This window comes from Grus americana, chromosome 20 (assembly GCF_028858705.1).
Source record: "Grus americana isolate bGruAme1 chromosome 20, bGruAme1.mat, whole genome shotgun sequence".
Taxonomy (NCBI): domain Eukaryota; kingdom Metazoa; phylum Chordata; class Aves; order Gruiformes; family Gruidae; genus Grus; species Grus americana.
The window spans coordinates 5,366,604-5,603,459 of NC_072871.1; the positions used below are offsets into that span (position 1 = coordinate 5,366,604).

At 48.0% G+C, this 236,856-nt stretch overlaps 5 protein-coding genes across 11 annotated transcripts; 4 read left to right on the forward strand and 1 right to left on the reverse strand.

Annotated features, from left to right (window-relative positions):
- Positions 1 to 25,720: 25,720 nt before the first annotated feature.
- Positions 25,721 to 188,308, forward strand: LOC129215463 (collagen alpha-1(XXVII) chain-like). Its single transcript, XM_054848650.1, has 62 exons — positions 25,721 to 26,164; positions 27,315 to 27,613; positions 37,349 to 37,419; positions 42,174 to 43,606; positions 53,060 to 53,113; positions 61,069 to 61,122; positions 66,133 to 66,186; positions 68,202 to 68,255; positions 73,434 to 73,478; positions 74,377 to 74,430; positions 76,793 to 76,837; positions 79,226 to 79,279; positions 80,501 to 80,545; positions 93,712 to 93,765; positions 98,276 to 98,320; positions 101,933 to 101,986; positions 102,403 to 102,447; positions 109,821 to 109,874; positions 110,584 to 110,637; positions 110,785 to 110,838; positions 112,881 to 112,934; positions 113,238 to 113,291; positions 115,238 to 115,282; positions 116,603 to 116,656; positions 118,081 to 118,125; positions 125,411 to 125,464; positions 128,345 to 128,398; positions 129,212 to 129,265; positions 132,508 to 132,561; positions 141,191 to 141,244; positions 142,655 to 142,699; positions 142,868 to 142,912; positions 143,116 to 143,169; positions 143,874 to 143,927; positions 146,354 to 146,407; positions 148,015 to 148,068; positions 148,831 to 148,884; positions 150,372 to 150,479; positions 164,156 to 164,209; positions 164,328 to 164,435; positions 165,919 to 165,972; positions 166,247 to 166,300; positions 170,771 to 170,827; positions 170,986 to 171,039; positions 172,022 to 172,075; positions 172,927 to 172,980; positions 174,539 to 174,592; positions 174,668 to 174,775; positions 175,158 to 175,265; positions 176,714 to 176,821; positions 179,310 to 179,363; positions 180,024 to 180,086; positions 180,570 to 180,623; positions 181,374 to 181,409; positions 182,483 to 182,500; positions 182,886 to 182,921; positions 183,257 to 183,283; positions 183,526 to 183,591; positions 183,987 to 184,155; positions 184,325 to 184,434; positions 185,228 to 185,446; positions 186,034 to 188,308. The coding sequence occupies exons 2-62, from the start codon at positions 27,558 to 27,560 to the stop codon at positions 186,178 to 186,180; spliced, it is 5,235 nt and encodes a 1,744-aa protein (XP_054704625.1). The 5' UTR covers positions 25,721 to 26,164; positions 27,315 to 27,557; the 3' UTR covers positions 186,181 to 188,308.
- A 2,280-nt stretch (positions 188,309 to 190,588) lies between these two features.
- LOC129215464 (alpha-1-acid glycoprotein 1-like) lies at positions 190,589 to 193,105 on the forward strand. Its single transcript, XM_054848651.1, has 6 exons — positions 190,589 to 190,747; positions 191,431 to 191,573; positions 191,773 to 191,843; positions 192,189 to 192,290; positions 192,542 to 192,642; positions 192,845 to 193,105. The coding sequence occupies exons 1-6, from the start codon at positions 190,637 to 190,639 to the stop codon at positions 192,905 to 192,907; spliced, it is 591 nt and encodes a 196-aa protein (XP_054704626.1). The 5' UTR covers positions 190,589 to 190,636; the 3' UTR covers positions 192,908 to 193,105.
- Positions 193,106 to 194,238: 1,133 nt separating this feature from the next.
- On the forward strand, positions 194,239 to 199,603 carry LOC129215465 (alpha-1-acid glycoprotein 1-like). Of its 2 annotated transcripts, none has more exons than XM_054848652.1 (6): positions 194,239 to 194,402; positions 194,969 to 195,111; positions 195,756 to 195,829; positions 196,672 to 196,782; positions 197,558 to 197,661; positions 199,455 to 199,603. In XM_054848652.1, the coding sequence occupies exons 1-6, from the start codon at positions 194,304 to 194,306 to the stop codon at positions 199,587 to 199,589; spliced, it is 666 nt and encodes a 221-aa protein (XP_054704627.1). In that variant the 5' UTR covers positions 194,239 to 194,303; the 3' UTR covers positions 199,590 to 199,603. The 2 variants fall into 2 exon arrangements, with proteins under 2 accessions (XP_054704627.1, XP_054704628.1); XM_054848653.1 differs by lacking the exon at positions 199,455 to 199,603 and adding an exon at positions 199,255 to 199,402.
- Positions 199,604 to 201,430: 1,827 nt separating this feature from the next.
- SLC25A25 (solute carrier family 25 member 25) lies at positions 201,431 to 228,592 on the reverse strand. Of its 6 annotated transcripts, none has more exons than XM_054848617.1 (11): positions 228,228 to 228,592; positions 208,472 to 208,598; positions 208,296 to 208,383; positions 207,816 to 207,851; positions 207,399 to 207,510; positions 206,525 to 206,683; positions 205,610 to 205,762; positions 205,381 to 205,488; positions 204,970 to 205,137; positions 204,405 to 204,555; positions 201,431 to 203,979 (listed from the first exon to the last, which is right to left on the reverse strand). In XM_054848617.1, exons 1-11 carry the CDS (start codon positions 228,516 to 228,518, stop codon positions 203,795 to 203,797), a joined length of 1,578 nt encoding a protein of 525 aa, XP_054704592.1. In that variant the 5' UTR covers positions 228,519 to 228,592; the 3' UTR covers positions 201,431 to 203,794. The 6 variants fall into 6 exon arrangements, with proteins under 6 accessions (XP_054704592.1, XP_054704593.1, XP_054704594.1 ...); XM_054848618.1 differs by lacking the exon at positions 228,228 to 228,592 and adding an exon at positions 217,098 to 217,891; XM_054848619.1 differs by lacking the exon at positions 228,228 to 228,592 and adding an exon at positions 211,158 to 217,122.
- Positions 228,593 to 229,080: 488 nt separating this feature from the next.
- Positions 229,081 to 233,103, forward strand: NAIF1 (nuclear apoptosis inducing factor 1). The gene is made up of 2 exons (XM_054849176.1): positions 229,081 to 230,002; positions 230,686 to 233,103. The coding sequence occupies exons 1-2, from the start codon at positions 229,492 to 229,494 to the stop codon at positions 231,147 to 231,149; spliced, it is 975 nt and encodes a 324-aa protein (XP_054705151.1). The 5' UTR covers positions 229,081 to 229,491; the 3' UTR covers positions 231,150 to 233,103.
- Positions 233,104 to 236,856: the final 3,753 nt, after the last annotated feature.

The window sequence follows — 236,856 nt, forward strand, 5'->3', positions numbered from 1 at the left end:
CCTTTGGACTTTCATCACTTTTGTGTATATTCTGTTAAGTTTCCATAGGCTTAAAAACTAGAAACAACATTGGGGCCCTTTTCTCCCCCGTGTCCCCAAACTCAACGACTTTTTATTATTTGGCTGGGGAGAAAGGAAGCTATTTCGGTAGGAAATGGTTATTTTAAGGCAATCTAGAAAAGGCAATGGCTTTTAGCCAAATTAATAACATAATGCAATTGAAATGTTGCTTTTCATGTAATGCTTCCAGTGCTAACACAATAACAAAGCGCAGTGACTTTATGGAGCTGCTGGCCATTAGAGTGTAGGTGTCCTCTCTGCTCAGCTGCTTCACCCCTCTGCTCGCAGCGCAGGGTGTCGGGCTGGAGCAGAGTTACCGTTTGCTCCGCTGGATTTAATTCTAGCCAACAGAAAGGCAAGTGGATACATATTTGAAGGGGTAACTTGAGGCTTTGGACCTGCTGAAAAAGAGCAGCTTTTCCTCTGGAAAATTGAGCATAATTGTGAGAGCCTCATGCATAAAACATAATTTCTGATTTCTTAAAAAATAATTTTTTTTTAAAATCATATTTGGTTCAGTGGGCACATCGGTGCTTCTAGCTGTTGTTAAACAATATCCAGGATGTATGGCGTAAGCGAGAAGAAGTTGTATCAAGGGCTGTGTGGCTGGCATACAGCTATGCTGATCCAAACTTCAACCAGGTTTTGAGGGATCTCTTTTTCATGCTGTTTGGCGAGACAAAAGCATGCAAGAATTTTGAGGTAAAATGAATGTTAAAGACTAGAGATTGAACCCCGGTCTGCTCAACAGTTCTGTCTGGATACAGGCTGATTTTGCATATATCTAAATAAGATATTAAGCTCCAATTCCCTGGCTTTTTTGTGTGTGTTTTTTTCTTAAATATATATAAATGAAGAAGGTGTTTATTGCTGAAGGAAATGCAGTGGGAAGAGCACAATTTTTTTTGGCTTTCTGTTTGGTCTCCACAACAGTGCAAGACTGTGAAAATACAAACAAATCTTTATTTCTGGACTAATTGCTAAAAGCCAGGAGTTTACACCAAGCTGAGAATAATTTGATGCAAAATACAGTTCTGTCACCCTATTTTCACACTCCTCATTGCTCCATACACCTCTGTTCCCTCTTTCCTGTTAGTTCTTCCCGTAGCCCTGTCCAGGCTATTGAAACCTGTAAGCTCATCCAAAAACTACTAAAAGACACAAAGCTTTCTTTTGACTTAATGAACTTTAGGTACATAAGGCCTAAACTAACAGAGTTTTGCTCCTAACCCATCTGTGGAAACAAATTCAGACACCAAGTCAAACGCTGGGTTGGAAGCACTTTTGACCGTTTATAGAATACTGTGAGATCCTCAGAATTTTGTTTTCACCCTTACCGCTACAGAAAAGTCTTCAGTAATAAAGGCAGACAGTGGTCGATTTGATTTGTTTTGGGAATCTACTTTTTGCCTGGATTTTCACAGGCTGGACTTGCAGATGGTGGAGCCGATGCCCTGCTCCCGCTGCGGGAGATGCCTTTGAGTTGGATGCCAACCACCTCCCCAGAACCCTGCTGCTTCATTCAACTAGTTGCACTGGGGGGAATTAAAAAAAAACAAAACACCACAACTGTTTTTCCTCCCTGTCAAAACATTGTCTTATGTATTTGGCCTCTATATTCTCTCTTGCTCCAGTGCATCAAGCTAGTCCGCTGTCTCTACCCAAATAGGACAGTCACAGACTTTGTCCTTCTCTCGAGGACAGCTTTTGCAAATCCTTCTCCAATCTGACCTCTTCTTTGAGAGACAGCAAATGTCCCTGCTTAACCTACTGGGAGGAAGTGGTGTAATTTAATAATCAGTTTTCTTTTAAATGCATCTGCTACAAGCAATTTGTGTACATTAAGGATATCATCATTAGTTTAATAACAGAGGAGACCTGCATGTAATTTCAGATATGGAAGAAGGGTGAGGACAGATGGGAATTTTCCAAACAGCCCCTCTAAGTCTTCATCTCGGGTTTGTGGCAGACAAGTGACTCTGAAGGAGGAGGACAGGCTTAATATAAGGTGTTATTGTGGGACAGACTTATGGAGTCATTTAGGCACTGTAGGAGGTAACAGAAATACCCCCTGTGATCCTGTTCCCTTGCCTCTTCCTCCAGCCTCCTCCCAACCCATGAACTAAGTCATCTCCAGCAACAGAAACACCAAATAGGAGTTTGGGTTTGAAATCTAGATCTATTAATTTTTTCCCCTCTTCCCTAAAGTCTGATCTTCCACCAAATATTATAGAAGATCTCATTGGCTTCAGAGATTCAGGCTGGGAATTGCTTTATGGTTTAGAATCATTTTTCTAAATGATGCTTTAAGAGACTTTTTACTTCTGCTCTATTAGTTTAATGCATTAATTTGGCACAGAGGAGGTGTAGCCCATAATATCCTGTTCCTGAGGAAGGAGTGCTGGGTAACACTGTGAGCCACTGTTCCAAGCATGGGCTTATTTACTTTAATTAGAAAGTGCACTTGTTAAGTCCTCAATTAATTAGGTAGAGCAGCACCTATTGAGAGCAGATGAAAAGAGCTACTGTGTGAGAGGAAGAGGGAGGGGGAGATGTGAGGGTTGAAAAGAGAAAGATAATACCAGCGCTGGAAAGTAGATGGTGTTAGAGAAGCCAGAAAGATCACAGGTACGGCTCTGTTGGACACTAAATTGTAGTCACTGTTCATAAATTGGCTTCAGGTATGGTTGTTGGTGCAGATTTTGTGGGATTATTTGGAGTCAATCTGCAGTTTTCAAGCAGATCATTGACTAGGACTTGGAGCTGGATTTACTCTAAGGTCCTGCTCTATGCCCTGCACAACTTACCATGGGGTCAAGGCTGTAGCTCAGGAATATCTTGACTAACCTATCATCTTTTGTAGGGCAAAACTCACAGCAGAATAAGTGCAGTGGTTTGTTTTAGAGAGGAAATAGTTCATTCTGGTTTAAAAGGCATTTGAATGTTCGCCGCCATTTCATTTCCCTTTTCTCTCCTCTTGCATTTTTCTTTGAATTAATATATCCAAAATTTCAAAGCAAACCAGTTAAAGTCACAGTTTTGAAAGAAAATCTTCGTGTTATGGTTCCAGAAACACGCTATTAATACCAGATGTTTAAAACGTCATAAATACGTTTCCCAAAACTATAAGGAGACTTAAATGATAATGTCATGTATGGTTCTTTCCTTCTGACTTCTGAAGGTCTGCAGAACTCATGTCTCAGGTTTGAGAATGCTTACAAGGAATAGAGGTTTTGGGGTTTTTTAAGCAGAAGTTGAATTTCTCGCACAAGATTCCAAGAGCTGGGGTTTTAAGCAATATGCCAAGCATCATGAGACTTTTGATAAAATCAGGCAGGGTTGCCAATTTTAAACTTAAACCCATCTCCTCATCTAGAGGTTCACTTGAACTTCAGCCCAGAACCAGTGGAAGAATTTTGTGAAGCTGGGGCTGAGCCTTGGGACTGACCCTTTGCCTGGCAGCCCAACGTTTGCTATAAAAGTTTGTGGTCGTTTTAAACAACGTGGCTAATCAAAAATCCATTTAGTGGGTGGCTGCAACACTCTCCAAAAAGTTCTGAGTTGACAGATCAATACTCTGGTGCCGTAGATGGATAATAGGTTTTCTGTGATCCTCTGTGCATATGAGCCTTTTTTTAAACTTCTCCTGGAATGTATATGCAGGAATGTTTCAGAGGCTTCCGATGAAATTTTATGCTCTAGTGATGACTACGTAGCAATTTCCAGGGAATTGTAATAACATAATAAGCCAGTCTTTTCAGAGGTTGAAGGAGTCTTTCCTCAACATTTCTGAGGTTCGCTGTAATTCCCTGTCTTTTCCATGTAGGAGTGCAAGTGCGGTTCCATGATGGATAAAGGCAGTGTTCGTGGTGGGCAGCAGGAACACTGTGCGCTGTTGTAAGCCTTTTCCCAAAACCTTGGAATATTCCTAACAAATAAATTTGTGTAATGGTACAGGATTAGGTAATGGCAATCTTTGGAGCCTGACTCTGCTTAATATTCATTTCGCTCATATTCCACTCTGCGGTGCCTCTGAATGCAGAAGGTTGGTGCAAAGCAGAAGCTTTTGGCAACTGAGCCGGCAAAACAATTACTATGAAAATATGATCATCTGAGGGGGAGGAATGGGGTTTGTATGTGTTAGAGTACAAGGTTAATAGAAATTTTTGGAGATGAGCTTTCTGTCCGTGAGTGTAAGAGGGACACTATTCTCGCTGCTATTCTTTCATTTCTTCCTTGGCTTTGTGAATGTTAAAACAAAATCTGAACACTCAGATCTGAAGAGTCCCTGCTGTCTCTGTCTGCTTCCCTGCTCAGCCCAGCTGCTTTCACTCTCTTTGCTTTTTATGCCCACGTGCTATTGATGCTTCAGCCCCTAAAATACTGTGCTCCCTTTTATTGACTCGGTGCCATCAGTCTGTCCCGAGCCCTTTTCTTTCTTCTTTCCCCCCATCCCCAATGCGCAATTTAACCTTAAATAATAATTTTGACTTTAAATATAATAACCCATGTACAGCTTCATAACTCATCCTGGGAGGTTTTGTATGACAGAGACAACTTCTGAACCATAATGACTGAGGTTTCTGAGGCAGCGTAGGCATTTGAATACAAACCTTTCATTAATTTTAATGAGGACCAGAAATCTGTGCGTACATCTCCAAAATCGCTTCAGAATACTTAACTGTTAATGTGTGAACAATCCTGTCATCCCTCTGATACCAGTCTCCTGAGCTGATGCTGCTCTTCTGGAGAGTAATAGCAAATGTCAAAACAAGGTTTGCTTCCTTTGTGGAAGAGGAACAAACCTGTGATGTGGACTTACTGAGTGGCTTTGATGCCCCCACCAAACAGGAGAGACGTACAAACACACGCGACTTCTGGGCACTTCAGCCCAACAGCATTTTTTGGGCTTCAGGCATCGGCTTTGCCTCAGGAATTGACTCTAAGCTGAAGCCAAAGCAAGAGGGAAATGATTTTGCTGCTAATGCAAGTCTAGAGTCTTGTGCGTAAGTAGTAAATATCCCCACCACAGACATTTCTTCCCAGCTGCAGGCCCACCTGCACTGTGCAAAATAACTCAGAAGATGTGTAACCGGGCAAAGAGTTCTAGATGAATAATTTACGTGCTAAAAGTTGTTCACTTTAGGTCGACCAAAGGTATTTGTGAATTATGCCCAACTCTAAGTACTTTTTTGCTGGAGAAGGAAAAATTGAAGCAAACCCAGGAAGTTTCCTCCAGCACTTGCACACTGCAGTGTTACCTCTTTTCATTTAAAACTTTTTCTGAAACAAACTTTGAGAAGTGTTCAGAAAGTTTCGGCTCATCATGAAATATTTGGGGCTTTATGGTACCCAGAGCATTGTCTGTTCTCAGCACCAGCGTTGGCTACACGAACAGCCTGGCTGTGCTATAGACCTGGTGCAAACCACTAGAAATCTTTTCCATTGGCATTTCCATATTTCTGAAAGGGAAGCAGGTTTTCAGCTTTGCGTTAATTTGATGTGACTAAGGCAGTTTTACTTGAACGAATGCTTATGGAAAGCAGACATCCTATACGATGGCAGTGCTGACTGATACGGTCTTGAAACTAGTTTCTCAAAAATTCTCATTGTACCTACGGCACCAAAGTAACGAAGCCTGCTGAGGTTCTGCCAAGTCCTATAGCAGCTAAAACCATGTACACATGCAATAACTGTGGTGATGAGAGAGAGAACTAACTACTCTACGTTCAATAAAGTTAATCTTTGTAATTTACTGTTAAACCAACTCTAACTTTTCTAGCAGTGACTTAAAGGAAGCCTGTTTGGTTTATACTGAATAAATTATAAAAGCAATCTAAAATTCCCTAATGCTGTTTCTCTGATTTGTCTGTACTGAGTGATCCAAATAGCAGGGGAATATTTTTGGGATTTTTTAGGGTGGTTTTATATTTTTGGTGCCACCTTGAAAAGAGTTGCCTTCATTGAAGTACTAAAGCTAGACCACTTGACTTGTGTAATTGCTCACAGCTAAATTCAGCTTGGACTTTACATCTCAAATGTTGAATTTGCATGCAGTGCAGGGTTTTCAGAGACAAAATATCCATTCATATTTTCTAAGATGAACTGCCATGCAGTTCCAAAATGATAATAAGCAGATTGAGAGGCTGGATTTACATTGTTAGGGAAGCATTTTGCATTTGGCTTTGTGCAGCTTTCATGTACCAGGCTGGGTTAAGGAGATACTAAAATGAGGATGTGTAGATTTGGCTACAGATTGTAGGGAGCAAAGTCTCACAAAGGTTATCTTGTTCTTTCTGCTCATTTTCAGAGGCCAGTGGCAATATCTGAAGATGTACTGCTCTAAAGACATTTTGATCAAAAGCTAGAAAATTAGGCCCATTAAAGTATTGATTGAGGCTCAGTACTGAAGTGACTGTTGTTGGATTTAGAGGCACAGTGTGACTTTGCCCCTCTCTGCCGTGATTCTTAAAGCAGAGCAAATTAGGAGTGCTAGTGCTGGCCCTTTTGCAGCAGAAATATCAGAATAGAGACAAAGAGCCCCAGGCAACTAGCTGCTAAGTACTGGAAACAGAAAAATCCAACTTTAGTTGTGCCAAAATGCTGGAGACCTTGAAGGATGCTGCTGTGAGAAAGGCGGGTGTTCAGCACAGCCTTTGTGTAGTCCTGCGACAGGCTGAGGGTGGACACGGCTCATCTTCACCCTGATGTGTCACATCAATCGTGTTAAAGCTGGATGCCCGACTTTCCCTCTGGAGAGAGAGATGATCAGTGGGGGAAAAAGTCAACAGATGAGTTTAGGAAGAAAAGTTGAAATTTGGGAAACATTGGGGGCATCTGGCAGGTTGTTCTCTTGGTTCAAGAGATGCCTCATGGCATCGGGTCCCTTCTGCATTACCTCAGGAGTGGAGGTTTGTGCCTAGAAACATGTGGGTCATAATTGTCTGGGGGGGGGGCATTAAGCAGGAGGACCAGCTAACCAGCTGGCTGGCACAGCCTGGGGCAGAGCAAAGGAAGGGAGTGGACAGCAGGGAAATGCGGCGGCACAGCAGTGGGAGCTGAGGTGCTCCGCGGTGGGAGGCTGCCTGCTCGGCACCATTTCCACCGGCAGCCCTCCGCAGCACTCCTCCCACGAGACTACCTCAATACCTGCTAGCACCACTCTGAATGTGACTGATCTTCAGAAAAACAAGGTCCTGTGCTGGCTGCAAATGCCATCGGGCTTTGCTGGGTTCGGGCGGGCGTTGAGTTAGGCCAGAGGTGTGCAACAAAGCCTGAAGACCTGTGCCCGTGTCACCGCTGGGACTGGCCCAGGGCAGCTGCAGGCTCACCAGCCCCGTGCCTCAGCACTGCGCCTTGTGCTCCAGTTCCTGGGTCGCTCAGGGGACTCAACCAAAGGTTGCTCTGATGCTGGAAGCTAAACCAACATTTGAGGATGTTTAAATTTTCATTTCACAGAGACTGTCGGAAGGGCAAGGCTTTGGCCTGTAACGGCAGAGCTCAGCTGAGGTGCTTGGTCAAGGCCTGGTGGGTCTCCGCTTGCCAGGACCGTGGTACCAGGCAGTGGCCGGGTGAGGAGGATGTTGGCTTGTCCAGGACCGCCCCCCGCTCCCCTTGCTGCAGCCCCCTGCCCGAGGGCGGGTGGTGAAGTGCCTGTGGAAAGAAGGGGAGGTCAAGGAGGGCATGTCCGCACATGGAAACGTGTGGAGCTGCATGAACGGGGCAGTGCCAGCACCGGGAACGTGGTGTCTTGTCCCCATCCAGGGGAAAAACTTAAAAAATAGCGCTGTGGGACAGTGGGATTTCACAGGGCCCTTGCTGCATGCAGCAGCCCCCCTTGCTCCCCGATGTGCGCCGAGGGATGTCACAGACAGCCCTTCTGCTAAATCTGGCAGCAAAGCAATGGGCACTTGAGTTTTGCTCACCAGAAAGCATCAGCGCATCAGCTGGGGGTCTCGAATAAACCCATGTCAGTTTGTGATGTGCCATGTTATAAATTCCATCAGTTGTGCTTAATTACTCACCAAGTCACAAGGGGGCACCCATGGCTAAATCTTTAATTATCCATTAAGACCAGAGAGCCTTTATGTCCTGGGGGGTTTCCTCTCGTTCTCCCCCCCCAGCCAGAGCTGGGTCTGGGGACTCAGAAATCAGATCTTGGCAAGGTGAGAAAATTTCCAGTTTCTTTTTGCAGGGAACAGAGGAATCCTAAGACACTTCCCTTTGTCTGGAGGCTTAACTAAAGTCTGCTAAAGTCATGAAATATTAAGGTAGGACCATTAAAATAATCCTTTTGGGCATTTTGCTTTATTTTTTTTCTCCAGACAATGTTTGAATCCTTTTTAGTTCATGACAAGTTCAGCACCAACTGTACACTAACAAGAGACAGTCCTTTATAATTAAAGACAGGTTCATATTTTTGCAATTTAAGGATGGAATTAGATTTCTGGGATAAGAGTGAAGCTTTCTAGTGATTTTCTTTGTTTGATGTTATGTAGCAACCTAGAATTTTATGGAGTTTTTACAGTTGCAGAAAGACTTCAAAATACCCATAAGTAAGCTGGTATTTCCCTGTGGGTTGAGTTATTGTCTTAATTTTTCTGTTTACTTTCAAAATTGCTGATTAACTCTCAAAATTGCCAAGCACCTTTATCCCCTTGTGTCCTTCAATAAGAAATATGGTGTTCTGTGCTTCTAAAATGGAAAGTTGAATGGAGATCCTGGCTGTCTTTCCCCACCTTCTCCCCTTTCTCCTCTCTGGACTGCGCTGCTTCCACACCTGCATTAGCGTGTCCTTCCAGCGACGGCACGCACCTCTATGTCCTTACAACTGCGGCTTTAGAAACGCCATCCACAAAAGATGAATTGCATTGGCCAGCAACACCGACAGCGCTCAGAGTTCTTTCCTCCTCTGCTCCAAAAATGGAATAGAGCTTTTCCCACTTGGATCAGGAAAAGCCTGACCAAACAGATGGGCTCTGCAGCATACCCCAGGGGTCACGGAGCAGGGACAGGAGCCTTGCGATGGGGGGTTCTGTGTAGGGAGCCTCCCCCCTCCTCTTTCTCCTGGGCACAGACCTAGAGACTGCTGCTCCCGCGCTGCTGCTGCCGGGTGTCTGCATGACAAGGTAAACGAGCCTGGAGAAAGTATTATGCAGGGAAGAAATCCTGGTGCTTGCCAGTGAGAACTTTGCTAGCTGTAGAAGTTGGATGCCTGGAGATTCCCGTAACCCCCCAACCCTACCTCTCTGCTTTCTCGCTATTGTTCTCACCTGGCACACAAGAAGCCCAGCAAAAGCAGAGGTTCCTAATTGCCCTTTTTTTAATGCAGACCAGTCTAATTTCTGCTGAGTGAGCAGAAACTCTCATTAATTTGGAACAGGGAGGGAGGAATGTGTAATGGGCAAGGAAGCATGGATGAACTCCACGCTTGTCTCCACAGTAAATGAACCTGTGGTGAAGCCAAAAGCCCCGTCACAAGCTCTGGAGGAAGGTACAGTTAATATCTGCAGCTTTATGGCATGCCTGCTGTCTGCAGCACCAGAGCTTCTCCCTCTTATGTCCATAGCAGATTTGATTTTTGTGGCAGTGGAATGAATTCTAGATTTTTTATTTTAATGCTTTTTTTTTTAGTTGGTGTTCTTTAAATATTCTGCCTACTGTGAATAAGGTTTTCTCTGGGGGGAGAGTGGGTCAAAGCTAGAAATATCAGCTTCTATCAGACACTTTCCAAAAATAAATTGGCAAATTTGTGGTAACTCATTATCTTCAGCACATGGCTGATGTGTGTAAAGCCTGCCAGGCTTGCAAGCATACAGCCTAATGATGTTAAAACAGGGAATAGTCACTGTGATATGATACTCTTGAGTGGCCTGAGAAAGTTGTAATATGTGTGTGTGCTGCTCAGTGCACTAAAAAGAAATGTGCTGGGCAGGGCTTGCTCCAGGTCTTAGGTTGTTTCTAAGCTTGCTTTGTCCTTAAGTAAGGGAGGTGAGGTAGGATGTGAAATTTGTGGCTTATGTGATCTGGGGTTAGTGTCCCCTCAGGGGTCTTTTTCCCGCTTTTCTTAAAAATTTCAGCTGTGGAGTCTTCAGTGCTGGGAACGTTTCCTTTGCATTTGTCCAGCCTGAGCACAAAGAGGGCCCCAGTTGGGTGCCTGGGGTTTCTGTAACATGTCGAATAATAGGAGGAGGTTGACATGACCAGGCTTCTTTTGGTGCAATGCAGAGGGGATATACTTTGCTGTATGTACACGCACGTCCTAAGGAAACTGATAACTTCTGTTGATGTGTATGGCATAAGAGGATGTTAAAAATAATAATCTATTGCAGTTCAAAGGATGTGGAGAAAAGATTTATATAATAGAAAAAGGGTTAACACAAGGATGCGGAAGTGAGGAAGAAGCATGTGTTAAAGCAGCCATAGTTATTGCCAGTCCAGGAAGAAGGTGTGAGTTCTATTTTGAGCCTCCCAAATCCATTGTGAATGTCTTTTGCCATCCGGTATGATCTCTGAACTCCAGTAAATCCTTGTCTGTGCTTGTTCTGGGATGCTCTAACCAGGAAGAAACTTGCAGATCCTGCAACTGCCAAGCCTCATACTAAGGAAACACCTGGGTCGTGTCAGGCTGAAATGCAGAAAGTGAGACCAGTTATATTCCGAGGTGAAACCCTGGGTCTGGTTTGAGATGACAGATACTCGCTTTAGAGTGTGCTCTGATGTCCCAGGACAGTCCCAGAACCAAACAGTGTGAAACGCTGTTAGTTTTTCCTTCATGCTGTGTTTGGTGAGGGCGAGGATCAGACAGCCTAGGAGGAGCAGCACATCCAGCATGTGAGGTCCGTGGTAGCACCATGGGCTGGCAGTCGAAGGCACAGAATGTGGAAAATCGAGCTGGATTTGCTGCTTTGTGTGAGTCTCTTTTGTTCCAGAGCCTGTGTTTGTCTGGTGGCTAAAGGCAGGGCAGAAAGCCAGGAGGGAGCAGGGATCTTCTGAACCCAGCCAAGGCATTTATCGCCTTTACGCCACCCCAGTCAACCAGAGGGAGCATCCAGTTGTTTTGGGGTAATTTGTAAGGAAGGGAGAGAGCAGCACCTTGGCAACAATCTTGGAAATGATGGTCATCTTAGCTTATCGCTTCTTTTCCTTTTGAAAAACCCCAAGAATGAGCCAGATTGTTTTGTGGTGTTAGGACACCAAGCTTTTATGCCAACTGCACATAGGAGAAAAACGAGGAATCTCAAATCATAAGATTGTTAAAATGATGCTCAGTGTTTCTCGATCAATGTTTTACAATCAGAAGAGGAAAAAATAGGTAATGAAGTGGAAAAGATGGGGAAAGTGTTATGATAGTAAATGAATATTTTTGGGTGTAGGAAACCCTTTCCTATGTGTAGGAGAATTTCTGGGTAGTTCTGGGTGCAGATGTGATGTGCTTTTGGAAAATCAAGCTGTTGAAACAATGGGGTTTGTTCTGGCATCACAAGTAGGGTTACAAAAGTGGGAGCACCTTGAACTGGTCACTTTCAAAATCTTTGGTTTTAGCATGTTAGCCTCTATCTGTGTTTACCAACTGAAATTAAGAGCTTTATTTCCGTTATATTAATGAAAGCTGTTTTTTAAGAGCTTTACAAATAACAAGAGATCCAAAAGCCCTTTGTCAAATGCAGGTCTGCATCCAATGTGACTTCAGAGTGGGCTGTTGCTCTCCTTCCCCCTCCTGGCTTTCATCCCGGTGTAAAATGGTGGTTGAGGTATCCAGCCTCCTGCACCCAATTTGCCTTTCTCATTTTCCTTGGTATTTTAAAAGCCAGTTGGGCAGGACGTTAACGGGTTCTACCCCCTTCGTTTATTTAAAGCTCATCGTGCTCACATTTCAGTCAAGCTTAGCAGAGACTCTGCCCTTCAGAACAGGATGGTGACGTACTAACCTCATGGGTTTCGGCTGAGATTTGCTTATTTGACTTTTCCTTGGATTCAGGGACCTGGTTCCTCTGTGCTCCCTACCTGACACGAGGAGAGTGAAGGACACTTGAAAGAGAAATCTTTGAAACTTGTCTGACTTTTAAAAGGTCCTTCCCAAACTGTTTGCATTGGCTTCTCCTTGTTTCTTACTTCTCCTTGCTCCTTGTGGATTCACTCTGAAAAAGGACTGTAAATAGAAATTAATAATATAAATAAAAAAGTCTTTTAATTATAGTTGAGCTGGAAGGATTAATGGCAAATTCTTGTAGAGTAGGCACTGTAACAGCTGTGGTTACTGAGCAACAAGCCCTGAGCTGGTTCAGCACCCTTTTGTTGGACACTGCAAAAGGCTCATCCAAATCCATCCTCTGTTTAGTGCCGCAGGGCAGCCTCTTGTACTCCAGAAACATGAAAGCATTCAGGAACCTAACTTTAAGAGTTATTCCCAAACTCCCAAGCTTTGTAACTTGAAACATTTAAACCACTATTGTAAAATCTCATTTAAGAAAGGTGTTCAAGCCAGTGGGCATAGCAAGGGTTGGGAAAGTGTACTACAGCTCCAACCCAGTCCCCGAATCAAAGGGCAGTTTTCAGGGTGGGCTTTGTGTCCCAGAACGGGAGCAGGTGGTGTCAGGACCCGGGTTACCAACAGAGCAGGGGCTGTGAGCTGCTGCCAGCAGCAGGCATGGGTGAGGTATGGGCAGGATGTGCTCCACCAGGCTGTCCTGTCAAGGTCAGGTTGGACGGGGCTCTGAGCAACCTGATCTAGCTGAAGATGTTGCTGCTCGTTGCAGGGAGGTTAGACTAGATGACTTTTTAAAGGTCCGTTCCAACCCAAACCATCCTATGATTCCATGCACCGTGCAGGTACCAGGGAGGCTTCCCAGGGCCTCCCAACTGCTCCTTCTGGCTTGCAACTTCATTTAGTAGTTGTCTCTTCAAATCTGACTTTCATTTTTCCTTCTAGAAATACAAATTACTACCAATACATTTTGTTTTCTTTGAATGAGAAAAGGATACTCACAGTCCCAGACCCTTAGGAAACCTCTACTATTGCAGACTTCTAAGAGTTAGTAGCAGAGCGCTTTTGATCCTTAACACCTGCCCTGCAAACACTGCTCCCTATTTGAGAAGATGCCAGTACTAATACAAACTGTTGACCCTTTGCATCCGCATCACCCGTAGGCTGCCTCCCAAAGCACTGCATGTGGCTGCTCTGCTGGCTTTGGCACTTTGGGACAGGTAACACTGTTAGGATTCACCCTTCTCTTTTGGGTGGTTGCTCAAAGCCTGTCCAATCCCACCTGGCAGCACCGAGACATACTTGCAGTCTTCACACAGACGTGTGGAGATAGCCATGCCTGTTTCTTACCAGATTACTTAACATCTGGTGATCTTGTTTTGCTAGAGTCCCTCTCGGGGACTCACAGGTGTAGGTGACCTGTTCTTAGCACCTTTGGCATGTCCGTGTTCAACTAGGTGTTTTGTTCCTGACTAGAAATCACAGCAGGTTGGGTTTGCCCTCCCAGCCTCCCTCTTCCTCGCTTTGCTCCTCTGCTTGATGCCTGGCAGTCCTACTGCTTTGCTCAGGCTGTGCTGGGAAATCTTAGACACGCTGGCTGTCACAGAGAAGGCAACCAAAGCTGGCAGAACTGGTTGGTTGTGGTTCATGTAGTCCGTATTCCGCTGCCTGTTGCCAGCAGCACGCTCTGCCTGTGTAGCATGCCGTATTATTTATATTTCTGCTCAGTGTGTTCTTCTCTGGCACGAAGAACAAAAGCATGTTGGTATGGATGGGTGAGAGCGCATAGTTTTGTTATTAAACTTGAGAGTTTTCCTGCTTGGACTTTTGCATTGGAAATAGCATCCAGTGATTAATCTCCTCCTGGCTTTGTTCTTTTTATGACCAAGGGATTGGCTTTCGAAGGACTTCCTGCTTTTTTGGAGGGGCTTTGCAAGGTTGATTAATCTGTAGTAACAGTGGCTGAAGTCACCAGAGTTTCTATAGTGACCAGATAGAGATAAGAAAGTACTTGCTAGTGGTAGTTGCCGAAGATGCTGGATGCCAAAATTACAAACTGTTTTTAAACAGATCAGCGGAGCAAAAGAGTTCTGTGGCTCCACAGTCAGCTTGGACCTGAACGTCCTCTTTGTTTGGCTGAACAAAAACCAGATAAACAAAACACTGAAGGCAATTAGCTTTGTTTGCTTGCCTTTGTCCTCTCTTCTCCGAAATCATTGTAAAATTAGGAATAACGCCAGTGAATTCTGTAGCTATTCAGTGGACTAAAGCTGGTGCATAGGAGGTGAGAAACAAATAAATATAATATTGCTGTTTTCAATAACCAGCCCCTTCAGTTTTAGCTTTTATTCCGTTTACTTTCGCTGTTCCAGATTTAAGGAGATTTCTTTGATCGCTCTTGTAAATGAGTACCAAGCATTGCTATAGCCACGTACACAGGTGTTGGTACCGCACTTCTCCTGGGGAGGTCTCTGCCCAGCACTGGCAGTCTCCTTTCTTTAGAAGTTTTACTGCAGCCTCTTGGTTGTGTCTGGGGTTGCAGATGTCACCTGTGAATCAAACAGCATGTCAGCAAGGGTACATGATGGGCACTGGGCCACGCTGTTAAGTGACAAATCTCCTGGATATAGGTGCCATGAAGTGCACCACGGAAAAGGGTTAATTCCAACCTCTCCTTTCTTACAAAAGCTTTTTGTCTGCTGTGTGCATTGGCCGGGGAGCAGCTCCCATCAAAGCTTGTCACGTGAATGCCGCTGCATAAAACAGGGTGTGGAAAGCCACAGGCTGCTGGGAGGGGACCGGTGCTCAGGCTGTGTAGGTAACATCCATGCTGCACCGTGCACAAGGCAAAGTTCCTCGATGGACAGAATGCAAGCGTGGGGACTTTCTGGGTGCTAGAAGCACTCAGGCTGACGTTAAGCCTACCTGAACTTGCTTTTCCCATAGCCACGACCCTCGAGCATCACACAGCCCACGCCTGTGGTGGACTGTGTCCAGCCCGTGGTCTTTAACGGCCCCACGGGAGAGGTGCAAGGTGCTGGGTGTGAGTGTGAAACTTGTTCCCGCAGTCAGCTGTTTACTCCTACAGGTCCTAAAAGCTTCGTTGTGGGTTTTTGCATGAATATACTTGCTCCGGTCTAAATGAGGGCTTTGTGGTTCAGCCTGTTGTTGTTTGTGAAGAGCGCTGGGAACCGCTGCACAAACATGGCTACGTGACTGCAGGGGAAGGTGACAGGCGTGCAGGGCCGTGGGGCAAAGGCAGCCCAGGTTGAACAGCCTTCCCCATCCCCTCAGAAAACATGGTGTGATTTGTGGGGACAAAGGCAGGGACTTCCTACGCTGATGAAATGGAAGAGAATGTTTGGCTGGGTGGTTGTTCCTGGGAGCTCTGTGCTTTGTCTCCCCAGCTCTGTATCAGTCTTTGCCTGTGACAATGACCGAGCCCTTGCTGCTGCCTCCACCTCGTCTCCCTGGGTAATTGGGTTCCTTGCTGCCTCTGCAAGGCTGACACAAGGTCACGTTCGCAACTTGTGGGGCTCTGCGTGAGCCGTGCGACAGGACAGGCCATAAATCACCGGTAGCTGTGGGGCTGCTGGGCCCCGTTAGCAGCGTGCTCGTGTGGCAGCGCTCAGTCCGGGATCCCTCCAGAGGGACTGATGCTCAGCAGCCTCCTTGGGCTCCCTGGGAACAGCCCAGCCAAGGCTTCACCTTCTCTAACCTTTTTAGCATGGCTTTAGACATACAGCCTTTGATGTGACTGCAGCTGTTGGCAGCGTGGAGTCTACCCAGAGGGCAGCGAGCTGCCCACGAGTGCTGTTCCTTCAGGATCTGCCAGCACAGCCTGAGAGCAAACAGGGTTGGGCTGGGGCAGCCCAGTCCAGACATTTGCTAATTCCCAGGAGTGTAGCACCTCTATCTGCAAAGCTTTCCTGCAGCTGAAGGCTGCTTCCCTCCACCACCGCCGTCACGGGTACCCGGGAGGACGGGGCGCACACGCGGTCTGGGAGCGGCACAGATGCACCGTGCGTTAGCAGTGCAGAACACCGGTATCGAATCTCCCAGCAGACACAGGAGCTTTTTCAGTCCTGTTCTGGTAGAAAGACATCCGGAAGGAGTAACTTGTGCGACCCAACTCTATGGGGAGTAAAATCCGCCCCAAACAAACCAGGTCAATGCTGCTGGTGGGATGACAGCAACCACTGCCCCCACCCGTGTCTCCTTTAGGTTGTGCTGGGAGGTGAGCAAGGCATGTCTTCGTGCCCCGGTGCGTTAATGAGCTGCCCCTAGTTGAGGCTGGTTGATGTCAGTTTGCTACCTTTGCTTTGTGTGGTTATTTCTGGCCAAGGGAAAATTAAGCCTTCAGTGGGTGTTTGGTATGTCAATAACTATAATTAAGCTTTTGTGGTTCTCTTGCAAACTCTGGAATCTATAATTTTCAGCATAGTCCCCTCCTAGTATTGCTAGGGGGGAGAGGGTGGTCTTTGTTGGACTGAAAAAAAATAATTAAAAAATAAAGCTATAAAATAAAATGCTGATTGGAGCCATTTACAAATATTTTAATTCAATGTTATTTCTCCTTTAAAGATGGAGGAAAACAGAAAGCTTGGCACTTCTTGCTGTCTTCCAACAACTTTGGGAAAAATTTTACCCAGAAACTAGTTTGTTCCTGTTGTTTAATAATGGCATGTCAGAAAAAAGAAAAAAACGAGCTCAGGATGAAGGGTTGAAGAGTACAGAGAAACTTTATTTTCTTCACAAGGTCCCTTTGCTGACCACATAGGTAGGACAGGCGTGTTCTGCAATACTTACCAAGTGCACTGGTGTTGAGGGGAGGCTCTGTGGACCTGTGGCATGGTCGGGCTAAATTCCTGGGTTGTCATCCTTGCTTTGCTATTCACTATTGTTGGGATGGGACAAGTTACTGATGGTCTGATTTTATTTTCTGAGGTGGGGTGATATGCACAGCTCCTAGAGATGGCTGGGGAATGTGTGAGTGCTCAGGCATCTCTTTTTCAGAATTGCACCTTTATGTGCCTGGGCCTTTCTGTATATCCAGCTGGTGAATCAGGGAAAACTGCGTGGGTGGGTGATGAATTAGGGATCACATTAATAATTGCAAAGTGCTTTTAGGATGCTATGATGAAAGGCACGTTAGGGGCATTAAAGTGTTTTTTTGTACTAATGACCTGTTCATCAAGTGTTTGATGGGGATGGCTGGTTTGGGTGTTTTGTTGCGTTATTTCGAGGAAGGCAAAGGTGAGAGCCCTGTTACCCACATCAAATGATGACTGAGGCCGCGTTAGCCACTTGACAGTGAGCTGGCAGGTACGCTGCATCAGTGTTGCAGAGAAAATCCTGTACCTGCTCCCTGCCTGGGGCATATCCATTGACAAGAATTTTAACAAAGTATGGTTGCTTATTCAAGACTTTGAAGATGTAAAATATTAAACAGTCTCATTTATTCCATTCTGCTGATTAATGCAAGTCTTGCAGTGATTTTTTGGTCTGGCTTGTGTGCGAAATGTGGGATTTGATGGGGAAAAAAGCCACAGAGCTGTTCGGAGAAGAACATCTCAAGATACACTGAGCAAAGGAATGAGATTAAAAATTGCCCTTTTTAATCTAAACAAGAAATAGTTTGTTAGCTCATAATAAAGAAATGCCAGAGAAAAACAATGTAAGAGAGAAAGGCAGGTGTTCAGGTTGGCTATGAAGGGAGGTGACACTGATGAAGTATAAATTTCATTTACATGTGAAGCAAACGTGGAAGCGTGGCAAGTTTGCCAGTGGAAAAGTTTGCTGATGACGCACAAATGAGATCTTCCATATGAAGAGGGATTTGACTGTTTTCTGAGAAATTGGAGAGTAAACAGTGTTTCTTCCTTGGTTTTTGGAGTGTAGAACTTGACCTGGAACTGACTCTCATCAGTGATAAGGCTGCTCTTTGATCCCACAGACTTGGGGGAATGGGAAGCACGCTTAAAGATGTCTTGATTTGATCTGTACAATGGCTTCTCTACAGTGATGCCACTGGATGCTGCAAATGAGGACTTCCCTCCCTTGGCTACGCTTCTGAAATGTATAAGGGCCAAATTCTCTGTGCTATTCCACAAATAAAAAATTCAGCTGAACGCACAGAAACTCATTGCAATTCTATTGCTGTAACTGAGCAGTAGAAATGCAGGACTTTTGCTAACTTTCCTAACATTCACTCCTTCCTTCCCCCCCCCCCCCCCCCCCCCCCCCCCGTAAACATGGAGAGGTTTCTATTGAGTGTTGGTAGTATTTATGTATTTATTTCTGTTTGCAAGTGTATACAAATCTGCTCCCAAGTCTCTATATGGTGAATGGGAGATGCCCAGCTGCAGTCAGATGCACTCTCTCAGTTTATATCGCGAACAAGTTTGGCAATTTAAATCCTCCTAAACCACATTAGGAAGGCTGATACTCTGCCTGCTCCAGAGCAGCTAGTCCAGGAAACAGTTTTCTGGCAGCTTAGTGAAATGTATCCCGGTGACTCTCTCTTCTGTAAAAACTTTAGGTATCTTGGGCAAAAGGATTTGGAATTCCTTTTTTTTTTTTTTTTTTTTTTTTGAAAACAGTAATAATAGGAATAGTGACTTCATTATATAGGATTGAACAATAGATATTTTGATAGGAAAATCCTAACTAAAATAAAGGCTTGTTCCATCCTGATTAAGGGTGCAGGGACGCCAGTCGTGCTACACACACGATGCTCCGGCTGGCTGCCACGGGGCAGCTCACACTGGAGACTCAAACATTGCAGAGCTGTGTGGGATTTGGTCCGGGTGCATAGTTCGGGGGGATTTGCCTTTAGCAGAGAGAAACTATCTTCAGCAGACATGTCGATGGGATCAGAGTCCCTAATTGTTGCTTTAGTAAAGGGATTTATGAATCTCGGGGAACAGACAAGCCCAAGAGCCTTAATGCGGGTGGAGGGAGAAGACTAGCAAAGTAGTTTGTCACAGAGGCAAAGAGCAAATTTGTTATTGGTAGATCTTTCCTTTTCAAAGGAACTGCGCACCAGAATGGCTGGAGTTAGCTGTGGGTCTATACAAGGAAGAAGTCCTGGTGAAACCAGATCATGTTCTGGAGGCCTGAGAAGTCAATATGAGTCTTTCTGTTGGCCCTGACAGGCTTTGGACAGGATCTCCATGCTGGGAGAGCTAGAACAATGCTGATTAAATTGTTTATACTGTATCTAACTTGCTGGAACATTAACAGCTTCTTGCTCGGCAAGTTTGGCCCCATCAGGGCTGAGCCGAGTGCGTCCCGAGAGGGTGTTTAGTGGGAATGGAGATGGTCCAGCCCCTGACATACCTGAGCCTTGTGTCCGCCAGATCCAGTGATGAGTCTAGCAGCATGCGAGGGCTCCTGAGCTTTTGGTCCTTAATGGAAGGTGCCACTGTGAAGCTGCTTTGATGGACTCTATGCAGTACAATTGCATTTAAATTACAATAAAATTAAAAAAAAAACCCAAACAAACACCTCCCAAGCTCTGAAAATAAATAAGCAAACAAAGTCCCCTTCCATGAAACCCATTTCAATCACTTCATTTTATTTCCCTCTTCTTTGCGGAGAAGGGGATTTATTTCACCAGTGGGTGTATAAATATTGACTTGATTTTTTTTTTTGGAGTTGGAGGAACAGAGGCACAACCAGTTCTCTTATTAGTTCTTACCCAAACATCAGTAAATACAGTCTTTCTGCAGTGGCTCCAGTTTGGAGAGCTTTACCAAATACTATTGCTATTGAAGTGGAGAGAGAGTGAGAGCGTGCAGATGTGAAGAAGTGTGTTTGCTGGAAGAAAAAAAAAAGTCTATTAGCTTTGAAGCAGATTTGTATACTCTCGGTTAACATACTGAGTATGTCAGAAGAGAACTTCTCTGTGAAAATGGGCTGTGTTTCTGCTTTATGTGTTAACAATTCAAGAGAAGTATGAAGAAATCGAGCATTGTTCTGCTCTAAGTGGCACAGATTGCATTTCAGTCAGTGCAGATAAAGAGCTTGGAATTGTCTACTGTACTCCAGAAGATGTATTTCAATTGCATGTTTAATCAGCGGGGTTGGTTTTTTTTTTATCTACACGGGACTTTACAGCCAGATAAAACCGAACGATCTCTAATGAACTGTGCATCTGGATGATGGCAGGTTGTGGTGAATATAAAAGCTGGTTGGGAAATAGATTTACACTTTCTCCTGCAGGAGAGGCTGCTGCCAACTGCATAGTAAAGTAATAACAGTTCACTGGCAGCACTTTATGTCTGAAGGTCTTAAACCTCTTTACACATAAGATGATCTATATCACAAGCTTCACTCTAGAGAAAAGAAAATAATGGCACAAAAGCAACGGTTTAAGTTGCTTCAGGTCACCCTGCAGGTCACTGGAATAGTGAAAACCAAAACCGAGTTCTGCTGAGATCTAGGTTAGCGTGTGATCCTTTGGACGCTGCTGCCTCCAGGCAGAGACGAGCCAACTGGTTCAGCTCCAGACATCCAGGACCAAACAGCTGTTAAGAAATGAGGCGACACCTCTTTCTCACTGACCAGCCGCATCACTTTTCATCGTGTTTAGGTACCTGCTTCCACGGAGCAAGCAGCATCTCTTCTCTGAAAAGGATGTAGTGCAACTCAGTAGTCGGTACCTCCACCGTGTGTTGCCTGCAGCTGCTTAGTCATTGTCCAGCCTGTTCAAAACAGGTCAGGCTCGCTGCTCCTACCTACATCAGTCCTGCGTTGCAGCGTGTGCAGGGACTCCGATACAAGCACTGATCCACGCCGGCGTCAGTGCTATCGGGATGTCCAGAAAGCTGACAGACCACACTAAAAGTGGGCAGTGCTGCCTAAAATTCATAAGCATTGTGCATGTGTGACTTAAATTTTACACACTGGTTTATGCTTCCTGCCGTAGTAATAGGCTGTTGCAGTAGCAACCACAGTGGTAGTTGTTCTTAATATGCAAGAAATTTAGATCACCAAGCACTTTTACGTACTGGTGTAATGTCCATCTTTGCCACAGGAGAAGGCGCTCTCAGGGTGGTTCTGTTTCATGAAGAAAAGATGTGCTGTTTCTTTAGAGAAAGATCACGTTACCTGCACTCACCCAGGACAGCACATGTCCTTCTCCACCAACCGAATGCCAGTGGAAAAAAAGCACCTGTGCTTGCTGATGCATTACTGCATTTAACTAGCAAACCTCCGAAGTGGAGGAACTACTGCTCCATCGGCAGCAGCCCAGTGGGGATTTTGATTTTTATTCCCCCCCCCCCCCCCCCCCCCCCCCGCCATGGTAAAGAGGGCAGAGCAGCCTGGTCTGATGTTTAGATTGGAGGACACTACTCAGAGCTGCCGGGTATTGCTGACTGGTTTCTTTTCTGGTAGTACCAGTGACTGAACAGATCCTAAAGTAGGGATAGACTGAATCCAGCTTAGGAACAGATGGATAAACAAGGAAAATATAAGGATGATAGCAAAACCAGGCAGCCTTTCCCTGATATCTTAAAGACAGACAGTCAGGATCTAGAGGCTGTGCTATCTTCCTGCCAAAGCAGGGCAATGGGTAACTCTGTCATGGCTTACCTGTCAGTTCAACGCTGCTTGCTTGTAACGTCTTTTGAACAATTTGCTTTACAGTCATCCTGTAAAACTGTAGTTCTTTAAATATCTGAATAGAAGTGTACGACAGGGTTGTAATCAGCAGACAACGTTTCCTTGGGAAGGGTGGGCTTGGACTTATATCGCTGCATTGTGTTTCCTTTTATGCCAATGGCAAAAGGCTCCGTTTAATGATTAACGGCCATTCCTACCTCTCGGCCGGCTGGGCAGCCCGGTGTCGTACGGTATAGCTGGAAAGCACAGACAGATCAGTCTTTGCCAGACGTGGGATCCCCGCAGCACCGGTCAAGAAACAAAAGCCTTTAGTGTTCCCAAAAAGAATTTAAAACATTTTACATCAAACGGCTGCAGAAGTTCAAACGTGTCACCGCTCGCCTGTTTGTCAGAAGGGCTGTGGAGAGGGGGAAAATAGCACTGGACAGTAACGTGGTTACGTGATTTCTGAGCTTTCTATACGTCTCCTGTATAATTAATACCCCCCATAGTGCACTGGGAACAAGAAACATAACCCACAGCAGCTTTGGCATCACAAACTAGGTGTCAAACAGCAGTCGGTAAAATCAGAAGTGCTGCCTGTTCTGCTCCTCAGCTGAAACCTCCTATTCTTGCAGAGAAAATGAATAGGAGCATCGGCTAACTGGGCCCCAGCTGGGCCAGCTCCTGCCTTCATGGAGATCTTGACTCTGCCATGGGTGGAGAGACTTCTCAGTAACCAAATGGAGTTCATCAGCAGGTGTCTGCTCATGACTAGGTCCCTACAGGGTAGGGAAGACTTTAGTCCAGGACTAGTGTCAGTCATTCAAATGGAGCTCATGTATGTGGGAAGTGCTGGTATGGTCGTGTTAAATACAGGATCTGAACAGAAAGCTTGTGTAGGCATCAGGAAATCCAGTGCACGGATTGAGCACTGCAGCAAAGTGTGGAGCTGGGTGGCCCTCGAAGGGAGCACGAAGGGACAGAAGTGGTTTCAGCGCTGCCCCAACAGCCGGGGATTGGTACCAGACCCCCTGTCTGCAGCTTTCCAGGGGCTTCTTGCTGCCAAGGCTGCTGACATTTGCGGCGTAGGTGGGAGGTCAGCCCTCAACAAGACGTCCCTAGGAGCTGGAGACTGTCACCGCCAGTCCCCCCTGTGCCACTGCCTGGATTGCTGTGACCATGTGTTTGCTGAGGGATGAGTCCCGTTTCTGTGGATGGTTAATCTTCTGTTCCTCCAGGGTTTGCAGGCGTGGATCCAGCCCTCCCCAGTAGCCAGCTCCGTATGACACATGTTCCTGGGCCATACCACATGGCCATATAGCTGTGTCCTCCCATGACTGCAGGGACCGTCACCCCTTCGTGGCAGTGGCACTTCCCACAGGGTGGGTTCCCCTTTCCCTGTGGCTCCAGCAGCTCTGAACCAGGTACCAAGTTTAGATGCTCCCGGTCCAGGCTGAGTGCTGGTCCTCAGCCCAGAGGGAAGTGAAAGGCTCTTTATCCCACCTCTCCTTCACATGTTTGTTTGATCCCTCCCACAAGTTTTTCTGGTGCCTTGGGTTTCTCGCTGCCCGTGCCTTCTGCCTGGTTGTGCTGCAGTTTTAAATCTGAATAGAGTATTTATCTAAATATATCCAAATGCATCCCTCTAATTTCTTGTGAGTTCTGGGCACAGTGAGTGATTTGGGATACTTTTCTGACTTATGCAAAGGTAAAAATGATTGAACTGTAATTCAGTGCTGCCCTTTAGGCCAAGCCCAGGTTAGTGTCTGGGGATTCCTCTTGTCCTTGAAGCTGGGCACTGTGGGTCATGTAGCGCAGCTGTAAAGCTTGTCCTGGCTCCTAGATGCCTTCGTGCTTGGTTTTCCAAGAGGAGCAAAGAGACAAAGTTATATTAATATAAGAGCCTTGATGCTTAACCAAGCTAGGGATCCTAAGGAGAGGTGGGTACTGATTCTTCTGGCAACTGGCTAAATACAGATGAATATTTTAAATGCTGTATTTATTCAGGCAGTAATGACATGCTGCTTTTTTGGAGGTGCGTTTTGTCAAAAGCAACTGTTCTGTTCCTGATGTTGTGTGGTGTGTGGTGGTATTTCCTCCTCCCCTGTACTTTTCTTATTTTGGCTAATTAAACTAGAACAGTCAATTCCAATTGCTGGTTTTTTTTTTTCCTTTCACTGCTGTGCTGATTTACTTCAGTTTATTTAGTGTTTTAAAATGGCTTCTATTTAAATTTGGAAAGGAAGAAAAATAAATCTGCTAAATATATTTCTATTCAGATCATATGTTGTGGCTTTTCTCTTTTTGAAGAATGAGGTCTAATTTTTGAACCTGAATTCACTTGGCACTAGTCTTGGCTTCAGCAATGTCGGGTTTCCTTTTGTTTTAAACTAATTCCCTTTTTCCTACTGCTGGGCTGCATTTATGTCTCTCTGCTAGCGAAGCTTTTATATATGTGTTCGCTTTGAAAGCGTTCATCTGGGCAAAGTTAAGTATATGCAGAATATTTGAGGATGGGGCTTTAAGTGTGTTTTATGGTGGTCCTTGGTGCAGTGCTGCGGACCTGAAGCATTGCCAGTCCTTGGACTTACCAACTACTCGTACACATCCTATTTGCAAAAATGCAGCATATCTTTTTGCTTTTTTCTCTGTCCTTTGCTCTGGGAAGCTGGGGCCTTGTTCCTTTCTGGGTAGCGTGGGGTTTTTTGAGGGCAAGGTTACTAAATACTTGATGCTTTCGGAAGAGAGAAAAGGGAGAAAAGAGCGAGAGGATACAAGGTATATTCTACAGCATAGCAATTTCCACGCGCTTCTTCACAAAGTATTTTTTTATTAGATTAAAGCTTTATCTTAAACGCTTAGGCTTGGCTAGAATATGTTTCTTAGTGAGGAATGCGTGACTGAGAAACACGGAAAAAACAGCTGGGGAAAAAATAGCTAAGAAAAATAGAGATTTTATGAGATTTCTGACAAGTTATGTGACTGCCTTTTGTCCCTGAAGTCCCCATCCTCAAAGCCGGTCTGGATGGGTCGTCTGAGCTCCTGGGCCTTCGGAGGGTTTTGCGACAGGTTTGTGCATAGTAGTTTCTTACAAGTACTTGGATGTGTAACTTAGCTGCACTCTTCTGAAAAGATTTTCTTGAGAACAGTGGACTGTGAGGTTGTTAGTTGTCTGCCCCAGCTTGTCTCAATTTTTTTGTTATTGTTACTTAAAGCTTCATCTGTTATAGCAAGGAAGGAAAATGCAGATGTTTCAGAGTAAAGGTATGAATAAAATCTTGTGCCTATAGAAACTGGGAGATGCAAACCCACAGTCCCAGCAAGCAACCACAACTAAGTCAAATATATGGATTAAAGAAAAGTCCTCAGCTGCATGGTAACAGAAGATGTCATGTATATGGGAGATCTGATTTATGGTGAAACCTTAAATTTTTGGCCATGTTCTGAGGAAAAACCTGTATTGCTGAGTCAGGCCAGTGGGTCCTTGAATTTTCTGCTCTGACTGTAACATCATTCCCCTCTAGCTTCAAGTTCAGGTACTCGGTGGGTTGATGTTGGTCCTGTTTGTGAGTGCATTCATTTCGTGGGGAGTGTATAAATTTAATGCCCATGTCCAGGTTTGAGGTGCTTTATTTCTGCCTGGTCCTTCACCCTATCTCGGGGGATGATGTGGCCCCTACCTTTGTGTAGTGAGACCCTGGGGTGCCTCAGCTTTGAAGCCCAGACCCATGCTGGATGCTCAGCACCTCGCAGAACCTGTCCTTTCCCCTCTAGACCTCGCATCCCAAGCAGCTGCAGCCTGGAGCAGCAGTGACCATGCAGCTCTTCACCCGCAGCCCTCCTCTCCCTCCTCCAGCTTCATCCCTGCTCCATGCCTTGCTGGTGGGGTGCCCGCGGTGCCCCCCCCCGCCTGCAGAGCAGCGCTGAACCTGCCCCTTGGAGGCTGGATCTCTGCTCATTAGCTGCTGTTTGCTGAAACCGGATACCTGGGGCACCCCAGCCAGCGAGCGGAGTCCCCTGGCTGCAGCTATTTAAAAGGACAAGGGCAGCCTTATAATTTCCACCTCTTTCACATCCATGTCCCTCCCAGCACCCGGTCCCAATCTCTCTTCTCTCCTGGATCCCTGCAGCATCCATGACCCACGAGTGGAGCGACGACCCGAGGGGGACCTGCCCACGCCAGTCCCGGGGAAGGATTATCTGTTGAACTTGGGGGAATCTCAGGCTTGCCAGAAAGCCTTGGCTTGCTCAGGGCCCGTGAGCCTGGCAGGCACTCGCTGGCTCCCAGCGAAGGAGACACCTTGAGACTGAAGGGGAAGGAGAGAGGGAAGGAGCTTGGGGTTGGTGTTTTGGTGTTGGGGTTTTTTTTCCCCCCTCTTTTTGCTTTTTTTATTATTATTATTATTTTACAAGAAGTAGAAATTGCCATAAGCTGCTGGGACAAATGAATGCTAATGAACACGGGGCTGCGAGGAGACGGTGCACAGCCTCTCGCCTCGCCGCAAAGTAAGTGCCCAAAGCAGAGATGCTGTGCCAGGGGGAAGGGAGCAGGACCGAGGGGGCACTCAGGGGCGCAGGGAGGAGGTGGGAGGGCTCGGTGTGGTGGGCTGCCCTCACCCGCCTGAGGGAATCCTGTGGAGCTGAGGGGTTTGCTGTGTCTTGGTGCAGACAAGAAGGATGTGCCAGTCACCCTGGGGGGTGCACAGTGGCTGGGTCACAGCCGGACTTTGCAAGAGCTGGAAGCCGAGCGGGCACAGGGATGCAGGGTTTATCCACATGCAAAAGTCCCCTCTCCTGGCAGAGCTGGCTAAGTGGACTTGGGATCTGATTTACTCTGGACCATGCATAAGAGAACTCAGTCCCCTCTCCCTGCCCTCCTGGGGTCCAGCTTCCATCACACTTAGTGGTGGGAGGAGAGAGGGAGGTCTGGAGATGCCCCCTACCCAGCAGAGGCATGGGGGGGCTTTTCTCCTGCCAGCCTGAGCCCCCTCTGCAGGCTCCCAGCTGCCTCGGCCAAGCACTGAGCCCCCCGGAAAAGCCATGTCAGGTACCTTATAACGCGGGTCCTTTGCCAGCCCGTGGTGAGGTGGGTGAAGCCAGTTTGGGCGGAGGGCTCGTGGCCCCTGGCAGGTGAGTGCGGACGAGCAGAGATCTCCATCAGCAGCCTCCCTCAGACCGGGGACCCGCGCATTTCCTCCGCAGAGCCTGGAAAGGGTCTTTTGATTGCTTCTCGGCAGCTCTTCTGGCCAAAAGAGTTTCTTTTTTTTAATTATTTATTTACTTTGTATTATTTTTTGTAAGTGCTTCGATATTACAGAGGAGGGCAGCAGAGAGAGGCAGCAGGGACATCCTTAAATAATTTTCATTTCTCAAAATCTGCCTTTTCCTCTTCTCTCTAAGTCCAGAGGAGAGATCCTTGGGGGGTGGGAGGCACATCTGCACTGCAAATAAAAATAATAATTACAACCACCAACCAAACAAAAAAAAAGTAACAGCTAAGAAAAAAAACACTTCCAATCAAGGACTTTGGAAATCAGAGATCACAGAAATTGTACTATTAATAAGGAGGAAAAAAAAGAGAGGCAAGAAATCCAGCGACCATGGGCCAGCCTGGCTTCCTAGCGTGTACTTTCTGTTCTCTCTCCTTTTTCCCAAGGTAATTGCAGTCTGCCGAGAGGGAGTTAAATGGGATTAAAAGATCTGTGTAAGCAAAAGGACCCAGAAGAGAAGGAGGAAGGAGTGAGCCGTCCGGGCCAGGGGGTGTCTTTGACACAGCTGAGCCCCTTAGAGAGGCAGAGAGCTGAGCTCCTGGGAAGGATGTACCCACAAACCGGCCTGTCCCCCTTTTTCTGATGGATTGCCGCAAAAATTGCCCGAAAGAGACAATGCACTAAACGTGATGGAGCCGGAATCAGAGCCGGTCTCCAGACTCAGAGCTACAGCAGCAGGCAGGGGGTGAGTACAAAGTCCGACTTCTCCCGGCGCTGGGGAAGGGGCATCCCGGGCGGGGATGGGGGTGCCCGGGGAGCAGGGGGATCCCGGGAGGGCTGCGGGAAGGGAGAGCCGGCCCGAGAGGGGAGCTCCGCTCCCGGGTGGCTGGGGATGGGGTGGGGGAAGACATTCCTTCTGCCAGGGGATGATGTGAAAACTCCTGGGCTGGAGAGGAGAATGGGCTGGGAGAAGGGAGGCCACGCTGGAGCGGGAGGGTGGGAATGGGGCTGGGGTGTGCGGAAGGGGGTGAGAGCGGGGGGCTCGGGGCCGCGAAGGGCAGGAGGAGCCCCCCCTTTCCCCCCCCCCCGCCCTTTCATTCCCCCGCACCCGGGGAAAGGAGCTCCCAGCCCGGGAACTGGTCTGGGCGGTGGGTGCCGATGTTGCACCCACGCAAGATGCAGGAACGGGCAATTCCACCTCCCCGCTCCCTCTCCACACCTCCATCCTTCCCGGACGGGGGGGCAGGTTCCCCAGCTCCTCTGCGGAGCAGGGGGCAAATGCTGCTCCCTGCCTCTGTCCCGCGTGGACGTGGGGGCACGAGTACCTGGAGATCGCCGCCGCCGCAGTCCTCCGGAAAGTGGGAAAGCCATGGGAAGGGCTGGGGCACGGCCGGAGAGGCAGGCGGGTGCCTGGTGGCATGTTCTTCATGTGTTCGGTATACACACGCGTGCACAAACACTTCTATCTATCTATGTATATATAAAAAATTACAGCACACGCCCTGCTCGTCGTCTTTCTCACACAGCTGGGGCCAGCTTTTCCTGTTTTCATTGTTAAATTGGTGGTGGTGGTGGTTGTTATTATTTTCCTGGGGACTAGCAAAGGGTTAATCCCTCTGGTTGCGCTGTCGGATGTAATGATGATTTACCGACACTCCCTTGGAAAGACTGGGATTCTTCTGCCTGGCAGTTTGAAAAAGTTGTGTACAGGATCCCTCTGCTTCTGCCAGGATCGGCTGGGCTGTGAGATGGGGTGAAAGGGTGGAAAACGGGGCAAGGGGATTTGGGGGCACCCACACACACCCCCCTCCCGAGGGTCACCCCGCTCCCGGCGGCTGCGCCATTAGCGCAGCGCTGGAGTCTGGACGTGGATGAATGTGCAGTTTCCTTTGTAGGCTCGGTGCACGCTGGTCTGTGTGTAAAGTTACGTGGGGAGATCAGAACTGCTCCCAGGGGCTGCAGCCGGCTCTCCTTGAGAAGTTTGGTGTGCGTTTATATACTCACAAGGACTGAATTTCAGTGCTTCAGGGTTGGGGGGTTTTTTCTGCCCAGACGTGGCTGTGGCATGTCTGGAGATGCAGGTAACTGCAGCGTCTCTCACTTGTACCTTTTTTGTGTTGGGCATGGTCTGGAGCGAGCAGCCTGCCTGAGATCGTGTGAGGGTGGGTAGCTGGCTGTCAAAAATGGAGAAGTCGAAAGGGGAGCAGGCAGATAAAGATTCCTTTGAAAGACCCGGAGCAGAGCGAGGGGAAGGGCCCCGATGCTGGGGAGATACTTGGCAGGAGGCACGGTCATTTCACAGAGCACCGACTTGTGAGCAGGATGGAGAAGTTGACCACAATCATGCTGCAGATGAGGGCAGGGAGATTCTGCTGAGTCCCGGAGCAAGTTAGACCCTGCTGAGGCCAGGGTTAAGAAACAGGGACCCAGGAGAAGGCAGCATGGCTGCCTGCTTGCTGGAGGTCTCTATCTGTTCTTGCATCTCAGTGTCCCAGGCTAGCACCGTGCACAGCTGCATGGGGTTCGCCTGTTGCTGTGCCATGGGAAATCTGCACTTTGGTCTTTTCTGGTGACTCTGAATATGTGTGCCTTTTGTTCCCAGGATCTCCTCTGGGTTAAATGCCTCACCAGTGTGCTGCTGATCCGTTCCCTCCTCAGCAGAGGTCGCTTGCTACCCTTTGCATTATATCCCGATGGGCTTTTTGGTGCTGGGTTTTGATTTGCTTGGCAGAGTTGAGTGCTGTGCATCCTACCATTCCCACAGCTGGATGTTCCTGTTGAGGCAGTTAGTCATGGGGAGGGTCTTCTGAGCCCAGAGTGGCTTGTGCCTGGGCTCACCAGGCCACCGTTATTGGGCCGAGCCTTCCTCGGGGTGGGTGAGGGTTGTGCTGCCTGAATGCAGTTCGTAATGGGAACCTTCTAGTGGGTTCCCGTGTGGCACTGGGGGTCCCGCCTGTCCCAGCACTCCTGCAGCATCCTCCGGAGCTGGGCTGGTGGCTGAGGAGCTGCCAAACGTGCAAGAGACCCATGGATGGAAGGGAGAGGGTTGGCTCACCAGGGAAGGAGAAGCAGTTGCAGAGTATGCTGAAGCCTTGTCCTGGCTTGAGCAGCCAAAGCTTGTAAAACGAGGAGAACACAAAGTTTTATGGGCTCTGCAAGCTTAAAATGCTCCTCTTGATCATTTCTGTTGATGCATTTTTAGTGAGCACAGGCTCAATAAGCCACAGAAGCAGCTTTTGCACTTAGCTATGCATTGAGAGCATGTCCAGACCATAGCACTTGTGCTATTTAGCTGTGATTGTGCCACCTTGGCACCTTCCAGCCCCAGCATCACGTGCTGGCCATGGAGGTTTGCCTGATTCTCCTGGAGGCCTCTGCTGGGTGTCTGCTTGCTGTCACAGCCCCAGGTTGTTGGCATAATGCTGGTCTGGGGCTGCCTGGCCCATGTGCTGGATGAGAAGGCTGCACCCATGGTGGCACCTGGCACCACCCAGGTGGGTCAGCCCCTAGGACGGGCTGGAGGAAGGCACAGCTCCTGTTTTAAGAGGAAAAGTCCATTGCGTGCAAGCCAGGCAGGTGGTCTGGGGACAAACTATGGCACTGCTGGGCAAATTCAGCAATGGGAGCAACAGGCAGGCAAATGATAGGTGTGTGCTGGGTGCCTTGGGGTAGAGAGGAGGCAATTACACAGCCTCCTGTCCCAGGAGGGAAGGGCAGTGTCACAGCCAGGGTTACAAGCTGTGGTCCAGTGTCCAGGTCCCCCCTCTCCTGCTGCCTCGATATGCCTCTCTGAGCAGGTCCTTTTAATAAAGCTCCACCTTCATCCCCTTTCTGCAATGCGTTGAAGGGATAAAATCTGCCCTACTTGAAAACAGTGTTTATGGAGGTTACATTATTGACCAAGAGTTGCCCAGGTCTTGTGGTGAGGGGGTTGTAGGAAAGGCCTGACCAGAGACAAGGAGCGTGTGGGGTTTTTTTCCCCTTTCTCTTTCTTTGCCAATTTGTTGGGGGCATAAGTAGAAATGATGGACGCTTACTGAAGTGCAAATGGAAACAATGGGGAATTCTATACGGCTCTGCCAAACCCCATTCACAAAATGAAGGAATGCAAAGGCGTCTGTTGGAAGGACAAAAAAGGATTTAGATGACACATCACGCTTAGCACTTCTGTTTGTCGAAGTCTCCAGTTACTAACTGAGAACACAAAGGCAAGGGCCAGTAGTGAGTGTTGTCACTTCACACAGCAGCAGAGTCAATAACCCGGACAGACAGGGCTGGTGAGCAAAGAGGAGACCAAGTAATGGGCTGTCAGGAAAGATCCCCCATTGTAGAAGGTTGCCGGGAGGTATCTGGGAGGGTGTTTGTCATCCCAGCCTTGCATCTAGCAAGTGAGGAAGCAGGTTGTCATGGCAGGAGCTCAGAGGAACTGCTTAGCCCTGGGCCGGCTTTGTTCAGTGAATACACAAGCTCTAGTACCTAATTAGGAGGACAAGGACCAGTGGTTTGAAACCCATCAGCTCTCTGTCTGCAGATACCAGCATAAACTCTTGAAAGAACAAGGTGTGAGGTGTCTGCAGGAGGGAGGATTGGTCACAGTATTGCTTCAGCTGCATGTTCTGTGTACTGCAGATCTGCATTTCCCTCCTGGAGAAAACCTAGTAGGAGCTATAGGTGCTGGAGGAGCACATACCAAGCCTTTATGTACCCAGACCCTCCCTGTGCCTGACTGACATGCAGGCTTTTAGGAGAGCAAAGCTTCTTTGCAGCACTTGAGACCTACTGCTGTACCACTGCCAGGAGCTGAGGTCCCTCTGCCTTGTGAATACGATTCCTCCCTTTCATCAGGCCCCGTGGGTTGCACTTACGCTACCAGGGGCCTCCTCCGAAGGATGCTGCAGCTTTTTCTGGTCTACAGTTGCCAAAGCCCTGAGATAGACCTCTACAGGCACAGCACTAAGGGCACTTTCATCCTGAATTAAGATTAGATTTGGCAGAAATGGCGCCAGAGAAACCCTGGGAATTTCTGGGTTTGCACACACGTTCCCAGCTCTGGGGTAGGGTGGAGGAATTCAGACATTGCTGTTCAGGGTCACCCCAAGGGTGGGTTGGAGTCTGGTCTGGAGGGTTTCCCATCCTAGAGAGTTTCCCCTTTTGAGCTACTGGAGTCTCCAGTAATAATGGTGGGACAATTTCTGAAACCCTCCTGCTTTGTACACTGCTCAGAGTGCTGTTAAAGCTCAGGCAGCCACACTGATGTCCCAATCCTTTATCCTTTCCCCTTATGGCTGCATGTGCAATGAATTCTTAGTTGTCATCTGGAAATGTGTGCCCAGGAGCAGTATGTTGGATTCTGGATGTTTTGTGTACTTGATGTTGGATGATATTTTTGGGGAGCTTTTTTAAATATTAAAATGTTATAAAGAGGTACTGGATATCATTCTTCTGCACTTAATATTGACAGTTTCTAGATCTCTCTTAGATTTCTCAGTATTCTTAAATGACCATGGAAACGTATCTATCTGGGCCATATCTGCTTGTCTGCTTTCTCCTTCTTAAAAATGTAGATGCTGAAGGGCGTTTAAAAATTAATACCACTTCAGTCAGCTCAGAAATTCTGCCCTTAGCATGCTGGGTTTTGCAACAAGTGCCTACATACACCAGACAAAATCTTTGGCTGGAGATGTAAATGGATAGTTGGTTCCTACTGCAGAAAAGGTCCAGCAAAGGACTAGTCAGGGTCAATGCGGGGACATCTACGTAACTGTATGTTCCCATTGCTCTCTTCAGAAACTGAGGGTGAGAGAACAAATACCGTAGTTTCCAGAAGCCCCAAAAAGATGGCAGAAGTCTGCTGTGCAAAGGATGATACTAGTACAAAATAAGATTTCTACCCCGAAAAGATGGGAGTGGAGTCAATGCCATGGTGCAATTTAAAGCCTCAGTATGTAGGTTGTGATTTTTGTTTCCCGTTGGCTGTCGGAACTGCTTGGGAGTCTTCTAAAATATCGCCTATGTGCAAAGGATCTTAAGCAACATAGACATTTTGTCCTTTTAAGATACGTTGTCTAATCTACAGCTAGAAATGTCGATTTGCCTTTCTTGAAAAGCAATTTTCAGCATCCAGCTGGCTTTCTGGTCTTTTGGACAGAAAAAAATGCACCTGAATGGAGGAGAGTGGGGGGGAATTGTTTTTCCACCCTGCAAGAATGTTTGTGGTTTCAAAGACATTTCCCCACTGTAAATGAGGGAGAAAACAAAATAAAAAATTAAATGCTGCTTTGGGCCCTTGTAAGATTTTCTTCAGCTTCAACCCATCATCTAAGCAAACAAGATGTCAAAATCATTTGGACTTCTTTTTTTTTTTTTTAAAGACAGAGGCAAATATTTTAATTTGAAAAAGCTGAAACCGTTCCAACCAATTCCAGAAATTGTGAAGTGGAGAATTAGCTGATCACAACTCTTACAGATTGTTTCAGCTTTGTCAAACTTGCACTTTTTTGAGAATAATTCCTGACCAAGTCTACCCAAGAGGTTGTTGACTTATATTGTCTTTAGTTCAGTATAGTACTGTATTCCAGTGGTTGTCAGGTAAGAACCAATATGTTTGACAGGATTTTTCCTTTACTTCTGCTCTTGAGGTTGCCACCCGGAGCATGACTTCACTGGGGCTCGCAGCGACACGCACAAGCCACCTGGAGAGGTGGTAACTCTTCTTTAGCCTCCAAGTCACAACCTACTCCTCTCAGAAGTCTCATCTTTCAGTGCTCAGTAAGAAGGTGGCAATGAGTCTGGAAGCTGAAAACCCAGGGCACAGCTTTGCAATTGTATGCTAATTAGCAGGTGGGAATTCATCAGGTCTCCAGACTGGTCATGGTGGTTTAACCCCAGCCGGCAGCTCAGCCCCACGCGGCCGCTCGCTCACTCCTCCCACGGCGGTGTGGGGGAGAGAATCGGAAGGGTAACAGTGAGAAAACTCGTGGGTTGAGATAAAGATAGTTTAATAGGTAAAGCAAAAGCCGTGCACGTGAGCAAAGCAAACCAAGGAATTCATTCCCCACTTCCCACGGCAGGCAGGTGTTCGGGCATCCCCAGGAAAGCAGGGCTCCATCGTGTGTCACAGTGACTTGGGAAGACAAACGGCATCACTCCAAATGTCCCCCTCTTCCCCCTTCTTCCCCCTTATTTATATGCTGAGCATGACGCCATACGGTATGGGATATCCCTTTGGTCACTGGGGTCAGCTGTCCCGGCTGTGTCCCCTCCCAACTCCTCGTGCACCCCCAGCCTTCTCGCGGGTGGGGTGAGGAGCAGAAAAGGCCTTGGCTCTGTGTAAGCACTGCTCAGCAGGAATGAAAACATCCCTGTGTTATCCATGCTGTTTTCAGCACAAATCCCAAACATAGCCCTATACTAGCCACTACCCTGTCCTGAAGCCCCAGCAGAAGTGGTGCCCTAGACCTGGTTGCTTTTTGTAGGCACTCCTCGGGATATTTATTCTTGGCTGCTGCCTGCGTGCACGCGATCCTCACTGGGAAGGTACTAAAATCACCACCAAGGCTGAAAAGTGTTATTGCTGGTCCTTGTACTTCTCCGTCCCTCTGTCCGCTGTTTCTTACATTGCACTTTTGACACTGGTTAGTTCCCACGGACTGATCACAGGAGTTCGCAAAAAGTAACGAAGCAAAATTAAGCTGTAGTCAGTAGCTTCAGTTTGCTATTAGAAAACCTTTAGGGTTCACATGGACTTACATCGTAGGTATTTGGGGGTGCTTCTTCACCTAGTGACTATAGCAGTAGGATCCTTATTCTTGTATTCACAGGCAGCGTGCAATAAAAGAAAGAAATGTCTTCAGTGGGTAGCTCTATATAGAGCCTCTGTGGAAATCACTGGTTGTGGGAAGAAGCTGAGATAAAGGCAAGGTGGGTTTGATAGCTCTATATAAGGAAAAAAAATCTTTACTATTGCTACTCAAGCTGCTTATGCAATCCTGTCGCTGCAGAGTTGTAACGGAAAAAGAGCCTGCATTATAAAATCCTGCAATAATTAACAGCCCCATCAGTCACAGGTCTGCCATTTGGAAGCTGCTTTTGCTTTTTCCATTAAGTTGGTAAATTTTGCCAAAGTGTTTTTCTTCAGTGTTTTGGCGTTCAGCCCCGCTGTCAACTCTTACGGTATTGGCTGTGCGAGGGGTCCAGGAGGAGAGCTGAGGCCAGCTGGATCCCACGCTGCTCATTCGTATCCTTTATAGCCCCGTCAGTGTCACTGGAACGAAATTATGTGCTGGATTTTCCCCTAAGACTTGTTCCCCTCACTGTGTTGGTCAACGGGGATTTTGGAAGCAAATTTGGGTTGTGCAGGTACCCCTCCAAAAAAGATCTGAACTTCAGTTAGGTGTGTTGTGTGCACCAGTGTTTGTACGTAGTTGTACAAATCTGATCCTCACCAGAGAAAAGGTGTTCTTCACGCCTGGGACTCCTGCTGCCCTTGGTGTTCATATCGTGTTGGTCACATACTTCTCATCTTCCCGTGCTCTCATCAGGCAGTCAAGCCCAGCTGCTGATACCCAGCGAGGTCTTTGCTCCATGCACATGTGGAATTGTGTCCACATCTTAAAACTCCACTGTTCCTTTGGAAGTGAGCACAGAAACACAGGTCTTTCTGTGAAGTGGATTGTAACATCTTTTAAGTCATAAAAAGACTTCTGCTAGAGGTAGCCATGAAGAATCATCCTCTTCTGCTTCCCTTCCTACCTCTCCTGAATGAACTGGGACAACAGCTCTCCTTGCACTCAGCCATGTCTTCAGCCTGAGAGATGTCCTGTGGGATGAAGTGGGCAGACAACAGTCTCACCAGCTGGAGATCTCTTGAGCATAGTGAGGGTTTCCTGGTTAGCATACGGCTGGCTATAGGACATGGCGAAAGAATATCATGATTTGGCTATTCCAAGCTGTTGTTCCTTCATGCATAAACTAAAGCAGCCCCAGAGCTCCCGACATGTGCAGCCCAGCGTCAGGGTAATGGAAACAGCAAAGAATGATGAGGTTCATCTCATTTGTTTCCCAGCCGATGTGGGGCCGCTCCAGTATTTTGTCCCTTCAAGCCTTAAAGTATTAGTTAGTGGCTGGATTCCTGCATGGATTTTTACATTCAAGGCCAGGTTTCCCCACTGATGTGTAAATCACTGTGGCTTCATTTTACCTGTGGGAAAGGGTCTTCTGCACTGCATGAGGATCTGGCCCAGGGTAAAACAGTGTCTCAGAGGATGTTTTCTTGCACGAAAGATGAGACTTGACGGCAGGAGAAGAGTGGTCTCTAATCCCATTTGGTAAATGATTTGCCTTTGCCAGATCTGAAGAGAGGAGCAAGCTGCACTTTGGCATTGCTTTGCATATCCCAGTGTTCACACTGGCTTGGCTGAGATGAAGAACAACCTGTGGATGTCCCACACTGCTTTCTTCTGGCTGAGGACTTTCTGTAATTTACATTTTTGTCTCTGTTCCTCCAGCAGCTCTTGCTGATCAAGCTGTTAAATATCATCTCTAAAAGATGAGGGAATTCAGTCTTCAGACTTTCCACTGACAGTTTTAAGTGAGCTTAACCAAGGAGTTTCCTGTGTTCGTTATTTGGCTACAAATCAAGGAAGCTGGTGGGGGAAGGGGGGAGCTTCAGCCACCTTTCTGGTAAAAGTTTTCCTCTCTGCTGGCACTTCAAGGCTTAAAGTGTAGCTAACAGAAAGGTTTGTCCAATTCCGTCTCAGGCGTGAAAGGGTCTGCGAGCACGCTGCGCTTGGGAGTCTGCAGCTCTCGCACCTTCTAAAATTTCCTGCCGTACCAAGCTAATGAGAAAGTCGTTAATGGCAGCAGCATAGGGTGCTGAGTGGTTAGAAGCTGTTGCCCATCTTTACATCTGGGTCTAAAAAGAAGAATAGATCCATGTAGGATTTTGTATGTTTAGAACATTTTTAAGCACGTAGTAAAGCAGTAGGACTCTGAATTTGCTGAGATGCAGGTCACTACATGTCAGCCCATTTCTACCCGTGTCCTCGCAGACCTGCACGTGCACTCCTGGCATGTCTTTTGGCCTTCCAACCTTGAGTTATTTCTCCATCCTCTTGCATTTCTGATGTTCTGTCCTACACGGAAAGGGTGCCAAAGAGTAGCAGTAGTGAAGGGACCAATGACCCTGCATCTCAAAACACTGGTCTGGTCCTTGTTCAAGGCTTGATCAACAACCCCTAATACCAGTAGGAAAATCTTCCACTGAATTCAGTTGGCTGTAGATGACTTTAAAGTAGCAAAATGAAATCTCAGTTGGAAGCAAGCGCTGTTCTGCTGAGCGTTCTCCATTTCCCGGAGACATGCGGACACTGCTACTGACCTCACTAGACTTGCGATCGAGGAGAAGACCCTTAACGGGGGGGCTAGTTTTTGTCACTAATGTTGTAGAAACTCATTGTTTTTTCTTCTCTTCTAATTTTAGGGGATTCTGCTTTCTCTGGACTGTATTATGTTTTACCTGGTTCCTGGGATTCACACAGGGAAATTCTGAAGGTAAATTACACTTTTTTTTCCTCTCCTCTTTCAACCAAAGTAAAAACCAAGTGCTTTAGTATCAGTTTAGGACCATCATGTAATGTCTGAGCCTAATGCACAGAATTAAACACATTTATTCCTGATCGTTGCAGTACTGCAGATAGAGATGACGCAGTTAACAGCTGGCAAAAGAACCAGGTTTTACAGGTGATTACATGCCCCACAGGATTTTCAGAAGTGCCTGTCTGTTTGGTGGAACTGGTACTTAACTGCTTTTAGAAAGTGCCCCTTGAGGCTGGGGCATTAAGGAATTAAGCGTCTCTGGCAGACGGGTTTTTCCTCGACTGGAATGCAACCCAATCATGCCTCCACAGGCACATAGGATGTTATGCATACAGAAATGATGCCGGTTCTAAAAGTAAAAGCAAATTTAAAGAAGGAAAATCCCACAGGGGTGGTTGATTTTAGAATGACTATGTCTGGGTCAGTCCCTGTGCTGCAAGGGCAGTATTCTATAGGGGAGCGATCATACAACTTCACGCTGTCTTTACACCCCTTCTCCAGGCATCCCCTCCCCAGTGCTGCTGGGGACAGGACAAAAGGTTGGGGTACGATAATCAATGACCCCACAAGAGGAGATAGAAAGCTTCAGAGTCAATAAAAATAAATTCATCTCTTGCAGTTGATGGTGGGAGCTGAGCATCTCTGCAACATCTGTTTGTAAAGGAGCCATCTCCTCTTAAAATAGCAACACCTCTTCCACACGGATGCTTTACACGGGTGTATGTTGGAACTGAACAGCTTCCTCTGCAGTCAGTAGACAATAAGTGGACTAGGAGGCTCCAGGGCTCTCCTTTTAGTCTCCAAAACATGAAGGAAAAATAGAAAGTTGGTCAACGCTCAGCTGTAAGCCAGCCCGTGGAGCACTTTTTACAGGGAGGGGGGTGAATACATCCCTGCCATCAGCAATTTTGAAAAATGTAATATTTTCCAAATTCTGCTTCAATGCAAAAGAGGTGAACATCTGGCTGAATTACTTAGTCAAGCAGTTTTCAGAGCAAGTTTTATGTCAGCTCATAAAGAGGCAGAACAAATACTGTGTCTTGGCGTCTCTTTTCAAGTAGATTTTAATACGCTGTTTAGATTCATCTCTATCCATCATTCTACTCCCATGATAATTATGGGATGGTGCTGTGTCTTTTGATTGTTACTATCAATCTAAAGGAAATTCTTTCACTTTGCTCTTATTGCATTACCTTAGTGTGGTAGATAACTCCCCTCTGAGATGCGTTCTTTGTGATAAAGGAATTTAAAACATCTTGCTTGGTTTTGCCACAATCAGAGACAGGCTCTTCTTGTGGGTACCAGAAAGCAAAAACTTCCAAGGAAACAAAGGCTGTAAGGAAACATTGGTGAGTTGAGACTGTATTATTGCTCGGGATTTTCAAACGTGAGATTTACAAAAGCAATAAGGGCCTCTTCATAGACCTGTGTGCGGATGAAATTAAGTAAATGCTGTGGGCTTTTGAAAACACCGCAGTTATTCCTATAAGGCTTAGGGGTCTTCCTGCACACTGGAAAATGAGGGAACACAGAGGATGATTTTTCCGCAAGTGTTACAAATCCGAAAGATCATGAGGTTAGCGAGTTCATCTGATGTGCACTGACTAAGGGTCTGGGCAGTAACTTTTGGAAATATAGCATTTATTCCACCCAATTTTAGCTGTGGGCATCACATCTCAGCTGCTGGAATCTAGGAAGCTGCAAGTTATTTCTCTCCTGTCTTTTGGCTTCTTTTTCTTATGAAACTTTTTGCGTGGGGAAAGCAGGAGGGAAAGAGATGGGAAGGAAAGCAATAAAACATTTTATCCCCTCTTTCAGAGATGATCATGTGATTGTTCAGGAATCTGCGCATCTCACTTCATGCACAGTCTGCTAGAAGTTTTTCCCAGTCACTCAAATGTTGCTACAGGAATGTTGCAACTAGCTTCAAGGCACCTGGGACCAGGCAGCTCTAAGTGAATGTTTTTTTTAAATAATGTGTTTTGATGGAAAAATCTACAGAGGAAAAAATTTGAAGGGGAAAAAATTCTTTTCTAAACTTGGAGCTACTTAAGGAAGCCAAATTACCTTGTGTTTTACGTTACTTGATGACATCCCGTCATCCCGGGGGACGTGCCCCACCAGCCCAGGGCAGTCGGCATGGGATGGAGAGGCAGACAGGCTGGGTGCACAGGAGTCCTGAGCTGTGCGCCTGGACCTGGTGCTGGAAAATCCACATAAACGTCCTGCATGAGGTCTGCTTTAATCAGGTTTTGCGTAGGCATCTAGAATTTGGCTCTACCTTAGTGGGCTTTGAGGGAAAGGAGTGGTTGAGTTGTGCTTTTTTTTCCTTAAGCACTGTTGGATGCAGTTGCTAACGAGGCAGTTGGATTGGTATTGCAAACAGCAGCGGCATCCTCTGAGCAGGGAAACATCCTTACGTCTTTGCAGAGCAGCTACCGAATGAATAGCTCCTGGAGTGTAAAGCATCTCTGCCTAGTAGAGACACACCACTGTCTGTCTCTGGGAGAGAATCTAAAAATACATGTAGAAATTGGAAGCTGGAGTCTAGCTCCTGGTTTAAGTGGTAAATTTATTTCCTTAGGGCTAAATCCTGATGCCTTTGAAGTCTGTGGCAAGGGTCCCACTTGACTTCGCTAGAGCCAGGCTTTGGCCTTTACTATTTCATGGGCTCTGGAGATTATCCAGTATGAAGATACTGCTGTGATTCCTCCATTCAGTGCGGAGAGGGAAAGGCTCTACCTTTGCTGTGCTGAGGGACAGCCCCGTTGGGCAATATGGCAGAAAAACAGTGGAGGACCAAGGATTTCTCAGTATGGGAGAAGTGCCGTTATTAACACTTGCACATGCTGCTCAGTAAATTATCCCCTCTGCGTAGAGTGGGAAAATTTCCATCGCCTGTCACATCTGGCGCATCTTCTCTAGGTTAGTCTCTGCTAGAAAATGAGTCAAGCTGCCTTAAAAAAAGGGAGGTGGGAATACAGCTGAGCTCAGACAAAGTAAATATTGATTGACTTGCTCTTACATACAAAAATGGCCCAGGTTTTTGCCAAAGTCAAGGAACAGAGGTTTTCTCGTTATACTCCTCCCTTCCTGGCCAGCAAATTACAGGCCTCAGACTGGCTTGAGTCTACGACCCTTCTGGCCAACACTGAGGATCTCTTTTAAGTGCCAGTTCCCCAAATATTGGGTATTATGCTGAATATTTAGTAGTTAAGGGTGAAAGAGGACAAATTCCAAGGCCCCTTCAGAAAAGGAACTTTTTTTTCTTTGGGCAGCCTTTGATTTCCTTTTAATGTAGGAAAGCTGCAATCCCATGATGTTAGCTGACGTGCAGCCACGATTGGCGCTGCCGCATTTCTGATTGTTGAATTCTTACCTTGCGAGATCAGCATTTGGATTGTACAGCCCAGGCTAGCATCCCCAAAGAGCACTTAAATACACCAGAGTTAGCTGGTCATCGAGTTATGGAGGTTAAATTTGGGCAGGGAAGAGGGAAGGAAATACGGTTATCCTGGCTCATTTTCAACAGTGGTAGTGTCATAGTAATCATTACAGCCTTGCTTTATCTGTCTGCACCATGTAGTTAACATCTTGTATTAGACCAAATGTTTGAGATGGAATAAGAGAACAAGGTTTGGGGCATATGAGCCCCTTTTTCAGGTCTGGGCACATTCACCTTTGCAACTCTTCTCACGTAGACCTCAGCATCTTCCCCAGTTAAGTAGTTCGGCTGAGACTGCCGCCAGCTGGCTCCAGTTCGTGTTGCTGTTGCCTGCTAATCTGCCTTGGACTCTGAGCTGCGTGTGACTCCTGTTAGACCTTGGGGCCAGAAACCAGAGGATTCTGCTTGCCTGTCCATTGTAGACTTCTCCCAGAGTCAGTGGAGAAAGACAGGTGCCTCTGGACAGCAATTCCTCCCCTTCTTGAACAAGGCACCCAGCCCCTACGTGACAAACGCTGGAGGGAGAGTCCTACCTCTGCTCAGTGGGAGCCACAACTAGTTTCTTGGCTCTTTACAAACCGAGTCTGGTTCCCCCAATTTATTAAAAAAATTTAGGGCTGTAAGATGATCTGCTGGGAAAACAAGTACTGCTGTTGAGAACCTTACGTGGTTCAGTGAAATCTAGGTGCAATTTTTTTCATGCTGGGAGGCACCTTTGCTTCACTAAACTCTCCAGAGTCTCAAAGATCAAAAGCTGCTTCTTACTAATTTGGAGAGAGACAGATACAAGGCTTTTGCTCCCTTTGAAAGTTCTGTTCCTTGCCTTCTGGGGATGTAACATTTTGCAATCCCAGCTCAGTCTGTTGTTCAAATTCCTTTCCAGCTGTGTGGTCAGTACTCAGAATTAAATCCCAGAGAAATGGACTATTGGTGCTCAGTGGGAAATTTCCTAGTAGTGAAGTCAGCTCCCTCCAGAACATCTGGAGCTGGTCCCTGGTGGGACAGGATAGCTAGCCAGATGCACCATGGAGCTGATGCATTTTGGCTATTGCTGGTGACCAAGTTGAGCATGCACTTGCTCCTCACGCTATCTGCAGAAGAGCTATGCGCTCTCCATTCTGCTTATTTGAACATACATGTGTGAGAGGATGGTTGGGGTTTCCTGTAACCTGTTGTCCTTTTGTATGGACTGGCTTGATTCCCCATACCCATCCAGCCGTTGGGTTGCCCAACACCTGACATTTTCTTTGTGCTTCCCTTTCAGATGTGGATGTTCTTCAAAGACTGGGCCTGTCAGGGAGAAGGCCATCGAGTGGATGGTCCTCAACACGTACAGTTCCTCAAGGAGTCATTCCTTTCAAATCAGGGGTCATCTTCACTCAGCGAGCACGTGTCGAAGCACCAGTCAGCACCATCCTCTCCGCAGGCTCCAGCACTGATCTGCTCCTAGTGCTGAGCCTCTGCTCCCACCGCATCAACAATGCTTTTCTCTTTGCTGTCAAGAGCAAAAAGAAAAAACTGCAGCTGGGAGTCCAGTTTGTGCCTGGGAAGATCATAGTGTATGTGGGCCACAAGCGCTCTGTATATTTTGATTACAATGTCCATGATGGCCAGTGGCACAATATGGCCATCGATATCCGTGGCCAGACAGTCACTTTATTTACTTCTTGTGGGAAGCGCAGAGTACATGCGGATTTGCATTTTAAAAAGGACGAGGCATTGGATCCACATGGATCTTTCCTCTTTGGGAAGATGAATCAGCACTCCGTGCAGTTTGAAGGAGCCATCTGCCAGTTTGATATTTATCCTTCCGCCAAGGCAGCTCATCATTACTGTAAATACCTGAAAAAACAGTGCAGGCAAGCAGATACCTACCGGCCGAACCTGCCTCCTCTCATCCCCCTCCTGCCCAGGGATCCCAGTGCCTCCCCGAGTACCCCACAGCATATGGAGCCCTCGCTGCAGGGTCTGGAAAACCTGACCACTGCTGCCCCATCCTTGGAGTTTGGCAGGGTCACCGCACCCCTCAAGACTCGAGGTTCAGGTGCAACAACCGTCGCATTGGTATCATCCCCACCAAGACTGACAACCAAAGCCAAAAAGGTCACAGTGGCCCCATCTCCTGTTCCATCGAGTACCGAAACACAGCCACCCACCCGTTCGCTCCCTCGGGGGACGGTGACGACCCTCAGGGTGTCTCGGCCCACTCCCAGCACGCGTGCGGAGACAACTCCCCTTCCTGCTGCCAGAAAGGCCCCACCAACAAGCCAGATCCCTGCCGCAACCCGCAGGAAGGAGTCCAAGCAAGACACCAAAAAGATGATCAACCAAAAACCGACCATTGAGCCCTCTGAAGCACCCAGTACTGTAAAGCCAACAAGGAGGATGACTGACAACACAACCAGCAACGTCCACTTTGTCACCCTGAAGCAAACCCCACCGAACCCAAGCAATGGACCCGTTCCAAAGAAGCATGTGCCATCCCCCACCAGGAAAGCAGATCCTGGCAACGTCGCTCTGGTGCACCCCAAACCACCCCTGGGGTCTGCCCGTCCTGTCTCCAGGGCCAGGGCACCAGCCTTCAACCTCACAACCCCCGCTGCCACTGATGGCTATCAGATCTTTGACCCGCTCGGACCCACTCAGTTTCCATTTTTACTGGGATATCCAGGCGTGAAAGGAGAGAGAGGACCTCAGGTGAGTTCAGGCTCTTAATGCTAACTATTCCCAGTCACAGCTCAGCTGAACGGTTGGCAGACCATAACCTACAAGGGTTTTTATAAAGCTTAGCAGAGTGTGACAGCTCGAAACAGCAGCCAAGCACTGTTATGTTTCTGATGATTGCAATTTTAGCATATACGTTGTGTAAACTTGAGTGCTCTGTGATGGTGGATGCCCCTTAAAAGTTTGTGATTGAAGTTGCTGCTTAATGATGGATTTAAGAAAAGAAAAAAAAATGGAAAAAAAAAAAAATCCCACCTTCCTTCCTACAAGTTGCTGGTTAAAATTTTGATGGTTAGGTTGGGGCTGTTGTTCCATGCCCCTGGCCCAAGAGGGCAGAACTTCAGGTCACCTTCCGAAGAAAACCCAGATGCCTCAAAAACATGCTACAAATTAACTAGTTCTTAACCCTGCTTATTAATTTGATTTGTACCTGAAACTCACATTTCCAGAAAAGTGCCCTGTTTCAGCAAACGCAAGTACAGAGATTGCTTCGAGACTTATTTTTTATACAAATTCTCCTTTATTTTTATGGTATAAGTTAATTTATTTCTTATTTCTCATGGCCCACACTTAAGTCGTGCAAACAGTTTCCTTTATAAATTTAACTACTGCATTCCACACACAATAACCACTCTCAGGGTGTATATCTTGGCTATCATAAAAGTATACACACATTTTGTAATACTAAAAGCAGTCAGGCCACACTAATTATCTGCTAGGTGGTTGTTGGTTTTCTTTCAAATGCAAGAATGCAAACAGGATCTTTAAACTGGCCAGCTTTTAGGAGGATTTGGTGTTCCAACCCAAGCCTTTTGCTATATTGTGTATATGAGAGGGGTTGTACATGTACAATAAGTTTCTCCCAGACGGAGCCTTTAGTTGCCAAGTTCCAGCCTAGAGCAAATTTTTACAGCTGACTTCTTAAAATAGTGCAAGAAGGGTTTACAATGGAAATATTGAGACTAGCTTGAGGAGCACAATCAACAGCACTTGTGTCTGCAGATGTGCTGCTCGTTGTTGGAAGCAGCACCTAAAGCGCAGCGATTGTTTCGCTAAGCCCTCAATGGGTGCTTACCTTCGAGGTTTGCATTCCTGCCTGTCCCGTTTCAGAGCAGTGTGGTGGTTTCTCACCACCTTTGGTCGAAGGTTTCTATCTCCGGGAGAGGCGAAGGCCTTGCCCGGGGCAGGGGGATGCAGCGCGGGCAGCCCCGCTCTCCTGCCCGACTTTACGGGCATGCATCCCCGCTGCGGTCTTTGTACTTGGAGAAGTTTTGCTAAATCCCTGAGTAGAGAGAATGAGCTTCAGCAATTTTATCTTTGGGCGGTCTTCCGTGTGTTGTGGAGAGTCATTTCAGGCATATTTCCGAGAGGAGAAATTCAGCAGTTGTGAAGTGTTAAAACACTACTTACCTGTAAGGGGTAAATCTGGGCGGCCTGCTCTGAGCCCGGTGAAATCCTGACCTTTTCCACCTTCTTGCCCTGCAAGTGTTGTGAGGGTGACCAAGCTCCGAGCCCCCACTTCCCCCTGCAAGGTAAAGAGCTTATTACTGAACTGGAGTGGAAAATCCCTCTCAGCTTGTGAATCATAGCAAAAAAACGGGTTCAGGCTGCGGAGGGCTGAGGGAAGAGATGGCAGGATTTTTCCGTCCTGTCTGAGAACAACTGGAGGCCTGAACTGAGGGAGAGGAGAACCCTTGGAGGCTCTGTATGGCCTTATCCTCTTTGACTGCTGGAAACAAAGTCGGCACTTTGGGAGGGAAAGGTTATGGCTCAGCTGGAGCTGGCTGCCGCGCGGTGTTTGATAGCTCCTGTGACTCACTCGGAGATCTCTGTACCATACTGCGTTAGATGTCTCTGACGTGGGAAGAGAAAGAGGAGAAAAGACCGGAATGGGAATGACATGTGGAGAAATTAATGTAGCACTTCTATGGCCAGACGAGCATGTTTCAGAACAAGTGCTGATAAATGCTCTGTGCTTGAGTAATTACCTGGCGCCGTCCTCGTGTTGTTGGGCAGACGTGTCTGATGAGGTCAGTACAGCCCTTCCTGCTCTGCTGCGTGATATCGCAGCCCGGCGCTTTCCCTGGACAGGGCAGGTTATGGGCTGGGAACATCATTCACGGAGTCTGGCGCATGGGTGGAAGGGTAAGATGATTAATTAGTTTTTCCAGTTGCGTTGCCTGATACGAGGTCTCTTCAAGAAGACAATTGTGCTGGGCAGGGAAGCGTGAGTGGGGAAACTGCCTTCTGTCTTTCCAGCAAGGATTGGGGCCACCTTGGCAACGATTTATGGGCAGAGGCAGGCTGGCAGCCAGCAGCACCCTGCCTGTCCAGCTCTCCACCGGCTCTCATCCTTGTCATCCCAAAATCGGGATGGGATTGACAGCCGGGGGGTGAGGCAGTGATGACTCAGGCGCTGTGGTCTCTGCATTTCTGGCTTTGTGAATGTTACCAAAATAATTGTGGTGTAACCTTAGCTGTGCAGAAGGGTCCCTTCCCCAAAATTGAGGGAGGTGTCCGCATGGTTAGAGGAGTGCAAGCAAGGGGCTAAAAGGATCTGCTGCAAACGGCAGCACCCTCCATGGATTAATCCATCCTGAAAGACCACCATGGTGCTGCACAACAGGAAATGGAGATGCTGCATCCCACATGCAACTAGTGGCAGAGCATTAATTCCTCAGGAATGTTGGGTTTTTCTGGGCAGCTAGAGGAGGGAGAATAATATGCTCTTAAAAAAGAAAAATTTCTTGGGAGCCATTAATAACCACAAGCATTTGGGATCTCAGCTCTACATTTCTTTTGGAGGGGGGAAATAGCAAAAAAGAACACCCAAACATCATGCTAAGTCAGTAACTCAGCACTGACTCAGCAGCTGGCAAACGTCCTTCTGAATCATCCCCACGGCTGCCCGCAGTACCTCTGCCGAGCCTCGCTCGAGGTCTCCCGTCCCTGCACGGGGCCAAGAGGGCCTTCGCTCAGCTTGCAGAGTGGCCTGGCCCCAGCACACTGCTGCGAGTAGCTTGGACACCCATGAAAGAAAATTAATAGATGAAAAATAGTATTTTGTTGCCAGCATGTCAAGCCCTCAAGCCCTCGCAAGGTTGTGATGTGATAGGTGTTTTGAATCCTTCGATGGATGGGGTATCGTTGGCTTGTCTATACCAGCAGCAGGTTTGATGGGGAGATTTAGGGGGCTGCAGCCCTCTCCCCTGCCCGTCAGCTCTGCCTGCTGGGATGTGCGTGCTCTGTGTTACGCGGTGAAGCTGCAGCAAACCCATTGCCTTGGCGCAGCCCTGGGGTCTAGCTGGGTTGTACACAGTGTCCCTCAAGTTGGACTGTTCTCCTCCTATGTAATAAGGCTGTAATCCCATAGCTTTTTGCCCCTGCAAACAAAAAGCCCTGTATTGACTCTTTTGCCTAGCGTCTGAGGGTTACTTTTAGAGCAAGAAAACCACACCTGATGCTGAAGGTGCAGTGGAGCGGGCTGAGTTCACTAAGAGACTGTGGAAGCTCTGAGTAACGCAAGAGGAGCAGGGAGGGGGCAAGTGACTCCCCAAGTATCCGAGTTGGAAGAGTCCCCGGGCGGGTACGCCAGCATCCTCCAGTTTCCATCTGCGCAGTGCGTGGCCAGGAGCCCCAGGCTCAAACCCTGGTGGCAGCAGCCCAGGCAGAGGTGTGGTACCCTGGCAGGCAGGCAGCCTTCCTTCAGAGGCAGAAGTGTTTCTGAGTGTCCCCGGTCTAGACTGCTCCAGCTGCCATCTTCTGCACAAGCAGTTTGTCTTGGAGCCCAGCTGCTTTCATAAAGAAGCGCTCCTTGCCAATTCAATCAGTGGGTTAGGGGAGAGGGAGGTGATTGGGAACGCTGATAAAACATGAAGTGCCTATTTCCAGTCCTCCTTGTACCAGAAAAGGCTACTCAAGCTGACAGTCTATGATAAATTAAGGAACACACAATGTGTTTGAATGTCTCTTAATGAATGAGTCATATTAATAAAAAAGACTCAGAAGATCGCACGCTTTGTGTAATACATGGGAAAAGCTTTAGCCTCGCTCACATAGTTAGATCACTTCTTTTTTGCTAACTTAACCAGAACTATTCCCAAAGGGAAATCTTCTTGTAGGCAAATGACTAAGCATCAGAGAGGTCTATTCGCTTAAAACAAAGTTCATTCTGAAGAGCAGTAGTTGAAAGTGTGATTGAGATAAATGTGCTGCAAAGGACGTAGGGATGTATTGTATAAATATATACAGGTATTTTTATAAATCTTTAAAAATAGGAAGTGAGTGATACAGTATGGGATCCCTCTCTTTCTTCACACCCCTTCAGACTTCCTTCCAAGGTCTGAGCCTGCTCGAGAGTCGGAAGTGCCTCATGCAGAGACTGTTCCTGAAATGTCTCTATAGAAAAGCTGCTTTCATCAAGCTGGAATACTAATATTTTGCTATGTATTGTGCTGCCATTCTATTAGGAATCCAGTTGTGGACAAGGACTTTTCTGTGATAGGTGTTGTACAGACCCAGAATAAACATCTGTGTCTCTTGTGGAAATCGTATTACAAGACTGGCTTTCCACCAACATCTCGGTTCCTGCCAGAATTATGAGGGCTTTTTCATTTTTAGACTGGTTGAAACCCAGATGTATCCAAATTTAATATGATAAGCCTGCCTTGGAGAAGAAAGTAACCAAAGTGCTGGATTTTTTTTTTTCCCCCGAAACTGCAGATTTATTTTAGGCAGTACTTCAAGCTGGGTTTTAGTTTAGGTCCTGTCTCTCTCTGCACAGTGCCTGGCAAGGACAGTGAGGTGAAGTGGGGTTGGCATGTCTTTTGAAGATGAGGTCTTCTCCTCCTCTTCTGTTCTCCTGAGCAGGGGATGTTTAATTCTAGTGCTGCCCCGGTAGCTGCTCAGTCCCTCCGTGCTGGTGCTTTCCAGACGTACAAGGCGAAGCGGTGGATTTGTGGCAGTGCCCTTGCATATGAAGCATGCCTCCTCCTCCTCCAGGAAGGAAACAAGACAGATTGTCTGTCTGCGGGGGTAATGTCACTGCTCAGAACTTGATGCCAAAGTGAGCGAGAAGCTTTCGATGCATTTTTCTGAACTCCCTTTTGAGTCAGGTTTTACCACACGCATTAGCATCTGAGAAAGAAGAATATTCTCTCTTCTCTCCTCAGCCCTTGCAGCATTTTGTGCAGTGCAGGATGCCCACCTCTGAAACATGACTGGTTCTGGGATAAAGAACTGTGCCACTAATGCTCTGCAGGGGAGGCAGAAGTACATTGGAGAAACCCTAAAATATAGATGTCAGTCTATCAGAGTGCACTGGAATATGGGCTGAATTGTGCCCTGGGTAATTGTCAGCTATTTTCTACTACACTGAGTACTTGCCCCTGGGGAAACGATGACAGGAATACTTTGCTATCTGAGCAAGTTGATTCAGTAGTCATTCAAAAGGAAGCGAGTCATTTCCCAAATCACTAGCACCAATTCCTGTACCGATTGCACTTTCCTTGAAGCCCTCTCAGAACAGGTTCAGCCTTGCTCAGGTTTTGAGATCTGAAGGCACCTAACTCCCAGAGGCATTGCTGCGGGCAGAGGAAGCAGTGTGAGGGGGGTCATGGTGTGGGAGAGGCAGAGGTATCAACTGGCTGATCTCGGCAGCAAGAGGAAATGGTGAGATTTCTCTTGTCCTCAGGGTCCGATGTATTTCCCTTTCAGACAACTTAGCTTAATTTTCCATTTGCAATTTGAAGCTCAGAAAGCTGAGAAAAAAAGTCCCCTTTGCGCCAGAAAGTTTCCCAGCAGCAGCTTAGAATAAATCCTATAATCATTTGGTGGGATCAGGCATCATTGCTAATGCTACCGTGGGAAACTGAGAAGGGTTAAACTTTTATGTGGCTGCCATTAGCTGCTTCACAGAAATGTTCAGGCTGGTTAACAATTCAGCTGTTTGGCTTGAGAAGAGAGAGTATCTGCTTCTGCCACGTTTCTCCTTGATCTCTGATTTTGCTTTGTGTGATAACAGGGTGTGTGTTCTTTGCCATCAGTCTGCAGAAAGGAGCAGGCAAGAAGCCAGAGAGACAAGAACCGAAGTGCTAGGAACGGTAGCCCGCTGCAGGAGGCTGTCAGCTTCGCCGATCTCATGGGGCGTCCCTGCAATGGGAGGGCAGGAGCAGAGAAGTGATAATCTTTCTCCAGCTGCCAGGAAGAGGAAACCTTCCTGCCTCTGGGAGAACTTCCCACAGCTCCCTATGGAATTCCCTAGGGATGCTCTAATGGGTACAATGGAAAGGTCCACACAGGCTCTGTGTGATCAGTTTAACTCTTCCCTGCGTTAGGTGAGATTTCTCTGGTGAGTGTAGGGCCTGCATGGGGATTACCTCCAGGCAGACTCTTAGCAGCTTGCTGCATGGTGGCTCGTTGACAGACGCCTCTTACTCTCCATGTCTCAGAGCCTCACGTTTTAAGTGGGGCTGCATCCATCACTGGTAAGTAGCTGGGCCCTGATCCAGTCTTAGTCTTCTCTGGCTGCCTCTGTGGATGTCGCTTTTTCTTTGCGTGTATGTCAGTATTGCTCTCCCAGGCATAGCCAGTTGTCTGATGTGGGCCTCTTGTTTGAGAACTTGAGCTGGATGATATAGAGCCATATGTAGAGGGCAGAGGAGAAATGAGTCACTAGGAAGGCACAGTACGTGTCCCACCCAATCCAACTACTAAGGAACCGTGTGAGCAGCAGTGCATCGTGTTTCACAGCTACCTGTGTTCATCCAGCTACCCCAGTCCTCTTCCACCTTGGCTTGCTTCTAATGTATATGTGGTCACTCTCTTGCCTTACGCAGTTACCAGTGGCTGGTACCTTTGAGCTGGTACCATCTCACAGTCACCTTATTCCTCTTACCCTTCAGGAGAGGGGAAAAAAAAAGCTGAAGGAAAGGCAAATGAAACCAAAGGAAAGTGATGGGGACTCCTGAATTATATACTGTGCTTTCTGTGCTGTTCTAGCTAAATGCCTTTCCCTTAACTCTGTATTCCTGCTCCAGTGCAGGTATTGACTCTCTCCTTATTTTTATGTTAGCTTCAGTTTATGAACAGCCCACATTTTTTGGAGAAGGTTTTTACTCAAGTGGCCAAGTACAATTGCAGCTGCTGTTAACAGGAAGGTGGAAAAGGTCACCTCAACTCTGGTACGCACGGAATGCAGTTCTCAGACAGTTGCATCTTCTCTTACTTCTCCTTCTAGGGGTTGACTTTTGATGGAGAAGAGGTTAAGGACTTGAATTAATCTTTGGTAAACTCTGTTAACTGTCGCTGGATCAGTTGCATTGAATTCATGTTTGGATAGTTATCTTCACGACTAAAAGGGCAAGGGGATTTTTTTAATAAAAGCTTGGATTCTGGAGCACAATTATACATGAGGCTTAAAAAAACCCTACAATCGTGTGTCTATTTGCACAGCTGTATAATTGCGTTATACACGGGGCCCTGAGCTGGCACAATAGCAGGTTAAAACGCTGTGTGTATTGGTAAAATGAGGGTCAGCTGTATCAATGAGGGCTGTTAATAGAAGGACCAGTAATACTGTGATAGCCAGCAATAAGCAACTTGCAAAGAGGTCAGATGAAGCATCCCAGGCTATAGAGACTGGAAATCTCCAGGACAGGCAGCAGTGCTGGGTAGCAGCAGTGAGTGGTACGGTGGTAGAAGTCCATCCCTGTGTGTCTCAGTGTGGGGCATTAGCTGTTGTTCGCTGCGTAGGCTCTTACACTTTGAAAACAATCCTTTTCTTGTCATCTTTACTACAGATAGAAATAACTAAAGAAAAACATACGTTATGATTCATTTGATGTCCTGACAAATTAGCACAGAGGGACCTACCCTGGGCTTTGCTTACTCGTCTTCCTGACTTTTTCCTACTGTTCCAACTTTGGTTGGATGTCTTTTTTAAAAGATCTCTTTTATACTAACTAATTTGCTGCTTGTGTTTAGGAGGGTTGGTAATATTAGGGGAGTGTTTATTCATCAGTTATCTGTATGATTCAGGCACATTTTCTCTATTCAAATTCTTATCCTGGACACGAGATTTCGGGTAGGAATCTCCAGGGTTTATTTCTGTTCCTAAATCATGCACTCAATGACTCCTGAAAACTGCATTAGAGATACGAACTTTTCCCTCTTCCTCAGGGCCAGTAATACACCGCAGAGCCCGAGCAGTTCTGCCTGGCAATCCTTCAGCAGCAGCAGGGTCAGCCTTGCAGCGGGCTCCGCTCAGGGCGATTGTGCACATGAGGTCCTACAGAGATGACCCAGTGGGAAGGGACCAAGGCCGTGCTGGGGCCGGAGCGTGGCCGCGGGGCTCGTGCTGCACCTGCTCCGTGCGATGCACCCATCTTCCCCACGGAGCCCTGCTCCTGGGACCTGCTCTCCTGACCACCACGCAGTTGGAGAGCTCAGGCTGCCTTCCAAACATCCTTCAGTCTGCAGCTATGGATCTCTCTCTCTCCTCAATGCGATGAAAACTCGTCTTTTGTAACAAGCTACTAGAATATAAATCTTCTGGGAGACACTTTAATTAACAGTTATTCTTGTTAGACATATTTGGCTTGGGGGAAAAGAAGTTTTGAGGAGTTATTAGGAGTTGCAAATGATTCTCCAGAAATCTGAATTCTCCAGTCCATTGAAAAAATGAATAAATAAATGAATAAATTCAAAGGAGTTCAAACCTCACTGGTTAAGTATTTTTTCCTAACATGTTTCAGATCAGTGCACAGCTTGGCGCCTGGTATCTCCACTTTGTTCTTACCCTCTTCCAAGAACCCCCACTACTCTGACATGTATGAGTTGACCTTTCCTATATTACAGAGCCATATTAAAGAATTTCCAACATTGACACCAATTTTATTACATTTTATAACACGCTGCTTTAAAATATGAAGTGCTGGTATGCGATTATGTTACAACTCTTGTAGGAACCTACAAGACCAAGAACTATACATCCTCAGCTGGTGTATATTAGAACACACAATGTTCCCCCCTCGCCAAGGTGCTACACATTACTTCTGTTGTCTGCTAGCACGTAGCAGGAAACTCCGAAGCTGAGAGAGTTGCGTTACCCCTGTGTTACAGCACGGGTCCAGGAAACTGGAAGCGTGAAACACAGCTGTGATCACGGGAATGCGGTCTACAGCAGAAAGATGTGAACACTCTGTCTCTACTCTATGGAAACATATGCTTCTGCAGATGTTATTGGGCATGGCTTTTATCCCTTTAGGGTAATAGCATAAGTTGAAGGGAAATTCTGGCTGTGGTGTTATAACTAGCCATTCTTCCGAGGTCTTCTCGAAAAGGTTGTATTATGGGTCTCCCTGAAACACTGTCAGGAGCACCATCCTGTTCTAGAACCATCATTAATACTTATTTTTAATTTTCTAGGGTCCACCAGGTCTGCCGGGCTTACCAGGACCACCTGGCAAGAGAGGTTCCCGAGTAAGTGGTTTAAAAATTTTTCTCCATTTGTACTTGTCCTACTGTTCCTAGGGCTGTTGTATGTTCCTATGGATGAGTAGTGATTGCTTCAAGGCCCACTGTTGAGGTCTGGCCTTCCTCCATTCTCTCATTCCCTGTTAAAGGTTTTCAGGAGGCCACGCTGGTGATTTGCAGCCTCCCCGAGCTAAGGCTTGGCATTAGCAAAGGCTGAGGATGAATGTTTCCAAACGGCTTTCAGAAGAATGAGCTCTGTCTGTCTCATTTTGTTTCCAGTATCTGTTCCTTCTTGCAAACCCAGTGCTGAATATTAGCTTTGGCTGCTTTTTGTCCTGTCCTTCACTCTCCCCAGCTTCTCAAATTGCTTCCTTTGATGTCCTTCACTGTCGCTATGCCTTCACTCACGGGACCATGGCCCAGGACCAAGAACTTGACACACAATGGTGTTCCCTAGACTGAGACCTGTTCTAGAGCAAAATCTCTGAGCTGTTCTACCAGATCCATTGCAAATTCTTGAATTTCTTCCTCCCTACATTAAATTCTAATGCAGATCTTTGAACATCAAGTGCTATGCTGAGCAAACATCTGGTGCTGAGTGCTGCAGCTAGCTGTGAGAAAAGCCTTCTGCGTTGGCCTAGCTGCAGAAGTAGTCTCCCAAAGCTGGGCAACATGCCTGACCTGGATACAGTTAATTGTTGGCACCATTTTCATGGTAGTAAGGTGCTGTCCCGCAAGGGTACGGTCATGGAGCCCATTTCCTGAGCACTGAACTGATGTGGGTTGGGAATCAAAAGATGCGAGTGTCTGAGGCTGGAAGGAGGGAACATTTGGATCCGTGATCCAGGCAGCATCCTGGCCTGGCAGCAGAGGGAGATTTCCTCACACATACTTGGCTAGAACTCAACCCCATGTAATGTCTTTAAAGAACAACCGAGAGGCTAAGAGCTAGAAGGCTGTGCGTTCCCTGAGGACACTTGTTACAGTCCTGTGAGATCTTGCAGTAACCAGTAAAGATAAACGCAGCTCCTTTCTACAACAGTAAAACCCAAAAGGTCTGCAGGACACCCTGCAGCCTGGGCGTCAGCAGACCTGAGTACTGATTTCTGCTCTAAGTGTAAGGCGTTAGTTAGCACTAGACTCAGGTGTTTTATCAACAGGACAATCCACAGCAGGTATGTTTTGTAGTGAAACATCAGCACAACTGTTTGTACAGCCCTGATGTCTTCTGCTTGCAAATACCCTGAGCAGCAACCGTATCAGCAAATTGCCCGGAGTTTGCTGTTCTTAGCAAGTCCCCAAGAAAGCTTGTTCTTTGCCCAGCTCACTGCTCACAAGGGGTGTTTGGTGTTACTTCTTGCAATCCTGTAGTGTGCAAACTAGACGCTGTGTTTGGAGACCCCAGTTGCATCCCCTTCCTGCTATGTGAATGATCAAATTTCAGCTCTACATCTGAATTCCACTGTCTACCAAAACTTGAGTTTTTCTGAAGAAAAAAGCCTTGTGGAAGCTGCGTCATAACTTTCTGTGTTATTTCCCAGCTGTAGCGTGCTCCATCCTATATTTAAGATGATCCTCTGAAAGACAATAAGCAACAAAGGATTTCTGAGTTCAGTCTCTGCCAGAGGTGCTGAGAATCGGCCCAGGAAAGAGTTCCCAGTTAGGAAGAGCTCAGCACAGCTGAGCCTGGCTTGGCTCAGACCTCTGCAAAGAGGCTGTGCTAATTTTGGGAGGGGGCAAAAGGGTCACTCTGTAAATGTCTGGCCTGGAGCACTGGAGACAGAATTGCTCTGTGCAGAAGTTGTTTTGACTTTGCAACGTGTTTCTTCTAGTATTTTTTTCTTGTGGTTCTTTGGAGTTTAAGGATTTTGTTGCGAAGAAGAAGAGCTGCCAAACTAAGACAGGCTTAGGGGAATTCTTGCATCTTTTGCTTTTGTTGTGTATGAGCCACTTAAAAATAAGTACACTGCAGGGGTTATGTTCTACCTCTGCCTAACCTGGCCTTCAAACAAAGCAGCCACACAGTTCTTCCACCAGCCCAGCCCATGGGTAACCCATGAGGTGTCCCATGAGGCTCCAGCCCAAGATGGGAGCTCCCGAGGGGAGGTGAATGTCGCGTGCAACTGTGCAGTGCTCGATGCCAGGAGAAAGGAAGGATTTTTTTCTTGTCACCAATGCAGTTTATGGGTGAAAGCATGAGACATAATTGCCCTTGTTGTAGCTTGCATAATTTCTACATTATTAATGCTTATATAATTACTTGGCTCATTTGAAAATCTAGTCGCAGCATTTGACTCATGACCTTCTGTAGCTGTGAAGTCCATAAAGTAGCTCTTTTGCTGATGTAGCGCAGTATTTCCACTCCTTTGAATTCCGTATTGTCTCTGTTTTCTTTCCCTTTCACCCCCCTGTGTTGGGCAGGGTAAAGCGAAAGCTCTGATTAGCTTTTGCTTTGAGGGCGAGATTGTGGTCAGTAACAGTTTGTAAGAAAAGCTGGCTGATCCCATGATTCCGTCTCCTTGTTTCCAGCAGATAAGTATCTCTAGACTTTGCCTGTGCAGTCTGAATGTTGCTTTTCCATGTAAGCAATGCCACCTGGTTTGCAATAACAAACACCAGTCTTTGTAAAAGCATGAAAGAGGTTGTGTTCAGGAGACATCTCGGCATTCCAGTGCATCCCAAGGTAGGGTTGCTAAGTGGATAGCGGCAGTCTTCTTGAAAATGACAATTTCTCGATTTTTAAAAGCCAATTCCCATTTTAGGAGCATGGAATCAATTTTATACCTTATCACTCCGCATCAAGGACCTATTGAGACTGATTCAGACCATACCTGTGCTCTGCTCTCTGCAACTATGATGGCAGAGATATGTAATAAGTAAAAGCTGGGTGTTTCTTATTATTATTGCATAAGAACTTGAAGGGAAAGGAGTAAATATGTTGCAGTTCTGATGACTGAAATGATGGCTCATAGCGCTTTCTCAGCAGCTCTGCAAACCTGTATAGATATTGCTTTATTGCACTTTACAGGAAGGTTTTTTTCTCTCTCTGTATCCAGCTAGGATGGTTTTCAGCTTTTATATCTGCATTAAAGAATTTGAGGTATAAGCAAGAGATCTGTCTGCACTGCTTCTCCTCGAATGTGCCATGTGCCTTGGCAGGTGTCTCTGTAGGATCTGAGGTGCCTCTCAAGGGAACAGTGGGTTTAGCAGGGAAGGGTTTCCCCAGGTTTCTTTGCCGGGCACACAGTGGGACAGCTTTTCCACAGTCGTGCGCGTGTGAGCGGTGGCACTAGGGTACACGCACAGCAACCCGCACAGAGCAGTTCCGTGCAAGCGATGGGCGTTGCACTTCATTTCTGCAGATGACCTTTGCATTTCTTCAAACATCAAGGTTTAGCGGGGAGGCAGCGACCACGGCTGGGTTTTGCTAGCAGAGCTGTGCTAACAAGCTCTACAAGGAACTGTCAACAAAGGGCTCCCGGCGGAGCACTAACTTCTGCACCTTTGTAGCTTATTCCTGCCTCACCCAGGGCACGATTAGCTTCACTCCCAGGCTGTCCACGAGGGGCTTTTGCCAGTACCTCTACGTTGATCACAAATTGTGACTCGTTGCCGTTCTCGCTGGTATAGCTAGACCAGCAAACTACCCACGATTTAAGCAGGTCTGCAGAAAAGCAGTGAACCGTGATACTTGGACTTAAGTGCTGCCTTCCAGGCAAGTGCTATGTAAACCTTCTCTGTCCCCCTCCTACGTGAAGGAGACAGCAAGCCGATGCGTGACAGACAGGAGTCCAGTCGTTGGCTTCGCTCCCAGGACAGCAAGAAAAGAGCTATGGTCAAACTTTCCAAAACACTTAAATAATTCAGGAAGCTGGGTCCCCCTGGAAGTCGATCTCCCTGTCTAGAAGGTGAGCAAGCTCAGGTACAAGGGCAGTGTTTTATCCGTGTCCACGCGACAGGTCAGAGGCAGAATTGGGAATAAAAATCCTGGCATGCTGTGATTGCTCTTGTGTAATTTAACTTCTCTGATACAACACAGGAGAAATCCCAATGAATGGGTGAAGGTAGTGTGTATGCACTCCCTGGTGCGTTGGGATGCTCTTGCCATCCTCCTGTGAACCTTAGCAGTTTGAAAGATTGCAAGGTCCCAGTGTAACGTGTCCCTGTTACATTTGGTCTGTGGTTGCAAAAAATCTCCCTTTCCTTCAAAATGCAGGGCTTCCCTCCTAAAACAAGCAAGAACTTAGTCAGCTGCAGAGGTTCCCTGGTATCCTCATTCCATTAGGAAGATTTTCCAATTTCTGAGAAGAAGTGTTTAAAGAAACAGTTTGTTTGGCTTCAAATATTTAGCTCACTTTTCAGCAAGCCAGAGGTCAGAGTGAGATCTGTAGGTCAGGAGCAGAAAAAGTTGCTTTACACAGTGAAACCCCAAGACATAATGAGTTTTGAATGAGTGGTCATTCCTCTGACTGAAGCTCTCCAGCATTTAGCAGGAGTTCGGAGGATTTTTTTTCCCCCTCCTCGTGAATGCTGGAGGGGTGGGGGGGAGCTGTGCACAGTTACACTTTTGTTAATTTTTGCGGGCCGTGAACCAGTAGACATAAAAGCGCTTCTGTGAGCAGGGTCCCATCTCCAGGCGCGTCACCGAGATGAACTGGATGGCACAGTGTCGTTCTCAAGTAGCATCGTTCACGTAAAAGACATTCCAGGGAGATTACAAACCCGTCACCTTTGGGAAACCCCCCTCCCTTGGAGAACACATTCAGGGATTGTTCTGGTCTCCCCGTTGCTGAGCCTTGGGCTACTGCTGCCCCGTGGTGAAATTTTCCGTGGAATTTCTGGTGAGGGAAGATTTGAGATGCAAGTTGTCTTGTCACTAGATTGGATTGTTTCGGCAGTTATAAGAGAGCCAAAGCGAGTGGGTAAACAGGCACGCGTGCAAATAGTAATACATGCTGTGGGGTTTTTTTTTATTCTCAGCATTGTCCCATCCTGTGTGTAGAAAAGAGGAGCAAAACTAGTGTATTGATGATAAATATATTTAGGAGAATCCTGAATGGGAAATTTTATTAAATCCAGGATAGCATGAGTAAAATATAGCTAGCAATTAACTATAGAACTACAAAGTGATTGACTCTTGAATTGTTTCTCCATGAAAAGAGGGCTATTGGTGGGAGCACTGGTTGGAGAAGGGTAATCCTGCTGGGCCCAGTAGAAGAGGAATGAACATTGGACTGGGTTTAATAAAACAAGGATGGGTAGCTTGAGGGCATGATGACTGTTATTGGGGTTATTTGCGCATTGGTGCGTGGATTAATTTGTAAGGCCTGCCTGTTCAGATTTTGTGTTGCTAACAGCTCCTGAGGCGGATGCTGTCCTGTACCTTTTGTTACTCAGCTCATCTAACTGTACCGCATCGCATCTTCCTCCTCTGCCAAGAATGTGGGTGTAATCACAGATTCAGGACTAACCATGTTGGAACACATCAAGATCAGTTATTTTTTACCATTTTTAGGACTACTGCCAGACTACGCCCTTTTCTCTCCACAGTTATGAGAGCAGTTTAAAATGTCTAGCACAAGCCCCAGACTTGGTTACAGCAGTTTCTTGTGTGCCAGACTGGACTTCCCTCTGTCACTTCATCAGCAGGATGTGGCCACTTCTCACTAGGATAAGACCACATTGGTCTTTGGGAGCAGGATGGGTCTCTGACCTTCTTTTGCCTGGATTACATGCAATGAGTCTCATTGAATTCAGCGGTGAAGGCTCCATCTTGTCAAGAGCCTGTGTTTCTCATAATCGCATGTTTTGTCACTGGATACTGGGACTAGATTCTTTCTCCCTTCTTCCTTCCTTTTTGGTTAAGGCTTTTTATGAGCATGTTGCCGTGCTTTGCTTTAGCTCAGGAGGAGACTGCACCAAATTTTGCAGGAGGCATGCTTTGTCTCTTACCCAGGAGCTCTTGATCAACAGCTGAGCTTCCTCTGTTCCAGGTTTCCTCCTGGAAACTATCCTTTTCAGCTAGGAGTCACACCAAACCATGCTGTTCCCTCCAGTCTGACACTGTTTGAAGTCTGCCCCAGGCCATGGTGGAGCACGGATTTCAACTGACTGCACTGAAATGGGCTTTGAGCCAAGCTGCCTCACTCCAAAGTCAAATTCCCTCCTCAAATCTAACAGCAGTCTGGATTTATGAACCCTGTTCAGAGCTACCTAGATTATTGCTTACATGTAAGAGATTTTTAGGAACTCATCTTTTCTAGAGTCTTTACTGTTCTGATTTCTGTCACTTAATATTCATTTTCATACATATCGGAGACTTGGAAGACTTGGGTTGAAGCACTTTTGCTACCACAGACTTGTTGAATTACCTTAAGCAGCACATTAAGTCTCTGTTTCAGTGTCCCGCCCAATGAGGTGAACAGATGATGCCATAGCTTGCTGGGAAGAATTTGTTTAAGACTACTCGGTGCTCAGTTACTCTTGTTACAGCAGCTATATGAGTTTTCAAATGACAAGTTGATACTCAAACACCTTAATTTTAGTGAAAGATGTTTCCATTTCATTAGAAGTTCACAGCCAGGCTAAACTGTCAGAGAATTTCAGGCTGAAAATTTGGAAGGAAATTAAGAATGGGACAATAAATGTGTTTGGTTTAGGCTGAAAATTTGGAAGGCATTTAAGAATGGGACATTAAATTGATTTGGGTAAAAAATGCCATTTGAAAAGTTCAGCCTCAGCCTTTTAATTGAACAGCCTCTTACAGGAGAGCAGCATGTGTTGTGAAACAGCACTGAGCACTCAACAGCTGTCTGTACCACAACAGCTAAATAGAAAAAGGTGTTATTTTCTATTACTGCGTAGTAAAAATAAAACTGAATAGACATCAGTGCACTGATGTTCTCTCAAAAGAGAGCAAGGGCACTGAACTTGGATGGGAGTCGCATGTTTAACTGCAGTGATTTTCCTTGGAAATCAAACCCTGAAGATTTTGGCCCCACATACGCTGAAGAGCTCATCAGAAATACTACAGCTTTCTGAGAAGGTGTCTGAGCGGGTTTTTATCCCCTAGCCTGTACTCCTCCTAACTAGAGGGTACATTAAAGTGCTCCTCGTGGTAGTGTAAAGCTCGCGCGCAGTCTTGGCAGAACAGGAGCCATTGGAATTGAATCTTCAGGTTGTTTCATCTCCCAGGAACGTGTTCAAGAGGACTTAGAATTGTTATTACTTCTGCCTGAAAGCTTAACAGATCTTCTGTGGTGTATACAATCCTGGGATAAACTATTCTTAGCTGCTTATTCCAGATAACTCCTTAAATAGTCTTCGGAAAATATGCAGGGTGGTTTAAAATGTGATGCAAAAGGAGATACTGCTGTATGTGATCAGAGGTAGATACTCTGACAGCATCATTGGCTTGTGAGACTTAAGCAAAAATATAGATTTAAATGGTTTAAACAGGGACTTACCTCTGCTCCCCCCATTTTTTTGTCCGTCCATCCATTCTCTTTCTAACCTCTAAAAGCAAAAATCTGGTTTCTGGGGAAATGAGTTCATCTCAGATACCTGAACAATTTAAAATTTCCCATTAGTAATTAGTTGTATTCTCTTCCATTTTGGCCAAAACGGTTGTTAACACCCTGCCACACTTCCCCTCTGCCTACCTCCGTACCTGTCTGCTGGGGCTCCTCGCAGAGCTTTGACTCCCCTGACCCCAAAGTAGCTTCTGTTCCTGGTTGTGGCGTATTTGGTGTACCCAAATCATCTTGTTATCGTGACACATCTTGTGGTGACAGACACACCTCGCCTTCCGTAACGTGCCACCGCTCCGAGGGTGCTGTTGAAGCTGGTGCTGTGCTGTTAGGTCTGGCCACAGCACCGCCTGAGACGCTGCCGCTCCCGGGACTAATGCAGATGCCTACCGACTCCTTTTGACTCTGTTTTGTGTTTGTTGTGTTTTTTAGGGTCCCCCAGGTCCCCACGGAAACCCTGGATCACCTGGCCCCCCAGGCCTGAAAGTAAGTATTAATTGGTGCAAGGAGCTTTTGCCTCCCTGTTTCAGAGGACATGTGGGGCATGGACGGACTTTTCCATCCTGCTCCGTACAAAATGACGAGTGGCTGAAGCCATTTCTCCCCTCCCCTCTGCTCGCGCACAGGCCCTCCAGCAGCACAGCCAAAGCTTTTCCTGTGCTAGTGAGAGACCCTGCTGCGTGCCTCGGTTCTTGGTTCTCCCTAATTTCAAAGATTGCCTAATTAGGATCCTGCTTAAGCTATGCCTGTGCCAGGGAGCAAACTGCTATGTTGAGACGAGGGCAGTGGAATCCTCCCACTCCAGAGCCTCACCAGGTCTGGATTTCTTTGCTTTTCTTATTTCTTTTCTCTGGATTTTGCAACCTACTCCTCCACCTTTGGGTCCCGATAGCGGTGGGGCTGGGACTGGCAGCGCCCGGCCGCCTCCTCTGCCTTCCTCCTGAAACTCCTCCATCTCTCCTTCCCTCTCCAGAGTTTCTGGGAACCCTGATCTCCATCAGTCCTCCCAGACTGATCCCATTGCTTCCTGGTAGATGTCCTCATGTCTCCCAGACCTCCTCCTGCAGTGCCAGGAGCCCCGTGTTCTGTCCTTTTCTCCTGTACACACGCTGCCCCCGGGATGCTGCAGCCGGGCGGAGGCTGGAGCGCTGCAAGGTGGGAGTCACCCCCCGCAGCCGGACCTCCTCCCTTTGCATGGGACTTTAGTCCTCCCGCTTTAGATGGGAGCTAATCCGGTGTGCTGCAAAACCCTTCAGAAAGATGATTTAATTCCTAGCTGGTTCCTGTGGATAAGGCTTTGTGTTACCTAAAGACTGTGAAGTTCCTGGGAAATTGGTTTGGATTGTTTTGGTGTCATTGTTTACACAGAAATAGATTTATGTTTTATAACACCTATCTGGGACTAAAGAGTAGTTGAGTTTTGAAAGGCAATGCTTAATAGAGGTTTTCACTTCCGAGGAAGCTGCAGGATGTCTCAGCCAAACATAGAGAAAGGTACAAGCAAGAGTCCTTTCTTTTCATGATTTCATCAGTAGGCAGAGATGTTATGAACACTATTGATGCTCTGGGAAAAAGATTCTGGAAACTTGGCATGCTGCCTCTACGTGATTAAAAATTAGGCACTGGAGACATGCTGGTGAACAGCAGCTGTTTTAAATTCTGAAGTATAGTTATATGGCCTGAAAAGTGAGGCTGTAAAAGTTCTACATCTTAGTGTTTTGCATTTATTCTCCATCAATGACTTCCAGATCACACTTGTTGAGTTTTATAAGTCAAATCAAAGTTCTTTTATCTAACTTCCAGTCCTGCACATTCAGCCTGATCCAATCTGTAGAGTCAAACCATGTTTCTATGCTATAGGATTTTAAAAAAAACCACATTTAGTATAATGCCTTGTCAGAAATTGTCATTTGGCTGTAAAGCTGTGTTCAGTTGGTCTCCTCCTAGAAATAAAAACTCCCTGTAAGCATTTTTCATCTAACTCAATGCGCAGTCTGGCAGCAGAAAGCCCTCAGTGGATGGATAGCTGTAATACGTCTGCAGCAGAGATCTGGTGTCGTCAGTCTGTGCGATATATTTTAATTTTATCCAGCCACCATTTGCAGGATTCGGCTGTTCTACATGGTGTTCCGTCAAAAGAAATATTAGGTTTGCACTGGGCTATGAGGCCTGGGCATAACTTCACCTCTAGCAGGGAGAGGCTGCTGAGCCATGATTGTAAGGTCCTTGCATACGAAGAGCTTTTTGGAAAGTGTGTATCAGGTCCCAGAGTTTTGACCTCTCCCCTTCATTTCTGTGGTGTTACACCATTCCTAGAAGACTGACTTTGCGCAAAAAAATTGATATTTCACCCCTTTACATTTTTTTAATGCCTCTGCCCTTTGCCAGACTTGACAAGCCTGCACCTGGGACCTGATATCTTCTTAGTAGACCCAGCCCATGGCTGAAATTATGGACATGCGAAAGCTCAGCCTGGGTGACAAGGCAGAGCAGCCCCAGCTAGAACTTCTCTTGCTGAAAGCCTTCAAGTGGCTGCTGGACTAGGTCTTCACTAGATAGCAGTTAATACCATGGAAAAAACAAGCAATCCAAGAAAGAAAACTGATGTTTCCCAGATAGATACAGCTTGGAAACAATGACTAACACCAAGTCATTGTCACTTAGCAAGTAACCCAGGAGCATAATTTTTATCAGCTGAGCACTCATAAGATCAGGCAGTCGGCTGCGTGCGAGGGATGTGATGTGGCATTGCAGCTGGCAGAGATGTGCGTGCTTGTGCGTGTCTCCTGTCCAGTTGTGTTGTGTTGTCCGCCTGCCCCATTTCTGAATCCGTCCTGTGCAGAGTCCACCTCGTTCTCGTCTCTGGAGCTGAGCACTTGCAGGTCCTTGTACTTAGGAAGCTGATCTTTTGCATGGAGCTGTATGTAGCTGTTGAGCCAAATTCCTGCTGATCTGCTTGAGCACGGTTCCACTGACTTCAGTGGCATTACACCCGCTCGTGCCACCTGAGAATTTAGCCCATCGTGCTTTTCTCAGCAATTTATAACATGCAACTGCTTAAAGGAGGCTTCTTGCCACTTTTTGCATTGTTTGTTGCCCTTGGCAATTACAAAATTGCTGTTGCAGCTAGTTAGCAAAGACTGATGACAGTAGAGAACCTCTTAAACAGCTGTAGACATATGCTGGGCCAGGGTTGTGGCTGGCTGCGTGACCTGTAAGCTGCTGGTGGGGGCAGGAGGGGTCTTTTTGCTAATGACTAGATGTAGCTCCGAGGATGCCCTAAGAAAGTTTGGGATTGGGAGGAGGGTTAGCTGTCAGGGTGTGTTTTCGAAAGCCATTACAAGAGTTGGGTTTACATCTCTCATCTGGAGGCTTTTGGCATCAGGCATTAGTATGGTTTGCTAAGTTAGCTGCTCTGGATAAATCTCCCTTGTTATAGCACTAGGAAAAATTGAATATTCCTTTTAGTGAATGGTTTGGCTCCAAGATAGCTCATCAGTTTGGCTCACTGATGTTTAAAATACTATTAGTGCGATTGCAAAGCTGAGGTGTTTAAATTGCCCGGCTCTAGTCTTCTCCCAGGTAGGGAAAAAACGGAAGAAAACAATTTCTTACTTTACAAGAGGAAGCAGTGTGCTCAGTCAGTTGGGATGGGAAAGAGAGACCTTGTGGGCGAGGTGCCACGGCTTAGTGACGGACAAGGCTTAGGCTAATTCCCGTGTTGTGGTTGCTGTACGAGAAGAGTTGGGCAATTAATTCATAATTTCAGCCCTCAGCATCCAGGCATCCGTTCTCTCTGGCCCTGATGCCATCTTGCTGATTGATCTTAGGGACATGTGATCCTGCTTGCAGCTGAGTTCTCCACCTGTGTGATGGTCTCAGCAGTGTTGAACACAGAACCATGGTGTAAAGCCCAGTCTTTGCTAATGCGAGCTGGAGCTTCCCAGGACAAAACACAGGAGGCTTGTGTTCCTTTACGTGGTTCAGAGTCATTGCATTGAGCACATGGCAAGATTTAGGGAGGGTGGCGGGTGTCTACCTGCTGCAGTAAATTAATTTTGCAAAGTAGAAATGAACACCCTGTGATCCTGTGGACTGCTCTAACCTGTTCCAAGCAGTCGTAGCACCCACTGACTGCTCTGAAGCTCAAAGAGTGGGAGAATTGCCCTGATAACAGCTGCATGCAAAGCAAGATTATCTGCATGACTTCATTACTGTTTGGAAACCAGGCAGCCTTCATTCAGAATTTGCACAGATGCATCTGCCTTGAATCAGCAGTGCTCCCTACAGTCCGTAGCCAAGTAATCTCACTCCCTGAACCTTGCAGCTTGTGGTGGATGGTGGAGGAGGAGAAGGGGAGATTTACACTCTGTGCAAGGTGGGAAGTATGTGTCGAATGTAGTTGCAGTGAGGCTGCATGGAAAAGCTGCTCAGCTAGCTATAACTAGACCTTTGTGCTGCTAATGAGAAATGCCAGTTAATAAATACGATTACTCCTTTGTAGGGTCTCACCTTCCCTCCCAGCCCTTCATTTGACACACGTTAATTAACCCTCACAACTGTCCTGTGGTTGGTTTTGAATCCCATGCTGCTGAGGTGGGACTTGTTTATGATCCCAGGGGTGTTAAACAGCCGGTGCCCGATACTGGGATACCAGTGTCCTAGCTGTGCCAGAAGAGATGTTCTACAGACCTAAGCTGCTTTGAGTGCTAAGCCTTACGTCTCCCCTGCCAAAAGAATCTGGCACGCTTCCAATCTCTTCTACTTTTTCCTACTTCTATCTCTCACCCTGTTAGGTGCACACATCACCTTTCCACCTTTTAAGAATTTGAACTGGGATTTTCAAAAGAACCTGTGGGAATTAGATGTTCAAACGCTGCTGAAATTCCAGCCTGCGTTCATCAGAAGATCGCAGTCTTAAATTGTGATTTCTCTCGTCATGGTTGTTAAGAAGGAAAATAAAGAGTACTGCCACTTAAGATAAAGTGTGCCTCTTTCTTCTGCCAGCCTGAAAGCCTCACAATTGCTCTGGCTGTTGGTAGTGTCTAATTAGTGTAACTTTCTCTGCAGTTTCATCTGTTCCCCGCAGTTAAAACAGCAACAGCATCCAGCAGTTGTTAAGAAGGATGGTTTAGCCGCAGTAATAGGCTTGATAATTATTTTTGTGATGGTAGTTGTAGACAAGGAAGAAATCACAGCTGTCTAGTCTAATAAGTATCAAAAGTCCTGACATCGCCTTCTTCCAGTTATCCTTTCTTTAGTCAATTTAATACTGTCAAATACTATTTAAAACTTGGTGCTTTAACAGCAGGAATCGCTCACCACAACCAGCCCCAGCAAAACAGCTATACCTGGGGACTTCAATACATTTGGGATGTCGGGGCAAGTCGGAGATAAAACAACATGTTTTTCTAATTTGGAGGCTTGGTGGAAGCAGAACCACATCTATGGGCTGGGTCCTTGGATTATGGCATTAATTTATGTTTTTCATTTCAGGGTCAGAAAGGTGATCCTGGGTTGTCGCCTGGAAAAGCTCGCAATGGACAGAAGGTAAGATGGTGCACAGGCATCAAGACCACGGTGCGGTCTGATCCCTCCCACGCGGAGGGAGTCCACACTGCAACCACAAGCATCACAGCTCCTCAAGTAGACTTAGGGCTGAAAATTAAGACTTACACCCTGGATTCAGGACTAAAGAGAGTTAGCTAAGATATTGACCACTGTGTGCTGAAGTGCCTGCTGCCACAGCTTTTTGCTGTCCAAATGTTTATCCATTTTATGCACAATCTGCAGCCCAAACTTAAGTCCCTGCCACTGCAAGCATGCGGCTACTTAAGCTAGATATTTAAATGAGCACATATGAGATACAGCCACACCTTGCCAGCTCTGGGCACGCAGCTATAGGAAGAGGCGATCCCAGCGTGAGCAATAAAAACCTTGAAGGCAAAGGAAAGGATGTTGTTGCCAAGGAGCTGAGCAGCAGTGGTTTGCCTCACGTCACATACGCAGCCTACAGCAGATCGCTACGGTGAGAGCAGCCTTGCTGGTGGGGAACGGGAGGCTCAGAGCATTGCACCGCCCACGCACGGACCCTGCTACGTGATAACCAGAGGCCGTTCCACCAAGCTCTACTCAAATCGACACAAAACACACAACTGGGAAGTGTAGCTGGTTTCTGGATTTAGCAACTGTTAAGGATCAGAGTTCTGCTAATTCTTTTCGATAAATTACAACTCCCATTTTTGCTGTTTCACAGCTGAGTGGTTTTTACTGAGGCAACAAGGCCTCACAGAAGTCTAGAAATGAATAGAAGAGCGATGAGGGCTCCACAACATCTACCTCAATTAGTTCTTTCAGTGGTGCCTGCACAATGCTTCATAACTCATGTCCAGGGCAAGAAGCCTGGTTCTCTTCCTTTCATCATAAGCCTTGCTATAAATGCACAGCTAACAGAAAGCATCATCCATAAAGAACTTAGGCCCTTCATTTGAAACCAGATGCCTCCATGAAGCACAGCAAGCCACACAAATGCAAGATGGAGGGTGGTGCTAGAAAACATTGAGAAGGCTAAGTCTGAAATGATGCTTTTAACTTAACAGCACGAGATGCCTTCTGAAATTTCTGGTACGCTACATCGGAATGGCATCACATGGAAATCATCTACCCGCAGAGTCTGGAACCGTTTTCTTGCAAGCATGCTCAGTGTAAGGAGGGGAGAGATCCAGATCACTTTTAGCTCATGTTAACAAGGCTTTATTCCTGTTAGCAGTAATAGAAACAAGGAGTTTCCAGCAGGAGTTTGGAGTGATGCCTAATTTTCAAGCTAGATACTCCAAATACACTTTCAGTAAGCAGGCACAGCACAATGTTAGAGACTCTAAAGGGGGTTTTGATCCTAATCAGAGGAGGCCAAACTGGGCTTGTACGAACGGACTGGATGTCAGAGAGGTCTTAGCAATGCGCTTGTCTGTTCCTGTGATGATTTGGGTATGCCAGCTGGGATGTGATGCAATGTCTTTTCAAAAGTACAGGCCACCGAAAAAACCCTCCCACCAGCAGCCTGCAAAGGTTCAATCCATGTCATATAGGCAGGTTAAATAGTTACAGCATCAGCGCCATCTGAGCTGGAGCCGTGGGCTGAGCCAGTGCAGTAGCAGAGTGTGAGCACAATCACGGGATTTGGCAGGAGGTACCTGTTGTTCTTGTTGCATTTAAAAGTTAAAATTTTCTTTCCTTGGCAATTTAGATGTCTATCAAAAGGCAAATGAACCATGTGACTGAATGAGATAATTGGAAAAAAAAAAAAAGCATTCATTCTGCTGGCAAAAAGCTGGACTCCAGCAGCAGCTGCCATTAATTAACTGGGTTTATTATTTATATGAGCCAGTTAATAGAGATGATGTCTAAATCTACACTTCTTATCCAGTCAGTTTTTAAAGACTTGTGATTAGAATCAGAAATATCAATAGTTGGGTGCTACTGTCGGCAAAATAATTTCAGTAACAGTATGCTAGGCATAGGGAAAACATTGCTGAAAACTAATGCAACTTGCTTGCTTCCAACAGGGAGACGTGGGCTTACCTGGTTTGACTGGGTTTCCTGGACCACCTGGTAGAAAGGTAGGAGCATGTTCTTTTCCAGTGAATGAGATCACTATTTTCATTTTAGAACGTGGGAAATCTCTAACTGCCTAAATGATTTAATTAAGTCCTAATACCCAGCAAAAAATTCTTATACCCATTTCACAGGTGTATAAACTTGGATATAGGGCTGAAGCAACTGCCTAAATGTTGTACCAGCAAGCTGTGTTAAGAGTATGAAATGAAATTCTGGATCCAGATTTCTGTTCCTTCTTTGTATTCCATGTCCCGTTGCACTGCATCGTTCCTCTGCACCCTGACACTGGGTCTGCATCAGCGAGCTGCATTTAGGTCTGGTTCAGCCAATGTGTTAACTAAATGGATCTATAACCAGCATCAATATTTGTTGGATTCAGAACAGGTTTAGATATTCCAAAGAAACCTTGACTGTCTGTGCTGGTAAAGCACATTTTAAACAAAATACCTGTATGCCTTTCCTCTATTTTGCTTGGAGACTGACAGCACTAGTCAAGATTTACTTTATTTGCTTCCATATTGATGTTTCAACAACATACCTATGCCTAGAAAAGGATACATAGGGACAGAGCACAGTACCCGTCTCTACCTTCATATTGCTCACGTATTTTATGTATTAAGGACACATAAGCTGACCTTCCAGTTCCAGACTGTGTTGGTAGGTTGGTTTTTTTGGAAGCTGGACCTATTGCAGGGAGCTGTTTGATAGCTGGGCTCAGCGGACGTGACTCCCCTCCCCAGCAAGCCCATATTGACGTAGCTAAGCTGAACAGTTAAAATTAGCATCTTGTTTCAATCACTTCATAGTCAGTGGGCCATTGAAGATATACTGTTCTTCAGGCCAATTAGCTGCACACAAACACCTACTCAGGTGTGCTTCAAGACTCTGGGGAGAGAAAGAAGGTGTGGAGGAGGCCAAAAGAAACTTCTTTTCCATGACTGTTTGTTGTATGCTTTATGTTGGAATCAAATTGCCAAGAGTAGGTGCTGGGTTCGTTTTTCTGCTCCCGAGACTGGTCATGCTTGGGGTGCTGTGTGGAGCTAGGAGCAACAGAGTGATTAATTACCAATCTTCTGCTGTCACAAACAAGTTCTAATAAATAGGGTGCAAAGAATACCATTTTCCTGGTATAACAGCTCATAAAATAAAACCTTGTGGTTACGATCAGCAAAATGCAATGTCAGGAGAGCAAGGACTCATAGTGGAAAAAGTAGAGAAGGAACAGGAGATTGAACACATGTTCCTGAGTCCAGCACATGGCCTTCACATCTGATTCTGTCTTCCCCAGGACAGGGCAAAGGCAGGGGTACGCTTCTGTTTCGTCAAGTAACGAGCGAGTTGAATGCTGAAATTTTTCCTTTGGTGCAGCTTAAAAAAAGCCACCTCCCAGTAGCACTAGTCTGGCAGTGGCTTTGGTGTAACCTGGCTTTTATTAGCATCCTGCGTTAAGAAAAAATTTACAGCTGTTGGAGAAATGTTTGGAAAAAAATCTTTTTTTATCTGGATTCCCTGCTGGCATTCTCCCAGTGAAAATATGCTGGTGTTTGGCTGAAGGTGGGCAACACATCTTGGCTACCAGGAAACAGCAACGCCTTGGAAATGGACATCCCTTCTGCTCAATCCATGGAGGGACTGTGAAAAGAGCTCCGAGGGCTTTAATCTGAAAATGCCATGTAGAAACTTTCAAATAGGCAAAATATTTCACCAGGGGAAACAAAATACTTTCCCCACTAAAGAAAACAACTGGTTCAGCAGCATAAGCTGGAGCCACAACTGAGCAGCGTGTGGGTTTGGATAGCGCGGCTCCCACCGCAGTGCCTGCCTTGTGAGTGCAGACCTTTGCTCTTTGCAGGATTGGAGAGTCCGGCCTCAGAGCACCCTCAAAGTCATTTTGCCTGCACCCATCTACAAGTATATGAAACTGCCTTTCAAGCAGCAGATGTAATTCCCATCTCTCCACACAGAGCAAACGTTGGGTTTGCTGACCAGCAGTTTTCGGGAATGGTGGCAGGACTTGGCTGTCTGCTCTGTCCTTCTCTCTGGTGTCCACGGGGTGTCTGTGGGCTTTGGCTTTTGGTTGTGGGCTGCAGACTACAGCTGCCTTGCAGATACAGCTCAGCAGAGTGCTGCATCGTTGCTCCCAGCCTCAGACGCTGTGGAGCTGAAAATGGTTGTAGCAAAGTGCAAGGTTGTAGAAGACGGCAGCAGCGAGAGAGAGAAAGCTTCATTGAAGTCACTCAGGGAATAAAGGCAGAGCTGGGAATTGGTCCGTGCTTCAAAACATCCTGTCATGCAGTTCTCATTCGCTGGCCTCTTTGCTCTTCACGTTTCCTATCAAAGTGCAGGATGATCCTTTTTAGCCAGGAGAGCGTGGATTATAAATATCATCGCAGATGAGTAAATCCTTCACTAGAGTGCAATTTCCTTTCTAAATCACAGCCCTTTGTGTTGAGCACCCTGTAATCATCAGGAAGTGTTTGGATAAAAGAGCAAATGCAGTTGTTTTCATACCCTCTGCCCTGTCATTTTAGCACTATTTGAAGAGGGTTTTAGCAGGTAAATACTTTCACATTGCAGTCAACTTTAGCATACACAAGCTTTTCTGTTTTCTCCTCACTATAATTAACCTGAGACAGAAATAACTGCAGTATACTATAAAGAAACACACATTTGAAGCTTCCCAGAGTTCATTATATATAGTAAGGAGGATATTTAATGGGATGCAACAGTAGTAGAGTGTCTACATAGTTAATTTAAGTGCCCTTCACTTACCATTATAGAGATATCAATGCAATGCATGGTGCAGACTTTAGCTCAGGATGTGCTTTGAGCATCTCAAGGGGCTATCATCCACCACCTGCCTTGGGTGGACAGCACAGGCTTGGAATGCCTGTCCTGCAGGAACCCAGTCAGAGCAGAATGACTTGGAGCAGCCAAGCTCTAGGCACCTCTTTCTTATCACTGCAGAGAGCAAGACATGTCTAAGTGTTTGTACCCATGGAAGTAGATGCTCCAGCTGTCTGGAAACAAAGGTAGTTCCTGCTCCAGGCTGTGGCTGGAGGAGCTGGGCAGACGTCCCAGGAGGAAACCCTGTGGGCTCCGAGCTGAATCCCAGGGCATGTCTGGAGATGCTGAACCCAGGGCTGTTTCTGTTGGCAGCTCTCTCTGGAAGAGGTGAGGTGAGGGCCAGAACAGACGCTCTCCGTCTGCACGACGCCCTGCTGGTCCACACTCCAGGGGCGGGTGATACCAATACTGGGCCTTCCGCACCCGGGTGGGTCTGGACCTTCATGGCGTGCCTTCACCCTCAGGCCAGACACCCAACCAGGGTGGAGCATCCTCCTTCCTTTCTGCTGGTGCTGAACCTCTGTCGAGGAGCCAGGGAGAGGATGAGCAAGAGTGGATCTCATGGGGCAGATTCCTGGACAGGGGCAGGGAGTCCCGTCTGCTGGTCCTGCTCCAAGAGCTGCTGAGGCACTTCCAGTTAGGAACCACTGGCTGAAGTGAAAGACTCACTAACAGCACTCACGACCTTCTAGGTGGTTCAAGGGCCAGCCGGTAGCCAAATGGTCTTTTCGGTCAGCCACCACCTTCTCAGAGGGTGCAGCTCAGTCAAAAGATCACGTTGCGATACATCAGCAAGGTCAAGCAGGAGAGAATCAGTGAAAAGGGAATCAACATTTTTCCAGGCCAAAATATCTGAAATAATGAGTGAGGAGGAATGCAAAGGGGAGTGGGTAGTAGCCAGGATGGCTGAGAGCATTGCATACCTCCGCCAGCGAAGGCTTAGGCTGCAGGTCTAGAATAGCCCATGGGAAGAATAAAAAAGCTGTTAAGCAGAGGTGTGGAGCTGGGAGCAGAAACAGGCCTGGGTTCATCTGGTGAGTGAAGCGAAAGGCCAAGTCCTCGGCCAAACCAGGGTTTGGTGATGGCTTCCAGAGCAGGGGGATGCTCCCGGGGGGTTCGCAGACAGGCGATGCGTGCTGGGAGCCCTGGCTGGGGACAGGGCAGCAGCAGAGGCTGAGTTACAATTAGCAGTTGTAACCCACCCTGAAAGCATTTTGTTATTTCTGTAGTATTTACGCAAGGATTGTTTCTTGTTTATTTTCTCTCTCTGTTTGTTTCAAGTTAAATTTTCTGCTCTTTTTTTTTTTTAATCTTGCTAGTAGCCCAGCTAAACAATCATCTCTGTAACTGAATTTAATCTTCTAATCTGCTCTGACTCCACTTGATGGAAACGAGTTTGTTTTAAATAGCTGAAGCAAGATAATAAAGGAAAGGGGGGAAAAAAATCCAAAGTGCCTGTCACTTGCAGAATTTACTCGCTGTTTGAAGAAAGCTCTAGGTAAATCCCGGAGAAAGTAAACTCTTTTAAAATACACACTGATCAGTCTGCAGTTGAACAGGCTACTTTTGTCTTGCTCCAGTGTCTGCATCTCAAAAAAAAACAAAAACCAACAAACCGACCTGAAAAACTGAAGCAGGTTTATTAAAGACCTGCGAGAATGATTTGAAGCCTGCAACACTTGCCAGCTAGCAAGCTGGATTAAGAAATTCATTCTAATTAATTCAGCAGAGAGCAGGTTGAGAGACAGCTTGCTCACCGTTTTGGGGTAGCTTCATAGTGAAGGACTCTGGATCTTGTCATACCTGTAATAATTAGACTAGAAAAGTTGGAAGCTAGACAAATTCAAGGTAGAAACAAAACTGAAGTTTACCATGACAATAAATTTTGGTGGTTTTGGTGTTATTTTGGTGTTTCCTATGGCATTTCAAGTTCTAAAGCGAAAGCGAGCACTCTGAACCGAGTTGTGCAGTCCCTCAGCTGCCCAAAGCCAACATCTTACCCGACGAGCCTGTGGTTTCCAAAGGATTAAGGATAGCTTTACTAAAGGTGTAGATTACAAATAGACGGATCTGAGTGTAGATACAACTCTAAGTCTGTTCGTGGAGCAAGTCCTTCCTGAGTTACCACCAGGGCGGACCCCAGCGGGTTCAGGCTGCTGCTGCCACACCGCGTTGCAGCGGTCTGGGAACATCCGCAGGGATTGTGTATTGCTATCCCGTAGCTAAAGACTTGCTTCTCCTCAGAACTTTACTCCAATCTGCAAAGAGAAATTCAAACCAAAACCAGATTTTTTTTTTTCTTTTTATTCATCTCTTCTATCCTGTTTCAACAGGGATATAAAGGCTACCCTGGACCACCAGGTCACCCTGGAGAGCAGGTGAGTCTTCCCAGTTTCCTAAACTGAACCTTTAAAGAGGGGATGGATTTGCTGACTCTGATGCTAGTTTGGATCCTGGACAGCCTGCTCAGTGTGGACAGCCAGCTCCTCGGTACACACAGGGGATGCGCAGTGAGCTCCCGTCCCGCCGGCACCTGGGCACATACACTGACTGAGCATCAGCAGGTTGCTGGGAGGAGACTGCCTTGGAGTTTCTAAATTTAATTTCTAATTTTTATTGCTCAACCATGTTAAGTTTACATGGTAGAAGAAATACCAGCTTACCCTAGTCCCCCTTTATTTTTCCTTTTACATTAATTTCACCTGGAGTTTACTAACCACATCGGATTAAGTACTAACATGTAATTCCCCTCCCAAAGCCCATTCCCCCTCTCCCCTTTTCTCCCCCCTCTTTATTTGGTTAAGTCTGATGTTTGCAGTTCAAGGGAAAAAAAAAAAGGCAATGAATAGCAGGCCCTGTTAGCAATGATGTTAAAGGATATTATACATGAAGCCATTTAGTTTTGAAGAATTTTGGCAGTGCTTCCCCACCAGTAAAACGGTTCCATATGCCAGATATAGATGTAGCCTTACACCTTCTCTTAGCCTCCTTGTTTCAAACTATCTGCTGCTTTCACTGCAGGTGGAGGGAGAAGGAGAAATAGCAACACTTGCTCAATGCATGGATCCTATTGACTTGGCTTCTGTGTGTTTTGCCCCCTCGTTAATTTATTCCACTGTCTCCCCTTAATATTTTCTTCCTCTCTATAAATTTGCTTCAGGTTAATCCATTCCACCCTCCTTTCCCCCCCCAGCTCAAAGAACGAAGCAGGTAAAAAGCCTTCCCAAGCGTGACATTCACCTTACCTTCTGTGCCTTTTCTTTTTTCTTTCCAAAGGGCGAACGAGGACCAGATGGAAGTCCAGGTGCCAAAGGTTATCCTGGCAGGCAGGTGCAGTAAATCTCATCGTGCTGTGCACAGACTAGGGATTTGGGTGTGCAGGTAGCTAAATGTATGCCCTGCTAAATACATGCCCCACTAAAGACAGTGCAGACCTCTAGAATATGTCTGAATATTTTCCCTCTTCCCTCCCCAAGATGCTCTGTCAATGACACGGTCTTTGAACTCTGGGGGACACTAAGGTTGTTAGAAAGTATTTTATGCCTATGATAGATAAAACCTGAATTTCTATAGCAAAATGTGACAATTTTTTGCTTCAGTATAACAACAGAGCAGAGAAACATACCTGCAAGCTGCTAACTCTCCACTTTTAGGTATATTTTACATCTGATGTTGAACACGTTACAAATCTGGGACAGAAGGCAGCGTATTACTGAAATAAGATATTTAAATGAACTCTCATTAGTAAAATTCACTAGCATTATCATATATATACATACATATAAATTATACATGGACTTTCTAAATCATATTTGCAGCTGCAAAAAAAGATGAAAGCAAGCCAAGCCTTTGTTTTCATTCTGAAAAAATTGCACAAAGAGAACTTTAGGAATGGAGGAGTGTGCAAAGGAAAATGGATCAAAATTGGAGACTTTATTGTCTTACATAGGATGCTGAGTAGTACTAAGGAAGAAAAGTAAGAGGAATAATTTGTAAGACCTGAAATGGAATCTGTTGGAGGGCAGAAGACCTGGCCCTGTAACATTTTACAGGGAAATGAGTTTGTTGTGGTTTTCTAAAATGGCCACATTAATGCTGGCTCCCCCCACATTTATATTCAAGTGCGTAGGTAAGAGGCCAGGCAGCTGTCAAAGACCCCCAGCAGTCTGCCGTGAGCATTTCAGACTTGTCATGAGTTCGTATGCGAGTTTTTACCCAGATGTGTAGGTTATTGGACTAAATGTGAACTAGATATGCCGAACAAGTCTGCATTCCCCCTGCCTCGGACGATTTGAAATTTGAAATTAAATTGATACCTCGCTTAGCAAATTTTAGGTGGAATATACAGATGCACGCTGGAGAGCGCAGATGGTGGAACTGGATGAGAGTTTTATGCACCTGACTAAATGCTCCATTCATACTCTGAAAGGCTCTTAGAGATCCGCATGCCAAAGAATCTGCTAGGTGTGAATGTGTGTTCGATGACTAATATGAAGCCGTCCAAGCTGTATTGGACATACAAGGTTAATGAATGCTGTTTAGCAATTCGCAGCAGTGTTCTGCCCATCAGATAAGCAGGGTGAAATCTTTGCGGTTGACATATGAAGAACAAAAGCGCTTTCTTAAAATGTGGTTTGGGTCAGGAAAGTGACTTTTCCCCCCCCCCCTTTTTTTTTTAAAAAAAGCAGCTTTTTTCAGCATATCTGAATGCTGTGTGTATCCAGAATCAGAGCTGTTTACTGAGATTTTACTACTTGTTACTCCTGTCAGCTGTGCTGGCTCTGCAGCGCTATGGGAGAGAGAGCTTGGCTCTGTTTTGATTTGCGCATCATAGGCAGAATTGTTAACTTCACCCCGATGGCTGAAATCTTTGGATACGATGCATGAGCCAGGAAAGAGCACAACCTGACTTTCAGATCCCAGGCTGCGTGTGCAGTGCTGCCAGCTAAAGAAAATACAGACTTAGTCTTTTCTTTTTTTCTGCCCCCCTTCCAAAAAAACTCAACAACATTTGGAACTAGAGAAAATTGATGTGGAAACTTGCTAGAAGACAATAAACATGAAAATTCATTATGAATTTTTACAGGGTTCTTTTTCACAGAATTTTAAGTGAGCAGCAATAGGTGTAGAATGGGGAATGTATTTTTAATTCTTTCCCTAGCTGTTGATGCTGCAGAGGGTTGGAGATACTGCAGTACCTGCACTGCTCAGTGACTTCCTAGGCTGTAGAAATTCGAGGGTTTTTCTCATTGCATCAGGGCCAGCCTGTGTTCCCTAAACAGGTATTGGAACTACATTTCTCATTCGCTATGCATGTGTTCAGTTAGGCAGGAAAATGAATCGAGAGCCGCCGGGTACAGAGCATCACTGTACATGGCATCTGAAGTGTAACGCAACCTCAGTGCACCCTGCTGCGTTGGCCGTTTTGGTCTTTATGATCAGAAATCTCTACTTCAACCCCGGGGAAGGCTCGCTATGTGCAGCAGTCTCAGGTTCTGCAGAGTCCCAGCTCCCCAACAATGGGAGATTTGTTATTTGTATCATTTTGTCCTTTCTTCTCCTTTGTTGATACGCCTTGGACTCGGCACTGAAAGCAGAACCACGCAGGGACAGTGCTGGGGACTTGGCACTGCTCGTTAGGTTGAGTTAAAGCCTGTCCACATTTGTCTTTGTTTTTTCCCTTCTGTTCTAGGGTTTACCTGGCCCCATAGGGGAAGCTGGTCCAAAAGGCAGTCGGGTAAGCAGCCTTTCATTTGTTTTTTCTCTACTTGTTTTTACCAAAGGCTTCTCAAGAAACTTTATGCTTAATTTTGCAATCCTGAGACTACTTCCTTTAATTTCTTGGATTCGGGGGATTTGAACTGCGTACTGCTTGTTTATTGAAGCACTGCTAAATTTTTTAAATTAAACATGGAATGTACTAAGATCAAAGTTCACCAGTAGTGCTGATGATACAAACTCAACCCCTTCAGAGCTCACATTGCAGGAGAGGAAAGAATGGCATACAAATTCCTACCAAAGACCAAAGCCTGGACTTTCTGCAAGCCCCATCTCCCAAAGGCCTCTTTAGTTTCAATAAGTGTGGTTCAGCGGTCTTCGACCATGCTAAATATGGGCTCTTTTGGGTATAGTCCTGGGTTTGGGAGTGATTTATATCATTATGCAGAATAGCAAGCCAGCATCTTGAAGCCATGTGCAAATACAAACATTAATATCTCTGTTCTGCCTGGGTTTGCTCACCAAATTGAATTGTTGGGGGTTCATTCTCACTGCAAAGGATTTTTTTCTTTTTTTACCACCAATTAAGGCTCTCGTTAATCTCATTTTGTTCTTTTCCTGCAATTATAAATTCACAATGAGATTCAGAGCCAATAAAATCCCTCCTTTCTCTAACACGTGATACTTTCTCTAAATGCCGTAAATTCAACCAGCTGGCTTTCATCACTAGGAAAACTGCAAGGAATAAACAAATGCTGACCCTGTAGCTAGCTGTATTCCCGAGCTGGGAAGGGAGATGGCATGTTGAATGTCCTGCAGGAGGGAGGAAGATCTGAGATAGCACAGCTTGCTCACCTCACTTCTGCAAGTGCTAAAGTTTTCCCTGGTGCATCTGTTTCACTGGCCTAACCAGGACCTCGCGTAATTATCATGTGATAGGTGTGCAGAATGTAAAACTTGAAAATTACTTTCTGCTTTGCACCCTGGAGTGCTGAGGACTGAAATATTTATAGCTACCCAAGAAAGCCATTTCTCAGTTCAACTGCAGGCAATCAGAATGGGGTACTAAGGTGAGATATCTGCATTTTGTGGGTTGAGGGAGCCGGCTGTGAACTCTCCTCCACCTCACCCCCCCACCTCTATTTTTTCTTCTGCAGGAGGTAGTTCAGCAGTTACATGGTTTGTCGTGGGGTTCAGGAGGAAAAGGCAGACGATATCATGTTAACGTGGCCGTATTTCCCGGCTAGGTGTCATCTCTAAAGGAAGCGCAACCGAAAGGGAGCGATGGACTGGTGAAAAAATTTGGTGGGGTTGACAGTAAGAGATTTAGTGATGATGGGGAAAGAAAGATGAGAGAAAATCAGTGTTAACACTTGGCTCTTGTAACACCGAGGTGCCACTGAGGGGGCTCCCTGCTGAAATTCACTTCCTCTTGATTCTGCATGTTTGGCACAAATTAGTCCTTTGCAAAGGACCAGCACACAAGGTAACTTTGTACTAACTGCTGAGCAAAGAGGATTAAACACAAGGCTTCGATTGTTGCAAAGGAAGGGAAATGTAGCATTTGTGTCCTGTCTGAGCAGGCTCCCAAGGCGGTAGAGAAACGTCCCATACTGGAAAATGTGCTGCCTGCCGAGGACTGTGAAAGGAGCACATTTTGTGAAACACGTTGGTGCAAAAGAGGCTTCTTTGCAGTTGGGTTTCAGAGGATCTGTACGTATGTGCAAGCTGAGCCTTGGACACCAATCCTAAGAGCCTGACATGGGCACGCTCAGCCTCTTCCTGCCCCGGCATGGCCCTTGGTGCTCGGGTTGGCAAAGTGTTTGCAAAAGGTCTTGGTGGTGCAACAGAGTTTGCAGAACCATAGCTGATTTGCTCCTCTCTCAGCAATGGGGCGGTGAGCAACTTTGCTGGCCAGGGGAAGGTGGTGTTTGCATGAGAAGGAGCCTCGGTGTGCAACTACTGCGTGACATAAACATAGAGGGATTGGTACAACAGGCCGTTTTCACAGCACAGTTGGGAATGAGAGCCAGAGGCAGAGAAAGAGCCCTTGGAGAGAGGAAAGGAGATGTAGACATGTGCATTACTTTTGCTGTCACTCTTGCTAACCTTGAACCAAGCTCCGTTTCCCTCAGGTACACTCAGAGCCAGCCCAGGTAAGGTTTCTTCTTGCTGGCCTTTTCCTGCCCGGAGTCCTCATGATCCCTGGTGTGAGGGTATGTGCCCTTGGACTACATCGTGGAAGCCAGCACCATGCAGTCCATGGGCATATACACTTGCCTCAAGGTTTATTTCATCACGGCTGCCATTGACCAACGCTGGAGGATGCTCTGCTCTTCAGGAAAGACAGACTGAGTGACTGCTAATGGAGAAATGTAGTTGACTACTTGTTTCCTCTTTTCTTTAGGGATATATTGGTCTCCCAGGATTATTTGGACTACCAGGGGCTGATGGAGAACGAGTGAGTATTTTGTGAAGAAGGCCTTGATGTGTTGGTTTTTTTAATACAGTTCTTCAGAGCCTGTTGTAACCTTCTCTATCCCTTGTTCCTGAGGAAAGAGGCGAGCATGTCTAATGTTTAACCATGCCTTCTCGAACCTGTTTCTGCCTTTGCATGAAGACCTGTGTCCCTGTATGATGTTGATATGCAGCTCAGGAAAATCTAGGCTTCAGACAGGGTCATCAGACCCCACTGTTGAGTAGGGAGGAGTTTTTGTGTATTTTCCTTCACTGGAAACCTTCCTTCCTCCTCCCCCTTAACAGTTCATCTTAATGGGATGGGCCTGGGGGGAGAATGTACATGGAAATTCCTTGCTCCCACAGGAGCTGACTTCCCAGCCACAGTGTTCCAGTATTTTGGGTGTCCAGGTGGAGGTGTCTGGAAAGAGCCTGGCTCTTGGAAGGGACTTTCTGACAATGGCTTTCATTCCAGTTGCATTGAGCTGGGCAGTCAAGACTGGGGCCTGTGGATGGGCAGCTGGGGGTGCTGTTCCTGTGTGTCCCTCCTTCTCCCCATCCTTTCCATTGTGCCTTCTCCAAACCCATGTGTTCAGAGCTTTGCAGGACCTCCCTTGCTTTTTGCTCTTCTCCCCCGTGTCCCCCCACCTGCCTGAACTCTACCCATCCAAGGGCTCCCTCTTCCCACTGCAAGAGCTCCTAAGGAAGGTCGCTGTAAGATGAAGACTGTTTTATTCCAGCTTTTTCTCCCTCGAATGCAAGCTCCAGAAACAAGGGAGGCCCCGGGAGGGTGTGGGAGTGAGTGTGCCTGCCTGGGAGGGGACTGCCCTGCACTCTAGAGTCACTGATTTAATGCTTGTATAACTAAATAAGAAACATAAACAGAAGTTCTCCAGCGAGTGCCTTGGCGGTGGCCTTCATTCAGTTCCAGACCAGTAGCTTAATGACTGCTCCTGCTAAGCACAGCTTCAGCCTGTTGCCCTGGGTGTGGATGCTGCCTGCGTGTGTCCTCAGGGAGGGCCGTAGTTAGTGGGTGAAGGTTAATTGTCTTCTGCTCTCGCAGCTGACTGCAAGTAGCTGACATTTTGATTCCTGAACAATGCCGCAGTCATTAGCCTGTTTTACATTCCCCTTTCTCTTCTAGTTTTGTTTTGTATTGTTGGTTGGCTGTTTGCTTTCTCAACCAGACCTATTATTTTTTTTTCTCTGTGTGTTTTCCTTGCAGGGGATCCCTGGCGTTCCTGGGAAGAGGGGCAAGATGGGTAGGCCGGTAAAGTTTTTCCTCGTCTATTATGCAGACCTTGTTGAATGAAACTGGAAACAAAACATCTGGCTTTTGGCTGGGTCCCTTCATATCTTTTGATGGGAACTAAATGGGGAGATCGAACAGACCTTTCCATGTCTCTTCTCAAGCAGGAAGAAAACTGAAGCTACAAATATTGTTCTCTTCCTTTCTTTCATGCTCTGCCCACTTCACAGGCATTTTTGTTCTTTTTCGCACAGTCTCCATGCTCCCTTGGATCCTACACTTCTCAGATTCTCTTCTGCAATGTCCTCCCTCTGGCCAGCCTCTTCCCTGAATGCACTTTTTAATTCCGTGCCGTGATTGCAGCATCCCTGGTGTCTGCGCTCGCTCCATCACATTTACTGCTCTGTGCTCCATCACCTCTGCTTCTGTTTTGCTGTGATTCTCTCCAGCCCTTGTACCATCCCAGTTTGTATAATGCAAGTGCGCTTTTGTATAGAAACCTTTTTGTCCTTGGTGGTGGTACAGAGTTAAAGCAGTAACAGATCAGATGAAGACATGGTTGAGGAGCAAGGAGACCAGGTGGGTTGGAGAGCTTGGCCAGGAGGAAGAGGTGTTTGTAGGTAGGGCTGAATACAAGGTGGAAACTGAGAGCTGCGTAGAAGAAGGGGGATTGTGCTGACTGTAGCAAAAAGCAAAATAGAAGCAGGTGGGGAACGTACTGAAATGAGTAGAGGAAGCAGGGAAAGGGCACGAAGGAAAGCCTTTCCCACATCAGCCTCCTTCCAAGCAATTCTGCGGGCTTCCTTTAGCAAAGTGTATACAGGTCCAGGAGCCAGCGGAGAGATCAGGCACATTTGTACTCTGGTGTGTCTCATTGCTTCTGCACCTTGTCCTGCATGTTAGCCTGAGCTTCTCTCGATCTCCTGACATCATTGCACTCACAGGCTCCTTGTAAAATGTCCACTCACCCACACACGGAAAAATCCAGCGCTTTCCCCTTGTCACCCTTGCATGCGAATGCGTGCTTTCCAGGAGTCCCACGCCTACCGCTTGCTGGTGTTCTTACAGTCAAAGCCACGCAAACATCCCGACAGTGCCACATTCATCCTGGCTGGCTGTTCTGTCCCTGGGATGGGAGGGAGGTTGAGCAGATTATTTTGAGGGGGGGTGGTGGAAATTTGTACCAGATCTTATGGTTTTGTAAGCCTCTGGTTGCACCAGAAATCTCTGTGATGAATAATTGCAGAGCCAGTTGATGTAACGATGACTCATTGACCAGAGTAAAACAAACAAAGCAACTGTCGTTAGGTACAGGGTTTCTGCTCTCTGCCTTGTTTCTGCACAGAGTATGCTGGAGGCTCAAAGCGTTCCAGCTGTTGTTTGGCTAGCATTTGTAATCTTCCAGGCAAGAGTTCTTGTCTGGCGGTCACTGTTACAAACAAGGGGCTCCCCTGAGATCAGCGGGGAATCTCTCAACCGTGGAGGCATTTAGGCTGGGATCTAGAGAAGGGATTAAACGGCTGCGCGTGAGCATCTTTGTTCTACTCGGCTCTTTCAGAGAGTTTTGGCTCCATCCCCGCTTCATGATACCGGTTTTAATAAGAAATCTTGAATGGACCAATGCTGATGATTTGTACTTCCGAGCGTGAACAAAAAGATTAAGTGACATCCAGAGTTATTCAGGAAGTCACTGGGAGAATGGAAAGTAGGAACCAGCTGACCTGGTTCCCTTCCCAACACTTATCTCCTGGCCTCTGCTGTCTCTGGTAGTGAGCCTGCTGTGATTTTTCTGGCCTCTCGCATCCCCGTGCTGCTAGGTTTGCTGGCACGGCTACTGTTCCTGTTCTGTTTCAATGTTGTCATTGCAATGGAGAGCTCTTGGAAGCCCTTATTAGCTACCATCCAAAGCTGGTAAATGCTCTGCAGAGAGGGAAGGAGTTGGTATCAAATACATTTCTACCTAGTTTTGTTCGGGATGAGAGACAGCAACGGATTAAGTGTTCGGCAGAGGAGGAGCAGGGGTCTGGGGGAGTTTGCACGTGACACCGTGGGCCTCTGAGAATGATGTAAGAGGGAATGATTAAAATAGAAGAGCTGGACATGAGTCAGATCTTGAAACCCTTCCAGGGAAGTTAATTTTTGCAGAGCTGTGAGGGACACGGTGAATCTGTCGTGGAAACAGCTGACTCCACCTCCCACTCTACTCTCCCCGCAGTGCATCAGCGACATAGGAGGCAAGCGCATTTCTGACATATGGGCCCTGGCGAACTCTTGAGCAAGGAGAGGGTTGGGGTGGGCTAGAGGGAGAATTATGGTTAAAGTGCAGCGCACTAGGGAGGCTGAAATAACATGAGTCTGTACATCTCTGGATCTGCGGCCTGGTTTAGCGGTAGGCTGGAGGCCTGGAGCTGAAGCGGCCAATTGCTTAAACCTTCAGTCTTGCCAATGCAGTGGCTGAGAAGAATGGCTTTTTATGGTGTTTGTGTGGATTTTTATGGTGTTGAGTTGAGTAGCTGGCAAAAAAAAAAAAAAAAAAAGGATAAAAAAAGCCCCATTGCTGTGAGGGCAGCAGGGCTGTGGTCTGCACCGAGCTGGGGGGAAGGAACGAGAGAAGCTGTTGTTACCCTTTATCTTGGCATGCAGAGGCAAGGTATCAGTCCTAGTTCATCTTTAGAAAGGAGATGTACTGTCACTGAAGGAGGTAACCCACGGGAAGAGGAGATATAGCGAGGAGACAGCTTCCAGAAGCACAAAGCTGAAAGTGATAAGAGTTTCTTATGGGAGATGGGTAGCTACAATCAGAAATGTCTGCCCTGCAGATTATATTAAACTTCAAATAGAGTGTAATATTTTGAGAAGATCTCAAGCCCTGTTGAAGAAAGAGACTTAAAGGCGAACTTTCAGGAAATACATCCAAAGAGCTTTGAGCTCTTTTTTTTCATCTTCGGTATTGATGTATGCTTGTATCTCTTTTTTCACATAAGAGTATCAATACTGCGCTAGCTGCACTATTTATGCCTGATTTTTGCTTACGATGTGTTTAATTAGTAGTATTACTTTAAAGGAGATAGGAAGGAAGGAGCAAAGTTTAGTTCCAAGACATACTAATTCCTGGGTTTGTCTGAGGTCTGTTCACAATTTAGCCAAACACAGCTGTGGTTTCTTTATATTTTTCTGAGAACCTGTTGGTGCTGCTGGTCCCATGCCTGGAGCTCAGTTGAACGCTCACAGCCTCGCCGTGTGAGGTGCCATGCAAACACCTTGTGAAAGAGAAGCCCTGGCCCAAAGGGTCCATCAGGTTGGATTACAGAGCAGCACAGGACCATCCCCAGGGCTGGGAGGTTTGGGTGATGGTAGCGTGAGCTAATCATTAATGCCACAAGCAGGCGTTTCGGCTTCCCTGCCTGTCAAGCTGTGCTCATCATTACTGTTCTTTTTTTTTTGTCCTCCTGTAGCTCATGTTTGTGAGCGATACGCAGCTGCGTCCCACCAGCTGTCGGGTGGCGTGATGGGGGTTTCTGTCCGCCGGCCAACCCCAGGCCAGGGAGGCAAATGCCTCCTGACAGCACAGGCTCTGCCATCAGGCTTTGCGCAACCTTTGGCAAGTGCCAACGTGTTGCTGAAGTGCTGCTCCGAGGAGATGGCTTGACAGGTGGAGTAGACTGTGTAAGTAGCAGGCGCAGAGGGAGGGTTTGCACTCCTCAGGATGCTGACGCCTCTGCCTGTGAGAGTGGCTGGAGTCTGCCAAGGCAAGGTGGGGAGACGCTGCGTTGCTTGGTGACTGCACAGGAGGGGGAAGAGGGTACGGGACCTGGTTTCTCCCCATGGCGTGCAACTTCAGACAAGCTGTTTGGGTGTTCTTGGCTTTGTGCAAGGCAGGGACGACACGCTCAGCAATCCTTTGAGCTCAGTAGCTGAAACTTAGCAGGTAAATGCCAAGGATTACTGCTCAGGTGTCAAGGAAGAGGTGCTATAAAGTGGCATGTGGATTTTAAGTATTGGGGATCAGTGCATAGGCGAGTCTAGAAGTCTCCCTTCCCTCTGCCTGCCAGCCACAGCGTGGAGGTTGAGAGCGCCAGCGGTGATCTGGCAAGCCACTCTAACGTAGCCTCCGTATTTGCTGTGAGCATCAATGTGGCGGCAAGCTGCCGAAGCTGGCGTCCGTTTTCCATGAGCTGACCACAGGCGGGGTCCCCCTTGCCAGCTCTCAGCTTGTAACGCAGCGGCGCCTTCTTGCCAGGCTGTTTCTCACGTCTGCTGTCTTCTTCCATGTTGACACATAAAGTTAATGTGTTACCTCCTGCCTCTAGTGAACACCAATAGATTCTTTTTGTCTTTATCTGCTAAGTTGTTAGAAGTGCATGCGATACCCCTGCACTCCCCACCAGTACGGGTAGGCTCTTGCATCATAGGAAAAGGCGTTGCCTTGTGGGAGACGCTAGATAGCAAAAAGCAGGGCTGCCTTTGAGTTAGGAAGGTTTTGTTTTACAGCGTCCCTCGACCTTTTGATATACAGCTAAGATAACTTAGTGGTGAACGTAAGTGCACGGGGCTTTGCCAAGTTACACAGTCTCAGCTGTTGTCCATGCAAACAATGGGGAAAAATGTTTTGCCATGTGTCTGGAAAGGCTGGCATAACCGCAAATTACTGAGAAAACAAATTTTGCTGCTCTCTGTAGGGACTAAGACGATAAACAACTCCTCTCTTCTTGCTCCAATCTTTTCTCTGCTTTGGATGCAGCTGAGGTCCTTCCTTGCCTTTGAAGTCAACCAGGCCAGAGTCTCCTGCACACAAATTGAGATTTGGGAAACCGGTAACAGCATTTTGAAGTAATTCTTCTTTAACAAATAATTGCCAAACTCCACTTGACTTGAATGGGCTCCCTGGGGATGCAAAGAGGCAGCACATGTGGCTTTTCTCTTAAGAAACATGACTTAGGTAGACACCCGAAGAGCTCTCACCTACAGCACTGAATACCATGGTTCACGTGGGCTGCTAAGGGTCCAGCCATGTCTCTTTTGTCACTGAGATCTTGTTACCTACCAAAAAAAGAGGAGCAAGAATGGAGCTGTTACTTCTATTTAAAGACTTAGAAACATTTTAAAGAAATATTGGAATTAAAATTGAAAAATTTCTAAAGATGTAGGGATAAACTTTGGTTTCCCTCCTAGCTAGGTGGTAGTTCAGTGTGTTGGTCCACAAGCCATTTGCTAAGGTTTGAAAGAAACAGGGATGATTTTTTAACTGATCCTAAATGATGTTATCAGTATATATCCTCAGAAAATAAATATTTGCTCTTCCACATAGCTTTAGTGCTTAGGCCTGCTTTATCTGAGCACTTGGTGAACTCATCCTCCAACCCATAAAGTGTTCCTTCCCAGCTGGTGTCCCAGTTCAGGTTCAGCTGTGGGTCCTGGACCTATAGAGATGTACTTCCAGATGTGACCAGCTAAAGTTAGTGGAGAAACACGCAGGCTGAGGACCTGTGTGTACAGGGAGATTCGCAAGATGAGCTGCAGGAAGGAGCACAGGTGGCCTGTAGGAATCGATGGGCAGGACTTGGGTAGCTCTCTGTCTTGTGCCGATACCCCAGCATAAGCACCAAAAAGTTTGGCGCCTTCTTCAGGAACTGATTAATTTAGAAAAAAAAAAATATGTTTTTAATCATTCTGTTTGCATGAAAAGTGGAAGTCCTGAAAATTAGTAATCTACAAAACTCCTCAGTTACTGAGAGCATTTTAGCCCATGAATTGGATTTTTCCCGTTAGCCGTCTAAGTCAATTCTTTGATATAATTTTTCTTAACCTGAATTTTTAAAATAGGTTTGGTTTGAGCAATCAGTGACTCTTTAATGCTTAAGTTGGACACAGAAACTGGGCAGCCAGTCTCTCCTCCCCTCTGGGCCTGGTTCACCACTCTGAAATGCAGGCACGAGCCCAGAGCAAATGTCACCATCTGGTTTTGGCCAGAGTTGTGTTCTGCATGTCTGGAGTTTCCCAAATCTCTGTGGTGAGGTGCTTGAGTGGTTACTTGTCACTCTGATATCAGCACGTGTCCCTGTGTTCGTGATTACATCATCCAAATAACCTGGCAAGGTGGTCAATATTAGCATGTATTTCATTTTTTTTAAAGAATGGGCAAAACAAAGTACAGAGAAAAGGGTTTGAAAGGTGCCAAGGCCCATAACTTCTGCTGAAAGAAAAGTGACGAACCCAAAGATGGTTTGTTTCCAAAATCTCCCTAAGTGACCTGCCCATTGTCATTCAAAAAGCTCACGAAGAATTGAACCAAGGTCTCCTAAACACAAGAGCATCTTTCTTCCTTCAGGGAAATGTTCATTCACAAACCAGATCCAAGTCCAAAAATTATTTTCGTTAGAAATTCCAAGAAAAAAATAATGCAACTATCACTTTTAATAGTTGAAAACATTTTGATCGCCAAAGCAGCTTGACTGTCTTAAATAGGAGGCTGCTTGATTTGGAAATCTTGGCCATAAATAATTAGGATTGTTGGCAGAATCAGTGCTTTTCAGCATTAGGTAATTGGGTCTGTGTAATCTGCGCTCTGTTAGAGCCCCGCAGACCTGGGAAGAGATCATACACATGTGCAAAGGGAGCACAGCAGATGGTCGAGAGGGCGGAGGGGCTGTCAGCTAACATCAGTGATGTTTCGCTGAAGGGGCTTCAGGGGATTTTTTGCTCGTGTTCAGGTGGAACTGGCTGCCCTGGAGGGATAGTTATGTTTAAAAGCGCCATGAAATCTTTATCCAAAGAGGATGTGACACAGAGCTGTGAAGGGAGAGCGAGCAAACCTCCCTTTTGGGTGACAGAGGAGCAGAACTGCAGCAGGACCGCCGGTCCCGTACCCAGCTGAGGGTGGCATCTCCCTTCTTTGCAGGCGTGAAAGCGTCACAGTCACGGGTCTAGACTGAGCAGAAGGCAAAGGCTCCTGCATAGCTGTGTGAATTGAAGCTAGCGAGCAGGCGCGCCGGGAGCACAGGGTTTGCCAGGATCCCTTTAGGGTGACTCTGGCCGCCCTAGGAACCAGCGCTGGGTCTGGGCCAGCCCGCTTGCCTTCGTGCCCACCTGTGGAGGGGCTCACGTCTGCTCTCTGCACCAAGAATGCTCTCAGAGGCGTGAGCTGCCAACATAAGCTACACTTGTTTATTTTATTCTCCTTCTTTTTTCCAGTGAATGCCTTCTCTCACCCTCAGCCCTGCTCCCCCACCACCTTTTTTTTTTTTTTTTTTTTTTTTCTTTAAATTGTTTGACTTGCGAGCTCCATCCCTGGGGAGACTCCTGGGCAGAGATTCACCTGGCCGGAGCCAACTGGCAAATAAAGTCTTTCGCAGACAAGACAAGGAGGGCTGGTTGGTTTTGAGCAGTTTCACCTTCAGCCAACAGGAAAATAAAATCCTATTTTTGGAGAAGGATTCTGTTGGCGTGAAGACCTGCCAGGATTCCTCGGAGCAGCAGCTGCCAGACTGCCTCCCTTACTCCATCAGGGAAAGTGTTTTAAACTGAATCAGATGTTGTATACATACAACACACCCACCCACATGCGCACACCTGAAAAGGCCTTGGGGAAGCAAAGGACCCGGTGCGTCTCCCCGCTCTCTGCTTCCCTGAGGACAGCTGCTTCCAGGGACGAGGGACAAGAAGTGCTCAGACCAGGAGCAGCCCTTTGGCTGCCAACAGCAAGAAAGGGCAGGCTGCTCTGTTTGTTTTAAGCAGAGGAGAAAGGAAGGGGAGGTGGAGGGGGATGTAATCCCCTGATGCTGGGGGAGCTGGTTCCAGTGTCTGTCTAGATCTGGTTGTTCTCCGCAGGAGTCTCCTGGCGAATGAAAGGATGCCCTTTGCAGGGAGCGTGGATGGAAAGGAATTAAGGCACTATTGTAGGATGTCAAAGAGAGAGATTTAGTTACTGGCTCAGCTTTGGACTTCTCAGTGTTACCTGGGATAAATCAGTTTGCATCTCTCTCTCAGTTCCCTCTCTAATAGTGGTTCCTCAGCTTCACTGAGTGCAGTGAGGACAGTGTGCAACCACTGTAAATCTCTGCTTGGGGTGGGGACAGGAAAGCACAGAAGCACCTGGATCTTGCTTAGTGCAAAGCATCTGCTTTTGTATGCTTTTTCTCCAACTCCTCTTCAAGCTTCCTCTTGCTTCTTTCATTGAACTTCTCCTTCAGACAATGTGAAAGCCATTCAGCTGGATTTTTTTCCCCCACCTCCTCTCTGTATTTCCCAGCTATGAGATAGAGCCAAAAGTTTTGTCATACCTGACTTCAGCCACTGTGGAGGAGCACCCCACTGGCTCTTGGCCAACAGAACTTGTTAGTCGAGCCTTTTCCTCCTAGCTCTGCTGCCATTTGCCATCCCTTCCCAGTCCTGGTCCTTCTCTGCATGTCCCCTCCCTCCCACCGAGCGGGCAGGATGCATGGCTAGGTATTTTTCACTAGGGTGTTTTTCTTTACCGTCCCAATTCTTGAGCGTAATTTCCCGGGACAAGGCTTCCTGGAAAAACAGCTGCACCCTGAAAAACGGTGGATTTTCTGTACCAGAAAACCCTCTGCACTCACTTTGGGAAGGTCAAGGAGACTTTGAATGTGCTGGGCTCTTTAATCCCTTTCACAAGTGTCCTCTAATGGGCTGCCAGTTGCGATCTGCCTGTCCGCCAGCACCATAAAATGAGCTTCCTGCCCCATGTGTTCTCCCTCCGTTTGGGCTCCTCAGGCTGCTGGAACAGCGCACGGGAGAGGAGAGGTAGTGCTGCTTACAGGAATGAAACAAATGGGATAACAAAGTCTGCTTGTAATTCCTAGGCTGCTTGTTTCGGTTGAATAGCACTAGTTTTGTTCCTGGGGAACATCTCTGTCCTTTAGGCTCAGGCAGGAGGGGAGAGGCACTGAAAAATAGCTTTTACAGACATGTGAGACCCAATAAATTAGGACACTGTGGTCACTGGAACTGTTATTGTGGTTTAAACTGCTGCTGCTTACCCCATGGAAAGAAAGTGCTTGCTTTTTCATTAGGGGCTTAAAAGATTGATTGTTTCCTGCTGTGCACAAGAGCGTGTTGGGAGATTTTCACAACCTGGTTTGAGTCTTTGGAGACTGTATGGATGCTGAAATATCCTCCTTCGTGCCACAGCCGCCAGCCTTGGTCTCCTTTAACGTGCAAAAGACTGTTAATACTTGTGTTGCCAAGCTCAAATACTGGGCTAGGATGCCTGGGGTTAGTTGAATTGAAGCTGCTCTTTCCATTTCTCTCCTCCTCTGGGACTGTTTTACAGCTTGGCCCAAAAAGTACCAGGGGACCACCCATCGCCCCAGAGATCTGTGATCCCAGGCTGGGAGGGGTGCTCGTGCCAGGAGAGCAGATGGCGTGTTAAGGGCAATCAGGTGTTGGCTTTGCTGCTGAGGGTTGTCTTGGGCTGGGCTGCAGTAACAATGATGCCAGCCCACACTGTTCTGGGTTTTCTTCCCTGTTTTCTGCTGCTTTGACGCTCTTCCATCCCATCTCGAGGATGGGCAGCAACCTTCTGTGCAGGAAGCCACAGTATGCTGTGAATGGGTTTTATTGCCAAATCTCTTACTGCATCGCTTGGGCAAGTGACCTCAGGTACTCAGCTCTCTGCCTTCAGAACAGGAATAATCTGGTTTTTTAAATACTTGGAGTTCTACTGTCGGAAAGCCTGTGTAAAAGCTAGATTTTTATTAACTCTGTTACCAAGTGCCTCAAATCTCCTATGTCTTTATCTTTAAGCAGCGAGGTTAGTACTAGAAACTGAGGCATAAAAAGAGATTAGTGGGAAGCATATGAATTTAAGTAGTTCCTTATCTGGCCACTTTTGTTCTGGCAGAGGGGTGCATTGCTTATATCACATTGGAAGAGATTTCAATCAAATTTAGAAAATGCTTTTAGTCTGGAGCAAGCACTCCTCTAGGTGATATTATGCTGCTGTAGCTATATTAATGTAATTGTACTTTTCAAAGTAGTAAAACCTTCCCATATTGGCAAGACCTTAGCTTGACAGAAGACACCTCAGCAGCCCCAGGGCCAGGCTGCTCTGTGGCATCCACGGGTCGCTCTGCGCCCAGCTCTGCCCTCTGAGGAAGGAAAGATGCAGCTGGGGGAAGGCTGTGACTGAAATCTGCGGCAGCATAAGTACAGTATCAGTCTGCACACTCATATTGTCCTTGGCAAGTTGTATGACTGTAAACAGCAAAACATTCCAAGGCAGTCTTTTTTTTCTGTCTTGCCTGAGCAGTGAGGTTTCCCTACACATCTCTATTCTGATCTTATTGATTCAGCATGTAACAGAGTTATTTTTCCCCTTTTTTTCATTAAAGAAAATTGTAGGCCCCCCCCTCGCCGCCTTGTTATATTTGACATCTCTGTCTCTAGGTGGCAGAAGGCTGTTTCCAGTGGTTGCTTACCACAGCTTCTTGGCATGTGCACAGGCTTGAGGGATGTAGTGCCCAGCTGGAAAAAGGCAGACAACTTTCCCATTTGCGGTGGTGCCCATAAAACAGAAGTATCAAATCCAAGCAAGCGATAGCTTGTGTCCGTTCAGGAGCGCGTACTGTATGCTGCAGGGAATTGGTACAGAAGAGGCGAAATGCTGACTCTGAAGTCAGTGGTAAAATTTTGGTTGTCTTAAACACGTCTCCCATCTCGCACCTTAGATTTGACCAAGTATCTTTTTACCTAGTGGCGTTGACCAGGAGTTATAAACCCTCAAAGATGAAGGGAGATCTTGGATGACATCTTTGACTGCAGACCTTCCCAGTATAGTTTTCCTGTTGTGTCGGCTGTGACCGTTTCACTTTTCAGTGTTGCTGATGGGTTTGCATGTAGCATGCTGCTGTTGGCTGTCGCATTTTGTTTCCTTCAGCTTTCTTTTTCCAAGGTAACCAGTGTTTCTAGTAAATGGGAGCAGACAGAAAGGGAGAGCATCCTTCTGGCTCAGCAAGGGCCATCGTCTCCCTCTCTGCTCCATCCCTGTCTCTTAAACTCTTAGCTAGCCCAGAACGTGGTTGTGTTGTACTTTGTATCTCAGAGTCTGGTGAAGCCAAAGAAGGGAGTAAGGCAGTTTTACTGTGACTCCTAGTTTGAGTCAGAAGTAACGTGCCCACTCGCAGTTGTAGCCTGTTGCTGTGTCTCTGGAGCGCACCTTCCGGTGTAGCCTCATGTAGCCAATGCTGCTTACCCTGCAAGACTGCTCCACCATAAACAGAACAGGGAGCAGGGGTGGTTGGAGCTTTGCTTCACAAGTTCCCACTTTGAACTGTAGCACAAAGGTAGATGGTCTGGCTAGGAAGCCTTTTATATGCAAATATATTCCTTAGGTTTCCATCCTGATGCCCACAGTCAGAATAGTGTGGAGAATAAAGCAGGATTTTAGCCCTGGCTGAATTAACCAAGTCTAGGAGTCAGCCTGGGGTTAGGCTCTGTGCAGGCTCTGTCCATGGGGAGCTCCTCTAGCAGACGACGATTTCCCTTTTGGCTCAAAGGAGGTGGATGCTGTGTCGTATTTTATCTCACTGCATCTTAAGGGGCATGCAAGAAAAAGAAGTGGAGAGTCACGGCAGTCTCTTACCTCAGCGTCACAGCCTCCCCAACGCACCTTCCCCTGCCGCTGAAGTTCAGAGTAGCCCTGAAGCTGCTGATCTTTGAGCTGGTCCCTGATAGCTCTTGGCAGCCTGCTCCCTGCCAGTCCGTTGTGGAATGAAGTTCAAGCTCAAACAAAAATTGAGTCCAATCCATCTTAAACTCAACTGCTTCCTCCTTGAAAATGTCGGTGTAGTGACTAAGAGGGGTTACTGACCACGCAGGTTACATACCCGTCTGCTGAGCTCTTTCTGAGGGAGACGGAGCACGACAGGACAGGGCCGAGCAAGCTGCTGTATGATTTGTTTGTAATAGGAATTGGGGGGCTTAGGGGAGCACAGGGTCTGTCTGAGAGCGCGTGAGAGAACGTGTCGCACCACAACGTTCTGGCTCTGGCTCAGTACCTCCACTCCCTTTTCTATAATTGTTTGAAGTCTTCCAGATTTGTATCAGATATAATGAGACGATGAAGAAGTCTTTTGTGGTGACTTTTTCATGTAGTAAACATGGTCTTTCACAGCTCTGGGGTGTGGACCGTAATGAGCTTGGAACTGTTTGTTCCTCTGGCAAGCTGAAAGATCGTGAATGCATTGGAGTGAATTCACTAGGCATCTTTGATCAGCTCCATTAAGCATCGGCATGGGCTCCAACAGGCATTACGCTATTCAGCTATCCTATGAGAATGGGGTACTGTGAAAATGATTGTGTTAGTAGACAGGATGAAATAATTCAGATTGACAATCCATTTTTTGAGGATAGTCATTGCAGTGAGGTTTATGAATTCTTCCAGAACATAAGGGATTTGGGATTGAGTTTTAAGGAAGTATCCTATCAGTAGGATATTTCTTCCCGAAAGAGGACAGAAAGCATTGTATCTTTAAATACAGAGTTTGATCTTCCAAATGTGGGATTATCATTTCATATGTAAACTACAAGACATAATCTTCAGGGCTGCCTATTCCTTGTTGGACATATTGGAGTACTTGGGTGAACCAAAAGGAGGACAGAAGCACTGATTTCCGCCCCTTCTCTCTGTTATGCACACTCACGTTGTCTTTCTACATGGTGCTGCAAAAACCTTTCCTGCCATATGAAGCATGCCCAGGGCTGACAACTGGCACTAAGAAAAGGCACGGTTGATTGAGAGCTGGACAGAGCCTGCAAGACAAGGTGTGAACAAGTCAGGTCCAGCAGCCTCAGCAATGAGTGCTTTTCATAGCATGGCCAAGGGAAAAGCCTTCCTGTCTCCTCACTGTTTCTTCCTCTCGAGGCTCCCATTAATGTGCGACTCACGGCTGAGCCTTGTAAATGGTACTTCTGGTTACCCTTCATTGGCCCCAGGAGAGAGCAGTGAGTCAGAGCTCTTGGCCTTGTAGAGCTTCTCACTGAGCAGATCTGCTGGTAGAGCAAGAATGGTTTGGATGAGAACAAGCAGGCTGGATGGCCCACACTTCCTTGTGACCTGCTGTCTACCAAAGTGCTGCACTGAGTGCAGGGGGAGCAGTTTTTAAGCTGAATGTCTTTACACCAGGGTGCATCAATAACTAATACTCTTGTTTGCCTCCTGTCCTCAGGGTTTTCCTGGTGATTTTGGGGAACGAGGACCTCCAGGCATCGATGGGAACCCAGTAAGTTGATAGCTTTTCCTCTTCTCTCTTTCTGTTGCAGTAGACAGCACATTGTGCTGCATCATGCTAGTTAGTGCTGAAAGAACCTTTTAAGTTTGGTGGCAGCTGCTAGCATTTGGGGGTTTGTCTTTCCTAAGAAACAAATGTATGTCCCTGCGTTGCTTAAGCATGCTGTGAATTCCCATGTTTGACTCAACACCCTGTAACTGCCAGGTCATCCCGTTGCATTTGCTTTCTGTCTCCATCTGTTGCCTTTCTTGCACCTTGGTCTTGACAGGTGCCTTCTCATCCTGAGGTTATGACTAGAAATAAAATCAAGAGAGAAAAGGTAGGGATGTTGCTCCTGATGAGCAGACAGTGGTTGGAGCATGTTGTCCGTACCCCAGGGCCTGATCCAAAACCTGTGACAGCCACAGGAATCACCTTGTTGACTAGTGTGCCCTGGATGAAGCTTTGTGTGGACATAGCAGAGAGACTTGGGCCGACAGATGGAGGGACGTATCATAAGGCACCACATATGGCTACTTGAGTGCACGTGAACCCTCAGAGAAGCAGGCCGTGTACTCAGTTGTGTAGAGGTCTGAGGTACACAGAGAAATAGGCATGTTCCTCTCCTTTCACCACATTTCACTTTCTGATGCAGGTTAGCAAGCTGGTACCACTTGGTTTGCCTCTCACTAGCCTGTAGAAGTAAGCTTCTAAAGTTCTCCAAGCTCAGTGCCTTTCCTCTCCTGAAGAGAATGCTAATACTGATGCAAAAAGTGCCAGATTCCGTTCTCCCGTGTCTGGGAGCACTGAGGGACAGACACCATAGCTCAGGCTTCTGCTGCCCTGCCCCATGCCTCAGCCGGCCCCGGCACTGCAGTGGGAGAAGTCTCCAGGCTCCTGAGTTCTTGGCCTCTCTCTGGTCTTCATCTGAACCCTGCTGGCTTTCTAAGAATGGGATGTATCTCCTGGGAATTGGGTCAGGATGGTCCCAGAGACCATTTAAGCAGCTGGATGCAGATAAGATTTATTTTGCTCTGCTCTTATAGCACTTAATACCATACAGTTGGGTATGTGCTGTGTTTTCCACTACTCACAAAACATGCCCTTGTGGATTGAAAAAGTTCTCAGACGTATTATTCTAAATTATTTTCTGAGTGACTTTGTTGGTTCTCCCTCAATTAGCGTGTGAGCAGTACTGATTCATCTTTGAAATTCCTGCTGTCTTGGTTATTCACACATAATCACAGTGCTGCTCTTGGCATTTGATGCAATGATTTGTGTGAAGTAACCCACTCCGCAAGTGTCTTCAAGTTCCTATTCACCATTTATGCAGCATAAAAGTTGTTTGCACAAGTGTCTCTAACCAGCAAGCCAAGCTCAGTTGCACCCCAGCCTTTGTGGGAGCTCAATACAAGAGTCACAAATGCAGTGAAATGAAAGAATTAGATTCCCAAGGAATACTTCTGCAAGACCTTTCCCATCCTTAGTCAACTTAAGCCATGGGTCAGAGTGGAATCAGTAGTCCCAAAGTAGAAGACTTTCTAGATTGTATTGCTATTTCCAGCCGTCCCACCAGGAAGAGCAGGAATCCTGGAGGTCAAAAAGACATTTTTTTCCAAATAACTTGTTTTGTTTTCTTTTAAATTTGCAAGTTGTCTAAGCCCCATTCAGAAGATGTGCTCAATGTTAGCTGAATGCCAGTTCCCAGAGCATCACAGAGAAGCAAATGTCCCTTCCGTTAATTCATCCAGAAGGATTGTTCTTCTTTTATCTTATCAACGGCTTTTAAATATTAATGTGCCTTGGAGATTGTAGAATGAAAACAGACTGTTTCGGCTGACTTAAAGGGAGGTTCACAGGGTCACAACTGGAGTCACAGACGCAGAAAAATGCCAGAAAGTCTGTTTGTGGAACACACAAATATGCCGAGTTTGCTAGGTAGAGTATGCAGCTAAATTGTAGGCAGGCGGGCAGGCTGCCACGGGTCCTGAACTGCTCCGTCCTCCGTTTGATCCACTGAGCACTTACGCTGCTGCCGCCTCTGCCGTTGCATGGGGATGGCTGAAGCCGACGGTCTCTGATCTTCTTTCCGTCCCCTCCAGACAGAGCAAAGACTCTTCCAACCGCAGGGGCGTTTTTCCCTCCTACCAACTTGCTGAGAACTGTTGAGCCATCACATTCCAGGTCCCCGTTCCCGGAGCGCTTTAGCTACTCTAATTAGTCTCTTAATCACAGGAATTAGACATGGGAAAGGACTGTTGATTCATCTCCTTGTCTCTTGTCCCAGTGCCTGATTCATGCACTGAAAAAAGGAGAATAGAGCCCAAATTTTCTTGCAGGTCAGGGACCAGCCTGTCCTTACTGATAGTCAGGAAAGAGCACCTGTAAATCCTCCATTTCCCAGGCCAGGGAATGGCTCACATTAAGAACTAATCCTCTCCGCGTCTCCCAGGGGAGTCCACCCCTCCTCTTCCACGAGTAAAATCTCTTGCGTTAGATGTGAGGCCGTGCGTTTCCACATTTACCCTTTCTCTTGAGGAATACCCACATGACATAACTCAGAAATCTGGGCAATCACTCGTGCAACTGGTGGCACCAAGAGCTGACCATCCACCCAGTCTTCATCCCAGCCACCCTTGGAGCCTGCAGAGCTTACTGGGAAACCCAGGCCAGCATGCAGCTCCTGTGCTCAGCATTCCTGGGGATATTCCCCTCTTGCTGAGCCTACTCATGCCAGGCCTCGACTAAAACCTTGAAGCCGACCTTATTACAGTAGCTCTGAGGACGCACAAATCCCACCCGTGAGGAACAATTGCTCCACAGATGTCCCAAGTATGCAGGAAAGGAACCGGCCATAAAAAAGCAATTTTAGGCTGGTTAAGATTATGAAACGCTTTTTGTGTGTGCTTGCCCAATAGTCCTTTACTGCACTTCCCATAAAATAAACACACATAACCCTTTACCCAAGGAGGCTGAGCACGTTTAGTCACGTTGCGTCCCCTTCTCTTTCATTCTTTCACCAGGCAAATCTTTCCATAAAAGGGGAGCTTTATTGCACTGAAGGGGGACTCCACCAGATGTGCACCATAAACTGAGCTGGTCTGTCAAAGAAAGTAGCCAGCGTGATCCAGAGCAGGGGTAGAGTTGTCAGAGCCAACGAGAAGTTTAGTATTTCCAATGCACTTGTTTTGAGAGGCCCCGTTGGAGATGGAGGTGTGTAAGAGCAGGTCCTTGCCCTGACAAGCAACCCGCTGTCGATGCGGCAAGGCAGCGGGTGATCTGCCGAAGGAGACGCTGGGACAGGCTGAGCGTCACGCAGGGATTGCTGAAGTACTTGGGGACCTGGGTAGCTGATTTGTGCAGGTCTGATGCAGCCTCTCTGCTGCGCTTCACCTGGAAATGCCATCAGGCACCTGCCAGCACTCCTGGCACCCACACGTCTTTGGGAAGCTGGCACAGAGGGGGTTTGTGGTGAAGCTGAGAATTCAAACCAGCCCCACAACCCCAGAGAGCAGTCTGTCCCTCCAAATGGTGAGCTCTGAGCTGTTCTTGAAAAGTCTCTAAGAGGAGCTGGCACTTTCCAAAATGCCTTGCTTGGGAGCGGTCTCTGAGACATGGCAAATGGGCGCAGAGCCCAGGATGAAATAAATCTCTTGCAGTCCATCTCCTGCTCTCTTTGGTGTGATTAGAGGTGACTTGTCCTTCAAGCAAGTGGTGGGTTCCCTGCAGAGAGCTCCCTGCTTCAGGGACACAGAGGTGCTGAGCCACCTTCCTGCAGACAAGCTGCAGCCCAAAGGCTGTTTCTGAAAATTAAAGAAATGGGTAGCTGGTGTTCTGCATGGGAGCCCGGATGGATGAGGCAGAGTGCAGGGGACGCTGCAGTTTCCTCACCTTAAACCAGCTCTTAGATGTAGTAGGAGCATCCCCAGAGCACCCCATGTGCCAAACACACTTCCAGGGCACATCAACCAGCCCCAGAAGCTGGCATACCCTCTCCTCAAATTACCCAGTTTAATTTTCATCCAAGTCTTCCATTTCTCATGAATTTTATAGTTTCTAAAGCACTCCCAAAAACCTCACCTTTCCCAATGCTAAGCAGCAGCTTTCCTCTCCTTCTCACCTTAGCTTTGCTGCCCCCGTGCCTCCTTTGCCCTGCCCTGGTCCCTCGCCCTGCCCATGCCTTCACCTTCACCTCACCTGGGGCAGGCTCCCACCCGCTCCCCTGCCTGCACAGTGAAATGCTTCTTTTATCCAGCCTGCTCCTGGGAGGGGAAGTCAGCCCTGCAAATAACTGCCAAACAACAAGCAGCCCTGTGTCTGGAGAGGCTGCGCTCACAAGCACACTCGTTAAGATGGAAGTTCTCGATCGCTTTGGCTGGGGAAGGGGCTGGGGGGGGGTGGGGACGGAAGGGGGAGGGACGGTCTTTTCCCTTTCCTCAAGTTCTTGAAACACTGAGCTGCCTTTCAGCCTCTGTTTGTCTACAAAGTGTCCGTAACCGTGTCGGTTCGTCTTTCCTTTTAGGGAGAATTGGGAGCCCCAGGTCCTCCTGGAGTCCTTGGACTCATTGTAAGTACAAAAACAAATGGAGATCTGGCTTCTCGGGGCTTTAACCCCTTCAGCCTGCATAACTGCGCACAGATTTTCTTCTTCCTGTGGCAGGGCAGCGAACAGGACGACTGTTTGTATGGGGGAGGCGTGACATCTGGGGAGAGAGGAGGTTGCCTGGTGGACTGGGAGGTGGAGGAGGGCAAACCCTTTCTAAGCCAGAGGGAACAGATTAAAGGTTTGCTGTTAGTGCCCTTATTCCTAGATAACTCGCCCTTTTGATAGCAGTTACCAGGGTATTTCTTCAAAGATGCAATGTTCATTCCACACCAGGATCTGTCGTCTTTTAAAAAGCAGGTCCCTGTATGCAGTAACCTAAGGACGCACAGTTCTTGCTCACTGGAGAGACCGTGGGCAGGAACCGTCTGTCCTCTGGGCGTACAGGACTTTTACCTGCACTCTCACCATCCCATTGCTAATCCAGGTGATTATGTGCACAGCCAAATTCCATCCTTCATTACACTCTTCCCCAGCAGGAGACAAATGGCTGTAAGGATGGGTGGCAACTCATCCTCTGGCAGCTGCGCTGGGGGTTAGTGAATGCCCAGCTGAACATCTTATGGTTTATTTTTAGGTCCCAGTACTTGTTTCAAGTTATTTCCTTCCATGCACAAAAAGTGGTAGGCTCTGTTAGTACGACAGCATTCTTTCAAAATGATTCCTCCTCGGTTATAATAATCCATGAAACCTTGATTTGCAATGAAAGGTTAAAAATCTTTCCCTTTTGTCTTTCCATAGCTTAAATTATAGGAGGGTGTATGCCAGCTGAGATCAAGGCCTCGATTGCCCTAGACATTGCACGAACATAGAGCACCAGACCCAGAAATCTTATACTCCGTGAAGGAAAAGCAGAGAATATTGTGGAACAAGTGGGTTTTTTACCCGTCTTGCAGATGGGGGATTGGGCAAAGGTGGTTTAAGGCTTCAGAAATTTTTTTGCGGAGCCAGGAATTAGGTCTGTATTTCCCCTTGTTAGTGGAGATGAAAGAAGCTACTTTAGCCGTAGCAGCAGAAAGGATGTGCTCCTAGCAAAGCACTGTAAGAGGAAAATTGCTATTTAAAAGCATATGATTGAGGGTACTGTCCAAATTGGATCATATTTCTCCTAGTTTCTGGAAAGATTTATCTTAACCTGGTTGCTATTATCTCACAGATATTTGTTTGTTAGAAAGTGAAAGGTCAGACACGGTAAATGTGATTAAGATCCTTCCAGAGATGATGGAGTCAAGAGGCTGCCCATCCTCCCCCTCCTCGCTGATCCGGCCAGTGCCATGTTGTTATGTGCTCGGGATGGACCGCAGGGGCCAGGAAAGACAGGTTTTGCCTGGAGCTGATCTGAAATGAGGACAAGGCAGTGTGTGGTTTCTAACCTGCCTTTGTGATCATGATGGTTTTGTCCCACATTGGCTACAGCTACCCAAATGGCACCAAATTCTATGTGAGGTACAACTAAACTTTTTTTTTTTTTTCTCCCTGAGTGGCCCCAGGATCTGGCATTGCATGTCCTAGACCAAGATTCAGCTCCATCACCAGATATCTGAAGTCTGTCACCTTCTCTGTCTTGATCCATTACGTCAGTCTGTACTGACACCTCAAGTTCTAATGTTTTTCCTGGAAAAGGGCAAAAACAGCAGTTCTCCTTTTGCTGCTAAGCCTGACCTGTCTTAAACTTTAAATATTTCTTCTCCCTTCCCATCCATTCCTGTTGTGAGCTTCTTCCTAGCCTTACTTTTAAGGCAGAAAGTTGGTCCTTCACAATGCTGTTTTTTCAGGAATCACTTGCAGCAGCAGCAGCAGCAATCAGCTGCTGTCTTTCCCAGCGAGTCTGTTGGTACCACTCTGAGCAGATAAAAATTGAAAACTGAGTTCAGATCAAACTGAGTCAGAACTTGTGTCCCAGGGTAATGTGCAATTCCTGAATTCAGGATGCTGAAGCATCTCTAGTGGGATTGATCTAAGTGATCTCCTCCATCGTCCCAGGGACAAGGAGGCACATCCATCCTGCCTTCTGCTCTCTGTGGGACAGCACCAGGCTCCTTCCCTGGGGTCTGCAGCACGGGGCTCACACTGCAGGGCATGGAGAAGGTGGCTGGGTGTTTGCTCCGGGCTGGCCCCTTGTCAGTCGCTTCCTTCCTTCCTACAGCCACCCCAGGGGACCGGCCGGGTTCCCGGCTGCCTCCACGCACCCTGCAGGTGTTTGGGTTCGCTGTTTGAGAGAGCCTGGAGAGCAGAATTAGATTGTAACTAAAGCCTCTTGCTCTCCTAATTAACTGTGTGGGCAAAGCTTTAAGTAAACGCCTTTCTGCAAGAAGCCTTTATGCTGGGAGGTATGAAAAGGGCATCTGTTCGGGCGGCTGCAGCCCAGCGCTCCCAGTGTGGCTGCGGGCCCGTGGCCACCGACCAGAGAAGCGCTCCTTCAGCAGAGCCTTCCCTGTTTATTTACACATTGCAGGCAAGGCTGGTGCACCGTATCACTCCCTCCCTTCATGGGCAGAAAGCAGTCAAAGCCTGTTTAAACGTCGGCCACTGAAGGCTTTCTTTTATACGTGCACACACAGGTACACGCAGCAACCGTGAGCTCCAGTGTCCTCCTGTGCTGCGGTTTCTCGTCCGAGTCCCAGTACACGATGCCATGCTGACTTCTCGCTGCAGCAGAATGGCCACACCAATGAGACACCTCTGTCCTTACCTCCTGTTTCTCCTCTCTCCTCCCCATATCACTTTTAGATATCGGAGCTCAGTAGCAACCCAAATTTCTTAACTGTTGCCTTTTTTTGCTATTTGGGTCTGTGTCCTTTTTAACACACCCTCAGACTCCCTCCAGAGAACTCAGGAATACTGTGGTGGATTCTTTCTGAGAACATGATTAACTTCATCAAGAATAAATACACTCTGGGATTGTCTTAAACCAGTTCAGTATTTTAATTTTTCAAATAGTGGAAGAGGGAAATTAATCCATTCAAAAGTTAGAAGAAAGATACAAAAAAAATTTCTCATCCTACCACAGTTGCAGACTTCACACTGGTTTCTTAATTAATTTTCCGTTATTTTGCCATTAATTTACTAGCCTGAATTCCTTGCCTAATTTTTAAGTGAATCCAGGAACCCAGGTTCCTGGTTTGGAGTCTGACCACGCTCCCTGACACCCCATCTCCTGTGGCGCAGGAACAGGATGCTCGTGTGGTACCCAGGCATCCCCACGCTCTGCCCAATTGCCGCGGCCATGCACAGGGGCAGCAGCGCCATCATGGGGGACAGCTCACATCTCCAGTTGTTAGTGTCAAGCTGCTTTGGGGTCTCTTCTTTGTGGTGAGAGCATGATGCGAACAGGAGCTGCTCTTTGTCCCTCACGGCCCTCGCAAGCCAACACCCTGGGCTGCTTTTACGTAGAGGCTGTCTACACGTTAAAAGTTCTTGACTCGTGCCAGGATGCTGCCCCTGCTGAAGTCAGTGGTGCAATTCCTATAAATTGAGGGATACTGAGGGACCAGATAGGAGAGGAATTTCACCCCACATATAGCTGTCCGTTGGTTTTGCACCTAATGACTTGAGTAATTTTCTTTCTCTTACTAGGGTGACATGGGCTCTGTTGGACCGATAGGCTATCCAGGACCAAAAGGCTTAAAGGTGAGATTGTAACTGAGCTGTGTGAGTTCTTGTTCTTCCATGGCAGGGCTAAAGATTATTCGGTTCCTCCCTTGGGTGACGGTGATGGTCCTGCGAGGAAGGATGGACAGTACTAATGCTTGTCTGTTGACCCAGGCACAGCACTGTTGAACAGAACACCCCACTGGCGGTGTGCAGTAGGTGTAAGTCACTGGAGAATCCCAGGGGCATTTCTCCTGTGCACCTCCAGCCCACGAAGGGCGTTTAAAGAACGTGTGATGGAGCACGTTTGGGAGCAGCCTGGCATTTGAACTTGGGGCTGCGCCAGGCCAGTGCTGTAGGTCCGAGCCACCAGCCCCATCGGGGACATCAATGTCATGGACCTGAGCAAGTCTTCACAGTGGCTCGGTCTCACTCCAAACTTTCTTTTGTTTCAGGGGCTGATGGGAAACCCTGGAGAACATGGACTGAAAGGTGATAAGGTGATCTGAATACTCCCTTATTGCACTGTGTTTTAATTTTGCATGTAAAAACCCCTTTCTAGCTTCTCTTTCTTATCCAGCACCATAGTACTGGTTCCACTTTGGTTGTCTCTTTGCTCCCATCCTTCCACCCTCCCTCCTTTCTTGACACTTCAGTTTTGATTTTTCTTTCTTTTACGATATCTGCCCAATTCCCTTTTCCATGGAGTTCTAGTATAGATCAGTTGTGCTCAGATCCAGTTTGGAGCTTCGGTTTCCCACTGATGATGATGGTAACTGTAAGATTATCTGGTGTTTCACTGGGCTTTTATGGTTTTATATTGGCTACGTGATGGGATAGGGAGGAGGATGAAGATGTAACAACACTGGCAGTGGGTTTGCATTAATGCATTTGGGGAAACACATGATGTGACAAAGCAGCACAGCAAACTGGATCAAGCAAACCAGCTGGATCCCCAGGAAGAAACTGTTCTGTGTTAGGTACCTCTGCTCCTGTTCAGAGAGGCTCACCTTGGTTCAGCTTCCTGTTGAGAGGAAATTGCCTCATGCCAAACTGTTATAAATCATTTTAGAGAAAGAGAAAAGGAGAGGGGCATTGATTACAATGATTTAGTGCTGCTGGCACAAAAACACGCAGCTTGAGCTAAATCAGCGTGAAGCTGTGTGTGTAAATGTCTCGCTGTCATGAGAACCATCCTCCTACAGATATTCGACTGTAGGATTTATTTAGTCTGAAAGAGTGGGAGGTGCAATCATTTATTGTTGTCTCTGCTCAGGAGGGCAATGGAAAATGACCATTAAGCGTATTCTCCTCCTCCTGTCTGATGTTTTATTCTCTTGTTAGATGTTTGCTTTTAGAGAATGATTTAGCAGCCCAGGACTGCACATGGGGAAAGTAGTGTCAAGCCAGTTGATTCCACTCTCCTTATATTATAACCGCTCTTTGCCAGGGCTCCTGTGTCTGCAGTTTCCACTTCTCCCCTGTACAGCCTTTTTGTAGAGGGAAAGGACAGGGCAAGAGAAGGACTTTTTCTTTAGGATAAGCTTAAGAAATTGTAGCTGGTTTCTTGACTCAACACCAACTCCCAGACCCCACAGACTTAACTGTCTGCTCCTTGGAAGACATGCTTGACTATCTTAGGAATCGCCAACATTTAAATCATTGTTTAGCAAAATGAACCTTCCTGGACATTACAGTCTCCATCACTTTACACAGACTGCTCTGTTTATCCCCAGTATTTCTCCAGCCGCTGCTGTCACAGTAACCCAATGGCTTGCAGCTCTCCCTAGAGTTATCCTTACAATACTCCCCAGTGCAGAAATGTCCATCCTCCCCCAGTAATCCCATGCTCAGTCTTGCAGCCTCTCTCCTGAGGTGCAGGAGACCTTTTCTCTCCCTTCCTCTCTACCTACCTCTCCCACTGCATTTTTCCTTGGGTAGGACAGACTTCCTTCCTGGCTTTCATTACAGCCCTTTCCTAATCCAAGACTGACAAACCATCCCTCCTACTCAAGCCTCCTTTGTCCCTAATGAGTTGGCTTTAGTTTGAATATCCTGGGTGCTATTAAACTCAGATCAGACCAACGATGATTTCAGAGTCAGAGGGAGCTTCCAAACATCTTGCATGTATCCCTTCCAGCTGTCCAAGAGCTAAAGGGCTGGGAAACAAAAGGTAAAGGAAAATGAGACGGACTTAGGCATTGACGGACACAGTTCTCATCTGCTCAGGTGAAGGCACGCAGCTCTGGCAACGCAGTTTTTAGCCAAAGCATCCGAGTTTGCTGCACTTGTTTGCACGAGTATAGATGAAGTTCATCAGCTTTCTTTACATTTGGGGGAGGATTTGGCCTGAAATAGCTTTGTGGTTTTTTTCTGTTATTTGGTTTTCTGATTTGTGGGTCTTGCTGTTCAGCTGGTTGGCCCAGTTTATAATACATCCCTTCTCCAACTGACCAAAAGGCTGTTGCGTTCATTTACTCACTGCCACGTGTCTTTAGTGAATGGCACCTTTAAGCCTTTTTATTTTCTCTCACTCCTTTTTGGGCATCATGAGCAAAACCACTCATCCCTTCTTACAGCTTGTTTACATTTGTGTTTTAATTGTTTGTGTTCTGGTACCACTAAGAAATTGAAATGATACCTGGTCTTGCTGCTTTTACTCAGTTTGTAGCAAGGGAAAAGCTCTGCCTTCAAAGAGCTTGTGGTCTAAATGCATGTGTGGTAGAAGGAAGGGATGTTTATGCCCCTCACATTACGTGAGGGCTTCTGAGTCACAGAAGTGACCGAGGAGGAGGTTGCTAGAGGTGGGAAGTACACCCTGGCCTCTTGGACCCTCTTCTTGCCAGGATCATCTTTTGTCTTGCTGCCTGCCTTGTTTCAATGAAAATGTTTTCTATCTCAGCCTTTATTAAGAAGCTGCATCATAAAACTTTCTTTGCCCCCCCTTTTTTTTGCCACATGCTTTTTAATTGAAGCTGGTCTTAGAAATATCTGACTTAAGGAAATCCCACATATAGGGAAGTAGAGGCAGGGTCTCTGTGTTCGCTTAGTGCCCAGTTGCGTTGGGTCACAGGAAGGACCCTGCCTAGAGCAGAGGGGTTGACTTGTGTTGGAGGCTCCCTTCTGTAATCTCTCACCAGTAATGTCACTGTTAGTCTCTGCTGCTATTGCTATTTTTAGGCTGTGACATTTATTTAGAGGCTTTCTCTGGTTGCTTACTGTTCTTTTTCCATCCATTAGATTTTGACTTCATTAAAAACCTCCATCATCATCTTCAGACAAAAGCGTCTTACTGCCGTGACCAGAAACATAAGCAGCCTCCCTGAATCTTGTATTTATTGTCTATGTCTGTCAGTCTGAAAGTTTGCCTCTTGCCATTCTTGAAACATTTCCAGACCATGGTTGTATGCAGTCTGCCTCTGCAGATCCTTATTCATAGCTTGGTCACCTCCCAAGTAACAGAGTTCCCCTCTCTGCTGGATGTTGAAGATGGAATTACAAGGGTGAACTTAGCAAACTAGTTGGGGATGACAGTCCAGCCACCGTGCAGCAACCTTTTCCCTTACAGCAGAGAGTCCCAGCCTACCAAAGGCCGAATCTTGTATGAAGATGTCAGGTGGATTCTCTGGAAAGCGGTTTCTAATAAATCCATTTAGAAATGGAGACTTTTCCCAAAGGGATGTGAGGGATTATTGCAGAAGTGCAGTAGTGTCCCATTACATGGCCAGAGTGGAGGGGTATAAGTGTACTGGCTCTCTCCTCTTCTCCTCCACCATGGTTTTCAGAAAGCTGATAAACAGAGAGTTAAACTTCATATTTAAAAAAAAAAAAAAAAAAAAAAAGAAAAGAAAAAAAGGGGAAAAAAAGGAAAAAAGGAAAAAAAAAAGAAAAAAAAAGAAAAACCCTAGACATTTGGCAGCATCTGAAATGCTGGGTCAGCAGGGGCAGAGAGTGGCAAACCTCACTGCTCCATGCTGACAGTAATCAGTAACCTTTCATAATTAGTAATTCCTGGCAGATGAGAGCAGCCCTGGGGGCCTCACACCTTCCATCTGCTGCTGCTCACAGACTAGCCCAGGTTTGAGGGGGAAAAGGGATTTCGAGAGTGTCCCACGTCCTCCCTGGCAAGGGACGGTCTCTTTCCTCCCATCGCAGCTCTGCAGAACTTGGCCTCTTCTGCACGTCCACGTGGAGCTGCCCGTGCTGTGCCCTGCCCTGGGAGCCCGCCGGGCTGTGGGAGCAGCCGTAGGTGCCAGTGTCGCAGGGATCATGACCCGTACTGCTCGTGCCTGGCCTGCCCCATCAGCTCCAGGCTGCAGTTCATCGTGCCTTTTTGATGAAGATTTAATTAGATGTCTCCTATTAAACCCATCTGTCTTGGTCGCGGCCCAAGTGTGTGGCCTTGTACAGGTTTGTCTTTTTTGTAGCTGAGAAGAACTCCCTTCACTCAACAGCAGTCAGATCAGATGCCGGTAAATCCCAAGCATGATGCCTGGGTGGCTGGCTGGTGCGTGTGGGCAGCCGGCATCTAACTGAGGCTGCCGCCCCGATCCACCTGGGAGAAGGTCCTCACTGCAATGCTGCATCTTTCAGAAAAGCCGCTACCATTCCCCTTTGCCATGAGAGGAGGAGGAACCTGCCTCAACACTGAGAGGGTTTTCCCCTTCCGTGAGAGGGTGTTTTTCACTGATTTTTGGACTTTCCTGTGTTGCCTTGTTCAATATTCTACAAGGTGCAGCTCGTTAATCCCAAATGCGTGCATCGCAGGTGGAGGCCAGGCATGAACTATAATAAGGGGCAACATCCCACTCCTCCAGCAGAAATCACATTGTCGTATCTAGCAGCTAGTCAGGCAAGTACAGAGCACATCAGTGCTAGCCAACCCCTTCTGCATCCCCCATAAAAGGTTGGTACCACAGAACTTAATGATGTTTTTTGCAGCTTCGGTTTTCCCACAAAATGGGTCATCCATCTGCTTCCATTTATATGTTTCATGGAGGTAAGGAGAGGGGACAGAGAGGGTTGCATCTGCTCTTATAGGGAGAAGCAGAATTACTGTATAACCCTGAAATAAAGCGTAGTCTTGAGAAGGCCACATGATGTGATGAGTACAGAGGAAAGGTGGAGGAAGTGGAGGAAATCCTAGCTACTTGTTCATATAAAGGAGTTTTATGAATCAGGACATCTGTAACTGGTGAAGGACACAGCTCAGTAAAATACCTCTGGTAGTTTTGCAGTGTTAGCTCCCCTTATATTGCCAAGCAGAAAGTATTGGAAAAAGAGATGTCCAATCGAGAGCAAAATTAAGTGGTTTTTTTTTTTTTTTTTACAGAGACCTCCTCTGCATCCTACAGACAGCAAACCCACTTCCCTCGTAGCCCCTTTCTGTGCGGTGTTGCATTCAGAAGGGCCTCAGGGTCTCTAAAGCTGCATTTCTTTTTATAGGTGAAACATGAAACAATATCCCATGGGCAGATCCTGTTTGTAATTTAGATTGTACTTTCCTCCCCCTCCTCATGAGCAAAGTCATTGCAGTCCCTTTTCGTCATCTCGACATGACTTGTTTTTTTAATAAGAAACATTCCTGACCTCTTTCCTCCTTAGTTCTTCCCCTCACATTAAGGAGACACACCCTGAGTCACAGTTCCAGATTTACTGTGCTCGAGGCAGGTGAAAGGGGATGCCTGAGTCCTCGGTTTCGGTTTAAGATATTAACGGCCATTGCAGATGGATCGTTCATGCCGTGACATTTTGCTGGGCTATTGCAGTAGCATGGTAACATCTTGTGTGGAGCCTAGCTAAAGAGAAGAGATGTGTTTTGTCTTTCCTGCTTCCTTCTTACCCTCTCTAATGCCCGTTTCTCAGGGGTGTTTGAAAACTCTTTTCTCTGTCGTGCAGTCGCTATCCCATTTTGGATAAAGGTTTGTTCCTGCCTTTTGCTATGCTCAGGAAACTCTTTTCTTATAGTAGTCATTTTTTAATGTCCAAGTATTTCTTCCAAAACAATGTTTCGATGTCCACTTATACTGTCCAGGTAGAAAACTACTTAATTAAAAAAAAAAAAAAAATTTTTTTTTTTTTAACCCTCAGCATAGATGATAAAGACAAGGAGTTTTCAGAGCAAACCTCTCACTTTCAAGAAAAACCATTTTCCTGCTGTCTTCTGGTAGGAGCCAGAATTAGAGTTGCCTGCTGATTTCAGTGTTTTAAGCCTTGGACTAGATAAAATAAGTAGAAAATTCAAAGATGATGAGAGAAATCTGGCAATGGCAGGAAAAGGAGCTGGGTCATACAGTAGGTTTTTTTACCATCTCTATCGTATCTAATACTTGGGTTCATCCAAACTGAAGCTGTGTAAATAGCTGATGGTTCCCATTTGTTTGCATTGCCAAAAAAAAAAAGGATAGATGGAAAATAGTTTAGATGAAGCAAAATGTTGGTTATTTGACTCAAATTAAAATATTTTAGGTCAAAACCCAAATGAGTAAAATCAATTTAACTTTTTTTAAGAGAAACATTTCAATTTTGCTATATAAAAGATTTGTTTTGAAGATGGTTCAGTGAAATGTTCTGGGAACATTTACCAAAACATTTAGGCAAATTTAGCATGAATCCATGAAATGTTTCCATCATTAAATCTGCATAGTTCTTAATTATTTTTCTTCTGAAAACGTTGTCTCCAAAAAGTCTTTCCCAACTCAAGCCTTAACCGTTCACAATTTCATTATCCCCTGCATGTTACTGAAGTAGAATTATTTCAACTCTCTGATAACAAGTGGGTGGTTTTTGCCTGAGTGGAAGGAGACTTCCTCTGTCATCTCTTTGTAGACTTTGGCTCTGTCGCAGGAGTCCATATGTCTTCCATGTGGACTATGTTTAAACATATAGCTCTCTTGTATGGCTTGTTCCCTTACTAGGAAGCCAAGTTTAGAGGCTTGTGCTGTGCATGGGACAGAGTTCCTCTGATAGTTATTTCTGTTGGGTCTTGTCAGTGAACCAAGTTTTTACAGTCATTCCTTCTGTGACTTCCCAAGTAGAATTTTCCTTTCTGTGCCCCATCATTGACTCATCCTTTGTTTAAGTAAATCCCTAAATAAAAGAGGTTGGAAGGGACATCGGGAGGTCATCTGATCCAACAGCCTGCTCACAGCAGGGCTAAGAGGCAAGCCCACCACTCCTAAGAAAACCTTCAGGGAGACTTATTTCTACCCAGGGAGTCAGAATCTGTTTGGCTGGTCCAAAGAGGAGAAAGAAAGATAGCTTGGTTGGGAAATATTGTCAATGATGGTGTGCTCAAAGATGGGATCCCCATCCCAATGAACACCAGCCTACCCCTCCCAGGGAATCTCAGCCTAGATATTGGCAGTGAGATGGTACTAAAGCATAACTGGAAGTTACTTTTATTTTCTTATAGAAGAGGATTGGTCTTTGATGCCAGCACTAGGATACGTTCACAGAAGCCCCAAGTATTGTTTTCTTTTCTATAGAGCTTTATAAGAGAAAAGGGTCATTCATTGAAAACTAAACTAGCTCTTCTGTTCAGCTGAATTTTAACACTTCACCACCTTCACGGTTGCTGTTAGCCAGAGGAATGTAGTCTCTCTTCTTGCAGCTTCTATAGAAATACAATGCTTGGGAATTCATATTTTTCTCTCTCCTGCAGTTTCACTTCTCACTTTAGAATCAATGTTGGGAAATGCATACTTCATTCAGGATTGTTGTTACAGTTAATATGAACTACAGTTTGCCAGCAGTTCAGATTTGAGTGGAGCTAGTGATGAGACTTTTGCTGTACAATGCACCGTCTAGCATCTACCTGGGCGTTTTGGCCATTGCTGTTGCCTATTTTAACTCTCTGGTGATGTGTATCCAGGGTGATCAGGGAGGAGCAGGTGTTCCAGGAGATATCGGCTTCCAAGGAGACAAGGTAATTGTTTTTCTTTTCTCCATCATTTTTTTCCCTTACATAGTAGTACGCGTGGCCACCAGCTTCCTCGGCTCATCTTGAGCCACGATGAGCTGGAACTAGCTGTATCCTGCTGTCAGGCTCCCCTGCTCGGATAGTTCTCATTTGGGGTATGCTATGCTTTTCTAAAATTCATGTCAATATATGGATTTTGCTGTTACCCATAATAAAAGCGGTTCTACTGAGGGCTTTCTATAAAAGGAGCCGTATTTTCATGCAGAAATTGGAAGTGATGGGATGAGATCGATGGGGGTGGATGGGAATGTGTGTGGTCCAACGGCTGCAGGCTCGGAGGTTTCGTCTGCTTGGTGCAGCAACTTAAACCCTGACCCAGTGAAGCACTTAACGCCATGCATAACTTTTAAGCAAATGACTTCTCCCCTGTGACTACAATATGATACTGCCTTCAGCTGGCTAATGGTGTACTTAGCACTGCACCGTGGCCTACGTGGCTCTGAGCCACAGCTAACTGCAACAGCTTGTGTGTTCAGGGCTAAATTCAGCCCCAGCTTTAGCAGAAACATCTCACTGTCCCAGCTCCTTGCAGGCTGAGTTTAGCCCTTAAAAAGTGCTTCTTTCTCTGCTGCAGAAGCTGGAGCTGCAGCCTGGGGAATTGGCATTTTTTGATGCTTCATTGTGTTTTCTGAAAAAATGTCTCTCTCTCTCTCAGGGCAGCCAGGGTTTGCCTGGGGTCCCTGGGGCACGAGGCAAAGCAGGTCCCCTGGTAAGTAACCAAGCGTCCTCTGCTTCCTCATCTCCCTTTCTAAAGGTTCGGTGCCCAGCTGGAAAGAAGCTTGGCCAGGGTGTGCTATTCGAAACAGGAGAGCCAATAGCCAGCTCACTTTTCTCCATGTTTTTCTGATTTCCGCAGGGAAAAGTCGGAGACAAAGGTCCGGTCGGCTTTCCAGGACCACCCGGCCCTGAGGTATGTCCCACCACCTCCTTCTCACATCTTTCCTTTCTTTGGTAACTTCTGCAACCTCCTTTCTTCAGCAAACCCACACGGTAACACCTCTCGCCCGTCTCGTTTTGCCTCTGCAGCAGTAGTTATTCGATGTCTGCAGCTTGCTGCCCCAGAGGATCGGCTCTCTGATAAACACCCATGCGGCATTTGAGGGACTTTTAGAGACGCCAATCTCCTTCCCCTGCTGGCGGTTTTTAGCTCTTGAGCTGTGTACAGACAGACCCACAGAGGGTTTTGATTAGGAGGCATATGCATATAGCTGCTGCTAATTCATACGGAAAGCAGGAGCCAAACGCTGCCTCCCACATGGGCACCCAGCCCGACGGAGGGAGGGGACGGCTGCTACTGCTCACCATGACACCTGAGCTCTGATACACTTACCAACCCAGAACTGGGTGTTCTGGGGTCAGAGCCTTTGCTAGCAACAGGCAGATGGGTTGGTTTAGGACAATGACACACCAGGGCTCCAAAAATGCCGAGGCAGAAAGAGTTTTGCTGTGTTGTAGGATTTACTGTTATGTAATGAATTGAGGTCCACTTTTCTTCAAACTGGGAGACGGGGCAAACCGTCCATCCTGTACCCTCTGACCACCCTGCACGCAGATTTCCTGATCTCCAGCTACCATGCTGATCTTCCCATGCAAGTCCTATATGTTATTCTGCTCTTGTTCGGAAAGGTCAGTCCCCAAAGGTTGTCTCGAACCTGGCAAACAGCATGCCACAACCTGTCACCTCTCCCCATCTTTCCTTTTTTTTTTTTTTTTTTTTTGTAACACCTTGGCAGGCACTCACTGCAAAGCAGAACATCCTGTCATTTTGCAGAGGGAAGATCTCAAGCCTAGAAAAGTAAAGGGAGCTTCCAAAAGATGTGAGAAACACCAGTGATGCACTGGAATAGAGCCCCAGACTGTCTCCCAGCCACCGGCCAGTCTCTGTGGACGCTGGTCTTTTTACTCACCATGTGGTTCTCTGGCGCTTTTTGTTCTTCAACTGCTTTTGCAGGGCAGAACACTCATTTCTTAAATCTTGCATCTCCACCTACCCTCGTCTTTTTGGCCTGGAGCTTCACTTCTCTGCTAGGGTATGATGGAACACGAGTGGTGGGGAGGTAGGGAGGATCAAAATGGGTTCACGTCCCATTCTGCATCTCACTTTTCCTGGTTTTTTCCTTCCACTTTTTGTCATAGATATCATGGAGGGTTTTTTCGGTTTTTTCAGTTTTTCCCCCACAAAATACCGTTTCAAGTAGAAAAAGACTCTTACTGCCCTTACCAAAAAAATTGTCACAGTGCTGCCTTAAATGCAGGATGAGCTTCCCCCAGCACATTGTCACTTTTCTCCTTCATAAGCAACCAGACGACGTCTGTAAGATGCTAGAGAGCCACTTCCAGCAGAACTGATGGTCTGTTTTCCCTTCATCAGTGTTCTGGTATTTTCCTGGGTCTGGAAGGGCTCTCGGTTGAGTGCTGCCACTTAGCAATCGTTCCTCTTTGTTGCTATTGGAAATAACCACAGATTCCTTTGTTTCCTCAGCAAAGGGCTGGTGGGTGGAAAGGAGTCGCTGCCTGGCTGAAGGCAGCAGCTAACGAGCGTGTCAGCACCTTTCCTAATTCCTCGCCTGCTTCCCTTTGTCGCTGAGGCGTGCAGTTCGTTTCTCGGAGCAGTGAGATTATGCGCTGACTCATAAAGATTAATTAAAACCCAAATTGCCGTTTTTAGCTGTGTGATGACAGGGAGGCCCTCACAGCAATAAATCTTCTAAGAAGATGGACCTAAAGGGAACTGCTGGGAAAGGCTGCTCTTGAATCAAACCAATAGCGCTGCTCCCATTGTCGTGTTTCGTTCCCCCTAGAAGCCGTGCGGTGGCCCACACACGGACACTGCCAGCACGTAACAAATGTCTCGGCCCTTAGCCTTTAATTAAGACTCTCACAGAGGCTGTCTCTCTGAACCTGGCTGCAAAAGTCCACCTATGCACCCTGACTATTTCTCATTTTCTTCAGGGCTTCCCAGGTGACATTGGGCCACCAGGAGAAAATGGTCCTGAAGGCCTGAAGGTGAGTGGAGCGGAGATTGAAGCTCTGTGTGGGGTGGGAAGCAGCCAGGGAAAACAAAGTAGTCGGAAGGGGGAGAGAGAAAGCCCTGGAGATTCCTAAATATTGTCCTGGCCAGCCTTTCAGCTTGGTCTGTTTGGCTTGAGGTCCCTCCAAGTGCGGAGTTTTCTTTTTTCAATTTTTTTTCTGTAACAAATTGACATTGGATGATATCCCGTGGCTGTGAAAGAGACTTTCTCATTTTAATTACCCTTCTGAACTTATGTTTCTATTTTCTGAGTATCTTTTCCTTTGGCTGTTTCTCAGGGAAAGCCAGGAGCACGAGGTTTACCTGGGCCGAGAGGACTGCCTGGACAAGAGGTGAGTGTCCTCAGACCAAAAGGAGATTGGATTTAGGAATGATGTTCAATTTTGAAAATTAATGCATGCTGAAATGCTGCCTGCGACTTGAAATCCTCTGGTCCCTCTGAATCTGGAAGCAAATATTTATTTATATTCAGTGATCAGAGCCCTGCAGAAGAGGAACTTCCACTAAGTTGCGGTCCTGCGATCTTTGCTTCCAGTCACCGCTGGCATCTGCTGACCCTAAGCTCTGCATTGGCTTTTCTTTTAAAGTCTGTTCCCCCACACCCACGCACACCCAGAGCGGGTGTTAATGCCCTTTTCCCTGCACACCCCCTTTGCGCAGGCATGCCCTGACCTGGCTTTTGCTTTCTGCTCCTTTTAATTGTGTTCCCTTTCAACTGTGAGACCTGCAGACTCCGCGCTCTCACACAGAGCAATATCCTTTTGTAAAAAGAGTTCGCAAATTGAAACGGCTGTTCTGCAAAGATTCGTTTGCCCCAGCATCTCGGACCTTGCAGCTTTCTCTCATCGCTTCATGTGAAAACCTGAAGCTTCATTCCACTCACGGTCACTAAGAAGGGACAATCGTCATTGATTTAATTGCCCTGGAGCAGCAAATAATTTATAATGGCAGCAGAGAAGGCCTGAGTGCCCTCTGTTTATCCTGTTGTAATTCCAGTGACTTCAGTGTAGTTTCTTCTCATTTAGGCCAGTGTAAGCTGTTTGTCCAGAGTCATGAGGCGTTGTGCAAATAATACTCAGTGCATGCATGGGCAGGAGCTCGGTCTAATAGCACTAATAATTCTTAACTTTTTCTGGGAATTCTTTTGCTTGCTTTCTAAATGGGATTAATGCAAATTAGCTCATTTATTTGCACTGAAATAGGAAAAAAAAATATTCTAGGCAATTTACAAAGGGAATCGAAGCCCTGCATTCCAGGTTCAGGCAGGCATGACCAAGCTGCCTTCAATTTACTCTCGTTAGTGAGAGTAAAAGCAAGACTGAAGACGTGGACATGGACTTTGACGTAAGCTGAAGGACTTTGAATGTGCACCAGACCACACCACTGTGCCTTTTCTGCTGCCGTTACCCGAGGCGATAGGTCAAGGCGGTGGATTACATCTTCTGTAGAAACGTGGCATGTTGTGGGTGGTTTGTCGGAGCCCATTGAGCTGGGTTCCTGACTTCCAGTCCCATCTTCAGCCTGCCAGCTCGTGCCACTTCATTACCACAGCTGACCACCTAAATGAGAACAGCCAGAACTGTGGCTGCCAAGGGCGCTTTTAATTTCTCTCTTGGCAGTTGGTTTTAGACACTTGAGATAATTTTTGTGAAGCTTAATTGAAGGTCTCCTAGAAGCTGTAGATCTGATCCTATCACATTAGAAATTGGTGTAGAGCCAAGGGAGAGGACCGAGTCCAATTGCTGTGTGAGGTTTTGAGATAGCTCCATCTTGCAGCATGTGTAGTCCCATTTGAAAGCAAAAGGGAAACCTTCATACAGTTGCCAAATGGTTCTGTGGGAAATTTTGCAACACCCTTTTTGTGGGGCAAAGAAATAAAGAAAGAAAAAGTGTAGAGAGCTCTACAGCATTCGTATCCCTGCCAAAGCAAATGAAGCAGAGGCATGTGAGCACATCCAGGGTACCCTATGGGCCAAATCCAGCCCACGATAGGCCCAATCAACTGGTGTTGACTTTGGTCAAATTTTGGATGGCCTCTACTGACAGGACTTGGCTTTAGATTTTTTTTTCCTGACATGGGGAAGGGAGATGAGAAACCTCAGAGATGCTGCTGAGCTGCCTGCTCTAAGATTCAGGACTCAGTTGTTAAAATGTGACAGCTGAGCACACAGCCTGTGTTTAACTGCTGCTCATACTGCAGATCTTTCATTCTTGCTGCATGGTGAGTCCTAATTTTGTCACTACTTTGCCTTTTATTTTTTATTTCTTTTCACCTCAGGGAGATGAAGGACCCTTAGGACCACCAGGGGTCCCTGGTCCAGAGGTAGGTTTCTGTCATTTACTCAGTTACTACCAGTTCTGTTGACCTTGCAATGAAATTGTAGTTAAATTAAAACTTCAGACCTCCTGGTTTGGGGAGTGATGTGCCCTTCTGAGAAATATTGTCTTGTCCATGGCTTGATCCAACTGCTTGATCCTGGATGGCTGAAAATCAACAAAGTGTCTTGCACAGGGTGTTGAGTGGGACTCTTAATTTTATAACTTGCTTAAAGTCTCAGTCCTTGAAAAATGTTTAAATAGTTCATCCTCAAGATAAAGCACACTGACTGGAGACCATCTCTGTAACCAGCCCTGATGTTTCTTCCTTGATTTATAGTATTTTTCAATCAGTAGAGGGAAAAGCAAGAAAAAAGACCGGACAGTGAGAGAGAATCCTTTTTGACCTCTATATCACCCTGAACACAGTGATGTATCACAGAAACACAGTTAGAAGAAGGAAAAAGAATATTGTCATATCTGTGAGCTTGCCAGCTCAGGATTTTGTAATGGTTATGTACCTAATTGTCATTGTCTTGAAAATTGGTAACTGTGCTAGAGCTTCTAGGTGGATCAGAAAATAAATGTTTTCTCTTGCATTTCCTCCCCCATTCTGGTAGACACTTTTATTCCTTTCTGGAGCAACATAATAAATTTAGTTACTCCAGTGCCTGGGACAGCACCATAAGTGTTCTTCTAGCCAAAGGGAAGGCTCAACACGAACCTTTTGGTCTGCAGGTTTATTTCTGCTTCTCTGTGGCTGTGAATGTCAGCCTGGCTTCCCCCACTGCAGGGACAGTCCTACTCCCAGATCCTCTCTGGATGCCAGGGATGGAGCCCATAAGAAGCGTACCTGGCCAAGTCCCTGCCAACACTAGGAAAGTACCATCTTTGAATGCTCAGGCTGCTGGCGTCCTTGCTGGCATTGCTACAGGAAAACTGCGGGAAATAGAATAAATCCAGCTGAATGCGGCACATAATAAACTAAAGGGTAGCAACAAAGCCCTTGGCTTGGTTGATTATAGTCCACACATGATGTTTCTGATGTGATGTTTAAGTAATGGAAGCAAGCTGGAGGGTCAGAAATGGGCTGAACCTTGGAGTAGCTGTCTAGACATGTTCCCCATGGATCAAACCCGGTGTCGCTCGAGACACAGAGCTTTCCTTTTGTGTTGCCTTGGCCTCAGTAAGGGCTGCTACATCTCTAGCACCCTGAATTCCCTGGGAGCATTGCCTGTAAGCTGCACCGTATAGGTTCACAGATATGCTGCCGTGCCCAAGGGCAGCTGTGAGCTTTTTATGTTTATTGTTCTTCCATGTATTTCAGGGTCGATCTGGCCGGAAGGGATTTCCAGGAAGACCTGGTCCCGATGGTCTGAAGGTGAGGAAAGAGTTTGTTCATCATCTGAGAAGCAGTGGGTGGAAGGGGGAAAGGGAGAGGGAAGTATCTTCTGTCAACGTTACCATGCTCCAAGCCTAGGGTATTCGTTCCAGAAAGGACAAGGGGAACAGGGGATTTCTCTTTTTCTCTGAATTTTGGGGTCTCTCCTTCTGCTTGGTTTCTTTAGCAAAAAGAATGATGGTGCATTTTTTAAGCTATGTGCTTTATTATAAACAAGTGTGTTCCTCCTTTGATATTAACCAACCCCATCTTCTCATCTTATTTTCCATTGCTGCTCCACGTTTTTGTTCTAAAACAATGCACATCATTCCTATCTTTGCTGCCTAATTAGCAGCAGGAGCCATCCCAGGGCAGTCTGCTCCACAAACCCACACTCAAAAGGAAAGAGGAAGCCCAACAAAAACGATCTCTTCAAACAGTAAATAGCAAAAATGTGGTCTGGCAGCACATCTGGAGTAGCTGCCTACTGAGAAAATACAGCTGCTGTTACCTGGAGACAATGCTGGTTAGCAGTGACTCTGGCCTCTGGATGGCCTGTCCAGGGGCACTCCACCGGCCTTCGGCTGCTGCCACGGCTGCCCTTATCCCTGGTGGGTTTGAAATTCTCCTCCTCCGCTTCCTGCTTTTCTCTTCACCCCTCATTTTTGTCGTTCTCTGAATTTCTGTCATCCTGCACTGGCATTTAGCTCGTGTGGGTTCTTTCTGTGATTTTCACGTGGATGCTCCGTGTGACAGTAACATGCCCATGTTTGAGACTTTGCAAGAGCAGAGTCAGGGTGCAGCATTGCCTGGGTTGTCTTTATTCATGTGACACTTCCACCAGCAGGTGAATTTTCTGGATCCCTTCTACTCTGTCATTCAGGAACTATACCTTCCCATGGTGTCCGCACTCTTCCTTCCCCTAGATGCTCCTCAAATCCTTTGGTTAGTCATGGTCCTTTCCTACTCTCTTCCTGCTGCTGCTGTGTTTCTGTCTTCGTCTGTCTGTTTTACTTAGTCTTTCAGATTGAAATGTTATGGGTCAGAAACACCTCAACTTCAGGAGCATCCCTGATGCCTTATTAAACATGGGGATAAAGCAACCAGGACTAGGCTGTGCCACAGGAAAGTAGACAGTTCATGTTTCAACATCCGAGTTTGGTTTTGTGAAGGTTATTTTACCACAGCAGGACCAGCTGCTTTTGGGGCACTTCAGAACAGCAAGCGTTTGCTCCATGTTTGTGTCAGCTGCGTTTCTTGCTTTGGATTATCTATCAAGTCACAATGGGTTTTGTAAGATGATGTTTCTTGCAGATTTTCCATGATTCACACACGGCAGCCCAAATTCTGGGTGTAGAAAGAATCATGTGGTCTGACTGGGAGCACCAAGTAACCGGTGTGCCTTGTGTCTCCTTGTCCTGCAGGGTGAGCCAGGAAACCGAGGCCGACCGGGGAAAGTTGGTGAGCAGGTAAACTTTGTTTTCCTTGTCTGCTTGACTATCTCCTATGTACAGTGTCTCCTAGATGACCAGAATGCAGGCAGAGGACAGTGGCCAGGGTCTTCTGGCCACCTCAAACCTGTCCATAGTCCTGGTGCTCTTAGTCTGGCTGAAGGTCTTGGTGAACAGCACTGGCAGTGACCATGATGTCTGTTTTAAACTGGAGGTTTTTCCATAGGCAGAGCGCTCTGATAAAGTCACAGTTCAGGTGGCTGTGCTGTCAGTACTGGCAGCAGCACAGCACATACAGCCAGCTGTGCTTCTCAAGGAGGCAAAGTCATGGTCAGGAAAGAGATTATGCATTTCTGTGTATTCCTTTTATCCCTAAAAGGGCAATTTCCAGTCTTTGCCTATGTAGGTTTTAAGGGTAGGAATCTCTGCTTTGGGTGCTGTGCTGCTTTGACTCCCACTGCATTTTTTTGGGGAGCAGAGGAGACAGCAGCTGAAGAAACCAGACCCTGCGGAAGAGAGGCACTGAGCTGCATTTTGTTGTACCACCAAGAGAGAACGTTCTGCTGGGGTAGCAGGGGACATGCATCATCCCTCTAGGCTTCAGGGGAACCACAGGCATCAAGGAAAAAGAAACAATTGTTCCCATGTCTCTGTGATTGAAACCAACCAACTTGTCCACCACCAACCCTGAAATTGCAGCCATGGAGCCTCCAACATGTTCTGTGCTTTCCTACATGACCACACCAAGCTGGCTGCAGCAGCTGGCCCTGGCAAAGAGGGTGTTGCTTCTCAGCACCACTGTCCTTCCCAGCACTTTCCTTGCCAAATGGTCAGCTAGTTTGGGTTGGTTTAGCTTGTCAGCCTCTCTGGCTCTTCTTTCCTCTGTATGCAACAGCTGGGGGTCGCTTCTTCCATGGGTTTCTGACCAAGCAAGTCCAAAAAACCAAGGTGGATCCTCTTCAGGACCAGCAATCTGATGAGTCTCAGTATATATCAAGGACAGCTATTTCTATTTGGAAATTGGAGCCATTTCTATATTGTGGTTAATAATTTACTCCATGAACAACAACAGCGGAAGAAGCAAAGTTGTTCCACACATCTGAGTTCTAGTTGCAGCTTCATCAGATTCTGCACGATCTCAGGCAACACCTGCCAGTGCTCTGTGCCTCAGTTTCCCCTTCAGTGGAGGGCCTGAGACAGCTCTGAACAGTGCTTACCACAATCCCTCCTGTTCTCAGGTGGCACTTACAGCTACTGTTGAAGTACAGTTAAAAATGAATATTTAGAAGTACTTTCAGATCCTTAACACAATGTTGTCCTTTAAGGACAAAGCATCGTTAGGATTATTATTCTTTGATGTCCCTCAGGACGGACCTTGGATGAAAACTGTAGGCACTGTTCACCAGAAAGAAAACACAGCTGGCCTCCGCTGACACTGAAACCAGCACAGTGGTATGAAAGCTGCCTCTATTATTCTTAGTCAATTAGTCTCTGTCTAGAAATATCACCCAGAAAGAATTTCCATAACAGTCAAGTCATTAGAACAAAAATGTCGCACCAGATTAGTGAGAAATAACCTCCTTTCCCATCACACCTTTGCTGAACGATGATGGAGTGTTGGGTTTTTATTCCTCCCTCCACCTCAGCTTCAGCGTTTGGTGTTGGGGCTGGATTGGTTTTTGGCAGAGCTTTGAGAGGTCGGGCTACCAAGGTCCCTTGGCCCTGCAAGACACCTTCACCTCACCCCTGTTTCCTCTTGTGGAGGCCTTGGTGTTTTCTGTTCCGTGGGCATAATAGGAATGGTCAAACTTTTCAAACTTGCTGCTCTGCCCTCCGTACGGGTTCCCTCTGGGTGGAAACCTCAGTATAACAGCATGAGGAAATGATCAGCCATCCATCTCATTGGAGCTCTCTTCCCTTTCTTGGGGGCATCTGTTTAGGCAAACATGGGAGTTTCTGTAAGGTTTCCAGTGACACTTGAGCTCTCATTGGAAAAATGAGCTTTTAAGCCACAGGGCAGTCCCTGATGTGTTGTTTTTCCATTGCAAGGACACTGACTCGGGAAGTTCATTCATAAGTTGCTTGTTGTCTTCATATGCTGGAAGGACTCCAGCTGCTGGGCTCCCCTGTACCCTGGAAATGTGTGGTTTAACCCTTCCTTGCCAGTAGATGGAGGCAGAAGAATATGAAGAAGAATACGGGGCCTCTGCCCCAGGCCACCAGCCTTCCTGTTCCAGAGCTGGGAATGCAGAGCAGGAGGATGTCACTGAAATGTCCATGGTGAAGGTCAGACAGCCCTGCAGGAGAAGCAACACCCTGCAGCAGACAGGATAGCAAACTGGGGAAAGGTGCTGCAAGCCCATGGACCTCCCCTGCTCTGCACTAGAGGCTGAAAATACCAATGAAGAGTTGTGCCAGCTGGAAGAGGCTAAGGTTGAGCTACGTCCTTAATGGGAACAAGGAGGTCCTGTCATGGCAGGAACAGCTTTTGAATCCCTCCTCCTGTACAAGAAGTGACAGCCCTGCTTGCTCGCATGGCGATGTTAGGGTCAGCCGTGCACCCATCGCACGGTGCTGGGAAGGGCAGTCACTCCTCAACCCCTTGGGGTATCTGTTCCTTCGAGGGAGAAGCATGTTGTCCCAATATCAGATGTTCTAAAGTAATTTGTCAAAGGAAAGCAGCGCCATCGGTTATCTCCTTAATGTATTTTCCTTGCGGTGCTCTTTCAAGAGAGGGATGTGCTGTAGGATGGGGTCTGATATGCGGAGATACAGATTGACTTGACCAAGGTCAAATGGGTCACCAAGAACCGAGCGGGGAGTTGCACCAGCGTTTCCCACGTCTTAGAGCAGCGCCTTTCCCAATGCATTTACCTTCCCCTCCAGAGCGTCCTTCTGAGCTGCAGACCTCTCACGCGGGGATTTACGGGCACTGTAGTGTATTGCAGCCTCTTTGATCTGCCAAGGTGGTTTGTCGCGTGTCTCCACCTTTCCTTCCCTCGCTCCCCAGAGCCGTTGGGAACCCTGAGCCTGGTGCACAGGGGGTTAAACCGCGTGGCTTTGCTTTGCGGGTCAGAGCGTCCTCCCTTAAACTGTGATATTTACTGTTTTACTTTCCCTTTCTTTCATCTGAATGGGAGGATTGTACATTTACTCCCTCCCGTCCTTTGTCCCTGGTTTGTTTTGTTTTGAGTTCTAGCGAACCAGTAAAACAGAAAGGCCGTGATCGGTTCCTGCTGGGAGCGACTGGCGGTCCCGTCCCTGGGAGACCCTGCTCACGCTGGGCTCGCCTTTCGGTTGTTTCTCTCAAATGGGCTATGATTTATGCAAGGCTTCATTGCTGACTTGCTCTCTGTTGATGCAGCCAAGAGGGGGGGCTTAATTATGACAGGGCTGGACAATAAATGGGGAAAGCCAGACAGGAGTTAGGAATTACAACCCGCCGGTCCCCCCTCCTTTTCCTTCCCCCCAAGCCCCCAGCAACTTTTTAACAATCTCCATCCCTTTTCCGCCATGCCCTTGGCTGGGGAATACAGCAGACTGAATCATGAGCGACATGCTGAACTCCCCGTCTAATATAAATGTTTTACATTCTTTCCTGTATACTGTGGGCCTTTATCCGGGCAGCCACCGCTGCTGGGACTTCACGTGCATCATTACACACTCTGCCTGGAGTCGTGTGTGATGCAGGGCTTCTTTTCAACCCTGGGAACCTGGGAAAAACACGTTATGCCGCAGCCATTTTAGTGTAACGGCCACAATTCATGTCTGCTTTGATTTAATATTTGCCACCGGTGGCTTTTCTGGTTCTTAAAACCTAAATCTTTTGCTGCTTGTGTTCCCTTTAGTGTCTGTCCCATTTTGGCCGGTGGAGAATATCGCTACCCAATCTCCCCCAGTTGTTTCATATACTCCCAAGAATTTACTGAGATTTTTTTTGCCCAGACATATCTATCTCGATTTGTGTCTGCTTGCAGACACAGCGATGTTGGTTAATTTACCCCAGAGCAGACAGTATTGGTTGCAAACACTACAGAGCTACTGTGCTGGCAGCCGGCCACATCGCAGGGTCCCTGCTCTGCCATCTCGCTTCGGGCCCTGCTCGACCCTGGTCACGCCACGGGATGCTCCTCTTGCTGGGTACGCGGGGAGCTGCGACATCATCCCTTGAGCAGGAACCTGATGTACCAGCACAGTCAGAATTTCCCCTGGTTCTGGAGTGAAAACCGGGCCAGAAATTGTGGCTGTGCTCCCCCTCCATCCTGCCGCTTACCTGCACAGCGGTGCGGCGTTTGCCTCTCCCCCGCTGGCGTTGGCGGGTTTCTGCACAGGCTGTGACAACAAACAGCACATCTGTGACAGCGAGAGGGGTCTCGGGAGGGCATTGGGTTTGGGGGCTGCTTGGCGTGCTGCGATCGGTGCTCTGCAAACCATCCGTAGAGCAGCACCAGGTTGGCTGGGAAGCACAGCCATCACTTCGTGACCCAGATTCCTTGGAGACTTTTTAAGGTGGGAGCTGCTGCTGCTGTGGACACTGTGTCAGAAGCATTAGCCTTCAAGCCTGAGTTTGGATATGCAACGCCGTGCCCCAAGCCCCACAGAAGTGTTTCAGTCTTGTTCTGAATGGTAACAACATTTGCTGCAAGAGCAGGGATCTCTCTTCTTCTGCAGGGAAGACACCAGAAATATCTTAAAGAGAGCATCTTCCCAGGGAGAGAGAGAGTTCTGCAGTTTTTCTGAGAAATTGGAAATGAAGGAACAGATTTATTTTCTCTTGCTTTATTATCTTATTTTTGGCTAGCAATGCATTTCCTTGTTTCATCTCATTGCTTTACCATTCTCTCCTCTGCCTTAACATTTGCTGCCTTCGTGGCCTTGGGCTACTGGAAAACTTTGGTAACTGGATACAGTTATCAGCTGTGTATCTGCACTTGTGTCTAATTGAAGGGATAATTGATTCAGCAGCCTTCAGCAATGCCACCCAGTGGCAACCTTGCGTGTGCAGATACCGCAAATTTGCCTGCTCTCCCTTTGGTTCCTGCGTTGAGTCCAGTGCTGCTTTGCTCCCACGTGCGTCTTGTCCGTGCAGCCCGGCTGCAATGGCACGCTTGTGCACTGGGAGTGCCTCAGCTTTGGACGCAGCAAAGACCATTTCAGTGCTGATGTCAGAAGGGTTGGTGACATCGAGTCCCCAGTGGGATAGTAGAGCTTTTCTGGTAGTTTCCCATGATTAATCAATATTTCCATCATGGCACAGTGGCACGCCGGTTTCCTGGGACATCATCTCTGGATGAATTCCTAATGCAAGCATCTAACTCCAGGCTCCAATGTACCCACTGAGCTCTTTTGCTTCTCCCATGAGGTTTTTTTTCAGACCCTTCTCACCTGGACGTTGCTCCCATGCCAGAGTGCGACAAGAGCCGCTCAGAGCAGAGAGCGGTGGCTGCTCCCTGCAAGAGGCAAAGCCAGCTGAGCAGTGAGAGATGCTTTTGTTGATCCCATCAGCATGCCTCACTGAGGAGCTCCTGTCTCCAGTGATGTTCAAAGGATGGCATTTAATTGCACTATGTGAGGAATGTTAATGCATGAAGTCTCTCGGCATTTGGAGTCATCATCAGAAGCTGTTCCCTCTAAAAGTCATTGGAGAGTGACCCACATTGTGTTTTCTCTCTCTGAATGGGTCTGCTGAGCCTCACACGTACGGGAATAGCAATGAGGCTGGTTATTTTGTGCTACAGCTTTACACTGGGAGCGTAACTTCATGGAGAAGAGAGGCTTTTGGTGGCAGGAGGAGTTGCACAACCTGTGAGTAGGCTGCTCTGTCCGCGCCAGATGCTCCTCCGTAGCTGGGCGGTATCACTTTACACTGTCGATGCACGGATGTAAACAGAACCGCAGCGATGCACAGACTGCAGAGAGCTCCTCTACGAACTGCACACGTGTCAGGCCAGCTGGGAACAGAAAAAGCAATGAAGCAGGAGTACAGAGAGGAAACTTTTGCTGCTTTTCTTGCTGTTCCCCCAGAAAGGAGATAGCAGGGTGAAAAGCTCTCCTTTTTTTGAGACCACACTCCAGAAGCTGCCTTGCTAGTGGAGTTTTTTTCCCTTGTGTTTGTTCATGCTGAATGTTTTCTTGAGGGTGTCATTTAAAAACCTCCTTGCTGTTGAAGTGAAAAGGTGAGCTGCATTTGCATAGAGGAACTTTACTATTTATTATGAAGATTTCAAATTATTTTTAAAAAGAGGAAGAGTAGGTTGATACCACTGCAGAATCCATCTCCAGTCTCCGACTTGCTCAGCAGCCACCTCCCAGTGCCTAAAATCAAAGAAGCTAGAGCATGACACCACCCGTGCCAGCTGGGGGCAGGTTATGAAGTGTTTCAACAGGGGATGAATCCCTGCAGTTACAGACTCACTGGAGGAAGTAAATATAGATGTCTGTCTCCCAGTGACCCTTACGGGGACTAGGGATGAGGCTGTGGGAATGATGCGGTGAGAGAGCGAGTGCCTGCCGTGGCAGGGAGGATGGTCCCTTGCATCTCTAGAGCCAGAAACCCGCTGAATTGGTAGGGAGGCTGCTGTATTTTAATTCTCAGGAATCTTAGCTTGAGATTACATCTGTTTCCATCTTTCTAATGAAAAGCAGTTCTGTTTGTTTCTTCGTTATCCCAAATGTTGTTAAATCCTAACAAATCCTCATCTTAGACTGGGTGGTGTTTTTTTCCAAGATAGTTTCTGAGTAGCGTGATAGATCTGCTGCCCTGCTGGCCCCTCTGGCTGCGTCCTCAGACCTCTGTTTCCTCCTGACATCCCAACGGCATGACACTATCCAGGGCAAAATTAGTTTGCACAAGGGTTTGAGGCAGCACAGATTAACCCAGAGGGAGTCTACCCGGTACAGCAGTTAAAATGATGGCAACTCTCAGGCTGTGCAACCCAGGAGCTCCCGCTATCGATGCTCTTAGGGAAGCTGCGCTGACGTTTTGGGAAACGCTCGCAAAACAAAGCCATGCTATGGACTCGGCCTTTCTACAAAACGTGCTTAACTCATCCCCTATACTGCATGTTGTGGCTCTTGCAGATCCTAGTGCTGCCGTTCCAGCTGGCGCCTAAAGCAGAACCAGCTGTGGAGTTAGACATTCCCATGGCCGGGAGCAACTCTGTCCGCTCTGGTAGCCAGTAGGAATTACTGAGCAGTGTGCGAGGGATGCTGTGCTATTTCAACCAGCAAGGTGGACGAAAGAAACTGTTTACTTTCTCAGCAAATAAAACTGAAAATTAATTGGGCTTTTCTCTTTCCTCAGGGTCTAATGGGTTTCATTGGTCCCGTAGGGGAGCCTGGAATAGTGGGAGACAAGGTAAGATTGCTTGCAAGGAATTGGTGGTTGTAACTTTTGCAGGGTGAGGGAGACTGGGGCGGGAGGAATATTGTGGAGATTGAAGTTGTCGTGGCAGTGCAACACCCAGCCGGGAAGGCAGCACACCCAGGGTGTCTGAGCTAGTCTTGGGCCAGGCAAAAATCATCCGCTTCACGTTTAGGAATTAACATGCGCTTGCCCTCCAAGGAGAAGCTGTCAAATATTCTCTGAAAATTTAAGATTTCTTCATTCATAATCTGCCAGAAAGCTTGTATTTAACAGTCAATTCTGTGTTTTCTGGGAATGAGGGACCCATCAGCCCTGTGTTCCGGTCAAGGGAGGAGTCCCAGGAGTTGAGGTTACAGACAGATTTGTGCAGAGTCGTGCTCACAAGCCCAGGCTGAGCTGCCAGTGGGGTCGCACAGGCCCAGGGCTGAGCCTGCATTGAACTGGAGCTCTCGGCAATTTCTCAGGTGCAGAGAAGGTACAAGAGCGCAGCCACCTATCTGAGCAAAGGCCGGTCCAAATATTTCCCTTTTCATTTGACGAGGACCATCCCGTCCGACTGCCCCTGTGGTTGCATTGGGCACGCTACTAAGGGCTGGTGCCCTCTTGTGTACAGTACAGATAGATGCTTCTTTCAGGAAGAACAATGGCTTTATTTTCCATAAAAAATGTAAATGGACATTAATTTGTTTTCTATTAGAGTGTAAAATTTTATTCAGGGGTAGCTTCCAAAGACAAATCATCCATGTCATTCATTGTATCTCAGTTGCAGACTGCTGGTTTTCATTGGTGGTTTAATTATTCACAGTCCAGCCATAAAGATAGTAAAGAGCATAAAATGATGCATTCCACACATCAGTTCTCTCGCGCTTTTATTACTTCAAGGCCTGTCCTCTGGGTAATGATGTCAAGACTGTGACAGTTACACTGTGTTCGGTGCAAATGCATTTTATTGCTTGTCTGCAGCAGCCTTTGGAAAGCCCAGTGCACTCCATGGTCTCTGGTGGAGCAGTAGCAGAAGCAGGCTCAGTCCAAACTGTCAAGGCACACAAGAACTAAAAGGAATGACATGATGTGGGCTGCGTTTTACAGAAGGAATACAGGAATAAAGAGTCTGGGATGTGTCCAAGGTGGTTACGCAGAAAATTGGTGCCCGAGTGAGCTGTCTCAATGGCAGCTGCAGCCCTGCATTGAATGAGGAACAAGGGGTTTGCCATGCAGAAGATGTGGGAAGATCTTTTCTTCCCCACTCCGTTAAATTCACATCTGGCCCTGTGACTTCCATGCCAATGCCTTGACCCCATGAGCCATCCTCATCCTGCAGATTGACTCTGTAACATGATGATGTTATGCTGGTCTTAAGGCAAACCCAGGCTGTCCTTGGAAAATCCGCTCTAGGAGATCCTTAGCACAGCTGTGATTTCTATCAGGCTTCTTCTCTACCAGGACAAGCTTATGGATGACAGAAATAACTATCATCAAATCAAAACCTCAACCAGGCCTCCAGTTGGCATAGTATCCTACAGCTTACTATGCTGTTGTGAGCTAAATGAAGTGGGAAATGTGCTTTCATTAGACATAGCTGAGTCAGCAATCTCCATCCTGAGAGCTGCAAAACTTGAGCCTGAAGCCAGTAGAATCCAAAGATTATCAAAGAGAACAATACAGTTAATACGTACTTAATAAAATCCATGCATTCAGGGGGAAAAAAATCCTTACATTGGTTTACAAGGGCCAACTGGTGACAACACAAACTCTGGAGTTTGTTTTTAATAAGCTGCTTAGAGCCCAGAAAATATTTCCCCTTACGCTTTAGCTGTTGGAAGGTAGGTCAGATTTTGGGCGTAAACTACTTGGCAGCATGTGCTAACTCCTCCTTCCTCATCCCCCCGAGCACACAAATGTAACACACCTAATTCCCGGTGCGTTGCCAGGGCCGCGAGGGAGAGTACAGGCAGTTGTGGTGGGAATTGCCACCATCTCCAAAAAGAAACAGTCGACGTCCCATCGCTAGAGCCATGCCTTCAACTCACCCTTTACGTCAGTGGGTCGTGGTGGTGCTCACGGAGGTTCACACCTCGTCTCCCGTTCTTGGCTGAGCTGTAGGGCCAAGGATGTACTCAGGAGAAGCGAGATGTTCTGCGTGTGGGGATAAGTTAGGCTTTTGGAATTAATAAGTGATTTTTTTTGGTATGTTACATTTTTTATTGCCAAAGGGTGGCTTGTTTTAGAAGGGATAGTATCTTTAGGGCGGGCTGTGGAGGCATCCGGCTCTGAACTTCTCATAAACACGTTGTTGTTTGCACTGTGATCTCAGTATGAGCCACAGGATAGGAAATCCCCCCAAAATGCCTATGGTCTCCTTCTGAAAGCACCAGCCATCTACTTCAGGCAGCATCTCTGTTTTTTTCCAGTTTGATTCCCTGCTCTCAGCAGGGCCTCGTGACCACAGCTTTCAAAACTGTCGGAACATGTAGGGTTTATGATACTGCAGAACAGTGAGGGATGTCGTGCCTGGGGTGGGAAGGGCTGGAGATCTCCTGGGATCGAGTCCTAGCACTGTCCGGAGTTCAAGGTGGTCTTGAGCGCGTTGCTTGTTTCTTGTTCCTCAATGGTTTGGTGGCAAGAGTAAAGTCCCCTCTCTTGGGATATGGAGGATTAACTCATTCTTGCTGTAGTCCTTTAACTACTCTGATGAGCTGGTTACTTGAAAGAGAGTGATGATTATTCTGTACTGGAAGCCTTTCTGGTAGAAATCTGATGGCATAGACTGCAATTTAGTTGTTTCGTTGCTCTAGATCTCTGTTGCTGCCAGCTCAGAGTGCTTGTTAACAAAAGTCCTCACTCTTCCTCATGCACCTCTGTCTCTCCTAGGGCGACCGTGGCTCGGTGGGACCCCCAGGCCCTCCAGGAGTCAAGGGGTCGATGGTAAGGAGTAAGTCTGCATTCTCTCGCTCTTGCTGCTGCCTCTCTCTCTCTGTCCTTGCAAAGGGCGCTGCTTCTCCTGGTCTTTTAGGAAGAATCTGCAGCTATTGTCATGTAACTGTCTCTGTGGGGGCGGGAATGGCCATTTGACTGGGTGGATATTGAGGTATAACCTCTCCCCAGCAGTCGTGTTCAGCAGTCTCCCCTTCAAAGAAACACTGGGTTTTGACACGTGCTCTGCAGCTCCATCAGCTGAGGACCTGTAGTGTCAGGTAGAGATAACTAGGACCTGCAAGCTGCGGCACCTGAAGGATTGCCTGCTTCCGAGCATGCTGCTACTGCACAGAGGGGGTCCGGGAGCAGGGATCTGGTCTTCGCATCCCACCAAGTTGCAGGGGCAGCTGGAGACGCAGGGCTCATGGGGTTTTGCTGTGCTATGTGCACTGCCATTCGGGGATCCTCACTGAGGAGTTTAACAGAGGGGACCTCAGCAAGATCTTGTCTTGCTCTGACACTTACCTCCTGTCTATCATAGTGCAAGACCCAAAGACAGATTTTCATATTAATCCAGCCCATTCTCTTCTGGGCTGTTCAGAAAATCTAGCTGCTTATATTGCTAGCAAGGTTGGAGCTGGGCCTGTGACACCCGACCTTCTCCGTCTGCCCCTGAGCAATTTTACCCTGACAAATAATGGACTGCCAGACCTTGCAAGCAACCAACAATGCCTTTTGTCCTGTCTTCCCCACTTGGAGGAAGAAGGGCTGAGCAGATCCTGGGAATTCACACCAGACGTTTTCTTCTTCCTTCCCTTTTAGGGGCACCCCGGGATACCAGGAGGAGTGGGTTTTCCTGGGATCCCTGGACCAACAGTAAGTAAAGGCTATCATCACCTTGTACCACCACACACCAAAAATCAGCATCCCGTATCCTGGGCATTCATGGGCTGACTCAAGCAGCTGTGTCCCAGCTGATTTGAGTTTGATCTGAACAAGAGATATGGGGAAAGGGATGGGCCATACGTGGGAGCAACATGGAAAGAGATGCTAAAAAAAAAAAAAGAAAAAAAAAAAAGTGTTGCTTAATTCAAACTTTTGTAGCCTATTTCCCTAACGGGGGATCCAAAACTCACAATCCAGCCTCTATTGTTTAGCAGGACAGAAGCTCACTAGCTCAGGGCGTTATTGCAAGGCCCTCTATTTCTGCTGGGAATTGTTGGCAGCATGGCGATCACATCACGCGACTGTATCACGTGGTGACTGCATCATGCGATGACTGCATCCTGCATTTGCAGAGCCCCTCGCTGGAGTGAGAGGCAGAGCAGCTGCCCCCAGATGCCCCCTCCGCCTGGACGGGCTCGTCGGCACCCGTGCAGCTGTGGCTGGAGCGTGCAATTGGTGTGGAGGTAGATTTTAGTGTGGCTCCAGTTTCCCACAGCCATTGTTTAGACGGAGCTCCAGCTTTCCCAGCAGCACAAATGCCCCTGCACGTTGTTTGCTGGATCCAACGGAAAGGCAGCTCTGGGCGGCTACAGGGAATGGATTTTGCTCAGTGTGTGAATTCCCACAGCGTTGTTAATTGGGAGGAAGATCCCAGTAGTGAAATGCCCAGGCAGCGCCAACGGTTTGGCCTCAGCGGCAGCTCTGCCCACTGCTCAGGGATGCTCTGGGCCCGCCGGCTGCAGCCGGCTGCTGCCTGGGGAGAGATTTCACAGCTGCAAGTCAATGGAGGTCAGGAAAGAAAAGGTCTGAGGTCAAGAACCACCTCGCGGTGACCCGTCTCTACCTGAAGAGCAGCAACGTGGCACTGGCCAGGCCCTTGTAATAAAAGGAGCATGATGCTGCCCGCAGCCCCCAGCAGCGAGCTGGTCTGTGGCCCCTCAGGGCGGCACTTAATTAGCTGTTGAGAGAAGCCTAGGAGGCAGCTGGATATCTCTAGATGTCCCTTTTTTTAGCAACTTGCCCAGCACGTTAGCTGCTGGCTGACTCGGGGATGGTCGGAGCATTAGGCAGGCCCCTTGCCTCCCCCATGCTGTGGGCTCTGGGGAGGACAGGAGCGTGTCCTGGGCAGAGAGACGTTCTGCACTGGCCCTCCGGCAAAGAGCTCCCAGTCCTGGAGCACTATCTGGTGCACCACTAACTAGTACCTTTAGTTGAGGCTGAGTTTTGTCTTACTTCACTGGGGCATGACGACACCAGTATGAGCAGATGCTGAAACCTTTCTGCAGAGCTCTGGGAGCTGAGACCGTCCCCAGGTCCTTCCGCTTCTGCCAGTTCCCTGTTCTCCTGCAGGCAAACAACTAACAAGTTCATCCAAGCAAAATGTTTCCTCCAAGACTGAATTTCAAAAAGTGATAATTCAATAAGTCAAACTTCTCCACAAAGCCAGTGAATCAAATAATCCCCTAATATCAAATCCCCACTCATTAACTCCAGCTGTTTCTGCCTGTTTCTCCACCAGAACATTCATTATTTGCTTTTCAAGCCAGACGTGAGGCGTGCTGTTGTTGTTTGTGAGAAATCTTTGAGATTAAGCTATCCAGTGAGCCTTAGCAGCTCTGATGGCTGATTAATTCAATAGATGGTGATCGGGAATGGGAAGCAAAGGTATAGTCAATGGTAGGAAACTCTGCCCTTCACTTCAGCTCACTGAGGCTTGTGAATTCCTTTTTCCTCTTCCTGCTCACCATCATGCTACATCTTTTGCGTTAATACACAGTTTTGAATTATATATATATATAGGTAGTAAATTAAAGGTCACACATCCTCTAAACAGTTCCTTGAAATTCCCAGCATGGTATCTTGTTGCTCCCCCAACATTTTGCTATCACAACAAATGTTTCAGCGCTTGTATTTTCATAAGCTATTTGGGACAGGCTGAGACTTCCAGGAGGATATTCCAAATACCAACAAAGAATTTCATTTCAGTATGTGTTTATCATAAAAATCTCTATAAAACAGGCATCTGACACATCTACTGCTTGTCTGTGCCAGTCACTACTGACCTCACTAGCAAAACCGAGATTTACTGTGATTATAAATATAGCTACAGTCAACTAAATTTTCCATCTTGAGTGAGAACAGCTAAGCATTTGTATTCTGAACTTACATGCCATGCAGAAAGATACCTCCGTTCCAAAAGCAAAATCTTTATTAGTGGCAGTAGTACAAGCAGTAGGAAGATCACAGTCCAATTTTGTTCTGATCCTTGGAGTTTGCAGGGTTGATAGTTGGTAAAAGCTATTAATATATAAATAGCAAAACTTGACGTGGAATGTTTGAGAGAGTAAGAATGGAATGTGTCATTTTGAGGTTTTCTTTTCTGACAGTAGAAAGGCACTAACTTCAAATATGGGTTTTTAAAGTTGTAATACAGAATAAAGTCCTGTTAATTGAAGATATCCTTTAATTTTTGAAACTGATAAATATTGTAACAGGGAAAAAAAAAAGCTGTTTAATTTTCTTCTGCGTTTCCTGTATGCACATTAATAAATCAAGTGTGTACGAATCCAGGTTAAAAGAAAACCTGAACCCTTTCTGTAAGTGTAAGAACAGGATCATCCGCAACACCAGCAGTCCATATGAAATTAGCATCTATCTGCCAGTATGAATATTTATGCAGCACTAACAGGGCAACAGTTACTTGAAGATAAAATCAGTATTTGGCTGAAAAGGTCAAACTTGGATACCTAAGATGAGGTGCCTGATTTTGTATTTGGACAACTGAAAAACAGATCCTGGTTATTATTATTTTTGTACAGATACTGAGCCACAGCTGCTTTTAATAGCTTCGGAGGGAATTCTGGATGTTCAACTTTGCTTCAAATCACACCACTTACACAGACAACAGGCTGCAGATACTTAAGCATACAAACCTCAGCCAGGATCCTTGGCCTAAACGTTCATAATGCAAAGACAATCAGTGAGTTTAAAAAAAGACCATTTATAGACAAGTAAATATGGTAATGTCTTTGGCAAGAATTTAATGAACCAACCTGCTGGTCAAGGGTCTGCGTCTGAGGCTCCTGCAGATCACGTAGGGATGTGGGATCTTACAGACAGCTGCTGCCTTCCTCCTCCTCCATCTTCATTTTGTTTCCCTTTTCCCCTTCCAGGGTCCGGCAGGAGTCCGTGGTGCGCCAGGGATAAGAGGGATGAAAGGCCGCAGGGTAAGCGCTTTCCACGAGTTTTTATCCGTCTCCTCTTTCAGTCATTGGAAAAGTAATCCGGTGGATTAGTTTGGGGGTGTGAAGATGAGCAGTTTGGGACAGCACCTCCGTAGCCATGTTTCTGCTGTGCATACAGACTGCGGTCGGTGCAGCAAGTCTTCGCAGGGCTGCGACTGCAAGTGATGTGTACGGGCAGGAGAGTGTCCCAGTGTAGAGCTGATCATGGAAGTGGTGCGGCTTGTCTTTTCCAACCACCTGCAACATCAAAACAGGGTTTACAGACACTCCTGGTGAGGATGGTGAAGACTTAGTCATCTGAAGATGTGTCTGGCTGGGGAAAAGGGTGCAGGCAGAAGACCAGAAAAGGTGCCTTTGCTGGCAAGGGAGAGAGAGCAGCTGAGATGTGAAGGGTTGTGATTTAACCGGAGGCAGATAAAGCAGGAAATGTTATGCCATGACATAGAACTGAGAGATGAGGCAGGCAGAAATGGAGCTGACGAGGAGCCCAAGAGGCGACTCTTCCCATGTCTCCCCTTTCGGTCTCACAGGACTAATATCTTCTGGCAGCGTTCTGCAGGGTTGTGAGAAAGGTGTGTTTAACGTTGTCAGATGATCAAATTGTAAACACATGCTTTGTCTCTCTGTGGGTTTTTCCAGCCCATTTTACCTGTACATAGCTAAATAGTACCACACTGTAAGCGTGCACTGACAGTGCTACAAGCGCACGTTATGCTGGATAAATATTCACAAGCACTCTGTCAGTTCATGTGTGGTTCTTCCCACTCTGTTTGGGTGACAGCCGCCAGCAGAGTGACCTCTAGACCTGCCAAAGCTGCTTGTTTTCCTGCCTGTGACTTCCAACCCACGTCCCACTGAGCTCCTCAATCTTTCTTCTTCTTCAACGGGACATTTATTGCAGGAGCATCCCTGCTTTGGGTTGTTTTTCCTTGTCCAGCTGCTTTACAAAGTATTAATAGCGAGCACACGTGGGTTTTGCTGAAGGCCCCAACAACAACATATTTTTCATTTCTCCCTCCAAGTATCCTATGAGATCTGTTGCCATGTTTCATTTTCAAAGACATAGGCTGGAGTAAATGATACATTTTACCCCCAGTCTCTGCTTCTCCTGCAACTCCTGCTTGGGGAATTTGGGAGAGCCAAGCATTGCATATGTTTCCCTATACCAGAGCTAGTACTCTCTTTGAATAGCTGGGACCAGCACAAGGAAATGGAATAACCAACTAGAAAGCTTTATAACCACAGAGTTATGTACTCTGGAACTGCTTTAAGCTTTAAAAGCACAGCTAGAAGGACACCAGTAACATCCAAGCCCGGCAGATGCATATCAGGGTTCAGCTTTTATCTTGTGGCTGGGCAAAACAGCTTCCTTGCGTCTCTGTTCTCCTTGGTGGGAAGGCCTGTGGATCTCATTCCCCAGCTCCGCTCTCAGAGGGTCCCTGGGGAGCGAGGGTTCTCTGTGCTACATAGCAGCAATTAACCGAGCTGTCCAGGACATCCGTGATCACGACGGATGCGACACTGGAGGCATTCTTTCACGGGAGGCTTTGAATGGATGGCAGAAAATATCTCAAGGTAGAACTACAGCGCAGAGCTGAACGGGAAATGCCTTCCAAGTGAATCCAGGCTGCCGACTGTGCAGGCTCTTGGAGAGATGAGTGCTCCGAGGGCATCCGACATTTCTGCCAGTGCCTTTAATGTATGCACTGACAGAGGAGGAGTCCCAGCGCCGCCTCCTCCCAGCTGCCAGCCAGGGATGCCAGCCACATCCCCCGGCACCGAGCCTCTCCTTACGGCAGGCAGCCACGTGCAGCTGCGGTGTTCGGCTCATGGGTTGTGAGATTCACTCGCATAAATCTTCTTCCGCTTCGTACGTTGGCGTTGGCCTGAAGTCCTCAACCCACAAGGAAAGTACAGCTGGCCAGGTTGGTTTCAGCTCCGCTCATACTGTCAGGAATGACAAAGGGAATATTATCGCATAAGGTAAAACCAAGGGCAAGGCTGGATTCGACTCCTAAGAAAGGAGGTTGGCTGGCAGAGCAGGGACCTGTCCTTGGGTGTAGCTAGGTCCAGAGAGAGGGTGCCAAACCCTCAGGATAAATCCTGCAGGACACCAACTGCTGCCAGCACTGTCCATCCTCAAAATGACGTACCGCATGGTAGAGATACACAGCTTCATGGCCTTGGGTTGCGTTTCCTCTCCAGATCTTGAGTCCAGCAGACCTTGTGCCAGTCCCTGGACATTCCTCCACAGAGGAAGCCCTGACTTCAAAGTGCATCTCAGCTCTGAAAACCAGAAATGCAGTGATCCTCTATCCCGGCTGGCTGCAGAGCCTACAAGAAGTCACCCCAGGAAGTTCAGAACGTGGAGGTAGAACAGGAGGCAGTGCCTGGGGAAAGAGGGTGCTTTAAGGTCTTGATCTTGCCCTAAGGACACGGGTATCAGAAAGGGGTAAGCCTCTGCCAGCGGGCGCTGGGCGTGCGGATCTGCTGCTGGTGCCCTGGGCTGATCCTGCCCTCAGCACCCGCTGCGTGGTGGAGTTTGGTGTGTTTGAGCACCGCAGCGATATAATCTGTACAGAATTTGCGAGACAGACAGACGTCCTTTCTAGGATTCCCAGCAGAGAGGAGGAACTTGGGCTTTGCTCTGAAATCCTGCAGATTTCAGTGAATATGATGTGGGAAAGTCAGTGTTGTAAGGACCAGCAGATCTCCTGCCTGGAGGATTTCTGGTTTGTATATCTCTTTCTCACGTTTTCCTACCCTTCCTATGCTCAGAAGACATTCCAGGCACATAGTATTCTTTTTTTGCTTAGTTTGTCCTGCTATTCCAGCTCTTGGTTTTCTCAGGATGGGGAAATGATCCCCCAATTGTAATTTCAGACATTACCCTCTGTCTATCCTAGCTTACAAAAGGGACGTAATTCAATTCAGAGTGGAAACATGAATGCAGCCTCCGCCAGATGTTTGTGGATTCCATGAGCTCTGTTTGTGGATACTTCATTAAAGTAATTTTGCTTTTGAAGAAAACGTAAATAGCAAATATGGTTTTGATTGTAAAGAACAATGGAGACTTTTGGGGGTCTGTATTTATGTTCTGATAGCTTTTGTATTGTCAAGATATAAATACAAATTTTAAAAAGAAAATTCTTTTAAAATTGTAACCTTCTTTTTAGTCACGACAGGGCTATCGTTCCTTCCCAAGTCTTTGTTTAGCCTATCAAACTGATAATGAACAATCTCCCACAAATGCAGTTTCCCCGCTCCTCTTCCCTAAGGACAAGAAACTTGGACATGTGAGCCCAGGCTTATCTCCCTTCATCCGTATTCAGTGTAGCACTTGGACATGTGCTTAACGTTCAGCTAATGACAGCTCTGCACATGTTTAAACCTAATTATTTAACCAAATCAAGGTTTAAATTTGGAGGCAGCTGATTCAGCAAGTCTCTCACCCTATCTCACTTAAATTCAAAAGCGCATTTCTGTTAATCAGCACTTCACAGCAGGAAATCGTGTGGTCTCCAGCATCCTCTTTTGAGGATAGCGATATAAAAAAAAACGGGTATTGACTGAGAATCCCTGCAAAATGTTAAATATCAACTGGAGCCATGACTTTGCAACTCAGATCATAAAGCTGCACCTGAAATCCTGCTGTAAAGTGACTTACCTTGTCCCGTTGTTCTGGCCAAGGTGTCTGTCTGTATTTCTGGCATTTTATCCTCTCACTGGAAGGGATGCTGGGTACTGCCTCAGGCGACTCAGAGGAGCTTTTCAAATCTCAAAGCATATTTCTCTTTTCTACTGTGCCGTTCGTTCATCAACCTCCTGCATGAACTGTTGCCCAGGCGAAGCCTGCAAAGACGAGATACGGCGTTGCACACCTGCGCTCTCAGCACTCTGCAGCTCTGTGCGGGAGGGGACCGCTATCTCTCAGCCGCACGGACCCGATGCTTCGCAGCATCTCTTGCTGCAGGAATTTGTAAATGCCAGGCATTTATAAAGTGGTGTTATCTAAGCAAACCTGAAAATAGTTGCTTTTTCCAGGCCCGGCTGAGAAGTTGTTCATGGAAAAGAAGCAGAGGTATATTGTTTTGCTCTTGGGTATCTTTTTAGTTGACTGAAAAAGTATTAGAAGTGCTTGAGGAAAAGTTAGCTATGGCCAGCAACGTCTCCCTTCAGCTTCAGTCAAGGCATCTGCTTGGTTTCCATTTGGCCAGACTGCGATAGTGAAATATCACTATTTGGGTAAAGGGGTAAGGAAGAAGCTTCGGATTTCTGGACAGGAGCTACTGACTGCTTGTTCGTGCTGCTGCTGCTGCAGTCAGAGGCTGGTTACTCTCTCTCTTTGAGCTCTGAGTATCTCTTTAAACGGGGAAATGCAGCACTGCTTTGCAGAAACACCTTGTTGAGTATTTAGCTCTGTTCTGCGGGAATGTTGTCCGCTCTAGCAGCAGAGTCTATCTCGATTGCCTCACATGGACTAGCAATAAACCTGAGTTGCAAAGCCTGGAGCTGAATTCCTCTGCATTTGTGAGCTGACGCTGTTCATATCTAGCCAACACCGTAACACTTTGCTTTGTCTGGGATTGCTCATAGTGCTGCTCAGTATTGCACGTCTCTGAGGGAAGTACTGTCTTGGCCTGTGTACCCACTGATCCTGTGGCACTGTGATCTGCTTTGCTACTGTTTCTGGAGCCTACATTAAAAATAACTCATGATTACAGCAGGCAGAATGTGACTGCAGGTGAGACTTGCAAGGACTTAACGCTAGCTTTCTACTACACAGCTCCATGGGGACCTACACAAGGATTAGAGTGAGAAATGTGCCTGCATAAGACATTGAAACTAGAATTTAGAAAATGCTGGGCTCTGCCCAGCCCCAAGTGTCTCGCTGCCTGCTGAGATCCAGGACCTCAGTGCAAGCGTGACTTACTGCAGCTGGAGCATCGGCGTGCGGACGCAGGGTCGCAGAGCTGCGATTTCCTGCGCAATACCAATTTGGCTCCTCTTGCCTGACAACACAACCAAAATGGGAAACTCATGTCTTTAGGTAGCAATGAGTGATGACACTTGGTTTTGTGCCTCATGTGCTGCAGTGGGGCTGCCCAGGCACGTCCCTGGCTGTGACTCCCTGCGTGACCTCGGGTGAGCTGCTTTGAGATGGATCTGGCAATGCCTTTGAGCCGCATGTTCATGTCCAACTGCCTTTGGTGAAAGAGTTGAGCAGGTTCTCAAACGCTCCATCAGCCATGAACCTGTATCTCTTTGTGCCTTGGCTGCCCATGTGCAAAGGAGTGGACAGATCTCGATTTAACCCTCCTTTTTTTTCCTGTTTACATTGTAAAGCTACTTGGAGCTTGCACTGTTTGTACAGCCCTGGCCCAGCGGGACCTCTCCTGCGCTGCGTACTGCCATGTAAATACTAACACAGACTAGATAAAAGCTTCCTTCTCTGTTTTATGGGCTCCTAGAGATGCTGACACCGGTGATAAAGCCATGCCTTACTCTGCACCCTCCTTACCCTGTTCTTAGGACAGGTCCGTGCTGCACGTGCCCTTAGGACGACGTTCCCCAAGACGCCTCTCTGCCCCGGTCCCTCTGCCGTGCCACGCTCGGGGTAGGCGTGCCTGCCTGCTCAGTTAATTCTGAAGCACCAAGGGTCCAAGGGAAGCCCGAGGAGCTGCGCTCAGCCCTGCCTGCAAGGCCAAGCCGTGCAGGGGGAAGGCACCGTGCTGTGCTTTGCGGCGCTTGGCATGGGACGCTCCCTGGAGAGCTGCCAGGCCCTCACTCACTCATCTCTAACCGGCGTTGTCAGTAAAAGAGAGTTTTAAAGATTTAACTAATTGACTAAATGTAGCCTTTCCTGTCAGGGCGAATTAGGGAAAGCCTTTATCCTGGGTTTCGGCCCAGAAGGCTGGAGAAGATGAAGCTTGCCACATGCATTTGCGAATACAGGGTCACTTTCTCCTTCTTCAGGTCAGATGCCGATGAGATGTGTTGTGATGGGATTAGGCAGGTGACTGCTGTGAAGTGAGATTGCCCTGGCAGATCCTGCGATGCCGGTGACAGGGCTCTGCTGGAAGAAACGAGGATACCGTAAACACTTCCCCAGTCAACCAGCCCTGCCGGGTTGGACCGCTGAGAACCAGAGCCATCACTGCCCTTGCTGCAGCACTGAGGGAGGGCTGAGGGCACCCAACAGCCTCCACCCAGCTCAGAGCAGCCCAAAAGGCAAAGGGGGCTGGACAGGGCAGGACAGGCTACAGAAGACAGGTCTGGAGGGGCAAGATGCATCCCACTTTCCTTCCCTGGCAGCATCTGTCCTGGAATGGAAACCTCTAACCTGGGTCATCACTGTTGTTTCCATGTCCCACTTGCCCCTGATCCCTGCTCCCTCCTCTGGCAACACCAGGGCTGAGCTACTGAATCCTTCCCCCTGCACATCCTTCCCCTTCTTCACAAGAAGGTCACCCCATCCTCTCAGATAGCAAAGGTGTAATTGCACAGAATATCCAAATGGCTATTCAAAGAGGAGGGGAACAGTGTGTTTTCCAGGGAGGATGAGAAGTTGGGTGGCAGGGTACTTTCCCAGGGTGCCAGCGCCATGCAGATGCTGACACCTCCCTTCTCTTTGGGCAGCCCAGTACCCAGCCCAGGGCAGGTCTGTGTATTTTGCTGGGTTACCGGGTGTCCCGGTCACCCCCGGCAGCTCCCCAGATGCCTCCAAGCCCTGCTCTCCCACTACTCCAACTGAGTCTGCCTTGAGCTGTCAGTAGCCCTGCTTTTAAATTACCTTCTGGTTTATGTCATTGTGCTTTGAGGTTTACGGGGACATGGACTAATAAAACTTTTGGTCTTTGCTGCTCTCTGATCTAGTGGCCAGCATGAGCCGGGGCACTTGGGGTCTAGGGCTGGTGAGACCTGGCATTACATTAGTGTAGCAAAGCGCCAATCTGTGAAACACCCCATTCGGTTGTGGTGTTCCCATCTGGTGCACAGTCCTCTGTCCGTCTGTCCTGGAGACCAGGCTGAGCATTCTTTAGAGCTGTGTCTTACTGGCATGCAATACAGGCTTTTGGTTATTTAATCTCTGGTACGCTCAGCAGCCCAGGGTTTTGCCAAGCACAGTAAAAGTTTTTGCATTATTTTATATTGACAATGTTTGTCTGCTGTAATAATTTGGCTACGTTTCCTATACATCTTCTGCTGTTACACTGCCTTTCTTTGTGAGTCTCTCTCTCTTTGCCTGTCATACTGGAGTTGCTTTTCTAACACATTGGCTCCCTAGCCCTGTTATTACTTTTGGCACTCGGTTTGCATCCCGATTAAGCACGTTGGCTCCTGTTTTCTCTATTTCCGCGTTGGCCTGCTCTCAGGATTCCTCTTACCACTACATTCTAGCACCACTCTGTGTTTTTATTTATTATTTATATTGCAGTAGCGCCTAAGAGTCCCAACTGAGCTCATGGCCCAATTATGAACATGACGTGCGTTAATAGAGTCTGTCGATAGGCCCTTTTTTTACTGTTTTATTTTCCCTGACCATGGCTCTATTTATTCTCTGTGACGTGCTGGTTTCTGGGGTTCAGATGGTGCAGAGGGTTGCGTGTTCAGCTCTTCTGAAACGAGCTTGAAAGCTAGGTCACAGTTATCCCCTCCTCGAGACCTGTGTTCTCCTTGCCTAGCACCCTCTGGAAGAACAAGGACGCCCCTTCCTCGAGGATGCCCGAGCTGTACCACGAGCTGTTCCATTTTAGCTAATCACATCCAGCATCGCTCGCTGTCTGGACTCTTAACGTGCCACGAGCATTAGCAGCAGTGCGCGTGTCCCGTACACCTCCCGAGGTCCTCACGCCTGCTGCACGCTTGCACACACCCGGGAGCAGATGCCGGGCGTAGGACCAGACACGCCGAAGCAGGCACGGCAGGCTGCGCTCCTCCCAGCGTGCATATGCATGAGCACCTGCCTGATCCTTAACAGCAGCCGGTTCTTTAAACAGCAGGTAGCTGGAACCGAAGGCTTGGAGTTCAGCTGCCAGCAAACGGACCCTGCTCTTTGGGAGCAGTTTGGGGCCCAGGACAGTTGCGAAGGTACCGTATGGTGGGGGCTTGTGAGCCTCTGTATGTTTTGTAGCTTTATTGCCCTGATGGCGACCATCAGACAGTGCGGTGTGCCCAGGGTTGAGGGCAGGGGCAGTTGGAAAAGCGGGGTTTCTGGGCAGGAAGGGGTTTGATGTCAGTAAGGCTAGAACTGCAAATCTGCGCATCGACAACACTCTTGTCACGTAACCGTTGTCTGAAAATAACGCTGCTCCTGGCCTGCCTTTCTCTTCCAGCTTTGGTTAGCGGTTGGTAGTTGGTTTAACAGGAATAAAAAGTATTTTGGTGCTGGGTGCTGGTAAATGGTGAGAAACAAAGCAACAAACACAGAAGGGATCTGTTGGGTGCTGGGCTCCACACTGCTGTGCTCAACCCAACCAGGTATGGGTTGGCTTAGCCAGGATTGGTTTCATGGATTTTCCTGGTGGCCAAAGCTAGGGTGACTGCTGTATTTTCCAATGAGATATATACTCTGTGTTCTTATTTTTGCCTCTCTTTTGCCTTTTTTCAGGGTGCCAGAGGGCCTGATGGACCAGTAGGTGAGCCGGGGTCACGAGGTGTCAAGGTGAGTGCCAGTGGGCGGCCAGGTTGGCTGAAACTGCTCTTAGCTGTGTTGTGAAATGCTCTGGGCACGATCAAGGTCACATCCTCCTCCAGGAACAGGGGATGTTCAATTGCTCCATGAGGATCAACCAGCAGGGATGAGTCTTTTGTGCAGCCGGGGTAAAATCTGTCCAATGTGGCTTATGTCCTTACGGCTGGGGTCTGAGACCCTGAATAGAGAGGCCGTCCACAAACGTAAAAGGGCCTGTGCTAAAACAACAGGGTCCCTCACAGGAGGGGGAGCAGCTTTAACTGGCAGTGCACACGCTTGACTGTTAATCTGAATTTAGCACAAATATCAGAGCAATTTAACACAACTGGCGAAATATGACCTAAAGGAATACATGTCTGTTCTGATGTACTTCCTGTTAATTAGATCAGGACAGGAGAAACCACAGGGCAGGAGATGTCTGGTGCAAAGAGAGCCTGGCAGGTACCCTGCCTGAGCAGACCCTCATCCAAGGTGAGCCTGCTCCAGGACAGGCTTTCAGAGCAGTCCATGGGAGAGTTTCTGCAGCAGCCTGATGTGAGAGTAGTGTGGCCGAGCTGGACCCTCGTCCTGGCATTGAACGTCACAGGCTCCATCCCCTGCATGGCCCTGTCGTGGTTCAGCCCCAGCCGCAGCTGAGCACCACGCGGCCGCTCGCCCCGGCGGAATGGGGAGGAGAATGGAAAGACAAAGGCAAAACCTCGTGGGGTGGGATAAGGACAATTTACTGGGACAGGAAAGGGAGAGGGAAATAACAGCATCAGTACTGATAACAGAGTATACAAAACTGGTGATACACAATGCAGTTTCTCACCCAACGACTGTACAACTCAGACCGCATGCGCAGACCCGTCCCAAAGCCGGACCATCCCCGAGCCACGCGTCCTGGAGTCGCGCCCCCCTCCCCGACTAGCCCCCTTTTATGTTGAGCATGACGTCACATGGTATGGAATATCCCCTTTGGCTAGTTTGGGTCACCTCTCCTAGCTGTGTCCCATCCCAGCTTCTGGTGAAAATTAACTCTATCCCAGCCGAACCCAGGACAGGCATCCATGGCCCTGTGAATGCAATTTGGATGGGGAATCTCCCTTATTTCATGCCCTGCCAGGCAGGACTGTGCTGAGTCTCCTGAGAAATCCCAGCTTCCTCCAAAGCAGTGTTTGCTCAAAAAAAACCTTAGGTCATGCAGCCCATTGCCCAGAGTCCCTGCTGACTGGGGTGTTCCTCAGGGCAGGATGCTGGGTGTTTGGCCTCTCAAAAAGCTGCAGGGAACTGGAGGGGATTTTTAATGCACAAAAATGCAAGAGCAGGTGGGCTGGGGCAGAAGAGCATCACCGATAGTTTGTGCTCCTGCCGATGTGCCTTTGTCTTTTTGCTTTGCAGGGCCGACCAGGGGAGCCAGGGAAGCTGGGGCCAGATGGGCTGCAGGTATGTCCTTTGTGACAGCCAGTGCCTGCCAAACCTGGCATGGGGTCAGTGCCCCGTGGGGGTACCCACACGTATGCTGTGCCTAGGGAACTGCAGCTTCTCCAGGCCAAAGCGCCGCGAGTGTCTCAGCACATTCCCAGCTGCTAATCGCTGTAACTGTGTTCACAGGGGAAGATGGGTGAGACTGGGGAGACAGGAGCACGTGGCTTCCCAGTAAGTGTCCATCTCTTGTGCTTCCTTTCATAACCTCTGTTTCGCTCAATTCTGTAAGTTTTGAGTCCTGGTCTGAGAGGAAGAATTTGGACAGTGTCTCACATTTATGTCACTGAAGCATTTATGAGATGCATGTTACTGCCGAGAGGCATGAAGGATTGCTTTGGGGTTGGAGCTGACCTTGGTGTTTTTGATTTTTCTAGGGTATCCAAGGACCTTCTGGACCTCCAGGAGCAAAAGGGGCTCCAGGCGACCCGGCAAGTGTCTTATCACTCTCTCTTCATCTGTCTTCCCTTGCTCACACACAGACACTTCATTTCTTTCTCTGTCTGTCTCTTCCCCACCACTTATTCCCATTCCCAGCTTCTCTGTCCTTGCCAGCTCCACCGTGGTCAGAGATGTGAAAGACTTGGCTAGTGTCCTAGGAGGCATGAGGAAAGACAAGGTCAGACCCCTGAAAAGCAAAAGGGGGCTGTGGATCAACCAGGGAGAGTGTAGGATACAGCCTGGGCTGGATTTCGGAAGGGAAGGGAGAAAAAAAGGGCAAGGTTTGGTCTGGGACATGGTCAGATGTAACAGGAGGAGTTGGACTGGACTGGTAGGGAGAGTGGAAGGGGGACCAGGAGGGAGGCTGATGGTCAGAACTGAGCCCACAGCTTTGGGGGAGGCACTGGAGATGACAGGTGAAGACACAGACCTGAAGGAGGGCCAACAGGACCACCAAAGCAGGAAGAAGGGTCATCTCCTGCTCTCTGTGTCTGTGGGGACTGCCCGGAACTGTTAAGGTGCCTCAGCACACCCATTGCTGGCCTCTCCATCTCACTGGCCATCTCTTGCACACTGCATAGCTCTGCTGTGATGTGGGAGGGAACTGCTGTTTTGTCTTACAGACCATGGAAGCGATGGCCCTTCAGAAATGAAAACAGTTGTATGAAAAGAGCCTTGTGTGTCTCTCTTTCAGGGTCCACAAGGACCACAGGGGCCACCTGGGCCTTTGGGAGAAATCGGGCATAAGGTAGGTCTGATCTTTGCTCCTATTTGTTTTCCGCTTGCATCAAGAGTAGCAGGACTGAGAGAGGAGTAAATGTGCAGAGGTGCATCCTCCCACACCTGGGGACATGAGCAGGAAGGATTTCCCTCAAGTCTGAAAGTCAACTTCCAAAGCAAATGGTGAAAATCAGAAATTCAAGCATCATTTTCATCACAGGCCATAGACACCCAGTTGGTAGATGTGCAGACCCATCTTCACAACAAGAGAAACATTTCAAAGCTGACCACACTGACACACGAATCCCAGGCATGGCTCTACGACCACACCAGGGACCACCTTTCTGCACTAGGGTGCAGAGTCAGGGACCAAATACAACAACAATTCAAACTGAAAACTAGTCTCTCCCACTCCCCGGTGCCGTTGCTGACAAGACAGTTTTGTCAGCCCGCCTGGACTGCTGTGGCAGTCCCGTCACCAGCCGCTGCAGCCAGTGGAAGAAGCTCAGAGAAATGTCTTTGCGGCTGACTGTGCTTTTGGGTCGCCGTTGCCATGAAGCAGTGGCACAAACACACCATAACCAAAGCAGCAGCAGCTGCCAAATGGTGGCCCGATGGCGTGCAGGAGATGCCTCCATGGTTTCCCCCTAAATTGTCTGCAGTCTTGGCTTGATTTCACTCCCCTTGAAGTATTATAGTCTTGGCTGCGTGTACCAGATGTGCCAGTTCCCCTTGGGTAGCTCCTTTCTGTAGGTCCCGAGCTGTAATATAGATAATGATGTTTCGCTTGGTCGTGAAAACAGCAGCGAAGGTGCCTTTTAATGCAGTCTACTGCAAAGTGTATGAGTCATGAAAGTTTCCATTCTCATGGCTGCAAGACTGGATGGAGCAAGCTCGCAGCGTGGTAAACCACACTGGGGAGCTGGAAAGCTGCTACCGAGCTACTCTGGATGCTGCCAACCAAGAAAGTACAGAGCTTTATTCAAATCTGTGACTCTTCCAGGAGCCTTTCTGTGCACTGGCACCTCTGGAGAAACCAAAGCAGGATTTTTGCTTTCATTGGAGCTTGAATTTTCTCATTGCGTGACTTGACCACTTGTTCGTAAACCCAACACGCACCCTGCTCCCTCCTCTGCTTGAATCCATTTCAGGAAGCCAGGAACTGGCTTTATTCCCTGGGCAGCCGAGTGCTCCCTTGATTATGTGCTCTTTTTTCCCTTTATTCCTAACTGCAAGGAGAAGGGAGATTGTTGTCATAAGTAAACAAACCACTCAAATCCTTTTAAAGACAAGCTTTGCTGTCCCATCCTTGGGCTCGTTTCACAGATTATCATTTTCCATGCTTCCCAGAAGTAGTAGAAAATGTACGAAGATTAAAGCTCCCAACTGATCTCTGTACCAAAGGTATCTAATGAACGTGACCTCTCTATTGCAAGGCCGCATGTGGCAGCTGGACACCGAGTAACAGTTCACAAGGTCATTCTCTCATCTTCCCTCTTTCTATCTCACTTTCCATAGTTTTCCGGGCCAAGCACTTGTTTTCGGCTCTCTGAGGGATGCCAAGCCCCTCCGCTCAGATAGACAGGGCCGTGTTATCTCATCTGTCAGCTGCTTTCTTTCAGCCTGGCAGCAGCCCTGGGCTCTGGGTTTCTGGTCCAAGCCCAGTTGTTGGCGTTAGGTTGTTTGCTGGCCCGTTACAGCCAGAGAAAGCAGGTGATGAGTGTCAAGGCTAATCTGGCCAAAGTTTGTGCGGGAGGGTTTGGTGTAGCCTTGATGTTCTTGGCTCCCGTTAGCTGTCCTGGAGCTGGCAGCACCGTTACCTGGCTCTCCGGGAACGTGGGGCCAATGGCTCAGCTTGAGGCTGTGGCATCTGGGGCAGCTGCTCCTGCAAAGGAGCAAACCCTGCGGCTGCGTTAATGCTTCGCCCTAACGAGGCTGGTGGCGCGGAGAATGTGCTCACACCAGCGGTCATGGAGAAGGGTGGTTGTAGGAAGCAGCGAGCAGGGAGCAAGAGAACAGCTGAACATTTTTTGTTATCTGCTGTATCAGCCAACCTGCTGGACCCTTGTGAAGGGCTTTCAAGTTTAATTCTGGACCTTTTCCCTTCTTTCCTAACTAGTCCCAGTGCTGCTCCACGGCGTGGTTACTAACCTTAGAAAGCAGAGGAGTTGGAAGGAGTTGGAGAGAGGCGCTTGGCAGGGGCAGCTGGGGGGCTGCCGCGGGGCTGGGGAGAGGGGAGGCGTGAGAGACGAGCAGAGCCCTCCCAGGAGCCAGGCACGAGGGGTACCGGGCCTCTTTGATGCTGCGTACCCTGGGCCAGCTCTGGGGAGGTAATTACATCGCAACCAGGGCTCCGCTGTCCCGGGAGGGCTCTGCTAAAGGAATTATGTCTTTGATCTTGCTTTCTACTTGGTTACAATGGGTTTTTTCATTATCTTTTTTTTTTTTTTCCAGGGACCGCCTGGCTCAATGGGACAACCTGGCCTCACAGGTGAACCTGGCATGAAGGTAAGAAAAACCCTTAGTGCAGTTTCTCTGTCCAACCAGGGGGATAACAGCAATTCCCGGTACTGCAGGACTGGGTAATGTTGCGGGTTCACCCTCCAGCAGCCAAATCAAACAGCATATTCAACAAAAGCTAAAGTTTAAAAAATAAAATCAGGTTAACTGTAAGGCCTCGGTTACAAATTCCTAAGCCCCGTCCTGCGGGGGGGAGGCTGTCGGTGCTGGGCAAAGCACCGTCCCAGGGGTCTTCTGCCTCGAGAGCTGTGAAGGACCTTGGAAATGAAGCTCAACTCTTTTGCAGATCCGAAATCTGAGTGGAGAGGGGAGTCCTTGAGACCCAGAGATCCAGGCAGCTTCTAATTTGAAACAAGAAGAGTCTTAGGAAGGTCCCAAACTTAAAAATACCCTCAGACAAGGTCCTGCCACAGTTTCCAAGCCTCAGCTCTGTGGGGACTGAACTCCTCTAATGGTTATGGGGGAAGGGTGCCCTGCTCCAGAGCCATGAATGCACCTTCTTGTCCACATGGAAAGGCCTGTAAAAACCATCTCTTTGTTTGAATAAGATCCCTGTGCTGAGCAGCTCAGAGGGGTTTTTATTTTATCCTCGCCCCCTTTCCGCTTGGTTTGAAGGTTCGCTCCTGTGTGCAGAGCTTTTGAACACACTCTATGTGGGGATTAAATGCAATTTCCTCTTTGCTGTTCTTCGCTCCCCACCCCCAGCCCATCCTTTGCCATGTTTTCCTTGGCAAATCTTCTGACACTTCACTGGAGCTACCGTGTCTTTGGCATCCTGATAGTGCACGAGTGTTTCAGCTCCCGTGCTCCTGGCTGCCCTCCTCGGGAACAGGACACAATGATTTGCACAAACGTCCCTTTACTCGCTGTCAGTGCAACACGTCCTTGCTGGGGGGTCAGAGAGCGAGAGTCCCATGCTGGGACAGGCTGCGGTTGCTCCGGACGGTCATCACTCGCAGTTTGCTGTAAGACGAGATGTATGGATAGGTCAAACCTTTTTCTCCTTCTCCCTCTGCATTTCCCAAGCTCTCTGTCCTGCAGAGCAGCTAGCTTGGATGGGCACACATGGGAGGTAGCTACCCTACGGCCGTTGTGCAACCTCGCAGCCTGTCGCCAAGATCCGTTTGTTTGCCAGCTCTAGGCACCTTCAGTTCATTTATTTTGGTGCCATCAAAGATTCAGGTTCTTTTCCACCCTCCTCAGTCACGCTGGGGCTCAAAGAGCTGTCAGCTTTCTTCTTCCTCGCTCGGCTGTGTCTGCCGCACTGCACCCAGCATTGCTGCTTTTCCTGCCAAAGGGCCGTGCCAAGGGAATGCCTTCTGGCTCTGCAGCTGCAGGCAGCACAAACCGCTCCAGGACCCCTGTCCTGTTGAGCATCATTGCAACAGAACCCGCGAGGTGTGCAATGGCCTTCCGCGAGCAGAGGCGCCGGTGATGCCAGCCTGTCCTTCGGACCCCCTTGCAAACTGAAGTGAAGGTGTTTGTGTGGGAGAAGGAAACAAAAGGTCAAAATGAGGGGTGCAATGGGAAGCGCTTCATGCTCACTTGCTGTCCATAAACAGCTTGTCTCCATGTCTGTGGCTGCTTCTTTGTAGGGTGATCCTGGCCTGTTGGGAGTCCCTGGAGAGCAAGGTCTCGTTGGCCAAAGAGTAAGTATGGTCGCCTTCTGGTAGGACTTCTCTGCTGTACCAGTTCCCCAGAGGATCCGTTCCCTGTCCCCCCACAGCCTGCGCAGACAGACCCTGCTCCGGGCATCCCGTAATCCTCATGGCCCTTGTTTCTTCTGCGGCTGGTAGAAACACCATCCTCCCAGAGCCTGTCAGCTTGAGCTCACCATCTTACGTGAGCCGCTCCGATGCTACAGTGCCGTTTGCAAAGTGCTGCGCCGACCTCGCGGATGAAAGGGAACAGACCCGTGCTGTTCCCCAGCCGGTGCAGTCCGCACGGGGCAGGGAGAGGCTGGAGCAGAAGGCGGGCATTAAGCAGGGAAACACTGGCTATACTGTGCACGCGTGGGAGGGAGCCAGGGATGGGATGAATGCACGGATTGAAGCCGGCAGTGGCTCTCATCCCTTCTCAGGACTAAGGTCAGTGGTTGGAGCAGGCTGGGGAAGCCCCAGGTTAAATGAATACAGACTGAGCCCCTTTTTCACTCACAAGAGTCTTCCCACAGGCCAGCAGCGGGGTCTGGGGAGGAGAAACTACGGCTCAGAATAAAGCAAGAGGCTGAACTCCTGCTCTTGCTCCAGGAAGAGCTTGTTCAGCGTTAGGGTATGAGGCTGGATATGTGTCAGTGCAGGGCTGGGCTCCTGTCACTGCAGCCCGACTCGCTGCCACGAGTCAGCTGCCAAAAGCCTGGCGAAAAAAGCGTGTTTGGGCACAGCCTTATGTTGCTTGCTTCTGTCTTGCAGGGAGAATCAGGGCTGGAAGGGGACAGCGGGCCACCCGGGCCGGACGGTGTCAAGGTAAACCTCACACTCATGGCACGTTTCAGCTCTCATGCACATCTCCATGCACTCAGGCCCCCGTAGCTCCCGGGGCAGGCTGAAGCCAAGGAGGTTATTGGGTTCTCTGTACAATAAGCCTCTGCCCTGCTCCCTGAAAGGATTTTTTTTTTTTTTTTTTTTTTTTGCAAGCCCACATAATGAACTTCTCCTGTTTCACTCCTCTACCCACATTTTTGGCATCTGATCAAATCTCCACAAAGGTCAACTTCTTCAAAATATAGTTTCCAACAATTTGTCTGTTTTATTTGAGTCTTTACAGATTAAATTTCCAACTAATCAGGAATTCCTGGGCCTGCTAGGGGAAATCAAGAATTGTCCATCACTTTCCCCTGCACCACTGACCAGAACATTGTTAGCAAGAAACCAGATCCCCTTCCTCTTGGCAAAGCCCCAGGTGCTCGCTCAGGGCTTGCACTGCGCTCTTTATCTAGCTGCTGTGAGTTTGCTACCTTGCCTTTGGAACAGGACTCTGATTTCTGTCCCTGCGCAGCCGGCCTTTCCAAACAGGCCAACAGTTTTGTTCCATGGAAAGAAAAAGCAGCCGGTCCCACAACAATTAAACTCTTTGCCATGCGTCTCTACTTCTGCTTATCGCTCAATGTTAGACCAAAAGACTCTTCCTTAAAGACAGTCAAGACCTCTGTATTCTCTTGTCACCGCTAACTGTCCCCAAGAGTTCTTGAACCAAACCAGATCTTTTCAACCTCGGTGTGTCTCTGGACAGTAGAAGAGCCGCTGCTCGCTGGAGGAGCGTTTGTTTAACCAGAAGAGATGTTGCTGTGCTCTCACTAACGCAGGTGCAAGTGGAAAATGACTCTGTCGAGGCCAGTTGGTTGCACAAGTGTAGGTGCTGCTGCCAGAATTGGCCTTTTTGATTGTCTCCGTAAAACGTTGTGCCATCAGTTATAAGAACGGTGATTTGCCATGATCCCTACTGCTCAGACCGCAAATCCTTCACGGGGCAAGATGACACTGTTTCACAGTGTTTATTTGAGCCCTGGGCTGATTCCTGCTTGGCAGCAAGAGCCGAGTGGCTGCTCCACACAAACCCGTCCTATTAAAAATCGTTCAGCATCCCGAGCTCAGGGCTTCTGGGTGAGGCAAGGGAGACTTTCAGATCTCCTCTGCCTGTCTCACTCACGTGGGAGGTTCAGGCCTTATTGCAGGAGAAGCAAAGGGGTTCAGATTACCCTGTGTAATGGGGAAGTTCCTTCTCCTCCAGCCAAGATACTTAAAAAAAAAAAAAGAAACCTGGTTTTGCTCATTTTTTAAATGTCAAGTGTATTATGACTCATCCTCATTCATCCTTTTGCTTGCAGGCTCTCTTCCTCTCAGACTGCTGAAATATTAATGATGTAGTGGGGTTTTTTTCCTTGCAAGACCCGTGTGTAGTGGCCCATGTGTTGAGTGGGTATGAAAGGCTCCCACCCTCCTCTCTTCCACAGGGAGACAAAGGAGAGCAAGGCCTGGAAGGAGAGAAAGGAGAAAAAGGCAACGAAGGACTGAAGGGAAAAGAAGGGCCTCCTGGATATCCCGGCATCACAGGTGTCCGAGTGAGTCTGCGAAACCAGCCCGCTCGCCCCCGCAGCCGGTCCGTGGGTTTCCTGTAGGAACTCTAGTGCTCCCCTCCCCGAGCTGCACGGGCAGCCCTGTGTGTATCTCAGATCGCCAGGGTACGGTATTGGCCCAACACAGCTCCTTTGCCCTCCGTACGGCCATCTGCACTCTGGTTTCCAAATTAACACTTGCATTTAGCCCCCAAAAGATCAGCAGAGTGCTGCGTGTTCTTATCTAAATCCTTGCGTGCAAGGTGACAGCCTGAGCCCGGATGTGCAGCGCGTGCTCCCCAGCTCGGGCATCGGGGCACAGCTGGCACACACCGAACTCTGGGACGCAAAAGGCAAGCCAGCTCGTCTGAAAAGATGAGATCCTTTTGCAACAAGAGGACAAAAGAAAGTTTGCAGTCTTGTGTCTGGGAGGCTGGATTTCATTTAAACCCTAGCAAGAAATAAATAGACTCTTTTTTTTGGCTTTTTTTTTTTTTTTTTTGACAAAGGCAGTAATTAGTGTAGACATTAATATATTGTAACAGGGCATGCCATGTTGCAGCAAACACCTGGGGGCAGATTGAGAGAGAGATGCAGGCAGTGAACCAGGACACTCTGCTTAGGGCAGGAGGTTATCCGAGATGTGACTTGCTGCAAGTGTTGTCGTAAAGTATGTTATTTTTTGCGAAAAGCTACATCCAGGAGAAGGTTTGGTCTTTTAATTGGGATGCATACTTGAGATGTGGATCACTTCTCTGCTCTGCCATAGGCTTTGCATAGACTTTGGGACAGGTTGTGTAGCCTTGCTGTGCTTCTCTGCTGCGTCTGTACGATGGACCACCTCGCAGAGTATTAGGCAGGGATGTACGGGGGGGCTGCGAGGAGCTGAGTTTCCCCTGGCTGTCACAGCTGGTCTTGGCCCGGAGTTTGGAGATGGCCAGCTTTTGCCCTCTCTCACTTCTCTTTGATGATTACTTGCTTACATCTGTTTTTCCCTTCTAAAGTTTCCCCCTTAAATATAGAAAATAGAAAGAAGAAATGAGCAGAGATTTATTCCTGAATGCTCAATGAATATCCTAGGCTTGTCTGGTTCGCTTGGAGGTCTGATCTCAGTGCCATAGAAAGAAAAACCGTGATTCTGGCTCAGAGGTGAGAGCTGCGAACTGTGATTCTGGCTCAGAGATGAGAGCTGCGGGGCCGGAGGAGTCGGGCAGGGTCTGGCCTGGGGCTCCTGGGGTGGTGCCAGGCAGAGGATGGCTCTGCCCAGTGCCCCGGTGAGCTGCTCTGCAAGCCAAGTCAGGCCCTTCTGCTTGAAATGTGGAGTTTATCAGCTCGACGACATGATTTATTTGTTGTAATTATTGCTGTGGATCAAAGTTGTAGGACTCGCAAGGCTCTTTCTGTGAAGCGATAGCCCGGTCGAGCCGGATGCAGCCAGCCTGGCTGGAGCCACCGTGCTCACCTGTAGCACAAGTCTTGCAGCTTGTTCAGCTGGAGAACACGCCGTTCCCACCCCACGTGTCTCCGGGAGGCATGTGAGCATCCAGCATGTCAGAAGGAACGAGTAGACCAAGTCTGACCAAGTCTGATGGCAGCTCTGAAATCCCTGCCAGGGATGGGTGGGGGGCAGCAAGGCAGGCAGGTACCTCCGAGCACTGGGTGGATGCTCGATGTTGAAGCGTGTTGTTTTTCCTTTTGATGACATTGTGGCTGGCTAAAAGAAGGGCAGGGAGAAGGGTGTGAGGGGATGGAAGCAGCAAAGGGTCTGGATTTGTGTTATATTTGGGCTGAGGTTGTGATTTGAGCACTGACTTTACTAGAAAGTGGAAACATTGGCTTAATGCTACGGTGCAGCACCACAAATGTGCAGAATAAGGCTGTAGTCCTGCCCCGCATAAGGTCATCCTTGGCCACAGCCCCCTGTACCCACGGGGAGCTCTTTGCAGGATTGGCACCGTACCACGGGCGAGGGGTGGTCCCCAAAATCCCAGCTCCCTCCCGGCTGCAGGCTGGCATGGCTGGACAGCCGCCCTCAGCGCCCAGCCCTCCATGTGCTGTACTTCTGGCTGGTTCACGTGTTTATATTGTGCATGTTTTAAGAACCAATAAAAACACTAAAATCATGCAAAAGCCATATTAAGTTATAGAGTATAAAATACAGATTCTCTCAGACTCTGTCCCTGCTGTTTGCCAGCATGTGCCTGGGAACATGATGCCGTTTTCTGTTTTATTTAAAAAAAAAAAAAAAAAAAGAGTCAATAGAGCCAAGATTCCTGCTCATAATCACTCCCTTTTGGTTTTTTTTAACTGCAGAGTGCTATATTTCCATCTACTATTTTAATATATTTCTTCGTATATCCTTATGTCTAAACTCAAGCAGACTTTCAGAGACCTGCATAGGCTCCAGATAGCACTGTCCCCTCTGCCAAACGCCTGGCCGTTACCTAATGTATAGGCTGGTGTTCCTGTATTTGCTGAAGTAATTTAAAGATGGAAGTCCTCTGACAGAAGTACAAATAATTCCTCTCTTCCCATTTTTAATTTGAGACTTTTATCCTACCTTCCCATGGAGAAAATGTGCAAATATTAGTGGGATCTTCCTTAGATTTCTGCCAAGATAAATTTTACTGCTCAGAGATGCAAACCGCTAGAGATAACTGCAACCCCCTTCTTTTCAACTGAGGATTGGAACTTGGAATATAAAATGAACCCATCCTCTGCAAGACATGCCACAAAAGCCACCACAGGCACAACCCACCAGAGACGTGCACAATGGACAGAGGTTTTTATGGCTGCTGGACAAAGACAACAAAAATCTTGTCAGGGAAAGATCCTGAAGATAGTCACCCAAGGGCAATTGCCAGGGTTGCGCAGTGACAAACTCCTGTCCAGGATTTGGAGGGTGGCATGGAAATTGCATGGGGAAGGTGTGGAGGCACTTGCATTGCAGGGAGGAGGCACGTTGGGTTTGGGTGTGTTGCAGATACTCTGTGTTTACACATTACGCATGTTGCATATGGTTTTAATACATCTGATGTGATACTGTTACGCTGTCCAATACTCAGTTTAGATGGTTTTAAAGAGAACTTCATCTTTAGCTATTGCATCTTCAACTGGTCTCTCTTGGCATGACCCAGGAGTCGCCTGTGCTCCGCTGCATTCCTGCCTGGATCCGCTGTCTTTTCCCTGGGCTAGAGATGTTTGCTTCTGCTCCAATACTGTTGGGATACCCTGCTCATCTACAAAGGGGGAGATGTTAATGCTTCTGTGCGATTAGCAGGAGAGACACATAAACAAGGATCTGTCTAGTTACCTGTGCCAACAAACTGACCTCCGTCTGGGAGTGTGTAGCTCATCTGCTTCTGGAAGAGATTCATCGGAAGCTGATGCCCACCTGCAGTTGTGGACACAGAGACAAGCTTCTCCTATGCTGTAGCTTGGCCCTGTGTTGCCCTCAGCGACAGTACCTGGAAAAACGCTTTTCATCACAAGCGCCTGCAGCTACACCACTTCTTGAACATCTTTCCTTAACACTAAGAACATGTTTAGTCTTAATCTTTATTTTGCTTATGTCTGAAGGAATGTGACACTTCACTATCAAGTGTCCTCCTGAGAGATGTAGGAAATGAGGCATCTTATTGCTCTGAAATGATCTGGCTTTATTGCTGGTACAATTTCAGCCCATTTTGCACGCACTGGCCCGGGGCAAAGGCCTGGTGCTGGCAGCACCCCGTGTAGCCGCAGAGGAGGTAGAAGCAGGGTAACTTGGCAGGGCACGTACAAGCTCACGCACCACGTGGTGATGGGCCGGCGCAGTGGATGGAAAGGGGTTAGCAGTTCTTTGGTCTGCACAGTCGTGGAGCTCCCTGGGAGATGGCAGATGAAGGGACGTGCTGGATCACCTTCACAGGGGCTAAAGCTGGAGGAAGCATAAAGGATCTGTGCTGCCCTTCTGGGTCATGCAGACGAGAGACGCTCACCCAGCGATGGTTCCCTACAGCAGGGACAGGTCTGGCTTTACTGAGCAAGGTTTTATTTTCTAGAAAGCCATCCCGACGCTGATACAACATTGCCAACTGAGCACCACCAAACTTCTCTCAGTGCTCAAGAAACATTTTTCAAAGATCGTTAGCTTTAACTTGGCTCAGCCATTTCCAGTACTAACGTATCTGAAAACCGGTTTCCACTGTGGTTTTAAATCTCAAACAAAAGCAGCAGGGAGGCCCCAGCCGAATCTCCAGGGGTAGTTTGTGCATGTTTCAAAGCCAGTGGAGTTCAGCAAACAAACCTGGCAACTCAGATGGTCCATGAGTCTCACAGCTGTGGCTGGCAGGACTCGAGGCAGCTGCAGCTGAGATACACGAATATCCTCTATCTTTTGGTCACTTTGTCCAAGTTCACACTGCTCCGTTCAATTCCAGTTCCTGCTCAGCAGAGGAGTGGGCCAGTTGTTCCTCCGGTCATGAGAGAAATCAGAGCACCTGAAACACATAGCTGAATGCAAGATCCACTTGAGATTTCAAAAATCGCATCGGGGATGCGCACCTTTCCTGAGCTGCTGTGTCACATATCTCCTCCCAGTGGTTTCCATCTTCCTCTAATACAAACTTGTTGTCTTCACTTGATCTTGACTCTGTTTTGGACTTGGCCATTTGACCTCTGGTTGGCTTGTTTGAACAGTGAGCAGCTGATAATCTCCTCCCCTGGCAGAGCAGCAGGGACTGGTGAGGTATCTCCGTTCAGAGAGACTGGCTGGAGACACAGATCCTGGGTCAACGGTGCAGGGAGCAGGAGCAGTTGTTGTCCACTGGCGATCCAGACTTTCCGTACAGACAAGGATATGTCTCTGCAGTATGTGGGCAAACTGGAAGATACAACGGCCCGTTGAACCCTGGCAAGGCATCCATCAGCAATGCAAGTGTCGCGGTGTAGTTTGCCAAAATAAAAAGCTAATTTATTTGCCAACCTGTCACTGGGGGGGGGGGGGGGTTAGTGCCACGGAGCCTGAAATATCCAAACAGCTTTGTTGGAGAGTAATGTACGTTTACAAAGGATCTGGCTGCCAGTCAATCCTGCTCTTCGCAACAGAGGATGATAAGAGTCAGAGGTTGAAGTCAGTGGTGTGCAACCAGCAACCTGGACACAGGCAAGTGCTCCCTGAGAGTAACCCCCCCCCGAAAGTGCTCCTCTCCGCTGCTTCTCCTCTCCACCTACAGAAAGTACGGCATTTCCCTTCCCTCAGAGGACAACCGATCCGCCGGTGGCTCTGCGAAAGGCCCAAGCCAGTTGGCAGGAGGGAGGTGGTGGGTTTCCAGCTGCTCTCTGTAGCTGTGCACTGTGGTTTTCATAATGTGCTGGTCGTCATACAAGGCAGACATCTGATAGCGAGGTTTTTACAGTTCCAGGAAAGCAACTGGAGAGCCTGTAGGTAATGAAATACAACATGCTCTGAAACAAGAAAATCCCTCATTGTTCAGCAAAACTGGGAGCCGAGTTCTTTTCTTTTTCCACTTCCTTTTTAACCTGAAATCCTATCTGCAGTGTCATTCAAGCCACGTCAGGACTCGGAAAAGCTTTGAGCCAGATGCTCCAATGGTATAAATCGCCATAAACAATTACATCAGAGAAGATCTGGCTGCATGTGCCGGCCCTGCTGCGTGGTGCAGATGTGCACCAGCAGACCTAAAGAGCTCTCAGGGCTGGTAAATCCCTTTGCTCTGATACAACACGGTCGAAAGTCCTTTTGTTTGCTCTCCATGAGGGTAGAGTGACGGAGCTGGGATGCAGTGGAGATCTGAGAAGGTTTTTTGAGGGAACTCACAGTGCTTTGAAAAAGATAAAGCCACTGTCCAGCCCAGTATGGAGCACTGGGTGAACTTGTGGCTCTTGGCTCCACCGCTGTGGTCTCAGCCACATTGCTCCCCAGAGCGGGAGCAGCAACTCCACAGGCAGTGTTGGATGGTGGCCTGAGGACAGTATACTTCCCATTGTGGTGTTCTTTCTCCATCATCTACAGGCTACAATCCTGAAGTGGAAGGAGGACTTGCTGGCTGGGATGGACCTCCTGCTCTGAGCTAGTAGAGGCGCTCCAGACATGGCACGTGGGGTCAGAGCTGAGATGGGGCTGGTTTCAGGGCTCTGTAATGCCAGGGTGGAGCAGGAGCTCATTCTTATCTGACACGCTGCTCTATTACAAAGTTGGCCAAACATCACTTCCAGCAGAATTTGTCCCAGAGTGGTTTTTTTGCTCTTTGTTCTTTTCTGTTTCCTGCCACTGAAAACATGATTCAAAGAGTTTCTGCAACAAATTGCCTCACTCTGCTGTTGCTGAATCCAGCCGTTCCCTCTGAACACCTGAGCTCAGTGACGGCTGGCAATGCCACACCAGTTCCCTGGCTTTCAGCTCCTCGAAAACACCGAGGCTGCCAAAAGACGATCCTGGAATCACTTCTGGTTTTAATCTCTGCAGTCCATGCAGGAGCCTCTGCTTGTTTTGATAATGTGCTGAGCTGTTGTTTCCTGGAAAAGCTGTTTTTCTTGCCCTGGTCTACAGGCTGTCTGTGGAGCTCTTACTTGAAAGAAGTTCCTTAAACTCCCTCAACTGGAGAGCATGGGGTTACCCTCCAACTGAGTGACGGAAGGAATGGAGAATACTGGGCTCGGTGTGCAGAGGAGGGTTGTGACCGCCTGGCAGCGCGTCAGTGGTAACAGCGAGCTCCTCACACCCTTAGTCTAGGAAATTAATATTGTTACTCCTAATCTTGTCCTTGAATAACCCGTTAGCAGTAGAGGCACAAAGTAGTAAAGTGACTTGCCCAAGGCCATGCAGGAAGTCGGTTAGTGGCAGAAGAGGGACCAGGAGCTCCCCAGCCCAGCTCCTTGGAGTATCATTAATGGTGTGGGCCACGAGCAAAGCCATAAGCAGGTATTTGCCTTGCATCAAAAATCAAAGGGGAATAAAATTGCTCAGGAATGTAGTCAAACGTGCTTTGGGCTAGAATAGGGCCAGAGCAAGGGTCAGGGCGAGTGCCTCTCTGCATAGCTACAGTCCACAGGTCTCTCTCCTTCCCCTTCTAGAAGCAATGTGGTCATCCCTGGGGAATTTTATGGAGACATACATGCTGGATTTTGTTGTTTGGGAGATTTTATTGTGGGGTTTTTTTTCCCTTTGTCTGCTATTCTGTGACTCAGCCCACCAAATCCATTGAAACCTTTGGAGTGGACCACGGGTGTCTGTGAGCCCTGGGACTCCTGCAGGGAATCACAGAGCTTTCCCAGTCCCCAGGGAACCGCTGCTTGCAGCTACCGACCGAGGTTGCTCTCCTGCAGCCGAGGGGCCATTCGCCCTTGCAGAGAGTCGGCCAGCTCTGCCTGGTGTCTCTGCCGCTCGGGAAGGCAGGCTGATCCCAGCTGGTCTTCCTTTAGAGTTAATAGGAGTCAAAATGAGCCAGAATTTGAAATAAATCCCATTGACTTGGCACGGTTTCTTTCCTGACTCAGATGAAGGAGACGCACTTTTTGTGCAGTTACTCCAAGATTCCCCTCCTTATTGCAAGAGAGGATTTCATTCCCCTCCTCTTCCACACCCCAGGGCATCTATGTCCTTCAAAAGGAAGATATTAACCCTTAGTGTTTGGGGGAGGAAGAAAAGAGCACAAGTAGCACTCATTAGTGTAAATCCGAGTTATACTGCCCAAGTGCTCCGTCTGTTCCTTTCTTCCCAGTCGTCAGCTTCCAACACTGGCTAATTCTCTGGAGCATTTTGGTGTCATCATGTATGAAAGCTTCACAGCTCAGTGGGGATGAGGGCTTGCACTTTTCCTGCGCTTCCCACCTGCCCATCAAGCCTTCTGGTGGCACCTTTGCCTCCTGTGCTTCCTGAGAGATGAGGAAATAGAGGCAAAGAGGGGAGGGAAAGGGATTTTCCCAGAAATAACAAATTAGTGGCAGTTCAGGGCTATTGGATCAAACCAGACCAGCTCAGAGCACACAGCACAGCTCTGTGCGTGATTCTCTTTGCTGCCTCACTCTGTGACTGCTTAGAAAAAACAAGTTAAATAGACCTCCTCATCCACGAAACCAAAAGCGGCATATTTCAGAGCAACATCTGCCTGCAGATAAGAACTTGCACTGAAGCAGAGAGTTTGGGATACAAGATTTTGCTTTGGATTCCACATTTTCAGCTGAGGAACTCAGCTGAAAGGAAAGCCATAGTGACGCTATGGCATAGTCTTTCCCTCCGAGATCTTTTTATAGGACTTCCCCATCTCGCTTTTTCTTTGAATTCAGCCAGCCCGCTCTACCTGCGCTCACCACTCGGGTTTCCAGAAGCAGGAAGAGCCCATTACTTCCCAGTGATCCCAGTGAAGCCCTCTGAACCTCACAGTACAATCAGGTCTTTCTTCTCGAGAACAGTTGAGTCTTTCTTCATTCCCCATACTCATTCAGGAGCTGCTGCCCTGTCTCCTCCCCTTCCAAACTACTGCTAGGCAGAGTGATTATGAAATGTGTTTCTCATAAATCCGAAACATTTATGTCTTCAAATGCCCGGCCCCAATAATCCCACTAATTTCCTGAGTGCTTGTGAACTGTCCTCCATGGGGGGAGGCTTCTCTCGATCAAAGTTTATTAAGTAGAGGTTCTCATATGGAGACATTGCTGAGCAGTAGGAAATGATATGGGGATTTTTCATTTCCCTTTAAATGATCTCACTGGCTGGGGCCTGAACAATATGGGCATGGTCATCCTATGTTTCGTGCTTCCTACCTTTATTGCTGCTTTAGCTTTTCTGTCCTTTCTCCATCCAGTGCCTCAAACTATCACCTCTTTTTTTTTTTTTTTTTTTTCTGTCACCATTGGCACTTTCTTTTCTTTACTCTGCATTCTGGTTCTTCTATTTCTTCCTGCCTCATTTTTGGTAAGGAGACCTCAGACCTTCATTTACTGACACCCAAAAAATCTGAAAATACGCTCCTGCTCTGTGACAGTCCTTGAGTAATCCGGAACGTGCCTGAGACAGGCTTTGGGAAGCTATCTCGTCAGTCCTGTGCCCTCGTAGAGCTTTCCTCCTGTGCCGTGCTGTAATTCTGCAAGCAAAGCAGAAACCTGTCCTGAAGTGCCAAGAGCCACAGTTCCCCTGGAGTCAAACCAGGATGGTGAGTCACGTCTCGGTAACCACTTCCCCGGATCTGTTGCATAGCAGAGCATCACTCAGTGCGGGGGAAGTTTGGGTCTGGATTTTAACACTGCTTGTTGTTTGGCTCCATTTGAGGCATATCTCCCTACAGTTTGTTCAACTCCCTTATTTTGTTTTTCTGGATGTTGCTGGCGTAACATAGATTTCAACTGTTGATGTCTTGAGAATTTAAAGCCGGACTGGTCATCTATTTGCTCCCAATAAATGTTACTGCCGTGCCCTGCAAGACACCTGACTTTGCTCCCAAGGCCGTCAGCAGCTGAAAGTCCCTTTTTTCCTTACAAACTGATCAATTTGCATTGGAAAATAAACATCCAGCTTTTCCCTTAGGATAATATCTATGGCTATATAATAAGATTGGGTCCTTACTGAAGCTGGGAATGAAATTTTAAATATGCTAGACCTAGGATAATAATTTTTGGCTTTCCTTGGATATTTTGGCATACCTGAAGGCACGTGACTTTGTAAAACCGCTGCTTTCCACTGTCCCTGGTCACAAATACCATCATCTTCCGGACATACCGATCTGCTTAGTGAAGACTGCAGTGTATAAAGAGGAATCACCATTTAAAAATAACCCCGCTCATGGAAGAAGCTTGGTAAGAAGATTTGTTTTCCCAGCAAACCAGTAACCCAAAGCATATAACATAATGTGTACAAAACCTGAGACTAAAAGCATCGAGTGTTTAGTGCCTTGATACACTAACCCAACTGATGTGAATCTAGCAAAAAGAACTTGGCATTAATTATTCTGGTGTATAGGCTTTTGTACATTTTCTGCCCCCATTGCCATCTCTGCTAAAGAGAGTAGGAACCCTAGGAACTTCACATCGCAGTGAGAGAGATATGAAAAGATGCTACTTTCCTGATGTATTTTGGAGACCCCAGATGAAGTTACAATCTCACTGAATTTTATTTTTATAATTTTTGTTTTCCCCCTGTTCTGGCTCTGATTTTTCCATCCCTGTACAGACGAGTCAGAAGAATGGAGAGGAAAAGAATCTCATTTTTTTGAAGGCTACCAAAGTTGTTGCTGGGCTTGTTATTGCCTGTGTAATGTGTGGCATGTAACAGTGCAGTGATTTCTGGGAATCGTGCAAACCACTGCATATGTGCCCAATGAACGTCTGGGATTGCAACAAACAGCAACCACATCTGGAACATCCCAAGCAGAGATATCACATATCTGGGAACCCCAAACAAGTGTGGAACTGCCTCTAAATTCATCTGGGCAAAATTCCTGTGCAGTTGGAGAAAGCACATCCAGGAAAATCAGACATATGGTAGGCTTCCCGCTCACCAGCAGAGCTCTGCTGGCCTAAGTCCTAGAAAGCGTGCTGGTAGAGCACAGAAATATCCTTCGCTGATAGAGCTTACTCCATTCGAAGAGGTGACTCAGGCTGCAAGATCCAAGCCACGTCTCTGCTGATGGTGTCGCCAGCACAGTTTGACCCATTTATTTATACCAGCAAAGCTTTTAACCAGCAGACAAGAGCTAACAACAGTGAGGGAGGCTCAAAGGAAGGTCTTTGTGGTTTACTGCGAGTGACAGCTGGTCTCGCTATCAGTGACAAGAGTTGGAGATGCTGCCAATTTTTTTTTCTTCGGCAATGAAGAAGGAGCCACACCCCAGCTGGAGGAGGACCCAGGAGAGCCTTCTGGAGTAGATGAACGTCCCTGCTCAATGAGGCCAATGCGTCATAAGGGGAAAAGCTGGTACAGGCAGTTTATCAGAGCCCATATCAGTGTTTGGACTCCACCAACAGGGAAAGACAAGCTGAAGGAACCCAGAGAAAGCTGAGACCCTGTTTGAACACAGCGCAGTCTTCTGTGGATCAAGTTGATTTTTGTGAGCAGGGCCTGCACTGTCAAAGTTGGGTTTATGTTTTGGTTTTGTCCCTCTCCCAGATGAATCTAACCCTACGTTTGTACTTCATGACTGTGGGTACAAGCATGAACTTGAATGCTGGCAGATTTTAGGAGCGCTGCAGAAATTTTGTTTCTCAGATGGGAAGATTTAAGACCCGAACCTGTCTTCTCAAAAAGCAAAGACATTTACCAGTACAGAATAGAATCAAGTTTCAGTCATTGCTTCCATGGGAGATGTATCCAGGTGAGGGGAACCAGGCTGTGCTTCAAACTCTTCTGAAGTAGCTGCAAGATCCCTGTGACCTCCCCTGTGAAGAGGGTCCATCTGCCCTGCACAAAGGGTTCATCTCATCAATGCGCTGGTCTCTGCATTTTTTACAGACGGTGCAACGCATCCTCATCCCAGGGATGCGCTGTTTCAAGAGCTGTTACAGCACAGCAATTCAGGAGCACATCTGAGTGTGCAAAATGACTCTGCTGGAGAAGATCAAGATCTTGGCCATCACCAGGGCCAAGAACAGATTTAGCTTAAAACAGGCTTTCTCCTATTTGCAAAAAATATATATTTTTGCCCATGCTTCCAAAAGATCTTAGTGCACAGTCCGGGGAGACTGATGGAAAAACACTGCACAACTAATTAGAAATCCCAGTTGTGTCTTTATTCATTCACGTATTGTTTAGATGGTAAACTTTTGTGAGTGATTCCACTATTCACTCTCCAAATTTTCAATCCATTAAGCATTACGTTACTGCTGCAGAACAGGGTCTGTGAGCGTTATTGCTGCTTTGCTACACACATCATGATGGATACGTGGGGACGCTGAGGGACCTGGCACCAGGTCCAGTGGTGAGCTCCTGCAGAGCTGGGTGGGGATGGCCATTTCCCAGGCTGATGCTTTCATGGGTGAGGATTTCTCTGTACTCCTGTCAAAAGTGTAAATCACGTGGGTGACGCTGGAGGCTTGGCATCCACAATTCATCGCATGTTGTGGCTGCTTGGCGTCTGTGGGAAAATAATTCCAAAAGTGATCTCTTGGAAAGTGGCAGCAAAACATAGCAAACAAAAACCCCGAGCAGTATGGAGGAGACAACAGAACAGGACTTGCACGCTCCTCAGCAGGGACCCATCCATTGTGAAGCTCTAATAGTGTTGGCAAGGTGGGCTCTTGAAATGTTTGAGTTGGGTCAAATGGAGCTATTCCCTTGGGGCAGTGAAGAACTGGCACAATTCTTGAGGGCTATAAGAAGTCTGAATTGCTCCTTTGTGTTAAGAGCAGGCACTTATGAGGCCCACGTTTCAGATCAGAGTGAAAACCCTCCAATATGGCCAGCTTTAGAAGTTGCTTTTGTTCAGCTGAGGCTGATATTTTTCTGCAACATCAACGGTGGTGAAAATGATACCTTCTTAACTGGGCGGCAGGAGAGCAGAAGGAGAGATGCCGTGCTGGTGTGTAGATGCTGTTGAAAAGTTTGCCGCAACTGCCAAAAAGCATGAGTTATTTTCTTCAGTGATATTTCTGCTTCTTTCTGTCAAATCCAAAGTATGTTGTCTGCCTTGCAGCCAACGGGGTCAAACAGTGAAAAAATGAACTCCCTGGGCTCCCTAAGGAGAGCGTGCTATACTTAGTTGCTCGTCACAGCTGATTGCTGCTGCGTGCATGCAAGGAGGGGCGGCAGGTTCTGCTGCACGAGGCACCCGTGCTCGGTGCACAAAGCAGGTCAGCGTTTCTGTCTCTCGTTGCTCTGGCTCCCACCCGAAGTTTTGCATCCCACTCCATTTCTAGATGCCTGGTCAATATATTGTGTTTTCTATGTGCTGTGTGTTGCAGTAATGACGATACAAATCGAGGGAAGGGTTTTTTGCACTGTCAGCAGAAGGCTGTGCGTGGCAGGTAGATAGAAAATTAAACCACTGCCTGTTTTCACAAGGTAAAAATACTGAGAACGGCTGTTGAGGCGATGGTTCCACTGCCGGTATCCTAAAACCATATAAAATTATTGATATCCAATTCAGTGCCGTAGCTGATGGTGACAGGTACAACTCTGTGTGTGAAGCAGCGGTGCACAGGTGGCAGCTCTGTCTGCAGACCAGAGGAAGCCTTTTGTGGGGAGCAGGGTAAACGTGTTTTCCGCGTTTCAGCCCTTCCTGTAGCAGCGGCTGCGTACGTACCATTTTTCAGTTCCATGGGTGCCTTCTTCAAGGAGCACTTCTGAGCTCTCTCTTTTGCACACTTGAGGACAGATGGACACATCAGATGGCAGTTTTCCATCACCTGCCTGTCTTTGACATGTGATCTGAAGATGAAAAATACCACCTTTCAGCCACGTTGCCCTATAGTCTCCTGAGCACAGAGACCTTTCCGCCTTTAAGCAATGAGGTTTTCTTCTCCATGTGTTGGAGCAGCTCAAGAACAAGCTCAGCAATACTCCAGCTGTAGTACCTGTGAATCATGGCGTTACCTGCATGAATTCCTAGCCTCCTTGTTGGCTCCCATGGGAATAGGATGGGTGAGGACGCAGTCAGGGTTCATTGTACCTGGGAAGTGGCCTGGGGGGTGGCTGGTTGGGATGGGACTTCTTTGCTTTCCCATTCAAACAGCTTTTTTTTCTTTCCTAGGGACCAGAAGGGAAACCAGGAAAACAGGGAGAAAAGGGCAAGCCTGGCCAGAAGGTAGGAACATCTCCCGTTGATAACATCTCCTCTGGATCTCCCTTTCTTTGCTCATCTTTGATACTTATCTGGAGAAGCAGTTTTGTCCTACATTAATGCTAGTGCTTTTGTTCTGCAGGGCAGCAAGGGCTACCAGGGGCAGCTCGGCGAGACAGGATCTCCAGGGAAGGAGGGGCCAAAGGGGAACCAAGGCCCTAAAGGATCCCGAGGTACCCTGGGACCTATGGTGAGAAGAGCTCTGCAAATGGTTGAACACAACATGCAGAAACATGACTAGCAGTGGTGGGCACAGGCCTGAATGAAGCAGAGTCCAGCAGAGGCTTCAGAGCACAGAAAGTGAAATGATGTTAGATGGGTTTAATGGACCAAAACAGCTTAACTCTTGCTCTGAGCAGCACAGGAGACACTCCATAGTGGTGGCTGTGTTGATGCCCTGTGAACCCAGCTCACATTGCATCATGGCAGTTCTTCACAACCCCCTAGATGGACTGAAACATTGGGGATTTTTCTTTAGAAGGGAGTGAGCTGATAAGCTATTTTTTGCTAAGATCTTTCCCTCGGAGACTGCACACTCATGGCAAGAGTTGCTTCCAAGTCAAATTGTGTTGTTATAAGGAACTCTGCCTTGGACTAATGCCCTGTTTCTACACTCACTCTTGATCTACTTATCTAAAACACTTGCAGCAAGAAGAAATATAGCATGAGAAAGAGTTTGAGTTGGGGACTGAAGGTGAGGCTTACAGAGAGAACAACGATAGTATGGTGGAAAGGGAAGTTAATTTGCTTTAGGCACATGAGACGTGCACCGGAACAGCAGCGGTACATAATAAATACCTCCTCATGCACTGCAGGCTGGTAAGGAAACTTCTTGCACTATATTTGGTAGAACTTAGTGAAAAAGCAGGAGTTAGTTATGAAATGGGAAGCGCAGTGATGTTTCAGAACAGTAGCAAATGAGTGATAGAGTAACGGTTCTGCTGATAGTGTTTTCCTGCACTAAAAATTACAGCCTCCCCATATATCCTCCCTTCATATTCTTTGGCAAAGCCTCCACGGATTATTTCACAAGGAAGCAAAGCGATATCTGAGCAGCAGTCGACTGGACTGAACACATCTTTGTCCTGTGGAAAGGGCTTTCTTCCATGCTAAATGGGATTATACCGAAAGTTTGCAATTCACTTTAATCTGATGATTTGATTTAAACCCTTTTGTTCAGTCTGCTCAAGATGCAATAAACAGCTCTTGTAGTGCCCTCATCACAACCCAGCAAACTCCTTTCTTGGCCTCAGAACCCATGCCAAAAGGTTTCTTCCCAACCATTTAGGATTAGGTCATGCATGAGAATGGTCTCGCTGGTGGACTTCCTAGCACAAAGCTAAATTGGATCTAAAGATGTCCAGAAGGGCAGATGAAGAGCACACACTATGCGGCCATTTCTGGTAGCAGATCTGAATGCGGTGGGGAGCCTGTTGCTACAGGGTGGCAAAGACATAGACTGGACTCGTAGCATCGCTCACCAAGTGTAAGAGATTAAAGCCAAGCAGGAACATTTCAGATGGCTGCAGCAAAGCTCGCCAGTGGCCAGGAGAACGGGTGGCTGCACTTCCATACGGTGCTGAGCTTTGCTTTGCGTAGCCCAGTGCATCCTCTTCTTGTAGGGTAATACCTATGGGCTACTCTCATGGTGCTCTCTCTACTTGCCTCCCCAGGGTGCTCCAGGAAGGATGGGTGCTCAAGGGGAACCTGGCTTAAAGGGTTACCAGGTAAGGTTTTTATTTCCATCCTCCAGCTTCTATCTGTTCTCTAATGCAACAAAACTGCTACTCCAGGATGCAAAATCATTCTTAAACTATGATTTATTTCTGATCTGGAGTTCAGTCTAGTTCTTTCTTTAGTCTCCATTTGCACCATGACCCATGTGTCCCTCCAAAGCTGGGATGCACAACACAGGGCTCGTGAGATCCAGCAGGAAACCAGGGAGGACCTTCAGTCAAACAGCTCTTTCCTGTCTCCTCACATGCTGTCTGCTCTCCACAGGGACATGCAGGACCACCAGGGCCAATTGGACCACCAGGGCCAAAGGGGGAAAAGGTAAGTTTGCAGAGTTTAGCCATCTCATCTTCCATTGGCATGGAAGCTGAGCTGACGTAGAGGTAATTGCCCCACTGCCATAACACCCGTGCATCTGTGCTCCCCTCCTCTACCTGCAGCAGAGGTGCCTCCTCTACAGCACAGCCACCTACATAACTCCTGCTGCAGCTTTACTTCTGCAAATCAGTGCCAGGACACCCGTGCCACTAGCACGTCTCTTCCTGACACCACATGCCCTTGTGCTGGTGGCTGAGCCAGGCAGCATCCGTTCTGGGGACACATTGTTCCTGCATCCACAGAAATTGTGCTCAATCCCCAAGCCAAAAGAAATCAGAGTAGTACCTTTCTGTGATCGAGTCAGAATAACACCCTGCACAAATAGCTGATCTTCAGCAAGCTGTCCATCTGTGCTTAAATCAGCTGATAGCGTGTTGTAAGCAAGGCAGAACTGGTCTCCTCTCCATTGCCCTTGCTCCATTTTCCTCATCATCCACCACCCCCTTACCTCTCTCATGTCGCCCCCACCCCTCGACAAGCCCCCTTGCCGCAGCTGGCGTGAGTCAGAGCCCTTTTTCCACAGCGGCTTTCCCCTTATGTTTTTCCCCTTTTGCTGAGTCAGCACGGCTGTAACCAGTTCAGGCTGGAGAAGTGACTCACGCTTTAATGGTTTCCTGTCGGCGGAGCTGGCTGCTCCGCGCTCCGAGGACAGCCCAGCTGGCGTTGGCCGTACTGGCGGTGCCGCTGGAGCCCCTCACGTGCCTTCAGTAGCGGCAGCGATGCTCCCTCCCTCGGTGTGGGAGGGGAAGTGATGGTAGTTGGGACTGGTCAGTCGTGGGGTCCCCACCAAGGTGGACTCTTTTCGCTCATTTTCCACCTCCCCCATCGCCGAGAGAGCTTTCGCTTTTCCCTCTGCACACAGATGTGATTGCAGCTGTACATGTGCAAGCAGGAGCCTCATTGCTTATAAAAGGAGTCTGTGGGACAGCGGTCCCAAGGGCATGTCTTTGCTGGGGCTTTGAACGTGTCCTTTCAGCTCAGGCTCCTGGGCGTCAGGACACCCAGTTCACGCTGCTCTCTGTGCTCTGTCTGGAAACTGCTGGTGGCCGGGAGTCAGTGGGGCAGGGTGAACTGTTGTGTTCCACTAAGATATTCACACGCCTCAGAAATTTTGCTTCAGGGATGAGCAATGGTCATGCTGCTTTTTCTCTCATTTCCTGCTGCTGAAACACATCCATGGCACAGGAACAGCTGGTGATGTTCCCGCTGCTCCACATCTCCATCGCTGCCTTGCTGAATTTCCTCTCCACCCCCAGCCTTTCTAACGCTGCCCCATCCACTTCCCGAGCTGCACCTCTTGCTCTTCCAGACTTCAGCAGTGTTCCTCCTCAAGTGTATTCTGCTGAGTGGCTGTGCAGGAAGTGGCAGGAGTTAGCCAAGCACAACCAGCCCAGGAAAATAATGCAAGAGCTCACTCACAAGCACATTGTCAGTTGAGAGCCTTGCCAGAGTTTTCTCACAGTCCCGCTGTTGGAACTTGAGCATCCTGGCAAAAAGTCGTGAGTCATGTCTACCAAAAGCAAAGTCAGCCATTGGCTTTACAGAAGGAGTAAGAGATGTGCATATATGTGTCTCTCTTGTTTAAATTACAACTGCTGCTTTATTTTAAAACATTGAAAGTTACCATCTTCTTGAAGGCTCCCATCATTTCAGTAGTAAATGGTCCCCAAATGATTAATCCGAAGTGTTCAGTGAAGCACCCTCCCCTTCACCAACAAAATATTCTTCTGCAAATGGACACCAGAAGAGCAATTTCTTAGAGGTAACATGGATCTTGTGTTATCAGAGCACAGCAATGCTATGTAATACCTTAACCAAGGATGATAAAATTAATTCCACGTGCAAGTATCCAAGCTGAAGCCTGACAAAGACACCAAAGCATCTAATGCATCCTGCTGAGAACAGTCAGATCTGTTAATGACCATTGACAACCGGATCTCACTCACACCTTCCTCGAAGGTCAGCGGGTCTGCTGGCACCTTGCTGGGGAGCAGCTCCAGTTGAATAAGGAGAGCCCAACATCACGTGCTGGGCCTCCGGCACCATTTCCTGAAGCATCCAGCTGCTCCACAAAAGTCTAGCATCTTTCTTATCCATCCTTCCTTCTTACCTCCTAAGAGTTGCCTGGATCCCAGCCTAAGGACAGACAGATTCCCGCCCTCTGGACTTCTGTAACCTTGCACACGCGTGCGAACGTGAAAATGGAAGCCTGAATCTGAGAAATGAAGAGGAAATGAAAATGCGACCATGACTGCTCTGTGAGCTTTAAACAATGTGGTAAACATGGCTATGCTGAAGAAGGAAGATATATAATGGTGGGGAAGGTCTTCCCTTTCCAGAGAAGAAAGCGGCATTATTGTGGAATCCAGCTCCCTTGTGCCATACCAGCCAGCTACTCCGCCGCATTTAATACATTTACAGCTCCTCAAAGAGGCCTTGCTCAGAGCAGACGCCTGCATTTGGCAGCTGCTTAAAGCAGTCCAGATGGGATCCTTTTAAAAATTACAAACTGGTGTATCTCACTTTGGGACAGGAGCCAACAACAACAAGACTTCCCTTCTTCTCCATGCATTTTCCATTTGTATCCCAACATGTTTACTTTGCTGCCCTTTACTCCAACTTTTTTTCACTGCAACTTTCCAAAGAATTAGCACAGATCTTTCATCTCCCTCTTGAGCAGCTGAGGCATCAGGAAGTCCTGGAGGAGCTCAGTCTCACAGTCCCAGACCTGAGCAGTCCTGCAGGATTTTCTCAGAAGACAAAGGACAAGGTGGGAGTTAGACTCAAGGGGACACAAAGCCACAACTCAGCTTTGGGGAGAAAGTCTATGGGTCTTGATGCTCTTCAAGGGTCCCCAGAATTATGAGCTTTCCTTGAGTTCATCATGCTCGTCTCATCTCCCAAACGGCAAGGTGTTTGCATCCTGTTTGAGCAGAAGCAATCGGTGCCAAGACTTCTGCATAGTAACACATATACTGGGGTTTATTTTTTTTTCCTGAGACTTGAGAAATGGTGGCTTTGTTTCCCTTCTATCCTACATTCTTTTGACAGTGTCTAGAAAGCAAACCAGTTGCCAGGTATTCTGCTGCTGACTCCAACCAGCAAGTTCAGTAGCGCTTGAAACTGTTGGCAGAGCCTGGTAGGCATTACTTTCCTTTCCCTCTACTCTGCCACTCAAATTTCTCCATCTGTATTGCTCAGTACTATATTCTCAAGCCATCCTGGCACATTTTCTCCCTATATATTTCTTCTACCATGATATCTCCCCAAAACCCCAGACAAGTATGCTGGAGTTCACCACCCAGCACACGATCTCTTAAGGACAGTATAACCATAACCTGTGAGTATATCTGAAATCCTGGCAATGTTCATCTAACAAATGTTGTGGCAGCAGAGAAAGAAGATTCCACTGTCATCAAGCTCTGCATAGCTATGGAGATTTGGACGTTCAAGGCTCTAGGAGCACCCCAAGCAGTCCAAACACAGCAGCTCCACTGTGCCAGAACCCCCCAAACCTCCTCTCTCCAGTAGCTGCAACATCAAAGGAGCTCTGAGACACGTTCATCCTAAGGAGCCAGAGTGCCAGAGACTCGGTGATATGAAGTAGCCAAAAACTGGAGGATCTGGAATGTAGCTATCTTCTACGGGGAGCAAAGAAACAGCCGTCTCTGAGCTAGACTCCAGAGAAAATAGGACACTGTGACCCCAAGTGACTTATACAATTGAATTAAAAAAGACAGCGCCTGTGTTAAGTCTTGAAGGATCTCTCTATGGATGTTTTAGAGAGACCTTGGTTAGAAATAATTCGTGTGATGTTATCTACCGGCCAAACCATGAGCTCTGAGCTCTTGCTGGGGAGCATTCCATCAACGAGTGGAGCTGCTCATGCAGCGAGTGTGTAAGGGGCTGACCCTCTCACCTGACCAATTGTAAGGCAAGCCCATAATGGTGGCACACAGCCAGGGAGCCCATCCAGACCACCCTTGTTCCCAGGACAGCCCAGGCAGCACTCAGTGAGGGTGGGGAAACGCTTGATTAAAGAGTTTGGTCTGACTGTCAGCAATAAAATTCAGAGGCAGAGAGCTATTTCCCATATTGTCCTAATTACATGCTTCTTGCTTAGTTTTAGGACTTGTTGAAAATAACTCTTTGCACCTGGTTCCGTAAGGAGGACAGTTACACTGGTCAGAAACAACCACCAAAGAAACCAGGAAAGCCAAGAGAAGAGTCAGTGTACTCCAGGTTGTGAAACAAAACAAAAAATCCTTTAGAGTTTATTTGAATGAAAAATAGTAAGTTCAACAGAGGCTTTGACTTGGGAGCCCATGATATGGGAGGACTGGATCGGGTCTGTACAGAAGCATCTGCCATATAATCTGCTGTCTATATTAATACTAGTATTTTTATTCACAGGGAGAACAAGGCGATGATGGGAAAGTAGAAGGACCACAGGGACCACCCGGAGACAGAGTAAGATGTTAAATCCTTTCTCAAATCAACCCTGGCCTGATTTTTGCAGGTGGACTAGTTGGGTTGCCTCCTTACTTGTAGAACAGGCATGAGCCGTTGAGAAATTGCGGATGACAGATTGTTTACATCCACCTTAAGTCTTTGTTGTGTTGTTGCAGGGCCCCGTTGGTGACAGAGGTGATCGAGGGGAGCCTGGAGACCCTGGTTATCCTGTGAGTCTTACTCCAACTACATGATTCAGAAATGTTTGTCTTGAGGAAGTGCTTCCAATCTGCATCAGCCCACAGAAGGTCTAACCTTTGCCCAGTAGTCATGATTGATAACCCACTGTTTTGCCTTGTCAACCGCTGCACATGGGTATGTTTCAAACCAGGAGCAATTCGGATATATTTACCTAAAGTGTTAAAAATTTTGCTGAAGGCAAATGTGGGTCCTGCAGGTCAGCATCTCACAGTGCCATACACCTGCCTGAGCACACTAGACTGAAAGAATGAGCAGGACCGTCTCGTTAGAGATATTTGTGATTATCAAGGAAGATGATTTGTGATTATCTTGAGGAAGATGTGTACAAGAAAGGTCATGTCAATGCTGGACAAAATGCAAGACTGATGTGCCCTTGGCTGCAGGCTCTTTCATGGGAAGATCTCTGTTAACTTGGAGAATTAGAAGCTTCCAAAATCTTATCAGGATTTCTCTCAAAAGCAAGACCAGGGTTATGAATGAGTCCCCTGTGCTCCTGACACCCTCCTTGCAGGACATCTCCAGCTGATTGGTGTTGATCTGTAAAGGCTCTATGCATTAAGTCTTACCTCCATCCAAAAGCAACTGGTCAGAGCAACCCATTACAGTAATGTCAATGTTTCAGTTCACCAGGGTAGCAGTGCTGCTGCCTTATTTTGTAGGACAGCAGTCTCTAACTGTTCACTTACATTAATGCTGTGTATATTTAGGGGCACATTAGAAAGCCTTCTTTACTGCTCAGATGGTAATTCGCAGTTCCTCTTAGCTCTTTCTTTCCGACGCATATCCATGGGAGCACGTACACCACCCACAAGCTTCAACATTCCTATATTAGCAGAACGCAGATATGTATCTCTTCTCCTGCCCCATATCCCATGTTACATCCATTTTTGTTTCCCATTGCCACAAAAATACCCAAGAGCAAACATGTTTCCTCTCTGTTTTTTATTTAAGGGTCAAGAAGGGCTTGATGGAGAAAGAGGAAAACCTGGACAGCAAGGCTTACCTGTAAGAGTTGCTGCTTTATTGTAAGCTACCCAATGTCACACGCATGTGAAAAACAGATGCAAAAAGGAAGGAAGGTAGGAAGGGCTGCAGTAAGGAATATGTGGTGAGCTGTGAAATGCAACGTATGCATTTCCATAAGCCAGGCCTATAGAATGGGCGTTTTGAGTCACATGTTGAGACCAATAAATGCTGACGGGACAGGGAGCACTCCCACAAGCCTGTCTCCAAAACTGTCTTTTCTGAAAGATTAGAAATTGCCCCTGACACAAATACACAAAAAAAAAACCCCAAACCTGGATGGCCAGAAGAAAAGATGGAGACGTGTGTGATGGGGAAGAAACCAGTAAGAGAGTAGTGAAATATCCTCTGTGCTTTACTCCTCCGTAGGTAGCTCCCTAATATCTGACATCCAGGCTAAGCCAAAGAGAGGGCTGCAGCACGCAAAAGGGAGGTAGTACCAACACTAAAGATGTAGTCACTGTATAAACTACTCGTTCTGCACGTAGCTTCTGCAGTACCTTTCTCAAAACAGGCTCCTTCCTGCCCACTACTCAGCACTGTTTTCCAGGCACCATCTGGAATATAGTGAATGATTTCCATGAATGCAAACACCACCCAAGCGAGGAGGGTAGCATTGCTGCTTCTCCAAGTGACACCCTGTTAAATGCTCTCTGGAGGCAGTTCCTTGCTCCTTTTTCCCCAGGAGGCCTGTCTGAGCAGAGGCTGGTCCCCTGAATCGTTTCCACACAGTCAGCGTTGTTAGGGCACAAAAAATGCCGTTCTTTATACTTCATGCAAGATACTGGCAGAAGAGAATTTCAAGCAGATTTTTTCTTGCTTGTGTTTTGTAGGGGGATCCTGGGCCACCAGGCCAGCCAGGAGCAAAGGGATCCAAAGGTGATGTGGTAGGTTTCAGCAGGGTGGATTTATAGTGTCCCAAGTTTAAAGAAAATGTCTAATTGAGAGGACTCTCATGTTTTTCCCCAGCATGTGTGATTTGGCCTACAGTCTGCGCCTTGAAAGACTGTGGAGAACCTAGTGGGAGGGCTGTAAACATGTATTTGAATGTCCAAGCCCAATAGTTCGTTGGCTTTGTGGAGCTGGAGAAGATCAAGACAATTACAGCTCTGACATGATGGGTGAATCTTGGGCAGGTCTTTAGTCATTGCTATGGGTTGTGTCTCTTTCCCATGCCCCTGTTTGTGGTGCCTCCAGCTAAGCTGGCTCGTCTGTCCCTAAGGAGATCTGAGCCAGGCAAGTGTCTCTCTCTTTCACTTCAACTGTAAACTTTTCTGGCTTGAAACCTTCCAAATTTGGAGTCCATTTAATCCATGCAGTTCTTATGTTTCTTGGAAGAGTCCCTCTAACTTCTTGCCCTTATTATGCAAGAAAACGCAGTACACATGGGTCCTTCAAGGTTCATTGGGGTACCTCATACCTAGTCTTACCTCCACAGCTGGCTGTAATGACAGCTTGCTAATTATTCTCACAGATCAGGGACTTTATTTGCTAAAACGTAAGTATGTGACCTCAATACTCAGCAAATTCCTGCTCTCTTTTGGCGGATGTCAGGATTTTTAATCTGACCCTGCTGGGGTAATGCCAGAAGATAGTTTAACCTACAGTAGGTGTTCTTGGCAAAACGCGTACCAGGCGATAAGATAAATAAACTCTACCCATCGATGGACAATCTGGAATTGCCTTTGGGTCTAATGAATAGCGGAGAAAGCACCCCCAGGAGTATTTCTTTCATGTAGCTGGCCTGCCTGGTCCGCTGCAGATGGAGAAACAATGCACAGAAAATGCAGGGCTTCAATTTAAAAGTGCTTTAGTACATGACCTCACTAAGAGAGCCCTAGTGAAGGTGATGAGGCTGAGTTTTCCATTCATTCTGCAGAAATTAATCCTTTTTACAGCTAATAAACCTCAGGAGTATTTCTTTTACGTCTTTATTCACAAAGCAGCATTGCAAGTTTTAGACACAAGACACCCTTTGCATTTCCATTAACTTTCCAAAATAGAGGGAGCTACCTCACAGAGGAAAGCTCATACTGAACGCCCTGCAGAAGATTTGCTGGGTCCTTGGTTCGGCATTGTGCTTTCAATGAACTGACAGAGGACGCAGGTTTTAAGCATCTTGTTCTAATGTTTGCCAGTGCACTGAGTCCTCCCTCGAGTTCATCCTGCTTTATTTGTCCTCATCTGCTCTGTATTAGGAAAAATGTAGGTCCTTGCCTTCTAGCTATTCATTCCTGCCCTAGAACTCTCAAGACATACGAAGAATCGCTTGTAATAAAACCAAATAGCAGTTCATTCCCCAGTGTTGGAGCAACTGGCTTTATAAATCTCCTTTTTATAAAACTCTTTCCAACCATTATCCAAAAGCACACCCTGAAGTCAGGCTCCCAAGCGGAGTTGTGCTAGAACTGCTGCAATTTTAGATGTCTCTTTTTTTACTTGCAGGGTCAAAAAGGAAAGCAAGGAGCACGGGGCAATGCAGGGAGCAGAGGCTCACCGGTAGGTAAAAATTCAATTTTCTGCCCCAGCGAATGCTCTCTGAGAGCTCCATCACTAACACCTTTGTGATTTTAGGGCATCCTTGGGCTACCAGGTCCTCGAGGAGTGGTGGGAAGGCAGGGTCAAGAGGGTGCCCCTGGAGTGGACGGGGTGCCTGGGAAGGATGGCGTGCCTGGGATGCTGGTGAGTTTGCAATTGTAACCTTATAGCATCAACAGCAAACGCAACTTAGGAGCTGGAAATCTAAAACGTAACACAGGAGAAATGGACATAGTGCAGCTATAGATATTCCAGTTTACATGTACCCAGAGTGGATCGTATGCTGCTCTTCATATCTCAGATGCACATAGAAGCAGGCAGCTGCTTTCGCATGGCCAAGTCTGTAGATAAACCAGTGTTTCTAGCCTGAAAAATACTTGCATGCACGGACTCTGCAAATCCACCCGTGCCCAGATGCATGGTGCTTGCTGAGGGCGGAATCACACCATTCCCCTGTCCCCTAGGCAGCTGTGCAGAGATGGAAAGAGCGTGTTTTTTCATAACCTCTTCTGGGTTTCTTTTCTAGGGAGAGCAGGGTGATGACGGGGAAGAAGGTGTGACAGGGATGTCAGGCAAAAGAGGGAACCCTGGCATACCGGGACTCCCCGGGGCACAAGGACCACCAGGATTCAAGGTGAGCTTCTAACTCCCTACAAACAATCCAGTCTGTGAACCTGGTCTCTCTAGAGCTTGGATTCTTCAAGATCTAATAAAGCCTCAACTCTTGCTGCCATCTTTCACTTAGCTACAGGCTCAGTAGATCTTTATCCTCATCCATCCATCCATCCATTTCCATGATATTCACAAGCTGAATGTCCCAGAGACCCTTGCTCTTTTGTCAAAGTTCACTGCTCTCAGGAGCCTACAGATACACATACCCACACTACCAACACTTCAGCCTTCTTTCATTAGAAACCTGCCTAAAAACACATGGCCTTGGAGAAGTTGCAAAGGAACTGCTACGGCCTGCCTGTAGGATGTCCAGGATAGATGATTCCATGGGAAATTTGGGTATCCTCTACTGCTGCTGCCCTGCAAGGCCTGAACTGCTGAAGAGAAATTTGTGCCGCTTGTGTTTTAGCATATATTTACTGGATTGGAACAGCTGGAACCAGTATGAGGTTGGACATTGCTGTGGGTGGAAGCAGGGACAAGCTGCTTTGTGACCTTGGGGTTTCTCCCTGGTCCTTGCCCTGGTCCGGGCTGGCCACAGGATCTAAACTGGACCAACAGCAATTCAGCTGTTTGTAGAAAGACTCTGTAAATAGGAAGACTCCTGCTGGGTTTGGAGAGGCTATCAGGTCTGATTCAAATTATGCCTCCCATAACACATCACTCTTAAACTGTCACTTGCTGCCCTCCAGCTGCCTTGGGTAGAATAACAGGCTGTTACCAGAAATGACTGAAAGACCCTCATGTTATTACAACAGACTCGTACTCCAGGGAAATCTGTTGCCCCTTTTCCAGCTGCTCAACCATCCTAGGCTCTCGGTGCCTTTGCTTCTCTCTCCCAGTCTGCCCCAGTTTGAGTAGCTGGGGCTTGTGCGTTGGGAAGAGGTGGGGAGCGAAGTGGGGTGCTGGGTCTCAGAAGCCCCTCTCTTGTCCTTAAGCTGTGGAGTTGGTGCTGGGGAAAATGTTGGCTTTTCAGCCTCTGGACTGAAGTCCTCCAGCTGAAATCTTGGCACGTCTTCAACATTTTAGATGGATTAATCATCAATTGCTAGCCTGCTGGGGGGAAGAGATGATGAGAAACTGCAGGGCAGGACAGACAGCACACGGGAGTGCAAACAGAAGACATTTCACCCCCTTGCTGTCCTTAGCCCTGATGCAGGCAGTACAGCTCTGCTGAAGCTCCTGCTCTGCGTGAAGCTCAGGAGGGGACGCAGCCATGCCCATCGCTGGTCTCACGCTGTGAATCCTGCAATAATCCGCCTTAGCAGACCTGAGGCATCTCCTGATGAAACCACATTCCTTATCCCGATGAGCCACTTTTTTCCAGCTTTCCATCTATGGCTATTTCAGCTGACTGTTGTTATATTTAGCTCCTGTCCTTTGGAATTACTTGAATTCTGTTATTTTTAGGGTGAAAGAGGATTGCCTGGACAGACTGGCCAAACAGGGAAGCGAGGATCACCAGGAGGAACAGGCCTTCCAGGGAGCCCCGGCGATCTGGGACCCAAAGGACAGCCGGTTAGTGATGAACTGAGCTGACTCCAAGCTATCTCCTGCAGGAGAGGGGGCAGATCCATGAGCTGGGATAGCAGGGTGGACCCTGGGAGGGTCTTTTGCAGGGGAACCCATAACCAGCTTGTGCGTGAGTGCAGGAGTGTCGCACAGTTCTCTCCAACGTGCTCACTTGTGCACAGAGACGTCTAATCTGTGCTGCGTTCCCCAAGGTGACGTGACTGTTCATGTCATCCTCGTGCCCATGGTGACGAGGCTGTGGTACGTGCTGGCAGCCAGGCTGCAGAGCCATCTCAAACACCCTCAGGAAGGTCTTCAATGAGACATTGTGAGAGCGGTGCATGGAGTCTGCAGGAGGTGTTGAGTGTAGGAACGGAACTATGCACTCCAAGCCTTCCAAAAGGTGCAGAGGAGGATCTGCAGCTCTGCTGGGACATGCAGGAGGTGCAGGAGCAGGCATCATCACTGCAGTTTTGAGGGCGGTGGAGCTGCGATCTCAGAGCACATTGTGGGAGAAACACTGAGAGCCCTCGGCCAAAGCAGAAGTTAAATTCCAACAAGTGTCTCCAAGGCAGGCTCCTAATCCTTACTGCTTTTATTTATTGTACTGGTGGGATTGCCCAGTTTAGCCTTATCAGCCTGAGGCTATATTGAGAATACTTAAGCTATTTAGATTGGGAGCTTTTTAGGCCAGAAGACACTCTCACAGAGTCTCACAAGGCTGTAACTACTTAAATTCTTTAGATTCACTTATGATTCTTTGAGAAACCCCCAAGCAGGGACTTTTTCAAACCTCTCTTAATATACCTTCTGTCTGCTCAGCACCTCTGCAGCAGTGGGATTTCCAGCCATCTGACACACGCAGTCATCACGCAACCATTCCTCTGCCAAGACAGACTAAGCAACCCAAGAACATGACCACCATCAGAGGGTCTAGTTAGGCCACAGGTATAAAACTAACATGAGGAAAAGAGAGATTAGGACTAATACAAACCAAGATTATTATCCCCAACTACCTCAATTAAAATATACATGTTTGTATATTTTATATAACCCCCTGTGATGGCAGTATTCAAGCTGAAAGGTAGTAGCCAACAACATAACAGTATTGTTTTACTTCTTGTGTCCGCAAGCGGCAGGTTCGTTTACCCAGCATTGCCGTTGCCCACCTTGCTCCATAACTAGTGATCAGGTCCCCTTAGCTGAGATGACTCCATGGCATTTCAACCCTTCTGACTTCCCATTTACTTTTGCCCAAAATTCCTCTAGAAAGAGGGTTGGGTTGGTTCTCCTAATGCGTGAAAGACCTTAGTCCTCCGTTAGTAGCAGTTTTCCTTTCCAGGATCCATAAATGGCAGTTAAATCAATTTGTATCCTTGGAAAGTTTCTTACGCTCCACCGAGTCCAACCAAGCCCTTTTTTGCCAAGCAGTTTCTCACTGTCGTGGCAGGAAAAACTTCCTAACAGCAAGGTCCCTAGACTGACTCTGGAATAGCCTTGTAATAGAGGTGGTGGAAACCCCATCGCTTGAGTCATTTACAACTGGGCTGAACAAGACATTGTAAAACATCCCATAAAGTACAATCCAGCATGGGTCACATAGTCCTGCCGAGAGTCCAAACAAGCCTTTTCCATCTCTGATGTTTCCTAAGACTGCAGATGAATCATCTGGTGTATGTTTCTGACCCTTTTTTTTTTTTTTTTAAACGTTGAATCACTTCACATTTGGACATCTGAGAAGCCCAGAAATATCAAAGGACATACATCTCAAATGTGGTGAAATGAGGGTGTTTATATAAGGACATGCTACCCAGTGTGGGTTTTTTATGCTCAGAGTGCATGCTATGTGCTAATCCAAGCTTGATGGCCTTCCAAATATTTTATTATTATTTTTCGTAAGAAATTGAGGAAAAATCCCTGCAGGGTTGAATAGGAAAAGAATTAGGGGATATGCATGGTTTTCCTGGGTTTGAGTGGGAGGTTATATTGTAGGAACATGCACTTTTGACAGCTTGAATGAGCATAGTTTGAAATTATCCTTTAGTAGGTCCGTCCAGTTGATACTAGAAACAAGAGCTTGTTTTAAAGGGCTTTGAGGCTATTTTTTGTGCAGCATGAACTTCCAAGGTCAGTCTCAGAGTAGATGCTCTCCATCCTGCTTCTGCTGACTGGTCCAAGCTAGACAAGCGTCTGCTAGAAATAGTGTGGGTATGCCTCCCATTTTGGGGGCAAAAAGGCTTAGTCTATGAGATGTAAGTAATCTATGAGTCTGTGAGATCTTCTGGAGTTGCTTCTAGCCTGACGCTTGCGTAATTCCTCCTTCAGATTTCTTTCATGCTTCTTTCTCATCAGTCCTGCTTAGACTGAAGAATACTAATGGATTTCTCTGTCTCTGAAGCTGCTGAACTCTTGGCGCGTCTTCGAGTGACCAGCCATTGAATGTGAACTTACTGTTGGTCTTTGTTCTTGTATTTGTCTTGGCTGTTACTTGCAGGGAGACTTTGGCGAGGCAGGATTTCCAGGGATTGCGGGCATGTTTGGGCCAAAGGTAAGAGGCTGTCTTGTGACCAGTTGCCTTTCTAGTCTCGCTTTACTGGGGACAGACAATGCGATACTTGTTGCAAAGACTTTATTAGGAGCTCTGCAAAAACTATTGAAATTGAATTGACTCCAACTTGCTTTAGTTTATGCATCTTCCTTTGTTAAATGAGCGTGCATTTATGTATGCTTTGTTGGAGCTTATTCCTGTTAAAATGGGTAGAGGGTAGAGGGAAAAGGGCTGTCCTATAGACCCCGGAGGTGTTTTCCACACCTGAATGTCTTTCATAGAATCCTGGAATGGGTTGGGTTGGAAGGGACCTCAAAGGTCATCTAGTTCCATCCCCCTTTCAGACACTTGTGTTTCCAGCAACAGTCATCAGTCTGTACCGAGACACCGATGTGCGTGCCTAACGTTGAGAGCCTTGACTTGAAATTTAGACTCATTTTATCAGCGTATCATTTTCCTGGTGAAGGGAGGCCGGTTTGTTTTCTGTAGAAAGTAAAGGGCTTGCAAAGCAGGAGTGGGAAAAGAATTTTTTAAAAACTGGACCTTCCCATTCCCATATACAAGAGGCGGCACCTCTGTCCTTGCAGCAGAGCTGTGAGCAAGGGCATAAACATGGGGTATGTTTATTAAGGGGACCTGGCGTCTCATTTTTGCTTGCAGGGCCCCCCAGGAGACCTCGGTTTCAAAGGCATTCAGGGACCACGTGGGCCGCCTGGTCTCATGGTGAGTGGTTTTTCAATTTGTTTGGTTTGGGAGGATTTTTTTCTTTCCTCCATCCTCTATTTCTGTGAGGCTACAGGGTGCTTTAGGGAGCACAGCGCACTGTTCGCCGCCTGCCTGGCAGACGACCCACGGCCGTGGTACCACCTCTGAGCCACCCCAACACATCTGGAGGTAACCACGTCTCTAACTTGTGCCTTGGAGATAGTCGTGCTGCTATGCCCACTGCACAGACCACTCCAGCTACACTGAAATCTTTCTATTTCTGGAATTTCTGAGGTTTTACATGGGTTGTGACAACCGTACTGTGAGGGTTTGTGTCTTTGGACTTGCATTTTGAAACAGTTTTTTATTTCAGCTGCAGCAAATACCACGATCACGTTGCTGAAAAGCAGCAAAGAGATTCAGTGTCTGTACTGAGTCTGCCGCGGTAACAGCGACCGTCAGTTCCCACGTGATGGTTCACGCATATCTTTTCTTTTCTAGGGAAAAGAAGGAATTATTGGTCCGCTTGGCATTCAGGGTCCCACGGGAAGCCCAGTAAGTATCTGCTTTTATTTCTGGCTGTATTTTTTAGCAGAGCATAGTGTTTAAGATCCAAGATGCTTGAGGCCAGCATATAAGGAAATCCCAAATCCTGCTGTAACGAGGGAAACAAAATGGTCTTTAAGATGAGCAGTCTGAGAGAAGCGCAGGTTCAGTCTCTGGCTGCATATGTAGTTGCAGGGAGATTATTAGCTGGAGAGTGAGGAGCAACTCTACCTAAGTGCAAGTTTTTTGATAGATTGGCTCAGGCTAGAAGACAAGAATGTTATTGCAGTTTTTCAAAAGCAAGCTGCCAGATTTTCCAAAGAACTTGGCCTGGGGGGGAGCAAAAAAACACGGCAGGGAGGGCGGGAAACCAGCAAAAAAAACCTGATAAATGTAAACTGGGAACAGCTTGATTCTGGGAAGTGTTGAAAATCCCTGCCTGCCCCAAAATGCCAAAGGCGCTGAACACAGACTGAAGTTCAGGTCAGTGCTTCATAAAAACACGAGCATGAAGTTACTCAGAGTTCGGTCCAGAGGCTGCTACTGGCAGAGATGCAAACCAGTAAGATGAACTCGGACATTGCCAAAACATCCAGTAATGGCTGTTGTTTGCCTCGGGATGGGTGAGCCAGCACGACAACCTGAGCTGATTTGTTTAGAGATGCACTTGGGTCCTTGCAAGGAGCTTCTGGGTGGCAGCACATCCAGGCAGTGCAGCTCACTAACAGTCGCTGACAGCCGCCTCGTGTGCTTTAACAGGGGCCCAAGGGAGACAAAGGCAGCCGCGGAGAAATGGTAAGTGCTGGTCCGCACCGCTGGGTGCATCCTGCCATTAACAAAGTCCCTCTCTGTGAGCATCTGAGAGTCACGCTTGGGCTCTGGCTCAGTGTGGTGGCATCAGGCTCCTATGAGGACAAGACATACACATCTATACATGTGCACGAGTGTGCACACACATCCACGCGTGCACATATACTCTGCTGTTAAAACTTCCATTTACTTAACCCAACTACACAGCAAAAGCTAGCACTTACAGATGACCATGGTGTCTCCAGGATCAAACCGCAGTGAATGGCAGCTCAAAAAGCCACAGCCTGTCCCTGCGGGGGCACAGGACCTGCCCAGGTGCAGCCCCCACAGCTGCACCTTCTCACCTTCTGCTCTTCCTCTGGTCCCCTTCTTGCAGGGGCTTTGATGGACTTTTACACCTTCTTGTAGCTCCTTGGTGTTCTCACCATACAGGGGATGTGTGGGGTATACTGGATACGTGTAGTTCATCCTCCTCGTTACCCATGACGCGGGTCCCCCTGCTCTCCAGGTTGCTTCCTTTAGCAACCAGTGGTTGGTCCTGCATGTGGGAGCTTGGTCCAGGCATGGGAGCCCAGGAAACACGGCTGCGTGACTAGCGCAGATGGCTGCGTGGCTAGCGCAGATAGCTGTGTGGCTAGCGCAGAAGGCTGTTTCATGCCTTCTTCAAATGAGACCTCTTATAAGCAAATGCCCCACAGATACCCCAAATCCCAGTGCATATTTCTAACAAGCCTGGGTGCTGCCTCTGCTGCTTCTTGCTCACTGTTTTCCAGCTCCGTGGGCACAGCAGAGGACAGCGTGCTGGCGGGGACCCGAGCCCCAGAGCGAGCATTTGCCGGTGTCAGGGCCATCAGCGTCCTTTGCTGCAATAACCTCTCTGCCACTGCCAGACACTGCTGGGCCCCTGTTTTCACTGTCCTTCCAGTGCAGCACCCAGCCCTTGCGCAGGCACCTGGGGAACAGCACGTGGATGCACGGGGAGATTTTGGGTTATTAATGAGCGGTTTCTGACAGCTTCTTCCTTTTTTTTTTTTTTTTTCTTTTTTTTCTCCCTGGAGGGTCTGCAAGGTCCAAGGGTAAGTATTTGAAATCACTTTTTCTGCCTAGTATCTTGTGTTTAAATAAAACAGTTGCTTTTAGGAAATGTAAAGCTGCAGGGTGGGTAATTGTGCACAGGGGCAATGTGATAAATACCTGGGGATGTGGCGTTAATGGGAGTTCAGGAGCAAAGGGCTGGGAACAAGGGATGCAGTAGGAATGGACCAGTGCAGAGAGATGCACCCAGAGTTGGGAGACGAAGGAAATGGGGCCATCGCCTGAAGGGTTTGAGGGAGAAGATGCTGTAAAATGGCAAAAACCTGGAGGATTTCGGCAGGGAACAGATTCGTGCTGGTGACAACCATGAGAAATGGAAATACAAACTGGAGACATTTCACTAACCGATGCCACTCTGTCTTTAAGGGTCCTCCAGGCCCACGAGGACACCCTGGCCCTCCGGTACGTATATGTGGAAAGAGTTCAAAGACGTTATTGAAACAAGCTAAAATTATTCCCGTGATACTCTCCAGAGGGAACTGCTCACTCACTGGAAATTATAGCTTTGCCCCATTCCTCGTATGCAAAACCATGTGTGTGAATGGACTAGTGTTTCTTACGCTTTAGTCCAGACCATCTCCAAGTATTTTATAGAGACAGCATTGTTGCCTCTCTCACTCGTCTGCATTGAGGGACTCCAGGGGAAAGAGGATTTCAAAAGGACATGACTGGATATCTTTGCAATAGTGACCGTCCATCTTTCTGGCTGATGCCCCTTTTTTTGCTTTGATTTCTAGGGACTGCCAGGAATTCCAGCCTCATTTGTAAGTTGCTGTTTTCTGTACGTTTGTTAATGATGGTAATAAGTCATGCAGAGCCAAGGTGCTGATGGAACATCCAGAAAGAGCTGCTGGGACCCTGGAGACACACACTCAGGTCCAGCAAGAGATGCTGTGTTAGCAGAGCAACGCTTGAATCGCAGCCCTAGACCGAGAAGCATTTGCTTGCATCAGGGCACGTTTGGCTTCTAACAATCTCAGTTACCATCTTTTTCACCCCACTCTAGCAACAAGACGGCTTTGGGGCAGCTTTCCAGACACTAATCGACTCAAACACCGCGTTCAAGACAGAGGTACGAGGGTACTTTTGAACTCACTGGTCTTTGCTGGAGCTGGAAGGAGGCAACAGTCACAGCGTTTGTGTGCTTACAGTTTATACACACAAAGCTCTGGTTTGTCGCTGTTCTCGTGGAATATCTGGGGTTTATGCCTGAAAAGATCCAGTTAAAGGATGTGGTTCTGTTGCATTATGCGTTTGTGAAGCTTCAAACCTCATGGCATTGCCATTGTGACTTTGCCAGCGCTTGAGAGATGTCCTGTTCAGGACAGTGCAAGGCTCACTGGATCCCAGCCAGCACAGCCTGTCTTTGGCAGACTGAGTTTTCCCAGAGATAAAGCAGAAACCCTCGTGGTTACAGCACCTGGTGCCTGTCAAGGCCCAACTGACCTTGTCTCCTTTTCTCTCCAGGGTTACCAACATCCAGACCTTCTCATGCTGGACCATGGAGGGGAGATCTTTAAGACTCTACACTACCTCAGCAACCTCATTCAGAGCATCAAAAGACCCCTGGGAACCAAGGAAAACCCTGCACGCATCTGTCGAGACCTCATGAACTGTGAACAGAAGATGAACGATGGTAGGAAGCCCTGAGCGTGCAAAGGCTGCATCCTCCATAGGGCCATTTCACATGGCTCAAACTGGTCTCCTTCCCTTGGACCAGTGATGCAGAAATCAAAACTTTCCTTTTCTCCTTCACAGAAAAGGTTAAGTGTCCTTGTTAATCCCTGAATCCTCCATTTCTTCAGGTACGTACTGGATCGACCCAAATCTTGGCTGTTCCTCGGACACCATACAGGTCATCTGTAACTTCACCAATGGTGGGCAGACGTGTCTCAGCCCCATCACCGTCTCCAAGGTACACACAGATTGACCCCAGCACGGCATTTCCCATACTACTATTACGAAATATTTACCCAGGGGTGTGTTGTCCCAGAACACCGGACGGTGATCACTATGACACAGCATGCTGGTTTCTCCTCGAAGCAGAGCTGGTGTAGCTCTAACATTCAGGACTGCTCTCATGCAGTTAAAAAATATACCTAAGATTGTTGTTGACTCTTGTCAAGACAGAGCAGTACAGTTCCAGCAATGTTTAATTAACCCATAACCTTAACAGAGGCCAGTAATTTTGCAAACACGCTGCTCCCAAATGCTTTGTTGAATTAACTTATGTTCAGGTCACTCTCCCATTTTGTTTTCTGCCACCTGAAAAAGCGAGGTCAGGTTCAATATACAAGTTTTCAGTGAAGCTAACGCTACAGGATTTTTCTTGAGGAAGCACCTGTACCAAAACTGCCAATAACAATATGTGGGTTCATCTGCAGATGACCTAGAACCTGCTGCTTTGCAGAAGCGTGTATTGAATTCAAAGTTTATGTTACTTTCCTCCTACTTAAAGACCTGCCAGTTTGTTCTGAAAAATAAAGGACCTGCTGTGTCCCCATGAAAACTTTCCAGATTGACTTGGCATCTGGCCCTTATGCCCATACTCATGCCAGATCCAGTTCCGGACATCCGTGCACGGCCACCTCCAGACCTAAGCAGAGTACAGAGACCACCTTTGCTGTCACACCTTGGACTAACCCTGCGCTAGCTCCCTCCAGCCCCGCTGCAGGGGCTTCGCCCTAACATCTCTGTCACCTTCACAGCTGGATTTTGACATCGGCAGAGTCCAGATGAACTTCCTCCGCCTCCTGAGCTCAGAGGTGGTGCAGCACATCACCATCCACTGCCTGAATACCTCCGTCTGGCGGGAAGGATCATCCGAGAAACCGTCGGAAAAAGCCGTGCGCTTCAGGGCCTGGAACGGACAGATGTTTGAGGCAGATGGGCAGCTCCGACCAGAAGTGGCAGCTGATGATTGCAAGGTACGTTGCTGCGAAAGCGGGGAGAGGTGGAGAGAAATGCCGGGCTGAACCCACTCAGGGCACACGGCGAGACTCCAGTTATACCTGTGCTTCTTATTCTCCCCCAAAAAAGGGGGGAGAAGGGTCTAGTTTACCTGTTCACCACTTTAATTTTCCAGTCCGAGGTGCTATGGTGGCTCCTGTTAAGTAGATCGCCTTCAAACAGAAAGCAAAAATGAAATTCCCAAGTTAGTCACGTGTAGCAGCAGTTAAATGGCAGAAGGGGGAATTGCCGCCCGAAGGTGACGGCCTCGGCTCGTGATGGCACACTGAGGTGGCAGCCGTGCGGCTGCGTTTCGGGTTCGCCGCATTACGAGTTTGTGTTTGCTGATGCCGTTTCAAGCTCAGTTTCCATCGACTCAACCTGCATAAAGGTTCCCCAAAGTGCTCTCTAAGCCTCGCCCCAGTCCTGCTCAGCCCAAAGGACAGCCCCTTGTCTCACGCAGGGCTTTGCAAGCTCCTACCCTCGTGAAACGCATTCCTTTCCAGCAGGATTCACACCCCCCCAGTTAAACGCCTTTTTCTGTCTTTCCCTCCTGCCTGCACAGATCAAGGATGGACGGTGGCATCGGACTCTCTTTTCGTTTCGGACGCAGGACCTCCAGCAGCTGCCAATCGTCAACATCTACAACCTTCCCCCATCCGAGCCAGGAAAGCAATATCACCTCGAGGTCGGCCCCGTGTGCTTCCTTTGAACAAAGCCATCGAAACCGGGCTCCAAGGCTTTGACCCCACGTTTGGCCTATGTCTTTACACAGGCTCTCCCACCTCTCTGCAGCAAGGACAGCTGGGCTGTATCTTTTGGGTCAACTCTTGCTCTAGCCTTTGGCTCAAGGTCTCAAAGAACCCGTGATCTACTGAACTCAGCAGATTGTTGAAAGGAGGAATAACAAGGGCGTAGGGGAAGCGGGTATCAGGCGGGACGTGAACAGTGAAAAGGGATCAGGGGACTAGATGTTGCAAGCGATTCCACACACAAAGCTCTTTCCATGACCAAAGAAAATATTGAGAGAAACCTCAAGCAACTTGCAGCGTGTGTGGTTTGGTTTTTTGGTTTGTTTGGTTTTTTTACCCCAACTCCCCCCCATTTTGTCTTACCTGGTTCCTGAGTTACCAAATGTTCTTTCCATTGAAAAGTAATTAAAAGATAGAGCTTCCCTCTCAGAGCTTGTCGCCTTCTGGATGGCCACGTGCTGCATCAGGTCTCCCAGGCGGAGCTGCAAGTTGAATCTGGCTGCTCTGTGTACCGGAAGCATTTTGATGTGCAATATTAGAAGAAACAAAATATATATATTATATTATTTAAAGCAAAAAGAAAAAGAAGAAAAAAAAAAACAGAAAAAAAAAAAAAAGTTCCTCCTTCCATGGGTGAGTTTAATCAACGTCCCTTCTCATGCGTTGTGTTGGGGTAGGGGAGAGTCCCGAAGCCGAGAGGGGGGAATGGAAGGAGGAGAGGGGAAGAGATTGGTGCTAAAATAGAGAGGATGGGCTCGTCTGATTTGTTTCTACCTCTCACTGTGAAATCTCTGGTGCTCTTAAAAAAGTGTGTTATTTTATATATATGACTTTAAACTATTTAAGGTTGTGAAGGTGCTACAGTGTCTTGCCACAGACCCAAAAAAAAAAGCCCGTAGGGCCGTCTCTCTAGGAAGAGAGGAGGTTACGATCTACAGCTAAATCAGAGGAACAGTCACCTTTAAAGGGATCCTTTAACTGCCGTGGATGTCAAGCGTGCGCAACAACTCAAAGCGTGTCCAAATTAACTTACAGGATATTTTAAAAGCGAATTTGGGGTTTATTTGTTTTGGTTTGTTGTTGTGTTTTTTTTAAATCAGCACTTCACCGCTTTGGGAGGGGAGTGAGGGATACAGCTCATCTGGAAGCACTGAGCCTCAGAGAGAGCTAGTTTTGAGTCGGTTGTCATGTAACTAGTTCTGCTGCAGTCGCGGTGGCCACACGTCTGTGCCGGCTCGCGCAGGCAGCGATTCCCTGGTCTAAGCTCATATTTAAACCCAGCTCTGCAACCCTTCTGTCTGGCCCCTCTGTCAAGACTGGCATGATGGTACCTTGTTCCAGAACCCAGCCGGGCTTGGAGGGGGTTTGTTTTGTTAAGTTTTGTAGAAATTTAGTCTCTATATGTAAATTTGGAGGATTTTTTTTTTTTTAAGAGGATAATTATGGTAATCTTTAATTCTATATAAGGAATAATATTGATGTAATCGGAGCTGTACTGTATCGGAAACGCTTCAGTGCCTGTTTGGAGTTTTCTTGTCTCATATGGACTATGGATTTTATTTTTTTGAGGAAAAAAAAAAATTATATGTGAGTCTCTCTTTGTGTATTCTTTTTTTTTTTTTTTTTTTACTACTGCCTGCTGGTTGGTTTCCAACAACCATCGGAAAAGGTTAACAAGATCTGTCCCAAATACCTCACCCTCCGCGCAGCCCTGCCTCCGCTCAGGAATACCTCACCCCCGCGGGCCGGCTCACCCCGGCACCCCCCGGCCAAAATCACCGTCGCTCATCGCCCGCTTGCTGCCTCCCTCTGCACACACACTCCCACGCTCCGGGTTTCTCCCTCTCTCGTCCTCTCGCCGTCGGTTTTGTGTGTTTTCTCGAGGCTGGAGTTACCGTTTGTTCTCATTAAAGCTTTTTTTCTTTTCTTCTACCTTTTTTTTTTTTCTTGGACTTTAAATAAATATTTAAAACTGAGGCAATGAAATGGGACTGGTATGGGTTTTTTCGTTTCTTTATGGGAAACTAAGTGGGTGAGAGCTGCAGAACTAGCCGATGGGTGCCAACGTTGGTGCAAGAGCCCAGAGACCCCCCGGGGAGCCCAACGCGCACCCCAAAACCTTCCTCTGGTGCCGGTCACGCGGCACGACCTGCCCAACCCTCAGCATGGTGCTGACCGCACGGCAAGGCTGGGGTCCCGATGGCCCCCCACTGCCCCGCCAGCCTGCTCCTCATCCACAGCCCCTCACTTCCACAAGAGTAAAAGAAAAATAGAGAAAGAAAAAAGAAAAACAAAGCTTTTTCGTTGCTGAAGGCCAGATCACACCTCAATTGCTCCAAGCTGACTTTGAAACCCGACTTCTTGCTTAGGAGGTCGCCTGGCCCCAGCCCAGCCTCAGACTAAAACCCCGTGGCTGCCTCTGCCGCACCGGGACGGCAGCAAAGCCCCCGTGTGCTTGAGCCAGGGGAGGGGGACATGGGGGTGCCCCCCCACCCCAGGGGAGGGGGACATGGGGGTGTCCCCCACCCCCCGTTACACCGGCTCGCGGGAGCTGCCTTGGCTGGTCCCGGGTTGCGTCAGGGGCAGTGGGAAGGGGCAACGCCGTGTTTGCTCGCCCCACGCTGCAACCCTTCCCGGCAGCACTCCTGCGGCTGGAGGGGCCGAGGGACCCCCCCCGGGCACGGCGGGGGCTGCTGGGCGACGGTGCCAGGTCAGCTTTGGCAGCGCGTTAAAAACCAGCTCGTTCAGGGGCTGACCGTCTCCCACGTGAGCCAGCCATTCCTGAAGCACGCTGCTCGTGGTCAGGGAAAAAGCAAACACATTCAATAACTAAATCAATGCACTTAATTATAAGGCCAAAGTTGGAGGAGATATAAATCGCTGTTAAATAGAGAGATTCTGCATTTAAAGAAGTTGTAATTTATTTCTTTCATTAAACACCTGAGCCCACCGCACTGGTTGTCCTCTGCCTCATACCACCACCACCCCCCCCAGCCAGCATTTATTAAACAAGTCCCTGTTTCTATCAGTTATTTTAGATTCCGTAAAATAATCATCAGCTATGTACGTTATCAGCATCCACAGCCCAAAGGCCACGGTATCCTGCAAGGCTGGGCTGAGACAAGCCACAAGCACCGCAAGGCCACCGGCACGCAACAGGGAGCTCAGCTGGAAAGGGTAAACCCCCCCCCCACCCCCCAAATTTCCTGGCTTTAGGGATCGCACGGAGCTGCCGTCGGCTCAGGCACCGGGGCAGGACAGCGGCACCACTGGGCACAGGGAGGAGATGGCGGGTGGGGGCTGTTTTGTTTTTAAATAGTGCAACTTCTCATAGATTCATAGGATGGTTTGGGTTAGAGGAGTCCTTTAAAGACCAGCTCGTCCAACCCCCTGCAGTGAGCAGGGACATCTCCAGTTACATCAGGTTCCTCAGAGCCCCGTCCAACCCGACCTTGGATGTTTCCAGGGATGGGGCATCTACCACCTCGCTGGGCAACCTGTGCCAGTGTCTCAGCACCCTCCTTGTAACAATTTGTTTCCTTAAATCTAGTCTAAATCTACCCTGCTTTAGTTTAAAACCGGTACCCCTTGTCCTACCCCTACAGCCCCTACTAAAAAGTCTGTTCCCATTTGTCTTATAAGCCCCCTTTAAGTATTGAAAAGCTGCAATAAGGTCTCCCCAGAGCCTTCTCTTCTCCAGGCTCAACAACCCCAACTCTCTCAGCCTGTCCTCACAGGAGAGGTGCTCCAGCCCTCGGATCATCTTCCAGCAGCTCCATGTCTTTCCTGTGCTGAGGACTCCCAGCTTGTACGGGACCTACCCCTGCTGTGCGCACCGAACGGCAGAGCCAGGTTGTGGCCCCATCCCCAGCAGCATCCCCAAGCTCGCCACCCCAATTCCACACCTCCCCCCAAGAGCACACCCCAGCGCCAGCCCCGTGTCCCAGCGAGGCTGGTGAAGACCTGAAGCCCTTACAGCCCCACAGATGAGCAGCCACCACCCAATCACCACCGCAGGGATTTATTTGCCTGTGGAGGAAAACCACAGCCAGGTGACACTCGGTGCCCCCGCTCGCAAACACACCTGGAGCTGGCCGAGCACTTTGCCAGGCATCCACAAAATTAATTGCAGTTTCCAAAAAACAAAAGCCTGCATTGGTGAAACATGGAGTTGTTCAGGGTTTGGTCTGGGTTTTGTTTGTTTTTTTTTTTTTTCATCTTTTCTGCTGGAGAAATCCAAGCTTTTGCAAGTTTAATTTCCTCCACCTGCTATTGCTTCATGCCTGAGCAAACAGCCCAGCAGCCAAACAAGCGCATCGGGGCTGGGGACGTCCAGCTTTGCAGGCAGCCGTATATAAGGGACGGAGCCGAGCCCCATCCCATCAGAGCAGGAGCCTCCTCCAGGCCGGCCAGGCGATGCTGGCCTCCCTCTCCCTCCTCCTGGGGCTGCCGCTCGCCCTCGCCGCTGAGAGCCCCAGCTGCGCCCCGCTCGTCCCGGTCACCTTCGACAATGCCACCATCCCTAGGGTAAGCGCTGCCCTCAGCCGGGACGCCCGTCCCCACCTTTCCTACCGGCTCCATGAGCAGTTACGGGTTTGGGAAGAGGTTATGAACCCGGTCGGCAGCTAATGCTTATCTCACTGCCTGGCCGTTCTTATTTTCCTAACTAGTCAAGACTGCTGCACAGGAGCGTGGGGACGGGGTGAAGCCTTGCAGCTCCGCACCCATAAATTTGTGAGCAGGCGCTTCTGGGGCGGGGGGGCTCCTGCTTCCATCTCTCCATGCAAACCAGGCTGGGCAGCGCCATCCCCAGTGCTTCGCCGGCCTGTTTTAAGCTCTTCAAGTGACAGGGACTGGGGGTCACAAGTGTCCATCCGCAAAACCCTTCACTGCATAAACAGTGTTTAGTCCCTTGGGGATGTTTAATGCGAGGAAAGCACGGAGAGCTGGGCACAGAGCAAGAGGCACACGACCGCAAGCTGGCCGTCCCAGGAGCTGGAGTGTTGCCTCAGTGGGGAGGGGACAAAACCAAGAGCCCCTCACCGAGCCCAGATTGTGCCCAGGGCGGTCGCCTACCCGGGGTGCTTGCGGCCGTGGGACAGGGCAGAGCGGTCGCTTTCACTCACACAGTGCCCACGGGTGAACCTGGCATGGCCAACCCCCCCCCCCCCCCCGCCCCCCCCCCCCCCCCGCTCCCCTCCTCTCCGCAGCTCCTGGGATGGTGGATCTACATCACCGGCGCCTCCAAGTACCCACCTCACCTGGCAGAGCTGAAGGCGGTGAAACACGCGACTTTTTCCTTCTCTCCCGGCAGCCACAAGGACGAGCTCGACGTCACCGAAATCATGAGACTGTAAGGACAGGGACTCACCCCCTCAACCCCTGTCCCCAGGGGCATTTCCACCCACTGGTACCATCCTCTGGGCTGAGCCACCCCCCACAAATTTGCGGCTGGAGAGCAGCTATGCCAAATTTATTGAAGCTCTGAACCCCTCGGGTTTGGTCGGGGCAGTGTGGGGGTGTTTGCCCCATCTGACCTCTCTGTCCCACAGGAACGAGTCGTGCGTGGTGAGGAACACCAGCAAGATCCAGGTCATGTGGCACAACTCCACCCTGGCGCACGGTAAAGCCCCGGCCACGGTGTGGGGATGGGGGGGGGGGGCACCACAGCCGCACCTTGCACCCTCCCGCTTCTGGCCCCCCCCAGTATTTGGCACCCTGAGCCCCCAGTACCAGACCATTTTACATCTAAAAACATGTCTAGAGGTGGGGGAAAAAAATTTCCCTCACCCCATGCAATGGGTACGACAATGCTGGGGCAGGGGGCAGGGGGGAACCCAACCAGGCCCCACCAGGACAAGTGTCCCGGGGTAAAGGGCTGAGCAGCCGCTGCCAGCTCTGCCTGCACTGGGCCCCGCACAGGGCCGCGCTCCCCAACGGGGCACCCTGCTCTGCCCATGCCTTCCAGTTGATGACCAGGTGCTTTCCACGGCCGAGCTGATCCAAAGCGACAAGGACCTGCTGATCCTGAAGTACTCGAACGCCAACTTCCCCGGTCTGAGCCTCTCGGGTGAGTGGACGCAGCCAGACCCACAGGGCACGTCCCGCACCGATGGGCACGGGCATCCCCCGTCCTCACAGGTGGGGCAAAAAAGCCCCTTTTCCCCAGTACAGGGAGGAGAAAGGTGTGGGTGGGAAGGCAGCAAGCTCCCCATCTGCACCACAGGGACCACCAAGGAGCAGAGCACCCCCTAAAACTCACTTGTTGGGTTTGTGGGGTTTTTTTCCACCTTTCTCCTTTTGCCCCCATTTCTCTGACAGCACGGACACCCAACGTGAGCAAGGAGCACCTGGAGGAGTTCAAAGCCCACCTGCACTGCCTGGGCTTCACCGAGGAGGAGATGTTCCCCACTTCCGAAAAGGTCTGAACCCCTCCCCAGGGTGGAGGAGCCCCAGCCTGGGCCAGATCCTGCCACCGGCTGAGACGAGGGTCCCGAGGTTGGGGGTGTGAGATCGGTCGTGTCCCCCCCCCCCCGCAGCCCCTCTTCTCCCCAGTTGTTCCCAGTTCTTGGGGCAGTTTTGGGGCGAGGGGGCACCAACGGCCGCTCTCCCCCTCTCCCGCAGGATGCCTGTCCCCTGCCTGGGGAGAAGATGGGCGAAGGCGACAAGGAGCCACAGCTGGCATAACCCCCACCACCCAGTCGGCCGCTCCATCCTCATCCTCCTCCAGCCCTTCAACGGGGACGTCCCCACGGGCCGGCCCCAGCCGGGCTTGGCTCAGCCTCAGGACTTTCTAACAATGTTTCATTTTTTTTTCCTCCTGAATGAAACGCGCAGTTTTCCTGTTCTCACCCAGACCCAAAATAAACCCCCTCATGACAACCACCTGCTGCTCCTGCTGCGTCCTCGCTGGGAGCACGGGCAGGTGTCGTTTCCCCCCCCCGCCCTGCCCACGATGCCGCAACTCCGAACCCGCTGAGAACCGTGACAAGCCCCGGACAAACCCCCACCCAGGCCAAGCGTAGCAGCGGGCACGGAGATGCTCATCCGTCCCACCAGCTCCGCAGCAACACAGGACCCTCCCGGCCACCCCCCCAACCCGCCGCAGGGCATGGGAATGCCGTCACCCGCCCCTCATCCCTGACCCCATGGGGATACGCACAAACCCACCGACCCCTTTGGTTTTCCTCCACCTTGACTCAAACCAGCCAAGGCAGTTTTAGCACCCAAACATCCCACCGTGAATTTTTCAAGCCAAATCCCCCGACACTCCGCCTGCACCAGGGCCTTGTGCAGGGGTCACAGGGGGTGGGGGTGACATCGCGCCTTCCCCAGGTGTCTCTGAACGAGGGGAGGGGGAGAGGATGGGAAAAACCATCACCCAGGGCCAGACCGAGGGACTTGGGGATGCTCTGCTACCGGAGAGGAAAAGGCAAACAAACTTAAAGCCTGAAAAGCAGGTCCTGCCCTGCCCTGGCACGGGGATGGGAGCAGGATGGGGGGATCAGGGGGGGCCATCGCAGGGGACGCATCCAGCAGGATAGGGGTGACCTCCTGGAGCCCTTTCAGCCCCATTTTTGTGGCCTGCTTTGGCAAGAACAGCGAAACCCCTTCCCTTCTCTTTGAAGCCCCCTGGGCTTTGCCCGAGGTGGGAGCGGCTGCAGCCCAGCCAGCACCGGGGGGGGGGCGAGGAGCGGGGGGGTTCTGCCTCGTTAGCAGAGCAAGAGGCTGCTCGTGGGGAAAAAAAAAATGGGCAAATTTAGGGCAGATTTAAGTTTTTAACATTGCTAGTGCATCACCCGCCTCACCTCCGGCCACGCCGACAGCCCCCAGCTATCGATGCTCCCGCTGGTGGCCACAGCCAAGGCCGGGGCAAATGCCAAGCTCAGAGCCGGGCATGCGGCTCTTCTCTGGGCAACGTCCCCAAAAAGTGCTGGTTGCGTCACTGGTGTGGAGCCGGCAGCCTCCAGCACATCCTGTGCCCCCCCCCCCCGCTGCCCCCCCGCAGGGCTGCGAAAGCAAGCAGCCGAGTGAGAGCGTCCGTCTGTCCGGAGCGTCGCTCGCTCCTCGCTGCCAGGCAGCCATGGCCGCGGTTGTCGCCATCCTCGGCCTCACAGCACTGCTGCCCACGGCCGCTTTCCCCTGCGGAGCCCCGCGCCCGGACAACACCACGGCGTTGAAGGTAGGAGGGACCCAAGCCCTGGAGGGATGGCCCACTCCTGCAGCGAGTTTGTGGGTGCTCTGCTAAGCCTCACTTTCCCCCTGGGGAGGGGGAACCCACCCTTGCTCCTCCTGGCACATCTGCCAAGGCAACCTCTGCAAAACGCCAGGAAACACGTGCTTTCCAAAACACCCCAAATTACCCAGTTTTCTCATGGTTCCCCAGCAAGTCCCAGAGACAACCTTGAAACAAAGCGGGGGCTGGCTGCATATTTTTTGGTGCAAATTCCGCCCCCCCCCAGCAGCACAAGGCCGCCCTGGCCCTGCCGCACCACGCAGGGGCACGGAGCCAGCGCCAGCACTGTTTCCCAATCCCCACATTCAGCTATCTCCCCCCCCCCCCCCCGCCCCCCCCGTGCATTTACACAGGTTTTATCGCGTTGCTGCCCGTGAGGTGCAAAAGGCAGAACTGGCAGAGGCGTGAGGTCAAAAATAACAATTTTACCACGGGGAGGGTGGAAATATCTTCCCCAAAGCTCCCCCTGCAAACCCGAAAGCTCTCACCGCCCTGCGCCTCTCTCCCCGCAGCTGCTGGGGACGTGGCTGTACATGGCCGGGGCCGCCCAGTTCCCCCAGCACCTCCTGGAGATGCTGCTCATCGACCACGGCTACCTCCACGTGGAGCCCCGTGCCGGCGAGCGGGAGCTGCTCCTCACCCAGCGCATGGCCATGTGAGATGCAATCCGCGGGTCCCCCTGCCCCAACCCGTCTCCTCCCCCGTGCTGCAGCCCCCGCAGCCATTTCGACGCAAGATGCGAACACGGTTTCAGACTGGTTTTCCCAAGGAGAGTCGCTCCCGGCTGCTCCGTGCATGCATTCCCCCGTCTTCCTCACCCATTCTTTTATTTATTTATTTCAACAGCCCCCAGGTTTAGGTAAGTTTTCCAGGGCACAGGCAAGGAGAAGACCCCTGTGGAGGAGAAGACCTTTCCAGGGATCCCTGCACTGTGGCTGCTAACTCTGCCCCGCACCGAAAGCTGTTTCCTCCCCAGGGTCAAACTTTAAGGGGATGGATTTTTCTGTGCCAACGCAGGCAGCTCTTCGCTGCTTCAGTTCTTTTGGGGTGGAAAACATCTCGGCGCCAAGGAGCCCTTCAGCCAGGCAAGGCTGAGAGCAGGAGCTGCAGGCGGAGGTCAGGCAAACGCACAGGGGAAAAGCTCGAGAGCAGTTAACCCTGCGCAGGAGCTGGCACAGCCGGGTCCCCGTCCCACAGCCGGGACCGGAGCCCAGTCCAGGGCTTTGCTGGTCCTTTCCAGCCCATGGGGGGTCTCTGCTTTCCTTCCCCTCATCACCTTCTTCCCCTCTTTCTCTCCAGAGGGGACCAGTGTCTCACCAACAACTCCACCTACCTCAAAACCGCTGTCGGTAACACCACGCTGGTGAAGCACGGTGAGCAGTGGGCACCGGTGGGCACAACCGTCGGCGTTATCACCCAGTCTGTTTTTCAGACGGGCTGAGACAGGCAAAGGGCCCATGTCGATGTTTTACATCGTCTTGACGCATTTTATTCCCGGGGTGCTTTGTCCATTTGAAGCCTTGGTGGACTCCAAACAGCTCCCCAGGGCCGGGGGCACCCTGGGTCAGTCCCGCTCCTGGGCCAACCCCGGGGTTACGCCGGTCACAGCCCCGCAACCAAGATGGGTTGGATCCCCCGAAGCAATGCCGTGCAGGGAGCGAGGAGCAAACCTGCTCCCATCGCAAGGAAGGAGCCCGCCTCCTTTGTAAAGTTATTTTGCAATCCCTTGGGCGGGAAAGGAGGGGAGCATTTATGCCAGGTTTCAGCTCTGAAATCGTTTCCTCCTCACCGAGGGAAGGGAATGAGCCATTTGGGGTGGGAACTGCAAACCCCAGCGCCACGGTTTGCACCGACCCGGCCAAGCCAGCATTGCTGCGAGCAGCGGAGAGTTTCTCCCCATTTTTACAGCCCCCCAAGCTGCCAGGTCAGGCAATCAGGGCCGGACAGACCTGTTCAATGCCTCGAGCACCAGCGAGCCGCGGTGTCCAGCATATCGCAACGGTAGGACGGGAGCTGGGTGGTTTTGGCTCCTTCACGCCCCAGGCCCACATTTAGGAAATACAATTCAAATAAACCCGGAGCCGAACAACTCGCACCACGTCAGGTCCCCGGGGCTACGGGCATTGCCCCTACCCGGGCTGTGGTTTATCGCTGCTGCAGCACTGAGCGTCTGAATATCGTGGCTGTTCCCAACCTCGATTCTGTTCTCTTGAAGCCAAGACCCATCAAACCGTGGGGACGCTGATGAACCTCAGCTCAGAAGACATTTTACTTATCCAGTACCAACTGCAAAGGGAAAGGACGTATTTGGGACTGTATCTCTATGGTATGCAGACTCCATCCTAAAGTAACTTAAAGCTATCGTGGGACACCAAAATACGCACATAAAATTACCAGCTACAGCCATGCAGCAACTTGGTTTTGTCAACAGTTGGTGATTTTCCTGAGACCGCTGCTCCAGGGGTCACAGTATTTACAAATCCCATTAAAATCTAAATATCTTGGCAGAGCAGAAAGTTAAAGACAAAAACCCACTTACACCATAAATATTCAAAGAACAGGAAGCAAATACAATTCAGCATCCCTATCACTGTAAAAATCTCAATATTTTCAAGCCAGCCATGATTTTTCGGTACTTACCTCCCAGGGCAGAGCACGTGGCTCTGCAGCGCTGGCACAGGCAAAGCCGATCAGATGTACCCACAACCCCATAAAGCAGCATTTTAGACCTTGATAAGGCGTCCCATGGCCCTTCCAAGCTGCAAAGCCATTGCTTAAGAGAGTTCAGAGACACGTAGAGAAAACAGCCTCCATATTCAGCCTCGGTCCCTCCCCAGGAGTATCAGACTGTCCTGCAACCCCTTGAAGCGACAGGACCAGAGCTAACTGAGCAGACGGTTAAAAAAAGGTGATGCCCGAGGTTGGTTTTGTTCAGGTATATTCGCTGCAGGGGCGAGAGACCCTGGCAGAGGTCACCTCCGCAGCAAGCGTTGGTGGGAGCACAGGCAAGAGAGGCAGCGAGGGCAGGGACGTGGCACGAAGGGCCGTGCTGAGGCCACCGGTCTGTATTTAACGCCTGGCAAATGCTTCTCCTTTTGCAGCTCGGAACTCGAATGTGAGCACAGCCCACCGGGAAGAGTTTGAGCATCATGCCAAGCTCCTGGGGCTGAGGGAAGAGGAGATCGTGTACGCACCGTGGAAAACGGTACGTGGCTGCTCACGGGTGGGCGAGGGTCGGCAGAGCTGCCGCAGCCCCCACCCCGGGCAGGGGTGTTGAGACCCCGGGCTGTAGCTCCAGCCATCAAACCAAGGCCTCAGAGATTGTCAAGGTGGTGGAAATGATTTAAGGGACTAAGCAAAGGCAGGCTTGCTTCAGCAGTGACGGTGGTTTAAAATAACACCCCCTGCGTATACGTGACTCCCCAAACCAAATACCTGCATCCGAGCATTTCCAGTGGGAAGACTGGTAACTGCCTGCCTCCCCCTGCTAGGGGGGGAGATAACTAAAGCATGGGATTTTTACCCCAAAGTTCCTGATTTTGCTCTGAAACTCCTGATTTTGCTTCCCCAGCAGAGGCCAGCCGCCCCCAGGAGCTGCAGCAAGGGGCAGGAGGGGCTGGTGCCCTGGGGCGCTGCACGGCCCCGCTTCAGCCAAGGTGGCAACCATTTACAGCCCTAAGAACCTCGGGCTGTTTTCAGATTGGGATTTGCTTTACCGGCACCCTGAGGTGCTGCGTGATGAGCGGGTTCAGAGCCTGGCTGGCTCAGGAAGGTTGCACAAGCCAGCCCTCCTCCTGCCCCGGCACGGGGGTGTCCAGCACAGAGGGTCCTTTTGGGCCGGGGGTCCAGCCCCGAGGGACACCAGGGAAAAGGCAAAACCCTCCACTGCCACAGAAACACTTTTTCCTTTAGTTTTTTCATCAAAACATTAACTGGACCCAGCCCCTGCCACCTGATTTAGGACATTTTATCCTGCAGATGACCCAGTCCCTGAGCCAGCTTGATGGGGCTCCCTTTTGCAAAGTGGGGGGATGAAAAAAATATCTTACCTTTTTCTGTCCCATCCTGTCCATCCACATCCTAGCCATTTGCTTGTCAACAGCAGGAGATTCTGAGCTTCCAGAGATGCCCAAAACTCCACTCTGAGCTGCCAGGCTGGACCCAAGACAGCCCCTGACACCCCCCAGCCTCAAGATGCTTCTTTTAGAACTATCCCAGGGATATTCAGGGGAGCTGGGGACAGGGACACCGGCACAGGTTCAAACTCTCGTGGTGGGGCAGGGGCAGGTCTCCTCTCCCCATTAGGCAATGGGCAGCACCTAGGAGACAGGGCCCAGCTCGCCCAAATCAACAGCGGGCATCTGGATCACATTTAATTTGGGGCAAGATGAATGAAGTTTAGAGAAAGGCAAGCTGAGTGCCAGAACTGTTCATCCTTACAAGCTCCGGTGCAATCGCTGTTAGCTGAGAAGGGTTTTACACCCAGCGAAGAGACAGGACACCACATCCAAGGAGTAAAATGAATCCAATTAAACGCACGCAGAATAGAGTTTGGGGATCTTTGTCGTCAGGCTGAAAGAGATGGATGTGAACAGAGCACCAGAGCAGACACTCATGTACCACTGATCAGGCCAAGGCGTGAGCAGAGCCTAAACCACGCTAATTCTGAGTGCCCGGGTAGCACGAGCTTTTTACTTATTTCTCAAAAAGTTTGAATCCTCCTTTCCTTCAGCTCACACTTAGTGATCCCCCCAGCATAGCACAGCTTTGCTCCAGAAACCTGCTTTCCTCTTTACAGCACAGGCGTGGAAAATGGCACCAGCAGCAGCTCAGCACCTGGACAAACAGTGTCTGTGACTGGGAAGCCCCAAGCTTCTCTAGGCCCTCTTAGACTTATAATAAGAGAAAAAGGAAAAGAAAATACTTCTTTCTTCAGTAAATTCTCTCCCGCTGGTACACTGGCAGTTTCAACTTATTCTGTTATTGCTGTTTTGGAAGGAGCTGTGTCAAGTGAAAGAAATGGAAAAAGGAAATAGCGCATGCACAGAGCCCACGGCTGCAGTCACAGCATCACCTCCTCCGGGTACTCACCAGCCTGGGACCGCGGGTAACCAACACCACATTAAACAATAAACGTCTTGCTCAAACTCGATGCATTTTGTTGCCGAGATGTGGGAGAGCAGGGCTTCTGAAGAGATCAGAAACGGGGTTTGCAAAAAGAAACTGAACACCCGATTCACCTCGTGTGTCACTCAGCTAGGGGCTGGGAAAAGCCAACCCCAGGCAATGAGGGATACGAGACAAGGTGATGCGTGGAAGGTTTTTCAGCACAGACTCAGCTTCACGCCAAGCTCACAAGAGCGCTCTACTGAAAAACCAGTATTTAACTAAAGCAGTAATAGAGGCTAACCAGAAGAGGGCAATCATTAACTATTTTAAATGAGTGTGCCAAGCATTTGATGAGTAACTGGACTCTATAGAAGGCTAGAAACTTATCTTTAACTGTACAGTCTGAGAGGAAGAGGGTGCTTAGCCAGAAGCCACCACCCAGTTCTCTGGAAAGCAGCTTGACTGGCAGCAGTAGCCCAGCTGGGACAGATCTTCCTGCCCAAACCCCTTTGGGGTGGGCAGGAGCTTCCTGATAAGGTTCATCCACAGCAAGGTTTGCAACACAGTATGAGGACACTGAAAAATTGACCTCCTGTCAGGGAGGGAGGGGGTGCTAACCCAACCCAGGCTGGATTTTTACTTCCCTGGAGAAAAAGGTCTTGTTTCTTCATTTCCCAATAAGCTTGGCACCCCAGAGGCAAGAAGGTCCAAGTGCCAAAATTCACATTGCTCTCCGTGCCCCCAGTCCACCCCTGCACTCACCAGGCACCTCACGCATCCCCTATCGCACCCCCAGCCCAAATGGAGGAAAACAGGGTCACCTGGTGTCTGTGCAAGTGGGGGGTTTAAAGAGACTGCTTTTACTGCATGTGTGGAAAGCAATTGTCTCAGCTCTAACCTAGTAATTAAGCACTGAAAACCTCTCTCTTCCTTAAAAAGGAAGGAGAGGAGAAAAGCTGGAGGGAACACAGGGAAGAAGAGAGCCCTGCTCCTCCCTCGGTCCCTCCAGGCACCCTTTACCAGGCAGCATTTCAGTTTGAGCCTTTGGCCCGATTCCTGGAGTGAAAAGGACAAGTACAGCCGATCCCCTCCGGGTCTCAGGGCACCGGTACCTGGACAGCCCTTGCTTCAGACACAGCTTTATCAGCGTGTGACACAAAACAAAACCCCCCACCCGGAGGGGCAAGGGCAGGGGGGCGACGGGGGATGCTGCCAGCAGCCTTGGGCCCACATCAGTAAGCGTCTCAGCTGACCGAAGCTGACACCGCTGGAAAACGGTGGCTCAGATTACAGGGACCCAGACTTAATGAGTAGATTTATAGCTGAAAAAAAAGCCTTGAATTACAATCAGACACATAAGGAACCAACAAACCCAGTCCGGCCCCTGCAGCGAGTTCTGTTAACCATATCAGAGGCCCCTTGCACTACCAGCTACGGCTCCTGAATGACCTTCAAGGATAGGTTGGTCCTGGTTGGCTTTTTGTTTAAGAAAAAAATTGTACAAAGGCTTTTTTTTTTTTTTAAAACCCATAAGCCAGGTTCCTTCAAGGGCATAATTGGACTGCAGAGTTTCCAGCTTTTCAGGGAAACTTACTTCTCTGAAGAGTTACAGATACTGCACAGATGAGCAAAGTCCAGAAGCACTCAGAGACAGGGTAACAGCACCCAAACATCCCTGATTCATCACTGCCATCGTCAGCCTTGATCTCAGGTTTGCTGGTTTTGCCCTTAATTCTGTTCTCCCAGGTCCTCGTAGGGAGAGTCACTCCCAGCGTCAGCATCCTTGAGGAGATTCATCCCAGGAAGAGTCCAGCCGCAAACAGCACCACTAAACTGTACTGAGAAAGAGATGCAGACACGGGGTATCTCTTTGACAGACCTTTATTAGCAGACTGTTCCCTACATGAAGAATCCAAGTTAGATTTGCATTATAACAATTTGTGGTTACAGCTACAAAGATGGTTGTCATTTTGCATTGATTTTTGCATTCTGATATTCATATTCCCGTTAGGCCACACTGGTAGGAAGGAGCCACTGCAGAATTTAATGACAGGTCTCAGGAAGGGGGGGTGGAAAAAAAATCATATCACTAATCCAGATTGGTTAGATTTCCACGTGGCTAACTACTGACAGCACTGGATAGTCAAGGCAGAGCCTTACTTGGAAGGCGCTCTGTGAACCACCAAAACCTGTCAGCAAAAGAAGCAGCTGCTGCGTGCTAGCAAATCCTCTTCTGATTTCTCACACGCTTCTCCACAGTGCCCATTTGCATGTGAAGAGCACTGGTTCAGCAGCAGGGTCTGCGGATCCAGTTCCATAGCACAACTGCAGCAGCCTGTGTCCAAGTGCAAGTTTCCTTCCATCTCTCTGGAAACTTGTATTTTCTTTAGTCCCTGAGATTTCTCCCCTCCCCCCTTACCTAAAAACTCCCCAAGATCGCTCTCAATTAGCCATTGTGACATCCAACATACACAGACCTTCTACTTCCCAACTTCAGCCATCTTTCAGCCGCGCACAGAGGCAATTCCAAAATAAGGCGAGCCTCACAGCGCACCCTCTCCCCTCCTCCCCAGGTACTGCTTCCTCACCCTCCTCCCTTCTTTCCTATGGCTTCTTGCTACAGAATTTCTCTGGGCTGAGGTCCTCCAGCAACAACCCCAGACGTGGGAAAGGCAGCTCAAGCCCCACAGGGAAGGTACGCAAACCACCTTAGCGGCCCTCCCCACGACTCAGCTGTGTGATGTAAGAGAACAAATAGAGAACTTTTTAAAACAGGAGAAATACAAGCACAGTAACAATATTTAAACAAGTCTATAAAAATAGTCTGACATAACTCTGTTCAAATAAATACAAAATAAATATGCTTTAAGCAGTAAAACAGTGGAATGCAACGCTGGTCCATTTTGCCCAAAATGAAAAAGTTGGATGAGGATCTCCCAGGCCTCAGAAGCCAGATCCTATCAAATAAAGTAGCCCATAATGCAGTCAGAGAAATTTTAAAGCCATCTCTTTCCCTTAGCCTTATGAAAAGCACCCTTTGAAAGAAAAGCAAGCACGTCTTCAGGACTGAAAGCTCACCTCTCCCAGTGACACCAGCCCCTCTCCCTAACACCCCTTCCCACAGCAGACATACTCCTGGCTTGGGGACTCCATCCTGCTAATGCAAACCTGAACATCAATCTACAAAGAGGTCTAAAGAGATAGATAGCAGCGTAGGCACGGGGTTTGGAAAAGGTCCACCAGCTATCCTTGGCACCAGGCAGAATGGAATTTAGAGGTCCATGCAACGCTGCACAGGGGCTCTCGTGTCGTGCTGGGAGCACAACTGCACAGGAGCTGTGAAATAGTGTCTTTTGTTCACTAAAGCCATGCATCAAGGTGCCAGCCCACCCAGGGCTCTCCTGCCTTCCCCTTTCCAAGCCCCTGCTGAGTATAACACAAGCCAATCCCGGCATGCAAAGGATACAGGCGTGCAGGCTCTAGTCTGCTGCTTCTGTTAGTAAGTGCATCTTGTTAGTGGGTTTATGAGACACACTTAAATCTATAAAAAATAAATAATCCTAATTCTTCATCAGGCTGGCCTAAGTAACCTTCAGCCTGACTGGACAAACCACTGCCCACCAGCCCTCAAAACCAGTATAGGTCGAAGTTACATTTCATGTCAAGTCTTGGAAGCAGAACATGAACGTCTCCTACCCAAAGGAATATATGTAAACATAATAACAAGCCTGGTGTGGCAGCAGCTCCTACACAAGGTTTGTACAAATTGAAACAATGGGTAGGAAGTTAAACAACTGAATGGAAAAAAGCTCTCTGAATGGAAAAAGAAGCTCTTTCAGCAAGTCAGAAGGTGCTCATCTGCAGGCAAACAGCTCTGTACACGCAACACGCTGAAAGCAGAGCTGTTACCCAAATCTTTGCTACTCTGCCATACTGCTGGGAACTGACCTCAGCAACTTGCGCCTTAAGATTCTCCCAGGAGCTCGCCTCCTGGTCTCCCGAAAGGCCCAACAAAAAGGACCACATGATGGTTTATGCGGAGGTCTGAGTAGCAAGATGGCAAAGGACACCAGATCCTCCCCTTCCCCTTACTGACTCACAAACTATCTGAGATTTCACAGCTTTGCTTAGTCAGCTTAGTGTCAACACATTCACAGAATGAGAGATGGCAATACGTCTTGGGATCGCACCCCAAGATTTCAGAGTTCAAGGTCCTCCTGATCTCCCGGTCACCGTGACTGCACACCCAGAGTCATCTTCAAGTTTTCATAAACCACGTAGCTGATGCTTACAGCTGGGATCACCTTCATAAAGTTAGGCGCCAGACCCCGATAAAGACCAAACGCTCCCTCTGTCTTCAGAATGTGTTTAAACAGTCCTCTCATCGTCACTTCAGGAGCACCCTCCACTGAAGCTGCAATAGGGAAAGCCACAATAAATAACACACTCTATGGGGTGAAAACACTTTAAGATAACACCTGTCTCAAAAAGCAGTTCTGATTCATGTTCACAGGGCAAAAATGCTTCATGGGGGACAGCATCTAGTTTCTCAGCAAGCCATGACCGTGCTGCACGTCACAGCCATTTTCCCAAACCACTCTGCAGATGCCTTTAGCCCAAAACTCCTGATGTGAGCAGAACACAACCTCTGTCCTGGAGGTGCTTGGCCCCAGACGCTAAGGACAGCACAAAGTCCACCGTCCTCTTACAGCATGGCAAACAGCCTTCTGCTCACCTGCACGGGCCAGTTAGGGCTGTTGTTGCAACGTTTACACTGGAGGACCTTTACCCTGCTCAGAGACCATGACAGGAGCTCCCACCGTTCCCAGAAGTTCTCACCTTGGGCCTGCATACGTGTCCTCACGAGAGCCAGTGGGTAACTGGCAAGCTGTCCACAGGTACTGGAGATGGTGCCACAAGCCAGCAGGACAAAGACTCCAGGGTCAGCACTGTTGACAGCATAGCGTTGCAACCAGGCATTTTTTAGTGTCTAGAAGTAACGAGCCAGATGTCAGCGGTGAAGAGGCAAATCGAGAGAATATCACATTACATGGAAGATCTAGCGTAAAGGCCCAGAATGCTATGTGCAAATTTGACCAGAAGCACCAGGCTTCTGAAATCTTTTTGAGCTACTGCTACTGTAATGCCTGTAAATTTTCTGCTGTAATTTTCTCATTTGAAAAAAAAAAAGTGGCAAGGAACAATATACGATGTTGACTAGGAAAGGAGAATCATTGTACTGAATTATCTTTTAGGCCATTTTGGCTAAAAATCCGTTTGTGCCCCTTAAGGCTGGTCAGGAAAGCTTTGAAAAATTACTGAACATCCTGTAGTAACAGAAAGGTCTGACAGTGATAAAGCTACACAAGCAGCACAACCCTACGAAAGGTTAAAGGCTTCATACCTCATAGACTGCCAGGTCAATACCAGCATATGGAATGATTCCTAGCATGTTGGGGATGTAGCCTTTGTAGAAGGCAGCCACTCCTTCCTTTGAAAGGATGTTTTTGGCACAGTCCAACATGCCTGAATATTGTCCTGTCTTCCTTAGAGCCATCCGTGTTTTCAGAACCTAGAAGACAAGATTAAACACCATGAAGGCCTACAGTAGAATCAATAGCAGAAAAACGTACAGACAATGTTGTTCTTAAGAACATGATGGTCAAGACTACAGCAAGCATCATGCGAGCATTACTACCCTATATCACCTCTGAGAACTCATTAATTAAGCCATCACAGAGCTAGTGTTGTACCCACATCTTCCCATCTCAGCACCGTGCCATGACCCTTCTTGGCCTGTCACCAGCTGCCTCACCTCCATCGGGTAGATGCTGCTCTGTGCAATGGCCCCAGCCAAAGAACCAGCTAACAGCCGCTCGTGAATCCTCAGCATTTCTTGGTCAGTACCAATGAACCGCTTGATCTGTGGAAGCCAAAACAGACATTGAGGCTCACTGACTTTTCAGCCACCTTTTCTTTCAGCTTTTTTTTCTTTTTTCTGCAAACCCTTCTGCAGCCTGACTTGTCTGTGCCCTTTTACTCACCTGCTCATAGGCCATGAACTTAATGGCAGATTCTGGTGCAATCTTCAACACATTGATGCCATTCCCTCGCCACAGTGACCTTGGTCCACCCTCTCGGATCATTTGAGTAAAACCGCCAACGATGCACATGTTGTTACTGCGGGAGGCATGAACCTGGGAAAGAGAGAACACGAGCTTGGATTAGTTCCAGTCCTGATTACGACAGTGCTACGTTTTTCTGTAATCCAGGGACAAAAGGGCGCTTTTCTATTTACCCAGAGATTTGCCAAGGCTTTAATCCCTTCCAGATAACTTCTACAATAGGAAAGCAAGCTTATTTTTTGTAAAGTCTAATGTTAACTAATGAATTTCATCAATATCTCCCTCTGGAATGGGAGGAAAGGTTAATAGGCAACTCCTAAACCTAGCATAGGATCAGCTACCCAGGGTAAAACTTCTCTGCTGGCTCCAGAGCAGGTACAGTGACAAAGCAGGTTAAAATCAAGTTTTTGTAACTCCTAATGCTGATAATACTGATGGAGAGTACCAGCTCTGCAAGCTGACCACCACAACCACTTCAACTCTCGCAGCCTCAGAATCTCTCATGGGAACACAAGACTTGAACCTGTTTCACCAAAACCCAAGTTTTCTGGCACTCTAAACCACAAAGCTCTCCCACTACTGACAGTTTTCACATGTCTGCCTCCCAAAAGCTTCTCTATTTTTTCTAGTCAATGAAGAATAACATTTTAACATGACTTTGATCAAATAATCCAAAAAGCTTTCAAAAATACCAATACGAGAGCAATGAGATTGATCCTGGCCAGAGTGCTGTACTGCATTGATGCACATTATCATCTTTAAGGCATCGCTTTGCAAGAATATTAAAAGGAATCTGCCTGGGTATTCAAACAAACTGGAATTGCTCTATCATACCTGCATGAGCACTTTCAAGCGATCCAAGGGAGCTGTACAGGTTCTGGACACGGCACCTGCACCTCCACCTGCAACCAGATGTCTCCACCACATCCCTGTCTGCCTCTCTTCCACTGTGAACTCATCAGGGACAGTCAAATTCTCTCCTACATCAAAGATCTGCAAAAAGCATAAGGTGTTGAGAAATGTTTCATCAGCTAGTGATCTTGCCAAAGTTTTATTGCTCTTTATCAGTGCTAAGTGTTGAAGTACTAGATATGCTTATTCCAAGTCAGCAGCTTATCTATAGCCATTAACTGCTGCGTCTGGCCACAGGAACTGCCACTGCTGCAGCACGTCACAAGGGGAATCGTCACATTTAGAGATTTCTGTCCAAGAAGCTGGCAACTGCTGAACATTTGTCTGCATTAAAATACCGCAGATCGTAGTAAGGAACAAAATGACCAACTGCGGGCAGCTGCATGGCAAAAAAGCTGGACCTCTCTGGAACCTTCCAAGCTCGCAGCCAGTTTAATCTCGTTACATGCTATTTACACACACTGAAATATCTCCAGGAAGGACGGCTGCCTGTCAGATCAGTTTCTAGTCTTAACAGGTCCTGAACCAGCCAGGGCTGGCCACTGGTACAAGCTCCCAGAGGTGCAAGCCAAGCAAACACCCTCATCTTCTTGCAGTTATCATCTATGCCAGAGGCTTCAGAAGCCGTGCCAGTGATAGGTGGCAAGATTACAGGACAGGAAGCAATTGGGCTTCTAGGGCTACAAGGCAGCTACTGAACCATGAAGATAGAGACTGCTGATAGCAGCTCCTGGGGGTCAGGACTCTGAGAAGCTGGGGAAAGACCGAGACCTGTTGCAGAGGAACCATTTCTCACCGTAGAGTGCTTCCAGTACAGGATGATTTCAGGAATGTTCTCCACCGGGTGCAGCAGGTGATAGTCTCGCCACTCATTCCAATCAATTGTCATTGTCCCATTTTTATCCATGCTAAAAAGATTTATCATTAGATGAGTACAGACTCCCACTGAGTGACAAATTCCTCCTCCCTTTCCCTTTGATTATTCAGGCCTACACCAAAAAAGAGTTTGCAAAGCAACTACTAAAAGGCTCTAAAGAGACACAAGACAAAGCTAGGGAATCTTCTATTCACCAAACACGACAGAGAGGTAGAAGTTGGCTCCCTTTTTCCTCCCCTCTCTCTCTCCCCTTTAACTGACCCACAGGAGTAGCTGCACCCCCTCCTACCAAACTTAGGCCAACATAACTGACACTGAAGGGAAAATAATACTTACTAGGTGACAGGACCCCAGAAGTGTCCCGTCCTTATTCTGACACACAGGCAAACAGACAGAGGGAAGGTAGCAGAGGAAAGAAAGAGGAAAAAACAGCACAAATAAGTGGTTGTTAACATGTTAGTGCCACATGCATAAAGCACTCAGCATTTCCAAAGAGCAAGTGCACGGTCCCTCTCCAAAGCAGCAAGCTCCAGGCAGCAGGACAATCAGACAGGGATGCAAATCAGCTCAGGTGCAAGTACTTCCCCACAACAGGTTAGCGAGGTAAGAGATTCTGACAGTAACTCTCCATAATGCATCATGATAAGTGTCAATTGGTGGGAAAAAAAAATGAAAATGAAGAGCAACAGGCAAAAGGGGAGGAGCTGAAGTCTCTGGAAAGCGTGTACAGGGTAGAAAGGGCAGATGAGTTCCATGTCCCTACACTTCCTTCTAAGCCCCTTAACAGTAAAGCAGAGCAACCAGCTGAATCCTCACCTCTTCAGTATTTTCTCAGCCTGCTGTTCAGAGATCTTGACTCCCAGGTCACGAAGAGACTGTACAATCTCCTGGGCATCAATACGGCCTGCAAAGATAAGCCAGAGAGCTCAAGTACACCTATTACAAGCTAATGCATGCAGTAGTCTATTCGTGAGCATGAGAAAGATGTTTACCATCATTCTTCTTATCCAAACTCTTGAAGACCAGCCTCAGTTTCTTTTCATGATCTTGGAGATAATGAACAAATTCCTCAAAATCCAGCTGCCCATCCAGGTCCTTGTCTCCAGCCTTCACAATTTTCTGTTTAGAAAACAATCAAAACCTGTCAGTTCCTTTGTTCATGCGGATAGGTCTGCCCCTTCTTCTACCATACGTAAAGATAATTCCTACAGGTCTTTGATTTTTCCTCCAGAAAGCAGCCAACAGAATTATGCTAATTCCTCAAAGAAATTTGAGCAAAGCAGTAGTGTAGAAAAATCACCTGATACCAGGCAACTCTCCCAAAGTTAGTTACACAGCTGAAGTGCCTCATGCTTTTATCAGGGATATTCTGCTACTATCATGTGTCTAATCTCAGTTCTGTATCTTGATTAACACCTTACACAGCCCTCATTGAGGTTCTTGAATTAAGTGTGAGGCAACAGATTTGCATAAAAAAATTAATCACAAAACTTCAGGTAATAAAAAAGCCCGAACAGGAGAAGGAATTCCATGCCTACTACAATCCTTAGAGAAGTAAGCTCCCTCTGGCAATAACTAACTCCAACCAGAAAAAGCCTGTCCAGCTCTAGTGGACACAGCCAAAGATAAAAACCCCTGTAAACTGGTTTAGGCATCCTGGAGCTACGTGCTTTAATTATACAAGTTTCCATGAGATGCATATAGAAGAAGAAAAGATTCTTAGTAGGACAAAGCTCAAATCAAGATCAGACTCTGTGCCAGACATCTAGGACAAGGTAAATGACTAATTAACTCACTCCAGCATGGGGCAATAGCAGATGGACTGTGCTACCTAAACGCACGTGGCTACTTGTTGACAGGAGAGGTGATCTCTGGACTGCAAGAATGTGGCTCAGGGAGTTCCTATTCCCCTTCTCGTTCAGGCACTTGCCTTTGACAGCCTGCAAGTCTGCTACAACATCAATCAGTGAGCAACGCTAAATGATGTGTGATTCAGTCTACTGCATCACCTAAATTTTTGTTTTAATTCTTGTAACATTTATGTGAACAGCAGGTGGGTGGTTAAGGAACCTCCAAGCTGAGATCAAACACTAGGCTAACCCTCCATTCACCAATATTTATTCAGTATTTAGGCTTCAAAGGTAACGGGCAAACCTAAGCTTATTGTGATGTTTCTTTAGCCTATGAGCACCAGTCCCCTTCGTAAGCCTTAAGTCTTTGTTTCAATGCCATTTTAAGTGACTTCAATACTAAATACTTCACTATTGAAATTCTCTCTCGCCCCACCAAGTCCTGTCACTTTCGCCCTAATGCTATGAGGATTATTCCTAATAGTTTTAGGAACCTTAAATAAGAAAGTGCTGTCCCAGCTGCCCTGACCTTTGAGGAGTGCCCAGTATTCTTAACCTGCAATTTATCATATGACTGTTATAAAGTTCAGATATGACCCCACATTCAACTTGTAGGCTAAAGATAGACCAACACCCCTCGCATGTCAGCAGATTGGCCTTGAACAGCTGAATCAGGGCTTCCCTCTCACCGGCAACCCCCAACCAGCTGGCCAGCACTAATAATTCAGAGACACTGTAAGAAGTGACCGTGTGACTGCTCCTGTTCTCACAGCACGCCCATAACAACCACAGGGATGTGTGATGAGCGATTAGAGACCTCAGGTAATAAAAGCTGCCTTTGCTCTGCTAGCCTTCTTCCTCCAAGATCACAAAGCAAAAATGCTGCAAGCCTGGTGATCAAGTGACCTGCAACACATGTGTTAAGGGTGAGAAAACCAAGCTCCCAGCATCTTCTCCAGAGATACCAACAAATGTCTGCCTGCAGCTCTTTGCCTTTAACAGCAAATATGAAATCCCCGTAGACAGAACCGCTCATTAACAGCTCTGCTGGCTGCAGACGTTTCTACGGTCACCTGCATAACACACTGTGCCTGCAGCATGCTTTGCGACCCCACACGTCTTAAAGCCTGCTACAGTCCCTGTTTGTGTGTCTGCACAAAGCTATAAAAAGCCTACTCAGCTTTGCTGTTCAATAATCGGCTGTCTGGGCTCTTGGCAGTCTGGTCATGAAAATCACAGCAGTAGAGGCAAGCTGAAAGGAAGGACTGTGATAAAGTCAGAGTGCTCCGCAGATTTAGCGCGTCTCCCTTCTGCGGCAAACTCTTGCACAACCTCCCCCGGCTCAGCCCACTCACTGCTGCCGAGCCGCTCTCCAGCTCATAGCACAAACCTGCTCACCTTCACCGGGGTGAGACCTGCACCGGCTTGAGCTGACATCAGATTACAGGAAGGGGGGGCAGGCAGAAGGGTGTTAGAGGAAGGAAAAGGAAGAGGATGCGAAACGTTGTATTTGAGCAGATCAGTTAAAGCGGAGGAATCGATAGTTTGGAGAACCCCTTTTTCTACTTAACTTTTAGCAAATCAACTGGTTTAAACAATCTTAGAGGCACTGAGATCTCAGATTCAAGCCAAAAGAATCAAAAAGAAAAAAGTCCACTCCACGCTGCTTCAGCTATCCCTACCAAGGGGCAAGAGAAACGTGTCCGTGCTGTACCCAGGCATTACGACACGGCAGTCATGAACTTGTCCCCCTCCAACCAGCCACTCGGGGTGTTCGAGACAACCCCTCAGTAGCTCGCTCCCTCCCATTCCTCCTTCGGGACCATACCTGCTTCCACTGGCGGTAGGTGGAGAACTCCCGGGAAGGAATGAAGAGGCTGAGTCGGAAGATCGATTTGAGTTCAGCCGGCAGCCCCTTCGACTCAAAGTATTCAAACTCCGTCTGCGACTCCCCGAACACTGGCACATACAGACAGAGGCAGAGCATCTTTCTGAGCCGGAGACTCAGCTGCCCTGCTCAGACTGACTGGGAAGGGAAGTAAAACTGAATGATTCCCCTGAGCTAATTTCAGTGTAGTGGAAAGGAAATGCCAGCAAGTCTCATGACACATGCCTATGAGCAAAGCCGGCTCCGGTGTGATTGGCTGTACAAGCCCTGCCCTTCTACTTAAAAGGGAAGCCGTAGCTGTACAGTCCCACCCAGCTACCAGGAGAAAAGATCCGGAGGAGGCATGTGAGCTGCCTCCCATTGCTCAACACCAGGCTCCCATTAAGCCCAGAGACCTCACATCACACCCACTGCAAGTTAACGCTTACCAGGCATCTCTTTTAACCCAAGAGACTTTGGCCAACATCCGAGATGCTCACTTGCTGTTCCTTACATCCGATCGGTCCTTTCTGATCCTGTGCTCACCACTCCAGGGATTTACACACGCAGCACAGTAGGGACCAGTCTCGATCACAACCTCTCCCACCATACAACACAGGAGGACTCTCACTGTCTTCCTCTTCCCAAAATTCTTCCTCTAAAACACAGTAAGAGCAAGATGCCACCCACTTACTGCTTTCATACACTTTTGGGATATCCAGCTTAAACAAAAGCCTCGAAATTCCACTTTTAGAAGGTTACTTTGCCATGCCAGAGCTGATTGGCTTCGGTTGAAATCCTCCCAAAAAACACTTGTGCCAGCTAGGAGCAGGCAAGCCCTGCGTACCCAGATCTCCTCTCAGCACTCAGGAGTCATTAATATAAGCAGCAACAAAACCTGCGGAGAAGGTTTGCCATTGTGCCGGATACGCAGAAAACCACCAAAATGAAAAGCAGGCTTCAAAACAGACCCAGCTGCTTCAAAGCCTCCTAGCTAAGCCTCCAAGCAGCAATTACAACTTAACTAGTTTTTCGTCCTCTCCCAACTACAATTAACCACTGCAGTCGGATATGTGCTATAATGAGAAGTGGCCTGGGCAGAACAACATCTTCCAGTTTCTACCATTTACAATTTAACCGCTTTGTAAGAGTTCCTGAGCTTTCATCAGGAGCATGGCAGGCTGAAGAGGGAGCGTGGCACACGCGTCATTTAATGCAGGTATAATTACAGGCTTCTGAGCATTTAGTGAAGTTTGCTGTATGGGATAACACCTAGCTCTACAGCGAGAGTACCGAAGAAGCACAGCAGGTAACAATACTGCTCAGTACAGAATTACTGATTGCTAACATGAATTTTAAAATAGAGTTATAGTCTTGATACTCGTCAAAGAGAAACTATCACAGAAGGATGATGCAAAAACCCATAGCCAACAACCAAACCGCTATAATCCTGCTGTGCTTGAAGTAACGCAGCAGGTTTGCTAAACTGGTTTAAGCCAGTCCAGCTAACAGCTTTCCCCACCGCTGCGGACACAGCAACATTTTCTTGCATTTGCTCTGTTTAAACAGACTGCCTGGCCAGTGCAAAGTCCAATACGTGTTGCCCTCCTCAGATCCTAATGCACAAGGGGCCTTTACGTCTTTACCGTGGTATTTTGTTCTTCAGATTCAAAGGCCAAGGTCTGTAATACGATATTTGTGGAGCTGCATGTCAATCACACAAATTTGGAATATTTAATCTGCGGCTTTATTTCAAGGATTTTACTTTTTATTTTAAAAAGCTTAATAGATCACGACTTGCAGCAATTCAGTACCCTTGAGAATCATGACCTACAACAGTTTCCTACGCCCTCCCCCTGTCATGTCGCCTACCATGGCACTACTGCCATGTTACCTAACCAGGCTTAACCTACTCCCTGCTGACGTCTCTCCGCACGAAAACAGGATCTTCTCAGGGGCTCCAGATCCTCTTAAAGATCAGCTGCAGCAGCTCACTACATGCACGCCAACAGCACACCCCAACCTTCCCACCGAGTGGAGTCTCACTGCAAGCAGCACCCTGATGCTACACACCACTGACCAAAAGCAAATGCTTCCAGCTGCCTGACCAAGGCAGGCAGCTCCCCCCCAGCTCCAGGGAGTAACTGACTAAATGCACCTCAAGTTTGCCCCACCAAGCCTTAAGGTCCTCCGTAGTCCTTCCCACGAGTTGCCAAGCATCACTATTATAGCTGCTTGGCAGCTCAGTTGCTATGCCAACATGATGCAGATTTTCCTAATAAACTCTAGACAGAGTTGGCAGCCAGAGACAAAAGGCAAAATCTGCACATTTTAGGGAAAAAAGCCCTACTACCTACGTCAGAGGAAAGGAGAAAGGTAATGAGGTTAAGAAAGCTGATTTTAAGCAGGGTATTAATTACAGGACAGCGAGCTAAGGAGGAGAGACCGATTACAAATGAGGTTTATACCAGCAATTCTGGTTATAAAGACAAAGGAAGCTTAAACAGGCATTAACAAGTTTTTAGTTTTCACCCAAAAGAATCCTGGTAAACCTGGAAATACTCAAAAGCAAGATAGCCTCCAGAGCTGCAGGGATCAGTGCTGCTGGAACACAACCAGTATGGGGTCAGCACCCAGGTCTCAGCACACACAGCCGGTCCCGCTCCCCCAGCCCCTGCAGTGTGTGTGTGTGTGTACCGCTGCAGGCAGCAGCACCCTGCCCTGGGGCTTCGGACAGTACATCCCTCATTAGCACTGGCTATTCCTGATTAAACCAAGGACAGAGCTCCAAATAAAGTCAGTCCTTTCAAGTCTCTCCTCCCTGATATTTCTTCCATCCACCAACCACCACTGCTGCAAATGAAGCCAGAGCCGGACCTACACATTTTTGGTGGATGTGAAGCCAGCCTCGCTAATACCCTCCTGTGCTAAGGTGGGTAGATGGGTCCGTCTTCCTTCTACAGAAGGCTCACTTTTCTTGCCATCAAGGAAGCTGCAAAACGCATTCTCCATTTTATTTATAGGATTTGGTTCTTATTTAAATGCTTCATGAGTTACCAGTTTCAACACCCTGCCATTCCAACGCTAACCTTTCCAAGTCATTTGTACTCTTCTAGGCATCTGCTTCATCACCAGTTTACTACATCAGCTCCAGAAGGTACCTCCCAAAGGATGGGAAGATGCAGCCATACAAGGAGCAGGAAAGTACACTGTTTAATTTTGAATTTACTTTGCTAAAAAAAGTCTCTAAAAATATCAAGTGCCAGGGAGCATCACAGCCACATAACTAACATCCTCCTTCACAGGCAAAACAGCTTTCCGGGCGAGTATGCCATGGGCCAGAGAGAACCGCTATTGCTTGAAGTTTTCACTAGGTCCTGCTGACTTGGTATTTTTTAATTTCTGGAAACTAGCTTATAATTAATTGTACAGTACAGAAAGTCCTCACAAAGCACAAACAAAGAGCGTAAAGTGTATGAAGGAAAGGAGTTAATCATTTAAGAGACCCCAGCAGAGTAAAGAGCTGCAGGCAGCCAAGGCTGTGCAAGGGGAAGGATAGAGACTGGGGAAGGCAGACAACACTCCATGGTATTTGACATAAAGGTAACCAGGAGAGGTGACCTGTTCCACTGACAACACACAGATCCAAAGTTACAAGTCCAGATGGTGACGTCAGGGGCAGATCATACCTCTCTCCTGTGTACACACACCCAGGTGCCAACACATCACATTTGCAATCAGTGTTTTCTTCCGCATTTGTGGAAACAGCCTCACGCGGAAATTGTTACTTTCAAGCAAGGATCTGAGCAGAAACACACCAACTACAACGGGAAGATTGAAGACCCACAGCTAGGAAGCACCTCAGGTCAAATTATCCATATGCACACATTCCTTACAGTAACGGAGAATCAGGCATGATATTTTGTGTGTTTTCAGCAGATATGTAGTTAGAGGTGTTTTTACAACACGAAGTGGCATACCAGTCAAGAGACTTCTCCCAAGGTCACAGACATTCAGCGGCAGATAACAAAAGCCGTGTGTCCCCCCCATTTTCTTTAAACGCCAAATAATAGTCTTTGCTCACAGTGGTTTATAATCTATCCCTAAGGCTGTATGAGACTTTTTGCAACACTTCTCCTTCATAAGGGTAATTAGAGCACAGATATCTGATCAAACACAAACAAGTCATTGCAGCTTAACAAGTTACTGTCCATCAGCTGAGCCACGATGACTGGATGCAGCATTAGCCGTCCTGAACTGCAAGGTAAAACATATCTGCATAATCCTCAACAGAAGAGCTTTACACTGCGTTTTACTTTACAATCAGGGCAGGCTAAAATTACACAGTTACAACCTCCTAGCAGATGGGCAGTTACTTCCTAAGCTGTAATAACTCTATTTTACAACATCCTTATCCTCTAGGTATTTCTCCATTAGCCAATTTTAGGGTTCCTATGCAGCCAAACTTCCCAGGGTCACACAGGAAAGAGGAGATGGGTATCAGCTCTCAGAGAAAGCTTCATTTGCAGGTGTGAACAGATGGACTCTCCCTGACAGAGGGACCGTTGTTCCCTGGAAGACACCAGAGATTTTTCAACCCTATGCTCTCAAGGTTTTCATCACAATCTCCTTCAGTTCTGAACCTCTGTCCTTCTTCAACCTCTGTGCACAAAAGTCCTCCTCAAAATGCACATGCTCCTCTCTTTGCAGAAGATGCAGAGTGCCAACTGCTAATGACAGGGATGAAGGCAAAAGTCCCTGCAGATTTTTCCGTCTGATTCAAGCAGGGAGTGGCTTCTGCTCCCCAGAATGCAAAATGCCACCCTGTCTGTTTCCATTCAAAACGGCAGCAGAAAGGTTATTCATCCCCTCCACAACCTGAACCTGTTTGTCCCCCATTTTAGAGAGAAAGCTTACAACAACCATGCCCGATTCTCAGTCAAACAAGCCGGATCCTGCAAGTCACGCACCCCTGCCGCTGCTGCAGCCCCTCAGTATTATCCCACGCTCCCACCACTCACAGGGGTTGTGCCTGACTCCTTCTCCCCTAATCCCAGGTCACATCCTTGGTCTTAAACCACATGTAGTCAGAGCTGGCCGCACCATCCTCAGGAGAGATGGACAGCATTCCCTCCCCATCAAAAATAAACCAGAACTGCAGTCGGCCAGCACTACATTAGGAGCCCAGGCACTAAACTAAGCAGCTTTTGTTCGCCTCCCCCCAGACAAAGCCTCACCATTTATTCTCCGCCAATTGTGCGCACCCACCACCTCCCCGTTCTCCCACTCCCCGGGAAGTTCCCATCCTCACATAGACTTTAGTCTCTCCCTTATGCCACCCGCTCCCCAGGGACAGGCTTTCCTCTCTTCTGGGCTGTGCCATTCAAATGTAATACAGCCAGTTACTCATTTGGTCAAAACATGCAAGCTTTTCCAGAGGCTTGCCAAATTACCAGAGAGTGACTCCAGAACATTTTAGGATCTATTTGATCCTTTGCTGGTCTCCAGTGCAGGGGTGGGACTTGCCACTAACCTGCATTATCATTCCCTGCCCTCTTAGTCATGCTTCTTACAAGTTGCCCAGGAACCTTCGAGACCCCCACATTCCCCCTTACCCCTAAAGAGCATTTTCCCCCTCTTTGAATGCTATGTCTGAAAGATTAGATCACCTCCTCTCTTCACAGTCATTCCCCCAGTCCCCCCACATTTCCCTTCTAGCAAGCACACACACTGGACCCTGCTCCCTTCTCCTGTTCTTCTCCCCCCTCCCCAAATACACACACACACACACCCCCCCCCGCTACTCACACACTCCACCTGCAACACCCCTACTCCCAGCAGACCCCACATTCGGCTGTCATGTTCGCCAACCCCTCGTCAGGCCCCTGGATATCCCGTTACCTTTGGAAAATGCTCTGCGGGTCCAACCACCAGTAGGATAGTTGGTCTCCTTTCAGTGGGATCAGTCCCTCTGTCCTGTGGCTTCCCCAACATCTTTGGCCCTTTCTCCCCGGGGCCTGGAAGTGGGGTGGTGTTTCTGGCCTCATCCTCTTTTTCATCTGCAGGACCTTGGCATATGGCCCTGGGAAGGAAGCTAGACAGAAAATGCCAAAGGGTCTGCAGCATTGCTGCTGAAGCGAGCGTCCCAGGCAGGGGAACCCTGCGCCCTCAGGAGCTGCCGGCTGCCAAGGATGATGTGACTGCACTACCAAGCACCCCCAAGACGGGAATCAGCACGGCAGCCAGCAGGAGGTTCAACCCAGCAACTCCACGGGCTCAGATTCTTTACAGACCGCTCCTGCGGACGCTTCCTGCCTTTTGAAATTGCTGCTACTGCAGTCGTGCCTGGCCTGACAAGCAGCTCATTGTACCAGAGCCTCAGAAATCTGATGGCAACAGACAAAGCACAAGACCCCTGGCACGGAGAAGCCGAGACGCTGAGCTTTGGAGACTGCTTGGACAGAGAAGCCGAGATGCTGCACTTAAGAGGAAAGCTAAAAATGAACCTCTCCGAGAGAAGCTTCTCAGAGCTGCCAATTAACCCGCGCGTCCCAGCTCATCCTAACAGCACATCAGACGAGCAGCGAGGCTGAACACCCAGGCTGCGTCCCCACTGCAGCAGTGCCCAGCCAATCCTCGCTCCCAACACTGCGGTGCTCCGGAGCAAGGCAGCGCGCGCAGCCGGGCGGGAGCGCGCCCTCGGCGCAGGAGGCACCCCGCAGAGGAGCGCGCTTGCCAGCTCCATTGGGCAGGTACAGGCAGGGAGGGCAGCAGGGCAGCTGTCCGGAGCACAGAAGCCATGGCCCAGAGGCAATTCAGCAGCGCAGGATCATCCAAGGCATGTTATGTACCCGCTTCTGGGGGTTGGCAGCTTCAGCTGCAGCTCTTTGTTAGAGCAGCAGATGGTTCTCTGGAGAGAAGCCGGCTTTTCCCAGCCATGGCTGAATTAACCTCTAACTGCACCGGTCTCTCCCTGGTCTATTATAGTCTCAACCGTCATTTGGTGCTGCATTGTGCTTCTGCCATTTGGCTTTCAGCGCAACACAGCTACATGCTTGCACAGCATTTATGGCTATTCATCTATGCAAGATCTAATACACTGTGGTTAAACTATTGCCGATTAGTCAAACAGGCCAAGTTCTGCTGAAGGAGCCTTTAACCGTACAGTCACAGGTAGGATTAGCCAGAGCAGGACTACAAATGTATACCAATATATAAGCACAGAACACATGACATCCCCTGAATTTCTACAAGAAATGCCATGTTTCCCTCCACTGCCACAGCAGCAATTGCTCATAGTCCCGGCTGCAAGGCTAGGGGTATCAGCCTCCCAACCATGGCACCGCCAGAACAGCCAATAAACCTTGGTGGAACCCAGCAGCCCACATCTGGCAAGCACAACAGCACAGCTGGAGACAGTAAGGACTCATTTTCCATTTTAAAGTACCAACAACTTACTTTGTAGTCCTAGATTCCTGCCTTTTACATCTACAGACAGAGGGCAGTCCATGTCTCACTTTCCAAAGTATTATGACTTTTCCATAAGAGAACAGTTTGGGGTTTTTAACATGCAGGATAAATAAGTACAGACTGCAGCTTCCATCAGCCAAGGCTCCCTACCCACAGTAGCACAGTGAGCAGAGGATCTCCTTTTTCAGCTTTCAACTTTTGACAGTGACAGTCTGTAGGAAACTTTTGGTTTACAGATATTAGATATGAAAATACAATCCAAAACCTGGAAGGACTGCAAGCTTTAAGTAGCCAATTTGCAAATAAATTTGAGAGGAAGAATACTAAACATCACACTTGGGAACATGCTAATGTTGAATTCCTTTAACCAACCTGAGTAATGGAAAAAGAGAGAGACAAGTACGTAGAAGACATCACAGTAAAAAAAAAAATTCTTCTGCAAATATACTTCAGAAGAAAAAAAAATCCTGTTGAATCATAATGTCTACATACAGTACACAACAAAGTTTTTACCTTAAAACTTGACACATACAAAAAATAACAAAACAGAAAAAATTGACAAAATTCAGAGGCAGCAACACTGGGGTGAGGGTACAGGGAAAGCCCTGTCCCTCCCTGAGGAACAGCACAGGCCCGTTCTAGCAGGGATGTACTCAGAAGCCCAGGCAGAAGGAGTGAGGAATTTTTGTCATGCCTCGATTACCTTGAGCTGCTGCCAGTCATCACAACTACAAGCACAGAAGTTAAACTACTTTCCAAGATGCAGTGAATCAGATCTTTTAAGATGACATTTGAAGGTTTCTAACACTCTCAAGCCAGAGGAAAAACAAAGCAGATTTTCTGAACTGGACATGGTTCTTCAAAATCAGCTTCTATTAGCCTAAGGCTGTCATTTCACAAGAAGCAGTGAACTGATCTGAAGCTTACTGCCGCTAAAAGAGGTCGTCTCACACATCCACATCAGCTCTGCGCTTACCTTGCTCTTGTGCCGACAACCTCATTAACCCAGCTAAAAATTACAGAGCTTTCTGCTGGGGTAACCAATTGAGGCTACACATGGATGGGGTCCAAAAAAGCATGACTGCCTGTGGAAAGGGCATTAGAGCTGCCTGCAGTGACAGCAGGCGGACGGGCACCACCACTACAGAGCTACAGGCCACAATACAGGAAGCAAAGCACTCGAGTGGGACTTGTCCTCAATGGTCACTTAATGCTGGGCTGCTACTCAAAAGGACCTGTTAAACCAGCTGATGTTACCCGACATGATTTCTTTAGTGGTGCGTGCATGGCAGGGACCCCATCTTCCTTTGTTCATGCAGAGATTGCACAGTAAAATAATAATTTGTGCAAGAAATTACATGCCTGGGGTGCAATTAAAGCAGAAAGTCAGCAATGCTTCCTTGGCCTTTGTCCTCATTAGAGGAAACCTCAGAGGAGTTCTGCCACCACACAGCTCCTTGAGAACAGACAGACTTTTATAAACACATTTAGGGGGAAAAAAAAAATAAAATTCTTTTACCAAGTGGGGAATTTTATTAGGTCAGAATAATAAACCTAGTAACGGCAAGATGATTATAGCTGGAGGCAAGACAACTGCTGTCCTACAGGGAATTTGTAGGAAAGTATTAACCTACCAACACCATCACAAAGCCAATCATTCACACGTAAGAAAAGATGCAATAAATACCATTAGTCCAGCCTGACACAAAGAAACAGATGAGGAACAAAAATTCACTTTTTCTAGAAATCACAAGCGAACACCTAGGTGAAACAGCTTTCCTAATGTAGGCTTTGTTAGGAGACAGTCAGCCCTCCAATTCCAGCTGTTTCCATGAACCAAGCCCAGGATTTTGAAGGCAGAAAAGCACCAGGACTGATCTGAAAGCTGGTTCTCAGCCAGCACACCAGTCACTGGGGACAGAAGGCGCCTGTGGCAGCTGGCCTTAGAGTCCTACACCACCAAAATGGTTAGTCAGATAGCCAGAGGAGAAGCCGGCAATAAAGTCGTGTAATCTAGCCAAACGGAGACAAAGGAGAAAGGAAAGAGCAAGAGTGTGACGTGTTTTGCTTAATTAAAACAATATCTTCCTCAGTACTGCAAGCTGTCAGAGGGAAGTTCTGTTTTAAGCCACAAACCCAAGGTATCTTGTATCCTCTTCAGCCACATCATGCAGGCCACATTATCATACCTACTAAATCTGAAACTCCAGTTTTCAAACGGGCACTTGCCCTTCCAGCCTGGTAGTACCAGGCAGAAATTCAGCCTCAGACTATTTGCTTTAAGATGGCTTCTAGAAGACTTTTGAGTAAATGCACAGCGTTTTCCAGCAAGAATGTGAGCCTCGTTCGTCACCAGACAACTAGCTAACACCTAAAAAATGCAGGAGGGAGGGTGAAAAGAAAGGGGGGCAGAGGGAAGGGAGCTGCGCTCGGAGCAATGACCCTTCTCCTCCTCTGGCGCAGGAAGAGCTGCCGCCGCGGTCGCTGTCTCCGGTTCCTTAGATGACCCCGCAGGAATCAGCAGTGACTCATCTCCTTCGGGAGCTCTCCTGGAAGCACCCCGAGGAACACAGCTACACGTGTGCCACCCAGAGATAGCACCCAGCCCGCCCAGCTGGGATGGGCCACCACTACTCTTTCAATTACCTCTTATCTTTTCAAATGTAATTTCTGAAAGACAAAATGTAAGTACTTCCCCCTTTTTAGACAGCCAAAGTAAACCCTGCGCGGTGCTTATTGCACTGTGCCATAAAATCTAAATCTGCTGCTTAAACATTCAGCTATGTTTTACATATTAAAGTTACACAGCATAGTTCACCGAACACTACAAAGAAACCTAGATCACCTCGTTATAGGAACCCTGGCACAAGCGATTAGCTATTCTAGTTGATATATTAAGGCATCCGTGGGCCAGTGCCAATACAGAGATGGCCAGGGAGGGGGAAACACGCAGCCATTGTCCGGAACAGTGAGTTCCACCAAGGTCGTGTTGTATCACATGAAGAACTGGGGATTGACCAAGAGAAAGGGCATTCTTAGTACTCAGAAATTAGAAAGTCAGCTTCTCGCTGCACTAGGAAAATAGCTAGTGAGAAACGATGGCTCTCCGGCAGCCCAGGCCCAGGCTTGCTCGCACACAGCCCCTGCTCTCCTTAGGCTAAACGATGTAGATTCACATACCAAACAGCTTTGTCTTTCCAAGGAACTCATGATCTAAAAATTTCAACAATTTCTCTTACAGCAGAATTCTCCGCTGTAAGGCACTTTAACTGCCAGAAACTTCCCTGCAGCTCGCTGCACGTAACTTAGAAAAACAAAGACATCTCTGCTGCCTTTCTACACTGACGCTAGTTAGCACAGCTATGCTTCTCCAACTGAGACAAAGTCTGGGGCATCATTAAAGCGCGCTCACGTCCCACATTCAGAGGGACAAATATAGCAATAGGACATGAACAAGAACAAAGACTCATTTACCATTTGCTACAAGTAGGTCTGAAAGAAAAAAAATCCCTTCTCCTCCTCCCAACATCATATCATAATATATGCAACAGGGAGCACAGAACTACAGAATCACTATTTTGTAGGGGGCTCAAACAAGAGACCATGTCCTTATTATGGCTTTGATGTCATTTTATTAACATTTGTCAACCATTTAAGGGTTCTGTTCATTATTCAGCCAGATTCATCATTGGGTTTGTTTCTTTAATAAAAAAAAAAATTAAAGAATAAGTATACTGAAGTCCTGTGGTTTTGATTTTTTACCTGCCCTTGTCTCAGTAATCAGACTAATAATCCAATGCAGATAAGGATAAAAGAGACATTTTTCACTACTTACCAAGGCATCTAGCCCTGGTCACTAAATAACACCCCACAAAGATCAAAACCCCTCTGCATATTCTACACAGGCACAATCAGTTGCTTTGGATCGGATGTGTTGTTTCAATTCACTCAGGCTCTGGGGATCCTACAGGAACTCACTTCACTACAGAGTTCAGAATACGCACCGTCCTGCAGGAACAACGCTGTCTGTGACATGCAGGATGCCTTTCTGCAAGAGAGGCCCTCACACAACATCGACACATTTAAAATTGATACACTCAAGTCAAAGTTGCATCTACGTTGCACGGAAGTCAGCCAGGATCCTTCATTCATTATCACTGTGCAAATAGGATGAAGGTCTCAGCTAAATAAACCTGAGAGCCACCAGGCTTCTCCAATTTGCTGCAAGGTAGGACAAAAAAATGATCCTGGAACAACATCCCAAGATTGCATCTCTGAAAGTTATATACCTGGTCCTGTACGTGCACAAACATAAAGCAACACTTGCCTAATCCAAAATTGTTTGTTTATATGCAAGGTAAGCTTATGCAAGAGCGAGCTTCTTTTGTATGTATTCGCATCTAAAAACTCACTTCCAATCTACCCCTTTGAACACTGAGTGGATGTGCACTGCCAGTTTAATACTTTAATCACACTAAGGCAGGTCTGATGACCAGAGACTGAGTTAAAGACTTTCACCATTACGGTGCGAGATTCCCTGGTCTCCAGCATCCCTCTCCTCCTGCCCTCCCCATAAGACCTCTGGGTTCAGGTGGAGGGATGAAGGCAGGCAGCCAGCGTGCCAGCAGTCTCGCTGACATTCACGGTCACAGCACACCCTCCAGTCCAGCAAAGCTCTCGCTTTAGGAGGCTGCTGGCCAAGTCTATTAATAACCCACACCATGCTGAGAAATTTGCTTGTGCCAAAGCCAATCCCTGTATTTCTTCTCAAAGTCTTTGCGGTGGCTGTCAGGAACTCATTTGATTGATTACAAAGAGTTTTGTGTCTTTAGCATGTCTAAGTCAGAGAAGGTAACAGAACACTGAATTCGCACCAACTCATCCACTTACCACAGACTTAAAGGCTTTATCTACAACTAAATCACTGACCTACAGTTCTGCTCTTGCACCAGATTTCCCCAGAGCAGGAGAACAGGGCCTTCATCAAACCACACACTTCATAGTCTACAAAGAGCAGGAACAGGCCTCCGCTCCCTACAGACCCAGCAAATATGACCTGTTTTGCTTGCTGGTTTAATGCACATTATACATAAATGCATGCAGTTGGTATGTTACTGAAAGCAGTTTCACCTTGTGTTAAACTGGTTCAGGGTATCCACATTTGTCCTTTGGGATTAGTCAGGAGATGGGTGGTTGAGAAGCTGTTGGCAAATACCTTTCAGCAGAAGGAAGCGTATTAACTGGAATTTCAAACTGTAACACTGCTTCATCTGTTTAATACGACCTTGTGTTGCTCAACCCTTCATGATGAATTATGAAGGTCTGGCTAAAAGCTCCACAACTGCCCCAGCAGGATTCAAGACACACAAGCCATTAAGATGTTGTATCTAAATGTATACAGGTTTGGAGAGAGAATTCAGTCTAGGTTACAGAATGGTATTAGAATTTTGCTCTTTTTATCATAAACAGACTCCTGTAAAGCAGTAAAAACTCAGGTCCTCCTTTTCCAGGTGACTGTGAATGGAAAACAGGTGAAAGCATCACACGGAAAAGATTCCCTGCTTCCTCTGTCCCTTAGAGAGCAAATTTTAGTACATTATGCATACTAGAACACAGAGTATTCAAAAGTCTTGGAGTCTGAAAAGAAGAATTAAACGACGTCATGACAGAAGATAAAGTATTGATCAGAAACAAGATTAAACTTTTCTATGATTGCAACTGCTACAATAGAAAGAGTTTCTCAATCCATCCACTTTTGAAAGAACTGATTAACTATCCCAGAACACAACAAAGATACAGCATTCTCTGACAGCTGGAAGAGTCTGAGACATGTACGTAAAAAGCAAAGCCATGCAGAGGAGAGGCCTGAAGCAAACAGAACGTTGCAGAGCCCGGCTGCAGCGGTGCAGTTACACTTCTTCGGTACACGTGAAAAGTGAACAACAGAACTTGGAGATCAAAGAGGAGATACCAGGCTAAGAAAGAGGTGATGAAAGCAAATGTGAAGATTTCAGCAGAATGGGAGCTGATGTAGTTTTGTATGGGGAAGCCGATACCAAGGCAGCAACAGGCAGTCACATATATGAACTCGGAAGAAAGCATCACAAGGCCAAGGAGAACATCATCATTACAGCAGACACAACGGGACAGTTGTAACTGAAAAGAGACAAGGGTTATGTTTGCTCTGTTTCTTAAAGCCGAGAGAATTAGTCCACCAGAAGATGCTCGGCACCACCATAGAAGAGGTAGCTGCAGACAAAGTTCACCACTTCGGTCTGTCTCTGGGCAGCTGGGATGAATTCCAACAGTTCAAACTGCCTGGAACTTCAGCAGCAGAGATGAGGTTTTAGAACAGCACTCCAGCCTTGCAGTTAATCGTGATCGGTATGAAAACAGTTATATTAGCAAATACACAAATACTACCATTATACATCCTCTCAACAGCACGACATCTCCGGATACAAAGTAGAAAACACAGTTCAGGTTCAACTACCCATATTTTCATTAAGTGCATATCTCCAGTTCCATAAGACTATATAAATATTTTCATGAGGGAAGTCAGAAAGTAGTAGTAACAGGAGAGATTGACTATTCCAGAGGTAGATGTAACTTAGCAGTAAAAGACGATCCCTTTACACCACAGAACAAGAAAACCTTTAAAGAATTCTTCACATGATTATCACTTCACTGCTCAAGCAACGTGAAGTATGTGAATTGCTTCATGCTAACCAGTGTAAACAAGCATTTCTTCAGAAGGCTCACTGATTTTGCACACTGTTGGTCAAATGGTTTAAAGATAACAGCATGAGTTTAAAAAAAAAAAAAATGCGTCGTTTACATAAGCGAATTCCACCTCAAAGGACAGCTAAGTACAACCCCTTCTCTCCCCCACCACAGAAGGCCACCTCTAAAACAGAAGGCAGCAATCTTCCAAGAATGCTACAAAGGGTTTTATCTCAGTACGAACTCTCAAGCATTGAAGGAGTCAAAATATCGCTCATTTTCTTTTCAAGTTGCAGCCCAAAACTATTATTGTTACCACAAGGACTTTTAGCCTACTGACGCAAACAGATTAGCAACTCACAGTTAAGACTGGCGATAACCTCACATTACGAGTCTAATATTTTCTCCATCTGTCTCCTAAATGTTAGGAGGTAACTCCCATATCAAATGTACTGTTGCATGGAAGGAAAAATAAAACGCGCCAGAGCCACAAAGTAATTTACTAATCACAAGCAATCCATGTGATTTATGCCTAAATTGGTCTCCAAACACCATGTCCAAACACCATCAAAAATGTTTTCATCTTGATGCTTAAGCACTTTTCTTGAACGTGACTTCACATTAGTTATCCCGAGTGCCAAGGTGCCATTATTAACTAAGGACAGGGCAGAAAAAAGAACAACTTATTAATAGAACTGCCTGGGAAACAGGAAGCTTATTTGATTTTCCTAAAAATTACCCAGTGCGGAAGTTTTCTAGCCAGCTGTCCAAGGACTGTTCCCACACATTTAACTGGAACTTTAGAGTTTTGAACTCTGCATCCTCATTCTTAAGGAACACTTTTTATGCTGCTGAAGAGGATGCTTTGCGATACTAACAATGCTTTGCAAACTCTATTCATCTAACCAGCCGCTTCCTGCGTGGCAGAAGCGGCGAAGGGCTGAGGAACAATACTGACAGAGAAGGGCTTCAGCAGAAAGACAGGATTGTTAAGCAGCATCCAGACAGCACTTCCCTCCATCAGAGCCGTCCCAGTCACCGCAGAACGGTTCCTCTCAGCCGCTCCCACAGCATGGCAAGCAAAGAAACTATCTGTTGGGAAGCAAAAACGCATTTTGTTTCACGATGCATCCTCTTAGCCCGGAGAGCGCCAGGTTGGATTGAATAACATGCTGGGGAAGAAAAGGGAATGCAAACCGAGACAGGCATGCAGGCATAAGCACAGAACGTTCTGGTGGATGAGAGACTTTTGCCAGAGGTAAAGGATTCGGCACCCACGGGTGGCAGCAAGTCAGCATTTCACAGGGCATGCACAGGTGATTTATGTGGTATAATCAGATTTCATTACTGAAATGCACACTGCAGAAAATCACCATGGCACTAACGTTATTTTTAGAAACAGCACAACTAAACCACTCACAAGATCGACACGCTGCCAAAGAATTCTCATGCTTTACAGCAGCAAGGAAGATGCCAACCAAAAAGAAGTGTTAGTAGTCAAGATGTTGGGGGTTCGAAGTTAGAAAGGAACTAACAACTCTGGAAAGGATGGATGGAGGCAATTAAAGCACCCAAACAAATGGAGGCACCACTCCCAGAACAGGGAGAGAATAAGAACTGTCACTTGAATCAGATGTCTTTTCATGACTCAGAAGTTATCACTTAAACTCTTCATCCTTTCTGCAGGATTGAGGTGCTCTGAGATGGCACATCCCTGACTGCGCCCATGTGTTTATCTACCATCCTCCCAAGATACTCAGCTTTTTTATGGCCCTGCATATAAAATACAAGAGACTAGGCAGGGACAAACTGTGCACTGAGGACAAGCGCATTACTCCAATTAATACAGATGTAAATTACACTAATTACAGTTAAATAGAGCAACATCATGTTGAATCTTGAAGCCTAGAATCGTCAGCGTACAGCATCACACAAAGAGCTGTGACCACAAAAGGGCACAGCTCCCAATACTGAAGCAGAAAGTCAGTGCACTGCACATTTTGTATACTCCATGTGCAAACTACAAATACAGCAGCCTTCTTATGTCTTATTTTAAGGGGTTTAAAATATCTTAGACAAGTTCATTTGGCATGTGTAAGCCACCTTGGGCAAGAAACTTGAGTAGCAACATGGTGCCAAACAGAGTAATGTGAGGAAACGCAATGACGCAATGAAAACTGCACCACGACAACCTGACTGCACCTATCCCTTCCAAAAAAAAATCTTTTGCACATTTAAGTAAGCACGCAAGCTTCTGAGCCCTCAGACGTGGAGAAAGAAGATTTTCTTTTATAGTTCTTCCTGTCCAAGGAGTAAGTTTTAAACCCTCAATTTCTGCAGTTAACACCGTACGTGCCTACGGGTGGTAAGCAAGCTGATTCCTCCGGGTTTAGCGTCCCAGTCAGCAGCGTTGTTTTTCGGGGAGCAGCTAGGAATGCCCAGCCAACAGAGCAGCGGTGCCTCCCGTCACACAACCCCCCTTCTCAGTCAGCCCCCCCCCCCCCCAGGTTCAGCATCGGGAAGGTAACTGGATGCAAGTGCTGGCATGCCACAAGCAGGCGCCTGCTGCCACCGCTGACCTGGCGGGCCTTCCCCCCCGGCCGAGGCACAGGTGAAGGGTGGTCAGAGCCCACGTCCCGCTCCCGAGAACGGCGGAGCCGGGCGAGCTCCGCGGCACGAAGCCGGGCTCCGGAGGCAGACCAGCGCTGCGGGGCGGACACGGGGTGAGGGGGGCGGCCAGACGCTCCCTCACCACCCCCCGCCCAGGAACGCACGGCCGGAGCCCGGCCCGGCTCAGCCCCGCCCGGCTCAGCCCCGCCGCCCACCGCCGCCGCTCACCAGCAGGTCCAGCTCGGTGCGGTGCAGCCCGAGGCGGCCCAGGCCCACGGCCAGGTCGTGGATGCAGAGCGCGCCGTCACGGTTCACGTCGAGCTTCTGGAAGAGGGCGCGGAGGCGCCGGTCCTGCTCGGAGGCCTCGCACAGAGACCGACCGCAGGGACTCGCGTTGCCGCCGCTGCCGCCGCCCTCCGTCCCCGGGCCGGGCGCCGCGCCGGTGGCCCGCGGGGACCCGCAGGGGCAGAGCACACCGCTCACCACCGGGGAGGCCAGGGAGCGCCGCGCCCCCGGCATCGTCCCACCGCCCGCCCGCTCCTCACACGCGCCGACGCCGGCAAATGGCGACACTTCCGCCGTGAGGAACCGACACGGAGCGCTTCCGCCTTCGCGCCACACGCCGCGGCCCCCACGTGACGCCTCGCCTCGACCAATGGCAGCGGCCGACGTGCCGGCGTCGGGCAACACGCCCCTGCCCACACCCCCGGCTTCCACGCGCTCTCGCGAGGTGGGCGGACACCGCCTGCCCCTTCACCAATCGGAAGGAAACACTGCCCGGGGCTGAAGGGGGTGGTACAAGCGCCTGCACCAAACTTCCATTGGTTAAGTCCCATGGAGAAGGCGGGAATAAAGCTACAATATCTCCAATCAGATCGGGAACCGGGAGTCAGTTTGAGCTTGACGGACGTGGCACGTATCCGGTAGCTTCCAAAGCAGGAGGCGCTCTGTTTTGATGGACGGGAGAGACACCCAATGGAATTAGAGCGGGGAATTCATGGGCGGACCCAGCTCCTCATAAGCCTCACGCAGGCCCAGTGGCCCGAGACGAGCGGCGAAGCGGGGCCGTCTCTTGGCCCGCCGATGGGCAGCGCGGCTGGCCAATGATAGCGCGGCATTGCCGGCGGGAGGCCAGACCTCCGCCTGACGGGCAGGCGGGCTGCCCAATCAGGCGAGGCAGGAAAGGGGGGTGATTCTGGAAGCCATTACGCCACTGTCGCAGGGTGGAGGCCGTTGAGCGGGGTTTGCTGGGCGGCTGCGGTACGCAATTTGCGTATCGTTGGCGGTGCCAAGGGGGGAGTGGGGGGACGGACACCTCCGGGCCCTGAGGGGCCTCGGGGCCCCCCTGTTGTCCCCGGCCCCGGGGGTGAGCAGGCCTGGGGGGGCCCTGCCGCCTCTCGGCCCTGCCCAGCCTCCCCCCACGGCCCCCTGGGCCCAGCCAGGCCCTCCTGGCCATCAGGTGTCCCCCAGTGCCCCCTCCTCGGTGCCCCTCATGGCCATGGCGTCACCCCCGGCGCCCCCAGCCAAGAAGCGGAAGATGAACTTCTCGGAGCGGGAGGTGGAGATCATCGTGGAGGAGCTGGAGCGAGGCAAGCACCTCCTCGTCAACCACTTCAACGCAGGCGTGCCCCTGGCCGCCAAGGCTGCCGCCTGGCACGACATCCTGCGCCGCGTCAACGCCGTCGCCACCTGCCACCGCGAGCTGCCCGAGGTCAAGAAGAAATGGTCCGACCTCAAGACTGAGGTGCGACGCAAAGTGGCCCAAGTCCGGGCCGCCATGGAAGGGGGAGGTGAGAACCAGAATGGTAACGGCAATGGGCCGGAGACCGAAGACCCGACAGGCGCTGCGACCGCCCCAGTTATCCTCACCCCTATGCAGCAACGCATCTGCAACCTGCTGGGAGAAGCCACCATCATCAGTTTGCCGAGTGGGGACTGCAGTGCAGGTGACGGGACCGAGATACCCATCACCGCGTCAGCCACCACGGTCACCCTGACCCAGAGTGAGTGCTGCGCCTGCTGAAGATGCTCTGTGCTGAATTTGGAAGGGCATATGGGGGGCCCTGACACCCACCCATGAGGACACCCTGAGCCCTGTGTGGGGAAGGCCCCAGCAAAAAGAAAACCCCGTGTCTCTGTAATGAAAACACCGCTCCCAATACGTCCTCGTGCTCTAGGGGAGTGGCTGCAAGATACGCACATACTGAAAGTCAGCTTTGATAGCTGGGCTTGGCCTTAAGACCAAGGGAAGCCAGTATCCTTTACACCTTGCAGATTGTTCAGTCCCCCTCTCTGGGAACAAAGGCAGGGGGAGAAACACTGCCAAGGCTGATTTCCCAGTCTGCCCCAAAAAATAGCTGTCCTTCTGACAAGCACCGTTCAGGGTCTTGACTTTGCCTTATGTTGGTTGGTTAATGCCTCTTAGAAAGATTGTTCTGAACTGGAGATAGAGAAATGATTTTGTCTAGACATATAAGGCATGCCCGATTACTTTGGACTGTACAGCCTAGACGGAAGCTCAAATGAGGGTGGAGTAGACTTAAATAGGTCATTTTGTGCATTGCTGTTCATTGTATGTTATCTCACTGAGCAGGCAGTACTCCTGTGATATTCATTGAATAGTCCTGTAGATAAAAGTCCCGGTATCGCAGCTACTTCTTACTCCCTTTCTGTCCTTTGTTCTCAGTTCCTGCAGAGACAACCTACCACAGTCTGGAGGATGGAGTTGTGGAGTACTGCACAACAGAAGCCCCCACCACAGTCACCGCTGAAGCACCCTTGGAGATGATGGCGCATCAACACGAAGTATCTGCGAAACCCCAGGAGCTGAAAAGCCGAATTGCTCTGAACTCAGCCAAGCTCTTGCAGGAGCAACGAGTGACCAACTTGCACGTGAAGGAGATTGCCCAGCACCTGGAGCAGCAGAATGACTTGCTTCAGATGATCCGTCGCTCTCAGGAGGTGCAGGCATGCGCCCAGGAGCGACAGGCACAAGCCATGGAAGGAACACAGGCAGCACTGAGTGCCCTCATCCAGGTCCTCCGCCCCATGATTAAGGACTTCCGTCGATTTTTGCAGAGCAATACACCCAGTCCGTCAGTCACCGCCGACCCCAGCCAGACAGGGCAGCAAGATGGCATGATCCAGTGAAAGAAACTGCGATGGGACGTCTGTCTTGGGAAAAAACCTACCGTGCTGCCGGTGGACACAGGGAGTGAAGGGTGCTAGCTGTAGTCAATGTGAAATGGCTTGCCTCAGAGCCTAAACAGCTTTCTTTCCCTGCTAATCTCATGCTAATCTCTTTTCAGACTCGTCATACAGAGCCATAGCAGGATGTGTAATAAATGAGGAACTTAACATTGGTTGCTTTAGTTCCTCAAACAATAGATTTATTAAAAAAGACAGTTATTTTTTTATTTCTGTTTGGAAAAAACTCTACTAAGTATGACACCTCTCTCTCTCTCTGTAGCCTTTAACTGACTTCTAGCGTGGAGAGTCTTGTTGCGATATCACAGTACTGCAGCTGCCAAGGTACAGTTACCATAAACTATAGTGCACGGTAGTGACTGCGTTTCTGTTTCTTGCTGAAAGCATTTACTGGAAACGTGGTACCAGGTGTGGTACAACCTTCTCTCTGCGCTGAGAGGGATGGATACCGCTCGTGGAGCGTGACATCCAGCCCATGCAGACCAGCACTTAATGCAGGTTAAATCCCACCCACATCCCCTGAGGATATAAATGGGATTAATGTAGTGCATTCACCTCATGCTCTATCTGTGTGCGGTCATGAAATTTCACTATAAACTTGGCAGATGTGATGAAAATTTCATGTCTTGGTTACCAGATCCTGTCCTAGGATATGTATCATATTCCCTGTCTTAGCGTAGTTAATACACAAGGGCCTGGATGAGTTTCCCGCAGGTGGGTGTAACAGGTGAAACTCCATCTCTGTCTCACCTGCAGTTTGTCACCTCCGTAATACCTCCATCCATCCGTCCAAGGCGACCTGGACTACAGAGCTTCAGCCATGCAGTAATTCCCCACATTTAGGAGTTTGTCAGCCACTGATTGAATGAATTGAGTGAATTTTAGAGCGCTATTTGGTTCTGCTGGTGGCGGTGGTATTTGTTCCGTACTTGTTAGGCGCTGAAAGCGAGTACAGCCGTTCTTTGTTAGCCTGCTAGCTGGCTTCAAGTGGCATTCTGAGAAACGGGTCTGAGGTTCACCTCACTATTTTCTTACCATTATACAGGGTAAAACAACATTTGCAGCCACTTTTCTCTTCTTTGAGGTGTTCAGGCTATGGGGCTTGGTCCTCAATGAGAAAGCTTAATTTCACATGACATGATGCTCACAGACTTGCAGTAACTTCATAAACTTTTAGATGAAAAGCTCCACTTGTACCTGCATGGAAGCAAACTTAAAAAAAAAAAAAAGAGAAAGAAGCATAACTCTTCTTCTCCCTGTACCTTGCAAAGTGTGTCACATTTAACGGGCTTGTTGCTTGCCAGATACTGTATTGAACTTTTTCAGAGCTGGTATTTGCTTGCTGTTAAGTCTCCTTTAGGGCTGAGACATGGTGAGCAACGACTGATGAGGGAGTGAATTTGCACAATCAAATTAAACCTTTACATGGCCTTTTATGGGGAGATGCTGGTGGGGGACCCCCAGTTAGAGCAGTAGTTGAAGAGGTTACCACTACCCCTGGCCTTTACTCATCTCCTCTCATCTGCAAGTCTGACAGAGTAGAAAAGGACAGTGCAGTGAGAAGGGTTTGGCCCCTGAAGAGTCACGACCCTTTGGCACTGACATCTCTGTGCTGAGTCAGGGCGGCATCAGCTGCGTCTTCCTGCCTTGTCCGGCATCTCGCCGCATGAGAAACGCTCACCTGACTCTTCCTCTCAGACTTCATGGAATCAAATCAATTGCTCAATTGAAATTTATTTTTAAAGTGAAAACTGTGTCATATGTGTTGGTTTACCTCATTTGTGTAATGATGTCTCCTTTACAAATATGAATTTTAATAAAAAAATATGGTTTTGGTAAACAGGCTGCTTCAGTTTGCCGGCATGCTCCAGGGCAAAAATGAGTTCGTGGCAACAAGTCTGAGACACAGAATCCTTGCTGAGAAAGGGCCAAAGCAAGCTGTGAACAGCCGTGTGTCATGGTAGCTTTTCCTCTTGTTCATGAACTTTGTAGCTTTGTATTTACATAGTTATGGTCCTTTTTTTTTTTCAAATAACAACTTTTACAGCCTTACCTTGGAGCAGTAGTTATTGCATTGTGTATGACAGATTACTGAAGTATACTAATCTCCCGACTGCTCAGAAGATGCCACAATAGCCTAAAATGAGGGATGGAGTACCAAAGTACTTTGGCTTTAAATTACAGCGTGCATTTTGTCGGTGACTAAGAACTTAAGCTGTGTTACTGTTTCATAGGAGTACAGGTGTTGCCCTTGGAACCACCCATTTTTCTTGTCTTTTCAGGATAAATATAGAGCTTAGTCAAGCCAGCAGCATTCAGGTGCAAGTTCTGTGTCCACATTTTTGTCTCATTAAAAAGATGTAGCCACACTTTAAATACAGGGTGAGCACTGTGATGAGGTGCTTGGTTGTTGCTCATCATGAGGTCATCAGACTTGGGGAAGGAGAGAGAAAAGTGTCCCTTAAAGTCAAAACCAGGAGAAACAGGTAAACAGGGCACTTACAGGGTGAACATATATGCAAGGCATTCAGCTGAACAGGGAACTGGTGCCCACACAGAACAAAAGTTGAGGAGTAACATCTCTAGATGTTCATTTGTGCTCCTCCGCTGTTCTTTTTGTACCTAGAGATTTGTATTCAGCATCCAGAGCGGGGGTGTTCTGCCACAGGGTACCTCGGAGGTGCGGGCGAGCAGCCAGGTGGTGAGCGGCATCCTTCATACCTGCTACAGAAAGAGAAGTTTGGTGGGGGACTCTTGGTGGGTCAGAAGATAAACTTTGCAGCAATTAGAGGCAGGTGCCAAGCTGCCTGCAGCACCGCTAGCTGCTTCAGGAGCAAATCTCTGGTTGGGATGCGTGCAGCTCAGACACAGCTTTCCAGGAGATGGCACTGTGCAACGGGGCTGCAGCAAAGTACTGCCCAGTGTCCGGCCCTGGCAGGATGGCTCCAGAAATGAGCCTTGTGCTCCAGACCTTGTGTGATCCTGCTTGCTCCTCTCACTAATGAATCTTTTCAGGATTAAGAGCCCGGAGAGGATGAAATTCAATGGGCAGAGCTCAGGAATGAGGAACACCGGTAGCCCTAGAAAAGTCCGGATGCCTGGGAATGCAAACCAGGTCCCTCTGCTTCCTGCAAACACAGGCAGAGGACACTGAGATGTCGGGAGCTCACGGCTGTCTTTGGGGTGAGTTCACTGCAGAACCGAACGGGCAGGTGCAAAAATAAAAACAAACACATGAATTCTTTAATTATAAGCAAAGGGATACATTTTAAGATTTTTAGAAGACACAAATACGTCAGTATCCCATGAGTACGGTGCGCTGCCATAACTACATGGCAGTTCTGGGAGCAGATCCCTACTAAGGGACAGAATGATATCACCTGCATGCTCACCTAAATTACCTTTACCTCCTCCAGCATGTTTTTAAAGTTTGTCAAGCCTGTTTTGGCAAAGCATTCTTCTGGGTTTTTTTGTGCTTTTTTCCTGTTGCCATCTGAGGGTTTATTGCCAGCAGGTACTGTCAGCAACAAGTGTGGCCTCTTAAGTACGAAAATTGAAGCATTTAAGATTCTTTGTCTTTCTTGAAACCATCTGACAAGAAGTTTCATACAAATGATCAGCACAGCTTCCAGGCTGCGTTTTGTGAGCAGGAACGGAGCCCCTGTTGCCTGCAAACTGGGTTCGTGAGCCCTTGGGTGCCAGCCCTGCAAGGTGATTAACCCAAGGCAGAAGCCCAGCCCCAGCAGGGACAGTTTCTGTTACCTCTACCACCTGGGATCCCAAATTAGAGGTTGCTGTGTCAAGTGGGAACCACAAACATACATACAGTTGTTTTTGCTGCATTTGGGGTAACTGCGGCACTTGTGTGGCTGCAGCCAGAAGCGTGGAACAAGTGGGAGAGCCCAGAGCCAGCAAGTCTCTTGTCCTGGACAGCGCTGGAGGTGACACCTGGGATACAGACACAGGATAACAATAAACACAACAAGCCTCGAGGCAAAGCAGTTCCAGTCTGCAGATTTGGGAAGGGGCAAGCCAGCTCCGGTTCCACCGACAGGCCTCCCGGAAAGAAACGGAGAGTTGTGCCGCACATTCCCAGAACACATGGAGCAGATAGGGAAAACAGTAAACAAAAAAAGCCAGGCAGCTGGATTTTCAGGTCTGGCCACATGTTTGGGGAAAGGAATCCACCAACTCCAGATTCCTGTGCTCCCTCTGTCTCTGTGGATAACAGGATAACAGGATCCCCAGGCCTGGCAGGGCAGAAATCCACTGTGCAGGTGCATCCTTTGCATGTCCAACAGGAACCCAGCCTGGCACAGAAAGCAAAACAGTTCCCAGCTTTTATGATGATGAGTTCAGTTAAATATGAAACTAGTGAAAAACACAAGCAGATCAAAGTAGACCTCACAGCCTGTTATTAAATTAAGCTGAGAAGACACAAGCTTGGAATAACTCCGCACCATAGGATAATCCTATGTAATGGGGATAAATCCATTCCCCCACAGGGTTTCCAGCAGCCTGCCCTGGGGGCCTGCACTCCCCTGCCCCATTTCAGGAGCTGCCTAATGCAGCTCTGCCCCCCAGCTCCGAGGACGGCACCCACTGCGCAGCCCCCGGGGTGCAGCTCCTCAGAGCGGGTGCATTGCAGGGGCTTGGGCACCAGCAGTGGGAAGAACACCTTTACACATAAAGTGGCGTGTGATAATCTTTTCTTTTTGGATCCTGAGGCTGAAAGCTCGTTATAACAGAGGTTACAGGTGTAGCAGAGGAGAGGCATCATTGTGTTTACACTGTTGCAGCAACATTTATAATTTAGTTTTCAAACTTTAATCATTTGGCTGCTAGGACAAATGGATTAGTGTGATGATGTTTTCCAGAGGAAGACGCTGATGATGTAGTTTACAGGGCTTGATGATTTGCTCGTGTATCTGGGCTTCCCAGGGGAGAAGAGATAGGATTTGATGGCTCACCAAACTCATTACAGAATCTATCTCGCTTCACCTCACTGAGTTTTGTCCCTTCTGAATTTCTCTTGCCTTGTTTCTTCCCTGCTGTTTTATCTCAGTTCTCTAAGTGGGGAGGAGGAGGCAAGAAAATCCATCTCTGTCCCTGCTGACTCGCAGTCCCAAGGCAAGCAGAGCGGAGAGATCCCAGCCCCTGGCCAGCAGACACACCTCTGGTGACAGCAGAGGCGAGGCCCAGACGTAACTGCAGAGCTAAAGTGATAAAATTATCCCAGACTGATAAAACGATGCCCTGAGCCAGCAAAAGTTGAGGAAGTGGCGGCAGCGCTGGGGAGCGACATCAAGACTTAGGTCAGGGAGAACATGGGGCAAGGACGTGGCTGAGGTTCACGCAGCAGAGGTGAGGTGGGCATGGCAGGGCTGAGGTCATACAGAAATCTACAGCATTTGAGTCTGGGGTAGGGACAATCAATAAATATCAGAGGAGCACTGTCCCTTTAAAAAATGTGAATTTGTCCAGAAATAATTATGCAGCATAAACACAGAAAAATCAACAGGGTGAATTTCGAACTAATAAAGATTTAATCTCTAAGTCATGAGACTGTGTTTGTTAGGAAAATATACATACCCCTGAGAATCCAGCTACGGTTGCTATATTACACACTGTTCAGCAGCTCACTGGGCAT

Bases quoted from the DNA above. Each gene is read 5' to 3' on its own strand.
- LOC129215463 (XM_054848650.1), top strand. From the start codon at position 27,558: ATGGAGCCGGAATCAGAGCCGGTCTCCAGACTCAGAGCTACAGCAGCA. The intron at 37,420-42,173 runs GTAAATTACACT...CTTCCCTTTCAG, and splicing joins CACACAGGGAAATTCTGAAG to ATGTGGATGTTCTTCAAAGA. The intron at 61,123-66,132 runs GTAAGTATTAAT...TTTTCATTTCAG, and splicing joins CTGGCCCCCCAGGCCTGAAA to GGTCAGAAAGGTGATCCTGG.
- NAIF1 (XM_054849176.1), top strand. From the start codon at position 229,492: ATGGCCATGGCGTCACCCCCGGCGCCCCCAGCCAAGAAGCGGAAGATG. The intron at 230,003-230,685 runs GTGAGTGCTGCG...CTTTGTTCTCAG, and splicing joins CACGGTCACCCTGACCCAGA to TTCCTGCAGAGACAACCTAC.
- SLC25A25 (XM_054848617.1), bottom strand. From the start codon at position 228,518: ATGCCGGGGGCGCGGCGCTCCCTGGCCTCCCCGGTGGTGAGCGGTGTG. The intron at 208,599-228,227 runs GTGAGCGGCGGC...TTTTCTAAACAG, and splicing joins GCACCGAGCTGGACCTGCTG to AAAATTGTGAAGGCTGGAGA. The intron at 208,384-208,471 runs GTAAACATCTTT...TTATCTTTGCAG, and splicing joins TTTGGATAAGAAGAATGATG to GCCGTATTGATGCCCAGGAG.
- LOC129215465 (XM_054848652.1), top strand. From the start codon at position 194,304: ATGGCCGCGGTTGTCGCCATCCTCGGCCTCACAGCACTGCTGCCCACG. The intron at 195,112-195,755 runs GTGAGATGCAAT...CTTTCTCTCCAG, and splicing joins CTCACCCAGCGCATGGCCAT to AGGGGACCAGTGTCTCACCA. The intron at 197,662-199,454 runs GTACGTGGCTGC...CTGTTTTGGAAG, and splicing joins TGTACGCACCGTGGAAAACG to GAGCTGTGTCAAGTGAAAGA.
- LOC129215464 (XM_054848651.1), top strand. From the start codon at position 190,637: ATGCTGGCCTCCCTCTCCCTCCTCCTGGGGCTGCCGCTCGCCCTCGCC. The intron at 191,574-191,772 runs GTAAGGACAGGG...TCTGTCCCACAG, and splicing joins GTCACCGAAATCATGAGACT to GAACGAGTCGTGCGTGGTGA. The intron at 191,844-192,188 runs GTAAAGCCCCGG...CATGCCTTCCAG, and splicing joins CAACTCCACCCTGGCGCACG to TTGATGACCAGGTGCTTTCC.